Source organism: Carassius carassius, chromosome 17, assembly GCF_963082965.1.
Source record: "Carassius carassius chromosome 17, fCarCar2.1, whole genome shotgun sequence".
Classification (NCBI taxonomy): domain Eukaryota; kingdom Metazoa; phylum Chordata; class Actinopteri; order Cypriniformes; family Cyprinidae; genus Carassius; species Carassius carassius.
Genome location: NC_081771.1, coordinates 3,698,133 through 3,941,925, shown reverse-complemented (window position 1 = coordinate 3,941,925; position 243,793 = coordinate 3,698,133). Strand labels below are relative to the sequence as shown.

Below are 243,793 nucleotides of genomic sequence, written 5' to 3'. Positions count from 1 at the left end.
TATTGTGGTTATCAGGTAGTAGGCTTCATCAGGCCTCTCTGATGGTGAGCTCCCACATTCTGTGGTTGTCAGGTAGTAGGCCTCACCAGGCCTCCCTGGAGATTTAGCTCCCACATACTGTGCGTTTCCACTAAATAGCATATTGTGGTTTTCAGATAGTAGGCTTCACCAGGTCTCTCTGAAGGCGAGCTACCACATACTGTGGTTGCCAGGTAGTAGGCCTCACCAGGCCTCCCTGGAGATTTAGCTCCCACATACTGTGCGTTTCCACTAAAAAGCGAGCTCCCATGGTTTGTGGTTGTCAGGTAGTAGGCCTCACCAGGCCTCCCTGGAGTCGAGTTTCATATTACTTTCAGTTTCCACTTGAGGTGGTTATCTGGTAACAGGTAGCAGGCCTCTCTAGGCCTCTCTGTAGGTGAACTCCCACATATTGTGGTTATCAGGTAGCAGGCTTCACAGGTCTCTCTGAATGTGAGCTCCCACATACTGTGGTTGTCAGGTAACCTTTCAGTACACACGCTACGCCTGTGTACTTTCTCAAAACCACATGGTGGTCAGTGTGCACGTTAACGCTTTGCGCACTGTCTGAAATCCACGTAAGTGGTAAGTGTGCACGCAAGACTCTGTGCAGTTTCTGAAATCCACGTAAAGTGGTAAGTGTGCACGCAAGATTCTGCGCACTTTCTGAAATCCTGTACGGTAATGGTTACGCGCTCCGCTTCGTTCCCTTTCTTGAGATGATAAGCCCCGGGGTTCCTTGGGCTTCATTCCACTGGTGTGTATTTGTTATACACCTCAAGCATCGCCCCTCAACATGGGGGGCTCTGTGGGCAATTCTCGCGGTAGTTTAGCAGCGCTCCCCTTTTCTGAAAGGGTCGCCTATGAGCATGCTGCTCGGAGCTCGGAGTCCTCCTCTCATGGGAGACTGATTCTCGGTTCTTTCAGAGCGCTCCAGTGCTACATACTGTTTTGAGACGCACTGTGAGAGCAGACATCCTGCTGAGGCAGGGGCTGAGGCTCGGGGAATGGCGCCTTCGCACCAAGGTGTTGAAGCAGAGTTGGAGAGGTTGGCCAGACTTGGGTGGATCGGTTTTGCAGCTCGAGAGAGCATCGCACTATCCCCTCTGGCTTCCTCTGACTCATCCAGCTCCATTGGGGGCTGGACGCCATGGTACAGGCGTGGCTGAGTCTTCATCTGTACGTTCCGTCCTCCAATTGCTCTGCTCCCGGGCCATTCCATCTACGAGCTGCTCTATCAGAGTTCCATGAGAGCCCCTCCTTAGAACAGTATTTGTAAATCCATGTTATGGTAAGTTCGCACGCTAGTACTCTGCATTCTTTCTAAAATCCTATATGGTAAGGGCTTCGTGCGGCTGCTTCGTGCCCTTTCTTGAGTCGGTTAAAGCCCCATTCATCTTGGGCACCACTCCACCCAGGTAGCCCCTGTGTGACAGCCAAGACTTGGTAGAAGAAAGTGCTAGGTTCTTAGCCGTATCCCTTTAAAGAAATCTTTTGTGGTTCCAAGCCTTCAGCTCTACCCCGGGCCAGGGCCCTACAGGTAAGTTGGGTATGTAGCTTAGGCCTTTGGCCGTAAGGGATAATGTCATAGACAGGCGTCGAACCATCCCAGGGGCGACTCCCGGTGATGTGGTAGAGTTGGTACTTAGTGTTTGCCATGATTCTGGTCTGCACTCCCCTCAGCATGGCGGCGTGGGTATACTGTTCCCCATAGTGTCCCCTCAGAGGACGCAGTTCAAAGTTCCCTTGACAGTGAACGTCTCAGGTTACGAATGTAACCATGGTTCCCTGAGAGGGAACGAAACACTGCGTCCTCTATCTCCCTGCCATGCTTCGGACGCAAGCTTCACGAAGAAGATAAGTGACGGGTCCTATGGGCGCGTATTTATAGTCGCGCTGGTAGTGACGTCAGAGGCTGTCGCCGGCCAACACGTTGGCTTTTTTCAAAGTATGCTTCAGACACGGGTCACGACGAGGTGTTCCCCATAGTGTCCCCTCAGAGGACGCAGTGTCTCGTTCCCTCTCAGGGAACCATGGTTACATTCGTAACCTGAGACGTCATGTGCTATTAGAATTAAAAAAATAAAAAATACTATAAATAATAAAATAGAAAATAGAAAATAAAACTACTCTATAAAATAACTGTAAATAATAATACAGAATTTTTTTCGTGCACAAAAGGCACGTTTAATATCATAAAAAATGCATGCATAAAAATGTTAAACTATTAAAAAGTGCTGTTTTAGATATTGTGTAGCATGTTACACTACAGGACACCTGATAAACTACATAACATTTATTGGACATTAAAATGTAGTTGATCCATGGCAATATCAAAGGGTCAGGATTACACAAATGCTGGAAGTGGTTCAAAAAATCCTGATCCGTATCATAAAAGTGCTATGTCAATCCCGCCAAGCACTTCACATAAAACTGAGCTGGAGTTCAATAAAACACAGATACCCTTGAGTGGAGGAGAGCTATGCACAACGTGTGAAAACAAACATCGGATCAATCCGGCTGTGGTATTCCCAAAGGAAAGGTGAATAGCAACGTGTAAAGTTTCACCTACAGAAAAAGGGCCCTTAAGTTTGCATGATTGTGAGGAACATTCTGGCATTGGCTCTCTCTATCGCGTGTTTCCCATGAGAATGATTTCAGTCAGGGCAAAGAGTCACTCGGTTTGACCTCTTTCCCCAAGAGCACAGCCTCACCACAAACTGAACCAAAATAAGAATTAAGTAAAAATAAACAAGTTGGTAAGGGGCATAGTGCATTAAAAAGTCTCATGAAAAGTAACATCAATCTGCAGCATGAAATAAGCCTGCAAAAAGATTATCTGTCAGCTCATAATAACGTTAGAGCCACAAACTACATTTTTTGCGTAATCTATCTATCATCTATCTATCTATCTATCTATCTATCTATCTATCTATCTATCTATCTATCTATCTATCTATCTATCTATCTATCTATCTATCTATCTATCTATCTATCTATCTATCTATCTATCTATCTGTCTGTCTCTCTCAAACGCCAACATTCAAAGGTTTTGTCCTTAAAAAGTGCATATCCGTTTAAAATTACAGTTACTGTAATTTTACTGTAAGATAGTTTTTGTACTTCCTAACTATCAAAGTTCAATCCTGCATGTTTTTTTTCTACTTCAGTTCAAATTCTGAAACAGAAATAGAATTTAAAAAGCATTCTCCATCCATTTCTCAATGGTGCACATCCTTTTTATTTCTTAAGAGAGAATTATGTGGAGAATTTGTCATTAATGAGCAACAATCTGACCCATAACCAATTTCAGAACAGCCCTAAACGTGGAGAAGAAACTCTCTATCCTCCAGGCCACGGGGGTGAGGAAATGCAGCAGAGGAGACGAGAGACAGAACGTGTGTTAATAGACCTCCCTCAGCCTCCCCCCGCTCCTCCACACACTCCCTCGCTCCCAGATAAGAGGGCAGAACTCTCTCGCTCTGGTCATTTCACACCGCTCTGGGATAGGAAGGAGAATTCTCCTCTTTTGTTTACTTTTCTTTCGTGTTAAGAGCCTACAGATTGGGAGACTCATTTAGACAGGCTGTCTCCGCTTCTCCGTGAATTTTTTCTTTGACTTCTTATCTATCAGTGAGTGTGTGTTGTGGTTACTCAAGGCTCAGTGCCTTTGTCCATTTCTTAAGGGGAACCTCGTGAAAACCAGGAGATCCTGCAATCCAACTGTGAAGAGAGAAGAGTCAAAAAAGCCTTTTCATCCCCATCCAACCATGTGTTTTTCCAACTACTGAGTTGGCACCTTCTCTTGACCGCAGGTGGCCTTTGCTTTTGCTCCTGCTGCCATGAGGTTTGCCAGAGGTGGTTGGCATTTGGCACTGCTGCTGGCGTCTGTTGGCCTGGTGAGTTCCGGAAACGGAACCGGCCAAGGGAGACGTGGGGGAGGCGAGAGGCGGAGGAAGCTTCACCGCGTGCAGCAAGGCCAGTGCAGCTACACCTTCATCCTGCCGGAGATGGAGAGCTGTCAGAGCGGAACCAATGTGGTTCAGCGGGACTCCCCGCCGGCTGATGGCGAGTGGCCCGTTCAGAAGCTGCAGCATCTGGAGTCGGCCATGGAAAACAACACGCAGTGGCTGCAGAAGGTGAGAGTGACCTCATAATGAGACACAGGTGACTTCTGTTATTACGTCATTCACTTCCTAAAAACTGGCAATGTTTCAGTCAGGCTGTAATCCTGCCTTCAAGTCATGTCGGGAATAATATTTACGAGTTGTGAGTTTTTTTTTTTATTCTCAGCTTTCCAAGTCTGAGGAATGTCTATTGTCAGAAGCAATCGGTATTTATCATTATTAAGATTAAATTGTTAATGTTGACTGTGCAGTGTAATTTGTACACAATTTAGCATACTGATGGTGCAGAATAGTGGAAAAGCTTTCTAGAAAATACTAGCCGGTTTAAGAGGTGACAGGCTTCTGCAATAAAACTACACTTCCAATCATTCTCTATGGCAATACTGGAATGCCAAAATCCAAGATAATACATATGTTACTCACCTAATGTGCACCCTTTGATTCAGTAGCATAAAAAAGTTATGTCTTTGAAAAAAAGAAAAATAATGATGAAGTTGGGCTGTAATGCTGCCAGTATTTAAAGTGAAGGTGTAATGTTGCCTTCAAGTCATGTTAGGTATGACAATATTAATGACTTGCAGACACATTTTTCCAAGTCTGAGGAATGGCAATTAAAAAAATCATGGCAGAAGCAACTGGTACTTATCATAATTAAGTTTAAATTGTTAATGTTGATGGTGCAATTTAGTTTGTACACAGTTTAGCATACTAATGATGATAAATAGAGGAAAAGCTTGCAAAAAAAGAAAGAAAAAAAATACTACTCATTTAGCTGGTTATGAGGGTTGAGGCTAATACAATTACACTTCCCATCATCCTCTCTGTCCATGCTAGAATACTAAAATGCAAGATAATACATCAATTACTCACCTATTGTACATGTTTTGGTGCACTAGCACCAGAGAAGCTTTGTCTGGCTTCAAGTCATGTTGTGAGTGATTGTATTAAGCCTCAACTGTCCAAGTCTTAGGCAGGAAAAAAAAACTTAGAAAGCTATTGGTATTTATCATAATTATGTTTAAATTGTTAGTGTTGATGGTGCAATTTAGTTTGTTCACAGTTTGTACTACTCATTTAGTGGAAGTGACAGAGTGATACATAAATTACTCACTTAATGCACTTGTTTTGCTGCACTATAGCATCAAAAATGCTTTGTCTTTGAGAAAAAGAGGAAAATAAATATGAAGTTGACCAATTGTAATGATAAAAGACTTCCTAATCGTCGGGAAGAAGGAGGCGGGAACCGGCGGACAATCAACATGAAACTTTAATTACAAAAATAAACACAAAACCGCGCACCAGCCCCTCACGGACGACTGGTGCGCACAAAATAAAAACCAAAACACAACTAAAAGCCCAGGCCTGGTCCTCTCTCGTCCTTCACTGTCGTCGCTCCAGTTGTATATCCTTCCATCTCCTCCGTGGGCCTCGAGACCGGTGGGTCGAACAGGTGTAGCTCATCTCCAATCACTCCACCGGCCTCGCTCCCATGTCCCTCGGCCCCGCCCCACTCGTCACACCAATATTCTTAATATTTTCAGACCTTAAACACTAATTATTACTATTAAACTCATAATTAAGAACTTACCAGAAGGACTTGGAGGAAGCCTAAACACTGAATTAGTGCATTGCATTCTGACAAGGAAAATTTAGTATATTAGAATTTAATTATCGATTATAATTACTATAACAATACGCAATGTATTCTGCATTCAATTCTTATAATAAAAACAAAAACAAATATTAGCCTATAATTTATTGTGTAAAATGAAAAATGAATTATCTAAATAAAAGGTCACTTTAAAATGTAAAAGTAAATTGTCCCTATAGTTGAATGTGGGTCTTAAGCATAATAAAAATAATTAAAATAATGACCAAACTGCAGAATTTATGATGCATTGCATCATTTAGCAAATTTTCGTAATCAGACTACCGGTCAGAGCAAAGGCTTACACCCCTACTTCAGATGTAAAGACCTGTAGCCTATTTGTATTCAGATGGCTGATCTGTAAGGGTGCAGATGCTGGCCAATTGGCCAGGTGTAGATGTTGGCTGAGCTGGTTTGAGAAGCTGAGCAATGCAAATACATTTATCAAAATAGAATGGAAAGAAGTGGTTGAATACTCAATACTGCATTGTTTCCAAAAACACGACCTGTTGAGAGGCGACTCAGCCATTTGACGGATTCCAAGACCTCCAATGCTTTTGGAACTGTCATGTGTGATTTCCATTAACAGGACTATATTTGCAGCTTTAGCTAAGTGCATTGACTAAGCACAGTTTCAGAAATCAAAGTGAGCTTGCAAGAACTTTCACATCTGAATAAACAGATGAAACACTGATTTCAGTAATAATACAGAAGTGGCAATTAAAAGGAGCCAGATGACAAAACCAGAGAAGCATTTGATCTGCATAAGTGACTGAAGAGTGATTTATTACTCCATTCAAATGTGAAGAATGCAAGTTTTGATTGGCACTTCAAGGGAACTTTGCTCAGTGACATTAATTGAGCTAATGAATAGATGAAGTGCTGTGGTGTAGAGTGAAAGTTTGCCATATGTGAGCATGTTTTGCGTCTGTCTCTATGTATTCAGTGCACCACCCAAGTTGACAATCAATACGGCTCAAAGGGAGATGGCTTGCACCTCCACAGGAAAGAGACGCGACCCTTGACTCTGTTTAAGAAGAGGTCAGATTGCGATAAGAGTCATTTAATTATAAACACTTGCTGCTCTTGTTACATTCATGCATTTTTTTTTATTAAATTGGTGGTGAATAACAAGGAGTATAAATACTTAAAAACATATATATTTACTAACAAAAAAAAAAAAATCATTTGAACTGGATAAATATGCTGACTTGAATGTTAGGTATTCTGTAAACTAATTAAAATCCTTTGAGGGCCTGGTACAGATGGTGTTGCTCCGGCTGTATAATTGGACAAAATGTTTATGGAGGAGGAGTGTTTAGTTTACTGGCAAATGACTGAAACTAAATGGATATGCCCTCTTAGAGCTCCTGCTGCTCACCCCTTACCTGATAACTGCATTCACAAGCAATGGGAGACATGCCATGTATATGACACCATTAACAGGAAAGAGAGGGGAGGGAAGGAGAGTGGTATATGGAGCATAGGAGTGCATGGAAAGCATGAGGAGCTATTTGAAGTCTTTGCTTATTTTTTGTGTAATGGCCATAGACCAAAGATCTCCCTGGAAAAGAGTTTTTCAAAGGCCAAGGGATTAGTGATTGTACGTCCCATTTAGAGCAGCCTGAGATATGGCAAAGCCCCAGACCCCTTTGAGAGGGAGCCTCACTGGATGCTGAATAACAAGAAAAGAACCTTCAGAGCATTAAGGCAAAAAGCTGAATTCTGAATTGAACCTTCTCCACTTCTATTCACAGGCTTTTTGGCTTAATGCTCTGATTGGTATAGAAAAAAAATACAGTGGATCTGAGGAAAAGAAGGAATTGTTAACGTGAAGCTGTGAAAACATCTTTATTAAACAGGAAAAAAGTGCACCATTTTATTATTCATGCATTACTGGTGGGGATTTTGCAGTGACTCTCTGCATGTAACGTAGTTATACCAAGTGATGGCGACAAGTGAATGTGTTTACGAGCGATTCTTTGAATCATTCATTAACCGATTCATTCACAACGATTCATTCATCAAAGCAACACCGGCCTATGATCTGCTTGCTGAAATAAATAAAAAAATTAACTACTAAATTATTACTTTTATTCAACAAGGATACATCAAAACTGATCAAAAGTGACAGTATAAAGACAACTAGAATATTATGATTACTTCATAGTAACCTAAAAATCCTGAAAATTAAATGCATCATGATTTTCACAAAAATATTGCTGTTACAACTGTTGTCAACATTTAGAATAATAATAATAATAATAAATGTTTCTTTTTGTCACCAGATCAGCATATTAAAATGAGTTTTGAAGGATTATGTGACACAGAAGACTGGAGTAATAATGCTGAAAACTCTGCTTTGCATCACATTTAAATTATGTTTTTAAATGTGGTATCTAATTTTAAATTGTAATAATACACAATATCACTGTTTATGTTTGATCAATTAAATGAAGCCTTGAAAGTTAGTGTTGTCACGAACTGGTGCACAAAGAAACGAAATGAGATCAAAAATGAAACACAAAGACTTTAATAATCCACAGAAAGCGTAATCCATACACGTACACATCTACGTAAACTCATTACCAGACAACCAAAGCCTAAACAGAATACAACTTATAAGGGGAATGTTAATGAGGATAATGAGGGAACTAAGGAGACACACCTGGACATAATGACATAATCAAGGGAAGACAGAAACTAGGTCATACTGAGCACATAGGGAATGGAACACATGGAGGGAAAACACAACATAATGAGTCCAGGTGAAAACACAACATAATGACAAGTGTATAATATACACACACACACACACACACACACATACGTACATATGTATTTTATACATAGGCCTATAATACGTTTAATTAATTATTATTATTATATTATTATTATTATTATTACATTTATTCATATATTCTTTGTTAATACACAACTTGTTCAATGTTTGGACTAAGTCTGGAATAAATGTTTAGCATGATCTTGAGACTATAATTTAGTTTTATGCTTACATCAAAAGTTTAATTAAGTCCCAGCTCTCCTCAGTAAGCTGCACGGTTTGAGGTATGATTCACGTCTGTAGTGCAAATTGTGTAGGACAACCACACACCAAAGTTTAATACTTATCGTTAGGGGTTTGTTCAAATCCCTAACCCTAAATCTGAGCAATAATAATAGTGATGCTTGCCTAATTGTTGGCAATGCAGCACAATGGCAATGGTCAAAAGGCCTCATAACTGAAACAAGACTTGCAATTTGGTAACAGTTATGCATTAATCACTCGGCAATCAATGCTCTTTTCCAAGGACGCTGTAAAAACAACATTTAAAGCCAAATGTAGGCCTACTTTAAGCTGTTTGAGCAAAGGTGGCTCAATTATTTCTTCGTAAAAGAGAAAATGAAAGCTAGAAAGTAAATACTAAAAGAAGAGAAGAACAGTAAAACTTCTCAGCATGTGACTGGTTTAAATACGTGCTGTTTTTCCTAATGCAACATCACATTAACAAGCCTCCAGCGTCTCAGCTAATAGTTTTTTTGTTCTCTGGCCTATTGTGCATATCAGTCCTCAGTGGAGAACTGAGAAAGATAGAAGGAGCAGAGCAGAGGATGGGAAAACACGAAGCCTGCTGAGTTTACAATGTATCGGCACTGTCTTTAATGAGCCTATAAAACACCACAGATGCAGAGTTTCCTTGGGAGTAGAGCGAGGGCTGAACTGCTGATTACCACTGCTATCAACGTACCGAATCTGAGCCGTACACATCAAACGCTCACTCAGAGCATATGTTTCTCTGAGGAATGTTCTCTAGGAGCTCGAAATAAAAGTCATACCCTTGTGGGAGACTCACAAATATGTTAGGGAAGCCTGAGAATTGGAGATTGTTGCATTGATTGTGACATAACATTTTTGATTAGTTCTCTTGTATATTCTGTAAAAATCTATGATCGTTTTCGAATGATTTCTTAAGCCACAAATGCCTCCAAATTGCATTCAAGTATTTTAATGTCCACTCTGAACTCGGATCTCTGCAGAAGTCCGGTGGCACAGCAAGACTTTGAGTTTGAATAATACACACAATGTGCTAAATGTGTGCGTTCTTGTCTCTTATAAATGTCGTCTCTATTTATGCCTGCTCGTATATTGAGTTTGGCTCAGATCACAGCAGAAGGCTTCGCTTTGTTAAACAAACATTGCGCTCATGTTTATCATTCTTGGGGAAGTGTCTTTGAGAGCAAAGAGAGATGCAGGGCTTGGGGAAGAGCTGGACATGGGCTCTCTTGTGTTGCTTTCACTGACATCAGTAAACATTAGGAGATCTCCCTTGGAGCCGGGACTCCTACAGAGCGACAACCGCCTCGTTGATAGAGCTGAACTTCACAGCCGCTTTGGCACCAGCGCTGTATCTACTGAACACATTCAGCTGTCATTGAAATAATACTGAAACACTGCCACGGTTCAAAACCTTACATTGTTGTTGTTTTGCACCCTAGTTAATTTATATCTTACAATTTCAATTGTATTTCATTGTCATTTTGATTTTAAGTCTCCCAGTGTGACTTTAAAGGGTTAGTTCACCCAAAAATAACAATTCTGTCATTAATTACTCACCCTCATGTTGTTCCAAACCCATAAGACCTCCGTTCATCTTCAAGACAAAGTAAGATATTTTTGATGAAATCCCATAACTTTATGATCCTGCATAGACAGCGACGTAACTGCAGTGTTCTATGGATATAGTTAAAACAGTCAATGCATGCGTCGTGGTACTGTTGTGAATGCATGTCGAAGTCTGATGCAGATGAGAAGAAATGGTTGAATAAGTTTTTTTTTTTTTTTTTGCGCACAAGAAGTATTCTTATAGCTTTATAAAATTATGGTTGAACCACTGATGTCATATGGTCTATTTTATCGATGTCCTTATTACGTTTCTGGACTTTGATCGTGGTCCATTGCTGTCTATTGAGGGTCAGATAGCTCTCGGATTTCATCTAAAATATCTTAATTTGTGTTCTGAAGATGAACGAAGGTCCAACGGGTTTGGAACGGCATGAGGGTGAGTAATGAAGAGCGACAGCATTTTCATTTTTGGGTGAACTAACCTTTTAATATTTCATATTATAAACTATATAAGAAGTCAGTCACATTGTGAGATATAAGCTATATGTGATCTGTAAGTTACATAAAGTTGCAATGTAATGTAATGGATTACCTTTTTTTGTTGTCCATTTCACATTGTTTTTTCTGAATAAAAAAGTTTTTAAACTCTGAAAGTAACTGTAAAAGTAAATAAATTCTAAAAGTAACACAAAAGTTTACTTGGTACTTTCAATAAACTGTTTTAGAAGCTAGACATTGATCATGTATTCTTTTATGATAAGGTTAATGTTAAAGGAATAGTTCATCCAAAATGAAAATTGTGTTATCATTTATACACCCTCAGGTTGTTTTAAGCTTATTTTATAAATAAAATATCTTGAAGAATGTTGGAAACTGAATAGTTGATGGTAGCCATTGACTTCCTTAGTATGAAATAAAATAGTGTTGTGTCCAACGGAAGAAAGCAGCTCAAAGGTGAGTAAATGATGACAGAATTAACATTTTTGACTGAACTATGCCTTTAACTCTTTTTGTGTGCGTGTGTGTGTGTGTGTGCGAGTGTGTGTGTGTGTGGCATTTGTAAGTGTGTGTGTGTGTGTGTGTGTGTGTGTGTGTGTGCGAGTGTGTGTGTGTGTGTGGTTGAACTAGTGTGAGTCTACTGACTCAAAATAAGATTTTAGGACCAATTATGGAATAATGGAAGCAAACGACAGCATTTTGTAGAATTGAAAACATAGTGTTCTTGGCTTGGCCAAGAGGATCTCATTCGTCCGCCCTTGAATGTACCCTGACTTTTACTGTTCCCTTTTGCTCAGCGGATGCCTTTTGAAACTAAACCAGCACTTCATCAAACACAAAACTCATTTTTAAACCATGAATCATCTTTTGGTCTGTTAATTTTCTAAAAAGTATTTTTATTTGATCACATTCCATTACATTTTGACCAATCAGAAGATGCTGGATCTTTTTTCCTCCACATTTTTGATAAATGTGATATCGCATTGAATTTGCTATATGTGAATACTGATATTATTCTAATTCATGGACTTTTTTGACATGCATTTAACTATACAATCATGCTGCGATATCTCAATCCTAGGACCGTATCATGCTTATATCCTGGAGTTTGTCTCAATAATGATAAGGGACCAAAGCAAACATGGAAAGCATGGGCTGCATTCAAAGTGATTTAGAGACACAAACTCTGTTCTTTGTCTTGCATTACAAGTGTCCTGAGACATGTGCTTATGGGTGCTTGAGTCATCACTTCTCATTTTTTTCTCTCATGTATGCATCTACATTCAACATCATCCTGCTTATGTAAAAGCTTTTTTTCAGTTGGTAACACTGGACAGAAATTGCACGCCAACTTTAAGATGGACAGCTATGTTGGTAAGATCATTTCAACAAAAAGGAATAGTGAATGAAAATGTTCTGGAAAGTGATTTTATTCCTCTCTGTGATAGTACAACAACATGTAAAAAAAAAAAAAAAAAAAAAAAAAAAATTCTAAAAATACATTTAATAAAGTAACATATTGTGAACCAAACCTAAATGAATTCTTTCATTTTAATGTTAAAGTTGATGCCTCCAATTAGACTGAACCTCAAAAACCACATTGCATCCCACACCTGGAACTAAAGCTGAATCTAATTCCAGAACATTAGCTCATTGTTCTTCCTTCAGCTGAGTTGTGCAGATTACAGATGAGTGATTAGAGTCTTGAGGTTTGCTGTTTGTTCTTATGAGGCACAGGGTTTTGTCTTGGGTTGATCAAAGGCATTTTTTCTAAGTCAACTCATACTAACCGGTAGCAGCAATTTACCCCCAACACAAAAACCACATGCATGCAGTGCATTACATCTTTAAAACTGTGATAACTGTCTTCCTAAATTTCCTTTAAAAAGGCTTTTTAATAATAACAAAAGCACAATTTAATAAATGTGCATCCTGTTTTAGGGTCAAATGTGTAGATCACATGGAAATAGATGGTTTGAACCTATCCCGTCCCCACTTGAGAACCCATTAATGTTGCAACCCTCAACAAGCCCCAAAAAAGGAAAAAGCCTCAAGTACTAAAACATCTGTTGTGCTTTTCCTTGTTCTCTTACAGTGTCTTCTTACACTTCTGTTTTTTTTTTTTTTTTGCTGATGTGAAGGACTTTCATATAAAATGTGGGCAGATTCAGTCAGAATTTCCAACGTCACATTACACAATTGCAATAATCCATTTTATGGAATAAAAGTGATGCTTTTACAAGAGATGTTACAGATGGGGCTGTTTCTTTCTCCAAACATTCTAAAATCTCAAGCGTTTCCATGGCTACACATCAATAATAAACAAATCTGTAGATGGATTTTCCAATACCTATCTTATAAGGGCAATTCCAGCTCTTCAGTACATTTTTGTGTCAGATAAAGTTTGGTTTAAAAGTATGAGACAATAAAATCATAATTATACTGGAAATAAACTGAAAACTGATTAGATATATTATACTGATATATTATTTTTATTTCTTTGTTTTGAACAGATGTTGCAATGTTTTTAATAGTTTAAAATAATTTATCATTTATTTATAAGTTGTAATATTATATAAATGATGAAATATTTTATACAAAACTAAATTGTGAATTTATAATTATTGTGTAAATTATTATTATTATTTGCCCTTTTCTTCATTTTAATTTTAAAATGTTTCAAACATTGCATGTTTTTAAATGAATATTATTTAAATTGATCAATTCAAAAGCCCCCCCCCCCACCCCATGTTTTCAATAACACTTTCCATCCTGTTACTTTTTTGTAATGCCCCTTTAACAAAAGCTAGTTCCTAATGACATCATCCTCTAGGACGTAATATCATTTGGGGGGGGGGGGGGGGGGGGGTCAACAGCACAAACATGGCAAATATTAGCAATGGATCGAATAAATTCTATTTATAAAATATTAACTTCAGTCTGCCATCTTAATAATAACTCCGAGTCCCTCTTCCCCTTTATTTCCATCCTTTAATAAATCCAGTTAGATGTTTAGACAACATGAAGCACATTTTGGGTAGAATATCTGGTATAAAACTAAAAACCGATTTTTAATCCTTAATCTTAACTGTTTACAAAAAGGAAAAGACTGTAATTCCCTCATACAGTATATTACCCAGTCTGCCTTCTGTCGTCCGAGGTGGATGTTCCTCGGCTGAGCATTAGCCCACAGTTTGTTTGTTTATGTTAGTGAGGAACTGCAGTTCTCGCTGCACAGCTGCACCCCCGTCCACCACAGGGTCAACAGCCCCTCTCTGATTGGCTGCAGCTCTAACTCAATTGTAAAGAAAACATGGCTGCCTTCCAGAGGAGCAGTGACTTTGCTAATCATAATTGATGGGAGAGTTTGGCTCAGTCAAATATAGTTTTAACCTTTTCACCTCTGAGTAATCATAGAAAATATTAATTAAGCAAGCAGCAGTTTTTGGAGTGGCTTGTTTGGAGTTATCTTGTCTTGCATTAGGTATTTTAATAGAATTACATAATATGGTGAATAATTCATTGTATTAGAGCATGTTTGACGAGAAAAGTGGGTAATAGTTTAGAAGCATCATTAAATGAATAAAAAGTAGCTTAAAATGTCAGAATATTGTTTGCTTTAATTTCATACAACTGAACATGAAATGGACAAACCATTTATCAGTCTTATAGTCAGACAATTTATGTTTAAACTGATTAAAGCTTATAAAATAAAAAAAATAGAAATGACAAAACGATACAATTGCTATAAAATGAAAAAATAAAATAAAATGAAAACTGTGTAATTAAAAATAAAGCTAATTCTTAATAGAAATAAAAATATTAAATAAATATTACTATAATAACACTAGTCGGTTGTACTGTCCAAGTCTTGGGTCCATGATGATGCATCAGCTTTTGCACAAACAGAGTATTATTTGTTTAGCTGAACATCATGCACTTCACACTCACATGATGAACCCTCACACTCAACCCTTAAGCTATTAAAACAAACAAGGTTCTCATCAGTACTAACTAACATTAAAGATTCAAACCCTAACAAATCAGTGACATTATACAAACAATCTCATAAATTGAAAATACACCCTTCCCTGAATATAACAGAAACAGTTGCACAACATCCTTAAAAAAAATAATAACAAGAATTAACAATGAACTAAGACACAGTCTAATTTAATGAATCATTCTTTTAAGTCAAAGTCTTCTCGGTGAATCAGTTGATTCAGTTCTGAAAGCCAAATGATTCATTCCCAAAATTCGGGGGTTATTGAGAATTTGAAGTTATTTGTTTTGCCAGTTGCGGATCGTTTCAACCTTATCTGATTGCATTACCAGAAATGGTGACTTTGTGCAATAAAAGTGTAAAATATGACATGAAATGATATCCACTATTTCCTTTGCTTATGTTCTAGACAGTATGATGGATTACTTTCTTCCCTAAAGGTCTGTTTGGCAGATCGCATTATCAGATTGTGCTGTAAAACGTGCATGTACTTTGACAGGCAAATCATATATTTAACATATATTTAGCACAGCTCTGGATTTTTTATTTTTTATCCAAAATCTTTGAAGCTTCACCAGCTGTGATGGCTTTACAGATAATAAAGCCATAACCAAAAGTCCAGTATAATCATAAATTTGGCTCACCACAATCCTCTTTGGCTTATTTATGAATTCAACAGACGGAAGCTAATTCTAGTGTTTAAAACATCTGGGGACAATTTAGAAGAGTTTACAATAAAAATGACAGTTTTAAAGGAAAAAAACGGTCAGTTTGAAAATATAATGATGAACCATGTCATTAGAATTGATGGATGCAGAAGACCAGGGCTAGTTGTCACATCAGATGTATTTCTCTCTCAGTTTGATGTTTCACTTGAAATATTGACTACAGAAAAGCTCATTTACATTGTTATGGTCCGGGAAAGATGCAATTAATTTTAAGATTCAGTTTTCATTTTCAAAGCCACATGCCTTCATCATAGTCTGTGCGGCGTGTTATGTTTTCGACTGTGTAAACTAATATATTTGAATTCCGGTTAGTTCAAAAACAATGATTCATTCAGGAGGTTTTTATGAGCGAGTCATTGAATCATTCATTCAACTGATTTGTTAAAAATGATTCAGGAACAAAATATTGCTACTGCGTGTTGATCGGAGTCGAATAACAATTCAGATTAAGATTAGTTTGAAACTATTTATTGCACTGGGGCAGTAAAAACTGACAAATAACTGAAATTGTTGTGGCAATAAATGTAAGTTACGCAATTTAACTTTTACTAGTAGATTAAAATATTGTTTAAAACAATGCCACATTCGTCTTTGAAATTCTGATATTAGGAAATACTACATGACATTTGCTTATGTGGCATTTCTTAAATGTTTAACAAAAGAAAAAAAATAACAGGAAAACAATAAAAAATAACATTGCAGAAGAGAGAGAAATGTCAATCTGCTAGATTTACTATGTTAATAATTTATTGACATGCGGTGCTTCTCTGTGTGACAACTAGCCCCGGTCTCCTTATACAGTGTCTGTCAGGAAAGATTGTTGTAATCATCAGTATCCGGTTGTGTGTGTCAGTGGGATGAATTCATGCAAACGTCAGAGATGTTGAAGTCTCCAGTGGCTGTGACATTAGGGTGTCTCTCTGTAACCATGCTGATAGAATTAGCAATAGGATGTTCTCAGACTGGGGGCTATTTTTGGGGCATTCAGTACAAGAGAATAGAGAGTAGATCTTTGTGTTCTTTGAAAGCCTCTCTGTGTTTTTTCTGTGTGTTCTGTTTGACCTCACTCTGAATGTTTGAGCAACTGAGTTGTAGTATAAAGAGAAAACTGGGGATATTCCAGACTCCACACATGTACTGTATATGAACATACTCACAGGGTTTTCCCTTTGACATCAGGCTAAACGCTTAAGCCATTGAGGAACACATAGCATCCCACTCTTTCTTTTTCTGAGTATCCGAGCTCTCTCTGGACGCTGCCTGTGTGATGAATGTTAATCATAGTACAAAAACATATGATGTATTGTTGATGATAAATGATTATCTAATTGCTGTCTGAGGAAACTTGGTGTTGCAGTATCACGTGAATTTGAGAGCATGCTAATACTGTTCACAAATTATTTTAGCATATTAAGCTTTTCGAAGGACAAGCTGGCAATATCGCTGTGTCCAGTCTATGTGCACATTCCTGTCCCGTCACCGGCACACTGTCATAATGGATTAGTGGCTTAGTGCCACCATAAACAGCCCAACCATCAACACTGTCATTCTTATGCACTGTTAATTTTCCATTTACAATAAACTGACACTCTGAGACACTTTTGAAAAGATCTAGTCAAGGATGTCTGTTGGCATTTCTATCATAATTTGGAAGCAATCCTAAAGGGAGTTTTCTTGAAGAGTTTCAGTGTAGCACAAAACAAAACTAAATTGTTTTGGACACATCATTCCCAATAGGAGTGTTATATTTCTAAATTATTTATTCTTTTATTTATTTCACATTTTATTCATTGATGAATAGAAAGTAATAATAATAATAATACCTATACTGTATGTATATATATTTAAAATGAAAATCTAACATTATAAATGTCTTTATTTTCATGTTTGGTCAAGTTATTGTTTCCTTGCTTAGTAATGTGAAAAATATATTTATTCAGAGACATACATTTATTCATTATATGTATTTCCTCAGAATCAAACAGCAGTATGTCTTTGATTCTTATTTGAGCTTATAGGCTCCTTTAGGATAAAGATCATAGAAATTCCAAAAGGAATTCCTTTACTAAACATTCCTTTCCTTCCATTTAAAATGTTTTCCAGAGATCTGTGAGTAACATTGACTGATACAGTACCTCTCTAATATCAGACCTTATGGACTCTGATGTGGACTGCATGTGCAGATGTACCCGTTATGACCTTTGTTTTATGTCCTGACCTGTGAAATATAAAAGAAAAGTAGGTGAATGTCTCAGAAAGGGAAGATGGAATGTACATCAAATGCACGTCTGTTCGATGCAATGGCTTTTATTTACGTGCAATTTCAGTTGCAAGCTGAATTATTTCAAGTGTGTGGGCCTGATGTGCTTACAATTAATATACATTTAACATATAGGCTACTAAATAAAATACAAACCACACACAAAAACTGCTTTAATAGAAAATATATATAATAAATGATTTTAAATATTAATAAACACTATACCATTGTCTCAATGCTACTAAAATAACACTGGTATTAAATGAGACCCAAAGTGTGTGAATGCATTCTGTATCTGTTTAGATAATCAATGACTGACATTTCTGACTTCGTTTAGCTTTTGTATGATGAATGGATGGACAAAACGAAAAGGCAGGTGGAAAAATCAATATGCCTATTTAGAAAAACTGAGAAATTGTAAAGAGCGTGTATAGACTCAACAGCACTGACTTTGTCCATCTGCTTTTAGTTTAAAGGGAGATGTGTGAGATGATTGTTGCAGGAACGATTCGTTGCGGGTCAGACCTGCTTCTGCTCACTATGGCCTCATTCAAGCCACAATTTAGTACAATTGGTCCAAGTATTAACACAAAACTTCAACTCAGAAAGTCCTTGTGACTAAAGCATTCCTGCTAAATTGAGCTCAAATCCAGTCATGTTAATCATGTTCGTCATGTTATTTGTTGTGCTCTTTGACCCTGAGTTTCTGTCTTACCACGTTGTCATGCTGAAGCAAGTAAGGTCATGTTTGTACGGTCAGCAGTGAGGCATGCTGGGGTATTAAAGTGGAAAGATAACATGATAAAATTAATCTATGCAGCATACAGGAAGCTGTATAAATATCTCATATTCTGAGCCATATTTCTAACACCTACACGTTTACCAATTTAAATCCATAAAAGGATGTTTAAAACTTAATATACCAAAATATTAAATAAATGGAAGGGAAAAAGCCTCTGTAGCTGGAACATTTTGAGTCTTGTCACAATAAAAACTTTATTTGTTTCCTTTTTTTATTCTTTTTTTTTTTTGCAAACATGAAACACTACATTATAAACAGATTTTATTTTTTTTATGTATGGAATAAATGTTTGTAGAATGATGTTATATTTGTGAAGACTTAGCAATGGTGCATAGGATAAACACATTTTGGTTATGGGATGTTGTAAAGCTGAGCAATGCTATAACAATGACAAGCTAAGTTTAATGTATTATTTGTCATGAATACTATAACATGTTAGCTATGCTTCGAGTGGAATACTAGTGTACTGATTATTGCATTAGTATGCTAGTTGTCACATGACCTGATTTTATTCAGAGAAAGGCATCCAGTTATCTTTAGATTAAAAATTGTTATTTTGCATTATTAGATCAAATTTTTAAACTTAAGTTTAGAACTGAATATTATTACATTACTTTTACTGTCTGTACTGTACATTATCAAAAAAAAAGACAAAGCTGGGGCAGTACCCTGAGTTACAAAACCTTAAAGGTACATATTTTTACCTTATTTTCCCTAATATACATACAGTATTATATAAATATCCACTAGTATATACATAGACCCCATTTGAAAGGGAACCACCCTAGTTAAAAAAATCTGATTTGTGGGATAAAAAGTCAGAATTGAGAGATACAAAGAATTTCAGTACTTTTTTTTTATTCAGTGGTGGAAGCAGGCTTCCATAGCAATATGTCCTTTTTATAATTTCATTTCTGTTTTCCATTTTATGAATAATATGGAACTATACCAGCAATTTTAATATTTGTTTCTAAACTTTTTACAGGAAAATGTATAAAAAAATCTATAATAAGTGAAAGTGGCGTGACATACAGCCAAGTATGGTGACCCATACTCAGAATTCGTGCTCTGCATTTAACCCATCCAAAGTGCAAACACACAGAGCAGTGAACACACACACACACACACACACACACTGTGCACACCCCCCCAGAGCAGTGGGCAGCCATTCATGCTGCAGCACCCAGAGAGCAGTTGTTGGTTCGTTGCCTTGCTCAAGGGCACCTCAGTCGTGGTATTGCTGGCCCGAGACTCAGATATACAACACTAGGGTTAGGAGTCAAACTCTCTAACCACTAGGCCACGACTTCCCCACTGTATATAATAATTATATTTGTTTTTTAGGTGGTAACTAGATACCACAAGCTAAAATTACTAAAATGACATGGATATGTATTCCATCCATTCAGAAAAATTGCAAATAGTGCACAATACCGTATATAAACTGCAGAAGTAGTATATAGACATACTGTAGCTCTCCAGTGTATATACTGTATGTGTGAGGTCACAGCTGAAGACAGGCCCCTGACCACCTGTGCTTGAATCAGAGTTTTTCTGCTTGTCAAAACAGAGAGTAAGTTTAAATAATTTTTATAAGGGCGGAAAACCCTTCTTGTATAGACCACACAGATTTTATGGAAAAATTCCTGAAGGACACGAGACAGAACCAGCACTTTCCTCAACGCAGCCTGCCAGAAATGTTTCTGTCGCACCTTCCACCGAATGTGCTGCTAAAATGCATACAGAAGATCAGTATCACTTTTATCATGTATAATGTGAAAATAATCAAGATACATGTTCCCGTTCACTCTCACAAAGAAAAACAGCCTCACACTGCAGGTCATCCACCCCATCAGACCTAATTTGACATGATTTGTTGTAAAATCTGGTGCGGTGACCCAGAAAAGCAACTAAAGTGAACAGTATGCATTAAAGATGAACATGACTCTTCCTTTCTCAAAACTTGTATCCTAAAGCTGCCAAAATAAATAAAGCAAAAGACAGTCAAAATAACTGACTTGTGGCAGACTCGTTTTAAACTTGAGTGTGTAACCTGTCCTGCACCATTTGTGCTATGAACATGAATGATAACTCAAACTGTTTGACTTTTTGGTTCCTTTCAAAGCAAGAAGGTCTAGTATTTTTTACTTGAAGATGATTAAGATATTGAACATAAGTGTAGTTAGTCTTAACTGTACTTCAATTGTTTTAAACTTAAAACAAATTAAAAATATGCCTAAATATAAGTTCTAAATAAAATTATTAAATTAAAGATGCATTCTTTGACAACAAGTCTTAATATCTTATCTCATGTTGCTTCTCAAATAAATTATCTTGTTTCAAGAATGTTTTGATGAAAATATGGGATATGAGTATAAAAATAAGTAGTTTTTTCTTTAAGAAATGAATGCTTTTGTTCAACAAGGATGCATTCAGTTGATCAAAAGTGATATTAAATACATTTATAATGCTACAAAAGATTTCTGTTGATGCAAATAAATATTTTAAATTGTAATGATATTTGACAACATATATTACTGTTTTGTTGGGGTTATTTTTTTATCAAATAAATGCAGCCTTGGTGAGTATAAGAGTCTTACTTAAAATGCAAACATTTTTTAAACATATTACCAATCCTAATATTTTGAAGAGTATAGTGTAACAAAAATTTGAACTGGAGCCAAAACTTGTTCCGAGCCCTGTTATCAGAATCCTGTCAGTAACGTATCTCCATAACTTATTCATTCTCTGTAATTAATAACAGAATAGTATTACAGATAAAGTCTCTGAGAGGTCTCAGAATTAAAAATAATCTTTGGGGTTTTTACGCCTATAGCAGTGGACGTCCAAGCAAATCCTGACAAGAGGGAAACAGAACTCAAGTAACACAGCCACTAAAATATGATCGTAGCATGAAATGCAGAATGACATGGGCTTTTTCTGACATTCATAAAGAGTGAGAAACATGACACGAGAAAACTGTAACATTCCCATTATAATTCATGAAGTTGTCTACACCAGCGGTTCTCAATTGCAGTCCTCGCGCCCCACTGCTCTGCACATTTTGAACGTTTCTCTTAGCGCTTTAGACGTTTGTACTATTCGAACATAAGTGCCCTGCGCAGTGGACATCACAGGACATTCAGCCATGATTCCAGTTCGAAGCGAACGTAGCTATATGCAGTGTTGGGGAGTAACTAGTTACATGTAACGGCGTTACGTAATTTAATTACAAAATAAATGTAACAGTAATCAGTTACAGTTACTAAGAAAAAATGAGTAATTAAATTACAGTTACTTATGAAAATTGTAAAGATTACAAAGAGGATTACATTTGAATATTTACAAACATCCACATACAGCTTATTTCTTTCCCAAATTGCACTAAGACATATGGCCCATAATATCCGAGATGCGGAAAACATTTTAGTAGAATCCAGTCATAAAAATGGAATTCAGCCTATAACGCGGACGCAATATGCCACATTTTGGACGAATAAATCAAAAGTAGGTCAGTACACTTGAATCAAAACCCGATATGGACTGATGTCTGTGAATATTAAGCCGCAAAAAGACTGAATATGAATCCTGCACGTTCTGCGTGTCTGTGGAAATCAGGCGCTGACTGGACATCGGGAGAACCGGGACTATTGCCGGTGGCCTGGCAGACGATTTGGACTTCTACTTTAATATTGTTATTGTATAATTGCAGGCCGAATATACTAAAGCGATTATTTCCGATTCCGCCATTCGATAATTAAATCTCTAATAAATCATGAATCGGTTAGTCGTGACTGGCAATGGTTGGGCTCGCGCGCTCTCTGCGCCTCCGCCGAACGGTTTGGATCAGACTCCGAGTAATCAATGCGAGAGAGAGAGACCGGAGTGAACCGTCTAAGTGCACAGCTGGAGCAGAGAAGTGACACTTCTGTTCAGGGTTTCAGGTGCAGGTCAGTTTCATCTGTAAATATGCTAATGTAGTTTTGTCTTTGTTTACTTAGTCAAGCAGCAGCACATTGCTCGCAATCACTCAAAATACTGTATAAACCACGTCATTATTATCTATTGTAATGTTACAGTAGTAAGTTAGCAGACAAATTATCATATTTTATCATAGGTTTAGGGGGAGCTAGTGGATACAAAAACACAACCCTTAGGAAAATTAATGTAGCCTATGGTATGGCACTAACCGTGGTTTAACTATGGAATTTGTAGTAAAAATAAATACAAGTGGTAATTCATTTGCCAAAAAAACAAAATTGCACTTACAAAACATGGTAAAAGTCAAATAAAAATCTTCAGTATTAAAGTCATGAGAGAGATGGGTGGATAATGGGAGTGAAGGTGCAGTTCAGGAGAGAACTCAAATATTTTTTCAGGTCCAAAAAAAAATAGGGTTGTCCATGTTTCAGAATGGGTTGTGGGTGTATGAGTGTGAGATTTCCCAGCCTATTTTTTTTCCCAGTCCACCCCTCATGGAAATTAATCTCTAGAAAAGTCACTTCATGAGCATTTTTTACTTATTTTGAGAAACTATCATCATATCATATACAAAGAGACAGCAGTGTTTCAAAAAGACACCAATGTTTCAGGAGTTTAGTACACAAAATAGGACACATGCTTATTAGATAACTGTATTTGAGTTGATGTATATGCTTTTATTTTTTTATTAACTATTTTTCCCCAAACCATTGTTAGATGCAGTTAGATGCCTGTAGTTATGCAAAGATTTGGTTTCAAAAACAGTATCTATAAACTATTTCTTTTGATTTTAAATCTGCTTTGAACTTCAGATCAATCTCTAAGTAAAATGCAGTACTAAAGTCTGATTGTGTGGTGGATGTGTTCAAATGTGATCATCTTAATTCAGGTGATGAAGGATGATGAAAGTCTGACAGTATTGAGCACTACTGTTAAGGTTAAACCTGCATGGTGTAAAATGGTTGAAGATGATTAACAGTTGCAAATTAACATTCATTAGAAATTTATAAAAGTAATCAAAATGTACTCAAAAGTAATTAGTTACATTACTTTATTAAAGTAATTAAAAAAGTTACACTACTATTACATTTTAAATAGGGTAACTTGTAATCTGTAACCTATTACATTTCCAAAGTAACCTTCCCAACACTGGCTATATGTTCCAATCAAAGTGCATTGAAGTGTGCAAGACGTGAATTTAATTTGTATCGATTTACAGAGGTATATGATGTCACAGTTGTCCATGTTTAAAGACGCTGCACAGCACAAATCAGTGAATGAATGTTTCGATGTAAGGTAAACTTCAACAGATTTCCCCTGCTCAGGGAGTAGGGAGCAATGAACAATTGGAACACAGTTCATGCACGGAGTTCATTTCTAACGAGCTGATTATCTAAATCAGGTGTGTTAAAGAGAAACGTGCAAAATATGCAGAGCAGTGGGGCGCGAGGACTGGAATTGAGAACCGCTGGTCTACACTGCAAACCGCTTTCTTGCAATGTAAACATAGCAAATCTCAAATTTCAAGATTGATGAGCGAACAATCAAATGTGTTAAAAAGGCTAAACATTGAGAGCGATTTTCCAGTGTGTTTGTTTGAGTTGTTTTACTCTGTTGCACTTACATAAAAGGGATAGTTCACTCTAAATTGAAAATTATGTCATCATTTACTCACCCTCATGTCATTCTGAACCCATAAGACTCTAAAAAGCAGTAATTTATAGCACAATGTTAAACTGGTGAAAGTGAAGGCTGACTGCATCTGCTAAGCAAGATTTTCATTGAAAAATGTCAGTCTGTTCCTCACACGAAGCTGTCGTATGACTTCAGAAGACATGAAATATACTGCACACATCATATGGGCTAATTTTATGTATAATTATAAGTTTGTCAGCCCCTATGGCCATTCACATCCATTGTATAGTAAAGAGCAGTGTGAACATCCTTAAAATCGTCTTATTTCATGTTTCACAGAAGAAGAAAAAAATGTATACATGTTTTTGAAAACTACATAATATTGAGTAAATGATGACCTGTTTATAAATGTACTGGTGAAACTGAAGGCTGACCACATCTGTCAAACAAGAAGTTTACTGAAAATGTCTGTTCCTCACACAAAGCTGTCATTTGACTTAAAAAGACAAATTTTCTATGCTTTGCACAACATGTCCTCCAACCAATACGCTCGTATAGGTCGTTTGTCCAAATCCCTGAAATACGACCCATCAGAGCGTATACTACAATTGCGCCCCTATCGGCAAAAGGTCGTTTTCATATTAATGTTTTGTTCTCTTTTATTTGCACTCTGATTTGTGTTTCGTGTAGCTCAGTTGGTAGATTATTGCATTATACCTTGATATGTAATCATGCTATCATGGGTTTGATTCCAGCGAATGGATGTGCATGAAAATGTGTATGCTCAATAAATCATAATTTAGTATGATTTCTGTGAGGGTTAGGTTTAGGGGTGGGGTTAGGTGTGGTCATTATAACGAATAAGCCACCTAGGAAAATATGTACGAAATACTGTGAGATCGGTGTAAAAAATCCACACGTTGCATTTAAATAAACGTGCGTTTTGATTGGTGATGGCGTTATACGTCATTTCATGACGACAGACGCAACGCAATACTGTCATTATTTTTACGCCCTTTAGAGGCCGCTTAACTTTAAAAAGTAAATATAGGTCGTAATAAGGTGCTTTCACAAACGACCTATATGGTGTTTTTTTTTGTTGGAGGACAGGCTTGCTTTGCAATGCTTTTCAATATTAGTGGCCAAAAAACTTTTTATTTCAGTTGCCATTTCTTGCCATTACTTGCCAAGCAACATTTCCTATTTTAATTGAACTGAAACTGAAATAAAAATGAAAACTAATAAAAATGAAAACAACACAAAATAATTAAACCTTATCAAATATTTAATTGAAAACCGAAAATATAAAAATGAATACAGATTCAAAATACCAAAAACTCTGTATAAAACTATAAACAAATACTACTAAAATGACAACACAAAATACTTAAACTGTAGCAAAAAAATTCAAATGAAAACTGAAACTATAAAAATGAATACTGATTAAAAAAAAATGTCTCGATAAAACAACATTGTTTCTTTCATATTCCACGGAATAAAGAAATTCATACAGGTTTGAAAATGACATTATAGTAAGTAAATGATGGCAGGTTTTTCATTTTCGACTGCACTAACCTATTTAAAAATATAAATTTCCTTCTTTTAAACACATTTGTCTTGGCTTTTGAACATTTTTGCAGTGTCTTTCGAACATAATAGTACGCTTCATTAATTTTAACTAAACATTTTTCTTAGCATATTTCCTCCTCTGTTTAGAAAGAGATTTGCTAATCCTCTCCTCTATTATACTCAATAATCCTTGTTAGGAAATGAATACCTTACTGTAGCTACAGGAAACCTTCCCTATAAACCACTGCATTCCACCAGACAACCATAAACAAATTCTGCGGCTCACGTCTAGAAGGCTTTGCTTAAGTGTGTCTAGAAATACCCCTGCAGGATGAAAAAGAAGAGTAGATTAAAACTAAACCTTATACTGGGCTGGAATCAGAGAACAGGCTACAGGAAGCTGCTGATTGTTTTGTAGGTTGGTGTGCAGTAGATGTCAGATGAGGGGACCGAGATGGCAGAGGACCCCAGAGACGGAGTCTGGATTAGAGGAGATTCGGTTGATGTGGAGATGTAGATGTTCTGCAGGGAAAGATCTACATGCTCGGATGTTTGCCTTCGAGTTTACTTTGCTACTGATTTAATGAGAGGGTTAATCAAGTAATCTCCCTGGGTCTTTCTGAGAAGATCTAGTGGTGGAGATTGACTTAAACTGATTCTTTTATTTAGAAAGACAACAGAAAATGGCATTCACAGCTTATTTTACTTCTGTAAAGATAACAAAATGTAATATAGGGCTTTATTTTATCCATTGGGAAAGGATTGCATCATAAGAAGTAGTGCCAGACCTGAATGTGGCTGTGTAGGACTTTGACGTCACCCGATATAGAAAGTTGTTTCAGAGTCAGAGCAAGTTATTACATTTTGAACAAACATTTTTTTTTCTTTAAAATAACATGCACTGATGAATCTTATGTAATAAGAATATGTTTTAAGAATGTAGATTATTTTATAATTATTTATTATTTATTTATTTATTTATTTATTTTTTGTATAAAAGGCCATCAGAAATACTTACTGGAATTTATACAGTTAAGTTTTTGAAAATTGTGTGTGTGTGTGTGTGTGTGTGTGTGTAATAGCACTGTTGGGGAGCAACTGTAATATTTTTTTTTAATCATTATAAATTAGTATCTGTCCTCATTTAACCCATACCATATTGATTATATATTCTAGCTGCTCAGAATCTGGGCTGTTAACAGAAAAGTTATAGGTTTAAACCCCAAAAGGGTTGATCCATGGACTTGAGCAAAACACTTAACCCCAGGTTGCACCGTAAGTGTCATATAAATCCCTTTGTCAGCTAAATGACAAAATAGTAACTAGTTTTAAAACAAAACAATGATTGATTGTCATTATGAGAGGCCATCACGAAACACTTACTGGAATTTATGCTGCTATGTTTTCGAAAATGATGTAATCGGCATGAATCTTCATGAAGCAAACAACCCAACACAATCGTTCTGAAGAGATCTCTTATAAACATCTGTGGAACGTGTGAATGATGATCATCTGTGTCGTGACTGCACGCAGATCGCCATGACTCAGCAGAAAACATCTCCGAAGAGCATTACCCTCACATTGGTGGTGTTTTACAGTACATTCTGAAAGGAAACATCCCAGGAAGCTCCAGACAGTCAAAATGAGATGAAACATCTGGTTTTGGTTTGCACTCGTAAAGCTGATCCAACTGAATCCAGATCAGCGTTCCCAAGCTGGACTCGTCCTATGTGATTTTAATCCAAGGCAGGAAACTTGGGTCAATTAAGCGGTCAGGGCACACTGCGTCTTTAGAGAGTCAACAACAACAGTAGAAGCATTCTTGTTTATGTTAATTAATTTGGTAAACCAACCATCATGTTTTAATTATGACTAGCATACTCATAAAAGTAAAGGTTCTTGTGTGGTTCCATCAAGAACTTCCTTCCATTCCAAATAAGGATCTTTAGATTTTGAAAATGTTCTTCACACGAAGAGATAAATGGTTCTTTAAAGAACTGTTCACTGAAAGGTTCTCTGAGGAACCAAAAATGGTTCTTCTGTTGCATCACCTTTGGAACTTCTTTTTGGAACTATTTTGAAAAACATTCATGTCAGGGCACTGAGTGCACTTTGGAGTGATTGATATTGTAATATCACTTTTATAAATGTCTAACACACATCAAAAAGTGTTTTCATTCTCCATGTAAGTTCTGACAGACCACATCAAGCGCATTGATTTCCCTCTGGGTTTAACGTGTTTATTTCCATTGTGATAAAATTATCCTTCATTAGTCCTTCTCTCAGGGTCCATGCGGTCTTGGTGATGCTATATTTATTTTTGCAGAGCTCAGAGTCTTTTGGGACTGAGAGGGTCACTATACCTCACCTTTGCCTGGCACTGGATCTTCTCCCAGCGGATTTAAAACCCGCTGGCTAGGGAAAAAACACTGGGTTTGATCAACTTTCCAGCTTTTGAGTCCACACTGTTGAGTGCTTCACAGAAGGGAGCAATGAGGACACATCACAGCTGCAAGAAGGGGCCCTCGTAAACACCCTTCTGAATCTTGAAATGACAAATGGGAATTCTAAACCAACCATCATGTTTTAATTATGACTATCATACACTTTTAAAAATAAAGGTTCTTAATGATTCAATGGAGAAGCTTTAACATCCATGGAACCTTTCCATTCCCCAAATGGGAAAAAAAGGTTCTTTAGATTTAAAATGTTTTTCCCACTAAGAAAAAAAATGGTTCTTTTAAGAATGTTTTACTGAAAGGTTCTTTGTGAAACCAAAAATGGTTCATCTACTGTATATGGTATTGCTGCAAAAATGGGTAAACCCAACATATGTGCAATATTCAATATTATCTGAGATCACAATTCTCTTTTCTTTGCTCAACAGTTAGAAAACTACATCCATCAAAAGACAGGGATGGTGCATTTTCAAGCTGATGCAGTTCATAACCAGGCGGCCACTATGTTGGAGATTGGCACCAACCTGCTCACCCAGACTGCAGAGCAAACCAGGAAACTCAATGTGGTTGAAGCCAAGGTAATCTCATTTCACATTATAGAAATGCATGAATGCGTACATCATAATTTTTTATTAAATATGAGATTAAGCAGCACAGCTGTTTTCATTGATAAGAATAAGAAGTTAAGAACTGAAGTTGTTTAAAATTGCATATATATATATAATGATATTAGGTTTTTTTTTTTTTTTGCTACATGTAGGCTATGTATACTGTATTTGGGGCACAAAAACCACACTGAAAATCTAAATTCAAAATGATTTTAAACCTGGAAATAAACAAAGTTGTTTAAAGCTTCAAAATGTAAAACATAGAAATATTATGGAGGAAGATACATGGAAAATCTGTATAATATATATATTATACTCTGCAATATCTAGGTCACTAATCAAATGTAATGCCTGTTCAGATTTTGTCTTCCATTGAAGCTCAAGATGCTTTTTGGAAGATCTAAAATCATGCTGGAAAACATCATGTCATGTTCGCAGCTGCTTTAGTTGTCATTAAAACAAAATTAAACATCCGTATCCATGTTTTTATTTAAAACTTTGTGCTTATTGTATCATTTGTACATTTTAAAATAAATAAAACATATATATATGATATATTTTTTGTAATTTCTCATTCTTCATTTCACTGTGTTCCACTTGAAGGTTATGAACCAGACATCAAGAATTGCCATTCAGTTATTAGAGAATTCACTATCAACAAACAAACTGGAGAAGGAACTCTTAACACAGATTTCAGAAATCTCCAAACTTCGAGACAAGAACAGGTAAGACTTATTAATTTAATGTTTATTTCTTACATTTATTTCTGTTTCAAATACAGCCCAGTGTTTTGTCTGGTGACTTAAAATGTACTTTCTATGTTAACGTTGGCAAAAAATGCTTGTCATAGAAAGCACTGAGATTAATTTCATCTTCTACATTCATTTTACAGAATTCATTTTACAGCAATTCCCTTATTTTTTTGTCCATTTTATTTCCCTTAAAATATTGTATGAGAAACATCAGACAAAATGATGCTTGAGTGAGTCAAAACTGAGGACTGCATTATTTAATTGTGCTCATTACAACCGCTGACCAATAAGATCTGAGTCATTTTTAAGGGTCAGATTGCCTCTGCATCTGCATGTTCGCTCAGTGTACAGCAACTTTTGTCTCTCTTGTCATTCTCAAAACGATATTTTCCCATACCCGGCAAGTCGGAGAGCACAGCAGGGGTAAAGGCTTTGTAAAGGAAAATAATCAGCAACTTAATTGATTGTTTATAATGTTTAATAACTACGGAGTAAGCACAGCACACAAAGCAGACCCCAGGCAAGTTTCCTTTGCACACTTACAAAGCCGGACAAAGGGTTTCCCAGAAAGCTTTGTACTTGGCTCTCGCTAGATTAAACAGATAACGCTTGTTGTCATTCAACTTTGACGACCAATTGAACTGTGTTGCTAGCAATGTTTTGGTAGCTGCATGGGGGCATCAGACATAATTATAATGGACCGCTACGTTTCAGATGATTCAGTATTTCATATTTCCCGTACGAGTGAGAACAGAGAGTTTTCGACCTTTCCAAGGCGACTTACGGCGGTACGAGCAAAAGTGTTCATAATTGCTCCCAGAATTGATGCGGGTTTAGTGAGGGTCAGCTTCATAGTATAATAGCTGCAAACAATTGCTCAGCATTGTTTACACATTACAAACTCTGGCAAGGCATTTCAGCAGTCCTTGCCAATCGATTGAGCGAAAACTATTTGTGTAATCAAACATATAAACATAAGCGTCGAGAACCACTGGCAACCAAAGCATGTTTAATGTCTATCTACTGTAATTTAACAAAGTAAGCGTCCAGTTACATGGCTCAATGGAGTTTTGATTTGCTTTCCAGTTATTTTCGGCTTCAAACCCTCGGGTAGTGTTATTTTTCAGTGCTCACACACAAACTTGCTCACTAAATCACACACAGATTGAAGCCGACAGGATTTTGCGGAGTTCTTTAGAAACTGGTTTTTGTAGCAGTGGCTCATTGTTGAGTGATTCCGTGCTATCTCCTCTGATCCAGACACTAAATTATGAACCTATAGTGCTGACGGAAATACTGTATCTCCATTTCCTAAAGGCCCAGAGTTCAGACTTGTTTCACATGACACAGCAAGCCACTAGACAGTAGTTAGCAACAGCTAGAGTAACAATCTAATGTTAATTGGTTATTTCAAGACGATACAGTATATGCTGATATATAATGCTTATATTGATGGCACTTTATGTGAGCTGCGTTGTATGCTCAAAAAGTTGTTGTTACATTTGAAACCAAAAAAAAAAAAAAACAGAAAATGTTTTATGCATTTTGGCTGTTCATTTACATGACTATGGCGTTTTGGAAGTCTGAAAACTATGAAATATGACAAAACAAATGTGTGAAAAAACAGTCATATAACATGTATGCGTATTGTGTTCAGTCTGTTGCTAGGCTGTTTAGGGTAGTTACTGATGTCTTAAAAGTAATAGCAAACTTCTACTCTTAAGAATGTCTAGTAAAAGTGGTGAGGGATTGGTTTAGAGCCAAAGTTTAATACTTAGGTCTAAATGTTTCAGATAAACTCCTATAGCTTGCAAAACACCATTATCCATCCTATTGTAAACTAAAGTCCCAAGGTAGAGGCTTAAGGTATCCATTTTGCATTCATTCCTGCACTATCTAGGAATTTCTCAGAAACTGAGATGCTTTGAAAAAGTGTCTTTTTGACTTAAACTATTGGTATTCGTTTTTTAAATGAATGCATTATACATTGTTTCCACCAGTCATTTGGAGAGTAAAGTCTTAGTCCTGGAGTCGAAGCAGAGGACGGAACTGGAGGACATGAGGGAGGAGAAAGAGCGACTGCAGGACCTGGTAAAGAGACAGACAGCAGCCATTACAGCTCTGGAGAGACAGTTGAGAGTGGCCAGCACCAACAACTCAGTCCTGCAGAGACAACATCAACAGCTCATGAAGTCCGTACACACACTTATTGGCATGGTGTCTTCAGGGACAGGTAAAAATGCACACCTTCAAAGGACGTGTTAACCAAAAAATTTAAGTTTGCTAAAAATGTACTCATCCTCAGGTCATCCAAGATGTAGATGAGTTTGTTTCTATATCAGAACAGATTTGGAGAAATGTAGCATTGCATGACTTGCTCAGCAATGGATCGTCTGCTGTGAATGGGTGCCGTAAGAAGAGTCCAAACAACAGATAAAAACAATAATCCACAAGCATCCATACCACTCCAGTCTGTTAGTTAACATCTTATGAATTGAAAAGCTGCAAGTTTGTAAGAAACAAATCCATCAAGTGTTTTATCTTTAAGTCATTCGTTCTGGCCAAAATACTGTCCAGAATCCATAATAATGCTTCCTCCATCCTCTGTGTCCTCTCACATCAAAATTCTTCTGGACTGTTTTCACTTGTATCCAGTCCTTGATCTGTGCAGGAGATTGTCTATCAAGCCATAGAAGTGCATTATGTTGGCCTGTTTCACTTTAACGTATGTCATATTATGAAAGCTAAAATGCATTTTGAATGCCATTTCATGTTGATTCGATAAGATTTGTCGCATCGCTACAGCTTTTCACTGTCTGAGAGGATAGAAAAATGACTCAGTACCCAGTTAGAGTACAAAGTAAGGTTAGACATCTGAGAATGTCTGATTCTTGGGCGTACCACAGCTTTTAAATCTGGTGGCAGATTCTTAACATGACCTGAAAGATCTGGTTAATTAACCGTGACACTAATGATAAATCGAGCAGCCGTGATTCATGGAGAGAGAGGGGATAAGCTCTCGCTAGTGAGGTCTTTGGCAGCATGCTCCCATATCTTGGATGAAGTTCAATGCGTCACAACATGCACTGATAATCTAAATCAAGACTGCAGCATTTTATGTGGAGAGAAGACATGTCGGTTTATAAATGTCTGCACAGAGGTTCAATCGAAGAACTAAATGTACCAAATTTTCTAAATAAACTCTCTCTCAGATGCTTGACAAACAAACACATTGTGTTGAATGTTTAAATGACTCATCCCAAAACTAGACCATTATGGACCTGAAAATGTGAGGTCATGTAATTATTATAAATCTTGTTCTTTTGACAACAGTAACCACATCATTTGGTTTCATCACACTGTGTGGCAAATCCACTATACAACTTTATGTTTCAGCACAAAAACTGTGCATGTATTAGTTTTATTGTAGTATTATTGAGATTCTATTACAGTTTAGTTTTTGTGTCTTCTGTTTTGATTACAATTTAAGTGTTTTGTCATGCCTTTTTTTATTATATTCATTAAATTTTTAACAAAAATGTTTATACATTTTTGTTTTCTTTGCCTTGGCAACTAGCAGAAATAAGTCATTTAAAAAATATTTTATTACAATTTGTTTCACTTAAAAGTTAATTTTACAAATATGTAAATACAAATATGGTTTTAGTTTTTTATGCCAATGAGGTCAATTGCAATTCAAATCAGTGTTATTTTAGTATAATTAATATGCTATTATAGTATCTATTATTTTGATTCAATATTATATTTTAAATTTTTCCAAGTGATTTTTTTATTTTTGTCAATTTTATGTTTTTTTATGTCTGTTCTATGTCTATTTCAGTCTTAGTTATTCTATTTGGCCATTAGCTGAAATAAAATAATATTTTCTTTTTTTCAGTTACTTTATTTCAGTAAATGTTCTTTGGTATTTTTACACTGAAAACAGCTTCATGGAACACAACAGTTTATTATACTAAATAATATAGAGTCTGCATTCACATATGAGTACAAACAGAGTACTTACTGTACGTTAACGGCTATGTCAAGGCAGTGTTTTGTTGGCTGATTGTCTTTCTCACCTTCAGTTCAAATCAATTCTAAACCCCAGAGCCTCTGTGTTTTCCCTTACAGGCTTCTCATCAAATGAGCAGCGTTTCAGAGACTGTGCCGAGGCCTATAAATCCGGTCACAACACCAGCGGAGTCTACCACATTTACATCGGAGACACGACCGAGCCAACCAAGGTGTGGGATGCGTTCATTCACAAGTATGAGGAATCAGTGTGATGTATCTCGGCTGTGACATACAGAACGAGGAATGTAAGAGAGTGAGACTGAGATGTTACATATGCTTCTGACAGGTCTTTTGTGATATGGTGACAAGCGGAGGTGGCTGGACGGTGTTCCAGCGCAGGGCCAATGGAAGTGTGAGCTTCCAGAAAAGCTGGAAAGACTATAAACTGGTGAGTGGACATAGACGTTACAAGTCTGCATAACATTACAGCTGACTGTGCAGAACTTCCTAGCATCACTTCAGTGTACAGACAAAGAGAACTTGTTACATTTGTAGACAATGATGAAAATCCCTATTGATTGTGTGTAAAGAAAAGGGTGACATTTAAGAAATGTTTTCTGCGTGTGCTGGGAAGATGTGATAAAAAGTTTGGCATTATTCCGATGACATAGATTAAAAAATCAGCCAAAACAGGATGAAGCACGGCGGCTTAAATTGTAAGTGACAGATTGGCGTCATTGGCAGTAGCTGAACTGTTTGGTACATTCTGTATTTAATAGCTGATATTTTAAGTGCTTAAATATGCTGAAATGGATCGAAAACTGGCAGTTCTGTGAAACTGCAGCAGTGAAAATCAATACTGCAATTTTCTACATTTTGTTAATCTTGCCAAATGTCATTGTGAGCCTTTCTTTCTATAAAGAGCTGGGAAATAAAAGACAGACAATGTACCTATTTAATTCAAGGAAACAAAACAGCTGTTTTGTGTCTAATGCTGTGTTTCATTTAAAGTTGGAAATGTGATATTCCTGTTGTCCAGAAATAAGAAGATAAAGGAGATGATCATTTGACTTGTTTGCAAAAGGAACTTTGACTCACTGATGCATTGTATTTGCACTGAAGTGTCTATAAGTAACTACTGTATGCAACCTTATGTTTGAAGTTTCAACTTCAAGTGCCGTTTTATTCCTTTCCCAAATAGGAAGCTTGAAATCTGACTTTACAAGATGAATGGAACACAGCATTGCTTTCATTATATGTTGTTCTCACAGGGATTTGGCGATCCTAGTGGAGAGCACTGGCTGGGTAATGAGGCTGTTCACCTGATCACCAGTCAAGCCCAGTACTCCCTCCGAGTGGAACTTAAGGACTGGGAGGCGAACAGCGCCTATGCTCTGTATGAGAAATTCCAGCTGGCCGGAGAAAAACAGCAGTACAGGTATCATCACCAATATGATATTTATGAAAGACTTTTTGACAATTTGTTAATATCCAGCAATATGTCTATCATCATCTTTCTCTTTCTCTTTCTCCAGACTTTTGCTAGGGAGCTATAGTGGAACAGCAGGACAGCAAAGTAGTTTAGCATTAAACGACACAGGCTTCAGCACCCGGGACGCTGACAACGACAAGTGTGTTTGCAAGTGTGCCCTTTTGATGACCGGAGGTGAGCTACTCCACATGATCTCGTTCATATTTCACTCAAAAATGAAAATTAGTTTTTTTTTAGTTTATTTCTTCATCAGAACTTATTTGGAGAAATGTAGAATTACATCTCTTGCTCACCAATGGATCCTTTGCAGTGAATGGGTGCCGCTAGAAGATTCTTACAATCGTGCAGGTTTTCACTTTACAAGATGTTAACTGATGGACTGGAGTGGTGTGGATTCTTTGCTGATTATTGTTATGTTTTTATCAGTTTTTATCTTATTCAAGGATGCTCATTCTGACGGCACCCATTCACTGCTGATGATCCACTGGTAAACAAGTAATGTAATGCTAAATTTATCCAGATCTGTTCTCAATGACACAGCATTAAAAACATAGCTGTTTTTAATGATATTGTGGCTGAGCAATTTGAGGTAATGATGCAACACACTCAGACATGCTCTCCTGAAATGTCCATACATTTAGTAAAAACGGTTCACCAGTTCATTTGATTTCCCCATTTTATGTCCAAATATTCATATCATATCAGCCAATACATAGTTTCAAAGCAGCTTCACAGTAATAAAGACGAAAATAACATAATGATGCAAACGTTTTTCAAATATGAGATCGTAAAGCAGCTATGGAGAAGGCAATAGTGTCACCATTCAGCTCAAGTCAGTTCAGCACTGATTCAGTTCAATTTAGTTCAGTTCAATGACAAATGTTGTCAAACAGTATCAAGGTCACAAAATTAATCAATTAATTCACTAATTTGATTCAGCTATAAAGCAGTTCCACAGAAGACAATAGAATCAGAAAGTGTTGTTCTCATCTGATAGTGTCAGAATATTCATATTTATTGCATATTATTACAATGATGTAGCAAAATGTTGCTGTTCACACAGATATCGAATGTCCGTCAGTTAAGTTGCTTTTTGCATCTTTAATTTTCATTATTTCTATTTGACAAAAACATGGACAAAGACTTAAATTAAAAACAGTCTTGTCACATACTTGATCATTTGGCATAAAATGCTTGTTACGTAAAGACTAATCTGATTGTAGATTGGCACTCACCAGTGCTTATTGAATGCAAGCCATCTACATTCATAACCTCTCAGTCACATTTCTTCACTTGTGGCCTGGATGTGAAGCCGAAACGGTCATGCAAAATCCCTCTGATCCTCTTCTAATCGAAGAAAATGCAAGCCCATCGTAGAATTATGTAAAACACGTCCAGAGTTCAGATGCATGTTCAACGCCCGCTATGCAAACAATTTACTCTATGGCTGCACTCGACTGCAGATCCCACACCTCTGGGGTCCAAGATAAACAGCTTTTAATAGCATGCATTGCGATTGATTTTGAAAGTTGTTGGAGTTAATTACCGTCGAACCGGCTGGAGACCTTTGAGTGCCCTTTATGTTTGCATTTCAAATGGTAATCAAAAGATGGAAAGATGGATCCATCTGTGCGGCCTGTCCAAACTAAACATGAGTTAAGGGAGGTGATACTGATTTAATCAGGGTTAGAGAGATGGTGTCCTCTCTGAAGAGACAAAGTCTGGTTTTTATTGAAGAATTAGTTTGCTTTGACAGGTCTTGCTGAGACATCGACCGCACAGTGGGAATAACATACCCTTTAAAACACTGACGGACTGTAGAGAGAAAAATAAAAAGACAAAATATAGAGGAGAAAGATGAATCAAGGGCTTTGATTGTTTTGAGGAGATCCTGCCATCATTTGCTCTCCCTCACGTCATTCCAAAACCAGTATGTCTTTCTTTATTTTGTGGAATGCAAGATAAAATATTTTGCATAATCTTTTTTTTTTTCTTCAATGAAAGCATGTTAGAACTAGAGTCTGTCAAGCTCCAAAAAGGTCAAAAAGCATCATAAAAGTATTATAAGCAAAACAATTATACACATTATAATCACTTAATACCAATAGTTGGTACTTAATAGTTTCCATAAATAAATAAAACATCTTATCTATTTTATCTTGTAATAGTTTTTTTATTTAACAAATAATCCTGATCCAGGTCCAAAGTAAACACTTTTGAGTTTATAAAGCTGTTTCAAGTATTTACCTCAGTCTCTTTTATTTGTCGTTCTTTCAGGCTGGTGGTTTGATGCTTGCGGTCTGTCAAATCTCAATGGAATCTACTACACCGTGGGTGACAACTTCCGCAAACTCAATGGCATTAGGTGGCATCACTTCCGAGGACCCAGCTATTCGCTCCAGTACACTTCCATGATGATCCGTCCAGCTGATTTCTGACGTGAATAAATTAGCATTGCCGCAAGCTTGTCACATTGACAATGACAGGACTTGAAGTGCTCGCTTTGGACATTAAAGCAACAAGGTGGAGACAAATAAAGATATCATTTAATGGATGGACGGTGATGTTTTTACTGCAAATCCGAGAGCTGGAGTGGAGAAAAGTGATCAGACTGAAAAATCATTACCATTCCACAATTTTCTTTTTTTAATTTTTTTTTTTACACATGCAAACACGCTTCCGCTTCACAGCTACTCTTGTCCGAATTCATGTGTGGCTTGTAACCTGAAACACTCATGGGGACAGAATGTGGGTCATCGATGAGGCATGATGTAATTCCAAAGAAAAACCGTATAACCTTAATGAGTCTGATTCTGGAACTGTTCTAGACGTTCCAGAGGAATAACCTTAATTTCAAAGAGGTTGTATTCTATTTTGTAAAAGATAATAGCTGTTAGCGAGGCAGCTGACTAGTTACACTACCATTCAAAAACTTGAGGTTGGTAAGATTTTTGTATGTTTTTGAAAGAAGTCTCTTATGGTCACCAAGTCTGCATTCATTTGATCAAAAATACAGTAAAACAGATTTATTGTGAAATGTTGTTATAATTTAAAATAACTGTTCAATATACTATTTTTATATTTTTTTATGAATTTTCAGCATCATTACTTCAGTCTTCAGTGTCATATGATCCTTCAGAACCCATTCTAATATACCGAATTGCTGCTCAAGAAACATTTCTCAATATTGTCATTGCTGAAAATTGTTGTGCTGCTTAACATTTTTGTGGAAATCAGATACATTTTTCCTATCAGGATTCTTGGATAAATAGAAAAATCAACAGCATTTATTTGGAATAGAAATCTTTCAGCATTATAAATGTCTTTTCAGTCACTTTTAATCAATGTAATGCATCCTTGTTAAATAAAATTGTTCATTTCTTAAAAAAAAAAAAAAAAATCTTATTGACCGCAAACTTTTAAATGGTAGTGTATATCTTAGCAAGTCAGCAGGTGCGACTGACACATTACATACTTATATGTATATTTTTAATAACTGGATATTTTTTATATTTTGCATCTCTTTCTTTTTTTTGTTGTCATTTTTTAGGGCAGAAACATACTCTGCACAAGCATGTGAATGCGAACGCATGTCCAATGTGTCATAATTCATTTAATGTGTGTCATATTCTTATCATTGCTGTAGGGTGCTGTTAGTGGGGTTAAGCATACTATCTCATGTATGGTCTTGACGGAGCAACATCTGAAAGCAAATCTTGCTCTGAAGGTAATTCGGTTGCCTTCTTTAGTGCATACATTTCTTAAAACAACTCAAAAGCAATGTGTTGCATTTGCCCGCTTGCATAAAGTGTGTTTCTGGGCTTATGAATGTTGTACTCTTGTGATTTGTATGTTTTGTGTGTAAAAAAAAATACTATATTTTGTTTACTAATGTTTTTAAATGTGTTCTTTGTGACCAGTTGTTCCTATTTCAAAACTATATTGTCATTTTTTTTAAAGAGGATGCACTTTAAGGAGTACAGTATGACGGTCATGTGGTTACACAGCAGATATATGCTTATATGAGTTGACTGTTCCTACAATTGTACAATATGAACAATTTTATTAGTTGCTGCTGTGGTGTTAATACTTTCTGACCATGGACCTTTCATCACATATTATTAGAGTTTGATAATAAACCCTGCAGATCAGTTCTGGAGGCAAACAGGATAACAGCTTTTCAACAGTGGAGGTTTATTTTACTATTCTGAACCAAAAGTGGAAGACGCCAAAGGCTTTCCTGTCTTTTTGTGGTTGGAGCTTCCTAGTTCATACAGTGTTTTTATTTAACTGAATTCCAGTTTTCTGCCAAGAACAGCAGGAGCGTATGGAAGACATTCTCTCTTGATCAGTCTTTACTCACTTTGTAAAAACGTCAATTTGTCATGTCAGATATTAATTTTTTTATTTGTTTTAAAGGGTCTTAATGAGCAATAAAGTGCTTCTTATATAGACATTTGGTACATTCTTTTGCTCTTAATCGGTTTCATGCTGTAACCTGATCTGATATGTCACTGGAGTCAGACTGTTAAAGGGTTAGTTAATCAAAAAATGAAAATTATGTCATTAATTACTCACCCTCATGTCGTTCCAAACCCGTGAGACCTCCGTTTATCTTCGGAACACAGTTTAAGATATTTTAGATTTAGTCCGAGAGCTCTCAGTCCCTCCATTGAAGCTGTGTGTACGGTCTACTGTCCATGTCCAGAAAGGTAAGAAAAACATCATCAAAGTGATCCATGTGACATCAGAGGGCAGAGGTGGAAAGTAACGAATTACATTTACTCGCGTTACTGTAATTGAGTAGCTTTTTTGTGTACTTCTACTTTTTTAAGTATTTTTTTTAATCTGTAATTTTACTTTTACTTAAGTATATTTTGTTTGAAGTATTGTACTTCGCTACATTTTAAAACACATTAATTACTGAGTAAAAAAAAAATCGCTCCCTGGAAGCTATGTCAGTAAATAATGGGCAGGAGGGCAAACTGACGCTAAAATCACAAGAAAGATGCAGACGGACAAAACAGGCGTTAGTGGTGCAGACACCGCTGAAAACGAAACCCCGTCATATTCTGAAGTTGAACTCGAAGGAAATGAAGTGAACCCCTGCCCATATTTATACTCTATTATGCTGTGCTTGCCTAGGGAGACCAAACTAGCAGCTTATAAAATCTCGACAAGACATCAACCCCACGTAAGCATATAGAGGTGAGCTAAATAATTGCGTCATTGCATTGGTGGTTAAAATGATGCTTTGACATTTTAGCAAGAGGTTTTGCACAAATTAGCCAAAAAGACTGGTGCGGAGTGTGCAATATATATCGTCTGCGATAATATCATAATTGTTGTTTTAATGATGTACGCGCGCATTTAGAGTGTTCTTTCACTGTGTGATTCAGTCTGTTGAAATGCATTTAGAATGAAATCAATCAAAATCATTTAGAATCAAAATCACACAAAGAATGCTGTCTTTTCCTCTAAAAATCATAATCACACACACACACACACACACATATATACATAAATATATATATATATATATAGATCAGTGGGGATTTCTTTAAGACTGCAATGGAAGCTCAGCTTCCCCTCTAATGTACAAAAAAAAAAACCAACGGTCAAATATGTACTATTGTGTATTATGTATTGTGTTAATCAGCTACATGTCGGCTGATTCGATTTTCTTCTCATACATTCCCGTAGCGTCACAGTGCATTTCCCTGTTGAAGCCGAGCGTCCATTGACTTCAATGGGGCTGCTTTGAACAGTTTTTTTCAGTGCTCCGAATCTAGACGGTCATTGGATAAATGCTGCGATTATGTCCCGCCCACGGACGCTCAGCGTCTCTGGAGGTGAATGAAGACTGGGCTTCCGCGTGATGATTGGAGGATCTGTCGATCTCCTTTTGACTGACAGCGGTCTGCACCATAAGAAGTCGGTGAAGCTGTTTCACGCTCAGTCCCATGATCGCGGATTTCTCAAGTGTATTTGAAAGACAAACTGCGGCAATATTTCTTGATATTTGTAAAATGCAGAACCACCACAAAATTGAAATGGTAACTAAGACAGATTGAAAATGTGCGCGCGCGCACACACACACACACACACTATAGCCATCTAGTGGTTAAAGTGATTTATTACAATTTTTAAACTGAATTTCCCCAAAAATGGGCAAAAATCTTACATTAAACCTTATAAAATTATCCATGGTATCCCCATGTATGAAAGTTAGAAATCTGGGTCTTTTATGAAGTGAATTTTACCTGAAATGCTTTTTTCTTTTTTTGTAAAAAAAAAAGCCTATTTAAATAAATATTTATTTATTTATAGAAATGTAAAAGATTTAAATCCTCCAAAAACTGTACAAAGTTTAGTAAAAACATAAATGAACAGAGTAAAATTATATTTGTAAAAAATTTAAATATTTTACTATTACAAAATGAAATGTTATTGTCTGGGGTCAAAAAGACCCCGAGTGTCACTACAAATGAAGACCATCAGAGGGTTATAATGTAGGCCGAAAATGAGCTTCCCCTCTTTGAAAGACCAGCAGCCGCCACTGATATATATATATATATATATATATATATATTTATATTTATATATATATATATATATTTTTTTTTTTTACAACAGGACAGTAAACTAAGAGACTTGCGTTTTAGACACCATATTGCCGGTTTTTGCTCTATTTCTACAACAAAAATTTATTCCAAACACAGCCACCAAAGCAAAATTTTGCATCTCTGAGCAACATGACAGTGTTTCGTTTCTGAATGAATCAACCGTTTAAATGATTTGGTTCAATCGCAATGACTCACTTATTAATAGTGACTTGCTGACACATACTGGCCATTTTAATTTCACATTTAAAGTATCTTTAGATTTTTTTTTTTTTTATAATTAAGTTTTTATAATTTCAAATGAGTGTTCAACATTTTATGTCTGGCATATCAAAACATTATTCATGCATTTGTAACTGCAGGTTAAAGGCATTCTTGTCCTGCACTAAACAGTGTAATACATCTAAATGCCACGTCCGATGAAGCTTTTGCATTTCCTCTGTATTGAAAAGATGAGTTTGTTGATACTGATTTGCCAGATAACAGCCCAAATGTTTTATTATTCTAAATAACTGATTCCTTTAATTAAAAACAACTAGTTTGAGATTAATAGACCTATCCCAGGGGTGTCAAACTCAGTTCCTGGAGGGCCGTAGCCCTGCAGAGTTTAGTTCTAACCCTGCTCCAGCACACATATCATGTAGTTTTCAAATAAACCTAAATGATTAGATTAGCTGGATCAGGTGTGTTTAATTAGGGTTATATCTAAACTGTGCAGGACTGTGGCCCTCCAGGAACTGAGTTTGACACTCTTGGCCTGTCCCATTTTTGACTCCCTCCCACTGTTAAAATGTAACTAAGTAATTTTTACTCTGAGTAAATTTTAAATGAGCTACTTTTTACTTTTACTTGAGTTGATTTTTTAGACTGGTACTTTTACTTGTACTTAAGTAAAATTTCATTAATGTAATGGTACTTTTACTTGAGTAGAATATTTTTGTACTCTTTCCACCTCTGTCAGAGGGTCAGTTAGAATTTGTTGAAGCATCGAAAATACATTTTGGTCCAAAAATAGCAAAAACAACCACTTTATTAAGCATTATCTTCTCTTCCGTGTCTGTTGTAAGACAGTTCAAAACAAAGCAGTTTGTCATATCCGGTTCGCGAACGAATCATTCGATGTAACTGGATCTTCTTAAACCAGTTCACCAAATCGAACTGAATCATTTTAAACGGTTCGCGCCTCCAATATGCATTAATCCACAAATGACTTAAGCTGTTAACTTTTTTAATGTGGCTGACACTCACTCTGAGTTCAAACAAACCAATATCCCGGAGTAATTCATTTACTCAAACAGTAAACTGACTGAACTGAGGTGAAGAGAGAACTGAAGATGAACACCGAGCCGAGCCAGATAATGACTCGTTCTCGAGTCAAGAACCGTTTCTGTCAGAGGTGTCCGATTCGAGAACCGAGGAGCTGATGATACTGCGCATGTGTGATTCAGCGTGAAGCAGACCGACACACAGAGCGTCTGAACCGAACTGATTCTTTTGATGATTGATTCTGAACTGATTCTGTGCTAATGTTATGAGCGCGGGTAAACCGAAGGCTTGAATCAAGGGCAATCATCGGCAGTGACGCCATTACGTCGAGCGCAAAAGAACCGGTGAACCGTTTTCTTCAACCGGTTTATTGAATCAAACTGTCCGAGAGAACTACTGGTGATCTGAAAACCGATGCAACCGGTTCTTGACTCGTGAACAAGTCAGTCTATTGTTCGTTATCTGGCTCGGCTCGGTGTTCATCTTCAGTTCTCTCTTCACCTCAGTTCAGTCAGTTTACTGTTTGAGTAAATGAATTACTCCGAGATATTGGTTTGTTTGAACTCAGAGTGAGTGTCAGCCACATTAAAAAAGTTAACAGCTTAAGTCATTTGTGGATTAATGCGTATTGGAGACTCGAACCGTTTCAAACGATTCAGTTCGATTTGGTGAACTGGTTCAAGAAGATCCGGTTACATCGAATGATTCGTTCGCGAACCGGATATCACTAAACTGTAGTGCTTTGAAATCTCACAACAGACCCGGAAGAGAAGACAATGCTGAGTAAAGTTGTAGTTTTTGCTATTTTTGGACCAAAATGTATTTTCGATGATTCAAAAAATTCTAACTGACCCTCTGATGTCACATGGACTACTTTGATGATGTTTTTCTTACCTTTCTGGACATGGACAGTATACCGTACACACAGCTTCAATGGAGGGACTGAGAGCTCTCGGACTAAATCTAAAATATCTCAAACTTTGTTCCCGAAGATAAACGGAGGTCTCACGGGTTTGGAACGACATGAGGGTGAGTTATTAATGACATAATTTTCCTTTTTGGGTGAACTATCCCTTTAACATTTTATTTACAATATATTTATTTGAATAAATTATAATTAATCTTTAATTAATAATCAAACTACAAAGAGGTATAATGCTAACAGGGAATGTTCTCAGTAGCATTACTTCAAAGTTCATTCATTCATTCAAAGTTATCTGGTCTTTAATAATATTCTCAAAACTGTTTCTGCAAAAACATTATTTATTGTTCATGGAATGCTTTATTCCTGAGACTTTTTAAGTGGACATTGGTTTAACATTTTTAAATGTTCAGAGAACATTCAGAAGTAACATTTTCATAATGTACTTAGAATTTATGTTAGATGAGCTTCTTGAGGTGAGAATACAAGGGGAAATATAAGTGTGGCCATTTCACAGATGAAGGTGCCTCTAAAAAAATAGTAAATATAATCTATTATATATGAAATAGCAATTTAAATGTGGTCCTTGTAAGTTTGTAATAATACAAGGCTTTCTCTAAACAACAATTGAAGCAGAAAGGTGCCTAAGCAAACAGTTCCTGCTCAGGACCAGTTTAGGACCAGCACATGACCAGCTTAAACCAGCTCAAACCAGCAACCTTGCTTCAAAACATACCAGCATATATATTTTTTTATTTATCTATTTTTTCAACAGGGATGTGAGAAGCTTGAGACAAATAACTATAGATATGCCCTAAAAATGACCAAAAATCCTATTTGCGTGCAAAAACAAGAAACAAAGACTGGAAATGTTAGACTTTAGTTAGTCTTGCCAGCAGCATTCAAACACATATGTAGCTAAACTGGTCTGGCAGTTGTTTTGAAGAGCAGTTATTCTCTAGCTCCATCTGCTGACCAGCCCTGTCGCATTAAGTCGTCTATGTACTGTATGATATCAGTTTAGCACCGCGTGATGGATTATTCTACATGTTAATGAAGTAGTTTTCTATATCAGTTTCAACAGTTTTTGTGGTCTGGAATGAAGAGTTGTGTTGCACATTCAGGTCAGAGCAGTACTGTATGTGAAATAAAATTGGCTGTGTTCAACACACTCTTTGCTCTTATTTATCATTCTTCTCTCTCTTGTTCCTTTTCTCTCTCCTTCTCGCCCTCCCTTCCTCCTGCGACCTGGATTCTGTCTTTTTTTTTTTTTTTTTTTTTTTGCTCTAGCCCTCCGGCTCTTGTTCCTCTGGAGAAGCTCGAGGGAAATCTAGGTTGGGATGTCTAAACAACAGAAACTTCTCTTAGGTTATTGTAGACAGCCACAGTTTATTTCTATCTGACTAATATTTATCTTTACAATACATATATTTAATAAGATGTCTGCCAAGACATATGTAACATGATATTCCATGTATAGACGGTCATACTTCACCAGCAGAGGGCAGATGGTGACAGCGGTTTATTAGTAAAGGTTAAATGACCAAAGATTACCCAGGGTCACTGGTGTTGAGATACGTTTTAATTTCCCCAACATATGTATTAATAAACGGTATAAAATATGCATAAACATGCACATAATAACGATCATATTAATTAGGTTTTTATTCACAATTAAGTGAACATAGGTGAACTTTAAATAAGTGTATACTTTTTAATATTGGTTTTGTTTTGTTTTTGCTATATCCCCAAAAGCTGCACTTATAAAATCAAAAGTTTCTAGTTCCTTAAGAAATGTGACAATAATTCCAGTAGAGGTTTCTTCATTTGTTTCCCTATTTATAGTTCAAGGAAAACATTGTGTGTGTGTGTGTGTGTGTGTGTGTGTGTGTGTGTGTGTGTGTGTGTGTGTGTGTGTGTGTGTGTGTGCGTGCATGCGTGTGGCTGTCTGTCTATATTAATTAATAAAGCTTAACCAGATTGTAAAATAATTTTGATAATTTGCAGTATAGCATATACAATAGACTTGTAATTAGCATGACATGCTCAAATATGTACTTTATTTATTTAATATTTGCATGTAAATTTGCATAGACAAAGTTAAGTGATTTGTATCTTTTAGTTCCATGTTAGGCCTACATATGTGTGATGAATTAAAACTTCCTAATCATCGGGAAGAAGGAGGCGGGAACCGGCGGACAATCAAAATGAAACTTTAATAATTCCAAAATAAACACAAAACAGCGCACCAGCCCCTCACGGACGACTGATGCGCACAAAATAAAACCAAAACCTAAAATAAAGCCCAGGCCTGGTCCTCTCTCGTCCTTCACTGTCGTCGCTCCAGTTGTATATCCTTCCATCTCCTCCGTGGGCCTCGAGACCGGTGGGTCGAACAGGTGTAGCTCATCTCCAATCACTCCACCGGCCTCGCTCCCAAGTCCCTCAGCCCCGCCCCACTCGTCACAATATGTTTGAATTTTGTGGCACTTTTGTAGATGATTTGTATATTAACATGTATCCTGGTGCAGTACCTTTTTCATTTTACATTTACATTTATTCATTTAGCAGACGCTTTTATCCAAAGCGACTTACAGATGAGGACAGTGGAAGCAATCAAAAACAACAAAAAGAGTAATATAAGTGCTATAACAAGTCTCAGTTAGGTTAACACAGTACTACACGTAGCATGGGATTTTAAATAATATAATATAAAGAAAACAGATAGAATAAAAAAAGAATAGAGCAAGCTAGTGTTAGAGGTCTTTACACATACAGACACACACATACAATTGCATAATTAATGAAAAGAAAATAGAATATAAAAAGATTAAAAAGGTAGTTAGATTTTTTTAAAGAATATAAGTAGAATAGTGAGTGTTAAAGTTAGAGGGTCAAATAAAGATGGAAGGTCCAGGAGGAAAACGCTTAACGAAAGACTTTGTGCATTGCGTTCATATTCCGCTGTTCTGTGGCCACGGATTTGCCGGTCTTGTCTTTTTCTTGCAGGACCCTGTATGTTATAGTAGTAGGCCTACTAATTTAGTTTTAATCGTTTAATCACCACCACAGCGTCTGTCTCCATTGGCAACATGCACGATTTGTGTTGATTGCAAGTGACGTCACAGGTAGCTGAGAGTGCAAGTAGCGATTGCAAGTGACATTGTAATTAAATTTTTTTTTTCTTTTCTTCACCACCTGGCTACTGTTGTAAAATGTTGAGAGATTCAAACAAACAGTTATCAATAAATAGAACAAAATAATAAATAAAAAAAACTGCAAGTGATGTCACTAGCGGAAGTGCAAGTGTCTGAGAATGCAAGTCTGAGAGTGCAAGTGCAAGTCTGCAGCCAGACCCTTCTCGCTTAACTGGTATTGAGTGGGGAATATTTTTTTAACCTTACAGTAATTTAGTTAGGTAGAAAGCACAATTCACCCCGGGCACCTTGTCACTGATGTCCCATATGCCGAACATGGAAAACTGTCTGCAATGCTGGCATGCTAAACACTTTTCCAAAACAGTGGTTGGTGATGCAGCTGTCCTGTCCCATCATTCCTAACGCAGGGGGTCTGTAAATGCACTCAGCTTTAGCTATTCTAGATTGATCGTAAACATTCTAACTCAGGGGATGCTGAGGATACTGAGACTATACTGCTGTTTGGATCTATTTCTGTGTGGATTAATGTATCATGGCTGCTTTCATGTTAGTCTGTTTTTTATGCATTCATATGTACATCTCTTTAGAATCAGATAATGAAGTCTTTTACTGTCTGCTTACGTAAGTTCATTCATTTTAGTATTTAACACATAACATGTTGTACATATATATTTTTTATTTTTAAAAAGTTAAAGAGTTTAAAAAAAATACCAGTTTTATCACGTAAATGGTAACCAATCATAATATGTGAGAGATGTGTGTATATACAGTAATGTATATGTGTTTGTGTATATACAGTACACACTGCTATCCTACATAAAATCATGCTAAATCAATTGTACTTTAAATAATTCAGTGACATTACCATATAATTGTGTAGAAATAACATGGTAGAATTATGGTAGGCTACTTTTTCAGTCAATGTATATTGGAAATACATTTGTCAATATTACACTTTAATACTTGTGTTCATGCCCCTGGTAGTACTATAGTACTTTTTCTTATAAATTGATGTTATTGGCCCATCAGACTGTTATAAATGTGATGTCACTACAGTCTGAAATCAATAAGTTATTAGTGCTTCACTACTGACAAACTGATTCATTAGTGTTAAATTATACATGGACCATGCAGAGGACTGTCAGTATGAAAAAGCTGGATATCTCACTGTTACTTGAATACATTTTATTTATTTATTTTGCCAACATCCATGGTTCATTTCTTCAGATTTCTAGGAAAGTCTAGTTCATTTGCAAATATATGAACATATAGGACGTGTTAGAGTGAATAAATGGATGGTAGTTTAAATAGCGCTGATGTCCAAAGCATGAAACCTCATGACAGTGACAGAATTGTGTGTACATTACAGAGATGCCTTCTGCATATATTTGCTAACTTTTGTTAACTGTGGTCAGATTTGGTATGTTTTTACATGGATCAGCATAATGGCTGTGTTTATCTATTCTTGGTAATGTTAACAACCTTGGCACATACGGTTTTTATATTTAAAACAGAGCACACATATAATTAAACATGATAAATAAAACATACTGTATGTTATGGATAACATTATATGATTTATTCCAATTATTTTGTGCTGTGTTGTATTTTTCTAGTAGTGTCTTTAAGTTTTCTGAGGTAATACTAGACATGACACTATTTTTAAATGTAACATTTGTCCCCCTCACCTTTCACGACATGTTTCCAATCTGCTGTCCAAGTGGTTATAAAGTAAATATATGCAGGTGCTATTACAGGCAAATCAATAAATCATTCAGATTATGCTGAGGCCTCTGTGTGGCAATGTGACAGACTCACAGTGTGTCATACAAACACAGACCCTGTGATCTCACTCACAGGTGAATCTCACGTCTGTCAAGAACATGTTAAATCAAAAGAAGGAATTAAGAAATTGTACTTTGCAGAAAATGAAGCCTGTTTTTAAGAAAGTTATGTTTTTTTCTTTGCATTGTGAAATTCTCAATGCCGTATTAAATTAAATTAAATTAAATTAAATTAAATTAAATTAAATTAAATTAAATTAAATTAAATTAAATTAAATTAAATTAAATTAAATTAAATTAAATTAAATTAAATTAAATTAAATTAAATTTAAATTAATCATTACTATATAAGACTGTTTGGTTGATTTACTTATTTAATTTATAAAATGTATATATATATTTATATATTAAATTCGGAATTATGTGGCTATATATATATATATATATATATATATATATATATATATACTAACATTAAAATGAAAGCACAAAATACAAATTATTAATAAAGACTATAATATTATGTCAATGATGCTAGAATAACAATACAAAAACACATAATTGCTCATGTTTTTTAGCTTTAGTAATTTTACCATTGTACTAACATTGTAATTTCTGGACCAGCCTGGTAATAAGTAAGTATGCTTAATATTTTAGTGTATTTAAACAGAATAGCATGGTAATATATATATAAGCTTTTGTATGTTATGTTTATCTTTTTATTTTAATTTTTTAATTGTTGAATTGCATAGCATTATTACTGTACCATGGTACTATAGTTTTTCTGCTAAAAGTATTGAAACTAAAATCTGTCTTGTGAATTGCTAATATTTCATCCAAGGCATGTGAAGAAGTGTGGCGGTAACAAACCTCCGTCCTCATGTAGGCAGTAGACTTCCCTTCACACGGCTGTACCATTAAACTGGCTGTGTAATTCTAGATGATCTTCAGGAAAATGAAAACGACAACATATAAAATATAGCATCGAAAAGACAAATTATTTGTAGCATTTTCCTGCTTTTGCTTTCCTACAAATTGCTTTTGATCAGCACACTGTGACAGGCCGCAGATTTTATGCAAGACAATTTCTTCAGTGTTAGACAGGAAGCAATGGTTGCTAAAAGCTAAATCTGTACGTGAAAAAGAAAAATGGCATGCAGGATAATCTGTCAAACCTCATCAGACGTATTCAACAAAGGACAATCAGTGACTTCAGTCTGCATGCGGTCGGGGGTCGCGACACGCTTGCGATTCAGACCTGATTGCATCTATTGATATGAGAAAGACATGCAAGAAAGCAATAGACAAAAAATGGATTTGAGATTCAAAACCCAGAGGGGGTGAGATGGGAAGGTGAGAAGGAAAAATGGAGAGGGAGGGTTTATTTTAGAGCATTTGCGTCTTGAGCAGGTGCTGGCTGCGTGCTGAGAGTGTCTGAGGACAGTTTGAGTATCTGATCTGAGTCACAGAAATGACTCACAAACCACACCAGTCCTCATCAACACATAGAAAGAAAGAGAGAGAGGAGGGACGTCTTGGTGTCTTTTAACACCTTTCGCGGTACCTGGTGACTCTTATGTAAGCTTCTTATTTCTGGCCTAACTCATTCAGATTCAGTGGATGGCTAAATTAGGTCGTCAGTGTGGTAAAATGGCATCTACTGCTTAAGTGCTCTGAGAATGAAGTTCTGGTTTAAGAATATAACTGCAATTCCAAACGCCTAACCTTACGTAATTGCAGTTTCAGTATCAGTACTGTCTACTTTGTACATTAACATTACAGCAGGCGTACGTTTTACAAGAAAATACTATAATTATACTAATTAAATACTAATTTATCAAAAACCTTTTCTTCGTCATTTTTGTTTTTGTGTACTTCTTGGAAAGAAAAAAACAACAACTTTTGATCCATTGATACCTTTAAAGAGGTTTAAATGAATCCAACTTTTAGCAAAAAAAAAAAAAAAAAAACATCTTAAATATCATATTTAGATTCTATTTAAAATTTTAGGAACTCAAGTACAGTTTTCACCATGAAAATGACTCTTGTGGCTGGCATGGCATTAAAAAAAAAGCATATATATCAGTATGTATTTCAAAAATGCAGAATTCATATACTGTACCACTTCAGAGAGCCACATCTTGCTGTATTTGGTAACAGCAATCCAGGCATGCTATACCAAAGCTACTGACAAAGCATGGTAAAAAACATTGTGGTGAATATATATAGTTCAAGGGTACTTTGTGGGTCAGGTTGTCTGTTAATAGAACAGAGACAGAAATACAAAGTGACTTCAGCAAGTCTATGTCATTCTAATATCATTGCTAGGTGGTAACCCATTATTATTAGAGTCTATCCATCAAGTTTCCAAAACAAGAAAATATAGTCCTGCATTCATAACTTTACCCTGACATGAACTGAGACCATGACTAAAAAATTTGGTAATACCATGATACTTTTTTGTAAGCATGAACTAACCAGAACGTGTGAACATAAATAACATTTCAGAATATAAGGTTGTCCTTCACATCATTTAATATGAAATACTAAAGAATCAAGCATGTTTTTGCTGGTTAGCATAAGCAGAGACAATTAGCGATACAGCTGTGTGCTAAAATGCAGGGTTGGCTTGTTTACGAGGACCAAACGGAGCACGAGGACACTAATTGTCTCCTCCAAGCTGGTTTCTAATGATACCCAAGCTGTCAAACCACTACTGCTGTGTGTGCTAAAGCTAGTTGTGCTGTCAGTGAAACGACTGACTACTGTGCAGGGTTAACGTCATAGCCTAGCACAGTGTTGATTAGCCCATTACTCATGGTCTGTTAATGAGACGACTGTGTGAAAGAAGAAATGACTCTATGCGCAGTTCAATCTTTGAACTAATGCCCAAGTGAGATTAGACATGCATTCGGGTTATTGGAAAATCAGCCCATTGCATTTATTATAAAGCACATTTATTGTAATGTGTTTTTCGTTGCTAATAGCTTTATCATTTGGTGTCGTGTGAGTTGTACTATACATCTAGGGCAATTGAGCCTTAATAGAGTTCTCTGCTACGTTACATTTAAATATGTAAATATACAAAGGTACAAATGAGATATGAGTGGAAGAGAAGACTTTCATATAGAAATTTCAGTACAGTTATAGGTTATTTTAACTTGTTAGAGTCAGATTAGAAACATTTGAGTTAATGGTTAGACTTGGAAAATCTGAATACAGATTTGATGTGATGTTTGAATCTCTTTTAAAACAGTAGACAGACAAAAGTCTTGATTTGTTTTCCTTATAACTAAATTTTTGAGATTAACGATTGCAACATTACAGCTTGAGAGATCTCAATTACATCTCCATTGTTTTTTTCATTCCTACAGAAAGCCATTTACTGTATGTCTCGGAATGAGTTTAATATGAATTGTCTGAGGTTTTGAATGCCTTGCTTTTACAGATACATTAAGAGATGCTACATTGGTCAGTCAGTGAAGCTTTTAATGAGCATTAATGTGAGTTTGTTGAGCTGCATTGTGAGCCGGTAAGTGCATCCAGCTGGTGGTGTTAGCTGTGATATAAGTGACGGTTTCTTTCCTCGGTACACTCCTCCGTATGTGAGTCACCAAAAGCCAGAGGAAGCAGAAAGAGATGAGAACAATATCCAAATATGACAGTCGTTTTATTTTTGTACCCAAAGATTCAGGAATCTTGTGTGGGAGCTAAAAACAAGCAAAACATTTAAGAGGCGGGAATATATTTAGCACACACCGATTTCTGATAATCCTTGAGCAATTAAGGTGTAGCATAACTTGGAGTTATCTAGGGCAGGATTCACGTTAGCAATGTGAACTGGGTCTCGACTGGTTTTGCGTCACAACCTAGATTTTTACATTACATTTTTTACATATGGCGACCCAACAAATTACCAGACTAAATGGAAAGTCTTTAGAAATTAAACATTGACATGTATTGATATTACTATGCATAATGACAAAACTAAGGCTGAATAAGAAAGTTGTTACAAACTTTTAGTTTGTAAATGACCCTCAAATTGCATTTTATTGCTGTATTTAAATTTAGCTTTTTTGTGTGTGACCTCATCATTTCAGCAGGTTTCACATATAATGCAGTGCAAACTTGTTTCCAGAAAATTGTCACCAGCTACTTCCTAGAAAATGTTGCAGAGTTTGATTTAACATGCAGCCAACAACATCAAAAATATGAGAAGTATATTTTACAATCCTACCGATGCAGTAGCCATTAAATTATTAGTTGCATTTGACTATTTAAATTTAGCTGTACATGACCTAATCAGAACAAATGTGCAGGAAGTTTTTTTGGTGGGTTGTTATGAACTCCTGCTTTATGCATTATCTCTGCAGTAGCCAAGCTGTTTAATGGTTAACCTTATGAAAATGTCTAGCAGATTAATACTCTAATAATACTAATCACCATTTTATCTGCAAAGCAGTATAAATGAAACAGAGTCGAAGTGCAAATCCAAAGCTCATCCTAAGTTTCCTTCAGCACGACTCCTGCTTAAAATAGCTTGGCTTGCGCTTTAAGAACAAGCCTATGTATCAATCAACAGAAGCACGCACATGCACATATTCAACACCCAGTCTGCAAAAATAGATCATCACACTGGCACGTTGAACAAAAATATGCCATGGCAGTGGAGAAAAGCATGCATCTGTAGCCATTTCATCAGGATCTATAGGCGTCCTTGAGCGGTTTTAGGGTTTGGTGAGATCATGGGTGCAGCTAAAACAAGAGACACAGTCAGGTGTGATGTCAGGAGTGATTTTTGCATGGTTGGACATAACGTGGCCACCTGTTATTCCACTGGGGAAATTCCATTAGCATGTTTAGGGTCACAGTGGACACCATGTGCATCCAGAGGAATGTCACACCGCCCACTTTTAGAAGACACTTCCTATTTCCATTCAAATAAAAGGCCCTGGTGACCACCAGCAACGTCCAAAAGGATTACGAACCTTGAGATTTGAACCTCTCCAACCAGGAAACACAACAAGAACCATGAGTACTGCTGCTGTCCAGCAAAACCGGCCTTTCAGCAGAGCCGTCAGAAAGATCAAGGTGGCTTCGGCGGTGAACAGCCTCGCCAAAAGCTGGCAAAACTGGGCGAACAAACATACCGACAAGCAAGACACGATCCCAAGCGGATGGATGCCTGATACCATCATTGAAGATGCAAAAGAAAAGCAGAAGGAGAAGAGTGAGATGAAACTCTTGGTTACGCCTCGCGTGGTTTCGGTGAACAGCGAAGAAGGTGCAGACGACCAGATCAAGACCGTAATGGTGACTAAAGCCATCACACCAAAGTGTAACGAATACGGGAAAGACCTAGTGAGCGTCATCAAGGAGAAGATCAACACCAATCAGCTTACATCAGAGGATACCAAAAGCTTTCTTGGTAACGAATCTCCCACCAGAAGACGCTACTGTGGTGGCAAAGCAGGGACTTTGGCTAAAGTGCTTGGACAGAAAGAGGAAAAGACAATGGGATCCCGAAGTAGCGGTTCAGATGCTGAGGACAGTGGCCTTGGGGAGGAAGCGTCTCTGAGCGACAACAGCGATCAGAATGAAAGTGAACAGAAGAAACATGTCAACAGACACAAGGTACCTTTATCTGTACAATGCATGCTAAGTTCTATTTGTACTGAGTGCAAATAGACAAACTAATTGGTAAAAGCTATTTTTACTAACTCTGCCTACAATTAGAATGGCCTGCTTAGAAATGATAGCTTTAGTTTAAATTGCATATAAATTCTTTTCACACTTTGTGTGAATTGCCTGTATTACTATTAGCACTTAGTGTGAACAACTATTTTTGTTTGATATTTTTATACTGACTAGACAGATCAAAATTGAATTGCTGAGAAAATAAAAAATCCCACAGATAAGTCACATTGTGTAATTCACATTTTATTATAAAATTCAGAAATAATGTAAAATAGAGGTAAATAAAAAAACATTTATAAACAAATTCTATAAACAAAGGCAAATATTAATAATAGTGCATTTTAGATTATTTTTTTTTTTTAACATATTCTATAATGTTAAGGTAATATTCCAAAAAAAAATACACTACCCCTTTTTTTTTACAGTAGTGTAAATAAATAGGACCTGTCATGTTTTCTTATTTTGAATGTAATTTGATTGTCGCTCCTTTTATAAGGGAATCTTATTCTGTTCACACTGAATTTGGTTGTTATGTGAGTGAGTACTGAATTCACTCTTAAAAAGTTCATGTAGTGGCAGCCACATATATAGTAAAGGCATGCATCTTTTTCATTTTGTGATGTACAATGTAAAATCAAAATAAATCAATCAATAAATAATGATAAGTAAAAAGAAAATAGGGCGGGAATTGGTTCTAGTGATCACTCTGATTGGTTGTCTTAAAACTCACAAAATCTATATAAAATGTGTCTTAATAGGGAATCTTGAAAACATGAGAATCTCAGCTAACTGCAAATGAACAGATTATTTATTCAAGGTTTTAATCAAAAAAGGATTTCTTGACCATACAACATATAACAGTCCAACTATACTTTCACAGCAGCATAATGTTCCATCATAGACTCAGTCATGTTCTGCCGCAATGGAATATATGTAAATAAAAACAGTGATGGATCATTTACATCTGACCTTCACAAAGCAGCATGCTCACCCTCAGCTTGATGAGTGAGATCCATCACAGCTGTGTCACCGTGGTATTTGATTCACCAGCTTGCGTTTCACAGGACGCATTTGTACGGGTTCAGATGACGCCCATGTGAAATAAGTGCGCCTTAAAGACATCCTGAGAAATATTTAACAGTAATACTTAGGCATGTCAGACAGACAGTAGTGTGATGTGACTGTCAGGTGACAAGCCAGGTTGTCTACACCTTAAATAAGATTGGAATAATATATTATTGTAAACAGAGATTTTTTTTTTTTAAGTCAACAAGAAATCTAAATTACAAACAGACATTCCTAGTCTTATTGTGCAAGCTAATCTGATCTGAGCCATTGATACATTTCATTTATAAATAAATATTTCATATTAATTATAAAACTCATTTATTTGCATTATTAATTTATACAACTCTTTACAACATTGTTAATAAAAATAAATTATTTTATCTATAAAATCTATTTATGAACTATATTTATAAATACATATTTGTTATTAATTCTAAAATATTTATTTATTTGTTTAAATTCATCTTATTTTATTTTTGCATCTAATTCTTTAAAACATACACTATGTTATGTGATTATGTGGTCCTGAATAACATCTGAAACTTGTCTTCTCAGATTAAAATAGCCACGATGAACGACTTGAGGAGCAAGTGGCAGCGGTTCGCTCAAGACCACATTGAAGGTCAGAAGGTCAACCCTTTCAGCGAAGAGTTTGACTATGAACATGCCATGGCTATTCGACTCCACAAGGGCGATGCGGGATACGGGCGGCCCAAAGAGGGATCCAGAACAGCCCAGCGTGCCGATCGGGCCCAGAAACACATCTACCGTGAGATGGAGGAGATGTGCTTTATCATACGCGACATGGGCCAGCGGGATGAAGAGGGTCGTATCTATGTCACCTTCGGCCGCCTGTTCGACCGCTATGTCAAAATCTCAGATAAAGTTGTGGGAATTTTGTTGCGCTGTCGCAAACACAAGATGGTGGACTTTAAGGGTGAAATGCTCTGGAAGGGCCAGGATGATGACATTATAATCACATTACTAGTTTAATTTTCCAGAATGTTGCCAGGTTGCAGTGTAAAAGAAGTAATAACTTATTTTACTGAACTTCTTTTACCTTCATTTTTCAGTTGTTTTCAAAATACTGTAGCTTTTCCACTACTTTTTTTCAACAAGTAGCGGTGTTACATGTCAAAATGTTGCATTGCTGTTTTTTACACATTGCAAAAGCTGCTCAAATTCTGAATTATTAAAAAAAAAAATTTTGCACCAGATAATGTAAGTGGTTATAAACTGACTTGAGTATAGTTAAACGACTTTAAATTAGATTCTACGTATCCAGTTTCAAATTAGCCCTCTATTTATAATTTTATTTAGCAGGATGAAATGTTAGAACCTTGAGAATGTTCCAGAAATCTGATGAACTCTCTGAGATGAATGTGCTCTTCTGTCTGCATTCTGGTGCATGACGTGTTTTGAAAGTAGATTTAGTGTTAGTGTTGAGGAGCTTTATATTTGAGCTGGTGAAAGGGCAACTCCTCGCTCACAGTTTACACAAGGGAATATACTCGGATCTCGTGTTTGTCTCCTCACGCATCAAACATCAGGCATCCTCTGAATGCTTAGTACACCAGCCTTGATGTCTAGACCTGTTTGGGAAATCATCTCATGTTTCATGCTTGTGAGAATATAGGGGTAGGGTCTGTTTTTTTGCTTTGGTGCGATCATTATTTCCCATCTGAGCATTTTGTTAATTTGCGTCTACTTTCAGTCATTTGCTGTTGTTTTATTGTTCAGAGTTTGTGGCTCATTTGAATTACCTCTTTCAAAATGAAAGCATGATAATCTTCTTACAGAAGATTTGTTATAAATATTTAAAGATATACAGTCCTATGTAGTTTAAAACAACTAATTTATTTATTTGATGTGGATTTTTTCTGTCAGTAAAAGATGAAATAAAAAACCACATTTGTGTTTAACTGAAAATACAACATTGTCCTAATTCACTTTTTCAATTATTTGTAGATAAGATACAAATCAACATTTTTTTTATTTATTTTTTACATATTTTTGTGTTTACTTTGCATTGGGGACAAAATGTATTATTGGTAGAAATATTAATGTTTGCATTTAGTCATTTAAGGTTTTACACAAAGCAACATTAATATAAATATAACGATATTAACAATATTACATAATTGTAATATTTATAAAAAATATTTTATTACACAATAAATATTTTATTATTTTGTATAATTTCTAAAAGGTATTATTAATATATTCTATTAATACTGCAAATGTTATGTATAAAAGTAACATTAATATTACTTTGTACAAATTAAATAGTGTGTGTGTGTGTGTGTGTGTGTGTGTGTGTGTGTGTGTGTGTGTGTGTGTGTGTGTGTGTGTGTGTGTGTTTGTGTGTGTGTGTGTGTGTGTGTGTGTGTTTTTATGTTTTTGTGTATGTGTATATATATATGTATGTACCATATATGTATGTACCATACATATAAAATGTATCACTTCTATTATTATATAATTTTAACATAAAGATTGATGTCATCATCATTATTATATTTATTTATTTATGTTACTAAAATGCAAAAAAAAAATATATATATATATATATTATATAAAACATGTATGTGAGTGGTATACATACTGTGTGATGTGTGTAAAAGAAATCTTTATTCTTTGTAACATCAAACAGGGACAAGATTATTAATCTGTTCATTTGTTAGTGGACACACACACACACACACACACAATAATATTAAAACTCAAACAGATCCCCAAAATACCAACATCCAGCTCAATTCCCAAATCAAGAGTGCTTGATCTAATTTTCCTTGATCTAGCTCTTAAAAAGCCATTTCGTCTCCTGATAAAGACTTGAGTGCAGCAGACAGACAGGCTAACTAACACTCAATGTCTGATTCTCTCTGACGTGCACAATACGCTTAACGTTATGTGTTACGTTATGAGTCGAAGATTATCAGATGGTTTCAGGATAAATCTCCTCCTAAACCCATGAAGCATCAGGCAATCATCAGCCAAATGCTTGTTTTGTAAATCAGAGTGAGCTATTTTATTCTGTATAACCATTTTCAACAAAGTAACAATACACTCATTTGTGCATTAATCAACAGTGACATTATTTTACGAATTCAAATTGACATATAGCAATAAGGATTTAAACAATTATCTCCACAAAGAAAAATATCACAGCATCCAATTTTTTGGAATATGTTGATTATTTTGCCCAAAGTACAGTTGATATGGTAGATGGTTATTTAGTTACAAAATTGTGTGGTGAAAAACGCGAAAAGGCCATGACTATTTACCAGATTAAAGTAAATACAAAAAGAAAGAGAAAGACAGAAAATGAATAGAAATAAAAGCAGAATGACATTCTTCCATGCTCGTTTCTCCGCCGTATCGTAAACTGGAATTGTGTTAAGACCTCTGGTTTACAAGTTAAGGCTATACAAAAACTACTGTGGAAAGGAGATATTTCATTCTAAATCACATATAAATCACATTCTTTTATAACATCTGGAGTGCATTTGGTGTTTAAAAGTAATTATATATCCAATCCAGATTTTAAAATATCAGCAATAACATCATGCTGATAGAAACAGGAGAAATGTGTTGCTTACAGCCTAAAAAACTCAAATGTCAATATTGACAACTCAGATCATACCTTGAAGATTTATTATTTTTCTGCCCACTAAATCCAAGGCGTCTATTTACAATAAACAGCCCGAAATTTTTTTTTTTTATTTCATATGTAGTTTTTCAGACAGCAATTGAAGTCTATGAACAATGCAATGGTGCTGTATTAAATTGATGTATATTAATATATATTGTCTATATTAATATACAGTGCTAAGCACTATATTACCCCAAAAGGTTTTTTGTAAATCATCAACACATCTTTGAAATGGCATTAATTTCATGAGGATCTCAGACATTCGGCGCTTCGTCTAAAACCAAGGATCTACTAGATTGCTACATGCATGCATAAGTTTCTAATGTAATGCAGAGACAATCTGGCTTTACTCCCTGTAACAAATAAAGTGACCAAAAATTCATTTAGTTATTGCTTTTTAAGACAATGAACATTAAAACCTTTAAAAGGATTGTGGCAGTGCTTTATATGGCCTTCACAACATGAGTATGTTGAGGGTGTTTGAGGTACATTTTTCAGTGTTAATTGAAATCGTCACTCCTGAGCTTCTCAGAGAGGAAGGAATCTTTAAAATATCCTTTTGTCTACTGTATGGCAAATAGTGTGTTTTCTTCACAAATAGTCGTATTTTGATGCTGGACGTAAAAATTCTTGGCTATGCAGAATGCTGTTTCTTCCCTTTCTGTTCTGGCATGTAGAAATGCTTTGCTTTTCATAATTTCTGGACATATAAAAACATTTGTATCAGTATTTATTAATCCCCGAAGCTCAGGACGACACACAGCACATCTCAGTGCGATGTAACAGCATTTTCGTTTGATCGTCCGCTGCTACATGTTTGCTCGACTGCCAGCGAAAATGCTCGATAAACTCGTATCAATCGATTTCATGCAAAATCTCATTAGATGGTGGCAAACTAAGATGCCTTTCATGCGTATGCTACTATCTAATGCTACAACCTCATCATTGCTACTAAAGGTTCTGCATCCCGAAGTCAGAAATAATATCATAATGTAAAGAAGAAAGTGAACTTTGGCTTATGCCAAACTAGCAGTTGCTTACAATAAAGACATTCAAGATTATAAAGTGCAAAACTAAATTATATTTTAATAATTAATAATATACTCTTAAATATTGGCCTTGGTAATTAATTTGACTAATATTTGATCCTTTTTTTTCTTTTTTCTTTTTTTAAATTACAGAAGTTGTCATTAGATCTTCCTTTTCGTTTAAAAAATAATGGATTGCACACGTTTCATTTTTTCATTTAGATTTTAATTCATTAATTTTATGTACATGTTATCATAAAATTTTATTATATACGTATATATTATGTCTGTTTATATCACTCTTCTCTTTAGATATTGGTTTCAGCCATTACAAATCTCATATCTATCATAATGATAACTGTAAGTATATCATCTACTCACATTTATTTCATAATCACTATGTTTCTTCAGCATATTGCATCCATTTTCATTTTTCCATATACTGTTAGTGGGGGAAAACGTACAATGACATGTCACCGTTTGGGAAAAGATGGTCTTTTTAAATATGTGTCTGCGTAGATTATTGATTCATAAAGCTTGTAGTCACCGAATATAGACACTAGCCGTTAATAAAGCCACTCGCTGGCAGCATTGGCACTGTTCAGTAATGAGAAAGACGAAACGGAAGAGACACGAACAAAAAAAGATCCGTGTGCGAATGAAATCATGAACTACAAACATTGAGTCTTTCCAAACTACACATATTTTTAAGACGTATAACTATTCCTGTATTATTAATTACACAAGAAGATCAATGCAAACCCACACTTTTATTACCATTATATTCTTCTCTCTATTATGTGTCATATTGCACGAACCCATCCGTTGCACAAACGTTTACCTGCGTGTAGTTCTAAATGGAGGACGTTTCCTCATACAGAACATCACAAGCTAATGTGTTGAAAGCTAAAATAAAGCCCAAACATCTGGTCTGCATTCTCTGCCAGTCGTGAAGTCTTTTTTTTTAGAGGCTGAAAGAGAGCATTCCCTCTGTGGTCAATTCTGGAATATTCCAGAAAAGTCATTTGTTCGGAAGAAATTCTAGAACATTCCAGAGGGTGCCGGTGCCGCAGTCATGCACAACCAACACTCTTAGGATCGGGGGGCTGTGAGAGCCCTTCCAGAGAAAAGATAAATCTAGATGAGTTGTTAGTCTTATGAGCGTTCGCAGCACGGGCCGACAGTGCTCTCCAGAGACAGCTGTGAGCAGTGGCGGATCAGCGGCGTCATCGTGGGGTCCACCATAGAAGAGGTGGGGAAAAGCTTGTACCAGCCAATCACCATGTTTGTCAAATCCAGCTCCTCCAATAGGATGCGGGCCACGCCCATGAAGCATTTACGATCCATCCGGCCGTAGTTTCCCCAAACGATGACCTGTTAATGAGAAATGGAAGTATTATGTTATCATAAGGAACAATGAAAAGTACTTTTGACAACAAGAAGAATTAACTGTTTAAATGTGTATATAACCCTTAGTTCATTTCAAAATTCTCAATTTTAGTTCATTACATTTAGTTAATTTCATTTTTCTGGGTGAATCTCAGAATGTAATAATAATAATAATATATAATAATATATATATATATATATATATATATATATATATATATATATATGTGTGTGTGTGTGTGTGCGTGTGTGTGTGTGTGTGTGTGTGTGTGTGTATAATCCTTCTAATTCATAAATTCATAAATAGTTAGTTCCATTTATCAAGATGAATCTAATTATATAGATTTTGATTATATATAATCCTAATCCATAAATTCAGAATTGTCATTTTAAATATATTATAGATCATAATGATTTTTTTTTCTAATTCTATTAATCTGGATAAAATTTGAAATGTATATATTCCTTTTAAATTCATAAATTCATAATTGTGTAAATTCATTTTGAATTTACCATAATTCTTCATAAGTTTTTTTTTTTTTTTTAAATTCCATTCGTCTGGATAAATAATTTAATTTGACCCTGGACCACAAAACCAGTCAGTTTCTTGAAACTACGATTTATACATCATCTGAAAGCTGAATAAATGAGCTTTCCATTGATGTCTGGTTTGTTAGGATAGGACAATATTTGGCCAAGACCTGACTATTTGAAAATGTTGTGTGCAAAAAAATCAAAATATTGAGAAAATTGCCTTGAAATGGATTCTTAGCTTTGCATATTACTAAGCAAAAATATGTTTTGATATATTTACAAGAGGAAATTTACAAAATATCTTCTAGTAACATAATCTTTATTTAATATCCTAATGATTTTTGGCCTAAAAGAAAAATCAATAATTTTGACCCATTCAGTCTATTTTTGGCTATTGCTACAGATATAGTTGTGCTACTTATGACTGGTTTTGTGGTCCAGGGTCACATATAATCCTTGTAATTAATAAATTCCTGATTCAAAATTTTGTATTCATCATAATTCATAAGCTTTTTTTCATGAACATTTTTGAAAAAGCTTCAAATCCAGCATAACTTCATTCAACGTGCATAATTCGTTTAAAATTCCAATTGTACATCATATTTTTTCTTAATTAAAGTAATATAAATTAAGTGTTTTGCACTACAGTTATGATAATTAGGGGGAAATGTGCTTTAAATAAAATATTACATTTACAAATTACAAATTTCTCTCTCTCTCCCTTTTTTTTAACGCAATATGACGTGTACATGCTTGACAGCTTTTGTGTGATTCATCCATCTTGCAGCACAAACTGAATAATTTGAATTTCCAAATATGATAATGAATGTGTGAAAATTTTGAAGAATAATTTAGCCTACTGTAGATCAATCTGAAAGTTCCCTGAGATTCATTACATAATAATGACGGATGTTTGGATGGAGGATGCTGTACATCAGTGAATAAACAGATGCAAATGATGTTTTTCCAACCACCCGATGTTCCTGAACATCCTGCAGTCTGTTCTAACCTTTATTGTTTGTTGTGACAGGCTTTCATAAATGTTGTCCTTAGAAAAATGTCTAATTCGGAGAGATATGAAAGGTTTCCCCCTATTCCTTCAGTGCTGCTAAAAATAAAGTGTTCACTGCTTTGCAGTTTCTCTGGCAGTTCTCTCTGCAGTGGAGCTAAATGATGGAGGGAATGCATAAGAAATGATAATTCACTGACATCACGTCACCTACAGGGAAATTACACCATATTGGAAAAGACGTGGGTAAACTATGCCGTAAATTACAGCCTATTTTCTTTGTCATTTAAATAACCAACCAGACAGATGCCTCTAAAGTGCTTGACACATTAATATTAAATGCATTAAGAAATTCAAGTATTCTAGGATTCATTTGCTGGTTTGATTCAGGTTTATAAGGCAAGCAACACTATTTCTATTCCTCATACTTGCTAAACATCACCTAACAATGCTAAATATTTAAGCACTTGGTGGACAATAAAACTGAAGTCCCTCTGATGCATCCTCTGGTGGAGTTTTGCACAAGTAACCCTGATTGTCTTCATTAAAGGTAAAAATCGAGTTTACCTGTACAACCTTTCCCTGCGGGCTCTCTGAAAAAACAAGGACTTGATTGTAAAGGGGATCTAACGATTTCCGGACAGACTTTGTCTTCTTCTTGGCAATGCAGATGCCATTTTCCAGAAGGTAGACTTTAATGTAGGCCGCTGAAAGGGAAGAAGGAAACAAAATACAAAATACAATAATTCAAACGGCATCCTTGAAATCCACAAGATATTGAAAGCCACTTTGAAGAGCCACTGAAGAGCCACTCTTTTCAGTTTTCTGACACACATGCTTGCTTTTGGATAATGAATGCTCAGATAAGAAAAAGTGAATAATCTTGTGAGAAACTTGTGTATTTGAAAACCAATCTATAAACATTTGCTGTCAGACTTGGCTCACCTGGAGGGCCCTTAGATCCGGGCTTCATGATGAGTCCTCGAGCCTGAATGATCTCCACCTCCAGCTGTCCGTTCCTCTCCATCAGACCAATCTCAACATCTCCTGCAGACATTAATATCCACGTTAACGAGCGTCAAGCGACACGTGGGCGAGTGACATTAGTTCTCCCTTTTTGAACAGCATTGTGTTGATCGTAGTTATTTTAATCTGTTGGTAATACAGTTCCCTTTGTTAACATTAGGTATACATTAGTTAAAATGAACTAATAATGAACAACTAACAAAAATGTATTTACTAAAAAAAAATTATTTTAAATGGCTAACCTTTCTGTCCATAAAAGAAAAGGACAAATTATAGCCTGTTCACTTGTACTACATGTGATGTAGAAGTGCACTCACCCATTGAAGTTGTAGCTAGTGTCTGTCTGCCCACAAATTGAGCGGGTCCCATCCCATCCAGAAAGTCACTAAACTGGGCATCTGATGCCAAACACATTCCACTGTAGTTCAGACTAAAGGGAAGAAAACAGCAAAGTGTTACTGTGGAAGTTAGCTCATTTTATTAATAATACACATCATTGAGTGCTGGAGTCTGTCTGCTGGATGGAACAAATGTTGAGAATGTTTTATGTACACATATATGTACATATATTTCATTGTTTTGGGTGCAGACAGCCTGAATTAAGCATGTGTGTGTGTGTGTGTGTGTGTGTGTGTGTGTGTGTGTGTGTGTGTGTGTGTGTGTGTGTGTGTGTGTGTGTGTGTGTGTGTGGTCTTGTTTTTGTGACATATCAGGACACAACTCTGTATAATGACATGGGTATGACACAGGTATTACAAGGAGAGGGTGACTTATGAGGACATAACCCGTGTCCCCATTTTTCAAAACGCTTATTTTTTTGAGAAAGTAAAAATGCCCTCAAAGTTTCCTGTGAGGGTTAGGGTTAAGTGTAGGGTTGGTGAAGGGCGCTAGAATATACAGTTTGTACAGTATAAGAACCATTACGCCTATGGGATGAACCCACTTTTCACAAAAACAAACGTGTGTGTGTGTGTGTGTGTGTGTGTGTTGCTTGTGATGGCTTTGAAGATTGACATCATATGAGCATGCATGACAGATATTATGACGGTTTCCTTCCCTCTGTGATGACTGAAGTGATAACGGCATGGCTCTGTGATGGGACGGGATCGATGGGCGGAAGGCACTTCTCTTTTACGTAATGAAGATAGACAGCCTATATGCCTGAAAGTGAAGCTCAGCTCTGATAGTGCCCAGCGCACACGCATATAATCACACTGCTTTCCTGCTCCTACATGCAGATTTGAGACACCAAAAATTCATCACTTCAGTGTACTGTATGTGTTTTCAGGAGATGAGCTGCATGCTCCGTGTCATATTCACCCTCATGACCTCTCAAACAGGAGGTCTGGCCTTCATCTAATAGCACAACAGTGACTGTCCACTTTTTCATCAGCCTTCTGGAATGATTTTTCAGATTAATTTTCTCCCACTAAAACATCTTCAAGAAAGAATTCTAAGCCTTAAACGACACCAACAAGATCTTAAAATTCCTAATTTATTATATTATAATAATTATAATATTTTATTATATTACAATAAAACAAAAATAGCCATGTACCTGTTTGTCTCACTTACGAAGCAATGCTACTTTATCAACCTCTTATTTTTCTTTTTATACATAATATCTTTTTTACTCTTTAGCTAGATCTTCTGAAGGAAACTGACTTAATTTTAGCTATCTACACAGGTGAACAATCCCTTATTGCAAATCATAGGTTTTCACTTTCACAGAAGGCAGCCGCTTGTGCTCGGATCAGATTAATTAGGTCTTTTGTTGTTGTTGTTGTTGTTGTAACGAGATCATTTTTAGATACAGAAACAGGTGGTGATGAAAGAAGTGTTTTCCTTTTGCAAGCAAAATAAAAAGGAGGCCAAAGAGGGCAAAAGGATGCGTGTTTGAGCAAACGTAACCACCCTGACATAAGGTGTTTTTACATTCTAGCTGTTTTGACCGACCAATGGCAGATGGCAAATTTCACATTTCTTCTTTATTAATATATATTTTTATATTGATTTTAAAAAGCTACCCATGGTGCTCTACATGACGGTTGTTCTCTTGCTCTCCTTGAGTCCTCCTTTAAAACCGTCTCTCCCCCCTTTCTCCATTCCCCTTCCTGTGTGTTTGTTCTCAATAATCCTCCACACTAATGTGTACGGATTCATAATTAATTTTCTTTCTGCGGTCTGACCTTGATTCTCTCCAGTGCCCCTCCACCCATTCCCGGCTCTGTCTCTTCCGCTTGCCATCTCCGCACAGGTTTATTTTTTAAATGCTTTTGGTAGGGTCCAGACAATCCTGATGCCTAATAGTCAGACCGAGCATCCCAAGAGATCCCATTTTCATCGCCGCCTTGTTCTTTTGTTCGTTTTTCACTCCATCCTGTCTCTTTGTCCCACGTCAATATCTAGTTCATCATTTAGTCTCTCGTCTAGTGTCTCTATCCGCTCGTCTCTCTGTTCTCCAAGGAACAGTCATCATTTACTCTCAAGATGTCACTCCAAAGCCTTTTGGAACACAAACGGAGAATCGTCCCACACAGTCCATATAACAACATTAGAATCAGAAAAGTGGACCATACAACTTATTTCCCAAATTTTTCAGTTAAAATATGAAGAAAATGATTTTACTTGATACGCAAAGCTGCATAAAATATTGTTTTCAGAGAACATATCTTTTTTTCATATGATTTGAATAGCAATGTTGAAAAGAATACTTAATATTTCATGCAGTGTTGCATATTTAGTAAATTTAGCTTTTTTTAATATACCTATACACTATTATACAGTATACACTACAGTATAATACTTTTATTCAGCAAGGGTGCATTAAAGTGAAAAAAATTACAGCAAAGTCATTTATAAATGTTAAAAAGGTTTATATTTCAAATAAGTGCTAAAATTTTTCATAGTAATCCTGAAAAAGGTATATTAAGCATTAAAAAGTTATTTTGAATTATAAAAATACCTCATAATAATAATAATAATACTGTTTTTATTGTATTTTTCATAAAAAAAATTAAGCCTTGAGATGTCTAGAAATGTTCGAACATTCTCACTGACCCGAAACGGTAAATGAGACAAATAAAGGCTAATTAAGAAATAAAAATAGAAAATATAGAAATAGAAATAAAGAAAATACACACACACACACACATATATATTATTATTATTTATATTTTTACCAAACTTTTTTTAAACCACAATTTTAACTAAAAAAGCTAAATGTGTGATGCCATTGTTGTCAAAATGTATTGCTGAATTAAAATTTGTTATTGAAACAAAATCTTGACATATTGTAGGTTCTGATTTTCCTATTCAAGTAGACAGGAGCAGTACTTGGATAAAAAAAATAGCTGCTGAAAGATGGCAGCCAAGCGAACTGATTTTGAAAACAACTTTCTCTCCATCTGTTCATCTCACAAAGTTATATCATATGGCTTCAGAAGACTAGGAAAAAGACACACAAGTCAGACTACTTTTAAGGTCTTTTGCAGTGTTTTGTTCATTATTTGGACCAAAATTTGACAGCTGTGGTCACAAGCTGTGTGCAATTTCTTCAAAACATCTCTGTTTGTGTCCCACAGAAGAATGACGGTTGGGTTTGGGTTTGAGGATGAGTAGATGATGACAGAATGTTCATTTTTCCTTTCCCCTCTTCCTCTCTCGATTGTGACATTTCATCATTTCTTTTGGCAAAACGGAGAGTCAATATTAGTCACTGGCCCCTGCGTGCACTGGCGTCAGCAGTAAACACACACGCATTACTACAAACGCTTCGGAGAGTGACAAATACACCTATCACCGCTCCACATATTACACACCACATTCTTGATGTCACTCGAATAAACATTTGTCTGTGTTATGTGTTAATCATGGCGTCTCAGTGCACTGCTCTCAATTGCTTTATATATCACTGTCTCCATGCTGTTCTTCTGGCGCTCTGGTATTCATTGCATGCAAACATTTTAACCAGATGCTCTGTTCCTGCATGCAAGTACAAGAGTTATTGTTTTCTGGAAAAAAGTGAAAGGTATGTGGGAAATGTATATGCATCTGAAATAGAGTGCAGACTTATTTTTAAATGACATGGAGACTGTGTTATTTTAGTATCAGTGAGATACTGTTATAGTTTTTAGCAATATTTTGTATTAGTGTTTATTTTTCTATTTACTTTTTAATTTTAGGTAAAATTTTAATTTGCTGTGTTTTTGTCTGTACAGTTTTTATTTAAATATATAATATAATTATATATTGAATGTATTTTTTTATGTTAGAATATCAAATTAAACTAAAGGAAAATAAAAGATGAAGCCTTGGCCACTAGTTGAAGTAAAATAAGTTTAAGGATTTTTTTTTTAATTTTTTTTTATTTGTATTTTATAAGTTGTTAATAACTATAATAACTATCATGAAGACAATCTGATATTCAATTATATTTATATCTCTCAGATTTTTATCCTTCCTATTTGAGAAATTATTGAATATCGATCTCAACATCTTCATTTTCTACAGAGGCCCCAAAAAGTATTTGGACACTTGCATGTAATGTATGAATTTCACTGAATATGAAATAGCATTTTAAATAAGGACAGAACATGCCTGGTATCATGCAAATCATTTCACAAAAATAAGTTTGTTAGGTTTTAAATAAAAATAAATAAATAAATAAATCAGCAGATATACTGTTTATAATTAAGTATTTGGACACTTTTTGGGGGGTGTCAAATGTCAAACCCGTGGTTATTTTTTTTGCTATAAGACACCTGTGTGAACTTGAGGGCATTCACTTTTGCACTCATATTTATGTCACTGCATTTCAGTTTCTGGCTGTTTAAAAAAATATATTTTATTCAGGACATTTAATATAATTATATTTTTGGTCCATGCACTATGAGCAGTTCTGCTTTTGGAGTTATAATTAGGGCATTAGATTGCTGCTTTCCGCTTTCTAGGGATATTTTGACAGGTCCATTACATAAATGTCAGTAATGTGACCTCTTTTGCTCTTCTTGCTCACCAAATAAGACTTTTTTTATTGACAAAAGTTGGAGCTGTGGAGGTCAGAGATGCAAAAAATTCAGATTTTTTTGTAAGAGTATCAGAGAAAGTGCATCAGATTCATTCTATTATTTAGCAAAATCACCTATAAAACCACTGTAAAGATGCTTGTATACCTGTACAACAATTGCAGCAAGATGATGCTTGCTGCTCACTTGTATTGTAAATGAACAATACTTGTAAATGTATTGATCTTTGTAAGATTTGCAATGTGTTTTGAGACAATATACTATACAGTACATTGAATTTAAATGTAAGATTTTGTAAGAGAAAACTGCAAAGAAATAATGTGCTGTAATATTTTAATAATTTGTACTTTATGTTTTAATAATTTTTGCAAGCCCCATTATTTTTTAATTTACACTTCATAATATTTTATAACTTTTCATATTATGTTTATTCCTAGTTTGTAATGGTTTAATAATGCTCCCTAATGCTTTGTAAAGTTTTGATATTTTTAAATGTTTTTAAATAGTTTTATAACTTTTTGGTACAGTTGTTTGATCTAGTAACATTTGAAGTATTTAAAGGCAAAAAAAAACACAAGGCAATTTACAAACAATATCTAATGGAAACAAATAAAATAAAGACTAGATATTGAATACATATTACAGAAAGAAGCAAAAAAAAAAAAAAGCCACCGCATTAAATCAGCCTCGCTTTATGACTTTCCATCACAGTTGTTTGTCAAAGCCCAGAATGACAGTGAGTGTTTATGTAAAATACATTTTACTCTGTTATGTATTCATGAGATGCATAAGATGCAATGTAATATGGTCAAATATCTTTAGCAGTGGTAGCCAAAACTGTAATCCCCATGCTCCATAAACTGCGCAGTAATCCCGCTGAATTGGGCTGGATTTTACTCCCATGATGGAGCTGCACAGGAAGAGCATCCAACTACATTACGTAAGGTTTGCGGGGAGTTTTTGTCTTGTTTGTGAATTTCTAATGGAGCGCTGGGTATTGGACAAAGCGTTTGAGGGGAAATTTATGCAGTATAGACTGCGGTTGAGCGTAACATTATAATTATGTAACCGAACATGTTGTTTTGAAGTGAATTACAGACACATTTCAGAAGTTTTTGTCATTAATGAGTGGTTCTTATTTTAATGGTTTTGTCTGAAAAATCTTCATGAATATATTTAAAGTTTACATTATCTCGCATCCTCATTTTGGTCTTTATTTTGAACCAAATATCTATTGTTCATATCATCATGTTTTGTATGAAATGTGTACTAGTGCAATCTTTCTTTAAAACAAATACCACTTGCTTTGATATTTTATTATCTAATGCAGTGGCATTCATGCATGTCCAAATAGTTTTGGGCCACAGTAAATGGTTGATAATTCATTAAGAAAGATAAAAATAGTTTAAATTGTACTTTAATTAAATTATTGTGCAGCTTGGCAACTAACTGAAATAAAATAATTTTCAATGTTTGTTTGTCTTTTTCTAATGCTTTTTCTGTGAATGGGAATGTTTTTTATGGTTTAAGTTTTAGATAATGATAATAGCCCTGGTTCAAGCAAGCCCAAACCAGCAAATATCCTCTCCATTTATGTATCCAAACTTGTGCAAAATGGTTTGGCACATTGGAATTAAAGCTAAACATCTTTTGTCCTCCACAGACCTAAACCAAGACTACATCACGCAAAACTCAAAACCTGTAGCTTTGATGTGACACTCCAGACAGTGTCCAGATCTGAAATGAGTTTACAGTACATCAACACAGAAGGTCTGAACTCTGGATTTCATTCAGAAATGGAGCCAGCACAGAAAAAGTTTATTACCGAGAAGAAGAGGGGTTCATATGGTTGGTTATGTAACTTATGGGAATATCTAAAAAAAAAAAAAAGAGAGAGAGAGAGAGAGAGAGAGAGAGAGAAAGAAAGAAAGAAAGAAAGAAAGAAAGAAAGAAAGAAAGAAAGAAAAAAAGATTGATTTGTCTGGATGAAACATGTAGTTGAATATATCCAAAGGCAGTGTACAGTGGTAGATTTCTAAAGCGATTTTCTCATCTCACCTGCACCTTTCCACAATGTAATATAACACTTTTCCTATATTTATCCCATCTAATGTATCACCCGATCAAGCTGATAACAAACAAAATAACAGACTCTATATTTGTTAGGCTTCTTCAGTTTGAGAGGAAGCAGCCAGTTTTGATTTTTGAAAGAAATGTAGTATTTTGAAAAGTACTGATTTATAATACTCACTTTCCCTCCGAGCCATAGCTGTTCATACTGTCCTCGATGGACTCGTGGCTCGCCTGCCGGACCGTACGGCTGGGCATCTCTACGGCCAGCCCTGTCTCTGTACTCCTCTGGATGCCCTTTAACCTGCGGCCCTCTGGGTCTGAAACAAAAAAAGATAACGTATGTTCCCCAAACCAACATTTAATTCATAAGAAGTTTGCTAAGTGGTTCTTACTGGAACTAAATCTCTTAGTCACTCTTCAGTATAATTTTGTGGGAACGTCCAGGAACGTCTAGTGCATAAAAATGGTGTATCATGATCACGTCTTCATAAGTCGCATGATATCATATATCATGTCTATAGCACAAACTGTGTGGGAAAGGTTATTCTGAAATATCCATGTTATTCTTATATTTCTGTCTGAGCAGCAAAGGCATTGGAAAAAGCAAGTTATATCAAATTCTCTCCATATCAGACTTCATATCAGCACTGGTTGTATAAAAAATAAATCCTTTGAAAAATATAATCTTCTTGTATAATTCAAGTATGTGGTGCCTTATTGAACTCAGAAGGCTTAGAGAACAGATTCACAAAGCCTGGACTTTTCCTAGTAAAGGTGAAGGGGATCAGCCGCAGACTGACCGCTTTACTAGCCCATGACCTCATGAATATATTTCTATTCAGAGAATTTGTTTCCGAGTCATTGCAAAGCTGAATGTCATCTCATAATTGTTTTGGTACTCATTTTTTTGCATGCACTTTATATAAGTCAACAACATGTCCACAACCCTTTCTAAGAGGAATATATATATATACTGTATTTACCACCGTTCAAATGTTTGGGGTCGATAAGATTTTTCAAATGTTTTTGAAAAAAGTCTCTATGCTCACCAAGGCAGCAGTTATTTAATAAAAATACAGTAAAAATAATATAGTGAAGTATTCTTGCAATTTAAAATAGCTGCTTTCTATTTGAATATATTCTAAAAATTAATTTATTCCTATAATGAAAAGCTGAATTTTAAGCATTATCACTCCAGTCTTCAGAGTCACATGATCGTCAGAAATCATTCTAATATGCTGATTTGCTGCTCAAGAAACATGTATAATTATTATCAGTCTTGTGGAAACTGTGATAAAAACAAAATCAAAATTTTTGATGAATAGAAAGTTTAGAAAACAGTATTTATTTGAAATAGAAACATTTTATAACAACATAAATGTCACTTTGGATCAATTGAATGTTTCCTTGCTGGCTAAACATATTAATTTCTTTCAGAAATAAAAATAAAATCTTACTGACTCCAAACTTTGTAATTATAGTATATCATTTTTAAATCAAAATTACTATTAATATTTTTCAGTCACCACTGATTTCATGTTGTTGTTTTTTTTTTTTTTTTCATTTATCATCAAATTATTTATATTCTCCAATGACTAATTAATGCATATTTTAATTTCAAATTCAGGGTTTTAAAATATATATATATATATGTATATATATATATATATATATATATATATATATATATATATATATATATATATATATATATATATATATATATATATATATATATATATATATATATATATATATATAATGCAGTGGTTTTTTTTAAATAATGCAATAGCAAGTGAGATTGATAAAAAAATTGTTATTTCTGAAAACTGCATGTTATCCGCTGAAATGCGTTTGATCCACACTCTCTGCAGTGATGGGAAAGCAGCCATTTTCACAGCTTTCTCCTGGCCATGAAGCACATGACCTAGTTAGGCCATTCCTAAAAATACATTCCACTTTTGTCTGTTCCGGCATTTCTGGTGCACTCGGCACATGCTAACTAGCATGTCAGTGTAACCTTCCAAAACAGAACATCATGTATCAGGAAATGCACTAGAAATGCCAGGGTTGCTATGGGAGACAAGAGCACTGTGCTTCACTGCATCTTTCTCTCTTTAGCCTTTTTATGTTCGGGGAACATGCCTGAAAAAGTGATTTTACCTTTTCATAAAAACAACACACACACACACACAAACAGCCAAATCCCAGCAAAACTTGATTTTTATATGTGCAGCTCCAGAGTGTTGGCACGTTCTGATTGGTTGTTGACATGCTGCTGTGTGGTTTCTTGGGAGTTGTTTAGTGGTTTCAAATGAGTTATGAGCAGTGGTATACAAAGTATTTTTACTAGCCTACTTAAGTACATTTATTAGCTAAGTATCTGTATTTTATCAGAATATTTTTATTTTGAGAAACTTTTACTTCACTAGATTTCTTAAAACATTTCGTACCTCGCTATTTTGAACTGGAGAAATCACCACCCGCTCTGAGACGCGATATCGGTGCCTGATTCATGAACGAGCCGCTTCTTTTCAGTGAACCTGTTAAATCGGTTTGCAAATCACACTGAATGATTCATTTGCAAACTGGACTGAGCGGATTGCAGCCGTTCTCGAGTCAACAACTCACTGTTTCAAATGATTCAGTCAGAGCGAGACACTAGTAAACAATTCAGTGGATTCACAAGTCTGACTCAAAATAAGCAAACAACGGGTAAAGGCTAAAGGGATAGAGCTGCATCTACTGGGCATGCGCACATCAAAATAGCATCATTTTTGTCACGCTGTATTTTTGCATTATTGTAAGGAGTGAGTTTAGGATTGGGAAGGTGTAGATGTTAATAAAACACAATCTAATAGGTAAAACATTTAATTTATTGTCGGTTTTTCTGGCCATAGCTGTACCCCTTCTAGCCACAACCCCAAAAATGAGAGATCTTCAGAGCTTGGGTGCATGTGTGATTGATGGTGTGAAAAATAAGTATCTATATGAAAATCATGAAAGTCATTTGTTTGGGAACTAAATCTGTTGTGAAATGGCAAGCTGTTTAAGCGTACTGTAAGAAGTGTTTAACGTTTTTTGGTAAATATTTACTATAATATTTAATTATAGTTCCTGCATCTTCCCCATTGTCAAAGCAGTATGTTTGCATAGAGTTCTTCTTAAAATGTTATACATTTTGACCTTTATATTGTTTCTGAACACACATTTAGTTTTGTGTGTGTATGAAAAGCCTCCAGATATTCTGATCATTAGTTTTTTGTAGCCTAAATTATATAATTGAATATAAAAGTATACAAGTTATAATTACTAAATAAACATTCACCGATCAGTACTTTTACTTTTAATACTGAAGTGTTTAAAAAAACGTGTTTTTTAAAAAAAAAAGTGTTTAAAAAAAGTTTTTTAAAGCTGGTTACTTACAGAGTAGTCTACTTACTTGATGCTTTTGCTGGAGTAGGCTAATATTTTCTTGGTATATCTGTATATCTGTATCTGTATCTGTACTTCTACTCAAATAATTGATACTTTGTCCACCACAAGTTAGGAGTGGTTGCTAGGGATTTTTATTTTTAGTACTTAAAATAAGTATGAGCAGTGATTTTTCACTATAAATACTTCATTTAGACATTAATTATGTCTTATGTAAGTGTTATGTTTCCGTTCCCTGGACATCTCACTGGTGTTTTCTGTTCTGTGAAGTATTGTGCAACCACAAGGTCTCAGCGACTGGATCCCCTGACAACAGATAAAGTATCTCAATTTATAAGAATGACCAACACTCATTAATCAAAGTGACATTCATGAATATACAACGAACAAGAAAGAAATAAGAGGCTTTTCTAATAAGCCCGTTTAGTTGCTATCTCATCTTGCTTGTGGTTTATGACCTATGCTTGTCACTTATCAGAGCATCCAAATTTATTTTCTACTAGTTTGAATACAAGAACAAAGAGGCTTATAGAAAAACCTATTATGAGACTAAAGACGAAATCTTCAATAAAAGCCTATTGTTAAAGAGTGATATGCTAATTTAAATGCAAATATAGGTGCATCATTCACTTAATTAATTGGATCATCCATAAATTCATTTTTTTTTTTGTCATTTACTATCTGTCATGTTGTTCTAAACCTATTTTATTTGATTTTATTTAACAATAGAAGAAATTATTTTCCATCAAGAGCTTTCAAGCTCCAAAACAGAAAAAAAGTATTATTTATGGGCTACTTTTATGTCCTTTTTTGAGCTTAAAGGAGTAAAAAAAAAAAAGCACCAAGAACATTTTCTTTTGTGTTTCAGCTGAAGTGACCGACATATTTTCAGCTTTTGTGTGACCAGTGTCTTTAAGAGCATCTTGATTTGCTGTGTCTCTACCCAAGTCCCAGGTTAACAGGAACAGCATGCTCTTAAGTTCGGTCTGATTTAAACATAGCTTGCTGAAGATCATTAGGCCAGACATTAATTGTGGTCTAAATGAGCATGTCAGTTTTCTGGTTTGTCCATGCTATCAATCATGCCATTACCTCTCATTACCCCAGCCTGCCTTAATTACCTATTAAAATATATATATATATATTTGTATTTTTTATAACCTGGACATGTTTTTATCCTGTAAAGTTCACATTTTGAGGTTTATAGCTCAATTCAAATCGCAGCGGAAAAATAGGCTCAATGTTCTTCAAAATACTTATAAAGCATTTTTATTATGTTATTTAGTTTTATTTAATAATAACCTAGATATGTAAGCGTTGCTTTTGGATGCTCATTTCCCTCTCTGTTCCACATATGAATGTGTTAAAATCCTTTAATAAGCCTAAAATACTGAAGTGTTTAGCATGTGCTGGTTGTTGGATGAGAGCCCATCTGTTTAATCACAGTGGAGGATCTGATCATACACAGATGCGTCCTTCTCAGCCAAAAATCATGCCAAATATTTACTCAAATACTGCCCTAATTCAGCTCCGATGATTTGCCTACAGGCTAAATGAGACGTGAGCTTCAGGAGACGGAGAACCGAGCTTTGATCCGAGCTATAAATGGATGCAAGGGGGGAAAATGACCTCAGAAGGTCATTTATCAGAAGCAAATATATGAGAGTTATATTAATATACCTGAGATATTTCTGGGATTTTATGAGTTTGATTTTTCATACTGGAGCTTCAGTAGCTGCAGACCAGAAACAAGAATCTGTTCATGTGCGTTATAATCTGAGTTATTTTTTTATTTATTGTTGTTCATTTAAATATATCTATAGTAAACTAATTTATATATTTTCCTCATTTGATTAGCAGTGAACTGACAATTTTGTGTAAATTCAGAATGGATCCTCTGCAGTAAATGGGTGCCGTCAGAATAAGAGTCCAAACAGCAGATAAAAACATCTAATTCACAGTAATTCACACCACTCCAGTCCATCAATTAACATCTTCTGAAGCAAAAAGCTGTGTTTTTGTAAGAAATGAGTCCATCATTAAGACGTTTTACCTCTGGCTAAAATCCAAGTTACGTAATATTGCCTTCTCCAGTGAAAATGTCATCTGGTCTGAATCAGGAGAGAAATATGTACAGCTGAAGCTCTGTTTACAAGCCAAAACAGTTCTAAACAAATATGTTGGTGGATTTTAGATCTAGACTCACTGCAAAAGCAATGGTTTAAAGTTTAAAATGTCTTAGTGATGGATTTGTTTCTTGCAAACATGCAGCTTTTGGCTTCTTAAAACGTTAAGATGATGGACTGGAGTGATGTGGATTACTTGTGGATTATTGTGATGTTTTTATCAGCTGTTTGAACTCTCATTCTGACGGCACCCATTCACTGCAGACTGCCTCGGAACCTTCCATCTGAATATATTAAAACGTGTAAAAGTTTCTGGAGATGTATGAATTTTAGATTAAGAGATAAGAGTGCATATATCATACCATCCATTACTTAAATGAAACTCTATATAAAACAGTACTATGCAACCACTCTGCCTAAAATAAGACATATCCATTTCCAATCAATTACAAACCATTTTTCTTTATAATATTGTGCACTGAAAAATCGTTTACAAGACAGGGAATGCAAAAAGTACATTTTGATTTCATGTTCACTGTTTATTTGATCAAATATACAGTAAAAACAGTAATAATGTGAAATATTATTAGTTTAAAATGACTATTTTCTACTGAAATATATTTTAAAATGTAATTTATTCCTGTGATGTTTCAGCATCATTACTCCAGTCTTCAGTGTCACATGATCCTTCAGCAATCATTCTAATAAGCTGATTTCATGCTCAAAAAAGAAAGAAAAAATCTTATCAAAGGTAAGATTTTTTCATAATTCTTTGATAAATAGAAAGTTAAAAACATTATTTATTTGAAATAGAAATCTAGTGAACACAATGTCTTTAATGTCACTTCTGATCAACCTAATTTGTCCTTGCTAAATAAAAGTATGAATTTCTTAATAATAGTAATAAAAAACTGATGAACATTTTGATTGGTTTTATTAGTATCTGTTGCATATTTGGCATGTGTTTTTTAGTTGTTGCACTTCTTTAGTATTTATTATTTGGCAGAACGATAAATAAAACCACCATGACAATAAAATACTTTTAAAATAATATAAGAGTAGAGATGAGAGGTAAACAAGATCAGAAATGAACACACAAGCCGGACTCCAACTCATATTTCTTGCATGTTCACCAAAGCTCCGAATTAATTTCCTTTCAGGACAATGTGTCCATTCAAAATGTGGGCCACCGGATGTTGTTTGAAATACTTCAGTCATAACGTGTAGGCGGCAGTAATTGTGTGAAGCTTCAAACAGTCTCGTTCTGCAGATCTGCTCTGAGTGGCTTATATAAATGCTATAAAACAGATGAACCACGCTGTGATTTACTACACAAGTCAACTGCTACTCAAACTGATGTGCTCGCTGAATGCTTCTGCCATGCAGCATATTAAAAACAAATGCAAGTTTGGTTAGGATTTTCAATTATGGTCTTCATTTGTTTCAATGGGTGATTAGTATTATAATAGTGCACACCTGTTATATAATTATTCCATCATTATGCAATTTTCATGGTAATATTATATACTGACTCTTCAATTTAACTACACAAGTGAATAAATTAATTATGAAAGTTCAAATTTATTGGAAGTAATCCCTGCTCTAGGTAATGTGATTATTTTGTTCCAGTGATGAATGACGATGAATCTCATGAAAAACTGTCAAGAACTGGGTCATATTTCACCCCAAACTTTAAAAAAAAATTATATGTAATGTTTTATGTTATATTTTATATCTTATATTATTTGTTTTAAATAATTTTTAAACATTTCAGTTATATTTTGCATAAAGAAGAAAATTAAGCCTAAAAATACTGTATTGCAATAATATGCTTTTAATTGTATTTATTGTTCAGAATAGTTAAAACATCAAGAAAGTAGTGACAATGCACTGTAAAAATTTTTTTTAATTTTTTTTAAATTGTACAAAAAACTTATTTTCAAACTTAAAAATAAAAATTATAATTGATGTTTTATATTATATGTCTATTACATTATACTTTATTTACAATTATATAAAAAAATTAGTTATATTTTGCATAAAGTTTTAGATTAACATTTTAATTACATTTATTATACAGAATAGTTAAAAAATAATGTCACAATGTAAAAAAGAAAATATACAATTTTCAATGTTGTAAATAATTTTTTGTTTGTTTGTTTTTGTTGTTTTACAAGAAAACACTATTTCAGTCTACTTTGAAATTTCAAACTTCATTTCAAACTTAAAATAAAAAATAAAATATAAGGTTTGTTTTATATTTGTATTACATGATATTGTATTTAAAATTATATTTAAAAATAATTGGTTATATTCTGCATTAAGGTAATTATGTCTAAAATACTGTATTACAGTACTGAAATTCAATTTATATTTATTTTTCAGAATAATAGTTACAATTTTAATAAAATAATGTCACAATGCAAAAAAAATAACCTTAATACACTTTCTATTACACATTATATTACAAAAAAGTAAAAAATGTTTCTAAACCTTTGTGTTTGTGTGTTGGGAGGGGGTGGTTAGGGGGTTCATTGTTTCTCATATTTTTTACTTTTTATTTTAGGGTGAAATGTGGCCTGGACCTGATTTTTACAACCCATAATGATTACTGATGGTCAAAATAAAAGACCAGGACATTATTTTCACTTCCAGACTGTAGTAAAGGACATGACAGCAGGTACATCTGAGCATTTGTGCACAGCCATCTGTTCTTGCTCACGCACGTCATTGTATCACTGTGCTCCCCGACTGCATATGCCAACACAAAGCTGGCAGACCAAATGCACCTGCACACTACACTAGCAGAGGTCACGCTGGGACTGAAAAGAGAGATCAATCAGTGCTGCATTTGCCAGGCTTGTGTGCGCATTAATCTGAGGCACAAGGCACTTAAAAAAAGAAAAAAAAATAACTTTTACATTGCGATAAAATCACAATTCATCGTCAGTAGAAAAAAGTGCCTTTTTCACGTTCTTAAAATTCAATAAATTTACCTGAAAATACATACTTTCTTATGTTTTCAGAGAATGAAGCGTATGTATGTGCATTTGGCCTGCATTTGCAGATTTATTTGTTCGATTTAAAGCTGAAATGTGTAGAAATGTGTAGAAACAACACACTTTACCTTTAAACATAAACCTCACTCAACCTCAAAGGTATTATTATCTTATATCCTATTTTTTCTTTCTTCTATATTTTCTAACAGCCATTTTGTGTACAATCTTAAAATGTCATCCCTGTTTTATATTAAAAACTGAAATTGAAACTTGATAAAATGTCAGTATTAAATAGGCTACTCTTTCTACAATAAAAAAATTAAAATAAAAATTACTCAGAAATTGCTAGTAAATTTACAAATTTATGTAAAGATACTTATATATATATATGTAACTATAGGGCCATCATTTGGGCGATGCATCTGGGTGGGTCGCACCGGGCCCTGCAGCGAACACAAACCCTCCCCCCAGCAGAGGGGGACCCCAAATACCACCAACCACCCTACGACCCTCCCCGGAACATGATCGCAAATGAACCGAGGGAACCACGCGCCTCTTATCAGCTAAAGATGGCCCTGAGTGTTACTGAACATATTAACATGTAGGTTCAGTATTAGAACAAAACACTTTATATCTTAGAGATGCTTCTAACAGGAACAATGAATGATGATTATATGGTGGGTCGATGATGGATCGGTGTGAAACAGGGAATTTCATTATCTGATTGGACAGACTGTTGTCTTCACATTGGCATCATGTGATAGATTTCTCACCCTGGCAGACTTTTTCTCTTTTCCACTTGGGAAAAAAAATGACAGATTGCTTTCTCACCTGTGCGTGATGGCTGGGAATCGAACAGCACTTCAGCGGCCATCGATTCAGGATCAGTACACAGACACAGAGCAGCTTGTGTGGGCCGATGAGAACTGACCACCGCACACTTATCACACTGACATTTTCTACATAATTGAACTTGTGCAATGGAAACAGATATGCAATCTCTACGAAAAAAGAACATAACATTTGATTTTGATTTAGATCGTCTTTTATGATATGACTTCATTACCATGCCTATTTGAATGAGTCCCGGTTGACTCTGATGATATAGTTGAAAACATCTAACTTTTAATCTTGACAATCTAACTCTGATATTAAAGTGTTCAGGGTAGTTTGTAGTGCTTAACTATAAGTTGTTGCTTACTGCTACTAAGTCTCTGTGATTTTCACAGTTCAAAACAAGTGTTTTGGAAAATTGTCAGAAAATAATTTGAATGCTAGTAACAAGCTGTGTAATTTTTAGTAAATGTTTTCTGTCGGTTTTGGCCTAAAATGCATAGTGCAAAAGAGTTTAAATGTGTAAGTCATTCTTGAAGTTAGCATGCATTTGATTTTTTATTATTATTGCTTTTTTTTGCCTGTTTATTTATTTATTTATTTTTTGGATAATATGTTTTGCTTTCTAATTTAAAACAAATTTTAATGTGAAATAAAATAAGTAAATTTAAGGCACAGGTGTAGCAACGCTTTGCTTGAAATAACACTTCAAAAAGTTTTTGAGTTGTTTGAGTATTTGTTGTGAATTTGTAAATTCTGTAATTTCCAAAATGCCCACACATATAACATTTGTTCTGTCATAAAAACATTTTTTTAGCTAATTTGAATTTTGTTTTATAACAAAGATCCGAATCAAATTCATATAGTCAATTTATCACTGATTTTGTCTTTGTTTCTAAAGTTGATACTTCCGAATGAACCATATTTTGTTATTTAAACAAGAAATTCAGTGAATAATCAGGGCTGTCATTTGATTAAAAAAATTTTTTATTGTATTAATTGCATGGCATGCCAGTAAATTGTACGGAGCCCTAAACATGGCATGCAGGAAAAAAATTGTAGGCTAAATCGTGTGCATGATTTACTATATAGGTCCCTCAATTTATAAATTGTGTGCAGGATTTACTAATTAGTTTCCTTGATTTGCTAAATCGTGCACATGATTTATAAATTGAGAGAACAAAATTAGTAAATTGTGCACACAATTTAGAAAATCGAGGGAATGAAATAGTAATCATGCACACAATTTATTTATTTTTTTCTTGCATGCCATGTGCGGGGTTCCGCTTAATTGGTATACAATCAAGCAATCTGTTTTATTTATTTATTTATTTTTATTTTTATTTTTTTTTTACATTTCTAAGTATTATCTTGATATTCACTCTCACACCAAATCTGTCACACACACACACACACACACACACATACACACACACACAAAAACCGGTACACATTATCTGATTGTGAAATCATAATACATAATTGTAATTAAGTGATTTTATATATCACTACGTTGATTCCCAGTATATCTCAAAAATGTACCAACCTACTAATTAAGCCAAATGTATTTTTTATATAAGAGCGGAACGTGTGAAAGGTGACAAAGATTCTTCAGAACAGTTTTTTCTCTGACCCTGATTTTAAAACATAAATATAATCACGCATCATCCTTCAGCAGCTTTTTAAAACCCAAGCTATAAACACATGCTGATAATCAGTGTCAGCATTAAATCTCTGATGCACACGGACACACACGCCTTCGTGGACACGGATGCTATGAGTATCAATCATCCTGACCTCCTTCTAAATTTTCCTCTGTCCATGATTCACTACGCTCTTATGCAACACAGAATGTGCGCCTGCCGCCATATGACATCTCACTGATGCCGTGTGTGTGTTTGTTTGTGAGTTATTTTGAGCAGCAGCATCAATGCAGGACCTGTCAGAGTAGGTGGGTTAATAAGCCTCGAGACTTCAGAGCGTTCGCTTTTCTTCGGCAGAGATTTGTTCCTGCGCCGGTGGAGGGGGGAGCCAAGACATGTTGTGCTTTGGGATTCTTAATACACATTGCATCAAACAGCGCTAACAGAAAACAGGATATGAAAGATGAAGTCTGAATGTGCCAAGACAAGCGGTGGGAGGCAACGTTGGGTCTGATGCGTGTCGCAAAGGCTTCGGGCCCTTTGTGTCAACATGGCTGGGGAGCGAGCATGTTATATAGGTGTTGAACCCTGTTGTGTGGCTGTTAGATTAAATCTTAACAGAATGAAGGCAAAAGCTATGGGTGAAAGCAGTCTGAACAGAGAAACTTCCACTCTGTTGGTAAAGCTTAAGAGGACACTAATCAAAAAGATTAGATGCAAAATAAACGTGCTGGATCAAGTCGTTTCTCAATTACTTCTGAGATCTCACAGCACTCATATTTGTATTTAAACTAGGAAAAGCCCCGAAAATGTCTATATAGCTTATATTTTGTGTTTTTCTCACTGTAAATATACATGATAACTTGCAATCAATACTATTCCGGAGTCCTGACTGATTTAACCCATAAAATGTAATATGTTGGTACAAATTAATGTATTTAGATTGATTTGACTTGACTAGATTTGATTTAACTTTTCAATTTTACTGCATTTAGTTGCCTTGTACCTTACATGTGCAATAACAATAAAGTTGAATCTAATATAATCTAATCAATGCATTCAAAAATATAGCTAAAAATCTTTTTTTGCTTATGCAGATTTACATCATTTCTTTAAGATGAGCGAAGTTTGACGCCATTTCCTAACGGGATGGGATGCAACAAGTTTCCACCAAGGTTTTCTGACCTCAATGAAAGCAGAAAGGCTGCGAAATGACAACATGAAGTCCAGAAACTGTAGGGTAACCATTTGCCACTTTTTGACTCAAAAGCGCCACCTATGTGCCTTGTATTGAACTGCATTTAATAGTGGTCTATTATTTTATTAACATTGAAGAGAATTCCAATAAAATAGAATACTACAAAAATCAACAATTTAAATACAAGAAAGCCTAGAGAGTTTTAATAGAAAATTAGATTTCTTTAAATTAATAAATAATAATTAACTAAATTAAATAAATATTTTTATAAATACAAAAGAATAACAATACATTTCATATCACATTTTGGCTTTCTGTAAAATCAAATAATATCTGTGTTGTGTTGCACCTGGTTCGGACATGTGTTAGTCTGGATAGATCATGTTTGAACAAAGATGAGAACACAGCTGTCTAGTTAGAAAGTGAATTGTAACCATTAATGACTCATAATTTAACAGATCTATTAGCCTGCAGTTGCAGGTGAATTCAGATGTGCATATAACACAACCAAAGGACGTTCACATTCAGCACTTCTCTTCTGAAATTGACTGACAAAGATATCATTAACTCCCCTCGTTCTTCTGATTAATGGATCCATCCGAAAAGCATTAATATCATGCGGGAGTTCATTTCTTTTCCACAAGATAATTTCACTTCTATATTTGTGGTCAGAAATGTCCCGGGGTTTGAGCAGTGAGTAATGGGTCTTATTACGAAATCACTGGCGAGTTCATTTATTACTGCATTTGTTCAGCATTTTCCCCTTCTTTTGTAGACAACCTTGTTCTTTATCTACGTTCATAAACAACAGGTTTAAATGGCTTCAAACCATCCCAAATATTATGCCAAATATCAAAACCCAGAAAGCAAACTGTAATTTGCACTGTAATATATTACTGTTTGGAGTCTTATTTGCTATTCAATCATTTACAGTCATCTGACAGTCAGCGATAGGTGTTAAACTAAAGCACTTGCAATGTGTTTGTTTGTGTTCCAGTAATTAGCATATTCATTAGTGCGATTTGCATTGATTAAGTTGATTTATGCAAGTATGTATCAGCATAAAAAGAAGATGTGGTGAGCTGATTAGTTAAATGACAGGCCTGAAAACCTGTCTTAAAACCAATAGTGTACACTATAAAGTCAAACACAACACAGCACCACAGGCCATGCACAGTACAGCGTATAATGTGATGGATGCCCACATTCTTAATTATCAAGCAATAGTGCATTATCATGCAGATATATGCAGACTAGAGTGAAAATTGAAAATTGAACATGTATATGAGGAACAGCACATGCTACTGTAAGGTAAACCAGAAAGTGCTCTAAGTGTGCATGGTTTTGGTTATGAGTGTGTGATGCACACGTTGAACGAAGATGATCACCAGCACATTCTTTTCCTCTCAATACTAGTCTCTCTCCTGCAGAGAAGTCTGTAATCAGGCCAAGGGTAGAAAGAGAGAGAGTGTGTGAGAGCGTGGGTGGGTGTGTGGATGTCTCGGATAGACGTGGCTATGTAAAAGGTTTTTTGGGTGATTGGACGGGAAAAAAAGGGAAACGAGGGCAATCAAGAAAGGAAGAGAGCACACAGGGACAGAGAGAGAGAGAGATTTATAGCATGCCTAGACTAAAAGCACTTGGGAAATTATGCAAAATTGCAGTTCAAAAACACTGCGTACCGAGCAGTCAGAATATTTCTAATGAGCACTAAATTAACGCCATGATGTCTGTTGATGGATTTGAGACAGTCATTAACCTGCAATCAGACGTTGTTTGAAATGAGCCTAAGCCGTACCTGGAGAAAATCACAGCTATATTAGCATTTGAGTGTCAACGCTGTGATTAAATGCCTTCATTAATAAAAACGCCTGTCTGATTAGAATGCCGGCTGAAGGAAGTATTTTGTGAGTGCATATGCACATATTCATCATAAAGATCAATTGTTTTATCATTTCAAATTGCAGATATGGATCTCAAGTGAGCAAGTACACAATTTTCTTCATTGCATATCAAAATGAACAGTATGGCATGGCTTTAACATCCAAACCATGCACGTTGCACTAATAGTTTGGGAGCTTGCAAAAATTCAAAGACTAGGAAAAGAACTGAGCATCAATTTTGCACCAAATAATTGCTGAAATAATGATCCAAATGAGTCCCAAACCCATAGGATAACCATTATTATCTGTGATATCTGAATGAAAGCAAACTTGCATATTCCCTGGAGTAACCTGCAGTGTTTTGCTTTTAGAGATAGTTAATTCTGTCTTCATTTACTCAACTTCATGTTATTTCAAAAGAGTTGCAATTCTTAAAAAATAGCTTATTTTAAGTCATTCAGATTTGAAATGACATGAGGGTGAGGAAATGATGACGGCATTTTCATTTTGGGGTCAACTATTGAATCTCATGGCAATTTGTAACTACTTTCCATTTTGGAAAATTTGTGGCAAATTTGTTTGTTTTCATAAGATCTGTGTGCACCCCACTGATGGTTATGTTTAGGGATTGACACTTACTTTATTTTCCTGAAAACTGTTGCTGCATCTCTTTTCAAATCCTGCGCCCTCCGCAGGTCACACTTATATGTCATTAAAGCTGCAACATTTCAGAAAAGTAACCAATAAATTCTTACCAAAGTAAGAAAGAAATTACAATAATTAAGGTGTCACAAGAAATAACAGTTGAATGACACATCTTAATCTTTGAATGTTGCCAACACGCAACCTCTGGAGGGCACAGCCTATGAAATGAGATACAGCTTGTATGTTTCTGTACAAATCACATTGTACATATCTAAAAAAATTCATTTTTATCTTTTCGAACTATCCATTTGAGGACACACTGGTGAAAACTCACATATGTCTTGTGGGATTTGAACCCATAACCTTCCAGCTCAGATCCTGACCCACAAAGCCACATCTCAAATCTCAAAATCTCAACCCTAAGCCTTACTTCTACTCTAGCTTCCAGGTGTCACAGTTTGTCCGTTAACCCACATCATTGGACACACATATACATCCACTCACCGCCATCGTCCTCATCGAAGGAATTCATGCAGGGGAAGTAGATGGCCAGGGCCTCAAAGGACGCAGACAAGCTGATGCGACTCTGTGAGCGCTCCATGTAAAGGCCCGGCGTAGGTGCCGGCGTTGTGTCCACCGGCTTGGGCAGGCGCGCCTGGGCATTCTTCACGCGGAGCACGGCACGTGGCGTCTTGGCTAACTTTCACCGGCCCCTTCGCCAGCCCCGTACAAGATAGAAAAACAAATGCCAAAGCACCCTCGTAAGTCCCTGTGGACCTGGTTTGGGTTCAAGAATCCTGTCCAGATGTGATGTCCAGAGTTCTTGCTGTCTCTAAAGTCCTTATTTTGTTTTGTTTCTGTCCAGATCTAGAGGACAGAGAATTAGGATGGATGGAGTCTCATCTCAGAGGCTGATGTCTCAGAGCTGTGCTGGATCTGCTTGAGAGAACATGATCTATAGCTTTTCCCTGTCCAGCTGATCCCTCACCGGGCTGTGCAGTGGATGGACGGGTGGAGTATACTGCCGTTTGTCTGTGTGTGTGTGTGAGAGAGAGAGAAAAGAGAAGAAATGGAGAGAGAGAAGGAGAGATGGGACTGTAGAGACAGACAGTGAGAGAGAGAGAGAGAGACAGACAGGGAGAAAAGGTTCTTACTATTCTAGCAGTCTGAGGCTGATTCACTTCATTCAGCGCTGAGCTCTTTGTGGAGACAAAAAGTGGGAGGAGACACCCGAGAGCTGTTGCTGGGATTCAGGATACTGGCCAATCACAGGCCAGATGTCAGTATGAGGGCGTGGCTACTGTCTGCATGCACAATAGCTGTGAATATCTTTCATCCTTCACAGACATCGACCGTCTCACTCTCTTTCCGCTAACACGGTGACGTGAGAATCTAGAAACATTGGGAAGCTGATAGATTTCAGAGAAGGTTTGATAGCAGTATGTTTTTAGCCTCTATTTCCAATCAAACCTGATTTTTTTAACAGTAAATCACACACAATCATCAGAAACTGCAACAGTTGGCTATATATTAAGACCTATGAAATCAATATGTTATGAATATTCATATTAATTAATTCTAATTTAACCATGAAGAAAAGTAATCTCACATAAAAAAAGGATCTACTGAATTTTATAGATTGAGTAATAATCATTTCTTTTAGTGAATATTTCCTGTAAATGTTTTTCATTTTAATAATAATAATACATTTGAACATATAATAAATAAATTATTAAATTATTGATATAGTCATACAATAGAAATAAAGCTAGGCAGTGCGAAAAGCTTAGAAATAGAAACGTTTCAAACATTTCAAATTGTATTGCGTCTATTTTTTTAAATGCAAAAAATGTATTATTAATAATATTTTGTAAGGATGTCCCGATCCGATCCACGACATCGGTATCGGGCAGATACTGGCCCAGAACGCTAGATAGGAGATCGGAGGTCCGATACCTATGTTCGATACCTATAAAACACAAACCATGGGAAAATCTAGCTTAAACCATCGCCTAAATGCTTGAATATTAGCATATCCTTGCTGTGACATCCAGTTAAGCGCGCAGCCTGTCACGTGATAACTGTAATTGCCAATTATAGTCGCATGAGTATGAGAGTAAGCTAACTTACAAAATAAGTGTTTTAACCTTAAAGAGGAAAAAAGTTCGATATGATTGTGCGATATGAATATTTTTGATCGTGGATGATAAAAATGTCTCCACGATCTTCTTTTGAAGAAATATTGTTGTATTATGCTGCAGCGCACATTCTATCAGTTGCAGTTCTGGTGCCACGGAATGAATATAACTGCAACAGCCGACATATCCAGTACCATAGACATACACTGTAGGTATTTTTGTGTATGTCCAGTACCGCCGCTCCTACACAGAGTACGCAGTAGGACACCAACTCCTGGGGGGCACCATCCCAGTTGCTAAAAAAATTAAAAAAGAAAAGTAAAAAAAACCTTTCGTTTTATAAGTGTATTAACATATACGTAAATAAATATGTAAACAGAATTATAAAAAATGCATTTCACGGTGAAGATAGAAGACAAGCGACGCACATGTGGCGCACCATTCCCGCGGCCGCGCTCGCGCTCACCTCCTGTTTGTGGCTGTTGGCTGACTGCAGATGATCAGAACTGATGGAAAAAGACAACAGTAGTCCGGCGCCGAGATAAAGAAATGAAAAAAGTTTCTTTTTTGGATTTTGACAACATTAAGTTAATAACGTGTTTTAATGTCAGTGATAATATCACCGCCACATCTGCCTTAATATTCTATTACAGTTTTAATGTTCCGCTTAATAAATTCTATTCAAATATCCACTTAATCTTTCATTTTTGGCCACCTTTTTGCGATAGAGAGTCTAGCCTCTATAATTTCATCAACAAAAATATGTGGACATCACAACCCTTACAAAAACTAATCCTTGTTTTTATTGAAGTAAAATTTACTTGTGTGTCATATTTCTGAATGCTTGAGACTATGAAATTAATCAGACAACTGTATTAGTAAAATCATAGCCATAGGACACTGTCTAGGTGTGACGATCATGCACCAGAGAGACACAGGGAGATAGTGAGATCCAATCGCAAGTATGTTTATTAAAAGGTAATCCAAATCGAGGTCAAAAACAGCCAAGGTCAAAACCAAAGAATCAGTCCAAAACAAATAAATAAATAAACAAAAGAGAGAACAGGAAAGGGAACGGAATGGGAACTCGGAGGACGAGAAGGCAAGGAAGAATCTCGGGGGATGAGAAGGCTGGATACACAAAGGGTAAGGACTCCATACAAACAACAGGAAAAGACTGGTATTTATAGGGAGGCTAATGACAATAAAGTGACTGCACCTGGTGCAATTAACAGGAGTGCAATTACTGTGATGACAGGACAAGACTAGAGGAATTCTAGTGCCTACGGTGAAGTGCCTAAGGGGAAGTGAGCCCACTAGTGGACACCCAGGGAAACAGAGACTAGACAGCATGACACTAGGTACAATTGTAATTTATAAATAATAATTTTTATTTTTAGACTACTTGTTCATTCAATTTTTTGAATGCTACTGCTAAATACTATTGTACCTTCAAAACACTGTTTATTTTTATTTGTGTATTATGTGTATTTGTAATGTGTACCTTTGTTCTATTTTTTTTTATAAAGATAAAATAATGACAAAGATTTTTATGTTTTTAGGTGGCTAATTGAGCAAAGTGCTTCCATTTATTTTATTATTAGTAGTAGTAGTGTTAGTTCAAGAATAAAATAAAAAATATCGGATTGATATCGGAATCGGCAAATAGCCAAAGCTGCCGCATCAGTATCGGTATCGGAAGTGAAAAAGTGGTATCGGGACATCCCTAATATTTTGTAGAGTGTTGTAATTGTTAACTAAAACTATGAACACTGTTTTCGTTGCTGAAATAAAGTAAAATAAAAATATTACATGAAAAATTTTAATATTTTTTTATAAAAGGTCTTGTAATTAACTGAAAATAACTTGAAGTACTAAACTGATATCAAATAAACTAAAAGCAAATAAAAATAACAAAAAACTAATAAATATGATAAAAGTGCATAAAAATAAATCAAATAAAAATAAAATCTGAAACTGTAAAAATAGAAACAGCATCAACAAACAGGACTATTGCCTTTGATTCGAAAATAACAGTAAAACATTTTTAAGTGGATAATGTCTGATGATTGGCAACTTAAATGCAGCCATTGACAGCACCTGTGGGCTTCAGCTGTATTTAACCCACAATATTTCTTTTCAGAAGCGGAATAAAAGAATGACACTGCTAGCTGAGAACAGTCATCTTCTGTTAAAGATGCATTTTGTCTTCTGTGTGTCTGGCAGGAGAGACTGAGAGAGTATGTGTATGTGTATGTGAGTGTCTGTCTGAGAGGGCTAATAAGTCACCTGTGCCACCTCAATGAACAATCACAATTCTACTGCATATATAACAAATGCAGGAGCATCACTCATAGTTATGAATGCTTCATAACCAATGCTGACAATCTCGCTCTCACTTAAAGTGCATCCTGTCAGTTTTTGTATAGATTTAGTCTTTGTATATGGTTTAACTTCAGCAAGTTTACCAGAGTTCATCAGATTGCATGCTAACCCTCACTTTGGTTGAATGCAAGTTTTAGAAAGATTAACTAGATTTGTACATTTTCTGAAAATTTGAGTAATTCACATTGCTACGTGGTTGCTGCCAAGTTGCTGTGTGATAACTGATAAGTATTTGCAAGTACCATGGTACAGTATATTCAAATACCAGAGTATTATCATCTGATACCATCATGGTATAATCACAGCACTGTTTTATAAGGAGAAACCACTGGTAATCATTCAGTCACTACAAAAAAGTATTAGCAACATGATATTGCAACATGATATTGCCATACCGAACGTACCACAGTATTCTTGGAAGTATCTTTGAGCACTGATTTTATAAATTAAAAATAAGAATTGTTTTCATTTGTTAAAATAAAGTTCACATAAAATCAATTATAAATATTAAAAGACACATTTGATATATTGTATTAGTTGTAAGATACAAGTTAAAATGACAAACACTGAAATACAAAATACATTAGAGCTAAAAAATAAAGATTTTAATAATCTGAAATAAAATAAATGTAAGTTTAAGTACTAAAATGGCTAATATTTTAATAAAAATATCTGAAAATAAATATAAAAATCTAACATTACAAAAGCATATAATAAATTACTAAAGGTTTACAATATGAAAACTGAAAATATAAAAAATAGAATTATAAATATTAATAAACAGTATAATAGTACATATAACACTGCCTTCGAGTACCATGGTACTTCCATTTGATACCATCACCTCATACTGATAAAATTATTTATTTTATATGTTATTATGAATAGTGTGTGTGTGCGTGCGTGCGTGCGTGAGTGTGTGTGTGTGTGTGTGTGTGTGTGTGTGTGTGTGTGTGTGTGTGTGTGTGTGTGTGTGTGTGTGTGTGTGCGTGTGTGTGTAAAAATGCAAGTTTTCTGTTAGGATGTGAATTGTGATTAGGTAGGTTATTGGATATACTATATTACAGTAAAACAATAAAAGTGTCTAGTGTGTGTGTGTGTGTGTGTGTGTGTGTGTGTGTGTGTGTGTGTGTGTGTGTTAGAGTTGTCTTGTTCTTGTATTCTTGTATTCCAGAAGAGGGTAAGATCATTGTAATGTTTTTCCTGTGATGACCAGAAACCCACTTGCACTATTATAACTATTAAATGGCATATCAGTAGTTCATCAACCCATTCAAATGTAGCCCTTTTCATCATTTTATTTTAATTTAGACTACATAACTAAGTTAAATGAGGCGATTCCAAATAATACACAAAAACTTTACTTTAAAAGATAATCGTAAACGTAAATTGAACGTTTTTTTATACAGATTCTTTTAAAAATCCCAAGATGGACATTTTACCAAGGAAGAACGTTCCAACGGCTGCTCGAAGCTTCGAAATCTTTATGAATCTTTTGTTTTGAAAGCTTGTTTTTTTTTTTTGCGTGATGTCAGATTTAAAAGGACTACATATTGTGAATATTACATTAACGGTATCCTATGTATCGCCATTTAATGAAAACTGTAATTAAACTGTTTGTTGAAACATAACAAATAGACGGTTGGAATGTTTATTATATATTCTAAAAAATTATGCTACAGAACGCTGATTTCTAATTTGCTTTGATTTTATGTCAAAGTAGCTGATTCTGTTGGTGTTTTTTGTTTTGTTTGTTTGTTTGTTTGTTTTTATTGTTGTTGTTTTTTGTATGTTTCATTCTGAATCAGAAACATGTTTTATCCTGGTCAATTTTATTGTTTAAGAACAGATTATTGATGTTTGATGCGATAGTCATAATATATTATAGCCTATTTTCCTTTTCTTCAGCTGATGCCTGCACAATCCAAACGGATGCATCTTTTCCTGCAAGGAGACTGAACACATACTTTGGGATTAGAGACATAACAGCAGATGACAACAGCAGGTTTATTTTTTCAGTTCAGTAGCTTCCTGTACAAACACACCATCCACTATTATCTTGTCTGTAAAAATAGAAATGTATATCTGAAACAGAACCTTTACCTTTTTTATCTCAAAATCCTAGGTGAATCAAAGCAAATTAGTGAATAATATATAATCTGTAAGGAAATGGCACAATCAAAAAAATTTCCATTAGTATAAGGCCCTGGAATTTGTAGCAACCGTAACTTTGATGTCAGGCTGCAGAACGGATCATTTCAGGTGGCTGCATTGCATCAGGGTTATGTTTGAACACGTGACTGCCTGAGATACGTGTTGAGGATGTGTTGCTCCACGTTCATGAGCTGCATTGAAATTCTGGGTTGCATGATGGAAGGACAAGAGGACAACACTTTCAGGTTTTAGCGTCCATTTGTGGAGGCTCAGAAAGCATCGTTTGATGCCATTAAAGCAACAGTTCACTGGGGAAAAAAATATTTTGTACTCACCATCTTGTCTCTCCAAACCTGTATGCTCTTATTTTTCTAATTATTTTCTACTTTGGAGAGTAGAGTCTTCATGCAGCTCTTTGCAATACTTTAAGGTAGATAAGGTAGGCTCAGACCATTTGGCCTTGATGAGAAATATTTGAGTTCATATTGAGACTTTTATGGATGCTTATTTCAGCCACAAAATAAAAATATAAAAACGCTATCTGAGAATTTTTATCTCACAATTTTGACTTTTTTTCTCACAATACTGCTTATATCTCATAATTCAAACATTTTTCTCACAGTTCTGAGCTTAAATCTGAATTGAGAGATATAAAGTTAGAATTGCAAGATTCAAACTCAGAGTTATGATATATAAATTGGAATTATAAAATAAAAACTCAGAATTGTGAAGGAAAAAAATCAGATTTGCAAGATATAAACTCAAAATTGAAAATAATACACTCAGAATTACAAAGAATAAAGTCTGTATTTTTAGATATGAACTCAATATAATTGGAGAATTGCAAGACCTTAACTCAAAATTGGAAGACATGAACTAATTGCAAAATATAAACTCAAAATGAGAAAATAAAAACTCTGAATTCTGAGAAAGAAAAAATATGTCAGAATTATAAAATATAAACTCAAAATTATGAATTTATAACTTGCAATTGGGAAAAAGGATCCATATTGATTGCAAACTTTAGTATCTCGGTAAACTTGAGGCCATTGTTGAGATATCTTGTTGAGACACAATTGAGATTCCTGTTTTTTAGAGAAAATTCTGAAGTTTCTTCTCTGTGGAGTAGGGGTTGTGGATGGCCTATATCTTCTGGTCCAATTGTCAGAATCTTTTATTAACATACCATCTTATTCTGAAAGCAACTTGTAAAAGTGGAGCTCAACTGACATCCAGGTCAAGCTGATGTGGGCCAGGAAACACTTTTAAATTTGCAGACTCATTTTCATCCACCAGCATCTCCATTCAGAGCAGTGGCCCACGGTTTGCCAAAGCTTTTTATACTTTAATTACTCAATGGTGTAAGTATATGGTCATTGATTAAAAAAAAGAGGCCCTTGCTGTTAAAAGTGCCACACACACAAACCCAAGTGATTGTCTGGTGTTTTTTCTTGGGGCGTGTCTTATTGAATCTTTGCTTGATCACATAATATTACCAACCAAGCAAAAGCGCTCAGTCTATCACAGTATTGCAAAATCCACTTACCAGATTCACAAAGTGGCGTGTCCATAGGCCAATCCCTCTAACAGGTTTTAATATCCACATAGTGCTACACGTTTATCTCTCTTAGTTTCTCCTAATATATGCTAACTTTCCTTTACTTAAGCCCTCTGTTTTGGCATTTAACTTCAATTGGAGCATGTTTGTTGTAATGTCATGTGGGTCGCCTCAAAATTTGGCATTAACAAATAATAATCGAAGTCGAAATGTTCTTGTTTCTGAACATTTGTGTGTAACTTACACCATGTGCGTGTGTCCTGTCGCTATCGAGGCCTTACGTGCCTAAGCCTAAAGCTATGTTCGAAATCGACCTATTACACTAATGTTATGCACGACTTGAAGGGATAACCACAGTGTTTTCAGTCATATTATACATTTATTAGTACGTGAGTACAACCGATGTAAGTTACACTTAAAGTGAATACACAGGCAGTGAAAGTCTGATAGTCCTTCTTCAGACCAGACGTTCACAGGATTTTGCTCACTCGTTTTCATTAACTTCTTCAAGTGCACTAGTTTATTAATATCTGGATACAGCCACTGCCAACGGACTGCGGATAATTTAGTTGTAAATTTGATTTTGTTTGATATTCACGATAATGGCTATTATAATCCCCGTTTTTTGTCACTTTGGGTGCTTCTCATTTCTTATTTGTGACATCAGGTTCTCCCTCGAAATCGGGTCTCTGTTAGGACCCCAAGAGCTATCGTTGCTCGTCCACATCTACAGTGAAAGTACTATGGTCATTCAAACCCATGCGAACATTAGAAGTTTTTTACTTTCCCAAGCTGGGAAAATAAATGTAGGATGTAGCATACACTGTTGTGATAGACTTGGCTTTTTTAGCAAATTGATTATTCAGTATATTTATATATTCCTTTTTAAATCTTCTATTTACAGATTTTTGGTCAGGATAAATCCAGAGAGCACAAAATGCAAATCCAAATTTCAGCAGAGCCATAACAGTGGTAGGATGGTGCAACATAGAAGCAGGGCCCTGAATCCACATGTTTCCAGCTTCATCAAGGAATTCACCAATTATAACTGGCTGAATTATTAGAGTTAGGTAAGACTTTTAAGTACTGATTTAGTAAAGAGGAAAGATTAGTCAGTGTAGTTAAAAGTATCAACAAACAAAAATCTAATTTCAATATTTTATTTGCTTTTAATGGGAAATACAAACATTACATTTAAATGTAATCAGGAGAATTTTTACATTATTTGTATCAAGAAGGAAATTCAGAAAGGGGATGCATTGTGAATCGAATATCTCTGTGTAGGTCTATGCAGTGTTGAATATGTTTTTCATTTCTTTCAGCGTCTATGTTGTTCGACATTGCAGCGTGCTGATGAGTATCGCTCTTTCGGTTAATAAAGAGGTAAGTCATTTTCAGCTATTGAAGAACGCGGTAAAATTCATAAAATGAGAGCGGTTTTAGCTTTGTAACGGATCGAGGAGTTCAGGATGTCTATGCAGTGTTGAATTTGTTTTTCATTTCTTTCAGCGTGTATGTTGTTCGACATTGCAGCGTGCTGATGAGTATCGCTCTTCGGTTAATAAAGAGGTAAGTCATTTTCAAGTCTGTTTATCACATTGATGCCTGTCAAGCTGTAGTGCAACTCAATTTTTGTGTTTTGTTCTCTATAGGCAGCAAAAACCTGGGATCTGCATTGGCCCTGTCAAGTCTGGAGAGTGTTTTTACCGTTTAATGAATTAAATTGTAATAAAAGCTTTTAAATTGACTTCTGAATGTTGTCATAATTTCCGTGACATCTAATAATCAGTAATATAACTGTGTGAATTTTTTTTTTTGCATACAAGCCTTTATATTTCATTTTTTAAGCATGTAACAGATTGTAGTTAGTTATATGTTGTGTATATATGCGTATATGTGAATATAAAAACTACCGTAATCAATTATACTGCATAGTAACTTTACAGTATTTTAAAATACAGTGCAAAAACATGAACTGTAATTAATTTTACAGTATAAATATACTGTAAGTTATTATACAGTATGTTGTGAACTACTGTAGTCAGATTTACAGTAATATTACCGTGAATAAAATACTGAAGCTTGCTGGCTATTTGTTGCCAGTAAGTTACTGTTGATTTTACGTTAAATTTTTTACAGTGTGACTGATGCCCGTAAACATGAAACATGGGCACTCTCCACAGGAAGTGGATGCAAGAGGGCAAGATCCATAGTCAGTCTTATGCTGTGTGGCATTTAGATCCTCATAAGTTCAATGAATCATGGGTAATTTCAGGTGTTTAAAGGGTTACTCCACCCAAAAATGAAAATTTTGTAATTAATTACTCACCCTCATGTTGTTCCAAACCCATAAGACCTCCATTCAACTTTGGAACACAAATTAAGATATTTTTGATGCATTTTGACATCTCTGTCCCCAGACAGCAATGTATAATTAACACTTTTAACGTCCAGAAACATCAAGAGCAATGAGATTGGTAAAATAATCCATGTGACATCAAGGGTTCAACTGTAATTTTTACGAAGATACAGTACGAGAATACATTTTGTAGGCAAAAAAAATATAAATAATGACTTTATTTAACATTTCGTCTCCTCCGTGTCACCCGAGAGCCATTTTGGAGAGTATCCACTGAATGCAAACAGCCTATACCACACGATTATGTTGTTTTTATTCAAATCAAAGTATAAATAAACATAGAAAACGTATCCGTGTGGTGTGGCTGATGCTGTCCAAAATGGTGTTATGGTTACGTTTGCTTCCCTTCAGTCCATAGATCTACAACAGACACCCCTTAGTGTGCTGTGACTTTTCTGGGTTGTAATGAATGGGGGAAATTCACGTGAGAGAACACAAAGTCTCCATCGCGCTATAATTGGATATGATCGGTTATGATTGAATGTGATTTGTTCATGTGATATATCCTACCTCTTGTTTTTGTGCGAGTTCTCAGCCTGAATGAAGAAAATGATGGCATTATTGACTAATTAAGTAAGTAAACTACTCTCCCGCTTAGATACCACTACTCTGTGTCTTGTCAAAATAAAACTTGAAATAGTCTGAAAACATGATGACTGTGTCAGTTTTTAGTGAGCATTCAGCGTGAAGAAATGAAAAGATATATCTTCGTGTCGGTTTGTGTCTGTGTCTGTTTACAGAGCTTTTTTGACCATGACCTGAAATAAGTTGACTATTAAAAGAACAGCTGAACATCAGTTCACAAAAAAAAAAATATATATATATATATATTGGTAACATTTTACAATTAGGTGTCGTTTAATGTGTTAACTAACATGAACAAACAATGAACATTTATTACGTTATCTATTTATCTTTGTTTAGATTAGTTAATACAAATAGTGTTGTTCATTGTTAGTTAACAGTGGAAAAACTAATGTTAACAAACACAACTTTTGATTTTAATAGTGCATTAGTAAATGTTGAAATTAATATTAACAAAGATTAATTAATTCTGTAGAAGTAGGATTTTGTTTATTCTTAATTCATGTTAACTTCAGTTGTCACGTACGGTGTTACAGATAACACAGGAGAGGGAACCAATTGCAGGTAAGTCCTTTATTTGAAGGGTAATCCAAAGGGGTAAACAGTCCAGGCAGGGTCAAAACCAGAATATCCAAACATAACATAAACCAAACAAGAAGACAAGGCAAGGGCAAGAACTGACGGACATGAATTAACATTCAACAAGGAACATTAAACAAGGACTCCGTAACACAGACTCAGACAGACCGGGTATAAATACACAGAAGGATAATGAGGGAACAGGAGACAGGTGGGGAACAATCAATTACTAAACAGGAGGAAGGTGACCAAATAAGGGAACAGGAAGTGAAAAGGAGACAGACACCGTGAGACAGGAGGACACCTAGTGGAAACCCAGGGAACACAACCCAGACAATGTGACAGGACCCCCCCTCTACGGAGCGGCTCCCAGACGCTCCACGACAAGACACGACACAGACCAGGAGGGAGGCGGACAGGTGGAGGCTCAGGGGGAGGGACAGAGGGCCAGACTCACTGAGGGGAACAGACAGGAACATAACAGAAACCAAGAAACACAAAACAGAAATCCATAAGGACATCAAGTGGCGCCCCCCAGGGCGGAGCAGAAGACCACCACAACCGTGTGGTCAGGACGGAAGCCCCCCAGGGCGGAGCAGAAGACCACCACAACCGTGTGGTCAGGACGGAAGCCCCCCAGGGCAGAGCGGAAGACCACCACGTCCTTGTGGATGAAGCCAGAGTCCTCCAGGGCGGAGCGGAAGACCCCCACAGCCGTGTGGTCAGGGCGGAAGGCCCCCAGGGCGGAGCAGAAGACCACCACAGCCGTGTGGTCAGGACCAGAGCCCCCCAAGGCGGAGCAGACCTCCGTGCGGCTGGACCAACGGGACGACGAAACTCTGGTAATTCCCTGGTGTCCTTACTGGACTCCAGAAGATTGGTGCTGGCCTGACACTGCTCATGAAGATCATTGGTGACTTGCATTTGCTCATGAAGATCATTGGTGACTTGCATTTGCTCATGAAGATCATTGGTGACTTGCATTTGCTCATGAAGATCAGAGGTGACTTGACTCAGTCCTTGAGGATCACCGGTGACTTGACTCAGTCCTTGAGGATCACCGGTGACTTGACTCAGTCCTTGAGGATCACCGGTGACTTGACTCAGTCCTTGAGGATCACCGGTGACTTGACTCAGTCCTTGAGGATCACCGGGGACTTGACTCAGTCCTTGAGGATCACCGGGGACTTGACTCAGTCCTTGAGGATCACCGGGGACTTGACTCAGTCCTTGAGGATCACCGGGGACTTGACTCAGTCCTTGAGGATCACCGGGGACTTGACTTGACTCTGGAAGGTCATCGGTGACTAGCCCTGACTCTGAAAATTCAACAATCACCTGACTCGACTCCGGAGAGTTCGCTGGCACCTGACTCGACTCCGGAGAGTTCGCTGGCACCTGACTCGACTCCGGAGAGTTCGCTGGCACCTGACTCGACTCCGGAGAGTTCGCTGGCACCTGACTCGACTCCGGAGGGTTCGCTGGCACCTGACTCGACTCCGGAGGGTTCGCTGGCACCTGACTCGACTCCGGAGGGTTCGCTGGCACCTGACTCGACTCCGGAGGGTTCGCTGGCACCTGACTCGACTCCGGAGGGTTCGCTGGCACCTGACTCGACTCCGGAGGGTTCGCTGGCACCTGACTCGACTCCGGAGGGTTCGCTGGCACCTGACTCGACTCCGGAGGGTTCGCTGGCACCTGACTCGACTCCGGAGGGTTCGCTGGCACCTGACTCGACTCCGGAGGGTTCGCTGGCACCTGACTCGACTCCGGAGGGTTCGCTGGCACCTGACTCGACTCCGGAGGGTTCGCTGGCACCTGACTCGACTCCGGAGGGTTCGCTGGCACCTGACTCGACTCCGGAGGGTCCGCTGGCACCTGACTCGACTCCGGAGGGTCCGCTGGCACCTGACTCGACTCCGGAGGGTCCGCTGGAACCTGACTCGACTCCGGAGGGTCCACTGGAACCTGACTCGACTCCGGAGGGTCCACTGGAACCTGACTCGACTCCGGAGGGTCAGCTGAGACTCTCATCCTGTGCAGCGGCGCTGGGCAAGTAGCCATCTTGGGCCATGACTCTGGACAGGCGGCCATCTTGTACTGTGGTGCTGGGCTGGCGGCCATCTGGGGTTGTGGCGCTGAACCGGTGGCCAATGTGGGCATTGGCGCTGGGCTGGCGGCCATCTTGTACTGTGGCGCTGGACCGGTGGCCAATTTGGGCATTGGCGCTGGGTTAGCGGCCATCTTGTGCTGTGGTGCTGGACTGACGGCCATCTTGTGCTGTGGCGCTGGGCTGACGGCCATCTTGGGCTGTGGCACTTGGCTGGTAGCCATCCTGGGCAGTGGTGCTGGACTGGCGGCCATCTTGGGTTGTGGCGCTTGGCTGGTTGCCATCCTGGGCAGTGGTGCTGGGCTGACGACCACCCCGCCGGAAGAGACAGGAGTGGCTGGGGCATCCCACAGAAGCCGATGCTGCAAATAGTACACAAACTCCCAGAACTCCAAAGTTTCTAAATGCGCCATCTCCTCCTGAGAAACTGGATCATCCAGCCCGCTGTTAAAATAATCTTTAAGGGCTGCGTCATTGTATCCCATGCCCTCGGCCAGGGACCAGAACACCTGTGCCAGGGCACCCACCTCATTGCCCTCTTGGCGGAGGGCGATCAACTTCAGATACTTCGCCCTCCGCTCCACCATCCTGGCTGGGGAGCGGGAAAAAGACATACCGCTGGTTCCTTGCATGATGGAGTCCTTCTGTCACGTACAGTGTTACAGATAACACAGGAGAGGGAACCAATTGCAGGTAAGTCCTTTATTGGAAGGGTAATCCAAAGGGGTAAACAGTCCAGGCAGGGTCAAAACCAGAATATCCAAACATAACATAAACCAAACAAGAAGACAAGGCAAGGGCAAGAACTGACGGACATGAATTAACATTCAACAAGGAACATTAAACAAGGACTCCGTAACACAGACTCAGACAGACCGGGTATAAATACACAGAAGGATAATGAGGGAACAGGAGACAGGTGGGGAACAATCAATTACTAAACAGGAGGAAGGTGACCAAATAAGGGAACAGGAAGTGAAAAGGAGACAGACACCGTGAGAAAGGAGGACACCTAGTGGAAACCCAGGGAACACAACCCAGACACTGTGACATCATAGGTTAACTAATGACAACTAATGAAACATTATTGTAAATTGTTTCCAAAACATTGTTCAAATTGTTACTCCCTTAAGTTATTATTTTGGAATAAATATAAAAATGCTTAAAAACACTATGAAATGTATAATTAATATTAAAAATATTAAATAAAATAATATTAATCAAATACAAAATAGAATGATATTTGTTCTCTTTTTTATGCAATATTTATTTAACAAGGAAAATGTGACAACATTGATTGTAACAGGGACAAAAATATATATATGTGTGCACACACACACACACACACACACACACACACACACACACACATGCTAATAAATTAATCAATTGTGAAATTGTAGCTTGAAAAGATAAATTAAATTATCTCATTGTTACATTTTTTTTTTAAAAATGACACTTTTTAAACAACCGTTTTTCATCTATATTTGCTAATTTCTGAATGTCTAGATATATTTCAAAATTAGCAAATTAGTTTCAATAAAAAACTCACTGTTTTTTAGAGTTCTTTTTAGTTATTCTATTTAGTTTTCTATCAAATCCTTTGCTTTTCTTCCTGATATTTTCCAAATGCTTATTATGTAACAGCTTTTTGTTTAGACCCGCATCATTTCAGTTATTGAAACACAGCTTAATCGGCAATCCTGTTGGCTTCACCCTGATTTTTTACGGTAATTCTCTAATCTTGTTATGTTGATGGCTGTGAGAGTTGAGCAACATGCACAGATGTAATCTCGCCCGTTTACTTCTGCTGTCTGTTATTGTGCTGTTTCCAAGGGTACTGATGGTCACACACTGATTCACTTGATGTAGATTTGAAGCAGCTCCTGCTCTAAAAACAGTCCCACTTTTAGGACACTACCTTTGGTTGGCACATGAGAGAGTCCCCTTCGTGTCGGCCTATTTAAACACGTCCTACACTGAACTCAAGACTGGGTTACAACTCACATCTGGAAGTTAATCAGAGAGTGTGTTTATACGTGCAACAAAACTGATAACTGCTCAGCTACGCATCCAGAAAAAATACAAATAAAATAAATAAATAAATAATATTACTGAATTTGATTAGTTAAAAAAAAAATCTATCTAGTCCAGGTTTTTTTTTTTTTTTTACAAAATAATAAAAATTTTCACATTTCTAATGCACTTAATAATAACAAAAGTAATCAAATGTCAAACATTTACGTTTTTATGACAAAAAAAATATTCAAAATGTATCTTTTAACTTACAATCTGCAAAGGAGTGAAAAATATGTTCAAATGCTGCATTTCATTTCAAAGAACTTTAAAACAAGATTTTTAATGAATAAGCTATTCCCAAAATCTGTCCTTTTCTGTCGCTGTCTGGATGTAGTAATACAGCTGGGTCATGTTTGCAGTTTCTTCTGTCATTGGCCATAATAACTTTAACCTTATAACCATAGGCATAAAATAAAATCTTCAGAATCTTCCATCAGCCGTTGTGTCAGTTTTGCTGGGGATAAAGGGGTAATACGAGACTTTGTCACCTTATGCTTGTCAAAAGCAAAAATGCTATGAAGTGCATCATATTTTTTGAGCAGATGTGACATGATGGGGCACACACAAAAAACAAAGTCATATAATGGTAAGTAAAATATGACAGAGGTTTCATTTATAGGAGTGTCACTGTGCAGCTGTAATATGAGTGGATCTGTGCAGAAATGTTCTGAAGTGTTCTGCCATAATGCTGAGTAAAATCAGTCTTTATCAAGCTCTAATGTGAGTTGCTCCAAAATAGGCTCAGACCACCTGTGTGTGTTTACATGCGCAATCAGTGCGCCTCTCGCTGAGACCCACCGCGCCGCAGGGCAACAGCAGCTACTCACTTCCTGTGGATAACACATTTGTGAAGTCAGGTGAAAAAATAGCTCTTCTATCGTGTTGCGTTTGAACTTTGGATCTGTACATTTAGATTCAAGACTCAGAATTAGAGTTGGACCAAAAGAAAACATTTGTTTTGTTGAATTTCAGTGCTTTCTTGAATTCAAAATAGCATATATTACTATTTCTGCCTAATCTATGCGTCAAAAATAGAGTAAGATGCTAGCATAATATGTTCAAAATTAAATATCTTGTTGTTTACCACATATTGCCTAGTATATTGGGAAGTTGTGGCCTAATGGTTAGAGAGTTGGACTTGCAATCGAAGGGTTGTGAGTTCGAGTCTTGGACTGGCAGAAATTGTGGGTGGGGGGAGTGCATGTACAGTTCTCTCTCCACCTTCAATACCATGACTTAGGTGCCCTTGAGCAAGGCATCAAACAACCCAGTCTCATATAAAAACGTACCCTGACTACGTTGGTCCAAAGTGCAAAACATAGAGGGGTTACAATAATTGCCCTTGAATTGTATGACTGTTACGTTTTTTATTGCCTATTCTTTTCCTATTGTTTTGCGTCCAAGTCACGTGACTTTCAAGATTCCGACCGTGAGAACAAAAAACATGGCAGACATTTCTCTCATTTTTAGTGAAAAAAATCTATATTTTGAGTTAGTTTCTACATAAAAATACGTTTTGATTACATTTCTAGCGAGAAATATATATTTTATTTTCATAATATTCACTCGGTGAATGTACATAATCACTCGCTTGTTCGTTGTTGCGAAGATTTTTCAGATCTCGCCAGAATAACGTGAAACTGCAACGTTTTGGTTGCTATGGACGCTGCTATCGCCTAGCATAGCTGTGGCCCCAGATTCCACATACTCTTCCTTGCGATTTCGCTCCGTCTGACGGATCAAACCCCCAACTGCTCCCCGGGCGCCGCAGCATAAATGGCTGCCCACTGCTCCGGCTGTGTGTGCACAGTGTGTGTGTGTGTTCACTGCTCTGTGTGTGTGCACTTCGGATGGGTTAAATGCAGAGCACGAATTCTGAGTATGGGTCACCATACTTGGCTGAATGTCACTTCACTACACTACATATTTCTTAATCGTTTAAAAAATGGTACGAAAAACAGAATGCATTATAGAACATAATATTATGTACAAATGGTTATTTTTTACTATTGGTCCGATCTAGTATAAAATGTCTAAACATTTTTTTGCTTCTAATCAAGTAAAAAGTAATGAAAGAGATTTAAAAATGTTTAGATATTATTGGTCACGCTGGAAATGGATGCTCAAATCACGTGCATTGTATGATAGGATACTTTTTTTTCATACAGTTTGCATGTTATAAACTGCACCTTGTAGTAAAACATAGAAAACTGTAGACAAACATTTGCTTAATGAGTATATATACAAATACAGGATTTCAGGAGTCAATGTTTACTAAAATCATAAAACTGAAATAAAACTTAAACGAAAATGAGAAATGTTGACTAAGCAACTACCTGAAATAAGTTTAAGTGTTGAAACTACTAAAAGAAAAGAAAATATAAAAAAAATAAATTCAAGTTTTATAGAAATGTTAAAATAATAATAAAAATGACAAAAGTACAAAACAAAATTACTAAAACTTAAAATTAAAACTAAAAAGCTACTTTCAAAATTCAAAGATAACACAGAGAAGGAGTGAAAGTACTCAGAAAATGTTTGTTGCCTTATAACGCAACCCAAGCACAACGCCCACAAAAATAGAGCAAATAGCTGTGTCTAGCCTTATTATAATGAATTAATAAGAGGTTGAGGATGGATAAACTGAGCATTGTTTTGTATCTGTTTCCCCTCCGTCTCTGCCATTACCTTCAACATTTACAGAGGTCATCACCTTGCAATCAGGTAGTGGGTGTGTGTGCGTGTTTCTTGTCATCAAACAGTGCAAAGTAATTAAATAGGTACCCAGGAGACACAATTCTCCAGCAGAACGAAATGAGGATGTCTCTGCCGATGTGTCCTCATGACATCTTAGGTGGAACATTGGAAGGAAGCGAGCGAGCGAGAGGGAGGGAGAGGTACAGCTGCATCTGGACGTTGTGCTCTTGCTGATGATGTGGGATTTGGGAGAGGAGCTAACATAAATCAGTAAAGGTAACAGTAAAGGTCTCGCTCTCAGTGTTGGTGATAGTGCAAAGCAAAGTAAGGAGAAGACACTCTGCTTTCATTAGCTGCTGTCAGAGGTGCAGATATTCCAGTCTGCTCTCATTTGACATTGGTTTGTCTTTAAGAGCCGCTCTCATCAGCCCCATCTCTACCTTCACAGTTCTGGGGAGCTCTTCAGCCCCAAGCTGCTCTTTATTTTTATAATAAAAGTTGTTTACTGTCTTTTTTTTACCTATATCTATCTATCTATCTATCTATCTATCTATCTATCTATCTATCTATCTATCTATCTATCTATCTCCGTCCATCCATCATTCTATCTATCTATCTATCTATCTATCTGTCTGTCTGTCTGTCCGTCCGTCCGTCCGTCCGTCCGTCCGTTCGTCCGTCTGTCTGTCTATCTATCTATCTATCTATCTATCTATCTATCTATCTATCTATCTATCTATCTATCTATCTATCTATCTATCTATCTATCTATCTATCTATCTATCTATCTATCTATCTATCTATCATTATACCAACCCATCCATTGATTCATCCATCCGTAAGTCAGCCCATCCATCCATCCAACCATCCATCCATCCAACCATACATCCATCCATCCATCCTCCATCCATCCCTCCATCCATCCATCCATCCATCCATCCATCCATTATTCTGCAACAAAACTAGCTGACCTCTGAAGAAAAACTGATCATAGAAGAAGACAGTTTACAATATAATGCCTGCGTTAGCGTCCTGAGGTGATGCTGAGAATGCATCTGTATTTGCTTTCAGTTATGAGTGACATTCCGGCAGATTTCAGAGGAGTGTGGAAACAAGCTTGCATATGTGTAAGAAGCATTTGTATATGTGTACTTTAGTATGTTATGACTTTGTTTCGGTTTAGAGGTGGAAAGCAGTACAAAACATTTGATTAACATTAGCTTTGTGCAGATATGTCCGCAGATAATATGGTTTCCCTGTTTGTTGGGATGTACAGGAAATCTGTCTTAACCAAATGGCTGTGTTTACAATAATGACCGAATTGAAACAGCTGGTTCGCACACACACACACACACAAAATGCATATTACTCACAGACGCAGCAGAATCATGCATCAGACTGACCTAGAAAACTAGAAAGCCACCATCATGCTCTGCTGCTTCTACAAAGAGCAGCAAATAATACATAAATAAATAAATAATCCACTTACAATGATTGATGTTAGTTTTTAATTTTAGTTAAATTTTTAAGTTGACAAATTGGTGTAGTTTTTAAAATAGAATTTTAATTGATCACTTATAGGTTATTTGCCTAAAATGTTAATATTGGTGTATTTATATAATTTTCATATTTTAAATTATAATATTTAGATTTTTACTTATTTTAATTAACACACACAAAGAGTTTACCTGCAAAAACAGATAACTCTGTTTTTTTATATTAACAAATCATGTTTTTTATTGTTAGCATGTTTTTGTGTTTTATTGTGTAAGCTGTGTTTTTTGTTGTTGTTGTTGTTGTTGTTGTTGCTGTTGTTGTTACTTAATACTCTTTTATCCAAAGCGACTTACAAATGAGGACAGTGGAAGCAATCAAAAACAACAAAAAGAGCAATGATATATAAGAGCTATAACAAGTCTCAGTTAGGTTAACACAGTACACCTAGCATGGGATTTTAAATAATATAATAAATAAAAAGAAAACAGATAGAATAGAAAAAGAATAGACCAAGCTAGTGTTAGAGGTCTTTATACACACACACACACACACACACACACAATTGCATAATAAATTAAAAGAAAATAGAATATAAAAAGATTAGAAAGGTAATTAGATTTTTTAAGAATAGAATTAGAATAGTGAGTGTTAAAGTTAGAGGGTCAAATAAAGATGGAAGAGATGTGTTTTAAGGCGATTCTTGAAGATGGCTAAGGACTCAGCTGTCCGGATTGAGTTGGGAAGGTCATTCCACCAGGAGGGAACATTTAATTTAAAAGTCCGTAAAAGTGACTTTGTGCTTCTTTGGGATGGCACAATCAAGCGACGTTCACTTCCAGAACGCAAGCTTCTAGAGGGCACATAAGTCTGAAGTAACAAATTTAGGTAAATGGGTGCAGAGCCAGTGGTAGTTTTGTAGGCAAACATCAATGCCTTGAATTTTATACGAGCAGCTATTGGAAGCCAGTGCAAATTGATAAACAGAGGTGTGACGTGTATTATTTTTGGCTCATTAAAAATTAATCTTGCTGCCGCGTTCTGGATTAATTGTAAAGGTTTGATAGAATTGGCTGGAAGACCTGCCAAGAGGGCATTGCAATAGTCCAGCCTGGACAGAACAAGAGCTTGAACAAGGAGTTGTGCAGCATGTTCCGAAAGAAAGGGCTTGATCTTCTTGATGTTGGATAAAGTAAATCTGCAGGATCGGACAGTTTTAGCAATGTGGTCTGAGAAAGTCAGCTGATCATCAATCAAAACTCCAAGGCTTCTAGCTGTTTTTCAAGGAGTTATGGTTGATGTGCCTAACTTGATGGTGAAATTGTGATGAAACGATGGGTTTGCTGGAATCACAAGCAGTTCTGTCTTGGTTCACAAGGTCACAAGTTCAGTTTCATTATATATATATATATATATATATATACACACATAGAGAGAAAAAGAGCATCAGTTGTTATTGAAAATTATGACATTTCAGTAATACGATGTTACTGTGCCAGAAAAAAAGAAAGAGAGGTGCCTAGGAAGATGCACGCTTTCACCTGAGTGTTATTCACAGCAGATGCTATATGTCTCACACACACCTGCTAAGGCCACACTCTCTTGTTCCTGTGGTAACCTCATTTGTTGTTGCCTGCTCACCTACTGGGTCGGTTGAGCAAATCCAAGGACAGCGATGCATGCAGGCTGTCTCTATTTACCAGCGACAGCCAGAGTGAAAGAGGCAAATAATGCAGCCAGCTGTTTCCCACCGAGGGCCCACTACCTGCTGTAGTGTGAATTCATTTTACCAGGACATGCTGAGTCAGAAAGCAATTTATAGATGACGTCCCACCACTATATTTCTCTGGGAGGGCTGCGGGGCAGGCGTGTCTTATGGGCTAAGCATTGAAGATTTAGATCAAAGATGAATATGTGTAAATAAATTTTCCTTTATTCCTTGCAATCAAAATTTTGGTTTTGATGACAAATTATATTATACTGTACTATCCTCCCTATGTGTTTATTGTGGATTTACAGTCTAAATGCTTTAGTTCTAAACTAAAATGCTCCAGCATTTATTGATGACATGCAGCGAGTTCTTGATTGAATATGGGAATCTAAACTGTTTGGTAACCAACACTGTTTAATACTTCTCCTTTTGTGTTTGTGAGGTTTGGAGTGACATTTAATTGAGTAAATGTTAACAGAATTTTAAATTTTGGGTGAACTGTCCCTATAAAAGCCTGTTTCGATTTGCATTCAGGAAGAAAATAGGGTTAATTTTGAATTCATGTTGCTATTTTTAAGTAATCTGATTCTTAAATCTGACATGTGCAAGTTATAGACTTATTATGTGATGACTTGTGCAGAATCTCTCTGTTCCTCGCTTCATTTGCCAACCACAAGTTCTTGGCACTCGTTTTAAGCGTGCCATCGGTTTCCTCCAGTACACATCAACCTAGATTGCTGAAAATGGAGCAGCCTGCTGCCAGTTAATATAGAAATTGGGGCTCAGAGGACGAAGCTATGTCTTTCATATTCGAAATCTTTGGCTAATCACTAAAACGCGGAGGATGAAGGACAGGCTAAGTGTGTCAAGCATCGGTTCACATCTTGAGAAAACAATGTTAAACAGAGAGGCAGTTACTATGCTAGATCTGGACTGAAGCTGAAGTACAGTCCATTTACTTAATCAAATCACAGTCAATCAAATGCTTAGACTGTAGAGGAGATGCAGTTAGAAAACAATAATGATTTCATTTGTGCTAAGGAGATTTTTCAGACTAACACCTGTTTTTCAATATTCCTTGGCACTTATTGATCAACATTGATTGTTTTTAAGTCAGTTCATCCATTTAGCATTTCTTGCTCACATTTTTTGCCAGGCAAATCCTGTAGTGCAACTAATGCAACAACACTTCAAATAGAAAATACAAGCATATGAATATGTACATTTTTCAAAATGCACTGTATATATTTATTATTATTATTATTCAATGTGTTACTTGCCATTTCTTCGTTGCCTACTTGTAAATAAAATATAAAATAAAAAATAGTTTCAAAGTAAATCTTTCACCAAATTTTTGAATAAAATTCAATAACAATTTGCAGTTTTTCATTCTTTTGTGAAGTAATAATTACATTGCAGCATTGGTTGCAACTGCAGTTGTAAAAGGATTATGAGAAATGCTATGAAAATTAAAATAATAAAAAATAACTGGAAACATATGCCAAAAAAATTGCATATGCTTTGACTGAAATGTAAGCCATTAATCACATAGAAATACACTAACCACCACTCAGAATGGAGTAACACCCTGGCAACCACCTAGCAACCACCCAGAAGAACCATTAGGCAACTGCATAGCAACGCACTGACAACCACAGAGTGAGTTTTGCATTATCAGGCACCAGTCATCTTTCCTTCAGAAAATGTACAAATCTAGTTTCTCATTCATGTTTCATGCTGAGATGATGTATGCCACTCTGCTGTGCTTTGCTCCTTCCTTTCAATTGTCATAATCATTCACAGTAATCCAGGGAATGATTATGTACTAAAAATGGCATTATAAAGACTAGGCCTATATCATGTAGTATAGTTCAGTCCTTTCTCTCCATGCATAGTAAAGAATCTCCAGCTCTCTCCATTATGTAGCTGAACAACTGATGTGTGCTATTGTCCAAGTCAAGACTATTATGTTCGCTCTCCAACATGAGAGGCTGTCTTGTGAAGCAGTGCATTTCTTGAATAGATATTTAACAGCCCCGTATTTCAACCAAGAGGATTGAAGTGAAAAGGTTCTAAGGTTAAAAAATCCATCTCTCACATCAGATCCATTTGTTTAGAACCGTTTTCACTTTTAAACAGTGGTCGCATATTTCTCTCCTGATTCAGATGAGACAACTTTTCACTGAAGAAAGCAATATTATGGATACAGCACTCATATTTTAATGAGAAGCAATGGTTTGAAGTTAAAATTTTTGGATTTGTTTCTTAAAATCATGCAGCTTTTCACTTCTCAAGTAGTTAATTGATGGACTGGAGTGCTGCTATGGATTACTTGTGGATTATTGTGATGTTTTTATCAGATGAGGATCCATTGGTGAGCAAGCATTACAGTGCTAAATTTCTCCAAATCTGAAAAAACCAACCTCCTCTATATCCTACGGCCTGATGGGGAGTACACTTTCAGCAAATTTTTATTTTTGGGTGAACTATTCCTTTAAATCTAGAGTTAGGGTGTTGTTTTTGCCAGTAGTGTTATTAACTAAAACTATTAAAAAATATACTTTTGTCACGGTCTTCTGTCTTTCTGTAACTGTCTTCTGTGAGTGTTGTGTTTGTTTGGTGCCATGTGCTTTTGTCCTGTCTCTTTTCTCACCCCGCCCACCTTGTCACCTCATTACTGTTTAGTTGCTCCACCTGTGTTTCACCCTTGCTCCCGGACTCATTACCTTCACTCCGCACAACTGTCTCTCAATCACACACAGCTGTTGCTCATTGTCATGGACTATATACTGTATTCTCTTCTCACACACCACTCTGTCTGGTTGTATTATTGTTACATGTCCTGGATATCTGTTCGGTTTGGTTTTTGTCTTGTTGGCATTTTTTGTTTCATTTATATTAAAGTAATGTCTTCCCTGCATTTGGACCCAGACCCTGTTTCTTCCTCTGCGCGTCCTGACAGTAATTGACAAAAAAAGCCTAAATATAATATAAATATTAGATTCAACTTACATTTAGACTTAAATTAAATGTAATTAGACATTTTCCCGAGGTACTAAAATTACTAAAATTTAAATAAATAAATATTTGTAAAAATATTTAACTGAAAATATAAAAATAAAAGCAACATTTAATAAAGTACAGTAGCATATAACTAATACTCTAATAACACTGGTTTGTGTCCCTTACCCTAAAGTATAAATAGAAGTATTAATGGGACTTGCCTTAGTCATACAGCTTTTGTGCACAGCTTTCATTAACGAGGAGAACAACAACACATACAGCGGCGTACTGTATGTCTTTGATTTATGAAAAGGTGACCAAGTCAGCATCAACACATGCTTCTATTGCTTAACAAATAAATCTGCTTGAACATGCCTTAAGCAGGTCTGCACAGATTTCCCTGGAGACTCGCTGCTATAGATATTATTCTCAAGTCCCTTCAGGGAACATAGACTCGTCACTGTACACCAGCCTCTTTTGTGCTGGATTATTTTTTGAAGGGTTTATTTCAAGACATTTCCATCAGGCACCCAAAAGAATAATTTTTTCCCTTATTTATATAATTTATATCTACATTTATCCGTTAAATAGTTCACTAATTTTAGACATTTGGCAGAATGTATTGAGCTTCTTGTAAATGAAAGATAAGCTTATGAGCGATCATAATAATAATGACCATGTTCAGTTATTTAATGCTGTCTTTTTCAGTCATCTGGGTTACCGTCCCAAAATAACCCAGCCTCATTTTGGGTCTGAGTCATACGTGATATAGCATCACTGAAAAGCTTTATGAAATAGACTCACTCATTGCGGTATCTGTTTAATTGAACAGTATTCCTTTCTAAATACTGTGAGAAAATGTCAATGTCAATGTCACCTTTATTTATATAGCGCTTTAAACAAAATACATTGCGTCAAAGCAACTGAACAACATTCATTAGGAAAACAGTGTGTCAATAATGCAAAATGATAGTTAAAGGCAGTTCATCATTGGATTCAGTGATGTCATCTCTGTTCAGTTAAATAGTGTCTGTGCATTTATTTGCAATCAAGTCAACAATATCGCTGTAGATGAAGTGTCCCCAACTAAGCAAGCCAGAGGCGACAGCAGCAAGGAACCGAAACTCCATCGGTGACAGAATGGAGAAAAAAAACCTTGGGAAAAACCAGGCTCAGTTGGGGGGCCAGTTCTCCTCTGACCAGACGAAACCAGTACTTCAATTCCAGGCTGCAGCAAAGTCAGATTGTGCAGAAGAATCATCTGTTTCCTGTAGTCTTGTCCTGGTGGTCCTCTGAGACAAGGTCTTTACAGGGGATCTGTATCTGGGGCTCTAGTTGTCCTGGTCTCCACTGTCTTTCAGGGATGTAGAGGTCCTTTCTAGGTGCTGATCCAGCATCTGGTCTGGATACGTACTGGATCCGGGTGACTGCAGTGACCCTCTGATCTGGACACAGACTGGATCTGGTGGCCACGGTGACCTCGGAACAAGAGAGAAACAGACAAATATTAGCGTAGATGCCATTCTTCTAATGATGTAGCAAGTATATAGGGTGTTATGGGAAGTGTTTCCGGTTCCGGTTTACCTAATTAATGCAGCCTAAAAATCCTTTAACGGATTTGGATAATAAAAGCATATTAGTATGTTATGTGTATGCCAGGTTAAAGAGATGGGTCTTTAATCTAGATTTAAACTGCAAGAGTGTGTCTGCCTCCCGAACAATGTTAGGTAGGTTATTCCAGAGTTTGGGCGCCAAATAGGAAAAGGATCTGCCGCCTGCAGTTGATTTTGATATTCTAGGTATTATCAAATTGCCTGAGTTTTGAGAACGTAGCGGACGTAGAGGATTATAATGTAAAAGAAGCTCATTCAAATACTGAGGTGCTAAACCATTCAGGGCTTTATAAGTAATAAGCAATATTTTAAAATCTATGCGATGCTTGATAGGGAGCCAGTGCAGTGTTGACAGGACCGGGCTAATATGGTCATACTTCCTGGTTCCAGTAAGAACTCTTGCTGCTGCATTTTGGACTAGCTGTAGTTTGTTTACTAAGCATGCAGAACAACCACCCAATAAAGCATTACAATAATCTAACCTTGAGGTCATAAATTCATGGATTAACATTTCTGCATTTGACATTGAGAGCATAGGCCGTAATTTAGATATATTTTTGAGATGGAAAAATGCAGTTTTACAAATGCTAGAAACGTGGTTTCTACGGAAAGATTGCGATCAAATAGCACACCTAGGTTCCTAACTGATGACGAAGAATTGACAGAGCAACCATCAAGTCTTAGACAGTGTTCTAGGTTATTACAAGCAGAGTTTTTAGGTCCTATAATTAACACCTCTGTTTTTTCAGAATTTAGCAGTAAGAAATTACTCGTCATCCAGTTTTTTATATCGACTATGCAATCCATTAGTTTTTCAAATTGGTGTGTTTCACCTGGCTGCAAAGAAATATAGAGCTGAGTATCATCAGCATAACAGTGAAAGCTAACACCATGTTTCCTGATGATATCTCCCAAGGGTAACATATAAAGCGTGAAGAGTAGCGGCCCTAGTACTATGCAAAAGACTATCCTAAGTCTATGCAAAAGAATGTTGTGGCCAATTGTGTCAAATGCAGCACTAAGATCCAATAAAACTAATAGAGAGATACACCCACGATCAGATGATAAGAGCAGATCATTTGTAACTCTGAGGAGAGCAGTCTCAGTACTATGATACGGTCTAAATCCTGACTGGAAATCCTCACATATACCATTTTTCTCTAAGAAGGAATATAATTGTGTGGATACCACCTTTTCTAGTATCTTGGACAGAAAAGGGAGATTCGAGATTGGTCTATAATTAACTAGTTCTTTGGGGTCAAGTTGTGGTTTTTTGATGAGAGGCTTAATAACAGCCAGTTTGAAGGTTTTGGGGACATATCCTAATGACAATGAGGAATTAATAATAGGCAGAAGAGGATCTATGACTTCTGGAAGCACCTCTTTTAGGAGCTTAGATGGTATAGGGTCTAACATACATGTTGTTGGTTTAGATGATTTAACAAGTTTATACAATTCTTCCTCTCCTATGGTAGAAAATGAGTGGAACTGTTCCTCAGGGGATCTATAGTGCACTGTCTGATGTGATACTGTAGCTGACGTCTGAATGGTTGTAATTTTATCTCTAATAGTATTGATTTTAGAAGTAAAGTAGTTCATAAAGTCATTACTGCTGTGGTGTTGGGAAATGTCAACACTTGTTGAGGCTTTATTTTTCGTTAATTTAGCCACTGTATTGAATAAATACCTGGGGTTATGTTTGTTTTCTTCTAAAAGAGAAGAAAAGTAATCGGATCTAGCAGTTTTTAATGCTTTTCTGTAGGATGTATGTATGTTACTTTCCCGCCAAGCAACACGAAATACCTCTAGTTTTGTTTTCCTCCAGCTGCGCTCCATTTTTCGGGCTGCTCTCTTTAGGGTGCGAGTATGCTCATTATACCATGGTGTCAAACGGTTTTCCTTAACCTTCCTTAAGCGTAAAGGAGCAACTTTATTTAAAGTGCTAGAAAAGAGAGAGTCCATAGTTTCTGTTACATCATCAAGTTGTTCTGAGATTTTGGATATGCTAAGGAATTTGGATACATCAGGAAGATAACTTAAAAAGCAGTCTTTTGTGTTAGAAGTGATGGTTCTTCCATACTTGTAACAAGAAGTAGAATTTACAATTTTGGCTATATGAATTTTGCAAAGAACTAAATAATGATCTGAGATATCATCACTTGGCTGCATAATTTCAACACCATCAACATCAATTCCATGTGACAGTATTAAATCTAGAGTATGATTTCGACAATGAGTAGGTCCTGAAACGTGTTGTCTAACACCAATAGAGTTCAGAATGTCTATAAATGCTGATCCCAATGCATCGTTTTCATTATCAACATGGATATTAAAATCACCAACTATTAAAACTTTATCTGCAGCCAGAACTAACTCGGATGTAAAATCACCAAACTCTTTAATAAAGTCTGTATGGTGCCCTGGTGGCCTGTATACAGCAGCCAGTACAAACATAACAGGGGATTTATCATTAACATTTGTTTCTCTGGATAATGTTATATGAAGCACCATTACTTCAAACGAGTTATACTTGTAGCCTGCCCTCTGAGAAATCCTGAAAACGTTGTTATAAATTGAAGCAACACCTCCACCTTTGCCTTTTAGACGTGGCTCATGTTTATAACAGTAATCTTAGGGGGTGGACTCATTTAAAATAATGTAATCATCAGGTTTTAGCCAGGTTTCTGTCAAACAGAGTACATCTATATTATGATCAGTGATCATATTATTTACAAAAAGTTTTTTCGTAGAAAGGGATCTGATATTCAATAAGCCAAGCTTTATCATTTGTTTATCCATATTGCTTCTGTTTTTCATTTGTTGAACCTCAATTAAATTGTTAATCTTAACTTGGTTTGGACGTTTTTTGTTTTTTCTAGTTCGGGGAACAGACACAGTCTCTATAGTGTGATATCTAGGTGAAAAAGTCTCTATGTGCGGAGAATCAACTGACCTCTGTGACGGGAGGCAGCTAGCAGACGGTCGGTTTAGCCAGTCTGTCTGCTTCCTGACCTGGGCCCCAGTTAGTCAAGTATAAACACTAAGACTATTTGCCATATTTCTAGAGAGAAGAGTGGCGCCACCCCAGGAGGGATGAAGACCATCTCTTTTAAACAGGTCAGGTCTGCCCCAAAAGCTCGTCCAATTGTCTATGAAACCTTTGTTATTCTGTGGGCACCACTTAGACATCAAGCCATTGAGTGATGACAATCTGCTATGCATCTCATCACCACGGTAAGCAGGGAGGGGACCAGAGCATATTACAGTGTCTGACATCGTGCTTGCAAGTTCACACACCTCTTTAATGTTATTTTTAGTGATCTCCGACTGGCGAAGTCGAACATCATTAGCGCCGGCATGAATAACAATCTTACTGTATTTACGTTTAGCATTAGCCAGCACTTTTAAATTTGCCAAGATGTCAGGCGCTCTGGCTCCCGGTAAACATTTGACTATGGTGGCTGGTGTCTCTATATTCACGTTCAGTACAATAGAATCACCAATAACTAGAGCACTTTCATCAGGTTTCTCAGTGGGTGCATCACTGAGTGGGGAGAACCTGTTTAATGTTTTGATCGGAACAGAAGAGCGGTGTTTTGACCCACAACTACGCTGCCTCACCGTCACCCAGTTGCCCTGCTGCTGGGGCTCTGTTTCCGGAACCGAACAATGTACAGGAATCCCTGAGCTAGACACATCCAAAGCCGTATCTAGAGCCCTAACATTCTTACTGTCCTCAATTAAAGTTTGGATGCGTGTCTCTAATTCTGAAATCTTCTCTGTCAGCCTAACTATTTCCCTGCATTTATCACATGTGAATCCCTCATCAGCGACAGGGATAGATAAACTGTACATGTGGCAAGAGGTGCAAGTAACAATGACGGGAGAAGCCATTACTCACCGTGCTTGATGAAATATTCTTACTGCGGTTGTTTGATGAACTTGTGAAAAACTGGAGCGAGGGAGAGGAGAAAAGAAAACAGCGATAGGTTCGAATGAAAACGCTAATGACAAGCTAACGAGTGCTAACGCTTTGCAGGTGTACTGCACTCACGGATATAAAATAAAAGTGAACGATCAAAGTTAATCTGATAAGATTGATCGATAATATCAGAAATATGGTGTGAATTAAGTTATATTTTACCACTTTAAAAAACAGAGAGTGATAGTAAGATAAAGATTCTAGAGAAAAAATAAAATAAAAACAGCTACACGGAGCTACAATTTGCTACAGAAGGCCAACAGGAAGTAGAGAAAACACTGTGGTGCATGAATATAATTATTCATGCACCACATTTGGTTGCTCTTGGTTATACAAGTGGATGATTGAGTAGAATGTGGTAATTTCTTGTATGCATGCATGAAATTACAAAACCGACATTAATCGCAAATATGCATCAAGGATTTATCTCTGTGTGACCTGGCTTGAAAGTTTAAAGGTCATCCTAATGACTTAATTCTAAATTAATGAAGTAGACAGACTACTTAATTGATTACCTGATAGAAACATTGATTCTGTTTCCTGCAGTTAATCCGAAAATCAAAGTACAGGACTTACATTATGTCATATGCTTTATAATAAAAGAGCTGAGTATAAGACCATTAAAACTCTGACACCATGGATGGAAATACTTTTTATGTGAGAAGGTGGATGTGAGAAAATATAGAAAAATAAATATGTTTAAATATGTAATATAGAAAAATAAATATATAAATACGATGCATGCAGAAACATCACCTTTAAAAGATATTTGCTTTCTTATTTTGATTGCTTTAAACATAGACATTCTCAATCTGACATATTTTTATTTTAAATCTCTAGTAGTATACAAGGAGAATGATACCTGGAACTTAGAAACTGATGGAAATATCATAAAACAATTTTAATTCATCATCAGACTTGATTGTAATGCATGATGCCAACATGAAACCTGCCCTATGAATACAAACTTGCACCGCTATGAAATTTTGTTTAACAAATGAAAACTTGGTTAGGTCATTGCTATGACTTGACATCATACCATTTATAAAAATGGCCTAGATACTAACAAATTTCATTTGCCTTTAAGCCATACTAACCGCAATGAGATCCCACCTGCATGGAGGGCAAATTGCTGTTGGAGTAGACTGTGATCTTAGCAATGCTCCTGTGTTGGTTAAACCTGCAGATTTTATTATGTCTGTGTCATACAAGCCCCCCGGGGAAAGCTGAAGAGAGGCCTTCCAAGATAAACCTGGTGGTGTGACCTTGAAGTTGACACCACAAAGATGGGTTATACGTGGCGACAGCTGGAGAGAATGGCCCAGTATAGAGGACTCAGTAGATCTGTTGTTGACGGCCCATACCCTGACAGGGGTGACGGCACTGAGTAAGTAAGTCATACAAGCCAATGAAAAATTTAACATAAAACAAGTAACCAGCAGGCTGACCTGTTTGAGTCTCTGGAACTGTAGAGATCTACACTACAGCCTGCTGGTGACTTCTGTGTATCACATGCGCTGGCAGGCTTGATTTGGGTTATAAACCGTTTAAATGGGTTATATTTTTAAGAATTAATTTGATTCATTCATGTGTGTTATATTTATACATTAACAAATGCATACAACTAAATCTAGATGGACAAATAATTATAGAGAATTTGCTGATGTTCTTCTGTTGATGTTGAATGAGTGTATCTAAAAGAGAATAATTTTTTTAAATTCTGCACTATTTCTATGCACTGCACTATGATGCAGATTATGTCACTTTTTCCATCAAAGCACAAGATAGGCCTACTCTTTGTAACATTATCAAATATGACCCAAGTATTTTTTTTTCTTTTTCTTTTTTGTGATTTAATGTTTTCTGCATAAAATCGTAAGGTAAAGAACATTCTGTGAAAATGCAACCTCGATATCTATAATAGTGACTGAGTAAGGCCATGTCAAAGAGGGTCACAAATGTATTATTAGATTTTATAAACCCTCTCTTTTTTTTAAATGGAATGAAATTACATATCTACATAGTCACTGTACATCACCAAAAGGAAAAGGCTAAATCTTAAATAATTCAAGAGAATTTGATGATGTTTAAAGGTACATAAGTGTTTGCATATGCAAAGCATTTCATTTTTTACTATTAATATAGTAAACAGAAAAAAAAGTTATTACATAAAATAAGGAATATCCTAGATATTTAACATTCTCCGCTGTTGCACAAATGTATTTATTTCTATTATAATTATTTTGACACAATTTTCACCTTTTTAAAATTTTAAATATTGAGTCAACTTGTTTTCTTATCTGTTTTATCTAATTTTATGCAATTACTTTCTTAATGTTTTTTGTGTAACGACTCTTTCTGACATGTGAATCACTTTTAGCTGAATTTCTGTGTGTGAAAAAGTGATAGCTAAAACACAAATAAAAAAATACACTTATTATTTAAAAAAAAAAAAAAGATATAAAAAAAGATGGAATCGAGTATTAAAGCTGACCATTAAAAATAATGCGCGTGCTTCAGAATGCGGCTGCATCGGCGGAAGGATGAATCATGCGCGCGATTGCCCTTTATATGAATCTCACAAGCTTCCATTTCGAATTCGGCAAACTGTTCGAGCGCCTCCTGGCAACGGTTGCTATGGTGACTAACCACGTCACGCACGACTTTGGTTACCATGGTCCTTGTGACGTGAGAACCGTGTAAAAAGGTGTAGGAAACCCCGGACAGCGGTTACCATGGATATCGGCGGGGTGGGGGGAGGGGCGTTTAGAGGAAGCGGAAGTCTCAGCGCAAGCGGAAGTGGTACTGCCCTGAATACCCCGAGCAGCGAAACGGAGAACAGCTTGATACTCCCATCTTTAACAGACACAAATCAGGACTCGAAATATATTTAAATGTGAGTTACGTTGCCCGTTAAGGCCGCTCGTTTGATATTATGAATGTTAGAGATGTATTTTGCTGTATTGTTGCACATGTAAGCCCCCTCAGCACTGTCAATGGCGGAAGGCGTGTATTGTGGTTTGGGGCTGGGTACAAGGACTTAGGCCGAGGCGGCCGATGAATAACGATTATTGCCGATTTATTTCCGATCACGTCCGATTTATATTAGAAGCGCTCCGTTCCCGCTCTTTCTTTATGTAATCGCGCAATCAAAGTAACATCGCGCCGAACAGCCCTCATTCGAACGGGAGCGATGTCCAGCGCCTCCCGCGCCTATTCAACGCCCGGCCGTCGTGAAAGCTAACCGGCTAACCAGTTAATAGTGTTACACACCAGAAGTGTAAAGCAAGCGCTTACGAATTGCAGTTAGTAACGGTTAAATTTAATTTGGCGCGAATAGTCGGCGCCGTCCGATTAAACTCCACACGGGAATGTGAGTGAGAGGGCGTTATATTGGTGGCTAACGCTGCTAGCTCGAGCCTCGAATATGCTGCAGTGCAGTATTAGCGCTTTGATAAGGCGCTTTGAACGACTCGGATATATAGTGGTAGTTTTTCTAAATGAGTTCGATTTAATTTATTGATTTAATGTAACTTAGTGGGTTGGGATCGTTTCAATCGCGAAACAATCGCTTCAAAGGATGGCGGACTTGTGGTCAGGACGCGTCGTGAGGGCCTATGTAAATAAATCCAGTTTGACACCAGATTATGTCATCTACTAACCGTTCAAACTATGCGTTTTAATTAGTACTCCAGCCCTCATCGGTCTCGTTAGGCAACCCGATTATCAAGCTTTCACGTGTGTGGTGTTCTCCAGGACCTGGAAGGGCTGTGGCTGCTCGCCTGACACCGTTACCTGTGGTTCGGGTTCAGGCGGAGACATCGACGCCCTGGGCGTTGGCACTTACACACGTATCGATAGCTGACAGGGTTGAAATTCCCACTGTGGCCTGCTAGAATCCCGATTCCATGTCAGAATCCGTGACCTTGAACAAAGGTATACAGGACAATTTGATAAATGGAATATTAAGCAGCAGCAGCCAGAGACCTGGGATTATGTGATTTAGAATAAGTGATCTAGTAGGTCTGATATAGACTTTGCCCGGTTGTAATACGCAGGGGTGGATAAGCAGTTGTGTGTTTTAGAATTAATGGTTTTGACCTGCTTTTTTAATTGGGTTATACATTTCAGAAATCCAGTGTCAGTGCAGTATGAGCTTAAAATACAAACTGATTTTGAGTTATTTGGTGCAAAGAAACAATTGTTAGACACTTAATGTAAAACAAAGTTAAAAAAAAAGTGTTATGTCATATATTTGTTATTGATCTAAACTAGTCCTTTAGGTTAACCACTGATTATACCATTAACTATGTGTGAACCTGGTTCATTATGCATAAAATGCATGGTAATTTTAGTAAATAATAATAAAAAACATGGCAAAATAAAACTATTTCCCTATTTACAGTGTTTATGTATTTCTCAGAAATCGTTAATGGCAAGGTAAAACAAATGCTTTGAAGCACATATATATCTTATTGGACAAAAAAACACGTTCTTTAGATCAAGCACTACTTATATCATCATCAATACATAAAATTGGTTTATTATGCAGAAATGCATGGTAATATTTTACAAACCATTATATGGCAAAATTATTTTTTGTTAAAAAAAACGTAAAAAAAAAAACATCTTTTTTTAAGATATGTGATGTGCTTTCTTAAACCAGAACATATATTTAACCACATTATACCAAAGTTTGGTGAATTTTAGTTGTAGCAAAAATATGGCTGATCAGCAAGAAAGAAAAAACACAAACACTGCATTAAGTAATTTTGCTTGCTTGAATTCAAGTGTGAATGCCGTTTTAGTGTGCAAAACCGCCTATTTTCAAAGCCGACTAGTCAATTAATCAGTCTTAGGGAAGCTCTGTTTTAACTAGACTGGTTTCAGGTAATCCTCTTTTATCGTCATAACATCAGTGAGTGTTACAACCTCAAATGGGACTTTACTGATGTGTTTGACTTTATGATATGATGATTCACTGATGAATGCATTGAGAATGTCTTTGAGACAGTCACTGAATGACTGCTGCTTCATAGCTGTGTCTTTGCATTGGTCCTCTTAGGTAATCATTCATGGCCAGCCTTCAGTATGACTTAAATCTTCCTTAGATTTAAGTCCCAAATTTAATAATAGTATCTGGTGCAGGTCAAAATAAGCACCAACTTGAAAGTTGACCTCTTTACAACAAAAGGAGGTCATCCAAGCTCAGTAAGAGACTCTAAACTTGACTTTATTTCATGATATGCGAACAGACTATAGTAAATGGAAAATTAACTCGCCAACCTTTGTCTCCTACTTTTGTAGTTGCATCATGGACAAGAGTGACCTAGTGCAGAAGGCAAAGCTTGCTGAGCAGGCCGAGCGCTATGATGACATGGCTGCTTCCATGAAGGCCGTCACGGAGGGCGGAGTCGAGCTTTCCAACGAAGAGCGCAACCTGCTCTCCGTGGCTTACAAGAACGTGGTGGGCGCCCGCCGCTCGTCCTGGCGCGTGATCTCCAGCATCGAGCAGAAAACGGAGGGCAACGAGAAGAAACAGCAGATGGCGCGTGAATACCGTGAGAAGATAGAGGCTGAGCTTCAGGAAATCTGCAATGACGTGCTGGTGAGAGACGAGACGTGTGAAGAAAACATCTGACAGTTCTAGAAGTTCCACCTGATTTAATTTGCCGTTCATTTTAAGTTTAGAATTACAGCTAAATTAAAAATGTAGGAATATTATTCTGATGTCTAGTATGCAATATTAGATGCTCTTTCAAAATCTGCAGCATTTTAAGGCATTATAGCGTTAAAGTATCACATGAAAAGATCACATTTTAGCCAAAATTCTAAATTCCAGAAGTTCAAATTCCAAAAATGTGCAACATATACATTTATGCTTATTAGAATACTGTTGTTTATTTTTCGTTGTCATTGTCAAAATCATTGTTTAAAATTACATATATGAAATGATGCATAGCATTGCAATCAACCATTTAATATGTTCCACTTAAGATAAGGCAGGCCACTACATGGTTAGAGCAAAAGGAATATATTTTATTTGTAACATTTGGGTCCAAAAATGTACCCTTTTCATTTAAGAAAATAGCTTTACCTCTTTCTGATGTTCAGTGCTTTTAATTTATTAATGTAATATAAATTTTCATAGCTTAATGCCAGTCTTTCCTCTGTTCTCTCAGGGTCTCCTGGAGAAGTACCTCATTCCCAATGCTAGCCAGGCAGAGAGTAAAGTCTTCTACCTGAAAATGAAAGGAGACTACTACAGATACCTGTCCGAAGTGGCATCCGGGGAAGCAAAGAGAAGTGAGCTCATTTTCTCTATTAAGCAAGAAGGATATTGCTTAAATATTAATTTATCTGTTAAATCTATTCATTAAGGTGAAGATGGATTAATAGAAAATGATTGGAACTGGTAATGCTGAAGTTGAAGTTTAATGTCCAGTCCTAAGAGAGAATAATTAGATGCTAGCCAGAGCATGAGAACATTCAGGCTGTGATGTGATGGTCATGAATTTGATTTTGTTTCCTCTCAAATTGTAGCCACAGTGGACAACTCTCAGAAGGCTTACCAGGATGCATTTGAGATCAGCAAAAAGGAAATGCAGCCAACACACCCCATCAGGCTGGGACTAGCACTGAACTTCTCTGTGTTTTACTATGAAATCCTCAACACCCCAGAGCAGGCCTGCGCTTTGGCAAAAACGGTTAGACAATTATCTGTTTGTCTACAGCTTGTTTTGACCTTTTCTGTTTTGGGTACACACAATTTACTCTTTACGCTTTCATCCTATATTATTTTTGCAACATTCAGTGTATATCATCAAAAAGCGATTTGGAATGTGAAACGAAATTAGTTTATACTGAATACTAGAATGAGCATTTCCAGTGTACAGCAAGACAAAAGAACTGACCCTCATGTTTACTTTCATCGTAGGCTTTTGATGAGGCAATTGCTGAGCTGGATACCTTGAACGAGGACTCCTACAAAGACAGCACCCTGATCATGCAGTTACTAAGGGACAACCTCACTGTAAGTGCCATCTTTGGCTTTTCTAGGTGTAGCCAAAAATGTAACACTTCATTAAAATGAACGATACAGAATTAATATAGACTATATAGATAACTCCTCATAGATTAAATAAAAAATGATTACCTGAGCCATGCTAATCTTAAGTGGTGTGAGCGATTAAAATAAAAAACATTTAGATGTATTTTTCGTCTTACCCAAGTTCTGACAACAATTTTTGTGTTGGATGATTCATCTTGTAATTTTTTTTCTTTTTTTTTCTAAAAATCAGTGTGGCAAAACATGCGTATAATAATCTACCAAAATAAATGTAACAAATTCAGCATTTTTTTACGTTTAATACAGTGTTAATTTTTTCACATACAAGTTGTTATTATTAGCTTAAATTTTAGCTCAAGAATTGAAATTAATTTCTTAGCAGGGTTACTGCAGGTCTTAAAAGTCTTAATGTGTCCTTTCACAAAGTTAAATTTAAATCAGAGCAAAAAGTTTTAAATCGCCTGCACTGCATAAAAATGAATATCTTCCTTGGTATAGTTTTCAGTCTGGCAAGTAAACTAAAAAACATACTAGTCAATGGCAATTCAATTACCTAGGTGTCCGTAGCGGGTTGACAAGATAAAAAATTCTACACAGAAAATATGAAAGTAAATGGACTTTTTTTTGGGTTATGTTTGTATGCGGCACACTTTTTTTTTTTTTTTTTTTAACAGTAAAGGATGTTTGACACATGACAAGCAGATAGCATTCAATCCATTATTAAACATACAAAGAGTGCATGTCTGCCTATTATAGATTCAAAATCCATTTTAGATCACAATCGGAAATTATTGCAAGCACACAATGATGCTTTTAAAGTGGGTTTTGAGCAAAAACTTTAATAATTATATGTATTTTGAATGTAGCTTGATGCTAATTGTACCTTTTAATTATATTTTCAGATGTATTCTTGTAAAGATTATGGATAGTTTGCGTTTCTGATGTATAACCAAAAGTTATTTATCTTAATTTAATGCTGTATATTGAGCAACGGACGACGTATACCATACAAGATACATATGCTACATGAAGAAAAAACTACCTAGTTTTTTCTACCTAGCGTGCAGACGTGAATTAGCAGAAGGCAAACAATCCTTTCCCGCTCGGTGTGAAAGCCACATTCGTCTGCGATTTGCCTCGCTTTTTCGCATCGCTGTGTAAAACAGCCTTAAACATGCAGAAACCTGTCTTGGTGTCAGTATAGTTTTAATATAAATAGCTTAAGATTTTGCAGATTAAAAAATATTTAGTATTACGCCATTGATCGTTTTGGTAAAAAGTTACAATTGGAGCCTTATTGCATCATTTTTAACTTTTTTCTTTCGTTCTGCAGCTGTGGACATCAGAAAACCAGGGTGATGAGGCGGATGCTGGAGAGGGCGAGAACTAAAGGCGTTGCACTTCACTGTTAAATCCACCTACACTCTTTATCTTACACATATACAGCCCATACTTCCCTGCTCCATCCAGTCCACCTCACCTTTAATCCACCTTTCTGTATGACGAGCAGCATGAATTGTACCTGACCTACAAGTTTGTACCCCTGAAGCCACGAGCGGCAGGGTGAAGTTTGGTTTTTCTAAGGCTGTCTCGAACATGTCTGTTTGTGTATTTTCCCCCAGATGAGGGAAAATGTTTGAAAAGTGGAAACGATTTCCATCTGTTTTCCCTTCCCCAAATCCCTCCTAACATTTTTAAAAGGTAAATATTCTCTGGTCTAGTGGGATATAATGCATTATAGTGTCCCTCCCCACCCAATTTTCCCCCATCTGTCTTTTCTCTCCAATAGTGTACTGGCAATTGCTGGTTTTATTCAGAAGGTTATTAAACTGTCCATTAATTTAACAAACACTGTGACGTTTAGTTTTTCCTCCTGGATAACTTGTGTTTATTGGAAATCAGAATGGTTTCGTTATGAGTAGCAGTACAATTCTGTTGTGATCTCATACAGAAGGGATGAAAACAGGCTGTATTGTGACACTGACAAACATGCATTACTATTATTGCTGTCGTGTGTGATTTTTGCATACACGGCTAAAGACGAAAAAAGGACCCGAGGTTTGCCATTCCATGTCTATATTCAGTTTGAAGTAAAAGACATTCCATCAGTATGTGACCTTTCACAATAACAGACCTTATTGTGAACAAACTGGAGAGTTTCCTAATGTGCTGTCAATGAGGCAGTCAGCATAAAGGTGCTGTTTGACATCAGTAAACGATTTTCCTGGTTCTGTATCAGTTTTTTTCTTCGTAATATTGCCCACATTTCCGTTTAATAAAGATGTACAATTGTAAACATTTTAGAGGTAAATACAAATTTGTCTTGAAACTAAATGCTTAGAAAAACTCATTCATATAAATATATATATTATTTTTTTTTTTTTTTTGTTATTCCACCCTCTTACAAACAGAAGTCGATGCTTGATATTTCCCTCTTCATGTAAATCAGAAGCCGTTTCGGGGCCTAAGTCTGACTTTGAGCTTCTCTACTCCTCATTCCTGCTAATAGAGGAGTTTCTTCTGAAAGAAATTCTGCATTTAACTTGAATTTTGTGCAGGAAAGTGCTGCAGACCAGTGGAGGCTTTGAAGTCCTGGCCCAAAGTCTGTGAAACACAAGCTGAGATCGAATTTGGCAAATAGTTGAAGGACCTGAAGAATTTTTTGAGGGGTAGCCGCTCACTCAGTGTCACAATACCTTGTCACATCACCATAACATTCCACTTAGGTGTAGAACTCATCCGTCTCGAGCTGAAGACAATGTTCATGCACTGAAGACGAGATCTGTCTCTTTCTCTCCCCTTAGCTGAACAAATGGCAATTATTATACGCTTGATTACAAAAAAATACAGTAGTGAATGTGGAGCCGAGCCTGTCTGTATATCTGGTATCTCCAATTGCTTTGTTTTTACTGACCAGTATTCTGCCTGAAGTTAGCTTCTGTGACGGTTTCATTGCTTAGCGCGCACGTGGTTGTGAAAATTTAGACTAGCTTAAGAAAAAAAAAACATTTACAAAATGACAAAAAAAAATACAACCTGGTTATTGACGTAATACTAGATTTGTGTATGTCTTTTAAAACCGTTCTAGTTTCACCTTACATGTTATAATCAGGAAAGTGTAAAAGACAATTTAAAGTGAAATAAAAGTTTTATCAGTTCCAGATTGCGCAGTATTGTTTTTCGTAGTGGTGTACATTAAATTGAGCATGTTCTCTAGATCTTCTCAGTCTTTTGTAAAGAATTAAATGGCGTGTAAATGTTCCAGGTCCCGTGCAAGTTAAAGGAATAGTTCTAATCAAATTTGCAGAAAATTTACTCATCCTCAGGAAGTCATGTGTCTTCATCAGAACTGATTCGGAGAAATTAAGCATTTGCATCACTTGCTCAGCAATTTATCCTCTGCAGTGAATGGGTGCTGTTAGAATGAGAGTCCATCCACACCACCACTCCATCCCATCAGTCTTGTGCAAAAAGCTGCGTGTTAGTAACAAACAAATCCATCAATGTGTTTTGAACCATTGCTTCTGGTCACAATATGAGTCTAAAATAAGTCCTTCAAAACCTACTGACATTGGTTTAGAACTCTTTTGTCGTGTTGTTGCTTGTAAACAGTTCTTGATCTGTGCATATTTCTGTCCCGATTCAGACAAGATGCTGTTTTAACTGGAGAAAGCAGTATTGTGAATGGAAGATTCTAACCAGAAGTAATGATTTGAGGTTAAAATTGTCTTGATGGATTTATTACAAAGATGCAGCTTTTCACTTCACAAGATGTTAACTGATGGACGGTAATGCTGTGAATTACTTGTTGATTATTGTTATGTTTTTTAATCAGCTGTTTGGACTCTAATTCTGACGGCACCCATTCACGTCAGAGGATCTTTTGGTGAGCAAGTGATGGAATGCTACAAATTCTTGAAGTTCTGATAAAGAAACAAACTCATCTGCATTTTGGATGGCCTGAGGGGTTATTTTTGAGTGAACTATTCTTTAAGTTCAGTCAACTGTGGCGTGATGTTTATTATTTCAGACAAACAAACCATGAAGTTGGCTATTGTGATTAAAATAACTTTTTAGCAAAAGGTATATTCAATGTAAGGCATATTTACAGTTCAAATAACTCAATTTTTGTTTTTAAACTGAGGAAACGATTTGAAATTGGTCATGGACATCATCTGTCTTGATGGAGCTTTTTTCTTTTTGCTGTCATACTACCTGAAAACAGCATTTACTGTTTTAGGTCTTTTTAATATTGATAATTCCTACAAAAAAAAAGTAATCACGGATCATAGCATTACATCTGTCAGTTTTCAGGATGAAAAAATACAATAGTCCTGAACATTCTCCTTTATTACCACAATCATACAGCACGTTATTTAAATAAAATAAAGACCTGTTTATGTTGTCTTGATGCAAAATGTCATATGAAACATCAATAAATACAGGTGTCAAGTCTTTACAAATGTATATAACCATTAACTGGTTGTGACAGTAATTAACCCACAACAATACAATATATTTGCACAAAAAAACAGTAAGCATTTTGTAGAAAATGCAGCCCTAATTCTGGTGAAGGTGAAGTAGGAATTATTGAACATGAACACTCAAATTATTAACTAGATTTAAAATAGCATTATGATGTGCATATCTAAAGTCTGTAGCAAACGTTGCAGCTTTGAGAGGCACTTGTGGAAAGTTTCCACACTGTACAATCATGATTATTTCATCTTCTGAACTTCCTGCAGTAGTTTCTGTGCCGCCATGTTGTTTGGATCATTTTTGAGCACACTGTTAAGATCTTCAATAGCAGATTTCTTGTTCTAGAGAAAAAAAAATGTATTACATTTAGTAATTTACCAGATGCTTTTATCCAAAGCGACTTACAAATGAGGACAATGGAAGCGATCAAAATCAACAAAAGAGCAATGATATATAAGGGCTATAAAAAGTCTTAGTTAGCTTAACACAGTACAGGTAGCATGTTTATATTATTATTATATAAATCAATAAAAAGAAAACAATAGAAAAATAATAGAACAAGCTGCTGTTTTAGGCTTTACAATTCATAAACCAATTCACCAAATTTAGTTAAGACAATGCACTTCAACTTATTCCGAATTAAACTTACTTTGAGTTCCTTGTTTGCCTGGGCACGTCGATAAAAAGCTTTAATGTTGGCGGAATCCAATCGAAGAGCCTCATCGCAGTCGTTAATAGCTTCTTTGTACATCTTCAATGACAGGTAGCAGAGAGCCCTACAAGCAATATTGATTTACATGCATTATCAAACCTAAACTCCATGACTTTTCCAGTTGTGAAATCTGACATTTGGCAGAATAATGACTGGTACCATTTCTTACCGGTTTGTGTAGGTTGTGACCTCTGTGGGGTCCTGACCGAGTGACTGTGTGTATTTCTCCACGGCTTTCTTGTGTTCGCCCTTCTTCACAAACACATTGCCTTCTTCCTTCAGAGCCTTGGCCTTTTTAACAGCTTCAGGTCCTGGTGCTTAGAATAATACAATTGTAAATCAAGTGTTGAACGAAGTATGTTGGCTCCGCTCGATACGGTTACAGGTAAATACCTTTTTTCTTGTTGTCAGTCACGCTGTTTTGTTGTGGGCTGGGGGCCAAGCTGGCAGCTTGTGCCAGGCTTTCTTTCACAGACATAGGAACGGTGGGAATCGGAGGCAGTTTCTCTCTCCAAGATGGACCGTCTATATCCGTCAAAGCCTTGGTCATTCTGGAGGGAAGGAGTGATGTGTTGCATGGTACATTTTTTGTATCCTTATGCTTATATGTTATATATTGTATATTGTATACTTCTGGATCCTGATCATGCAGAATTACCTGTTGACGCCATCGTGAGCAGCCGGTATGTTCCAGTCTATCTGTAAAACAGTTTTGTAGTCCACATACGCCTGTCTGTATCTCTCCAAGGCTTCATAAGCTGACGCCCGGCGAAGCAGAGCTTTAAACCCAAATGGAATCAGTTCAAGAGACCTGAAAGAGAAATATTCAGATTATTAACACTGCACATAATCATTTTAACCATTTTTGCACCTGCTGTTTGTTGAACTTACGTTGTACAGTCTTTAATGCATTCACTGCAGTTTCCATCTTTCAGGTAACTGGCGGCCCTGTTGGAGTACAGAATACCCAGATCTTCCTTCTTCTTCTGACCTGCGGACAGAACATTGACGTGTCTTTATTTACATCAGTACCACAGCTTTCTTTACATCTATTTAAGTCTGAGGAACCATTTCTCCGTTGCTGTTGCTCTGCAACTTTCTTATCCTAATTGTATGATGACTCTTGTTATTGTCACTCAAAAAAATATTAATATGGAATCTTTATGGTATTCTTAGCATATGACATTAACATGATGTTACAATCAGATTCTAACATAGTTCTGTGAGATGATAAAGGAGGAGATTATAAAGGATATGTAATCATAATTCATAACCATGCAAGGACAGGTAATTATATAAGTTATATAAGTGGTAACACTGTTACTATAGTGTTTACCATGGTAATATTTTAAATATGACTACATTTTACTGCCCTCACCAGACTTCTCCAGCAGCTGGATGGACTGGCTGTAGAGGTTCACGGCTTCTCCGTACTGACCGGCTCTGAAGCACTCGTTACCGGCTTGTTTGAGCTCTGTCCACGACTGCGAGCGCCGTTTCTGAGGCATGATGATACTGAAACGATCAAAGGCACTGCTGTTAATTTAGTCTAGCAATGTTACATTACCAACAAGATGAATATTACACACTGCCAGTAAAACTGCTGTGATATATATATACACATTTAGTAATAAACAACATTACCGTGGTAGTTGAAAACCGGAAAGTAAGCGTTGAAGGAAGGGCCTTGGTGATCGCGAAGCTTCACTTGTTTAAAGTTACCAGTTTTTGTATTTCAAACCCAGCACGTGAGACAACTAGTCAGTCTTCGTTCTAGAACAAGCTAGAAGGCGCGCAAGCCGGGACGAGTAACACGTTTTACCGGGTGAGGCTCTGCAGTAACGGGCGGAGTTGAATTTCAGTTTCAATTCAAGTGTGGTGCTGCTCTTTGAAGATCTGGCTGGTGATTGTAACCCAATCCAGTATTGCCAGATCCCGCGAGAAAAGCAAGCAACCTGGTCTGATGAGGAAACAAGTGAAAAGTCACGTATAATTACAAGAATATGGCAACACCGAGCCAGTGTCAGATTCCCTCTATATGGGAAACCAAGCCGTTGGTTGCCAGATGTTTGCGAAACCCGAATCATTCATTATTTTAAAACGCATAAGTTATCTTTAAAGATTTTTTCTTTTTAATTATGTTTTGTTTTAATGCAGTCAGCAAAAATATTTGTAATAAAAGTACAAGACAAAAAGAGGCAATTGTATATAATCCACCGAAACCTGGTTATTAAAAAATAAAACGCATTTTTATTTTTATAATAAAAACAATGTTTTGTCTTAATTTATTAATGAGTAAACCACTGTATTTTTAAATAATAAAAGTGCAATGTTTTTAATGCGTGGTAGGTGTAAGCTAAGTAGTGTGAGATGTTTTATTGAAATCAAATTTAACTCATGCTTACAAAAAAAATGTTTTTATTAGACAATAAAATGTCGCGTTTTTCTTAGTCACTCATTATCCCTCGTTGGTCTAAATCGGCTCCACTATGTTTGTCCTTCGTCAGTTTCCGTAGTTTGTTCGGCCCTACATAAACGTCTTCCTGTCTGAGTAACCGGACGTGCGTGTTGAAGGTCGTGAATTAAACGGTATATATCGAGTTTACTATACACTTATAACAAAACATCTATGGTGAAATCTGAATACATTTTAATAACATCACGTTGTTATGTATTTCATAACACTAAAAAAGTATTTTCATTTAGTTAACGTGCCTCGTTTTTGAATTAACTTGGACGTTGTGATTGCTAGCTATAGTTAGCTAGACAGATCTTTCCGTGTCTCGAGGCACCAACTCCTCGATATGAATCTGAATTGTCATATTTAAAATAAAATATTACTCTGCTTTGCGTCTGCATGCGCTTTATCACGTCTAGAGAAATAAAATGCAAATTGCATATTATCTTAACCGCTAGAACGTGCACTTAAACAATATCTGAAGATGATTGGATAATGTAATCGTGGCTCTCTGTATGGATGTTCTGAAATTCGGTCAGACATTCATTTGTGATGGTCAGAATAGCACGTATCAGTGCTGAAGGCCTGTCTTTTGACTTAAAGTGTTTGAATATTTGTTTTATTGACGCCTATTATTGTCATCTCTTCTAAAAGGCAACTATGTCACTTCCCAAGCCAGCGATGAGAGGCCTCCTAGCCAAGCGTTTGAGGTTTCATTTGCCCATCGCTTTCGGCCTCTCCCTCATTGCAGCAGCCGCCTTCAAGGTCAGTGTTATTGTGTTGATCAATCAGTTTTTGCTATTTTTGATCATAAGCACTATATTAGAACTCTGTGGTCTTCAGTGCTGTTCAAAATTGTGATTGGCACTTCAATCTCTCGCTTGGGTCAAATTGTTTATTTAAAATTCAGACTACAATTTTTAAAAGCACTTTTTGTCACAATTTATCCTTAAAGGATTAGTTCACCCAAAAATTAAAATGTCATTAATGACTCGCCCTCATGTTGTTCCAAACCCATAAGACCTCCGTTCATCTTCGGAACACAATTTAAGATATTTTAGATTTAGTCCGAGAGCTTTCTGTCCCTCCAGTGAATGTACGGTATACTGTCCATGTCCAGAAAGGTAATAAAAACTAGGGGTGCACCGATCAAGATCGGCCGATCAAATGCGCATCTCGTTAGTAAAGCCGGTTCTCTAATCAGTGGTAAATTCCATCAAGTGCTGATTTCACATAGAGCCGTTGTTAACTGACTAGCTGCGCAAATCCACGTTCATTAACAGCGTTTATTTGCGCAGCTAGTCAGTTAACAACGGCCCTGTGTAGTAACAACTGCTCTATGTGAAATCGCGATGGAATTTAGCGCTGATTAGAGAACCAGCTTTACTGAAGAGATGCGCATTAATGATTGGCAGATCTTGATTGGTGCACCCCTAATAAAAACATCATCAAAGTAGTCCATGTGACATCAGAGGGTCAGTTAGAATTTGTTGAAGCATCGAAAATAACTACTACTTTAAATACTAATTTAAATACTACTTTATTCAGCATTGTCTTCTTTTCCGGGTCTGTTGTGAGTGCGTTCACAAGACTGCAGTGACGCTGCTGATGTACAGACCCGGAAGAGAAGACAATGCTGAATAAAGTCGTTATTTTTGGACCAAATTGTATTTTTCGATGCTTCAGAAAATTTTAACTGACCCTCTGATGTCACATGGACTACTTTGATGATGTTTTTATTACCTTTCTGGACATGGACAGTATACCGTACACACATTTTCAATGGAGGGACAGAAAGCTCTGGGACTGAGGTCTTACAGGTTTGGAACGACATGAGGGTGAGTCATTAATGACATACTTTTCATTTTTGGGTGAACTAACCCTTTTATAGTCATTCAAATCTAATTAGATTATCCCTAATTTGTAGTCTTGTGTATTTGGTTGTATCCTTTACATTTCTTAATCTTTTTATTATTATAATTTTTTTTTATAAAGCTACCGTGGACAGTTTTTCTTGAATCTGAGAAATAGTTTGTGTCTTTCTTCAGTTCACAGTAACAGAGCCCAGGAAGCAGGCATATGCTGACTTCTACAAACATTATGATTCAATGAAGGAGTTCAGTGCCATGAGGGAAGCTGGTATTTTTGAAAGTGTCAGACCCAATGGAAAATAAACCCCTGTCTTGTGAGTGCCCCTTCAAATGCATTTATAATTATTATTTGTAATACTTTTCATGCCTTTTTAATGCATCACTGTTTCAGTTAAAATAATAATAAGCATTAACCAATTTTTTGCTAAATTGATAATAACAGCTGAGTCCTTAGCCATCTTTAAGAATCTGCTTAAAACCCATCTCTTCCATCTTCATTTGACCCTATAACTTTAACACTCACTATTCTAATTTTGTTTAAAAAAAAAATCTAACTACCCTTCTAATATTTTTGTATTCTGTTTTCTTTTCATTTATTATACAATTTTATTTATATATATATTTATAAAAATAAACAAACCTCTAACACTAGTTTTCTCTATTCTTTTTTTCTATTCTATCGGTTTTTATTTAAAAGCCTTTGCTACGTGTACTGCGTGCGTTTAAGCAAACTGAGACTTGTTATAGCACTTGTTTCATTGCTCTTTTGTTCTTTTTGATTGCTTCCACTGTCCTCATTTGTAAGTTGCTTTGGATAAAAGTGTCTTCTAAATTTAAATGTAAAATACAAGCTTAGAATGGTCCAAAAATGAGATGTTTATGGAACATCCATCGAAAATATTTTAGAGATTTGTCCCTGACAATAATTTTTAAAAATACTGTTAATACCATAATTTTCTTTCATGCATTGGTCAGTTTTGGCTTCCATAATGTATTATTTAGATCTAGTGTATAGAAAACTTTCAAAACAATTTTTTTATCACACATCTTTATCTATTTGCATTCGTAGAATTCAATTTAATCTGCAAATACCATTTTCCCAGTATCCAAAAGTCCAGTCTTCTTCAGCAGCACTTATTACAACAAGCTTTATAGTTTTTCGTCAATATTGTCAAGGTTTTTGCAGTCAGGTTGGTTCATAGATTATTTACCAGACTTATAACATTTCAGTCTTAAAAACAGTGAATTATTTCTGTTTGACGATAGTATTTTCTGATTCATAGAGTGATAAAACCTTTAGCACTCAAAAACCTTTGATCCATCAACAAATGAAGCATGAAATTTGAACCTGGGTTTATCTAAAATTCAGATTTCTGTTCTGGAAATGTAGGCAAATTAGAGCATGCATTTAATAATGCGTTATTTGCATTTTTAAACATAACATTTCAGAAAATTTGTAATACAAAAGTAATCCTGATGTACAGTGATTAATCAGATGGTGATGTATGTTAAACTTATTACGGTTTACCTGTGACACTTTCTTCTTTCTTTACAGGTTATGTTCCCCCTGCATTCCTGCTCTACAACTGAATATTTATAAGATGATCAGATATGAACATTGATGTCTGATGTTCTTATTAATATACAAATAAACTATTGACATCCATCATGCTGTAGTGACTTATTGGTATCATGAAAATAAATGCTGTTACCTGACATCTAGTCAACATGTCTCTCCTATGTTGTGTTTTAACATGAAAATAATATTGAGTTAAAGAGACCCACATTGTTGACAAGGTTGGATGTTTAACTATGCTTATACTAACAATAAAAATCTGTGATGTCGCTTCAAATTTAGTTTGACATTTTTAGAGAAACAAAAAAATCCACATGCTCACATTTGGTGTTTTCCTAAATGTAATTTATTAATGGAGTAATGCAATGCAAAAAGTAAAAAAAAATTGTACTTTCAAATTTGTAATACCCTGGTATTTTAGAAACTACATGAATTTCATTATCATTGTACCAAGACATTGACACATTATTTTTCTTGTTCGAGGTCTTTTATTTTGACGTGCATTTTTTCCAGTGTACCACCGCTCAGGAAGTGCTTCGATCAAGAAAAGCGGAAGTGGTTTGATGGACCAACTTGTGTTCTAATCTAATCTAATGTAAGATTTCTAACTGTCAATTTCTATTTTAATGCGTGTGATTAGTAATGTCGTGCAACTACGGTTCCATTAATCTCGACGATACGACTGCTTGTGTACACTGGGTGAGTTGTTTACTCGAAGGTTGTTGTCTTCGCGTTCTGTACGTGCGCCTTATCCAGGCCTTTGTGCCTGAGAGTGGACAACATGTTTGGTGTGTTCTGGATTAAATATCGAATATTGTATATTTAGGCTAGATAATGTGCAACCGAACCAGTCACCAATATCCGGTTACTTCTGTAACACTCAGCAGGTAACATGCTGTAATGTGTCGATCCACAGATTTGACATGACAGCTTTTTGCTTTATAATTCGAACGGAAATGATCACATTTATTGAATTTGTATCATTTTAAAAAACTATTATATGCGAGGCTAAATATTGCATTTGCATTGATATTGCATTTTATTTAAAAAAAAAAAAGTGTTTTACGATATTTTACGTTGAGTTCCTTGTCACTTCCAATGTACATGCGTTAAAGTCCATGTTACTGCCATGCAATAATATCATTTTACCATGTTGCTATTACAGTACTTTTTTATGTATTATGTACTCGTACACCATGCGTTACTTAAATATTTCTTCATAGTATTTCAGAGGATATTGTTACCACGCAAAACATGGTGTTTCCACATAAAATCATAATATCATCGTATTTTTTGTTAAATCGTTTTAATAAACTGCATTTTGCTAAATGTTGAATACAAATTTTAATTTCCAGGAAGAATTATTAATGCTTTGAAGAAATATAAATATTGGCTAGTTTTATTCTTGGTGTTGAATGACTTATGGGCAATTTTCAAGCTTTAATTTTAAAATGTGTAATGTTTCATAAGATAAATATGTACATGCTTAAATCTGAAATGGTCTGCACAACGGAAGTTTTGTTCTTATGTGATGCATCTCGGGCTGAATTATCGCAGAAAAGTTGAATAGACAAAACTGCTTTTTTATGTTTTATGTTTTCTTGAGTTAATAAAGCTAAAAATATATTAAATAATAAAAAGTAGAATTGAAATAAATATTTTTAAATTCAGAATACAACAATTTTCTTTTGTATTTTATTTAAAATGTGTATTTAATTATCTGCCTGTCTATTTAAATATATTATAAATATAAATTTATTCCTATGATGCGCAGCTGAATTTTCAGCATCATTACTCCAGTCTTCAGTGTCACATAACAAGAAACATTTATTCTTATTTTTTTTATTAGGGATTTTCAAATAATACAAACAACCGAGACAGAAACAATCAAACAAACAGACAAACAAACAAACCCCAAGTGCTGCAAGTTAAATAAAATGTACAAGTGTATCTGTTAACAAAAAACATAATAAATCAAAACAGAAGATTGTGTAGGAAGGATTGGAGAGGTTCCCAAAGTTTCCTGAATTTGTCCTGTTTGTGGTTGAGGTCATAAATTAATTTCTCCAAAGGAAGAAAGGTTGACAGCTGAGAAATCCACATGGAAATTGTAGGGATCTGAGATGTAGACCATTTTAGTAATATACATTTCTTAGCCAGAAATATGAGGGTAGTAAACAGAGATTTGAGGTTCGAGTCAAAAAGGTCTTTAGGAATGTCATTCAACAAAAAAAGTGAGGGGGATAAAATAAAACATTTCCCTGTTATCTCCTGGATTGCAGAGTGGACCCCTCTCCAAAATGATTGGATGTGAACACAAGACCAAAATACTTGAAAGAATGTGCCCTTACAAGCTTTGCATTTAAAACAGAGGTCGGAACAACCTGGGAACATTTTATGCAGTCGAACAGGTGTAAAATAAATTCTGTGGAAAAATTTGAAATTTTGTTCATGTATGGAAATTGAGGTACATTTTGGAAAGATACCATCGCAGATCTTGGTCCAATTTTCAGAATTAAACAGAACTCCTAGGTCCTGTTCCCATAGTGGTTTCAAACAATCATACACTGAAGAATCAGAATGAGTTAATAAGGCATAAAATTTTGAAATAAGTCCTTTGAACTATTTAACTGATAGTATGGTTTCTTCAAATTCCGATAATTTAAATCGGAATCTATTTTGTTTTAAAAGAGACTCTATAAAATGCCGAATTTGAAGATATTTGAAAACGTCTTCGGAGGGAATATCGAACTCTTCTCTAATTTGTTCAAATGATCTCAAAGTTTCAGAGGTAAACATTCCTGAAAAGTCAGACAATCCTTTAAAACTCCAATCCAGCAATCCAATGATCCTAATCTGAATGGGAATGTCTGGGTTCAAAGCCAGAGGGGAGTGTATGGATATAGTTTGGGGGATATTCAAATGTTTTTTCACATCATTCCAAACCAATAATGTATTATAGACAACCACATTATCATTAAGAGAGTATATCTGAGTTATATTATTAATAAACCACAGGGAATCTAATCTTCTTGGATGGCAAAATAAAGATTCAAAATCAATTCACATAGCATCCTGCCTATTCATAACCCAGCTTGTTATCATTTTGAGTTGAGCAGCCCAATAATAAAGCTGAAAATTGGGTAAGGAGAGACCCCCAAGGTCCTTTGGTTTACAAAGTTTAGAAAGACCAACTCTCTGCTGCTTATTATTCCAGATATAACGAGATATGTAAGAATTCAAAGTTTTAAAAAACGATGTAGCTAAATAGCATGGGAGATTTTGAAAAAGATAGTTAAGTCGAGGAAGTATGTTCATTTTTATGACGTTAACTCTCCCAAGAAGAGAAATTGGCAGAGGGGTCCACTTTTCTAAATCTTTTTGAACTTTTTGAACTAAAGGTGAGTAATTTGCTTCAAATAAATTATTGAAATCAGGGGTGAGGAGAATGCCAAGATACTTATAACCTTTTTTAGAAATACATTTCTTCTTATTAATAAAACAGTTTTGCTGCTTTATATTTAATGCAAACAAGTAGTAATAATAGATATAGAAATAGTTTATTAGCTATGCAGTTATATAATGATATATTATAATATATATTTATATTTGTTGTTATTATATTCACAGGCGCCCGGGTGGATCTGTGATCTGCATTTGTCAGTCTGAGCTCTTCTCCTCTTTGCACTATACCTCTGAACACTCATACGTCCTCCATCTCTCCGTCTCCCACATGAGCGCAGTGTTCTATTCCCGCTGGGCCGAGCGCCATGCCTGACCGGGATAGCTCCTACCTGGCAGGTGGTGGCGGGACAGGGGTGGGCACTGGGGTCGGGGACGAGGGAGGGTCTGGGACGGGTGGAGAGGGTAGAGTGACAGGAGTTGGTGGCTCAGTGGGGGGTAACGGTGGTCCCGGGGCCATGGGAGGTGGCGGGGCATTAGGAAACGGTGCGTTTGGCTCCGATTTGGCACTGGATGGTGTTTGCCGGGATTTTTTGCGTAACGTGTGCAAGCGCGGCAAACGCTGCCGCTTCCGGCATCCAGACTTCAACGAGGTTCCAGATTTGGGCGTGCAGAAGAACGAGTTCATCTTCTGCCACGACCATCAGAACAAAGAGTGCGTGCGCACCAACTGCAGATTCGTGCATGGCTCGAAGGAAGACGAGGACTATTATAAGAAAACTGGAGAGCTTCCGCTTCGGCTCAGGGGGAAGGTGGCAGCCGGGTTGGGATTGTCCCCGACCGACCTCCCGTTGAGCCGTGGAGAGGTGCCTATTTGCAGGGACTACCTGAAAGGAGAGTGCCAACGGGGGAATAAGTGCAAATTCCGGCACGTCAGGAAGGATTATGAGTATGAAGCCCCGCCACGGGTTGGAGTCGGGTGTATGATGGGCGTCACTGGGGGCGTCAGTGGGATGGTGACCGCTGGCGGCGGTGGAGCAGGAGGTGTTGCCGGTGCCTGTGGCGGGATGTCTGGCCTCGTTGGCGGCGGTGTGGGTAACTACATGGGAATGGGATGTCCCAACATGGGCGGCTGCAGAGAGCAGGTCATGTCTGGTGGAGGAGGGGGCTCATTGAGCGGCTGCATGTCAATGGCAACGGCGGGTCATCGGCGCTATGACAGGGGCCCTTGCTCTGTCTATGACCCTCTGTTTGAGAATGGTATGTTTGAAGCAGGGCCGGTGGAGGCACCTGTCGACCACACGGCCCTCCAGTTCAAGAGACGGCGTTTGGAGGGGCTGCGATTGACTGATGGGACCACTGGTGGACATTATGACCTGGGGCTTCAGACCACCCTGTCGACCCGACCGTTAGAGTACCGTTTACTGGAAGAGGAGAACGCCCTGCTGAGGAAAAGAGTAGAGGAGCTTAAGAAACAGGTGAACAGGAGTTAAATGTACTCATTCACTCACTCTCGTTGTTCCAAACCTTCCTTTCTTCAGTGTAAGAATAACCTAAAAATAAAACAAATATAAGTAGTTTTAAATGCTACGAGTGAATTAAGGGTTCATAACATAATCATTTTCAGATTACAAAATGTTTTGTTTTGATTACAAAAGATTACATTTACATGAACTAAGGATTTAGCTTCAATCTTTTTTGATGAGTGATAGCAGGTACATTTGCAATGATTTATAATACCGATGTAGAATGCATGCCTACCTTTTTTTTTCATGCCTACCAAATCAGCTTTTGAATGATTTGAGCATGAATAAATGATGACAGAGTATATCTTTGCTGACCTCTTTCTATTATAAATCTTTTAGAATCTTTGCAATTGAGACCCATTCTTTGCATTATAAATCCTGCAAACAAAACATGCAAATAATCTACAAATTGTACTTGTGACAGAATATTTTTTTAAGTGTAGCATCCCATGACTTTGGCGTGAGGTTTCAAGTTAAATTCTCAAAACTCACACCTTCCTGTTTTTCTCCAGGTGTCAAATCTCATAGCCACCAACGAGGTGCTCCTGGAGCAGAACGCTCGGTTCCGGAGCCAAGCTAAAGTGATGACACTGTCCTCCACCCCAGCACCGTCTGAGCAGAGTCTGGTACCCCCTGTGGGTTCTGTCAGCTCCTACAACCATGGCATCGCTCAGACACACACCACTCTGAGCAGTGCTGGTCTGCAGCCCCGTCCCGTCACACAACAGGATCTGGTGGCCCCGTCTGGAGCACCGACTGCTCCTCCAGCCAATACAGCGCCCCCTACCGCACCCCCTCCGCATCTGAACCCCGACTCCATCTCTGCCGCCCTCGCTCAGACTATCGCCCAGGGAATGGCTCCACCTGTTTCCATGGCTCCTGTTGCAGTTTCGGTAGCACCGGTCGCTGTGTCGATGGCACAACCGCTGCCGGGCATCACAATGAGCCATGCAACCACCCCAATGGTGTCGTATCCCATCGCCAGTCAGAGTATGAGGATCACAACCTTGCCTCATTAGTATGAAGAGTTATTTTCATTAAGTCTCCTAACACCCTTTTGTTTAACTTACCAATAACACTGTAAGCTTCTCAAGTGGAGGGTCTGTTTTGACTGAAGGAACTCATGAATACAAAAATACAGATCTTTTCTTGTGAATATATATGAAACATATTTCAGTTTTCTTGCCATGCTTTAGCGGATGATTGCCTTTAAGAGAGCCGAAAGAAAGATTGTGGACATTTATAAACATTTTGAAAGATGTAACTATTCAGCTAATCACTACAAGATTGGGAATTGACTTGTTAGCTGTCAGTTTTAGTTTGACTCCTTTTTGAATAGTTTGTTTTGTGTATTGCTTTTGTGTGAACTGATTATCGGTCCATTGCACAAAATTAATGAATCTAACCCATTAAGCACCATTATTAATTCTTGTGTTGTTTCTCACACAACAAATCATATGTGGGCATAAAAAATTTTCATAAAAAATATTCTTTCTTTCATATGGAAACTAAATAACTGCATTTTTCTGCCTAAACATTGGCAATAATGTTTCATCTTTGGTGAGTATCTTTATGAAATGTTTTAAAAATTATATTTATCAAACCAAACTTCTTTTCTAAGTTTAATCACTTTCTCATGTTCTGTTGAGCACAATGTGCGTTGTTTGCCTTCTCAGGCATATTCACTTACGATTAGATCAACACAGACAGATATGGATGTAACTAGATCACCGTTTCACTTCTTATGTTTAAAACTATTTTCCTAATGCCCAATTAAAATAGAGTAGACAGTTTTATGGAAAAGTTAGATAGGAAATTCACAACATTTTATAATGTTTAGTCTAATAAGTGATGTGACATACAGCCAAGTATGGTGACTCATACTCAGAATTCGTGCTCTCCATTAAACCCATCCAAAGTTCACACACACACACAGCAGTGAACACACACAAACCATGAACACACACACAGAGGAGTGGGCAGCCATTTATGCTGCGGCACCCAGGGAGCAGTTGGGGGTTCAGTGGCTTGCTCAAGGGAACAGTCATGGTATTGCTGGCCCGAGACTTGAACACACAACCCTTGGAGTAGGAGTCAAACTCTCTAACCATTAGGCCACGACTTCCCTATCTGGTGTCTGGAAACATCTGGAAATCACTATATTGCTCATAATCAGTTCTCATAAGTGAACGGTCATCTTTTAGTGTTTGCTTGTGATGTTTTTAAGCAAATATATAAGGTTTGGAAAACTTTAGACTCTCTCTGATTAAAGACAGAGGGATTAACTATTAGAGTTATCATGCAAAAACGTACCAGCATGAAAATGCATTTTGATCAGATCTCAAGCTCTGTTCTTTCTTTAATCTGATAATCCACCAGTGTTAGGCCTGCAGGACACAAGCACATCTGGAAGCTCTGGAACACACGAACTAGATAGGGTCTATATTGGCAGCCATTATATGAAAATTTCATGTGACTGACTTTCCCATGAATACAGATTTCGAACAGCTTGTATCAGAGCATCTTTATTTTCAGCATTCTTTTACTGTCTGTTTTACTGTCATTACTAGCCAGTTTTGACTAGTAACATTTCATTTTAAAGAGTAATAACTTTATAAATATGTTATATAGTTGAAACTTTTAGAAAATAGTTTGCAATCATGACTATAGCTAATGCACAATTGGATGAACAAAGAATCCTATCAGATAAACTGACAGTCTCTTTTATTTTCTGTTTATAACTTTATATTTTTAAATTAGCCAAAACTGCATTAGATATGTTCTCCTGTAATAATGACTAGTCAAAACTGCATTATAGATATCTTAAACGTAAACTATCACTAGACAGATATGCATTGCAGATATCTTATTTTTGTCTAGTCCCAACTGACTTGTTTGATTCATTAGGAAAGGTTTTACTAATATGATAGATTATTAATTAGAGTTTCTTTAGGATTTGTTTTTAGGCAAATGATTCTAACTAGCCAAAATGTAATTAGATACATAAACCATAAAATATAACTTACTTCATTAGACATCTTATATGCAAATTAATACATCATGAATATATATATCCCAGGTACCTTGTATTAGATTTGACTAGTCAAACATGAATAAATCTATTTTCATTCCATTATGATGTATTTAGTCACTAGAACTTGTCAGAATTGCTTTACATGTACTTTAAATCAGATTTTGTCTAGTCAGAGCTGACTCATGAGATGTAAAGCTAGAAGCTTTAAAGGAAGAAATTGCCTGCTGCAGCTTCCAACAAAGTTTTCGCCCCTTTTTACTCAACTGCGTCGTTTTTCTGTGGGCGTGGATCCGCCTAAATAACGGTGCAGGCCACACTTCAGGGTTTTCAGACAGAGACACTGCAAGAAGGAAAAACACCGTCATGCCAGAAGGGTAAAAGCGGCGAGGTGGTCATTTTCGCTTTCTCGAATTGACTTATTGATCCACAGTGATAGAGCACGTCCGAGTCATCTGCAGTCTCTCCCTGAAGTCCATGCGCGAATAAAACGCTCGACTTTAAATCACAGCATATGTTGAAATTGAGTTGCAAATCGCTGCGCGCGATCGTTTTGTAATCTTACCTCGACTTTGGAAAAAAATTGCGTACAAACCAACAGACCACAATGTCGCACGTTGATCCAGGACCGAAAAATGACTCGGACACGGAAAAGAAGACAGAACCAGCCCAGGACACTTCATCAGGAGAAATGGACGTCCCTAAAACTAAACTACTTGATGCTAAGGCAATCTTGTGGACTTTTGGCAAATGTCTCACTGCCTTTTTGCCTGTTTACCTGGCGGGTTACTATCGGGTGAGCACTAGTTTAGTGGTGTTTGGGATGATGGTTTACGCAGGATGGAAACACACCCGTGAAGCGAAGGAGGCGAGACTGAAGTCCGCTGTGCAGTTAGTCAACGAAGAACAAGAATACATATCCTCCAAATCATTTAGAAGTAGAAGAGACCTGCCTTCTTGGGTAAGAATGCATAAAAGTGTGTCTTTTGTTATTCTTGAATAAATTACTTAATTGTTAATAATGCACAACATCTGAATAAATCTACACGCATTCATGCTACAAGTGAAACACACAACGTGTTAATCCAAAATATTTGCATGGCTACAAACGACTGAAAAGAGTGGTGATGAGATGTCCGAATCGCGAACGATTTGTTCTTTTGAATCTGTTCGTTTGAATGATTCAGATTCATCCGACGTTTGAAGTCGCTCTGCTTCAAATGTTAAGCAGCATAGAAGGAAAACTGAGGAGAATGGCATAAAAACTAAGTTTGACGCTACCTAGTCGAGAGCATAATAAAAAAACGGTCGTATTTAACAGAACAACCTCTTTTGCTGTTAAAAAAAATGCTTTGTGTAAGTATATACTCAAAAGAATCGGTCACGGTGAATCATTTTTTGAACCACTTCATTGAAACAAACCGTTCGAACGAATCGATTCGTGCTGGTAAAGAGAAGGAGTGGTCTGCAGATTTAGAGGACATTATTCAAGCTGATGGTGGCGCTGTGTTGGTGGTGTGCTGCATACTTGGCACAATGCCCATCACCGAAACCTTTCTGAATAGGCCTACATTGTTGCTTTGTCATCTCCTCAACATGTGCACAGTAGATGCTTCCATAAAAGAGTTTATTCTATATTTGGTCATGTCCCATGGCTGTCATGACGTTGAAACAAGCTATGCATATAATTCACTGGGGGAAAAAAGTGTTAAATGCATTTAAATAAAACAAAACATTTATGCATTCATTCATTCCATTTTTAATAGGGACATTTATTTTATCCAGGATAAAAAAAAATTCTACACTGCAAATATTATATGTTATTGTTATTTAAGAAAGAAATGATGAAATTAAAGGAAGAGCGTTCATGGTAGACTGAAGTGGTTGTATGTGCAGTTTTTTCTTCTTTAAAACCACATCCTCTGTTGAAGATTGTTGTAGTGACACTTTAAAGCTCATATACATTTACAATCTTTGCACCTAGAAAGCTGTGAAATTTTTTTCTTTATTTTTTTAGGTCAGTTTTCCAGATGTGGAGAAGGTTGAATGGCTAAACAAGGTAAATCAGCAAAGATTTTGGTTGACATCTGTTCAATGAGATGCCACATGTAAAATTAAAAGCCTGTTATCCCATGAATTCCTGAACTGTGTCTTTAAACCGCACCCAACCCATCCGTATGACCCTCCCTTACTTCACAGCAGCTGCCTGTGACCACACACACACACACACACATCTTGTGAACAAAAGTTGCATATGCTATTATTACACATTCATTCTTAACTAAACGCTAATTCAACCAACATATTATCATGCCTTTGAATTAGTAGGTCAGATGCAATGCACGTTTTTCCATGAAATACATTTTAATTTAAATTGAACTTAATTTAATTAAAATCAATAATAATTTAAATAAAATAATTTTCATTATATAATTTTTAATGTCCTTTTGCATCTCCAAATCTGTTACAAGAACAATAATAAACAATAATAATATAATTGATTCACTCTGTATGCAACTCCAAGTTCTTCACAATAAAAAATAATCGCATTAAGCACCAAAATGCCATATTAATGTTGCTTACAATTAAAGATAAAGGCCTTCTTATAATGATAATAAAATATCAAATGAAAAAAAGGTAATTGAACCCAAGTGTTAATAAAAAAAGACAACATAATGCAAACATACATGCATAATGCAAAAAGATACATTGTTAACTTTCTTAAAAAAAAAAAAAAAGGTATTAATGGTATATTTATGCAAAATAAAGTTTGGTAATTTACATAAAAAAATGGTTTTGGGGTTGAAATGAAGTTTTCTTCTTGAGATTCACTCACTGAAAGACAGAAACAAGTAGGAGCATATATAGATATATCCCTTTCTAAATTCTTTATAGCATTTGTCCTTCTTTGCGATGAAGCTCAGCCCATTCCAGTTGTAGTCTGGTGTAAAAATCAGATATTTAGGCCTGACGCTCTTTATCAGTGATTCAGAGGCAGACATTTTACACTGGCATTCATCCCAGCCCCCATGCTCATGAGGTCTGTGCATGAGTCACAGTGCTATTTCTAAAACCTGTGGTTTGCTCATGCAATGAACAATCCAAAAAACACCCTGGCAACTGGTGCTTTAGCTTCTGTTATCACACTTACCCTCCGCAAACAACCACAGGTCACTATAGTAACAAGGCAAACACAAATGGCTCGGTGTAAACAGCTGCAAGCAGAGCAGAGAACAGTTATCAGTTATACAAGCTTTAACGGAACATTCCATTTGATCTTTTTTCAAACATAATGAGAATGTTGCTTTCGAATGTTCTCAAAAAAATCTGAAACGGTTGTAAAAAAAAAAACAAACAAAAAAACATTCCATGACCAATGTGTCATCAGAAAAAAAAAAAAAAAAAGACATGCTTTGACATCAAATATGACCCACTCTTACTCTTCCTGTCTGATTTTCAAGGTTATCCAGCAGGCCTGGCCATATATCGGTCAGTATTTGGAGAAGCTGCTGACGGAAACCATTGCTCCTTCCATCCGCGGCTCCAGCTCTCATCTGCAGACGCTCAGCTTCACGAAGGTCGACTTTGGTGGCAAGGTCATACATGCACACTCTCTCACTCACTGCTACACAAGTAATAATATTCCAGTGCAACATTCTCACAAATCTCAATCCACCGCAGTGCACTCAAACATGTCAGAACAAGCATTCTGTATAAATAAATGCTCTTGAGAATGTTATCAGCCTCTGATGCCTCATGGCAAACTTCCTGTTGAGACAAGAGTGATATGTTGATGTTAAATAAATGATAAGACTGTGAAATTGTATATTTTGCTGTAGTATATCTTGTTCATTAACATAGCTAACAGAATTATGATGTTTTAAAATAGCTGATGATAAGTTATTTATGAAACCATCAACATTTAAACTAAATGGAGTACATGATTTTAAAATAAAGACAATCAAAATGAAACACTGCATGTAATATGACAATTAACAAGTTTACAGAGAACCTTAAACATGGATATGTGTTGCTGAATTATTAAAATATGAATTCCCAGGTGCATCAAGTAAATATTGTAGATCTGATGTTTGGGAATCCCTGTAGTTGATAAATTAAAAGTTCAAATATTAACTTAAAATCATAGGTGGCATTGATTTTGGAATACCAGAAATATTCTATTATATGATTATAGAATAATATCCATATTTACCAGTTTTGCTTGATATTACAGTATTATTTCTTTCATTTTACAGCCGATGAAGGTGGTTGGAGTGAAGGCCCATTCAGAAAACAAGAAAGGTCAAATTCTGCTTGACGTTTACATCAGGTGACCTACATCTACATTTGAGATTCTCTGCATAAATGAGGTCCTGTAATGAATGAATTGTCTGTTGTCTCTCAGGGAGTGATTCAGAACTCTTGTGTACTGGATATTGTGTCTGTATTTCACAAGCTGACAAAACAAGACTGTCAATCTGCTGCCTGACTGAGTTTATCCAGAGCAAAAATGAGAGTGCATGCTACTGAAAGCCTCAGTTTCAGTTCATTTTAGTTTAGTGTTCAGTTGGCTGCGACCAATTCAGCAGAAATTGAAGGTCATTCAAATCCTTAAAAGCGTTCTCATTTATTTGAGAGGGGTTAAACTTTTGCTCTCTGCCGTCTCTTCTCAGTTACGTGGGGGATGTTGAGATAAACGTGGAGGTGAAGAGGTATTTCTGCAAGGCTGGTGTGAAGGGAATACAGGTGAGATTCTGCGTTTGTGACGGTCCCAATTAATAAATGAATGAATTTCATTTTATTTACACCGTGTCTACACCGGACGTGACAGTTGTCGCTCCACGCCGCAACAGCTCTACACTGGATGCAGCAAAGCGACTGTTAAAAATCTCTTGAAATTTGTGTCAGTACGTCATGAATAGAACGTTTTCTGTCTGGGATTTGTCGCGCCACGACGCATCCAGTGTAGACAGCATAATGAGTTCTATAGTATTTTGTCGTGTCGCGCCGCTCGCGTCCGGTGTAGACGCGGTGTAAGAGAGTTTATTTCATTTCCGTTTGTTCTCTCAGCTTCATGGAATGATGCGTGTGATTTTGGAGCCGCTGATTGGTGACGTCCCAATCGTGGGAGCTGTGACCATGTTCTTCATTCAAAGACCTGTAAGTTCTGTATATAATAAAAGTTCTTCAGTGGTTCTATGGCTGCATATTGTTCTTGAGTTGACTAAATGGTTCTATGGATATTAAAATGTTGTTGCATGACATTATAGGTTTTTCAAAAATAGTAGTAACGTTACAGGTAAACCCAAACTTGGGTATGTAAACCATAAAATCACAATAAATATACATATTATTTCAAATAAACACGATTAAAACAATCACTTTACTTGTTTATTTGTTTGTTTACCTATTTGTCAATTGTCATGTGACCATTGTTGTTCAAAATCTCAGATGGTACTTCAAGTAAATATTTTATGTTTGGGAACGATTTTACACAGTTTTCAGTAGCACTTTATTTTACAATATGTGCATTGAAATAAACTGGGTAATGTAAGGTAACCGCATGGGTTAAGATTAGGTTTAGAGGCAGGTTCTGGTTTAATACCTAGTTAGTTCCCAGTTATTGTAATTACTAAGATAAGTACATAGTATGTTCATGCAGAACAGGACTGTAAATAGTGCTACCCAATTTTACTTAACATTTTTGGGTTCTTCTTACTTTTTTTGTTAGAAACTGACCATTAACTGGACTGGTTTGACCAATCTGCTGGACATTCCAGGACTCAAGTGAGTTACAGAGACTCATCACAGATACACAATAAGATGTTACTGGGTTCAGTGCACTCACTGTCCTGAGCTGCCTTCTTTTTGGTGTGTTCCTCTCTGAATCTATTTCACACCTTCTGTGTCTGGTTCTTTCTCTCAGTGTGATGTCAGATACTATGATCATGGATGCGATTGCTTCATTCCTGGTTTTGCCCAATCGTCTCACTGTTCCTCTAGTGGCAAACCTACATGTGGCACAGCTGCGGTGCCCTTTACCCAGGGTAACACACACACACACACACATTAGAATCGACATTCAAAGCAATAACACTTAAATAAATAATACTTGTAAACTAGTGTTCAATTGTTTGGGCCAACCAAGTCTGCATTTATTTTTTCAAATATAGTAAAAACAGTAATATTGTTTAATATTATTATAATTTAAAATCACCTTTTTAATAAAAAAATATATATTTAATTTAATTTAGTGATGGTAAAGCATAATTTCTCTAGTCTTCAGTGCCACCTGATTCTTCAGAAATCATTCTAATATGCTGATTTGAATTAAAAAAAAAAAAAAAACCTTTCTCTGCCCTGCGATCTCATTCTGTGCATCCTTCTTAATGAAGGGAGTTGTGCGCATTCACCTGGTGGAGGCTGATGGTCTGGCTTCGAAGGATAACAGTGTTGTGGCGGGTATGTCTGACCCGTATGCCCTGCTTAGAGTCGGCCCGCAAACCTTCAAATCCCGCCATCTGGACAACACGCTCAGTCCCAAATGGGATGAAATGTATGAGGTGGGTGTTAAAATGACGGCACATTATAATAAGAACAAAAAAGCATTAAGCCATTTGATATCAATGTATGATATGAATGTGATAAACATCTTATTCTCATGTATCTGTGTCTTTCAGCTCAAATGTAGAGCCATTTCCACCACATTCTGTCTTTGATTACTCATGCTGTTGCTGTAGGTGTGTTTGGTGTTTCATGCATGCGTGTGTGTGTGTGTGTGTGTGTGTGTCTGTCAGGTCATCGTTCATGAGGTGCCTGGTCAGGAGCTAGAGGTGGAAGTGTTTGATAAAGATCCCGATCAAGATGATTTCCTGGGCAGGTACCTTATCACCGTCTCTCCGTCTCTCATTTCTGCTTTGAAAGGTGTCATATCTTACTTTTTGTTACAGTTTTGTTTTCCCTGAAGTTCATGTGTAATGTAAGTAAAGGTTGGTTGCAGCTAAAAACTTTTTCTAAAAGTTGTTTTGCCTCATGATATGACCTCTTTTATATAGGTCTGTTGCAGATTTTCATTTTCTAAACATTAATTCGTAATGTCCTATAACTATAAACTATTATAACTTTAAACTCACTTTTGTTTTTTGCTGATCTCGCACTAATCTCATCTTTGCATTGATTCTCTTTATTTCACTTATGCACAGAACAAAATTAGACTTGGGGATCGTGCAGAAATCTAAGATAGTGGATGAGGTGAGAAAGTTTATTAATATTCCAGTGCACTGTTTTCTCCCGTGTGTGTTTACAAGTCTATGCATAACTTTCAGCACATGATTCTATAATAATGTACCAATTTTTTACAAAGCACTAAAATCATAACTCATGTTTTGTATAATGCAGTTATTGTTGTTTATGAATATGATTATCACAAGGATGAATTCTTGATTCTGATTGGTCCATTATGGCATTCTCCAGTCAAATATTGTAATGATTAGGAACATTTATTTTAGTGATTTTGCAGTTTTATCAGTAACTAAAACTAAATTTCTACTCTAAACTACTTTTCAGTAATTGATATAAATCTAAAATAAACGAAACCGTATAAAACTTGAACATTTTGACTTGGAATGAAGTTAAAGTTGAAGTAATTACAAAAACTAAAACTGAAAAAAAAAAAAAATATATATATATATATATATATATATATATATACAGTACAGACCAAAAGTTTGGAAACATTACTATTTTTAATGTTTTTGAAATAAGTTTCTTCTGCTTATCAAGCCTGCATTTATTTGATCAAAAATACAGAAAATATTGTGATATGTTATTACAATTTAAAATAATAGTTTTTACATTTATTATACTTTAAATTATCATTTATTTCTGTGATGCAAAGCTGAATTTTTAGGATCATTATCACATGATCCTTTAGAAATTATTCTAATATGATGATTCATTATCAAATATGGAAACAGTTCTGCTGCTTAATATTTTTTCAGAACATGTGATACTTTTTTAGGATACTTTGATGAATAAAAAGAAAAAAATATATTATTAGAATATATATTATTAGAAAAAAAATTATTTTGAATAAATGCAGTTCTTTTTAACCTTTTATTCATCAAATATATTAGACAGCAGAACTGTTTCCAACACTCATAATAAATCAGAATATTAGAATGATTTCTAAATGATCATGTGATAGACTGGATGTGACATGTGACACTGAAGGCTGGAGTAATGATGCTGAAAATTCAGCTTTGCATCACAGGAATAAATTATTTTTTCAAGTATATTCAAATAGAAAACTATTATTTTAAGTTGTAATAATATTTCACAATATTACTGTTTTTTCTGTATTTCTGTATATGATCAAATAAATGCAGGCTTAATGAGCAGAAGAAACTTCTTTCAAAAACATTAAAAATAGTAATGTTTCCAAACTTTTGGTCTGTACTGTATATATATATATATATATATATAAACACAACACAATTACAAAAAATTGAATTATAAAAAAGAAACTGAAAATCAAAGCTAATTAAAAGTCTTAATGAATATTATAATGGTAAATAAATAATACTAAAGTAACACTGATCTCATACCACTCTTTCTTACTTAATAAAACCTTTTTAGCTGAAAGTAGGATTTATTTGTTTATTTGGTAAGTTGCTGTGTAATGTGTTCATTACTGCAAAATATATCCTGACAAGGTGATCTGGGCCCTAATTTCAGCAAAGGGAGTCTTGTATTTTTTAACAATTACGACCAGCTTATTTATTGAACACTGATGTCTTTTTTTCATGATATCAGTCATAAGTTTGTTGTAGGCTCTCTCATTGGTAATTCTGTATTAATGTCTCCTTCTCAGTGGTTCACGTTGAAGGACACCCCTACAGGACGGGTTCATCTCAGACTGGAGTGGCTGACACTAGAAACTGACACAGGACGACTGGAAGAGGTCTTGAAACACTGCACACACACACAACACTGGGTGTACATGCAAACAGTGTGTTTGTCTACTCTACCCATTAACCAATCCCAGGAAACTTCAAATGTGTTTAGAGATTGAAAGCTTGCTTTGCACACTTGGCAAACAGAATTTCTTGCAGTTGTTTTGCTCCTCCTTACTTTGCCCTCAATTATTTGTTCTCTCTCTCTCTCTCTCTCTCTCTCAGGTTCTGAAGAGAAATGAAAGTGTGGTGAGTAAAACAGCAAAGCCGCCCTCAGCAGCCATCTTGGCAGTGTATCTGGACAAGGCTGAGGCACTTCCTGTGAGTAATACTCTCACATCCTCTTCCTGCTGCACAAACCACACACACTACAGTTTGGGCACATTATTGTCCCTACAGACACGTGTGATAAATCTGGCTAGAACCTGCTTTTGTGGACATCTGGGCATGTCATTGATTGGAAAAATTATTCATAAATAAAACAAAATTAAAATTAGCTTTAAATGAAATAAAATAGTAATGCTTTTGTATTTAGCTTTATATGACAACAGCTGAAGTTTAAGGATACATATTTATGATCAAAAATATAATAAAAACAGTAACATTATGAAATATTTGTATACTTTCAAATAACAATTTTCTATTTTAGTTTACTTTAATATGTTATTTATTCCTGTGATGCAAAGCTGAATTTTCAGCATAATTTTTTCAGTTTCAGTTTTCAGTGATGCAATATTCTTCAGAAATCATTTGAATGTGTTGATTCGATGGTCAAGAAACATTTCTAATGATCACCGCTGAAAGCAGTTCAAAACTGCTTCAAATTTTTGTGGAAACCAGGATTAATAGAAAGTTTAAAAGAACAGAAATGACAATTTTATGTCATAAATGTCACTTTTTGATCAGTTTATTGTGTCCTTGCCAAATAAAATATATAAAGAAAAAAACATATAGAGTTAGTTGCTAGAAAACATCATTAGCGCAGTATAACCAACAATAGAAGTCAAAGGAAAGCCCCACCATGATTGTAAAAACAAATGTATGTGTGTGTGTGTGTGTGTGTGTGTATGTGTGTGTGTGCGTGCCTCTGGTTACCCACAACCTGCCATTTCCCTTTTGCCAGCAGACCGGCAGACGCCCAACTCTGAAACTATGAAGTGTAACTCTAGATTATATAACTTCACTTATTCGCCTCATAGCCTGACAGAGCACTTTGTGAAAGCACTTGTTCTATTTCACGCATCCAGAATGTTTTACCAGAAGTGCAAAGGCAAAAGAGTTTACTTAGAGGAGCACACTGACACTTAAAACACTTGAAACAAGTACACACTTGCATCGAGTGAACATCCCCGAGCGCTCAAGCTTACAGTGCTGTGGTCTGGAGGATTTCAAAGGAATGTTCTGGCTTCATTTTCTGTTGAATGATGTCAGTGAACACAGATTATAGTTTAGACTCATTCCTGGACTCTCAAGCAGACCTTGTGTTTGCAGTAATGCACTCATTGTGTAATGAAAGTCTGTGGGGATTTACTCTGTGAGAAAAGTAAAAAGCTGCACCTGAAATCATGTACTGTCAGTATATGTACTGCATTTGACAAAAAAGTTAATTCTTGAGCACCAATAAAGTGCAGTTTATCATGTTTGCATTCATAGTATCAATATAGTAGTATATCAAAATAAAACATGATTTCTGGATATTTGCACATGCTACTTATTTGGCATACTGCTTTTCTCATGATGTTCAGAGGAAAATGTACAGTACTTTGATTATGTAACCATACTATTGATACGTTCAAAAGTTTGACGTAAGATTTTTAAAAAGAAATAAATACTTTTATGCATAAAGTTGTTCAAAATGACAGTAAAGCCAGTTACAAGGTAAAAACAGATTTCTATTTCATTTGAATATGACAAAGCAGCACAACGGTTTTCATCTTTGATAATAATAAGAAATGTTTCTTGAGCAGCAAATCAGCATACCAGAATGATTTCTGAAGGATCACGTGACACTGAAGACTGGAGTAATGATGCGGAAAATTCAGCTTTGATCTCAGAAATAAATGACATTTTAACATATATTCAAATAGAAGACAGTTATTTGAAATTGTACAAATATTCTACAAAATTACTGTTTTTACTGTATTTTTGATTAAATAAATGCAGCCTTAGTGAACATAAGAGAGTTCTTTAATAAAAAAATGTATAAAAAATATTACAGACACTAAACTTGGTGTATAGAAGCACTTATAACTGTATTTGTGTAAAGTTATATGAATGTGTTGAAGTTAAATAATAAACATATATAATTATATTAATTAGAAAAATATATACAATTAATTTCTTAGTTGTTTTAAGTGTATTTGTACCTGTTTCTTCTGATTTTCAGATGAAGAAAGGAAATAAGGATCCCAATCCTATCGTTCAAATCGCAGTGCAAGATGTTACTCGTGACAGCCGGGTAAGACGCACACTTTCTTTCCGTATCCCACGTGACCCGATCTTCTCGCTCACTTCTTACCATTCCACCAGATTTGCTGGAATACAGTGAACCCCCAGTGGGAGGACGCTTTCACTTTCTTCATCAGAGATCCCAGCAAACAGGACATTAACGTGCAGGTATCCTAACATCATCTGCCTGGTTTTCGAACCGTCTTCTGATCTGTTTACAATCCAACAGTTCTCAATTCTGGTGTAAACAGGGCTCAGATGCCAAGACTGCCAGTGTTTGTCGTGGCTAATACGCATTCATGTTACTTAGTACTTCTTCCATCTCTTTCAGGTGAAGGATAATGACCGTGTTCAGGTTTTGGGAAGTCTGTCCATTCCTGTTTCCCGTCTTCTCTCTTGTCAAGATCTGAATTTGGATGAGTGGTTCAATCTGGATAATTCTGGTCCAAAAAGCCGCATCCACATCAACACAGTGCTCAGGGTAAATTCATCTAACACATGATGCGCAAGCTTGAGTACACAATATATTGCAACCTTAAAAACATACACATTACTGGTTTTCTATTTGAATTTTAATCAAACTTTTAATCAATTTAACACATCTTTGTTGAATAAAAGTAATTATTTATTAAAAGAAAAACGGCTTAAAAAGTAGTGTATGATGTTGTACAGATTTCAAATCTATTATATTTGGAAAAAGCCTCTCATTCAGTGTTGATGTCATTTCCTGCAGGTGCTCTGGTTGGATGAAGTCGCTGCAGCTGCAGCTGCCTCTCTCCTCTCCAGTGACCCTCTTTCAAAGAGTTCTGCCTCACGTCCACAAAAGACGACGCCCCATTCCAGCTTCGCCACTGAGGTGTGCAGTATCAGTATCTCTGTGCTATTAATAATGTATTGCATTAGCCATACGAGTAGTGAAATCAGCATCCTTCGATGATCCAGTCGATCATAACAAACCCTAAAATCATCTGCTCTTTGTTCCTGTAGGGGATGCTGCGTGTCCACCTCGTGGAGGGTCAAAATCTGGTCGCGAAGGACAATCTGATGGGTGGGATGGTGAAGGGCAAGAGTGACCCGTACGTCAAGATCCAAGTCGGAGGTGAAACCTTTAAAAGTCAAGTGATCAAGGAGAACCTCAACCCCGCCTGGAATGAGATGTATGAGGTGGGACTGCTGGGAAATACATTTAGAAATCAACTATAGACACTGTGACTTTGTCTGGCTTTTGCTATGCAGTTTTTAGTATGTATGTATATTTATATTTTTTTTAGCTATACAGTCATTTGACATAAAGAAATATGCTGTATACAATCAAAGTCATTTTCATAAAAAACTTGAATCAGAAATATAACCATATTTATTTCCAAAATGATAACTGGATATTGAATTGTGTATTTTTGTATGTTGCATACTATTCATAATGCAATTCATGGGCTTTACAAGCGTAAAAAAGGGGTTCACGCAAAAAAACAAAATTTAAAATTTATATTAAAATAGTTAAAAAATAACTTGCATGCCAGTGTGTGTGTATGTATACATATATATATATATATATACATATACATGCTATTTTAATATAACTAAAACCTTTATTTAAAATAAATTAATAAATAGTCTGTGTACAGTATATACTGCAAATTATGTCCTATGCAAATGTTCAAAACATTTATTTGTGGAACTTTTTTCCTTAATAAATAAAAATAATGTTATATATAATAATAATACTATATATATATATATATAAATGTAAAAAATATATAATCTAACAATTAATTGTTCATGTCTATAATTACATACAGTATATACAGTATAGTCTGTATACAAACTACATGCTATGCAAGTGTTTCTTTTTACTTATTTAAGCTGCAGAATCTTTACAGAATGATTGTTTGACAGCATGGCAAAGTCCTTTGAACTTCTTTATTTCCCATTGATATTTTTAAGGTGGTTTTGACGCAGCTTCCTGGTCAAGAGTTGACCTTAGAAGTTTTTGATAGGGACATGGACATGAAAGATGACTTTATGGGCAGGTATGAGGGCTGCTGTCAATATAATCCATAAGAATTCTCAACATGGTTTTGATTTAGCATTATTTAGGGATGTATTGTTTTTCTTTTAGGCTGAAGATGAATCTGAGTGATATAATTAGCTCCGAATACATAAACGAGGTGAGTATATGTGCATTTGTAGTAATATGTCTAATGATAAGCTGTATTAATATACTGATTCATATGCTTTTGTGTCAGTGGTTTACTCTGAGCGATGTTAAGCGTGGCCGTGTTCATCTGGCTCTGGAGTGGCTGCCCACTGTAACACAACCAGAGAAGCTACAGCAGGTGAGCAGAACTGTCTCTGGTCCTCGTTCAGAGTCTGTCTGTGTTGACAATGCATTGATAAATAAACTGATTTATTCTTCAGGTGTTGCAGTACCAGTCAAAGAGCTCGTACCTGAATAAGACAGTGCCGACAGCCGCTCTCCTGTTTGTGTATGTGGAGCGCGCACATGAGCTTCCTGTGAGTATGATATCTCTTTAACCTCTCAGTTGTTGAGAGCCCATGGAGACTGGGATCTTCCTGTCTCTCTGATTTTTCTCCTCTTGTAATCTTCCAGTAATCTTGCATGGTTCTTCTCAATATATATAACTGTGATCAGATTTGCCAAGAAACAGTGTGCAATCAGAAGAATGAGATCTCAGTACGAAGTCAAACATTTCTCAAATTATCTAACAGCTGCTATTTTTTTTAAATTAAATTGATTAAAAGTAGCAGTAAAGACATACATAATGTTGCAAAAGATTTCTAATTCAAATAAATCCTGTTCCTTTGTACTTTATAGTAACCAAAGAATGCTGACTAAAATGTATCACGGATTCCACAAAAATATGAAGCAGTTTTTAACATTGATAATAATAACAAATGTCTCTTTAGCGGTATGATTTCTAAAGGATCATGCACCATTGAAGACTGGATCTTGCATCACAGGATTAAATTACAAAATTACAAAATTAAAATACAAAACAGTTATTTAAAATGGTAATAATATGTCACAATAGTATTGTGTTTTTGTTAAAAAAATAATAATAATAATTCTGACTTTGTGAGCATAAAACACTTCCCAAAATATAAAAAAAATCGGACAAACCTCAAACCATTGAACTGTAGTGTATTTCAACAACCGTTGGAGAAAAATCTGAAACAAAGTTGAACACTTAAATGAAACATGTCTGAAATGTGTCTGAGTTGTTCTCTTAAATCTTAATGTCTCTGTGTGTTCAGTTGAAGAAGAGTGGAAAGGAGCCTAAAGTTGGTGCTGAGCTGATCTTGAGAAGAACTTCTCATAGAACCACGGTAAGAAGCTGTTTTTGCTGTTGAGTTGATTATTGATTAATAATGTGTGGATACAGTTGGCTTTCCTCTTCTTCACTGACACTGTGTGATGCAGGTCTCTGACCGCACCAGCTCTCCCCAGTGGGACGAGGCATTTCACTTCCTGGTTCGAGATCCATTGAACGAGCACCTTGTTGTGAAGGTAAGAGAATGCAAACAGCACTTTTCTGTTATACAACTGTAGTGTTTGGCTTGCAACGCACCTTACCACCTGATCTTAACCTTTCTACCTCACTTTTTCTCTTCAGTTGTCCCACAACTGGGACTTCTCTCTGGGATCTGTGGTGATTCCCATCAAAGAGCTTCTCTCTGAACCAGATCTGATGCTGGACCAGTGGCTCGATCTGGATGGAGCGTCACCCCAGAGTCAGATTCTGCTCAGAGCTCAGCTGAAGGTAAAACACACACACAGACACAAAAAGTCTCTTCTACTTACCATTTATCTGATCAAAGATACAGTAAAAATAGTAATATTGTGACATATTATTACAATTTAAAATAATGGTTTTCTATTTTAATATATTCCATAATGTAATTTATTTCTGTGATGCAAAGCTTAATTTTCAGCTGCCATTATTCTAATTTATTACAATCCATTGCTGCTTTATTTGTATTTATTTTTTGGAAACCACTATGGAGGTTTTTTTTTTTTTTGATGAATTTAAAGTTCAAAAGAACAGCATTTATTTGAAATTGAACACTTTTAAAACATTATAAACATCTTTACTCTCACTTTTGATCAGTTTAATGCATGAATTCCTGAATAAAAGTATTTATTTCTTTTACAGGGTTTCTGCCATTTTTAAAAAGTCTTCTTTATTCACCCTTCTACAATTTAAGGCCTTAAATTCATACAGTCATAGAATTAAATCTTGCATGCACTGCAAAAACGGAATATCTTCTATATTACTGTATTCCAATACAAATATCTAAACATCCTTAAATCAAGACACATTTATTTAAGATGCAAAAAAAGGTCATTGTTTTCTGAGAAACTGAACTAAATGAAATCGGTTTCTGCTTAAAACAAAAATGAATATCTGTCGATTGAATATTAAAAAATTTCCGTTTCAATTTTTTTTTTTTTTCTGAGCACTTTGGTAGATATTCTTGTTTTAATCATAACCATTTTGTTCAGTTTCACAAATAAACAAGACTTCTGTGTCATGTTGCTTCTCATGTAAAGGCATCTTGATTTAAGAATTATTCAAATTATTCATTAAAATTACTTTAAATATCCATTGCATTTTCTTTACTTGATCTTAAAAAAGTTTTTTTTTTATCAAAACAAAAATAATAAAAATCTAGCAGCCTGTACATTCTGCAAAATATCCTTTAAAAATAAGTTTTCAAATAGAAGACAATACAGTTTGATCAGTAGTGCTTGAAGTTGGTTTGAACTGTGCCTTTGAAGTATTTTGTACTTGATGTGGTGTGATCTTATGTTGTAGATTCTTTGCCCTAAAGAGACGGAGAGCTCTGAAGACCATGAGGAGCCAAAACATCCGAAAGCGTCCAGCTTTAGAAGAAAACCGGAGGAGGAATTAGTGCAGAAGTGAGAGGAGGAGAATTTCAAATCATAGAGTCCCTCAAACATTTCTTTATTAATCACATTTAATGAACAGTGCCTTAAACTGAAGTTCCTAATTAAAATAAATAGATATGCAGAACTGACAACTGATATTTCTTTTATAATTTCTCTTAAAAATGTATGTTAAAACCCATCGACTGTTAATAATAATAGTAAGAATTAGTAATAATTGTAAGTGTGTAACAAGTAACAAGCAAGTGTGGTTGTTTATTGGTTGTAGTTGAGTTAAAGTGTATTTATGGATATTTATTGATTGATGTTAAAGAGGAACAATGTTTCCTGTTCATATCGTTGCATGTTATGTATCTTCTGTGGCCATATAAGAGCGAAAAGACAATAAACTTACTTTGATTTTGACTTTGAGGTGTGTGTCTGTTTTTTGGGGGGGGTTTAGGTCTAGTATTGAGGAGGTCCCACCATCTCCTGTAAGCAGGACCTCCTCTGTGTCAGTCCCAGAAGAGGAGGAAGTCTCTGAGGTCACAGAGGTCCCAGAAGTTTCCAGTTCAGATGACCTTCGACCCTTGCACACCAGCCCTGACCCCAGCTTTGGTGCCGAGGTGAGGAATGTTCAGATGGATGGTGGACTGTTAATATGGCTTATAAATGGAAACATAGCAACACAGTGGGGTTATTTGATGTTTTTAGGGTGTGCTCCGCCTCCACCTGCTGGAAGCTCAGGATCTGGTAGCGAAGGACAACATGATGGGAGGGATGGTGAAGGGAAAGAGCGACCCGTACGTCAAGATTCATATCGGAGACACAACCTTTAAGAGTCATGTGATCAAGGAGAACCTCAACCCCACCTGGAACGAGATGTATGAGGTGGGTTTAGGTCTTTGGAGGTTTAGTTGATGTTAAAAATGGTTTTGAAAATTAATATCATGTAATCAATGCTTTTTCCAGCTGGTTCTGACCTCCAGCTCGACCTCTGATGTCCTTGTGGAGGTTTTCGACAAGGATATGGACAAAGATGACTTTTTAGGGAGGTATGTGGAAGTGTTGATATTGCTAACTAAAACTATTAAAAAAAACTTTGTGTTCATTGTAGTAAAGCTGAAATAAAATAGAAATATTAAACTAGAAATGTTGCCTTAATAAATTTAGCCTAAAGTAACTTAATAAAAACAAATGGAAATATAAATATAAAAGCTAGTTTATTACCATTTATGACTACTGTGTTGTATGTCTGATGTGATGCTGGTCCATGTCATGTAATACATGTTTGCATATGAATGTTGCTTGGCCACAGGGTGAAGATCAGCTTACAGCAGATCATTCAGTCTCAGCTGACTGACGAAGTGAGTGATTCATCACTAATATCTTTCCTCATTCTCTTCAAAGTTCTAATTTTGAGCAATTAAGACATATTGATTTATTCTTTTTGCAAGTTTCATTGTGTTTTCTTTCTTTGTGTCAGTGGTTTTCTCTGAATGACGTCAAACACGGCCGGGTTCACATGATTCTGGAGTGGCTTCCCACAGTCACACAACCTGACAGACTACAACAGGTGTTATATTATATTATATTATATTATATTATATTATATTATATTATATTATATTATATTATATTATATTATATTATATTATATTATATTATATTATATTATATTATATTATATTATATTATATTATATTATATTATGCAGACTTATGAATGATTTATGTTTTTGAGTTTTAAAATTAGTTTGGTCTGTATGCAATCCATCTAGATGATCAGAGTAAAGTGTTTTATTTGGTGATTTAATTTAATTTCAGATCAGGATGCATAGTTAGATTTTGATGTCATGATTTTTAAACTAAATAATCAAAAATATTGAGTTCTTTTTTTTTTTTATTAGTATGTTTAATGTGAATGTATTTTATGCCGTTTATTTTGGTGTTAGAATCTCTTTTCTTGGTTTCTTCACGTCAGGCGCTGCAGTTACAGTCCGAGCATTCGTACCAGAACAAATCTGTGCCATCAGCAGCTCTGTTCTTCATTCTCTTGGAGAGAGCTCATGACCTGCCGGTGTGTCTCTTATACACATGAACCCACACAAATACAGTTATGCTATATTAGATGGAGCTGTCTTAATACTAGAGCTTGAACGATATATTGTTTTGCTGATATTATCGGCCGATATAAGCCTGTCGCCGATATATCAGTATCGGCGAATATACTGCCGATAAACTTCAACTTTACTGTTCAGTGCACCGATGTCAGACTCATTTTGGATATTAAAGTGTATTGTTAAATTGTTAAATGCCCTGCCTCCATTAGATATCTCTGTCACGTCATAATAAGTGTTTGATCACCACATTTGAGTGATCATTGCAAAAAATTTTTATGTATGTATATATATTCTGTTCATGTATATACTGTATTCTATATATAGTACCAGTCAAATGTTTGGACACGTGAATGGGAAAGTGTCCAAACTTTTGACTGGTACTGTACTATAATAGTACTATAATATACACAAAAAATATTGTCCGATATATCGGTATCGACCTTTTCTTTACTCCCTAATATCGGTATCGGCCCCAAAAACCAATATCGGTTGGGCTCTACTTAATACTGTCATGTGTGCAGCTGAAGAAGAGTGGAAAGGAGCCTAAAGCTGCTGCAGAGCTGGTGTTGGGTGACATTTCCCATAAAACCAAGGTGGGAATTTGTGCCTTTTGTGAAGAATCAGTGTAGTGTCAATTTCTGACCCTTAATAAAAGCAGCTTCTTTGCTGTTCTTTTTAAAGGTGTGTGAGCGCTCCACGTCCCCTGAGTGGAGTGAAGCTTTTCACTTCCTGCTTCATAACCCAAAAGAGGAGATTCTTATTATAAAGGTAAAATAGATGAGTTAGAGTTTTGATATTTAGATATTTAGGTAGTCAACATGATATAATCAATGTTTTAAACATTATGGACACATAATGCATCAAAACCCCTTATATAAGTCATAATAAATATTCCTAATGGATTTGATCTTTGTTCATCTTTTCTCTCGTTTCCTCGTAGCTTTCAAGTGACTTTGAGCAGCCCTTAGGCTCAGTGGTTCTACCAATCAGAGAGCTGCTTTCAAAGCCAGATCTACTGATGGACCAGTGGTTGAGTCTGGATGGAGCAGGTCCTGACACTCAGATTCTTCTGAGGGCACAGCTTAAGGTCCAACAATGATTCTTATTGCTTTCTCTAAACTGTAATAGGATTAACTTACTAATGAACTTTTTCAAATTGTCATTTCAGTTATAAAAATAAAAATAAATATTGTGTATGTATCTCTTGCAATTAGTTCCATCTTGATTAGGTTCATGTTGGTGTGTCAAACTGAGACCAGAAGACATTTGTAAATATTTAAATTACACTTGTTTCATATCAGATTTTGGACTCAAGATTGGATACAAGTGTCCTTCATCGTAAAAAGCCTGTTGTTGAAGAAGAGCATTCAGTGGGTGAACAGCACAAAGAAAAAGCTCCAGTCGCTGTTGAACTCTCACAAGCTGCAGTCAGTAAAGTGTCCGAGAAGAAAACACTGCCAACAAAAGGGTTCGATTGTTTTGTTATAATTACAGATTTATTAAAAATAATTTTGCTTTATTTTAAGAACTAAAGCAAACTGCTTGTGTTTGTGATGAACAGGGTCAGTGAACTGGCAGCCTCTACTTTACCACTTCCTGAAGAACATCAGAAACAAACAGACACCCATGATATAGATGACCATCACACGCCATCTGTACCCAAAACACAGCCTGCCCCTGAGGTTAGTTTGTGTGTACAGCATCATTTACTTAAAGTTTGATTTTAATTCATTATTAATTTATTTAATATAATATTTTTTTAATTAATTAAAATCAACAATTATTTTAATCATAATGTCATTATTTCTATTTTAAATATTTGAATAATTATTTATTAAATTATAAATTATTAAACTCATTAAATTATTACATTTTATTTATTAAATTAATTGAATTATTTTAATTTATTTAATTAAAAATGTTGGTCCCACTTTATATTAGGTTGCATTTTACTACTATGTATTTAAATTTCAATTAATAATTTAATACAATGCACTTATTGCCTACATATGTGTTTTTAAATTGTACTTATATATTTTTTAAATACTTGCATGTAAATATATCTGTAACTAATTTCTGTTATTACATTTATAATTACACCTAAACTCACCCTTAAACCTACCCAGACCACCAAATCTGTCCCTAACCTTAAGGCCCCGATACACTTCAAACGAATATTAATTCATTCTTCGATTTCATTTTAAGTATTTTGGGGCTTTTCCTGTATCCCTCCTCAATAGCAGCAAAACTGTTTCGCAGTACAATATGAACACAATAAGTACAATGTAATTTTTTTTTTTGATGTAAGTACTTAGTGGTTAATGCCACCTAATATAAAGTGGGAATTTTTTTTTTATTATTTAAACAGTATTTCCATTATATATTACACTAAACTACTTTTTTTAAAATTGTATTTATTTTTTATTTTTACTTAAATGTATAATAAGGTACAGACATTATTGTTTTGTTGAAAATGAATGGTGACCATATTTTTTTTTGTTTTCTTTTATTTATTTATTTTGTATTCATTTAGTGTAATTGAAGCACTATTATAGTTTTTTACATTTATTATTTTTGGTTTTATTTTAGTTTTTTTTTTTTTTGCAATATTGTAGTCTGTTTTTGTTATTGTTCTTATTTTTTATTTTTTTTTTTATCCATATAGGTTTTTTTTTTTTTTCATTTTTATTTCAGTTTTTGTTATTTCAGCACATCAAGTACTTAATAAAAATAAAAAATGTTTTTGGCAACTACTGGAAATAAGATAAGTTTTTTATATTTAATTTTATGTTAACATTTTATTTTGAGTTAACAAGATGGTTTTTATTGTTTATTTAATTGTTTTAGTTAACTTTGTAGTTTTAGTTAACTTTTAGATAACTATAATAACTCTGATTATATCTTGTCATTTACAGGATCTCAGTAAAGTTCCTGATTTCACTCCCAGTGAAGGTGGATACATGAAACCAGTCAAAACATTTGGATCAGCCCACGAAGAGCAAAAACCAGAAGAGCAGTGAGTTCAAGATTTGATATAACCCTGATTTAGCTTTCATTAACAAATTAAGATATTATTAATACTCATAATAATGAAGGGCCATCATGTAAAGAATGATTTCTTCATGTTAACAGGTCTCACAAGAAGGTTTCCCCCAGTGCTCCTGCAGAGGAGTCAAAAGTCAGTAGTTCTACAGACATTCGACCCCAAAAGACCCGCCATGACCCCAGCTTTGGCACCAAGGTGAGTGGTACACTTCTGGAACATTTAGCTTCCTAGATCAGGATACCATTTCTAAGGATGTTGGAACATGTCCTGCTTGGCAGGATGACTTCAGTATTCTTCTGATGTTATGATTGTTTCATGTCTGTCCCACAGGGGGTGCTGCGTATCCATCTTTTGGAAGCTCAGGATCTGGTAGCGAAGGACAACATGATGGGAGGGATGGTGAAGGGAAAGAGCGACCCGTACGTCAAGATTCATATCGGAGACACAACCTTTAAGAGTCATGTGATCAAGGAGAACCTCAACCCCACCTGGAACGAGATGTATGAGGTGGGTTTAGGTCTTTAGAGGTTTAGTTGATGTTAAAAATGGTTTTAAAAAATAATATCATGTAATCAATGCTTTTTCCAGCTGGTTCTGACCTCCAGCTCGACCTCTGATGTCCTTGTGGAGGTTTTCGACAAGGATATGGACAAAGATGACTTTTTAGGGAGGTATGTGGAAGTTTTGATATTGCTAACTAAAACTATTAAAAAATCTTTGTGTTCATTGTGGTAAAGCTGAAATAAAATAGAAATATTAAACTAGAAATGTTGCCTTAATAAATTTAGCCTAAAGTAACTTAATAAAAACAAATGGAAATATAAATATAAAAGCTAGCTTATTACCATTTATGACTACTGTGTTGTATGTCTGATGTGATGCTGGTCCATGTCATGTAATACATGTTTGCATATGAATGTTGCTTGGCCACAGGGTGAAGATCAGCTTACAGCAGATCATTCAGTCTCAGCTGACTGACGAAGTGAGTGATTCATCACTAATATCTTTCCTCATTCTCTTCAAAGTTCTAATTTTGAGCAATTAAGACATATTGATTTATTCTTTTTGCAAGTTTCATTGTGTTTTCTTTCTTTGTGTCAGTGGTTTTCTCTGAATGACGTCAAACACGGCCGGGTTCACATGATTCTGGAGTGGCTTCCCACAGTCACACAACCTGACAGACTACAACAGGTGTTATATTATATTATATTATATTATATTATATTATATTATATTATATTATATTATATTATATTATATTATATTATATTATATTATATTATATTATATTATATTATATTATATTATATTATATTATATTATGCAGACTTATGAATGATTTATGTTTTTGAGTTTTAAAATTAGTTTGGTCTGTATGCAATCCATCTAGATGATCAGAGTAAAGTGTTTTATTTGGTGATTTAATTTAATGTCAGATCAGGATGCATAGTTAGATTTTGATGTCATGATTTTAAAACTAAATAATCAAAAATATTATTTGAATTCTTGTTTTTTTTTTATTAGTATGTTTAATGTGAATGTATTTTATGCCGTTTATTTTGGTGTTAGAATCTCTTTTCTTGGTTTCTTCACGTCAGGCGCTGCAGTTACAGTCCGAGCATTCGTACCAGAACAAATCTGTGCCATCAGCAGCTCTGTTCTTCATTCTCTTGGAGAGAGCTCATGACCTGCCGGTGTGTCTCTTATACACATGAACCCACACAAATACAGTTATGCTATATTAGATGGAGCTGTCTTAATACTAGAGCTTGACCGATATATTGTTTTGCTGATATTATCGGCCGATATAAGCCTGTCGCCGATATATCAGCATCGGCGAATATACTGCCGATATGATTGGTTTTTTAAAAAAAACATTTAATGCAGATATAATTGAATTAAATTAAAGTTGAATAAACTTCAACTTTACTGTTCAGTGCACCGATGTCAGACTCATTTTGGATATTAAAGTGTATTGTTAAATTGTTAAATGCCCTGCCTCCATTAGATATCTCTGTCACGTCATTATAAGTGTTTGATCACCACATTTGAGTGATCATTGCAAAAAATGTTTATGTATGTATATATATTCTGTTCATGTATATACTGTATTCTATATATAGTACCAGTCAAATGTTTGGACACGTGAATGGGAAAGTGTCCAAACTTTTGACTGGTACTGTACTATAATAGTACTATAATATACACAAAAATATCGTCCGATATATCGGTTTCGACCTTTTCTTTACTCCCTAATATCGGTATCGGGCCCAAAAACCAATATCGGTTGGGCTTTACTTAATACTGTCATGTGTGCAGCTGAAGAAGAGTGGAAAGGAGCCTAAAGCTGCTGCAGAGCTGGTGTTGGGTGACATTTCCCATAAAACCAAGGTGGGAATTTGTGCCTTTTGTGAAGAATCAGTGTAGTGTCAATTTTTTTGACCCTTAATAAAAGCAGCTTCTTTGCTGTTCTTTTTAAAGGTGTGTGAGCGCTCCACGTCCCCTGAGTGGAGTGAAGCTTTTCACTTCCTGCTTCATAACCCAAAAGAGGAGATTCTTATTATAAAGGTAAAATAGATGAGTTAGAGTTTTGATATTTAGATATTTAGGTAGTCAACATGATATAATCAATGTTTTAAACATTATGGACACATAATGCATCAAAACCCCTTATATAAGTCATAATAAATATTCCTAATGGATTTGATCTTTGTTCATCTTTTATCTCGTTTCCTCGTAGCTTTCAAGTGACTTTGAGCAGCCCTTAGGCTCAGTGGTTCTACCAATCAGAGAGCTGCTTTCAAAGCCAGATCTACTGATGGACCAGTGGTTGAGTCTGGATGGAGCAGGTCCTGACACTCAGATTCTTCTGAGGGCACAGCTTAAGGTCCAACAATGATTCTTATTGCTTTCTCTAAACTGTAATAGGATTAACTTACTAATGAACTTTTTCAAATTGTCATTTCAGTTATAAAAATAAAAATAAATATTGTGTATGTATCTCTTGCAATTAGTTCCATCTTGATTAGATTCATGTTGGTGTGTCAAACTGAGACCAGAAGACATTTGTAAATATTTAAATTACACTTGTTTCATATCAGATTTTGGACTCAAGATTGGATACAAGTGTCCTTCATCGTAAAAAGCCTGTTGTTGAAGAAGAGCATTCAGTGGGTGAACAGCACAAAGAAAAAGCTCCAGTCGCTGTTGAACTCTCACAAGCTGCAGTCAGTAAAGTGTCCGAGAAGAAAACACTGCCAACAAAAGGGTTCGATTGTTTTGTTATAATTACAGATTTATTAAAAATAATTTTGCTTTATTTTAAGAACTAAAGCAAACTGCTTGTGTTTGTGATGAACAGGGTCAGTGAACTGGCAGCCTCTACTTTACCACTTCCTGAAGAACATCAGAAACAAACAGACACCCATGATATAGATGACCATCACACGCCATCTGTACCCAAAACACAGCCTGCCCCTGAGGTTAGTTTGTGTGTACAGCATCATTTACTTAAAGTTTGATTTTAATTCATTATTAATTTATTTAATATAATATTTTTTTAATTAATTAAAATCAACAATTATTTTAATCATAATGTCATTATTTCTATTTTAAATATTTGAATAATTATTTATTAAATTATAAATTATTAAACTCATTAAATTATTACATTTTATTTATTAAATTAATTGAATTATTTTAATTTATTTAATTAAAAATGTTGGTCCCACTTTATATTAGGTTGCATTTTACTACTATGTATTTAAATTTCAATTAATAATTTAATACAATGCACTTATTGCCTACATATGTGTTTTTAAATTGTACTTATATATTTTTTAAATACTTGCATGTAAATATATCTGTAACTAATTTCTGTTATTACATTTATAATTACACCTAAACTCACCCTTAAACCTACCCAGACCACCAAATCTGTCCCTAACCTTAAGGCCCCGATACACTTCAAACGAATATTAATTCATTCTTCGATTTCATTTTAAGTATTTTGGGGCTTTTCCTGTATCCCTCCTCAATAGCAGCAAAACTGTTTCGCAGTACAATATGAACACAATAAGTACAATGTAATTTTTTTTTTTTGATGTAAGTACTTAGTGGTTAATGCCACCTAATATAAAGTGGGAATTTTTTTTTTATTATTTAAACAGTATTTCCATTATATATTACACTAAACTACTTTTTTTAAAATTGTATTTATTTTTTATTTTTACTTAAATGTATAATAAGGTACAGACATTATTGTTTTGTTGAAAATGAATGGTGACCATATTTTTTTTTGTTTTCTTTTATTTATTTATTTTGTATTCATTTAGTGTAATTGAAGCACTATTATAGTTTTTTACATTTATTATTTTTGGTTTTATTTTAGTTTTTTTTTTTTTTGCAATATTGTAGTCTGTTTTTGTTATTGTTCTTATTTTTTTTTTTTTTTTTTTATCCATATAGGTTTTTTTTTTTTTTTCATTTTTATTTCAGTTTTTGTTATTTCAGCACATCAAGTACTTAATAAAAATAAAAAATGTTTTTGGCAACTACTGGAAATAAGATAAGTTTTTTATATTTAATTTTATGTTAACATTTTATTTTGAGTTAACAAGATGGTTTTTATTGTTTATTTAATTGTTTTAGTTAACTTTGTAGTTTTAGTTAACTTTTAGATAACTATAATAACTCTGATTATATCTTGTCATTTACAGGATCTCAGTAAAGTTCCTGATTTCACTCCCAGTGAAGGTGGATACATGAAACCAGTCAAAACATTTGGATCAGCCCACGAAGAGCAAAAACCAGAAGAGCAGTGAGTTCAAGATTTGATATAACCCTGATTTAGCTTTCATTAACAAATTAAGATATTATTAATACTCATAATAATGAAGGGCCATCATGTAAAGAATGATTTCTTCATGTTAACAGGTCTCACAAGAAGGTTTCCCCCAGTGCTCCTGCAGAGGAGTCAAAAGTCAGTAGTTCTACAGACATTCGACCCCAAAAGACCCGCCATGACCCCAGCTTTGGCACCAAGGTGAGTGGTACACTTCTGGAACATTTAGCTTCCTAGATCAGGATACCATTTCTAAGGATGTTGGAACATGTCCTGCTTGGCAGGATGACTTCAGTATTCTTCTGATGTTATGATTGTTTCATGTCTGTCCCACAGGGGGTGCTGCGTATCCATCTTTTGGAAGCTCAGGATCTGGTAGCGAAGGACAACATGATGGGAGGGATGGTGAAGGGAAAGAGCGACCCGTACGTCAAGATTCATATCGGAGACACAACCTTTAAGAGTCATGTGATCAAGGAGAACCTCAACCCCACCTGGAACGAGATGTATGAGGTGGGTTTAGGTCTTTAGAGGTTTAGTTGATGTTAAAAATGGTTTTAAAAAATAATATCATGTAATCAATGCTTTTTCCAGCTGGTTCTGACCTCCAGCTCGACCTCTGATGTCCTTGTGGAGGTTTTCGACAAGGATATGGACAAAGATGACTTTTTAGGGAGGTATGTGGAAGTTTTGATATTGCTAACTAAAACTATTAAAAAATCTTTGTGTTCATTGTGGTAAAGCTGAAATAAAATAGAAATATTAAACTAGAAATGTTGCCTTAATAAATTTAGCCTAAAGTAACTTAATAAAAACAAATGGAAATATAAATATAAAAGCTAGCTTATTACCATTTATGACTACTGTGTTGTATGTCTGATGTGATGCTGGTCCATGTCATGTAATACATGTTTGCATATGAATGTTGCTTGGCCACAGGGTGAAGATCAGCTTACAGCAGATCATTCAGTCTCAGCTGACTGACGAAGTGAGTGATTCATCACTAATATCTTTCCTCATTCTCTTCAAAGTTCTAATTTTGAGCAATTAAGACATATTGATTTATTCTTTTTGCAAGTTTCATTGTGTTTTCTTTCTTTGTGTCAGTGGTTTTCTCTGAATGACGTCAAACACGGCCGGGTTCACATGATTCTGGAGTGGCTTCCCACAGTCACACAACCTGACAGACTACAACAGGTGTTATATTACATTATATTATATTATATTATATTATATTATATTATATTATATTATATTATATTATATTATATTATATTATATTATATTATATTATATTATATTATATTATATTATATTATATTATATTATATTATGCAGACTTATGAATGATTTATGTTTTTGAGTTTTAAAATTAGTTTGGTCTGTATGCAATCCATCTAGATGATCAGAGTAAAGTGTTTTATTTGGTGATTTAATTTAATGTCAGATCAGGATGCATAGTTAGATTTTGATGTCATGATTTTAAAACTAAATAATCAAAAATATTATTTGAATTCTTGTTTTTTTTTTATTAGTATGTTTAATGTGAATGTATTTTATGCCGTTTATTTTGGTGTTAGAATCTCTTTTCTTGGTTTCTTCACGTCAGGCGCTGCAGTTACAGTCCGAGCATTCGTACCAGAACAAATCTGTGCCATCAGCAGCTCTGTTCTTCATTCTCTTGGAGAGAGCTCATGACCTGCCGGTGTGTCTCTTATACACATGAACCCACACAAATACAGTTATGCTATATTAGATGGAGCTGTCTTAATACTAGAGCTTGACCGATATATTGTTTTGCTGATATTATCGGCCGATATAAGCCTGTCGCCGATATATCAGCATCGGCGAATATACTGCCGATATGATTGGTTTTTTAAAAAAAACATTTAATGCAGATATAATTGAATTAAATTAAAGTTGAATAAACTTCAACTTTACTGTTCAGTGCACCGATGTCAGACTCATTTTGGATATTAAAGTGTATTGTTAAATTGTTAAATGCCCTGCCTCCATTAGATATCTCTGTCACGTCATTATAAGTGTTTGATCACCACATTTGAGTGATCATTGCAAAAAATGTTTATGTATGTATATATATTCTGTTCATGTATATACTGTATTCTATATATAGTACCAGTCAAATGTTTGGACACGTGAATGGGAAAGTGTCCAAACTTTTGACTGGTACTGTACTATAATAGTACTATAATATACACAAAAATATCGTCCGATATATCGGTTTCGACCTTTTCTTTACTCCCTAATATCGGTATCGGGCCCAAAAACCAATATCGGTTGGGCTTTACTTAATACTGTCATGTGTGCAGCTGAAGAAGAGTGGAAAGGAGCCTAAAGCTGCTGCAGAGCTGGTGTTGGGTGACATTTCCCATAAAACCAAGGTGGGAATTTGTGCCTTTTGTGAAGAATCAGTGTAGTGTCAATTTTTTTGACCCTTAATAAAAGCAGCTTCTTTGCTGTTCTTTTTAAAGGTGTGTGAGCGCTCCACGTCCCCTGAGTGGAGTGAAGCTTTTCACTTCCTGCTTCATAACCCAAAAGAGGAGATTCTTATTATAAAGGTAAAATAGATGAGTTAGAGTTTTGATATTTAGATATTTAGGTAGTCAACATGATATAATCAATGTTTTAAACATTATGGACACATAATGCATCAAAACCCCTTATATATGTCATAATAAATATTCCTAATGGATTTGATCTCTGTTCATCTTTTATTTCGTTTCCTCGTAGCTTTCAAGTGACTTTGAGCAGCCCTTAGGCTCAGTGGTTCTACCAATCAGAGAGCTGCTTTCAAAGCCAGATCTACTGATGGACCAGTGGTTGAGTCTGGATGGAGCAGGTCCTGACACTCAGATTCTTCTGAGGGCACAGCTTAAGGTCCAACAATGATTCTTATTGCTTTCTCTAAACTGTAATAGGATTAACTTACTAATGAACTTTTTCAAATTGTCATTTCAGTTATAAAAATAAAAATAAATATTGTGTATGTATCTCTTGCAATTAGTTCCATCTTGATTAGATTCATGTTGGTGTGTCAAACTGAGACCAGAAGACATTTGTAAATATTTAAATTACACTTGTTTCATATCAGATTTTGGACTCAAGATTGGATACAAGTGTCCTTCATCGTAAAAAGCCTGTTGTTGAAGAAGAGCATTCAGTGGGTGAACAGCACAAAGAAAAAGCTCCAGTCGCTGTTGAACTCTCACAAGCTGCAGTCAGTAAAGTGTCCGAGAAGAAAACACTGCCAACAAAAGGGTTCGATTGTTTTGTTATAATTACAGATTTATTAAAAATAATTTTGCTTTATTTTAAGAACTAAAGCAAACTGCTTGTGTTTGTGATGAACAGGGTCAGTGAACTGGCAGCCTCTACTTTACCACTTCCTGAAGAACATCAGAAACAAACAGACACCCATGATATAGATGACCATCACACGCCATCTGTACCCAAAACACAGCCTGCCCCTGAGGTTAGTTTGTGTGTACAGCATCATTTACTTAAAGTTTGATTTTAATTCATTATTAATTTATTTAATATAATATTTTTTTAATTAATTAAAATCAACAATTATTTTAATCATAATGTCATTATTTCTATTTTAAATATTTGAATAATTATTTATTAAATTATAAATTATTAAACTCATTAAATTATTACATTTTATTTATTAAATTAATTGAATTATTTTAATTTATTTAATTAAAAATGTTGGTCCCACTTTATATTAGGTTGCTTTTTACTACTATGTATTTAAATTTCAATTAATAATTTAATACAATGCACTTATTGCGTACATATGTGTTTTTAAATTGTACTTATATATTTTTTAAATACTTGCATGTAAATATATCAGTAACTAATTTCTGTTATTACATTTATAATTACACCTAAACTCACCCTTAAACCTACCCAGACCACCAAATCTGTCCCTAACCTTAAGGCCCCGATACACTTCAAACGAATATTAATTCATTCTTCGATTTCATTTTAAGTATTTTGGGGCTTTTCCTGTATCCCTCCTCAATAGCAGCAAAACTGTTTCGCAGTACAATATGAACACAATAAGTACAATGTAATTATTTTTTTGATGTAAGAACATAGTAGTTAGTGCCACCTAATATAAAGTGGGACCAAATTTTGAATTTGAACAGTATTTCAGACCCATTATATATTACATTAAACTACTTTTTTTTTAAATGATTAAATATGGTACAATAAACATTATTATTTTGTTGAAAATGAATGGTGGCCATATTTTTTTATTTTATTTTCTTTATTGATTTAACTTGTGTTCATTTAGTTTAATTGAAGCACTAATATAGTTTTTAATTACTAATTTTAATTATTTTACATTTTTTGTTTTTATTTGAGTAAATACAATAATAACGTGTTTAAAATATTTGATTTTGAGTTAACAAAATGGTTTTTATTGTTTATTTAATTGTTTTAGTTTTAGTTAACTTTGTAGTTTTAGTTAACTTTTAGATAACTATAATAACTCTGATTATATCTTGTCATTTACAGGATCTCAGTAAAGTTCCTGATTTCACTCCCAGTGAAGGTGGATACATGAAACCAGTCAAAACATTTGGATCAGCCCACGAAGAGCAAAAACCAGAAGAGCAGTGAGTTCAAGATTTGATATAACCCTGATTTAGCTTTCATTAACAAATTAAGATATTATTAATACTCATAATAATGAAGGGCCATCATGTAAAGAATGATTTCTTCATGTTAACAGGTCTCACAAGAATGTTTCCCCCAGTGCTCCTGCAGAGGAGTCAAAAGTCAGTAGTTCTACAGACATTCGACCCCAAAAGACCCGCCATGACCCCAGCTTTGGCACCAAGGTGAGTGGTACACTTCTGGAACATTTAGCTTCCTAGATCAGGATACCATTTCTAAGGATGTTGGAACATGTCCTGCTTGGCAGGATGACTTCAGTATTCTTCTGATGTTATGATTGTTTCATGTCTGTCCCACAGGGGGTGCTGCGTATCCATCTTTTGGAAGCTCAGGATCTGGTAGCGAAGGACAACATGATGGGAGGGATGGTGAAGGGAAAGAGCGACCCGTACGTCAAGATTCATATCGGAGACACAACCTTTAAGAGTCATGTGATCAAGGAGAACCTCAACCCCACCTGGAACGAGATGTATGAGGTGGGTTTAGGTCTTTAGAGGTTTAGTTGATGTTAAAAATGGTTTTAAAAAATAATATCATGTAATCAATGCTTTTTCCAGCTGGTTCTGACCTCCAGCTCGACCTCTGATGTCCTTGTGGAGGTTTTCGACAAGGATATGGACAAAGATGACTTTTTAGGGAGGTATGTGGAAGTTTTGATATTGCTAACTAAAACTATTAAAAAATCTTTGTGTTCATTGTGGTAAAGCTGAAATAAAATAGAAATATTAAACTAGAAATGTTGCCTTAATAAATTTAGCCTAAAGTAACTTAATAAAAACAAATGGAAATATAAATATAAAAGCTAGTTTATTCCCATTTATGACTACTGTGTTGTATGTCTGATGTGATGCTGGTCCATGTCATGTAATACATGTTTGCATATGAATGTTGCTTGGCCACAGGGTGAAGATCAGCTTACAGCAGATCATTCAGTCTCAGCTGACTGACGAAGTGAGTGATTCATCACTAATATCTTTCCTCATTCTCTTCAAAGTTCTAATTTTGAGCAATTAAGACATATTGATTTATTCTTTTTGCAAGTTTCATTGTGTTTTCTTTCTTTGTGTCAGTGGTTTTCTCTGAATGACGTCAAACACGGCCGGGTTCACATGATTCTGGAGTGGCTTCCCACAGTCACACAACCTGACAGACTACAACAGGTGTTATATTATATTATATTATATTATATTATATTATATTATATTATATTATATTATATTATATTATATTATATTATATTATATTATATTATATTATATTATATTATATTATATTATATTATATTATATTATATTATATTATGCAGACTTATGAATGATTTATGTTTTTGAGTTTTAAAATTAGTTTGGTCTGTATGCAATCCATCTAGATGATCAGAGTAAAGTGTTTTATTTGGTGATTTAATTTAATGTCAGATCAGGATGCATAGTTAGATTTTGGTGTCATGATTTTTAAACTAAATAATTAAAAATATTATTTGAAATATTTTTTTTATTAGTATGTTTAATGTGAATGTATTTTATGCCGTTTATTTTGGTGTTAGAATCTCTTTTCTTGGTTTCTTCACGTCAGGCGCTGCAGTTACAGTCCGAGCATTCGTACCAGAACAAATCTGTGCCATCAGCAGCTCTGTTCTTCATTCTCTTGGAGAGAGCTCATGACCTGCCGGTGTGTCTCTTATACACATGAACCCACACAAATACAGTTATGCTATATTAGATGGAGCTGTCTTAATACTAGAGCTTGACCGATATATTGTTTTGCTGATATTATCGGCCGATATAAGCCTGTCGCCGATATATCAGCATCGGCGAATATACTGCCGATATGATTGGTTTTTAAAAAAAAAACATTTAATGCAGATATAATTGAATTAAATTAAAGTTGAATAAACTTCAACTTTACTGTTCAGTGCACCGATGTCAGACTCATTTTGGATATTAAAGTGTATTGTTAAATTGTTAAATGCCCTGCCTCCATTAGATATCTCTGTCACGTCATAATAAGTGTTTGATCACCACATTTGAGTGATCATTGCAAAAAATGTTTATGTATGTATATATATTCTGTTCATGTATATACTGTATTCTATATATAGTACCAGTCAAATGTTTGGACACGTGAATGGGAAAGTGTCCAAACTTTTGACTGGTACTGTACTATAATAGTACTATAATATACACAAAAAATATCGTCCGATATATCGGTATCGACCTTTTCTTTACTCCCTAATATCGGTATCGGCCCCAAAAACCAATATCGGTTGGGCTCTACTTAATACTGTCATGTGTGCAGCTGAAGAAGAGTGGAAAGGAGCCTAAAGCTGCTGCAGAGCTGGTGTTGGGTGACATTTCCCATAAAACCAAGGTGGGAATTTGTGCCTTTTGTGAAGAATCAGTGTAGTGTCAATTTCTGACCCTTAATAAAAGCAGCTTCTTTGCTGTTCTTTTTAAAGGTGTGTGAGCGCTCCACGTCCCCTGAGTGGAGTGAAGCTTTTCACTTCCTGCTTCATAACCCAAAAGAGGAGATTCTTATTATAAAGGTAAAATAGATGAGTTAGAGTTTTGATATTTAGATATTTAGGTAGTCAACATGATATAATCAATGTTTTAAACATTATGGACACATAATGCATCAAAACCCCTTATATAAGTCATAATAAATATTCCTAATGGATTTGATCTTTGTTCGTCTTTTCTCTCGTTTCCTCGTAGCTTTCAAGTGACTTTGAGCAGCCCTTAGGCTCAGTGGTTCTACCAATCAGAGAGCTGCTTTCAAAGCCAGATCTACTGATGGACCAGTGGTTGAGTCTGGATGGAGCAGGTCCTGACACTCAGATTCTTCTGAGGGCACAGCTTAAGGTCCAACAATGATTCTTATTGCTTTCTCTAAACTGTAATAGGATTAACTTACTAATGAACTTTTTCAAATTGTCATTTCAGTTATAAAAATAAACATAAATATTGTGTATGTATCTCTTGCAATTAGTTCCATCTTGATTAGATTCATGTTGGTGTGTCAAACTGAGACCAGAAGACATTTGTAAATATTTAAATTACACTTGTTTCATATCAGATTTTGGACTCAAGATTGGATACAAGTGTCCTTCATCGTAAAAAGCCTGTTGTTGAAGAAGAGCATTCAGTGGGTGAACAGCACAAAGAAAAAGCTCCAGTCGCTGTTGAACTCTCACAAGCTGCAGTCAGTAAAGTGTCCGAGAAGAAAACACTGCCAACAAAAGGGTTCGATTGTTTTGTTATAATTACAGATTTATTAAAAATAATTTTGCTTTATTTTAAGAACTAAAGCAAACTGCTTGTGTTTGTGATGAACAGGGTCAGTGAACTGGCAGCCTCTACTTTACCACTTCCTGAAGAACATCAGAAACAAACAGACACCCATGATATAGATGACCATCACACGCCATCTGTACCCAAAACACAGCCTGCCCCTGAGGTTAGTTTGTGTGTACAGCATCATTTACTTAAAGTTTGATTTTTTTAATCATTATTTTAATCATAATTATTTTAAAATTATTTTAATCATAATGTCATTATTTCTATTTTAATTATTTGAAGAATTATTTATTAAATTATAAATTATTAAACTCATTTAATTATTAAATTTTATTTATTAAATTAATTGAATTATTTTAATTTAATTAATTAAAAATGTTGGTCCCACTTTATATTAGGTTTCATTTTACTACTATGTATTTATTTTTAAATTAATCATTTAATACAATGCACTTACTGTGTACATATGTGTTTTTAAATTGTACTTATATATTTTTTAAATACTTGCATGTAAATATATCTGTAACTAATTTCTGTTATTACATTTATAATTACACCTAAACTCACCCTTAAACCTACCCAGACCACCAAATCTGTCCCTAACCTTAAGGCCCTGATACACTTCAAACGAATATTAATTCATTCTTCGATTTCATTTTAAGTATTTTGGGGCTTTTCCTGTATCCCTCCTCAATATCAGCAAAACTGTTTCGCAGTACAATATGAACACAATAAGTACAATGTAATTATTTTTTTGATGTAAGAACATAGTAGTTAGTGCCACCTAATATAAAGTGGGACCAAATTTTGAATTTGAACAGTATTTCAGACCCATTATATATTACATTAAACTACTTTTTTTTTAAATGATTAAATATGGTACAATAAACATTATTATTTTGTTGAAAATGAATGGTGGCCATATTTTTTTATTTTCTTTTCTTTATTGATTTAACTTGTGTTCATTTAGTTTAATTGAAGCACTAATATAGTTTTTAATTACTAATTTTAATTATTTTACATTTTTTATTTGAGTAAATACAATAATAACGTGTTTAAAATATTTGATTTTGAGTTAACAAAATGGTTTTTATTGTTTATTTAATTGTTTTAGTTTTAGTTAACTTTGTAGTTTTAGTTAACTTTTAGATAACTATAATAACTCTGATTATATCTTGTCATTTACAGGATCTCAGTAAAGTTCCTGATTTCACTCCCAGTGAAGGTGGATACATGAAACCAGTCAAAACATTTGGATCAGCCCACGAAGAGCAAAAACCAGAAGAGCAGTGAGTTCAAGATTTGATATAACCCTGATTTAGCTTTCATTAACAAATTAAGATATTATTAATACTCATAATAATGAAGGGCCATCATGTAAAGAATGATTTCTTCATGTTAACAGGTCTCACAAGAAGGTTTCCCCCAGTGCTCCTGCAGAGGAGTCAAAAGTCAGTAGTTCTACAGACATTCGACCCCAAAAGACCCGCCATGACCCCAGCTTTGGCACCAAGGTGAGTGGTACACTTCTGGAACATTTAGCTTCCTAGATCAGGATACCATTTCTAAGGATGTTGGAACATGTCCTGCTTGGCAGGATGACTTCAGTATTCTTCTGATGTTATGATTGTTTCATGTCTGTCCCACAGGGGGTGCTGCGTATCCATCTTTTGGAAGCTCAGGATCTGGTAGCGAAGGACAACATGATGGGAGGGATGGTGAAGGGAAAGAGCGACCCGTACGTCAAGATTCATATCGGAGACACAACCTTTAAGAGTCATGTGATCAAGGAGAACCTCAACCCCACCTGGAACGAGATGTATGAGGTGGGAAGGCTTGGAAATGTAGTTCGGGAAAAATCAAGGTTTCGCAGAAATGTTTGTAATGGCTATGATTTTTTACTAGATGATTCTGAGCCCTGATCATAATCTAGACGTGAAGTTTGAGGTCTATGATAAGGATTTTGAATCCGATGATTTCCTTGGAAGGTTAGTACATTTACAACTACTTTTACTCATTATAGCACCAAAACCAGATTTCTTGCTTTATTACTTAATTTTTTGGGGACAACTAGACACATATGACATCCATTTCATATATATCATGGTAGTAAAAAAAGGCAAACAATTTTTGCTGTTGATTTTGGTATGAAATATGCACCAGATAAATCTTCATGAAGTTTACTCTACACATTTAAAAAACACTTTATTTCAGATGCTATATTCATAAAATAAATGACGTTTCACTTTGTCTTCGTGTGTTCAGGTTCAAGCTCAAACTCGGACATATCATCAGTTCCCAGTACAATGATGAAGTGAGTATCAGCATATTTGGCTCTGGTTTGCAAGATCATAACACAATCAGCACATGAACCTGTCCCCGCTGCCTTTTCTTTTCCAGTGGTTTACTCTGAATGATATAAAACACGGTCGAGTCCATTTGGTCCTGGAATGGCTTCCCACCTCAACGCAGCGGGATAGATTGGATCAAGTCAGTTTTTAATGAAAGCACACAGAGTCTGTTGGTTGTTATATACAGTATATATATAGAAAATTGACAAAATATTACTATCTTTTTTACTAGGTAATGAAGATGCAAAGCTCTCAGACCTACGAGAACAAGTCTGTGCCGTCAGCAGCGTTGTTGTTTATTCACTTAGAAAGAGCTCATGATCTTCCTGTGAGTCTATGTACTTCTACACACGAGCAGTATCCTATCATTTATAGAGACTGCATTCAAAAAAAAACTATTCCTAGTCAATACTAAATAAAGTAGAATATGTTTGAATTTGTTTCCATAATGTTTCAATATTTCAATATTTTAAGCTATTTCAAAAATGTATTTATAATATCTATTACATAACATAAAATTACATACATAAAATACTATATATATATATATAAATATTATTTTAAAAGCTTTAAAAAAATAATATAAAAAATATTTTATATTATACATACTTTTATATATTTGTATTTATTATGTATATGTATATTTATTCTACTTTATTAAGTATTTCACTGACTATAAATGATCTTTATTAACGAAATATTTTGGAGTTAGTGTTTTTTTTATTTTTATATATATATAATTATAAGCTGTCATTAATTCTTGATGGTTAAATGTCTAGATGAAGAAAAGTGGAAAGGAACCCAAAGCTGCTGCTGAACTTGTTCTTGGAGGAGCATCCTATAAAACCAAGGCAGGAGACTTTTAGCTATAGTAGTAATCATGCAGTCTTATCAAAAGTTAGGTTATGTATCATTTATTTGTAATATTTTAATATATTTAAATGATTTTTTTTCTGTGCTTTGACATTTAAAGGTGTGTGATCGCTCCTGTTCTCCTTACTGGAATGAAGCATTTGACTTTCTGGTTTATGACCCCAAAAAAGACATACTTGTCATTAAGGTGAATATATTTTAGTCTAAAATGCAGTTAATACCATTCTGTGAAGATTGCATGCATTAAATGATGCACTGAATAATAATCAACTAATATTCAGCAGCTGCAATATATGATAGTATATATTTAAACTTGTCATTACTGTATACACCTTAGTGTCCTTCGTGTTAAGTACATACTTCACTCTCTTTCAGTCTCTCATTTGATTTACTGTCATTCTGAGCAGCTCTCAAGTGCCTGGGACCAACCCATGGGCTCTTTGGTTCTTCCAATCAGAGAGCTGCTTTCAAAACCAGATCTACTGATGGACCAATGGCTTGATCTGGATGGAGCTTCACCAAAGAGCCAGATCCTACTCAGGGCACAGCTGAAGGTTAGACAGCTTGAGCTATCTGCACTCATTTTGATTGGTTGTTTTAGTAACTCAGCCAAGAAATAGTATCATAATGCTGTAAATACAATCTACATTTTCTCTTTTATCCAGATCTTGGATTCAAAAATGGCTGCTTTAGTGGCCATGGGTTCAGGTCCAGTGTTGAGTAATAAGCAGGCGGCCAAAACAGGTCAGATCAAAATCTCCCTCTCCTTCCAGAAGAAGCTGACAGTGATCATCCATGCATGCAGGTCTGGTGTGATTAGAAACCCTTTTGACTCATTTAAGTTTAGAAGTCTTCTATGTAAGTCTGAAGTTTGTGTTTGTGTGTTTCAGGGCTCTGGTTACATCATCTAAGGACAGCTTAGACACCTACGTCTCCCTCATTCTGCTGCCGGATAAAAGCAAGGCCACCAAAAGAAAGACGGCTGTGAAGAAGAAAAATCTGAACCCTGAGTTCAATGAAAGGTTTGGAGATGTGTGTGTGTGTGTGTCACTCATGAATAAGAGAGATTTAAGTGAGTTGTGATCAAGTTCTTTGAACTATGTACTATGGTAATACCTTACTTTTGCTTTGGAGCAATACATTGGAGATTTTCTTTATCATAAACGAAATGTTTGCATTTAAGCATCTTTTGCCCTCGGTGCATTGCGCAGAGTTTTTCAGGGAGGTTTCTTGAAGCGACTTGGAGACGTTGCTGCAGTTCTTCTGGGTTTAGTCTGCTGTTGTCTGACTCCTTGTGCAAACAAAATCTTCATCTTCAAACAGTGCATTGTTTAAATCTCTTTTGATATGTATGTTCTGAAATGTGTTAGCATTTTCTGTCTTAGATGTGAAGTGGTTTCAGATGAGTTTTTATCAGACCTTGACCCAGTGAGTGTGTCATAATCTACAATGTTGTTCTGTAGGTTTGAGTTTGATATGAGTGTGGAGGACGCCCAGAGACGAGAGCTCAGCGTTTGTGTGAAGAACGCATCCTCGTCCTTCATGAGTCGAGACAAAGACGTGATCGGCCAGGTCAGTCTGCCTGGGCTCACTTCCAGTGTTGGGGAGTAACTAGTTACATGTAACAGCGTTACGTAATTTAATTACAAAATTATTGTAACTGTAATTAGTTACAGTTACTAAGAAAAAAATAGTAATTAAATTACAGTTACTTATGAAATTTTTAACGATTACAAAGGGGATTACATTTGAATATTTACACACATCCACATACAGATTTAACTGATTTCTTTCCCAAATTACACTGACTATTATGAGACATACATCCTAATAATTTCCTGTATGCGGAAATACAGTCTAGTTCGTAGAATCCAGTCATAAAAACGTAATGCCTATAACGCGGACGGAATATGCCACATTTTGGATGACTAAATCAAAAGTAGGTCAGTACACTTGAATCAAAACATGACATGGACTAGTGTCTGTAAATATTAAGCACAAAAAATCCAATATATGACCTGCACATTTTGCGTGTTGGAAATCAGGCGCGGACTGGACACCGGGAGAACCGGGACAATTCCCGGTGGCCTGGCAGATGATTTGCCCCACTATTTTAATATTGTTATTGTATAATTGCACGCCGAATGTACTAAAGCGATCATTTGCGAATCCGCCATTTGATAATAAAATCTCTAATAAATCATGAAGTGTTAGTCATGACTCGCGCGCTCTCCGCGCCTCCGCCAAACGGTTTGGATCAGACTCAGAGTAATCAATGCGAGAGAGAGAGAGAGAGAGAGTGAGAGAGAGAGAGAGAGAGAGAGAGAGAGAGAGAGAGAGAGAGAGGAAGAGGACTGTGGAAGCGCACAGCTGGAGCAGAGTAGCGGAACTACTGTTCAGGGTTTCAGGTCAGTTTTATCTGTAAAGATGCTTTTTTTTTTTTAAATCAAGCAGCAGATCGTTGCTCATCAGTCATCACTCAAAATACTATATAAAGGTCATCATTAGTATCTGTTGTAATGTTACAGTAGTAATTTAGCTGGGAAAAAAAATCAGATTTTTTTTATATAGATTTAGGGGGAGCTACGATAGAAAACAACACAACCCTAACGAAAATTAACATTTTAAAATTTAACTATAAATCCAGAGAAAATTGTTACTATTGTTTAACTGTGGTAACCAAAAATGTAAAATTATTTTACAAATGTATTTATTTAAAAATAAATACAAATCCATTTGCAAAAAAATAAAAAATAAAATAAAAAAAAGGTTATTTTACTTTTATATAGGCTAATAAAAGCATGGTTAATTTTTGTAAGGGAAAAACATGACCCGTGTACAGTATTAGGATTTTTCTATAAATATATTGTAGTATTGTAGAGTATTGTATTGTACAGTATAGTTTTGTTCAATCTTGAGTATTAAAGTCATGAGAGAGATGGAAAACAGGGCAAAATAAAAAAGACTGAAGAGAAAAATAGAAGTGAAGGTGCAGTTCAGGAGAGAACTTTAAATTATTTTGCATGTCCCCAAATTAAAGATTTAAACCTTTTTTTTATGTCAGGTCCATACAAAAAATAGTTTTGTCCATGAATTTGTTTGTATGAGTTTGAATTTTCCAGTCTGAATTTTTTTCCCAGTCCACCCCTCCTGTAAATTAATGGCAAAGACATGGTTTCATTTACTACACATAGGCCTACTGAAGCTCGCAGTGTTTTCAACCTCTGCCGCCTCAATATAGGAGTACACGAGCACATAAACATAATTTCTAGAACTGCTCTGTGTCACTTCATGTGCATTTTACTTATTTTGAGAAAACTATCATCATATACAAAGAGACAGCAGTTAAAAAAAAACACCAATGTTTCAGGAGTTTATTACACAGAATACGTCACATGCTTATTAGATAACTGTATTTAAGTTGATGTATATGCTTTTATTTATTATTCTTTAATTTTCACAAATTTAGAAAAGTAATCAAAAAGTACTCAAAAGTAATTAGTTACATTACTTTGATAAAGTAATTGAAAAAGTTACACTACTATTACATTTTAAACAGGGTAACTTGTAATCTGTAACCTATTACATTTCCAAAGTAACCTTCCCAACACTGCTCACTTCAGCTCTACAGCAATATACTGTACTGCAAAAAAAAAAACAAATCTACAGTTCCTAACACTAAAATATATGTGCACAAAATTGTGACTTGTTTTCAGAGAATTTATCTCGAATTATAAGTTACTTTTATGTTTTGTAGTAAATGTTATAAATATTGTACAGTTTATAATATGTATATTTGGATTTTACAGTAATTTATATTACTAATATTTAATTAAAATATCACATTTAATTGTCATTTTAAAAATGTTAGTGTTTCATTTCTTGTTGATTTATTCTTGTAGGTGCAGATAGACCTGGGACATGTTGATATAGTCTCTGGAGTCACAGAATGGTGAGTTTTTGTACTTGTAATACACAAACATGCAAATATTTTCTCTGAGCAACAATTTCCAATGTAATTTTGTTCTGATATCTGTTGACAGAATTTTTATTTTTGGATGAATTGTTCCTTAAATAGTTTTTCTTTCTCTGTCAGGTTTGATCTGAAAGAAGAGCAGAACTAGCAGCCAACGTTAAACCTCTTCCTGAAGTTCTTCAGGTTAACTTTGCTGTCATGTATCTCTGCCAGTGCTTCCCTTCCACCTGTTTTTATAACTTCACAAACACACACATATATCTTTCCTCCATCTATCGATCAACAGATGGTTTTTGAGTGACAAGATTATATGATATGATTGAGCTAAGTGATTTGAACATATTACTGCATTGACAAATCAAGTTTGGAGTATTACATCAGGACTGATATATAAATTTGTGATATCTGTACAAATCAGTATCAGATGACTGAATGTTAACTGTATGGACATGTACAGAGCCGTTGAGCAGTTGTCTGGAAAGAGTCTCGTCTTCACATGCAGATTGCAGGACGTTGCATTTGTTTACATTCAGAAGGAAAAGGATGTTTTTAAAAAAAAAATTAAACCAAAGAAATATTTCTTTTTCTTTATTGAAAATGGAAGGATACATTACTAGGTCTAAATGTACACATTTATGAAGTATTATAATTGACAGAAATGTGTGCACCAAAAATATAAAGTGGTGTTATTTAGACAGTCTACACATGACCACCTAAAAACGATTTAAGATATTTAATGTGCCATTTATTGTGTTGCATTTGGATGAATAGCTGCTGTTAACAAAATCCATGTGGCTTAAGCAACTTCTGTAGTCCATTGTGATGCCAAATATCTAAAAACTCAATTTTTTGGCTAGAAATATGACTTTAACATTTGCATGTTACATTGTGTTTGATTTTAGGCCTTAAAAAAAAAAGTTATTTTGTGGTAATTTTTATTTGCATTCATTTATGTTACCATTTATGACAGTCCACATAGGGTTACCAAACTTGTTAAAACCTTGAAACAACAGAATTTAAATTGATTTCCAGGCCTCATCATACAATGTTAAATTCTCAGTTATTTCTAAAGGGAGTATACATTTCTGGTTGAGACATTGAGTTTCAGAGTGATATTGAATCAAATGCACTGAGCTGCATTCAGAGCTCAGGCTCTATTTTTCTTTTTCTGTTTAGAGATTTTGTACTCCATGTGTGGTTGTATAAATCACTTCCTTCCAAGGATTGGTACCCAGGTTACAAATGAAACTCCAGAAATATCTAAAATGATTTGAATGATACTTCACTAATAGTTGGATATCGTGATAATGAACAACTGTGTTGTGGAAGTTGTGGAATCATTAGTTAAAAGGGTAGGAACCTTATATAAGAGCTAATACAAAAGCAAATGCTTTTGCTAAGCTTTGTTTATGTTTTCATGATTTTTCATGTTTATAATATACTTAATCTAGAACTACCATTCAAAGGTTTGGGGTCAGCAAGATGTTTTAAATCCTTTTATTCAGCAAAGACAAATTTAATTGATCAAAAGTGACATTTATAACTTTACAAAATATTTTTATTTCAAATAAATGCAGTTCTTTTGAACTTTCTTTTCATCAAAGAATCATAAAATAAACATTTTACTGTATTTTTGATTAAATAAATGCAACACTGTTAAGAATAAGAGACTTAAAATCAGACAAAAAAAATCATAGTCCCCAAACATTTGAAGGGTCAAGTATTTTTTTCTTGTCATGTTTACTTTACTAGTTTGAGTTCATATTTTGCTGCAGTCCATTTGTTTTCTATCACTGTGTGCATGTTACTTATACTTTCACAAGTTGTATATTCTACATTATAACATGCTGTAATGTGTCGAGATTTATGTGCAAACTGGTAAATACCAAAGAACCAAACCATGCTCAAGGCAACCATGTTCAGCTGAACTGCACTATTCATACTGCCACACATTTCTCAATGTATTATCTCATATCCACAGCTATCAATAAAACAGTTATGGCATCAGAATGTTGTCATAAGGCTTTTATTGATATTCAAACTACATAAGCAACATAAAAATCCCTAAAAAGGATCTTCTGTGGAAATGTATGATTTTTATTTAACAAACCAGTCTATGTTGATTATGCACAGCTTTATTGAAGCTGCATTGTGTGAAACAAACTCTACATCTGCCACCATTTAATGGTCATGTGGTCTATTTATGTGTGTGTGTGTGTGTGTGTGTGTGTGTGTGTGTGTGTGTGTAGTATGTGAAGTGATTTACAGATCAACTCAGCCCATCAGTGATTTTGTCTTAGTATTTTACAAAAAGTTCATACATGAATATTAGAATGACAACATGTTTTCTCATGGCATAAAGACAAAAGAGTGTTTCTCCCTGAAGGGAGACATAATCAGTCTTCAAACTGAAGTCTAATAACGACTTCCAGGTCCATTTAGGCATCTTCCCACAAATACAGATTTCAGTTTTATGTGAGGCTGGAAAAGAAGAAATAATGAAGTTTACTTGGATTTGAAATGATAATCAAAATATTTCTAATTGGATAAACTATATGTATTTCAGCAGACCATACCTGTCGATGAGCGAGTCTCTCATGGTAGTGGCGATGGCGCTGGGCTGTGTTTCACTCAATCTAAAGACGCTCTCGATGACGGACAGTTCAGTGCTCGTGGTGTCCAGCCCACAGAAGGCACACCAGTCGTTCACCACCATACCAGCAGCGATCACCTCACTCCCGCGGTTCACCGTCCCAGCCTGCAATCAGTGCACAGTTATCAGTGAGCCAGCATCAGTGCAAAGAAATCAAGCAGTCCCTCAAGGGAAGGTTTCTAACAAAAAAATAACTACTTTTTTAAATCTAGGGTTTAACGATTGTACTGAATATGTTTGCCCCTATTAGTCATTTCACATACATATTTAGATAAATACTAAATAAGGCTGAAAATGTAGGATTGGTAGAATCAACTATCACTGGTATTAAATTGACAAAGATTAACAAAAAACTAGTAACATCCTCTGTTGAATGTATTTAGCATCAACCCAGAGTACGAGAAATAATAACAGTGTTTCTTTTCTTAGTAAACACCACTATTTATACTATTCAAAAGTTTTAACATTTTTAAAAGAAGTCTCTTAATCTCATCCAGGCAGCCTTTATTTGATTGAAATTATTATTTCTTTCAACAACAACAAAAATATTTTGAACTGTATGTTTATTTTTTTTAAATATAATTGGTCAGTAGAATTTCATCGAGCGGTCACTCACCACTAAAGGTACTTGCAGGAGTGATGAAAGTTCATCTTGATCTTCTATGGAGGTTTTGGGGTGGACGAGGCCTCCCTGGTTACTGAAGGCACAGTAACTACCCACAAGCACCTGCTCCGCAATCGTCTGTCTGAACACTTCCACCTTGAGCGTGTCTGCAAGAATCTCTTCTGTTTCCTGTGGACAATAATTCCCTGAATTTAATACAAAAAACACAATAATAAACTTTCTAATGGTTTCATCAATCTTAAGAGGCTTTTCAGAGAATTCTAAAACATCACTGGGAAATAATATAGAGCCATTAAAACCATTTAAGGTTCGGAGAAAGTGCTGATTTCAGAGCGTCTTTCATTAGGGATGTTCTTACTCTGTCAAGATCAGGATGAACTAGAGCAACGTAGTCGTTACAAGCGATGACGTTCCCCAGCGCAGAAAGACGCTCTTCTACTCTCTGAATGCGCACTGAATCTGGCAGGCAGTTCCTAATGTGCTGTAACTCTTGATCTGTCGTGTTGTTTGGCACCAAGAGACCGTGACGATTTCCTACAGAAGAGAATCCCGAGACGGATATCATACATCACATACGAGGACACAGAAGTGTAATAAGAACTGATCTGATCTAGCTTAAAGGTTAATTTCAACACATTAAAGGTCTTGATATATTATTTACTGAACCATCTGTCTTTTGATCAACATACAATAAATACAAAAATTCTGTTAATCAATCACAAATTTGTAATATAAACTGGATTGGATACATTTTCTTACCCACACACATTCTGCCAATAATTCGGCATCCTGCTATAGAGGCATGAACAACAGGCATCGTTTCTGACAGTTCACCTTCAAAGACACTGTGGGGAAAAACAGACATTCATATTATATATATATATATACACACACACACACACACACACACACACACACACACACACACACGAGGGATGTGACGAGATCTCATGGCACGGGATCCCTGGTCTCGCGAGAACGTGACAAAAATCCTCGCAAAACAATTTGCAGTGTTTACATAAGAGCTGCAACATTAATCGTTTAAGGATGGCGATCTCAATTCAAACACCCACAATGATTCAGCTATGTCTATTATGACTGAATCACATCGCTAGTGTCAGTGGAGCATGTGAAGCACGTTTAGTTGCTGCCCATGTTAATGAATCATTCATGCTGCAGCTGATCCAGAAAGAGCAACACAAACAGTATTTCAACCACACATCATTATTTCTGTGTTAAATACATTTAGAAGTACTGGGATAAAAGTTTACAGTATGGGTATAAACACTTATTCTGTCTACATTAGCAATCAAAAGGAAAGTATCTTAACACGTGTATGTATTGTAACACAACATCCTCTGCCTGTTTAAAAAAAAAAAATTTTGTAATTGAATCGTTCATTTAAAAAATTCTAATTGAGAAACAGGTCTTTATGAATTGAGACACTGACTCCATTTAATTTTAGTTTTTTTCCAAATGTATATATATATATAAAAGACGTAAGCAAGGAACATTTTGTCAGAACCACTAGTAAATTATTGTTTCATTTCTTTTAGAATCGTGATCTCTTATTTATAGGCCTATATATATAAATTAAAAAATCATGGATTCTCAATTTATCCAGAATCTTGCAGCTCTAGTTTACATGTTGTTTATTGCTGCATATAATTCATTATAATAGAAGTTTAATTTCATAAAGTACAAGTTGATTTCAAACTGCACATACATTTTTTGCATTTATGTTTTTCAGTTGAATAAAAGACAATTTTTCCTAAACATTTCATCATGAGGATTTCTTCAAAACAGTCTAAAAGTCTTGTCTCATGTGATAAGTGTCTCGTCACAGCCCTATTATACACACACACATCAATATTTTCAGTAATCTAATTTATGACTCACCTGTAAAAGTTTTCTGAACCCCCAATCGCCACCAAACAATATGTGTTTGTGAGCTTGGCAAAGCATCCAATTTCATTATTCTTTTCAAAAGATGCACGGACTGCCATTTTTCTGCTATTGAACTGATCAAAGCTGCCTGAAACTGATGAGAAACAACATTCACAGTGAAATACTGATAAGAAGAAGAATAGAAATAGGGTAGATATAAAACAAACATTAGTAACAGAATATAGCGCATATATATAATTATGATCTGGTAAATTGGGAGTTTCTGCTCTACAATTAGGTTTTGATCCAAACAGAAACATCAACATTCATATTTCAATAGAGAATTATTATAAAGGATAACAATCATTTCTAAACAGTGATATTCTAGGATTAAATCTCATTTTTGTATCACGTTTTGATTAGATTTGAGAGTCAGTTTTTAAATGTACGTTACTCCTGAAACTATTATTTTAAACATATGGGACTCTAGGGCACCATGATTAGATGAAATAATTCTCAACAAAACCTCAGGGTTAAACTCGTTCTCAGTAACTCTGATTTAAACAGTAATGGTCCAGGTAACGTTAGCTAGCAGTCGGCTAAATGAAGTAATCTTAACGTCTCTATTCATTAAACGCTATCAATTCTCTGTCCTCTAATACCAACGCAGGTTAATAATGCATATTACACCCTAAATGTATGAAGTTTACTATAAAATAAATGGCAATTACAACAGTAATCTCATATTTACCGATTGTCACACTGTGTAGAAGCGTGGACAGCCGAAAAACACGTGTCACGTCACCTCCTCGACGTGCTCACGTCAACGCGTTACGGTACGTGATACGTTAGCTCAAGTTGTCATCTCATGATAAACACTACTGCCTTTGATTCGAGCAAAGTTTTCATGAGGCTTTTGTAACGTAAATTGATCAAGTTATCAGATCCTTATTCTTTGAACAATGAAGAATCCGTATTCGTGTTAATAAAGGCTTTTTGTTTTAAAAAATGTAAGTTAGACAGCATTTCTGTCCTTCTGTTATAAGGTATTTCTACAAAATATCTCAAAAACCTTTAAAAAAGAAGCTAGATGTTATGTTTATTTTTTATAATAAATAATATAACTTAATAATGCAATATAAGAAATAATACAATTAAACAGCAAACAAAAATAATACAATCTAATAAAAGATTAACAATCACATAAAACGACTTTTATTTGCTTTTTTGACTAAAATTGTCAATTGTTAATGAACTGATATATACATATTGGTATAGTGTAGTCTGTGTACGTTTATTATGATAATTTTCTAATAACACTGTGTAACATAAGATCAAAAGAAAATACTTAACCCTTTCAGTGAGTCACTTTTTCTGCAATTTATTCATTTTAATAGCATAGTAAAAATGAATTAGATAAATATATTTTCTGTTATGTTTTTAAAAAAAAAAGCACATTTACATTTCTATAATCTGTTGTTGTCTAAATGGCTGAGACTGGCGAGCATGTTCCCACATGTTTTTGTCATCCGCTACAAACCTGGGTAGCAACAGGACACACCTCTCCTTACACTAAGGATTTGTGAGCCAATCACGATTGAGCTTCGGCGTGACGTCGTTTTTGTTGATACATTTTCGATTAGCTGGCCACCTGCGAAACGTCACTGCAGCAGCAACGCGCGCCCGTGACCCTCGACGTCCACCCGCGTTTTCTGCCTGGAAACATCGCGAGCTAATCGGTGCTGTGAAAACGCAGGATTCCGGGGGTTGGCGTGGGGTAAAGTCTTGCCATGCCTCAGGCTCGTTAACGCACTATTGATCTGTTTTTGTCCTAGTCACGGCGCCAACGCTCCCATAAGCAGCAGTGATTGCTGCTTATGTATGTTTCTGCAGTGTCCTCAATAAATTGCTGTGCTGTCTCGGGAAGGTGTCCTGAGGCATTTACCATGGTTATACCATGTTTTTGAATCTACGCTTGTATTAAGTTCCCTGGTACTTAACTATGTTAATTATTTAGTACCATGATACTTTTTTTTGTAGAAGTTTGATACTGTACAGTCATAAGCAGTACTAGTTTATCCTGTCTGCAGTGAATTTGCAATTGATTATAATAATCTCTAAAATATGTGTGAATGAAAAACATAAGCAATTCTAAATCTATCGTTTTTCTTATTATTAAAAAATGGGCTCTGATCAGAGTTCGGTTGCTGACCAGCAGCAGAGGGATCCAGGCAATCTGCCATTACAAGGTGAAGCATCTTCATCCAGTGTCCAAACTGATACCGGTCCTGAGCCCAGGGACAGTCTGGATCCAGACACTGACCTGCCACAATGCCGAATGGGCGCCAAAAAGGTAGACGACATGAGCCACATGATAGCCTGCACTAACTGGTGTTAAAAACCAGAGATATTGCACTGTGAAAGAACTGATAAGCCTGGGCGTTTCCTCCACGAATGAGTGCCAAATTTAGTGCGGGACAACAGAAGACATGGATGCGCTGGGATTGCAATGCTGTTTAAATGGGTTTTATGCAAGTCATGCTATTAATAAGTTGTGCAGTCTGTTTTAAGACATGGAGAATAAAGCTATGGGGCTCATTGTTTGTATTCACAAACACAATCAGCTGTGCACTTATGTACTGATTACATGATATCAAAAGCATGTATTATGTAGTTGTTATTAACCTGCACTAATGAAGGTATGTATGTATAAATATATCATTATATATAAAACATCCATCCAAAAAGCATAAAATGCTTGGCAATTTTGTCGTTTTATTTTATTGACATTTCTTTGAACATGGTGATATTAGAGATACACAGTGTAAAACTGTAGACTGAAACCGAAATCAAATCGACTCATTGTTTATAGAATTAAAAACAGGATTTAAGAAATAAAACTTATTAGTAAATCTCTCGGTTTAAGATCACTCTCATTCTCAATAATCAACATTATGCATGACAATGTGAAATCATAGGCTACCGTTAGAGCGAAAGAAAAAAATACAAAAGGTCTGAAAAGTTTCAGTAAATCTTTGTATTTACATGACCATTAAAACCTGGACGAGGCTGAGCAGACAGCGACATTAGACCTGTCAATCAGAAAATATCAAAATTGCAAGGACAGAATCTGAATTTATTTAAACCGCAGAGTGAGACGTTCACTCTTTTAAATTCTTGTAAAAGGGAAAAAAGAACCAGTTATGTACAGGAATACAATTGAAATTCCCCCACAGTCAGTCAATAAAAAAAAATAAAAAAAAATCTTTAAAGCTATCTCAGATAAAATCTCCATTAAAATTAACCCGCTGTAATTAATTAAAAAGCATAAATACAGTTGGTTCCTTGACTTCCTCTGATATGTTTGTCCTATTGTTAGTCTCATAAAAGGACCATAAAAAACAAAAGGCAACAGCAGCTCGGGTTAAAAGTGACTGTTGTCCAAAGCCACGATCATACCCATTAAAAAGAGGCAAATTACCAGAGAATTCCTATTTATGTATCTCCCTGTACAGTTCTGTATTTATTTATTTTTTCTGTGCAACTAATGTGGTTATAGGCATGGCTTCACCTTGATTTCAAATTAAACCGTGTAGAATACCCATTAATGATAAATAAATAGCTTTTCATATGATAAGCCTCTATTGTTACAAACCGTTCACTTGACCTTACGACAAACATTTCTAAAGATATCCACCTTTGATAAATACACTTTAGTTCTGTTAAACATTTCACCTCAGACACCGCTGAATGTTCAGTGTGTTAATATATACACATAATGCTGGCTTCGCTTCAGAATTCCTCATGAAATGGCATGTTCTGGAACTTAAATGTCCTGTTATTTTTTTCCACAAAGGAATATTTAAGTGATTAGTTAAGATTCAAAGAAAAGTAATGGTCACATCATGCATTTTTAGTAATGCATGAAAGTATTAATGCCCTCAAAGAGGCATTTGAAACTGATATTCTAGAAATGGTCTGAATCACATACAAGGGTAAAGGTCATATCTGTAAATGTTGGTCATCCTAGATGCAATCCCCATAATGTTAATTTTCCAAACCCGGCAAATATATTGTACAGAAATGTATGGAAGTAAACAATTTTGTGTTTGCATATAGTTCGGGAGAAAGTTTATAGTCTGATTTTTATGCATTTTGCAGAAACACCTTTATGTTGATGGCAGTATGACCATGCGTAAATACCCCTTGTGTTTATCCATTATTCTTCAAATAAATTGAACATTTTAACAAAAGAGTAACTCCTGTAGCATTGCCACAAGTTTTCTTTCATCACAAGCCATCCTCATATAGATAAAGAATATAATTTAACACTCTGAGCATTTGCTATATAAGATGTCAGACATACATAATAAACACATAAAGCCTCTTAAGTATGGAACACACTATTGTGCCACATTGTCAAATTCAGTCGATGACTTATCGGACCAAGTGGTTTGCCGTCTTTTTGTACCATTAACAGCCCATCGGACAGATTCAGAGTTGAGGAAGACAATTGGTGATGCACAGTGTGTTCCATTAAAAATACTCCCACCCAGTACTTCCTGTACCCGAGACATTAGATAACTTCACAGCCACATTGCTTGTTATTGCAAGCAGGTGCTCTAGATTTGGAGCTGACTAATAAAAATGCTTATCTGAGAGACAATAACATCAAGTCTTTCCCAAGTGGGCACAAACATGTAAAATCTGCTCTAGTTTCATGCCACGTCTCTACCCACGACAAAGCTGCTCGCATATCAGATCCAAAAAATTATATATGAGAAGTAGGGTAACAAAAATAAATGGTAACACCTTGTTTTCACTTATTAAAGGCATTGAATAATATATCAAGGTATGTATTCATGTAGCCACTGTTGAAATAACAATGAGGTGGAAATCAATGTAAATGAGCAGTGTTCAGTGTGCCATAGCGGACTTAAAGACAAAGCACAATGTCTTAAAGGGGCACAGTCACGTAACCCCTCCACAGTTCTACTGCATTGAGCTAATCGGACCAAAACACCAGGCTAATTATACATTTTTACCACCATGTTATAAAACATTCTATAGTCAATGCAAAGCAATGTCAAAAAGCATTGTCACACCAAGCATCCTTTTAACCAAAGAGCCCAATGGTAATACAGTGGTCTTCTGGGCATGAAGTGCCATGCAAATATGGATAATAATTTCATAACATGGCACATATCAAAGTACTATGATAAATAGATTTGATACTATCACTGTTTCATGTTACATCCCTACTTTTTTGTGATGGAGTTTCTTGCCACTAGTCCAAGGAAGCCTGGTACTGGCTTAGATTAAAAAATAAAAAAGTAATTGTGAGATTTAATTCAAAAATCACATTTTGAGAGATAAAGTCTGTGAAATGTAAAGGTGCAATTGCAAAATATAAATTTGCAACTGTGAGTCCCAATTGTGAGCTATAAAATCACTTTGAAGCCAATTATGAAGCCACAAATGGGAAATACAAAGTTGGAAATACAGACACAAATTTGAGATTTAAGTCACAAATCACTTTTTTTTGTTTTCCTTTTTTTTTTTTTTTTACTCTGAGGCAAAACCAGCCTTCCATATAAGTCATTAAGGGATGCCGAAAAGTGTGTGGATGAATTGTTCAGTCTTGCATGTGAACAAATAATTGAGAGTTCAGGATAAATTGTTCCACATATGCCTGTTTTTGCTACGTGCATTAAAGTACATAGTTGCATGATCGCACTGAAAGTTTGCTCTTTTTTGTTATTGGAATCAGCGGTTATGTGATGGATTCCCTATAAAGAAGGCCCAAAAGCTTTAAGAAGACCAAACAAACACACAAAGAGGGTGTAATGTTATTTTGGAAGACAAAGATTTAGAGAGAAAACTCTCATGCCCACAAAACCTTCAACAGACTACTGAGGACTATTCAGAAAACATTCATGTTGGTTGAATGTATTAATAAAATTATTATCTCTTAAGTAGTCAATCCTTTGGGCAGATGTACATATGGCAACTACAGAAGTGACGTCAGGTCACAAACATGCCATTGAAGCCAGTCAGTGTAAAAATATGGTGAAACTTGAATAGATGCTCAAACCATTGGTGGAGACACATTTGAAGCATAAAAGTATATGCCAGGAAGTTTCTGTTGCCGATTCATGCTCCTTTGAACTGTGATTACAATATGTACACGATTCTCTGCGAAATAAATAAAAAAATGGCTTTTTTGTAGCTAAAAATGCTCATTCAACAGAGAAAAACTAAATGGATTTTATAACATGCAACTTAAATGTGTTAAGGCAAAAATATCAGTGAAACCCCAATGTTAAATGGTAAACCGTGTTAAGTGAAGCCTTATTGGGAGTCTCGCCAAAACTACCATCTTAATATTGTGATTAAGATGCTACAAATCTTTTCTAATCTACATATACGCCTGAAGCTTGTCCAAAAAGTTCCATTTGAAATTACGAAAACATCAATTTCATCTCAGCTCCTTCCGATGTGCAATGTATCAGATCAATTCCCACAACAGATGAGCACAAAGAGATGTGTTAATATGGTACAGTCAGACACACTTCACTGTTAAATAGCACAGTCGAACCAATAAAAGCACCCGACAGACATTTTTGAGCTAAGTGTTTGACAATTCACACCGAACACATGAAACTGAAGTCACTTCAATGTAAGACATACAGCATATTACGTTCATTTGAAGAGGATGGATGAACCGTTGAGAGATCATCTTCGGTAGGCAACCGTAACAAAGCTATTTCATATTCAGATGTGTTCATTGTTCATGTTCCTGCCTGGCACCAGTGTTTCAAATATTACACTTGGTGAAAAGGTAAGGTCATAGCAGGAGTCGTGCAAAGATGGTCGGAAACATGACCTATTGAAAGCAAAATATAGAGATTGCAAGAAATCAGACCTATTATGACACAAAATTGCCCTCCTATAAAGACCTAATGCCATCAAAAAGAGATCCTCTTTTGTTGCCGACTGATAAAAAAAGCAAAAGAAGAAAAGGAATAGAGTTCAGTAGCGAGTGGGAGGAGGTGTTAAGACCACCCTAGTTATTATAAATCATTCTTCCTACTCTGTGGAAATGGGTAGGCAGGTGAGGAAAGGACACAAACAAACATTCAGATTGATGTTATGAAGCTAATTAGTTTGAAACTGCCTCCTAACCGCCAATAATAAGCATGTTGAAGTCTTCAAGGAGTGCCAGCGGTGAACCTTTTACCCAGTAAATGACAAAAGACTGCAAGAATTCCTTGGTATTCTTTTCTATGGCCTTTCTACCTACATAGATTTCAAGTTATTTTTTGTCGTTTTGCTTGTTTCGTTTCTTTGATAAAACTTGAAATTCATGTACAAGTTTATGTTGACAACGAGACAAAGATTTGCTGGAATTTCGCAAATCTGCATTTCCTCTCTCTCTCCGGGAGAAGAGAACGTTATGGTGGTCTCGGTTAAATTGGAGTGATGGTTCCTCAACCGTTAAGACTTGACCTGGTTAGCATAAGGCCAGCACACAACTTTAAATGTTCAATTCCCAGAAGTTTTTTCCATTGGGCTTATGCTAAAAAATTGCAATATTGGATGTAAAGTTCTGTCTCAAGCCGAAAGGAAGAGGATACTCCCTTTCCTCATCTTTTGTCCCCGTTCTGGGACAATGTGTTCTGAAAGCAGGCACTGTTCAAACCTCAGCATAGTAGCCCTCACTTATGTTCTCCAGCGTTTGGGGTCCATTGTGCCCCCGGTCCGTCATACCCACTCCTGCACGGGGTGTTTGTAGTAGGTCACGTGCTGTTGGACATTTTTGTTCTTGAACTGGAAGATAGTATATACAAGGACCAAAATACACAGTGAGAGGATGCATGGGATGACCACAGCGATTGCGTTTACAGTGCTGGGTACATCATTAATTGCGACCATGATGTCAACGTCATCGTGAGGGAGGTGACGGTCCTTGTTCTTTTCTACTTCTGATTGATCGCAGCCCATCCAGTCTTTGAGGATTGATTTTGGGTAGCCTGGCTCCACCGTTAACTTCTGGTTATCGAACTTCCAGTAATCCTTTCCTTTGTAAAAGAAGGTATAAACTAGAAAAAAGCAGAGAATCAAGTTATCAGTACATTTCCATAACCAAAATTCCGCTATTGATCAACAAACAGATAATCCCGCCTCCAAACTCACACCATTGTTTGAGAGAATGCTGCTGGTGGAGATGCTCAAACAAAGAGAAATGTTTTGAAATGCCACAGACCCAGTGTTTGCTTATTTATAGTTAAATGATCTAGTAAATAGTTTTTAATGTTTAAAAAATTACACTTCACTATCTGGAATCATTTGAGTTATGTATTAATTGGCATAATTTTATGACTGGAAATTTACTTAATGGAATGAGTTATGAGTGAAAAAGAAGTTAAATCATTAACCAGGGATTTAAAGGAAAATGCCACCGTTTTTCCATATTTCACTATGTTCTTCTCTCAAATTACATGAGATGATAGTACCTCTCCCATCTCAGTGCATGCACTTAATCACTGTAGCGCGCAGCGCCACTATGTTAGCATTTAGCTTAGCACCATTCATTCCTTAGGCTCCAAACAGGGACTCCTGAAAAGTGCTGGGAAGTGCTCTTCCGCCATACATTATAGATATTATTTTTCACCATACTTGTTTAACTATTCATGTGACCATCTTTAAATAGGGAAAACATTGAAGTGTTTGGTGGCTTCTAAACTCTTCCTCGTTTGGATCCTAAGTAATGAATGGTGCTAAGCTAAACGCTAACATAGTGGCGCCGCATGCTACAGCGATTAAGATGCACGCACTGAGATGGGAGAGGTACGTATCAACTAGTCTAAATTGAGGGAAGAACATGGTGAAATATGGAAAAAAATGTGGCGTTTTCCTTTAAAGCTGCACCCCCGCCTTAAGCAAGGTTGAAAATCGATACATGACGATTCAAAAGGTTAGGATGTTAAAAAACGGCGATACAGTTGAGGGTAGGAGTTTATAAATGTATCTCTGAGGGGAATTAACTGCCTTTAAAAAAGTTTAGATGGTATTTGCTTTTGATCTTGCCTCTGTATAATGCATATAGTGTTCCTGTGGCTCAGTGGTAAAGCATTGCGTTAGCGGCGCAAAACGTTGTGGGTTTGATTCTCAGGGAACACATGTTAGATAAAAAATGTTAGCCTGAACTGTAAGTTGCTTTCCATAAAAGCGTCTGCTAAATGCATAAATTTAATTTTAATTTAATATAGTGTTAATAACTGCAGCGTTTGTTTACAGCGGTAAAACCAAGGAAACTCTATACTGCAGCTGTTCCATAAGCACCGCCTGCTGGCGAGTGAATTTGTGTTTTCATTCAGCCCAAGCTAAAGATGTAAACAAACAGATGTAAACATGAACCAATCATAGAAAGCCATTCAATATAGACCTTATGTAGCTTTGCCCCTTTTCAGCACTGTGCTCTTTGTCTTTTGCCTTTCATTTGTATTTCCACAGCGTGAAGGTAAGGTCGTACAAATTTATAAATAAAGAACCGCTTGTTTCAAAATCTTCCCAGCCTACTGATATTTATGTCATCAAAAATTACAATGCACATGATAACTTTTGCTAAGTCTACTTTAAGTAAACCCTCTTCACTTGCTAATTACTCTTTAACAGTAATAATATAGAGCTGCTGCAAAACCAAAGGTTCAAAGAAAATTTCTAAAGATGGCTGCGCAGTTGTTTCTCCAACACATAAGGTCAAAAAGAAAATATTTGTCTTTTCATACAGTCAGAGATGCATGTCCTTTTCAGAAAGCTCAATTCATATTCATGATCACAAAAATAGCTGTCCTTGCACTCAGTGACACAGTATTTCAAAAAGTTGTTCCAGTGTTATACAATTCCTCAGAGAGCTGTCAGTCTGACTGGCAATGGCACATAAACGGACGCATTCGAGGCACTCACAAACTGAATCTATACGTGCACAGACCCAGAACTAGACGTAAATACCATGAATAAGTTTTAGACAGCAACCCCTGAGAGTGTGATTGATGAAATGCTCGTCCTTCCTCTGTTACTTTCCCTGCTCTTGCACTCTTGCCGAGCAAAGACATGCCAAATCCCTCTTGCAAAATCTGAGTGACAGAAAAATCAAGAGCTACAGGCAAACCAAACAGCCCATATAAAACCCTCTTGGCTTCTTCATCTTTTGTCCTGGCCCTAGGCTCCATGTTTGAGACGGAGGTTATGACATGACTCACAGAAAAGATGATCATTCCTACACTGGACATTACTCAAGAGAGGAGGAGAAATCTGCAATTCTATGCAGCAACAGCAAAAATGCTTGACTCTAGAGTATGAAACTTGAGGAGTTACCATTGGACCTGACTCACACTAGAATCAACATCAGCCACAGCACAAGTGAGAATAACTGTTCCTCGCTCATCATCCATAGTCAGGAGCCCGTTTCGGTTTCTGCAGAGCTAAACTTTCATTTTGATTCTGATTATTTACAATTCCCCACTTTATTCAGATTTTAGTTATATATTAATATTTTGTTGGCAATACAACATGAACCAACATATGGATTATAAGAATGTTTTTATCAAATATTTTATATAAAAAAATTACATTACATATTTATTATTGTTATTCAACTTTTACAATTTAAAATGTTACAATTTACTACTGTATTGTTTTTATCAAATATTTTATACAAATAAAATGTGTTTACAAATATTTTATAAATTTTTTATTATTTTAAATATTTCAAATATAAATATTTAAAATATTGTAGTTTATTACTATATTCCTGCAGCCAGTAAATAAAACATTTTAAATAAAATAAAATTCTCACTTAGTTGATTTCTCCAGTATTTCATTTCTTTTCTAGCATTTTCAAGTCTTTTCAGTCTTTGACTAAAAAGTAGAGCAAATACATTAGCACTGGCATACATGTCCAATGCTTTGAAAAGCTATTTATATCTAATATTGTTTTTTAGCTATATTGCCTAGTCATAGTATCACTTTAAAAAGTATTAAACCACATTCCCACTTTACATAGTACCTTCCAATGATTTCCAATCATTTTGACATTGTATTCCCTGCATTAAAACATTGAGGGTCATATGATCCATAACATTAGCTCTCTACCGTAAACATAACATCACATAATACAGTATCTTGTTACAATCAGCTGCCATTTTGCTATATTTGTAATCATGCATCGATTGTGACAGTGAATTTTAATACCCAAAAGTTGTGACTGCCTTTTCCTCCAGACCCTTTGTCAATCCAGACCTGCTATCAGATCACCACTGAGGATGAGTCAGAGCCAAAACAGTCACTGTGACAACACAACAATATTCCAGTCACTGCGCCAAACAAACACTAATCAATTACTCTACAAGAATGAGTGGAACACAAGACCTCAGCGCATTTACTTCTATTACCTACTCAATAAAACACACAAGTATGCTGCGATAGATGAACAGTGTCAAAATAGCAGCAGCAGATCATACATGCAATAAATAGTTCAATGCATTTATAATAATCTGAATAAACCATTTCTTCCTCCAAGTAATTTCAATCACGCTTACCGTTCCCAAGCAACACTGCGTTAATATTAAATGTGCACTTGCAGGTGTGCATTTATTGGTATTTTAAATCTGCTTCGAATGCAAATCATCCAATGACAACTATGCATTTTATAAAGCTTCGCTGATTATAATAGCAATTTGTTGCACTGCATTGCACAACAGATTAGATCATACTATTTCAGAATGAAGCCCAACGAACTTGAACTCTTCAAACCAGAGGGAAGCAGCCACGATCACATGGCTAATTGCCACATGAAATATTGATCGGTTATTGGAACCTTGATGACTCACATCCTTCTCGACTGATGAAGGCTCCTTGTGGTGCATCAGGGATGCCCTTCCAGACACTGATGGGTTTGGGATAGCCTGGGTCAGCCGTACGCTTCTCCTCATTGTAACGCCAGTACTGGTCACCCTTGAAGAAGTAAGTTTTGCCCACAGGTTCCCAGCGTAAGGCTGTGTCGATGCCATCACGGGGCAGACAGTTGCCCAGCTCTACCAGGCTGTGAGGATACCCGGGCTCTGCTGTAACCTCCTTGAAGACCCAGTATTTATCCCCTAGAATCAAAACAGCAGTAGATAAGGTCAAAATTAAATGGGTTATATTTAATTATACTATCGCATAATGAAACAATGTGCCAATCTATGCCACATATTTGTATATATCTTATTTACATCAAGGAATATAAAAATAAAAAATGCAACATTTTGTATACCAATTCAGTGTTTTTCCTAGCAATTCTAAATTTATCCGTCTTTTTTCTCCTTTAAGAAAGTCTGCATTAAGAGATATAAACTCAGCATTGCAAGATATAAAAATATATAAAATATTTTTAAAATGTAAGAAATGTGAGAATTGTGACAAGTTTGTTTCCTCCAAGGAGTAAAAAAAAGAACATAAAAATAAATAAAATAAGGTGATTAATTTTTTTTATACAATAATAAGATATCAAGTTTTCTTTTGACATGTAAACTCAGTATTGCAAAATATACACTTTACTATACATTTGTGACTTTATTTCACAATTCTGACTATATCTCGCAGTTCTGTGATTCAATTCTTTATGTATATATAGTTTTATATATACATATTATTCCATGGGGGCACTAGGTTTCCATAGATACATGTCCAGTTATACCAGTTATATTTCATCTTCTCCTTGATTGGATCATCATTTGATTAATTATTTCTATTATGATTACTATAAAACATGTCTTTTAAGTATTTAAATCTTATTCAGATTTTTTTTCATTGCATGCAACATTAATTGTGATTGTGCACTGAATTTTGTGAATAAAACGCAGCCTAATCTTATTTTAGATGTGTTTTTTCAGCACAAAGAGCACTTGGGTAAACCGCATCGTGTGTAGTTAGTGAATAATGCCAGCATGACTCCAGTTCATCTCCCCTTTATCTATTAATACCAATGTGCATTCTCTGAGATAACCATAAGGCATCCAGCGAGCTTGTTTTTTCATGAAACATCACAGAACAGGAGACTCAGGCTATAAATATCTCACCCAACCTCTCCTTGCGCAGCACGACTGCGCCGGGCTAATTTAATGAGAAGGGGGGGTGGGGGGACGGCGAGATAGAGAGGGATCGTTTGAGAGAAGGGGAGCGAGGGAGGAACAGACAGAATAATAAAGTGCTGAATGGATTCACTGAGGCTGTCAGGCCCAATGGAGGATAAACACTATGGATAAATGCAGACCTTTCCTGAGATTAACCCACAATCTAACAGCATTTATCTAACCTTTAACTCAGTGTACCTAGGCTTGTATTAAAATGGTACATAAAATGTACAAGTGCTGATCTAGAATTAGTCAGCCTTAGCAAAATATAATGGTTTGAGTTGAAACTGATCCAAAGGCAACAGATGTTTAATGGATATGGCTTCTCTTTATTATCCAGGCCATATTCAAGTACTTAATTTTATGGCTTCGGGGTTGTATTTGGTATCATCATTTATAGTTATGACAAAAGATGTTACAAAACAATCAGAGTTATTAAAACTAGCCTGAGGCTGCACTTTTCATATTGAACAATAAACACTGGGTACTCTTGTTAAGGTTTTTTTTTTTTTTGTGATATTCTTTCAATTAATGTCATAACATCTGTTGTACAGATAATAAATCCTACCTTTGAAGAACACAAATTTGCCATCTGATCTCTCGTAAGCAGCGTCAATGCGAGGAGGCAGACCCTTCCAGAACTGCTCTATCAACATGGGATAGCCTTCCTGAACTTTGTTGTTGCGCAAACGCCAGAACCAGCGATCCTGTGACGAGTAAAAAAGGTCATTTTGATCAATAACTGTATGTAATTTAGATCTTCAACTGAGTCGATTTCAAGTAGGGATGCATAATATATAAAATCTGTCTAATACTGATTAGCAGAAGATTATTTTCACACTGATTAATTGATAAATGGCCGAAATAAATGAAAAAGAGATAAATAAAAATACTACAAGTGATTCTAGGCCATTATAAAATAAATAATACAGTATAAAAATAATTGAAAGATTTGCTAAAAAATTACAATAGAGTTATTAAAGGGAGGAAATTAGATGCATAGTTAAATATCCAATATTGAATAAATATACAATTATTTATACAATATTGTATGAAGCAATACATTTAAAAACTAAAATCACCAATATCTCTATAATATATCGTGCATCCCTGCTTTCAACAAAAAAAATGAATTTCTTTCTTCTGCTGAACACACAAAAAAAGATATTTTGAAGAATGCAGGTAACCAAACAGTTGCTGGTAGCCACTGACTCCGCTGGAAGCTGTTTGGTTGCCAACATTCTTCAAAGTATCTTCTTGAAAGAAAGAAACCCATACAGGTTTGGAAAATGTTAGTGTGAGTAAACGATTACAGAATTTTTGGATGAACAATCCCTTTTAATATAAGGAATTACTATTCTTGATATCAAACACAACCAAATTTTACTAATATCAGCTGGATTATGGTCATTTAATTATGATCTGCTTTAATTAACCATCTGTATCAAATACCGGAAAGAAAACTGATGCAACTCACCTTAAAAACAAACATCTCCCGTCGAAAGAAGGCCACAGTGTTGAAGTTTCCATCGCAAATGTTAGGTCTTCCATTTCCGGGCGAGGACGGCCGATCTCCAGAGGGTGGGCGAGCGGGGCGATGCCGGTCGTGTTTCCTCTCAGAGGTGGGGTGTGTGCGTCGTGCAGGCAGAGTAGGAAGAGGTCGGGTGGGCTCCAGCATGGCTGTGGGAATACCTATAGAGGAACAATGTTTATTCTTCTAAAAATAGCCAGCCAGCCATCCTGGCATATTAATGCTTAGCTCCTTGAAAATGATAATAGAGGTGATAGAGATGATAACTATACCGTAGATTTTCTGGATCCCCTGAAGGTCGTCTAGAGGCAGTTTGAAGTTGTGCGTGTCCATGTACTGGTAGAAGGGGGCCATGATCGCACTGGGGTCGTTGGAATGTTCCAGACCCAACGCATGTCCCAACTCATGCACGGCCACCAGGAAAAGGTCATTGCCTGAAAGGTAAAGGTTAATGGTCAAACTGTCCGTCTTTGAATCAGTACTAATCAGAAAAATGTAACAGTAAGGCACGTACTTCATGAATAAGAATATAAAAGCAGGAGAATTACCCATGCAAAGCTTAAGACTCTTCATATCTGATGTGCATTTTGTTAAAAATAGTCCGAAATAACAAGAGCTCCCATAGAAGTTCATCAAACGCTGAATCAGCAGTGAATAAATGTGTTCATTCTATCATTATAGGAATAGTTCACTCATAGTTCAGCACACTTGGGATATATAAGTAATGTGCTACTTTTATGGCACCTGGGAAATTGCATATGTATATGAATATTAGGTTAAGAATCAATGTAAAAGTTAAAAAGTTCTGTAAAAAGGTGTGGAAACCAATTCTGCTGTCTTTTAAAACAAGGTGCAATCCATTTGGTCATTAGTTTAGAGAGATCCATCTATTCATCTATTTATCTATCTATCTATACATATCTATATCCATCCATCCATCTATCTATCTATCTATCTATCTATCTATCTATCTCTCTCTCTACAAATTCTCACTTGTGTAGACAGGTAAAAAGCATTGTTTGTATCTAGAATCCTAAAGGAACATCTTGTGCATGGGCTGTACGTCTACACTTTTACCAGAACATGAGTCAGTTGAGACTGACATGTTCAGATCTTTGGAAACACAGAAGGGATGTGACACCATATCACTCAAATCACACAAATAGCCTGATCTGTTGGTTGGCGTCTCTGGGTGCTACAAGTATCAGATGGCTCACAAAGTGTCCTGTACATTTTGTTAACAGATTGCTTCCCTTTTCTTAGAGGATCTCTTGGCCAAAGCCTTCTCCTTTATCAACCCTCATGCTCTCTTCCTTTTCAATTTAACTATGTATTTCATACCCCGTCTCTTTGAAAAGAAATAGATTTTGTGTTCAGTTGAGGAGTACATGTCATTGTGAATAAATGAAATATCAAATCTACATAAGCCGCTGAAGATAAATGTATTACTTTGATCTGTGTCCACTAGGGCTGATATGGTGTATAGAGAAATAGATCTGTAAAGAAATAAGTGTGAGTGTGTGTGTGTACTTGAACAAGGTACAGATTCTGTGGTCAATAAAGCGTGTACTTGAACTGCTGACACTGCAGCACACAGGCAAAGATAACACAGCAAATATGCAGAACGCAGGCACTGCTGATGCAAGTGAAGAAAGAACGCAATGCTCTGTTTCTTTATGTTTCCCCTGTGGCATCTACTGATGCTCCTCAGCTCCCTGCTCCAGTTTACCACTGGAGAAGCTCCCAAAAGATTCGCCTCTACACATCTGACTGATCTTTCTATCTATAGCTGCAGAACATAATCCAGCCATGCTATCCCATTTAATCTAAAACTTTCCAACTAAATAAATAAAACACACAACAAAATAAATATATTAGAATAAAATAAAATAAATAAATATGAATAAAAATAAAATAATGAAAACTCATATTACTATGTCAAAGATTACGAGACCACACAAGCCAAGAAAATCATTCTTCAAAGTACATCAATTTACATACCTGGAAATTCATCATTAAACAGATCAGCAAACAAATTACAAGATAAAATAATTATACAATAAATAATTAATGAATTTATTCATTATTATAAAAAATAATATAATGTAAAATATAATAAAATGGTTTTTTTTAATCAAAACGATATATATATATATATATACATATATATATATATACATATATATATATATATATATATACATATACACAAATTACTATGTCAGAGATTATGAGTCCAGACAATCTCAGGTCGATCAATCTATATCAGCCACTGTCATGTTGGTTTGATTAAAACACATCCTAATTTTTGAAAGTAATGCTAATGACAATGATCAAACACAATTGGAAGCTAAATGCCATAAAAAACAAAAACAAATCACAGTTTATAATCAGCACCACACTTACCGTCGTGATTGGCGTTTCCTAATGTCCAGGGCTCATCAGAGTCAAAGTGTGTGTCTCCGCCAATTCCAGGACCGGGAAAATATGCATGAGCTAAAAAACCTCCCTCTCCATCAAAAGGAGAACTGTCACCATGGAAACCAGAGGCAAAGAAGATCATGATGTCCGCCTCTTTACCCTCGTTCTTGATCTCAGAGTAGGCCACTTCCTGAAAGGTCAGCGGGGTCACTGTCTGCCAGACGTCGAAGGCCTGGCGAATGGCCCTCTGGGTGTCTTTCTCGCCCACTTTGGGGGTGAAATTATGTACGCTGGAGACAAGAAGAGAAGGAAGAACATTGGGAAAAAATCATGAATACTTTATATTGTGTGAATTAATAATAATTACTTTATTAAAAATATTACATGGAATAATGCATTAAGATAATGCTTTTAAAGTTTTCCTATGGCTCAAAGTAGGGCTGGCTAAAAAAATTCTGAATTTCGAATATTCATCGAATTAAAAAAAATTCACATTAGAATGCAACGTTTTATGTCAGTGTCAGCAATCATTGCATTTTAATGCTTTTGTTAGCCTATCCAGTTGAACCCACTAGATGCGGTGATGCTACACTGTTCATCCAATATATTGCGGAAAACGAGAGCATTAGTTGTGGAGAAGATGTTGATTACGTCAAAACCAAGCCGTTTACACAGAACGCATATTTATCACATTTTCTAAAGGGACATCTATCAGCGTTGCACTCGAATCTTGTCAAGACTGCAGCATGTTTAGAAAGCTATGTAAAATGAATGTAAGTTCAACTTAACAAACAAAAACATGTCTCAAGACTTTATGGCGTTTTTCCCCATCCCACTGTTACTCTTGTTTTTAAATGAAGAAAATAGCCTACTTTGGTTTTCAGTCCTTTGTAATAAACTACACATACATGCATGGTTCCGGTGTTTTTTTTTTATGTTTTTTTTTTTCTAATTGTTTAAGCAAATTTATTAATTATATATGGTTTATAAACATTAGTTTAGACATTATGCACTTTTTTCAAAGATGTTATGTTATTACACTTTGAAGAAACATGCATAATATTTTTCTCGATGTGGCCTCGGAAGAGAAGTCAAAACTTTTTTACCCCCAACTGAAATTATGCCTTTTAAATTCGAATAGAATTTGAATTTTGATAATATTTAAATAGAAAATTTGAATTTAGTTTTTCAGTCAGTTTGACAGCCCTAGCTCAAACTGTACATTTTCAAAATACTGTATATGACACATGCATAAAATGTAAATTGAAGTGCAAAAAGTGAATTAAAATGGTAAAAAACAAACCAAATATACAAATTTAACATATGGCAACATTAGCAACAAACTGAAATGAATATGTTTAAGTACTAAAATTACTAAAACTGAAATAAAAATAAATTAAAGCTAAATTTAAAAAAAAAACTAATATAAATGACAAAATTACAAAAATTTGAAAATATAAAAACTGAAAATATAAAAATAAAATACAAAACATTAATAATGATATAATAGTACATAAATAATATTTACTTTTCCATATCAAGTTCCCTATGACAGCGTGCAGTGTACTGCAGCAACCTGCTCTGTTATTGCACCGGTGTGTTTGAAAATTTCAATATGAATCCGCTCTGCAATAAACTGAAGTGAATGCCGTTTGAGTTCACAGAGCTGCGCTGTTACATAAGAATTAATCTGCATAAAAAATTTCCTTGAATATAGGGCAAAAGTTAAACCAGGCCAGACACCTAAGGCAGAAGCAGATGGTTGTCTCTGGCACACAACTGTAGTCACACACGAGTGACAACATCACATTTGATTAAACAGTGACTGCAAACCAAGTTCTACACTACATTAAATGACTAATTGAAATGTTTGCAAATGATCTGATTACACCAATAGGAATGCACCACAAGTACAAAATATCCCAGAATCCTTTGTGTCAGCATCATGTAACCAGCAGCAAAAGACACAACATGGAATTAAAGTCTATATATATATATATATATATATATATATATATATATATATATATATATATATATATATATATATATATTATTATTATTTGTATTACATTATATATTTATATATATTACATTTTATTTTTTATAATATATTATACATTTAGATATGCATATATAACCCTTTATTCTATTCGGTTGTTAAGTGGTGACTTAAGAAGCGCTGTTTCCGGGCCCAAGCCTCATCTCGTTCACTTGAGAATATTACCTCAGCAGTTGTTTATGAGCACTGTTTATTCCTATTAAACATTTAAGCTAAACTTTTTCAAACTTATGGTGCACACAACAGTCTCCATGTTCACAGCATCCCAAACACAAATAATTTGTATATTTATTTATTTATATTTATATTTTCATTGTCTGACTATCTGGGATTTCGGTATGGAGTTAATGTTAGGATTATATATTTTTTTTGGTAGTATTATATCACATTGTGAGTTTATATTAACACCTTTTGTTGTTTTCTCGTGGTATTTGATAAAGCGTTTGGACATGTGACGGCAGACATAACAAGTGGATAGCTATAATTTAACTATATAAGGTAGCTTTAGGTCTCAAGAGACAGACAAGAAAAAATTAATAGGCTGAGTGGATTTTGGGAGGCATAATAGCAAAAAAACAACTCAAAATACCAGTCTTTCATCAACTATTCCTCTACCTTCCTGACCTGTGCCATTCCTTGCTCTCTCTCTCTCTCTCTCTCTCTCTCTCTCTCTCTTTCTCCCATCAGGCAGAAAACAAAAGCTTCTTTTAGCATTTTTAAGGTTGGAGGGAAGCATTTCAGCAATGTCTGTCTGGGACATTGCATAAGCGGCATGTGTTCTGAAACATACGCACACGTGACAATGTGATATGCACTAAAATAATTAAAGATGAGGGTACAAATATACTCCTTCATTGAGATTCCTGATGGGCCGCCACATCATGAGAGGTGCAGTTAGTTACAGGCATACACTTCCCTGTAATCACGTACAATGGTTATTCAGCTATAAAGAGCTAACACAGTTTCTGTAGTTTCCTCCAGAGGTTCCTCAGGTGCAATATTCAGTCTATCCTTACATCAAGTGAACTTTGCATTGGATATTTATCAGTCTCTGAATATATCCTTTACCTGTATGTGATCTTTTTCTCCCTCCATTTCTGACCAGTGAGGGCGTAGCGTTTATTTCTCCTCCGTCGGCTGATGTGAGGGTGATCTGGGACTCCACACCGAGGTTTTCTCATCCACCTTAAAACATTTAGATAATGAACCCACCAGAAGACACCAAACAACTGTCATACTACTGTACATCACGTAATAATTTAAATGTAGTGCTCAAATCATATGGAACACCAACGAGATCAAAAACATGCATTAAGTAAATAAACAGGATGAATTTTCATGTTTTCTTTACAAAAGAATATATTGCACAAGAATGTTCTTATAAACTATATTGCAATTTAAATTGTTCTTAATAAAATTAAGAAATTGTATAAACACTGCATTGGGACATTTTAATAACATTTAAGATATCTTAAGAAACATCCAAGCACTGAAAAATACAGTGTTGCAGGGATGATGAATTTTCGTTTTTTGAATGGTTTTGGGTTAAATGCCTGAATTAAGGTCTGGTTAACACAAGTTATGTAGTAATGCAACTGACACTGATAGGTCACGTGACAACGAAAACATGACGAATGCAGTATGTCCAGATTACATTCATACTACACACATTTCAGAATTTTGTGGTTGCAAAGTAATTACTTGTTCAAAAAAGTACCAACTCAAGTGATTTCGGATGCAGCCCATGTTTCAATGGCTTTTATTCGTCTTCCTTAACAACCATTAGGCACCGATCAGACCGAATGCGTTTTTAGGTCTTACTGCCAACTGTTTTCTGAAGATTTTGGAGTCTAAGGTAAGTTATCCTTTAGTGCATATTAACTCGATCTAAGCGGAAGATATGGCTGGTCATTTGATCTCAATGAGGGGGCGACTTTAAACACTACTGTTCATCTTATTAATCAGAAACACAGTATTGTGTGGCATATTCACTTTGGCAGCTATACTGCCTGTTCATGATTTTTCATGCATTAAAGAGGATTGGTACTAACTCGATGGTGGTTTGATCAAGCACTCCCGTCACTGGAATACCATAAAAGCGCTGCATGGCAGCGACCGCCGACTGCATGGCTTTCTCAGATCGCAGGTCCGATGTCCGGATGTCATGAGGGAGCAGGTAGCCATAGTTCTTCAGCCATGTCTACAAAGAAAGAGACATTACATTGAGAACAAAAAGTAGGGTTATTATAGTTAACTAAAAATGTAAAACTAAAAAAACATTTTAAAACTTAAAATTTAAACTGAAACATAATTTTCATTTAGTTAAAGGCATTTAGATGTACTAAAATAACAAAAAGTAAAAAGAAATATAAAAAAAATGTATAAAAAACTATACTGACATGTGTAAAAATAATAAGAATTACTACAATTTGAACTTAAATTTTTTGAAATTATAAAAACAAATTCTAAATATCAATAAAACTAATACTTTTCTCAATAGTAATAAGATTAAATACTAATACCAATGATTGTAGTAAATCTACAAATATATCTAGAATGCATCAGAACTGCAGAAGAAAAAATGGCAGCTTTTTGGATCTTTGACAGACCTTAAAAAGACATCTTAAAATATTCTATAAAAAAAAGTGAACAAAAGGAGCACTAGCAAGTTTTAGGTTTATAAAGATTTGCTAATTTTAGGGTTATTAATCATTTTATGCAATTCATGTTTTGTTTAGTTTTTTATTCTGGTGCGCAGAAATTACGCACTTCACCCTTAAATATGTGTGAACAAAGGGAGAAAGCACAAACTGTATCAATAAACAGACGCTGTCTAGGTCAGCCACCTCATATAAACTCAGTTCATTTCGCATGCTCCTTGATCTAAACATATTTAATAGCACAAAAATAAAACTGAACTTATATAGAGCATCCCCATCCCCATCCCCATCCCCATCCTCAACCTCTCATTCCCTTATCTCAGCCTCCTCTCTCAGCTTTCATCTCTCCCAGCGGATGGGCAGAGTGGAGAACTAGTAAGCAAAGCCCTCATTTCAAAGTGCTGCACACATGGAGAGGGGCTCTTTAATTGAGCTCATGGCTTAGAGTCCATTTTCAGCATGAATATTTTAATGCTGGAGTTTCAGGTCCTTTCCTTCTCAGCGTGAAGCAGGACCATCACAAACAGTGAGTCAATGCTTCAAATGGAAATCAGTCCTTAGCCTGCTACATGCACTGCACTGCTTCTATGTATATGTAGAAAGAGCCATTTAGATTTCATTAGAATTAAAAATATTGCTGTCTTGATACTACAGTACCTGTGCATTTTTATGATCATTTTTAGCTGTTTGCAAATCAACTACATCTACTGTATTAATGTTTTTTTTAATTCTAAGAATTCTAAAATGAAATTTCAATATAAAAATGACACCATAAAGTATGTTTTATGATTTTTAGATTTGAGTATCTATAGAGCAGAACATCAAAAAGACCTAAAGCTGGAATCTTTTGACTTGAGCCAATAAGAAACCAGCTGGCAACCACTTAGAATACCCTAGCAACCATCTACCTGATTTAAAATAAATGTTAACTGTTTTTTTTTTTTTTCAGAAAAAACGAAGGCAATATTTTATAGTTTTATTTAGGTTTACTTTCTGAACTTAAACACCTAAAAATGAAAACTAAAAAAGTACATAATTTCTTTTTATATATACAAAAAAAATCACTAATACACTTTGAAAAGGAAAATATATTTTAAAAGATTGAAATAGTAAAACTAATAGTATCTTAATGATACTAAAATAACACTGACTAAAGGGCATTCAATACAGATGCCAAGATAATAATGGTAATTTATACAAGTAACATACCTAGAACATAAAAAAAAAAAAAAATCTAAGTAATTTTTCTGAAACCATTTTGACATCCAAAAATCTTACTAGAAATCCTTAAAAAAAATGTTGGTATTGTATAGTTTTTTATGGAACTGCACCAATTAAATGTAAAAATCTAGTTCTGCAATATATAATTTAAGTTTTTTCATAAAATTTTAAACCAACACCAACATCATACTCCTTAATGGTGAAATGCAGAAATAAAGCATCTCTCTATATAAATATGAATATAATGCACAGTCGTACAACACTAGCATTATTTTGCATATTCAGAATGCTGAAATGCAAACTTGTATCAGTGAATACACCCTTCTATGACATGGCTGACTCAGCCTCCATGGTAACAGAGGCTCTGCACGGCCCCCTGGGAAATCGTACCCATTAAATAATTCAATGTTGCCATCATTATAGCATGGCATACAGCGAAGTCTGAAACTAGCACTAGACCCAACAATACATGTCTCATCCACTTTGATAAATCAATGAAGGCTGTGAGATCTGAAGAACACATAAGGACTGTGACAGTTCAGCCCCGTGAATAAAAAGCCTTATTTAAGCCACAGGACTATTTCGGTTCCGGTACTTTGTAGGAATCGGTGAGATTCAGTTCAAAGACAGAAATCCACATTTCTCAGGAAGTATAAATGATGAATTGTTCTTGTGAACTGCACAGATGTCACGGGTGGAAAATCTACTTAAAGGGCTAGTGCACAATAATTTACTCACCCTCATGTCGTTCCAAACCTGTATGACTTTCTTTCTTTTGTGTAACATAAAGGGAGAAACTTTGTAGAATATACTTGCCACTCCTGTTTATATAACAAACATTATTAACGTCATAACATAAAACATAAAAGTCATCCACACAACATGTAACATCCCATTTTGGGGTTGAAAATATATTCCTCAACATTTCTTCTTTTAAGTTCCACAGAAGAAAGAAAGTCATAAAGCTTGGATGATAAATGATAACAAAGTAATTTTGGGGTCAACTAGGGTTAAAGGAATAGTTCCAGCTACATGAAAATTTGCTGAAAAATTTCTCACCCTCAGGCCATCCAAGACGTAGATGAGTTTGTCTTTATGGAAACAAATTTGGAGAAATGCAGCATTCCATCACTTGCTCCCCAATGCATCCTCTGCAGCGTATGGGTGCTGTCAGAATGAGATGCCAAACATCTCTGCTGATAAAAACATCTAAGTAATCCACAACACTCCAGTCCATCAATTAACATCTTGTAAAGCAAAAGGCTGCATATTTGTAAAAAAACAAAAACAAATCCACCATTAGGCCGTTTTAACTTTTAACCTTTGCTTCCTGCAAAAATATGAGTCCCTAATCCATACTCTGTTGTCCTCTCACACCAAAATCCACTGTAATATTTGGGCTGTTTTCACCTGTAAATAGTGCTTGATCTATGCATATTTCTCTTCTGATTCAGACAAGACAATATTGCGGATAGAGGACTCCTATTTTAAAACAGAAGCAATGGTTTGAAGTTAAAAACATCTTTATGATGAAATTGTTTCTTACAAATATGTAACATTTTGCAAGATGTTCATTGATGGACTGGAGTGGTGCGGATTACTTGTGGATTATTGTGATGTTTTTATCAGCTGTTTGGACTCTCAATCTGACGGCACCCATTCACTGCAGAGGATCCATTGGTGAGCAAGTGATGTGATGCTAAATTTCTCCAAATCTATTCTGATGAAGAAACAAACTCATCTACATCGTGGATGACCTCAGGGTGAGTAAAGTTTCAATAATGATCCTATTTTGGTGACCTATTCTTTGAAATCTTCAGTGTGATCCTTCTGTAGCAAGTGCGGGATTAACCACAAAAACAATCCTTTTCACAATAAACAGGTATACTGCACAGAAACATTTCACAACCATGTTATTCATTCCTGTCCTCAGAATTTTTAAACAGGGAATTTGTAAATAATAGTCCAGATTATACTGTATGTTCAGAATATTACAATAGCTACTGTTTTTATTTCAGTATATAGTTTACATACTTTGCATGGTAAGCAATTATGCATGCAATATACAGATGACCAATTACATTTGCCGATATGTGAAGTACACAAAACATACTTTGCAGCATCCTACATCCCACAATAGCACATGACAGCCCTTCCAATTCTAATATGATGACTGTTCATCTTTCTTTACTCTTATGATTGGATTGGTAATGAAGATTTTGACTGGATTTTTTTTATTATTATTTCTGAGCCAGTAACTAATCTGGTTGGCTGAATTAATCGTGCAATGTTATGAGTTCATGTAGCTTACTATTGCTTGCAAATTGCATTCCATTTCAGAATAGTTTTTTAAAAGAATATGGTATACAAATTACACAGCACAGTATATATGATGTACAGTACTCAACCAAGCCAGTTTTCCATTCCAAACACAGCCAAGTCTTTCTTTGAACAGCTGTCCCTGAAACTTGAAATCCTTTCGTCTCTGCTGCCAGGTGGCATGGAGTGATGATATTCTACCTTCATGAGCAGCATGCGCTAGCAGTCCTCCATGCACTCGCCAAACAAGAGCAGCCTAAACAGATCAGATTAATTTCTAGTAGCAACACACCTGAATTTGTTTAGGATTTGGTGGAAATTAAAGCCCAACATTAATGTATTGGGTTCAAAACAAGCCAAGCTCTATGTACAGCATCTATGACTTGCAGCCGATTACCACATTAAATAATGCCAACGTATCCCTTAAAAAATCTAGCTTCTAAAATCTAGTAAATCACATGTGCTGTGTTGTTGTTTTTTTAATATATAAATGCTGTTATTTTGAACTTTTTATTAATCAAAGAATTCAGGAAAAAAAATGCTTCACAGTTTCCACAAAAATATGAAGCAGCACAACTGTTTTTAAACATCGATAATAATAAGATATGTTTCTTGAGCAGTAAATCAGCATACTGGAATGATTTCTGACGGATCATTTGACTGGAGTAATGATGCTGAAAATTCAGCTTTGATCACAGGAATAAATTGCATTTTAAAATATATTACAATAGAAAAATTGTATTTTAAATTGTAGTAATATTTCACAATATTACAGCTTGTACTATATTTTTGATCAAATAAATGCAGCCTTGGAGAGCATTAGAGACTTCTGTCAAAAACATTAAACAATCTTACCAAATCCAAACTGAAAAAAATAAAAAATAAATTGCATTATCCAAAAAGCTTCTGTTCTGCTTTGGTTCTGTTCTTATGGCACACACAATGAAATACTGTAACACCCATAAACAGTACATGGATAAGAAGTCTGCATGACTCAAATTACATCTGATTGTTCTGCTGAAACAGCACTTTGTTTGCCTGCGAGACTATCCAGAGCTCAAATAACGCCTGATTACCTCATCATGATATGCTGTAATGTAATCTGTGTAAAGTTTCATGTGTTTTACCTTTAAACAATCTGACTCTCCGCTGTGTGCTTACAACTAGTATCAACCATCAGACCATCTCCTAAAATTTAAAGTGGATTTTTTTTTTTTTAAATCCCTGTCCCCAAATAATTTTATCATAACCATTTGCACCTTCTCTCAGATCCTTAGACTGTTTTTGACATGGCTCACATTAAAAAAAAAGTTAACTCCACTCTGAGTACAAGTAGACTAATTGGCTAATCAGAAAACAATCAATGCTGAAATGTGCTGCATTTACTGCTAAGATCAGACTGAAATTATGAGGTACATTGTTAAAAAACTTTGTAGAGCAGCATTATACAGAGAATATTACAAAGCAGTTACAGTATCAAGCATGCACTTACTGCAGTGTTACTTTGACATTATTACTGGCTGTAAAATTGTGATCACAGCCCATGTAATTGGCCTCTTTGAAACACAAGATGTTCAGGTCGTTGGAGTCTACTTTCTCATAAGTGTTTGCTAATGAGTAGGGAGTCACAAAAGCAGTTGACAATTCCATAGAGAGGACGGTGTGTGTGCTTAGTTTGAGGATTTGCGGGGCATCGATCGCGTGGCATTGCTTCATGACTTTCGATATCTTGTGTTTCAGAGAGAAACCACATGTCATCATCAGTGGAATCAATAAAGGTTCAGATCCTCACAGTGGTAGAAAAGGGTGAGAATTTAGTGCAAATGACACATTGAGCCCTGGTGCTCATGAGTTTGAGGCTCATGTCATTTCCTGCTCTTTTCTTATCCCTATCATTTCCTGTTCTCTCTCCATTGTTCAATAAATAAAAGTGGAGTAAAGGCCAGAGATGATAACAGTGTTGGAATTACAGCTGCACAATTAATCAAAATTAATTTGTGATATTGCTTAGTGTGATTATTGAATCCCAAAGGCTGCAGTTAAATAAATATATGTGCTGTGTGTTTCAAAGTTGCATCAACTCGTGATGTAGTGTTTTCAAAACATGCACACAAACTCATTCTGCATTTACTGTAAATCTGGATTGTGTGTAACATGCATCTGAGAACGCAACATGCACCAACCATCTTCTCAAACTTATAAACCGGAGTTTGAGCCAAAATAAATGAAGAAATTAATACAAAAATATTAAAAACAAGCCATAATTATTAGTATTGTATTAAACAATTCCACTGTACAATAAGATTATTATTATAATTTTTGTATGTTTCTTAAATAGAGTGAAATATTACAAAATGAAAAAATAAAATTATTATAATATTTTTCTTGGTGGAATTTATTTGTACTATAATATTTCTTATGTTTTATATTTTTATTTAAGAACAGTAATCATAATAAAATATAATATTTATTAAATAATTACATTGCCATTATTATTATTTTGCAGTCATGTTGATATATAATTAATTTATATAAACATACTTTATATAAAATATAAACAATAAAAAAAAAACATTTTGAATTGCAATCACGATTTTTTTTATCAGAAAAATAACTACGAGATTCTTCTCCAAAACATGCAGTGCTATTAGCGGTTAACCATCATGCTTTTGCACATCTGATTTGTGTAAAACATAATAACAGTGCTACAGCCATGGCCTAGCGGTTAGCTAACACACTCAGCCATGGCAGCTGACATGAGTTCAAGTCTGACTCACATCATTTCCCGATCCTTTTTACAACTCTTTTCCCATCATTCCCTTTCTTTTCGTGACTGTTCTATGAATACAAGTGGCACAAGGGCCAAACAAATAACTATAATGACAGTACTGGAGAGGGAAACGGACAGAGAGGGAGAAGACGAAGAACAAAATGACAAAGGCAGTGGCAGCGAGACAGAGAAGAGAGACAAAAGATGTGGATGGGGAGGGGAGAGGTGGAGTGATGGAGAGAGGAAGATGAGAGCGTACAGTAGATGGAGACGTGGGGGAGGGGAACGAGACAAAGACCGAGAGGAGAGCTGTTGATTGTGTTCATATCAAGCACTCCCAAACGAAAAAATATAGATCAAACATTTTAAAAGCACAATGATTAGAGTTGCAATAACAGTTGTTACAGTAATATAGCCATAACAGTCAAAAATCCATCATTAGCTGCAGAGCTAATGTGGGGAAACAAGTTAGACACATACTGTATCAGAAACAACACTTTAGCTTACTTTTAAAAAGAGTGCTTACTACAGAAATAGTATACTTAATGTAATGTTTTTGGACACTTAATTGCATGTTATATGAAATTAAATGGAAATGTATTATAGTTAAATTTATATTAAATGCAATTACACTGGAAAAAAGATTTTTGGATTGTGGAACAAAAATTGTGTAATTTGTTTTACAAAAAAAAATACTATTTCAAAATATAATTACTCGCTGTTTCTTTGTAATTAATTGTGAAATTTAAGAGTTAAATTTACATCTACAGTACATACATTACATACAATCTACACCATTTTTTCAGTGTTGCTGAGCTTAATAAACTGTGCTTATTTTCAATCACTGAAGAAGGACTTAAGTACACAGTGTAATTTCATCATTTCTTCTATTGTCTATGAAATATGTTTAAAATGTGCTGCTTAATGTACTGTCAAGCATTTGTATGTCATGTATATACAAGGCAAGGCAAGTTTATTTATATACAGTAGCATACATAGTATAGTATATATTTCATACACAATGGTAATTCAAAGTGCTTTACATAAAATGAATTAAAATAGTCATAAAAAATAATCACAACAATAAAACAAGGTAATTAAAAACACTTTAAACTTAATTAAAACAGTTAAGAATAGATACATAAAATGCAGCGCAATCAGTTTGGACATACTGTAGCACAGTGCTCCTTTAATAAATGCACAGCTAAACAGATGAGATTTGAGTCTGGATTTAAATGTAAATGTAGCACATCTGATCTCTTCTGGAAGCTGATTCTAACTGTGGGTGGCATAATAGCTAAAGCGTACTCCACTTGTTTTGTGTGAACCCTTGGTATTTCTAACTGACTCGATCCTAATGATCTGAGTGCTCTGTTAGGTTTATATTCAGTGAACATATCTGCACTGTATTTATGTCCTACGTTATTGAGTGATTTATAAATGAATAAAAGTACTTTCAAATCAATCCTAAATGTAACTGGAAGCCAGTGTAAGGAACTGAGGACTGGAGTGATATGCTCAGATTTTCTGGTTCTAGTCAGCGTTCTGGATGAGCTGCAGCTGTCTAATGGTCTTTTTGGGAAGGCTGGTGAGAAGATCATTACAATAGTCCACCCTGTTGGTGATAAAGGCATGAACAAGTCTCTCCCAGTCTTGACTGGAAACAAAACTTCTAATTCTTGCAATGTTTTTGAGATGATAGTATGCAGATTTAATTACTGGTTTGACATGACTACTGAAACTCAGGTCTGACTCCATAATCAAACCAAGATTCTTGACTTGATTTTTAGTTGTTAGACCCCTAGAGTCAATGTATGCATTCACCTTGAGAACTTCATTTTTGTTTCCAAACGCAATGACTTCAGTTTTCTCCTTGTTCAACTGAAGAAAGTTCTGGCACATCCAACTATTAATTTCATCAATACATCGGCAGAGGGAGTCAATGGGGCTGTAGTCATTTGTCAATAAGGCTAGGTAAATCTGGGTATTATCAGCATAGCTGTGATAGGCAATTTGGTTCTTTCTCATTGTTTGACTTAGTGGGAGCATGTATAGGCTAAACAAGAGCTGTGCGAGAATTGATCCTTGTGGGACTCCGCATGTCATGGATGTCCACTAAGACTTATGCTCTCCTATACTCACATAATAACCTCTCCCTTCTAAGTATGATCTCAGTATCAGTATACAGTAGTCAACATTTGAAGTGGATCAAAACCAAAAGCCATTTTGGAGAGGCCCCCGGAAAGTAATCAATGAGCGTTGTTTACGTTCAGTAGACAGGGTGTGCATGCTGAACATAAACAACGCTCATTACTTTGATAACATTGTGGGGTACTCTACAAAATGGCAAAAGGTAACTTGGGGAAAGGAACTGCTGAATAAATGATGTTATTATTGTTTTCTTTGCGCACAAAAAGTATTCTCGTAGCTTCGTAAAATGACGGTTGAACCACTGATGTCACATGGCCTATTTAACTGATGTGCTTGCTACATTTCTGTGTGTTGATCATGGTAATATCATTCCGAAGATGAATGTCTTACAGGTTTGGAATGACATGAGGGTGAGTAACTAATGACAGAATTTAAATTTTTGGGTGAACTAAGCCTTTAAGTGTTCTAAAAAGTAAAGTCATAAATGTGTACACTGTAAGTACACTTAATTGACCTTTTATTTCTTTAATGTTATATTATCCGCAACAACAGTTTTTACTAAAGATTTGAAGTACACTACAAGTGCACATTCAATACAATTAAGCACACTTCTTTTTTAAAAGGACAGCCGTCAAGCATTGACTGTAACAGTACTACATTTTTACATTTTAAATATTGTAAAAATGTAAAAAGATGTGTTGGTATATGTTGCTCTGAATGTTTTCAGTACATTGCTATAATGTCGCTAAGGTATTTTGGGTGGTTACAGGACTAGGTATGTAATAAAAATGAAGATTTAGTGTTAGAAGTTATTTAAATTCCTAACATTAAGTATAAGCACTAGGAATCACGATGCTACTTGTCATAAGTTATCAGGAAGCTGGGACGTTAACAAACTACATAACACAGCACAACCCAAAAAAAAACGGGTATAAATAGCATGAAAAAGGTAATGCATGATTCAGTTTCAATTCAAGCGGTGATACCAGCACAGTCTTTGTGTGAACTAATTAGGTTTTCTCTTGCTTTGTGATTTTTTCCCCATCTTTCTTTTAATTTATCCCTCAGCATGTGGTCTCCTGAAGAGACATATTCAGGACGAATTAGACTTTTATGTGAGGAATCTGTGCCATCCTTATTTAGTTCCCTGCATGCATTGCAAAGACAGAGCGAGGCCTGCGTTCTCTCAGCACATACTAGCATAACTAACAAACACAAAGAAAACACAACGTTCTACAGCTTCTTATTGTGTTACACAAGTTAAAAAAATATTAAATAAAGATAACAATGTCTTAATCCTATAGTAAACTGAAATAATACCATAATACTGTCAAGAGAGAACAAAGCAAACATAAAAAACACAACAATAGCTTCCTTCACAGCTTTCACCGCATGAGATTCGCTAGGGACCGGAGCAGTGTTCGGCAGGATACTGAAGTGTGTGTTTCAGTGTATACCTCGCACACTTCAGAGGTTCTGACATGCTTTAACATCCTTTAGAGGGTATGGCGAAATACATATCTGACAAAAATTAGGACAAGCAAATATTACACTTCGTTTTCCACACAGCCAAAGCCTCTTTTTGTTTTTCACCCTTTACAAAAAGTACTGTAGCATTACTATATTACAATGATGGTAACAGAAAGTAATCCTTATGGTACTACTATGATATTGTATGATTACCATGTTTTTTTTACATGGTTCTCCAAGGAAATAAACCATTATACATGTTAAAATAAGCATGACTGTTATTGTGATTTAAGGGTTTATAAGATGTCTAATACTCTAAATAATATTCTATGAAATGTGGGATTTTTGAATATTTCAAAATAAAAAAAAATTAAAAATCAAAGTGACCCTAAACTAAATAAAAACAATATTCAAAGAATAAAATAATATTTATTTAAATAAATTGTCAACCGAAATGTATCTATATATTTACTTATATACTGTGTGCATATATATATATACAGTCGTGGCCAAAACTTTTGAGAATTACATAAATATTAGTTTTCAAAAAGTTTGCTGCTAAACTGCTTTTAGATCTTTGTTTCAGTTGTTTCTGTGATGTACTGAAATATAATTACAAGCACTTCATACGTTTCAAAGGCTTTTATCGACAATTACATGACATTTATGCAAAGAGTCAGTCATTTGCAGTGTTGGCCCTTCTTTTTCAGGACCTCTGCAATTCGACTGGGCATGCTCTCAATCAACTTCTGGGCCAAATCCTGACTGATAGCAACCCATTCTTTCATAATCACTTCTTGGAGTTTGTCAGAATTAGTGGGTTTTTGTTTGTCCACCCGCCTCTTGAGGATTGACCACAAGTTCTCAATGGGATTAAGATCTGGGGAGTTTCCAGGCCATGGACCCAAAATTTCAACATTCTGGTCATTCTGGAAAATGCATTGTTCTTCACCAAACTGTTGTTGGATTGTTGGAAGAAGTTGCTGTTGGAGGGTGTTTTGGTACCATTCTTTATTCATGGCTGTGTTTTTGGGCAGAATTGTGAGTAAGCCCACTCCCTTGGATGAGAAGCAACCCCACACATGAATGGTGTCAGGATGCTTTACTGTTGGCATGACACAGGACTGATGGTAGCGCTCACCTTTTCTTCTCCGGACAAGCCTTTTTCCAGATGCCCCAAACAATCGGAAAGGGGCTTCATCGGAGAATATGACTTTGCCCCAGTCCTCAGCAGTCCATTCACTATACTTTCTGCAGAAGATCAATCTGTCCCTGATGTTTTTTTTGGAGAGAAGTGGCTTCTTTGCTGCCCTTCTTGACACCAGGCCATCTTCCAAAAGTCTTGGCCTCACTGTGCGTGCAGATCGCTCACACCTGCCTGCTGCCATTCCTGAGCAAGCTCTGCACTGGTGGCACTCCGATCCCGCAGCTCAATCCTCTTTAGGAGACGATCCTGGCACTTGCTGGACTTTCTTGGACACCCTGAAGCCTTTTTTACAAGAATTGAACCTCTTTCCTTGAAGTTCTTGATGATCCTATAAATTGTTGATTTAGGTGCAATCTTAGTAGCCACAATATCCTTGCCTGTGAAGCCATTTTTATGCAACGCAATGATGACTGCACGCGTTTCTTTGCAGGTCACCATGGTTAACAATGGAAGAACAATGATTTCAAGCATCACCCTCCTTTTAACACGTCAAGTCTGCCATTCTAACCCAATCAGCCTGACATAATGATCTCCAGCCTTGTGCTCGTCAACATTCTCACCCGAGTTAACAAGACGATTACTGAAATGATCTCAGCAGGTCCTTTAATGACAGCAATGAAATGCAGTGGAAAGGTTTTTTTGGGATTAAGTTAATTTTCATGGCAAAGAAGGACTATGCAATTCATCTGATCACTCTTCATAACATTCTGGAGTATATGCAAATTGCTATTATAAAAACTTAAGCAGCAACTTTTCCAATTTCCAATATTTATGTAATTCTCAAAACTTTTGGCCACGACTATATATATATATATATATATATATATATATACACACAGTACAGACCAAAAGTTTGGACACACCTTCTCATTCAAAGAGTTTTCTTTATTTTCATGACTATGAAAATTGTAGATTCACACTGAAGGCATCAAGGGCTATTTGACCAAGAAGGAGAGTGATGGGGTGCTGCGCCAGATGACCTGGCCTCCACAGTCACCGGACCTGAACCCAATCGAGATGGTTTAAGGGTGAGCTGGACCGCAGACAGAAGGCAAAAGGGCCAACAAGTGCTAAGCATCTCTCGGGGAACTCCTTCAAGACTGTTGGAAGACCATTTCAGGTGACTACCTCTTGAAGCTCATCAAGAGAATGCCAAGAGTGTGCAAAGCAGTCATCAAAGCAAAAGGTGGCTACTTTGAAGAACTTTGTTTCACACTTTTTTGTTATGTATATAATTCCATATATAATTCCACATGTGTTAATTCATAGTTTTGATGCCTTCAGTGTGAATCTACAATTTTCATAGTCATGAAAATAAAGAAAACTCTTTGAATGAGAAGGTGTGTCCAAACTTTTGGTCTACTGTATATACATACACACACAATACCACAACATTTTTTATGTTAAATGTTAATATTAAATCTGAATAATTTTTATTAAATACTTAATATTTAATATTAAATACTTAAATCACATAAATGAAATATATAAATTAAAACATTTAAATATATGGTAAGTCTTTACAATCTCTCATTTGTTAGCATTAGTTAATGCATTTAATAACATGAACTACTAATGAACTTTTTACAGCATTTATTAACCTTTGTTAATGTTATACAAAAATGTTCATGTTCATGTTCATGTTAGTTCACATTGCGTTATTAATGTTAACAGATAAAAATTTTGATTGTAATAATATATTTGATCTACTTAATATTCTATGATTAATTAATGCTGTATAAGTATTGTTTGTGTTAACTAATATACTTAACTAATGTTAACAAATGAAGTCTAATCTTATTGTAATTTAAAGTGTATCCAAATAATTGTTAGGCCTATTTGTTAATTTTTTATCTTTTTTATTGATAATAAAAAAAGCTCTAAGCCATAACATTTTCCTCTCAAATATCGTTATAAATTATTAATTGAAACAAAACGACAATAAAGGTATCCAACATGCTTCAAAGTCTGTCTAGACCAGCGCTGCACCAAAACAGCTTCAAATCTCCTTTTGGAAAATGAAGCTTTCCTACAATCTGAATGAATTTCCTCATGAGGCTCCCTGAGTCCCTATTGTACAGTAAATGTGTGCAGTTCCTTACAGGAATCAACCGCTTAGCATTTATATTCAAATCCAACAAACTGGTGGGGCTTAACTGCTCCTGTGGCTAAAATTAAACTGTCATATGGAGACAGCAATCTAAACTCACCGGGCTACAGCTTCTCAGACTCTGTGACATGAAGGTGAAGAGGTTTCATATCTCCACACGGCTAGACACATATAGAGAAATTAATTGATAGTCCAGGAACAGAACTGAATCAAATTGGAAATCCTGCACGAATGAATGCATCAATATAGAGCCAAACCAACAAATGACCAAAAAGCTCCAGTATGCCATATATAAAAATTTATTAAACATGGGAGGAAGCTAAGAAACAAAGCAAATGTTAGAATGGGTGAGCCCTTGAACCTAAAAAATGCTTAGGTTTTGTTTTTTTATGACTTTTTGATTTGATTAGACATTGGGATTCATCTAATGTGCAGACAAAGTGGTTCAATCACAGTCTGACAGCATCTACACAGTAGGTTTTGACATTTCTCTTTTAAAAATGCATGAGTTGGTCACCTAAGAAAGATACTTCTATATAAATGCTATGTGTTTCTGACAATAAAACAAGACTGAATGCTGAGAAAAAAAGTAATAGCAAAGTTTAACATTTAAAATTATTGTCAATATAAGGAATGTTGTAAATATGATGCATGCATTGCCTTTTCTTTGCCCTGTGAACTCTGTCCTATGCAGATTACAGCTGTCATCCATTAAAACAGGAGTCGAATGGAGACGGCACACTAAGGACATCACTGTCAGTCCAAGTCATTCACACCTTGTCAAACTACATTTATATAAGAGAACTGACATTCTAAAGCGGCATCCAAATAACTGACTTTTAAGACTAGATTCAAGTCGTCTCAAAGAGTAAAGTTCTTTGTTTAAAATTAAAATGAAACAGCATTTGCAACCCATTTTACTTCCATTATGTAACACAGAACATTTAACAGTAAAAAAGCACAGAATTTATTTATTGGGAAAATTTGATTTCTTGATGTTTAAAGGCATACTACTGTATCAGCCTATGAAATAATGTTATTCATTTTAGCCAACATTCAAAGAATATTTGTTGCATAAGAAACCGCTGTACTGTTATCTATTTTTTTTATGTTTTTATACATATTCTAAAGTTTTATTATTTCTGATTTCTTTTCCCTTTTTAGGCATTTTTAAAGTGGTTATTTTGTTTTTAGCTATTTTTTTAATCTTTTTTATATAGTTTAATTATTTCATAGTTGTTTTAGTTATTTTAGTACATAAATAAAAATTAGAAATGTTTCCATATGCTTCTAGCTGAAATACAGTTGAAGTTTTTTATATTTCATTTTATTTCAGTTAATGTTTATTTAATTTCAAGCAACAAAATGTTTTTTTAGAGTTTTAGTTCCAGTTAACAATAAAAATCCTGATAAGGAAAACATTTGTATTTTTAAAATAAAGCTGAAATAAAACAAAATATCAATATTAGATGAAAATCTCAAACTTAAACGAAAATTTGAAATGTTACTTTGATGACTAGCTGAAATAAAAAGGTACTAAGACTAAAATAAAAATAAATTAAAGCTAACTAGAAATGTTTAAAAATTAATACAAATTACTAAAACAAATTTTTTTAGAGATGCTTTACAGCTAAATTTAATTTTGTTTGCATCACTGTAAAGCTGCTTTGAAACAATAAAGCGCTTTATAAATAAAGGTAAAAAATTATATTAAATAATAATACTGCAGTAACGCATATATGGGAAATACTACAATGCAGTACTTCAATATTAGAAAATATATTCATTTTTTCTTTTCCAGGGACACTACTGTACTCAAAGCATAAATATTAAGTCAGCTCTAAGGCAACAGTCCAAAACTAGTATCGACTGCTGCCTACTCACTGCATGACTCGCTTGGTAGTGAGTCGAAAAACAACAAGAGCCTTACTACAGTATTATCATCCTCACCAACAGCCATCACCATTATCATTCTCTCAACAGCAGCTCTGCACGGCTCTTTGTCATTAACCTGCTCCAGCAGAGGAACAGATGCTTGGCCAGAACTAGTACTACAAATAGCATCTTACTGCTGGTAATTGTTCACACAAATCAATCAAACTGCCCAATCCACACACAAGTCACTGCTTCTGTGATGACGACTGAAGATATTTAGTCTTGTAAAGCTGAGATAGGAAGATATAATCTATATACAGTAATATGGTCTAATCTGATATCAGAGTCTTAAAAGATTGATATCTGAAAACAGAATGAGCAGTTAAGTGGATCATCATGATCATATTACCTCATTTTGATGGGATACTGACATTGAAACCTCTTTTCCCACCATTTTCAGGAACCTTTATTTTTCTATCCACATTAGGCTACACAAATCTTATGACTGCAATTTACAGATTAGGTCATGAAGCCGAATAATGTGTGTAGCCTGATAATTGATTACAAACAAAATTTGATCACATTGTTTTGTAGGTAATTAATCAAGGTAAAATGATATTGCTCTTAAATTGTGTAATACACGCACAAAAATCAGTATTTATTATTATGTGCAATCATACCAAAGCTCCTGCTGTAAGACACTCTTGAATGAAACAAAGAAACGGAGGGTTAAAACGCTCCTGGCATGCGAACAGAATGAGAACTGGAAGAACAGTATCTTATAAATCTATAATATTGCAATTTTCGGCATTAAAAACTAGAAGATCAATGTTTAAATTATAATTAATTTGTCTTTTCATCATTATTCTGACATACCTGATGATTACTTTTGAGTCTTAAATTGGTAACAAAACAACAATGACAAGCTGTTTATCTCAACATTTGTGCAATTTATCCACTTTATTTACATAATAGACTTTTATGCATAGCAAAATCAACCTCTCGTCAAGCAATCTGCACCATAAAAGAAATGCTTTATCTTTAAAAATTGTGCCAGACATAACAGTAAGCTCTCTATTCACCAAGTAACCCATTGCCACAGCAAAGCTGAATCCAACAGCTCTGGCTCGCTCCTCAAAAGCATCCCTGCCTTTCCCATCAATTATGAAGGAACCTATATTTGGAACACACACGAAAACAGCAGCTGCACATCAAAATAAAAGCATTACATGGCTATAAATGCAGCCTCTCTATATATAACAGAATCATTCAAAACAACTCAGGTCCTTAAGGAAAATTATTGTGCTATCTTAACTGAAGCTCTTTGTCCTGTTTTTGCTCACTAAGATGCATGTCTCTTGAACAGGATCAGTTCAGTTCTAACATTTCACTAAAGCATAAAGGTTTGAACGTGTTGCCCCCAACTAAGACAAAATATATATAGGGTATAATAAGGGAATGCATTTGCAGTGAGTGGCACAATGAAATTATCCAATTACTGGCAACCTGATAATGGCTTCACTGTGCTGTATTTCCAGGAAGAGTGAACATAAAACACTTAATGTCTGTCTGGGGCCGAATATAAGGCAAAATGGAGCTGAGAGAAATATAAGAATACATTCACATGTGAATTATTTGGATGCATTGCTGCACTACCTGTAACACAAATGCATTTAAGAGATTGTAAATAATACATATCAAGATAAGTACTATTTTCAAACATGATAACTGTATTCAGATGTGGATGCATTGTTATTTTTGCAAATGTGCTTTACCTGTAATATCATAAATAAATAAAAATATGTATGTTACCATTTTCAAATATGTGCATGATTTGGTTGCATTGTTATCGTTACATTTTTACACTACATATAATGCCACAAAAATAATATATTATAATAAATAATGAAACCGAATTAGTGCTACTGTTTTCGAATATTTATAGACGTGTATGGTTTAGGTGCATTGTTATTGTTTTACCTGTAGTGGCATGCTTATTTACGATGTTCGTAATTAGTACGAATCTTAAAACACCAAGTACATTTATTTAATGGTAATCTGTATTTAACACGATATTAAAATAAACGTATTGCATTGCTTGTTCATTTGACTTATTTAAGCATCCCTCAATCATTATTTATTTACCATGTTTGCCCACTTTAGCTAATAAACCCATTTCATTATAATGGTCATCTGTTTTCTAAACGCTGTGCGCAATAACGCGTCCGTGTGGTGATGCTCAAAGGAACAGGTCGCTTGCACGAGGTGAGGATGGTGGACATGTCATCTCTCTCCACGTACCTCAACAATGAAGGTCCTCTCTTCTCCACAAACAGACACGACCCAGAAGAGAATGTGGAAATAGCATGTTTTCCAACAGAACCCCGGGAGTCCCGTCTTTCTCCCCCTGGCTCCCACCCCCGCCATGACTGTCCCCAGATTCCCCCCACTGTCCGCCGTTGATTTCCAGGCTTATTTCTTGTGTTTGTTCTTAATTATTTCAGAAAACAACAACGAGCGTCCTATATTCCTGAAGGTGCTGTGAGCGTTTCTTCTCGGTCGAGCGTTAAATTCGCAAAGCCATTTTGTGTCACGTCTTCTCAAGGTACTGTGTTGAAATGATGCTGCGCCGCTGATGCGCTCGAGAGAATACAGCACCGTCGGCGCGCACAGACCCACGCGGAACTCCGACTCCTTGAGCGAATCGGTTCTTTTGAACCGTTCGTTTCAACTGATCGTTTATTAAACAAATTGGCAACTACTTTCACCCATCTTTCACAAAGAAGGATTTAGAACGAAAAAGAAAAGTAATTTATGTTGACGACTGTTTTAGTATCCTACGTTTTGAGGAATATTTAGAGAGAAAATGGGTTGCATTTAAGCCCACAATGAGTAATTATCTCTGATTTAAAAAAAATATATAATAGGCTATATAAAACCGATTTAGGCTATTTCTCATATCTGTGTTATAAAAAAGAACTAAGTTTAACAGCAAGTGTTAATAGTAGCCTGCTTCCTGTAATATAAATGTGGTGTTGTTGTATGTCATTCAATTCATTTAATGAAAGAAAAAAAACGAATCTGTCAGTAGCTAACTGCTCTGATGATTTACAACACGTCACACAATAACAGTATGCTAATTCAGAATCGTACACAAAGTAGCCCTAATTGATTCAGTACTGAGTTAAGATTACTTCATTAAACACTTGAAATCATTCTTAAATCATATTGAGCTGTTCAGTTCATCAAGAAATTTGTTCGAGATTGTGTGGCGATGCATATGTTTTGATTCACTAAAAAGAGCCGAAGAGTATGGGGTTAGAATTGTTGCATTATTCCAAATAAATAGATTATGATCCACAAATAAATGTAACGAGATTCACAAAAATATATCAAATTCACAAATGAATATAAAGAGTTTCACAAAAAAATTTAAAACTCACAAATAAATAAAATGAGATTTGCAAATAAAAAAAATATATTTACAAATGTGTTTAATGTCACAAACACAACTCTACCTGGTATTTATTTGTGAACCGCTGTCTGTGCATTTGTAAATCACTGCAAGCATTTGTGGATCGGTTCCTGTGCATTTGTGGATTTGAAACACTTCTAGCTTCGACGTGCAGATAAATCCACAAATAAGTGGACTCCACCCACCGTTTACTCAAGCCAATCAAATAACGGCCACATTGAGCTGACCAATCGTAGCACGTTATCGCTTCAACCAATCACGTTTTGGCTTACAGCCAGGGGAACTGCGGGAATAGACACCGAACTTGAGACCAACAACAGACAGTCAGGGCATTTCTCAATACCAAGTTCGCAGAGTCTGGACTTCCGTCCTTCCGAGTTTGGACATGCCAAGTTGGACTCAGAAGAACGAACTCTCGAGGACGGGAGGACGCGAGTCCAGTCATTCTACAAATGGAACGGCAGCGTACTTGATAGCTTCACTCAGCATGCATGTTTTACTTGAATTAACTTCTTTTTTATTTTCAATATATTAAATATATTAGTATTAAAAAACTAATATTTACCTACTCTGATTATTTTCACTTTATATTTATAATGAAATTGAATATAATATTAAACGACTGTCTCTTTTTTATTTTAAAAACTATTAAACATTAATATGTGGTTCAGGTAACATTAATACTGTGATTATATTTACGTCGTTCAAAATAAATAAAATATGTGGAAACAACTGCCTCTTTTCATTAAGAACAATCTAGCAATAAACCCACTCAGCTACAATTTAAATAATACGGTTGAAAGGTGTAAATCAATTGTAAATAAGTGTAAATCAAAATGGAACAGCTTAGGATTGCCATTGCAATTGCTATTTATCAAGATGCTGAAGAGGAGGCTGCCGAACGGAGGAGACGAATCCTTCAAAGAAAAGCCAGGATGCAGCGGAGGATGGCGAAGAGACGTGCCATATTAGCATGTCTCTCTAGCATTGTACGTTTTTCTAATTATTCTTTCTTCATAAACTGCCCATATACTTATGTGGACTTAGTTAGGTATATCCAAATGAAAAGTCATAATAAAAATTTATTATAATGTATCATATAGGCACCCTATCAACAGACTACAAAGTACTATCTCACAAAAAGTTATGTAAACTATTGCAGGGATGTAATGAGACATTAGATTTTTCAGTATACCAAATAAACTGACAAGTACAATAGGTTTGACAGTTGATAACATTTAAATTAACTAGCTTACACTTCACACACCTTTTATTTGTCTTTGTGGTGCTCAAATAAGTTGATAGTTTATCATCTTTATATAGCTAGGTGCACATCATATTACTGCATTAACACAAACAGGACAATTTATTATCTATAATAATCATATAGGCTACAACTTTTAGACTCTGGGATGAATGTTGTGCTAGAGCTTATCAATAAATGAATGAAACCGAAATAGAGTATAAAGAAATACTTCACGAAAAGAGCAAATGTTAGAGGGAGATTTAATTATGGCAGATTTTAGTAAATTTTAGACAAAATCCTTAAAACAACTGAGTATATAGCTTATATTAAATCCAAAAATATAATAAATACAATGCAACGACAGTACATATAGTAACAACTTTTTAAAAGCAATACATATAACAAATACATAATACAACAAAAGTAAAAACATTCTTAATATATTATCTATATATTTTAACAGGAACAAAGTCCCACTCGCAGGTATTCACAGATCAATGACCAGGTACCAATCCTGGTCAAGTTTTTTTCTGGAGAGGATTTAAAGCCAGCTTTCAGGCTCTCCAGGAACAGCATCAACATGCTGGTACAGATGCTGCCCCGTCAAAAAGCCCATGGATGGAGCCGTGAAATTGAAGTACTTGTTACGGTTTATTGGCTTGCCTGTTGAGCATCCTACAGGGTCACATCAGATGACTTCAGCATGCCACTTTCAACAGTTTGTAGGACTGTTCACAATGTTGTGGAGGAGATGATGACCATCCTCCACAAAATTATTCATTTTCCAAAAGCAGAGGAAATGGATGAGGTGGGGGGTGGCTTTGCTCACCTTGCTGGCCATGAGGCATTCCGCTGTGCTGCTGGTGCCACATCAGGATTGTTCCTCCTGCAATGCCACAAAAAAGATGCTACATAAATAGAAAGATCTTCCCTTCCATCATTCTACAGGGCACCTGTGATGCTAAAGGCATATTTATAGATGTGTATATTGGCAATCCAGGCTCTGTACAGGATGCCCTTGTGCTGCGCAGATCACCAATGTACCAGCAGGCTTTGTATTCACCAGCTGGATACTATCTTTTGGGAGATGGGGGATACCCTTGCTTGCAGCATCCTATTGCAATCATGACCCCATACCGCCAGCCTGTCGCAAGTAAGAACACTTTTTTTATGTCAGACAGACAGACACACACACACGATAAACCAAATTTTTACTGTTATGAATTTGCAATACACTACACATTTTCTACACGATTTTTGATTAACAGGCCAAGTTGAAGCCCGATACAACAGGCATTATGCACAAGCACGGAACATCATCGAGCGCACTTTTGGGATGTTAAAAACTCACTGGCATGCAATTTTCTTGCGGGCCCTAGAGATCAGGCCACTGTTCGCCCCAAAGGTGATTGGTGCCTGTTGTATCCTCCACAACATCTGTGTGATGGGAGGTGATCTCTTGGAGGAGGAGGAGGAAAGCCAAGGACAAGAAGACAGCGAGGATGGTGAGAATGCAGCAGTGGGTGAGAGGGACCTATCAGGGAACCATCTCAGAGGACGTCTGGCTGCTCAGCTTTCTTCTCCCGTGGAACTGCCTGGGTGTCTAACTGAACAGTACTACATCTAGACAGTAAACCTTTCCAGATGTTGTCATGTTCATTAAAAGAGCAACATAAACAGTTGAAATAGCTATGACATTAATTAGAAAGATAGGTATGAATAAATGTGCAAGTAGATGGGTATAGATACATTTATACGTTTTCTTAATGTTGGTATGTTCTTCTTGAGATTTAACTGCATGATTGTAAATAATTGTATACCACTATAGACATTGGATATTACATTATTTTATATTATTTGTGTTTTTGTTGTAAATATAAAGAATACACTGTTGCTATAACAATGATTTGCCAGGGTTGAAATTGAAACATTCATTTTTATTTTTTTTTATTCAAATAATCTATATAAAATCATTTATCATTAAATACAACATTAATTTAGAATTTATTAAGTTTTTCAAAAAGAGACATATGTCTCTGCTCTGGCTGTTGCTGCCCTCTCTCTCTCCTCTTCTCTCGCCAATGCTTCTCTCTCCCTCTCCTCTTCCCTCTCTGCCTGTTCTTTTAGAAACTAAAGAAGAGCCTGGCTGTCCCGTCGCCTCTTTCTTGACTGCTGGCTACTCCTGGCTTCCACAGAAGGGGCTGAACCTGGTGTGCTGACTGAGCCACCTGTAGTGGCAGTGGGTTTGATGCAACAACTACGGGCATAGTAACTGAGTGCTGCCCCTGGAGTGCAGCATCCATTGCAGTGTACCACTGCCGAGTGGCAGCAGTCACACTACCGGCCTCTACCCCTTTTCCTGTGGGTGGGTCCCTAAGCTCCTGAAATAAAGCAAAATGCTGTCATGTTCTCATGTTGTTCCACACTTTTAGACATTTTTTATTTTTGCTCTACACAGAGGAAGATATTCTTAAGAATTTTTGTAACCTAACAGTTTGAGGCACCAAAAAATTACACATGTCAGTGGTGCCCCAGAACTCTTAGGTTACAAATATTCTTCCTTTGTGTAAAGCAAAAAAAAAAAAAAAAGAATAAATAAATAGTGTATACAGGTGTGAAACAACTTAAAATTGTAGGTGAATGGCAGAATGTTCATTTTGGGGTGAACTATTCTTTTTACAGTCTCAGAGTAAACAATGTAAACGGAGTAAACTACATTTTACAAAATAAAATGTAAGGGCCAATGCATCTATGTTAGGTTTCAAATATGACCGGAAAGTCTTTACACACATCTTGGTAAGCCTCTTTCAGTAACAGAAAGTAGAGAAACAGGCAGATTACCTTGTATTTATCTTTTAGGTTATTCAATTTTTTCTTTGCCTGTTTGGCAGTTATGGCCAAACCAGAAGTGGAACAAAATGCCTATAGGCAAAACAAAACCATAAAGATTTACATGATTCCACTTCAATAACGTATTCATTTTTATGGATGAAGACTGTCCAAATCTAGCTCCAAACCTTCAGACATGCAGGGAATTATACAAGCACTCAAAATGAATACTCACTCCCATCAACTTTTGGAGGAATTGCGCCTCCCGGTGAAAAGCCTTTCGTTGGCCGCCCGCCACTCTATCAAGGCCCGAGTTTCCTCAGCAGTCCCTTGATAAAAAATAATGCTTAATTTAAGTTGATGAAAAATAATACAATTATAAAAGAATTTGTAAAAAAAATTTAAATAAAGACAAGCAAACTATTTGGTTAAAATGACAAGAGCACTCTAAAATAAGGTTTGCATTTGATATAAGTATCGTTAGGCAAACGTTAGTTAGGAAACTTTTCCCTCAGGCAAAACAATTGCCCATTAGATATACCCAAAGCAAAATATATCAAATGTTTATCCACTACAGAATCAACACAGGCAGCCCCATATTTTACAAAATGTTACAGGGCCTAGCTACTTTTTAGGAGGACTTGCCGAGGGTTAGGCTACTTTTCAACTCGTAACGAAATAGTCTGAGCAAATTTTCAAAATTCGACGGTAGCTTTGAAGTTTAAACAACATTCTGGCATCAAAACTCTTAGAACTACGTTACATTTTGTGATAAAACAACAATAGTATTTCGAAATGTATAACTTACAGTTGTGAGTTTTCTCCTCCGCCATTGATGCTAACCTGGTTCGAGCTGAATTCTGGGTTATGGCCCGTATCAAGTCCGCACAAGTCACCTCTCCATGCATCCTCGGTAAAAGGAGCGGAGCAAGAACACATCCGGGGATTTGAACTGGACTTGGCTAGATGTGAACTTTGAAAAGGGAAACAGTACTTGGGCAGCGACTGATGACATTTCACAAGTCCACAAGTAACGTTACAGACAAGTACGCACAACATGGCCGATCAGACAAGACGCCCCCCCCCCCCTGGATTTAAGCCAAAACGTGATTGGTTGAAGCGATAACGTGCTACGATTGGTCAGCTCAATGTGGCCGTTATTTGATTGGCTTGAGTAAACGGTGGGTGGAGTCCACTTATTTGTGGATTTATCTGCACGTCGACGCTAGAAGTGTTTCAAATCCACAAATGCACAGGAACCGATCCACAAATGCGTGCAGTGATTTACAAATGCACAGACAGCGGTTCACAAATAAATACCAGGTAGAGTTGTGTTTGTGACATTAAACACATTTGTAAATATATATATTTTTATTTGCAAATCTCATTTTATTTATTTGTGAGTTTTATATTTTTTTGTGAAACTCTGTACATTTATTTGTGAATTTGATATATTTTTGTGAATCTTGTTACATTTATTTGTGGATCATAATCTATTTATTTGGAATAAAGCAACAATTCTAACCCCATAGAAGAGTCACTAGCTTGGGAGTCGAACCACACTGCGCTTCCTGTTTTTGATTCAATATTAGAACATGGAGTTTGTTGTTGTTGCTTAGTGCTCGTCTGGTCTTGACTGTTTGTGTCACTCCTACTGTTTCTTCAAGCTTGTCTCCTAAAAATACAGAGAAAAGTAGGAAATTTACTCAGCTTTTAGACTCAAATGTTTCATTTAAATTTCATTTTGCTTCAGTTAGGTATAAGTAAAATACACTGTATAAAGATGTGAATGCGTGCTCAAAAAGAGTTTGCACAAAATTATTTATCTTAATTTAAGACATTTTAACTGATTCAAACTGACTCTGTGAATCACTTTTGAATGTATCTTATAAATACATACACAAGCACATGGCATTCATATTAACATTCAGGAAAGGCCATCCAACAAACCAAGTAGATTTCATTGGGTTGAAGAGCTACTTTAGCTACTTCAAATATCAGAATCCTTGTGTTCTTATTTAATAATACTGCAGAGCAAATTAAGGAATATGATTCAAATAAATTGAAATGCTATTAAACTCACTATAATCATGACCAGCATGTTCGTCTCTTGAGATGAAAACCATTATTTGCTTGATGTGAGTTGTTGCACTGGGCTTGAGTTCTAAATTATCAAAGTGTTATTCAAGGTGTTTAACTTGAAAGGTGATTCAGGAACCTTGATTGCCTGATGCAGTGATGCAGTAAATTATGTTCATCCAAACCACCACCTCGAAGTCCTCTCCTTCAGGGATCACAGCAGGTTTTGAGTTCTTTTGAGAGAAGGGTCACAGCCGCGAGGCATGTGAAGTCAGAGAGACAGGTTGTGCGTCTGGCCCACGAGGCTCTGTATCTGGGTCACAGTGTGCAGAAGCTCCTCCAGCCCTGGAGATGCTCCTCTCTGTGCTGTGACAGTCATGGGATGAAAGCCAGAGCATCCAAGATGAGCAGCAGGGGAGGCCTGATCTCTCCATCTGGAGCTGTGTGAAAGCAGTCAGACACACACTTTAATGTGAAGTGTGTCAGTCTTTTGTCTTTTAAGAACTAAGCCTTAAAATATATATATTTACATTTTTTCTATGCTACAATTTGTCTAGTAATTTGACTGATGCAGTTCTGACCGACTGCATTTGTGGCTCAACACGTTGTGCTGTCTTTCTTATTGGTTTGTCCTGTGCAGATATACGAATGCTTTCGGATCACACTGTGTACAGTATCTTTATCCAGTATAAACACACAAAAATACATGCACAGTATGTTTTAAAATATATGGAAAATTTTTGTTAATATTTTTCATTTAGATTTTATTTTTACATTTTTGTGTTTATTTAAATTTTTAAGTTTTATGAATTTATCAAGCTTTCAGTTCATTTAGTTTCAGTACTTTAATTTAAACTAAACGAAAATGAGAAATGGCAAAATGGATATACTAAAACTTAGTTCATATTTTGCATAAGATAAAATTTTATATTTTTATATTTTAAAACATACTGTGCATCTTTTTCTTTTAATTTTAGTTAATGTGATTAACTACAATTAATTATTTTGTGTGTTTTTGTTATTATTATTATTATTATTATTAAATATCTCTCTCTCTCATTATATATATATATATATATATAGTTTATTTTAGCAATTAAACAAAAGAAATAGAGTTATTGCCTTGGAAATTAGTTGAAATAAGTTTTATTATATTTTATTTTATTTCAGATCATGTTTATATTATTTAAAGTAACAAAAATGCATTTTTATTGTTTAGTATTAGTAAACAATAGTAACTAAAACAATAATCATGGTCAAATAAAAAACTGTAAAACATTATACAGGGAAATATCAGATTAAGCATAATGTTTATCAATGTTTGGGTTAATTGTTAAAAAAAATTATGCAATAATGGATGTTCTTGTGAAATTCACTCATAGAAGTACATAATATGAACAATAATAATTTCATAAGTAAATTAACACAGAGCTGGAATTAACACATAATACTGCATTTAGCCATAGAAATAAACAGCAATCAATATGTAGGCTTATATGTAGCCTATTAAAAATACCTCTACTAGTGAAGCTGCAGTGGAGTCATCATGGAGTGCCAATAAAACACTGAACCACCCTGAACAGTGAGTCTCAGAAAAACTGTCCAACACATTTCACCCACTCACCATCCAACACTGCATCTGCAGAGAGAGAGAAAGAGAGTGAGAGATTGTCCTCCTCATCCATCTGTCTCTCACTCCCACATCACACTTTTGTAGATTCTACAAATTAGCATTGCATTGTAGGTCATGTGCTACGTTTAACAGCCTGGGTTGCATAACATTTTCTTTGTTGTTCAGTGAACGGTTGACTTGAACTGACCATTTCAGACATTTTAGACCAAATAAGTCTGGTTATAGTGTGTAGCTAAATAATCAACTTTTTTTTTAAGGACTTATTTTCAAAGTTATATTAGAGACAAAATAACTGTGGTCACAAAAATGTGTACTTTACTTGTAATTACGTGTATTGTAATTACTATTATATTCTTTTAAATTATATTTAGTGCTGTCAAATGATTCTGATTAATAATATATCTGTGAACTGTATATATTTATTATGTATATATAAATACACACACATACAGTATATATTTTGAAAATATATGTATTTACATGTATATATTTATATTCATATAATTTATATTATATATAAATATATTTAATATATAAACATAACTTATATATATATGTATATGTATGTGTGTATATGTATATGTATATGTATATGTATATATATATATATATATATATATATATATATAGTACATGCATGGGTGTGTGTTTGTGTGTGTATATATATATATATATATATATATACACATTATAAATATACACAACACACACATACTATGAAAACAAAAACTTTTTTTTGGATATGATGAATCGCGATTAATCGTTTGACAGCAATAATTATATTATAGCATAGCATAATGTTTGGCTTATAAGATACAGTATTTCTTCACAATATCATCAAGATAATAAAGGCAAAAATATCTTCCAAAACTAATATTTCAAAGTGAAAATGAATGGCAATATTTGTTGATGTTGTGATGAGTCTATTGTACATTCACATTTTTTCAAATTCAGCTTATATATAAAACTAGTATTTGTATACTAGCTATAATAATATAATATAATATAAATAATTTTTTTTTTAAATTAGCATTTATTTTTATATTTCCAATTTTCATTTTAGTTTATTTTTTAATTTCATTATTTTGTCATTTTTTGTAATTTTGTCTTTTTTGTTTTAATTATTAATATTTATTTATTCATTTGTTTCAGGTTCATTTTTCATCATTGAAAATGTTTTTTTTTATATATATAGTTTTAGCTTTAGTTAACAATAGCAACACTGCACAACTTAAATGATGATGCATTTAACTGTGGACTAAATGCTTTTTAAAATGCAACGCTTTCCGCAACAAAAGCATTATAAGCATCCCTCATCGGCATGCCTTTCTTCATACCGAAGCATTCAGAAATAAACAAAAGGTTGGGGCTGGTATCACTACTGACATTTAAGAAAGGTCACCATCATGCTGAGAGGGCAGTTAAACATATAACGTAGATTCAGAAGCAGTCGTGAAAGCATGAAACACAAAGAATCAACTAGAAGGCATTCAGAAATGCGTATTACCTTTTTATATAACCGTTTCAATAAAAAAACTCATCACATATTCCAGCCCAGTGGCATGTGTATGCAATGAGAAACATGACTCAACATGCCAAATGGGATTCACCTGATTCAGTACCCCTGCGTCCGGATGCACTTCAAACACTTAAAAATGTTTGTGCAATGACAAACCTGGCCTTGGTTGAGCAGTTAAACGCATTTGGTGTGTATATTGGTGAGTCATCTTAGGTCTGGGAGACATTAAGCTGATTTCATTTTCCAAAACATTCGGAGTGAAAACTAATCAAGCCCATCTTCTCTTCCTGTTTTGCTTGTGTGGCATTAAAGGTCATTAGGAGCTACAAAGCTATCCATCATCATCAGATCTCTCAGTCTTATGATGCTTATTGTTCCAGATAAATCGAAGGTTGCTTGCAATCCACCTTTAAATTAAGAAAATCTCCAATACACTCCCTTGGCAATGTTTAATGCTGTATTTTGAGAACTGGGCTGCTAAATTGTCTCAAGTCTGCTGGTGTGCACATATGCTACAATCTTACCTAATCCTGCTTTACAACTGTGCCTTTCTGCAGGAAACTAAGCCATCGACAGCTTCAGAGGAGCTCTGGGAAAACTAAACTTTATCCACTGATCCTGTATGTTCCCATAAGAGTGTGTATATTGGGAAATATGCAGGTGAATAAGTTTTCAATTTCAGATCCTCTTGGCTTTTTATTAACATTCTTGAAATGCTGGTTTTACTTGTTTAGATTAATTATTGCATTAGGCATTATTAACTAAAAATGAACAACTTGCCCCCCTGTAGCATTTCTATTTTAATGGTGACCTATAAATAAATTATTGTTTATTGTTGAATACTAAAAATGCTTTAGTACATAAAATGCTTTATGTTCAAAAGTCTGGGGTCAGTAAGATTTTTTCGGAAAGAAGTCTCTTTTGCTCACTAAGGCCGCATTTCTTTTAGACAGTAAAAACACTAGTATTGTGAAATCTTTGAAACATCACAATTAAAAATAACTTTTTTCTTTGAATATATTATATAAAAATTCAATTTTGTTCCTGTGATCAAAGCTGAATTTTCAGCACCATTACTCCAGTTTTCAGTATCACATGATCCTTCAGAAATCACTCTAATATACTGATTTGCTGCTCAAGAAACATTTCTTATTATCAGTGTAAACAGTGCTACTGACTATTTTAATGGAAAAAATCATTTCTTAGACACTCAAATTAGGCGGTTGATTCCTTAAAGGGATAGTTCATCCAAAAATGAAAACTCTGTCATCGTTTACTCACCCTTGTAAAACAGTTGCCAGTCCCCGTTGACTTCCATAGTATATTTTCCATACTATGGAAGTAAATGGCTACCAGTGGCTCTTTGGTTACCCACATTCTTCACAGTAACTTCTTTTGTTGTCAACAGAAGTAAGGAAATTATACAGGTTTGAGTAAAATATGATAGGTGATGATGATTTTTGGCTAATTTTGACCCATACAAGGTTTTTTTTTTTTTTTTTTGGTGAACTTTCACAAACTTTCACGGGTGCAATTTTACGTTTCCCCACAAGGAGTCCCTGTAACCCGCTAAACTGCTGTTGAAAGTGAAGGATGCATGCACGAGTAATCGCAGCGTACACTCAAGACCAATTCTAAGCATTATATTTAAAAAATCGGATTATGCATTGACAAAAAAAAATGTTTAGCTACATCAAGCCTTTTTTTTTTTTTGAAGAAAAAGTTTGATGTAAGATAATGTAAACAGGACCATAGACATCCTATATGATGTCTATGAACAGGACGTTTCATTTATATTAAATACCTTTTTTTTTTTTTTGACGCAAGCGCGATATAAAACAAGCCAAGACTGGATGTTGTGGACAAATTCATTCACTTTTCACGAGGCAACAGTGCCACCTCTGTTCAAGCAGGTATCAATGTCATAGCATAGACGACATAAAACACTCTTTTTTAAGTGGTTACAAATGACAATTTATATTTTTATGTTATCTCAAGTTCCAAGTTAATCTATAGCGTATTTCTCATTCTGGCTGTCATGGATTCAGGTCAACAAATTGATTATGACATATAGGTTTAAGACTTAAACATGCCAGAGCAGCACAGTCAGTTTTGAGCCCCACCTCGACAGAGTTCGCTGCTTTCAGCACAGATTAAACAGAGCCTGTGGCATATTATCTAAAGTAAACCGCCAACTGCTATATATCTCTCTGGATGAATCACACAAAAACACATCCGGCTTATATTTATTTAAGAAAACACATGGAATGCAATTTTTTTAGTGTGATATATATTATATATGTGATATATATTACATGTTGTCACAATACAATTAAAAATACAAATTATAAATATTATATAAATATGATTTCAAAATACTTTATTTTACTTTGATTTTTATTTCATTTTTTTAATTTAATGTAATTTTATTATTTATTATTATATATAATATTGTATGTTTAATCAACAAATTAAATGTTTCCATTATAAATATATTATGCTACAAGTATTATTATATAATATTTAACAATTTAAACTGTTTGTCACATTACAACAAAACAAAGAAGATTATTTAAATACAATTTAAATAAATAATAAAATATGATAGCATTAGGTAAACAGAATATTAAGTGTCAGTTTTTCAAAACTGAATAAATAAGCTTTCCATTGATGTTTGGTTTATTAGGAATCGGACAATATTTGGCTGAGATACATCTATTTGAAAATCTGTAATCTGAGGGTGCAAAAAATCTAAATACTGAGAAAATCGCCGTTGAAGTTGTCCAAATGAATTATTAGCAATGCATATTATTAATTTAAAAGAAATTAGTTTTGACATATCTACAGTCGGAAATTTATAAAATATCTTCATGGAGCATGATCTTTACTTAATATCCTAATGATTTTTGACATAAAAGAAAAATCTATAATTTTGACTCATACAAGGGTTTTTTTTTTTTGGGGGGCTATTGCAACAAATATACCCCAGTGACTTAAAACTGGCTTTGTGGTCCAAGGTTACAACCACCCACACACACACATATATACCCACATACACTAACTAACATATATATATATTTTTTTTTTAATTAATTGTCTTTTTTATTTGGGGTTGAAATGTGACCAGGATACCTTAGCACCATTACAGATTTTGTGAGAGTCACTTCTCTACTTGAACTGAAAAAAATAAAAATAAAATAATAATAATAATAAATCATTCAAATAAACTGAATATTTGCACTACACTAAGGACAGTTAAGTAACCACCCAACGTGAGTCAAGTATCACTGTGTACCATTCAAATGATACAAAAGCGTTGGACAGAACATTTATTCTCAGAACAAATTAATCATCTTGGCACGTATGAAGCATAAATGAATGAACGCTCTTATGTACTGTGAGACTTACCAGTTCTTACTCTACAGTTTGCGGACAAGAGTGCATTAGCACCAGAGGCTGATTAGCTCTCTCTTTCTCTCTATCAGACAGCGGCCCACTGTTCAAACACTCAGATATCTGGCACACGTTCAGACAACAGGCTCAGTCACATACTTCAGCTAAAAACGCCTCAAAATGTCATCAACTCTGTCCATATCGCATCACATTTTTCTATAAGACTGGAAAAAAAAAAACTTTGTCCCAGTTACACTTCAGAGCACTCAGACACCTTCTGGAGTGCACAGACTATAACCAGACATATTAGGAAAGTGGATATGGCCATTGGAAAAAAACTGGCAGGCTTTGACTCCTGTGGCTTTGATGTGTGTTAAAGAGGAACCTTGGGGAAAAAAGGCCTTTGCCATTGATGCTAGTCAATACTGGGAGGGAGCATCAAGAAAAAAAAACATATGCACTACCAGTCAAGAGTTATGAAGGACCTACTTAATCATTACTATCAATATTATATTTATAAATTAATGTAAGCATTGCAATCAAGAGTTTAAAGACCATAAAAAACATGCATTTTGATCATGCATCCTAGACAGGGAGAAGATCTGAAATCAAATGACTATTATTACTATTATATAATATATATATATATATATATATATATAATATATATATATATATATATATATATATATTTTTTTTTTTTTTTTTTCCAAACTGACCCTTCTCAAAGACATGCCCCTTTTGTTACTATTGCTATATCCAATAAGTCATGCCACTATCACCCCACACGTCACGTTCTCACGCAGTAAAAAATACATCGCTGAGCAAAGAGGACACTGATAACACACCGACAGACAAGTGGGTTTCTTTAGGTATGAAAGTCTTAGCTTTCAAATTGTGTCATTTTGTGACTCTTTAATGTGTCGTGACCGATCGCTGTAGCGCCTCAGGTCAAGCAGCACATGAGCCGATCATCTCTTCCTCTTTACTAGTTATAGCATGAAATTAACATGAATGAACATAAGAAGGCATCTTGTTTCAACCGCGCAAAGATGCCAATAAACACCATTTTTCAAATTCAAA

The 243,793-nt window shown here is 35.5% G+C and overlaps 10 protein-coding genes and 1 long non-coding RNA gene across 13 annotated transcripts; 7 read left to right on the top strand and 4 right to left on the bottom strand.

Annotated features, from left to right (window-relative positions):
- The first annotated feature begins 3,233 nt into the window (after positions 1-3,233).
- On the top strand, positions 3,234-39,669 carry LOC132160789 (angiopoietin-4-like). Its single transcript, XM_059570477.1, has 9 exons — positions 3,234-4,157; positions 28,778-28,927; positions 29,561-29,682; positions 31,710-31,942; positions 33,841-33,953; positions 34,070-34,171; positions 34,995-35,161; positions 35,259-35,389; positions 37,493-39,669. The coding sequence occupies exons 1-9, from the start codon at positions 3,861-3,863 to the stop codon at positions 37,651-37,653; spliced, it is 1,476 nt and encodes a 491-aa protein (XP_059426460.1). The 5' UTR covers positions 3,234-3,860; the 3' UTR covers positions 37,654-39,669.
- Positions 39,670-53,931: 14,262 nt separating this feature from the next.
- LOC132160787 (actin-binding Rho-activating protein-like) lies at positions 53,932-56,922 on the top strand. The gene is made up of 2 exons (XM_059570476.1): positions 53,932-54,602; positions 56,289-56,922. The coding sequence occupies exons 1-2, from the start codon at positions 54,000-54,002 to the stop codon at positions 56,724-56,726; spliced, it is 1,041 nt and encodes a 346-aa protein (XP_059426459.1). The 5' UTR covers positions 53,932-53,999; the 3' UTR covers positions 56,727-56,922.
- A 4,473-nt stretch (positions 56,923-61,395) lies between these two features.
- LOC132160786 (regulating synaptic membrane exocytosis protein 4-like) lies at positions 61,396-87,440 on the bottom strand. Its single transcript, XM_059570475.1, has 6 exons — positions 86,742-87,440; positions 71,653-71,791; positions 64,692-64,804; positions 64,294-64,395; positions 63,916-64,055; positions 61,396-61,790 (listed from the first exon to the last, which is right to left on the bottom strand). Exons 1-6 carry the CDS (start codon positions 86,836-86,838, stop codon positions 61,572-61,574), a joined length of 810 nt encoding a protein of 269 aa, XP_059426458.1. The 5' UTR covers positions 86,839-87,440; the 3' UTR covers positions 61,396-61,571.
- Positions 87,441-92,384: 4,944 nt separating this feature from the next.
- Positions 92,385-118,119, top strand: LOC132160459 (uncharacterized). The gene is made up of 3 exons (XR_009438009.1): positions 92,385-92,491; positions 92,669-92,765; positions 117,931-118,119. It is a non-coding gene; the product is annotated as an uncharacterized LOC132160459 (long non-coding RNA).
- Positions 118,120-119,486: 1,367 nt separating this feature from the next.
- LOC132160785 (14-3-3 protein beta/alpha-A) lies at positions 119,487-126,111 on the top strand. The gene is made up of 6 exons (XM_059570474.1): positions 119,487-119,640; positions 122,052-122,352; positions 122,927-123,050; positions 123,288-123,451; positions 123,682-123,777; positions 125,147-126,111. Exons 2-6 carry the CDS (start codon positions 122,059-122,061, stop codon positions 125,201-125,203), a joined length of 735 nt encoding a protein of 244 aa, XP_059426457.1. The 5' UTR covers positions 119,487-119,640; positions 122,052-122,058; the 3' UTR covers positions 125,204-126,111.
- Positions 126,112-128,145: 2,034 nt separating this feature from the next.
- Positions 128,146-130,928, bottom strand: tomm34 (translocase of outer mitochondrial membrane 34). 2 transcript variants are annotated; one of them, XM_059570473.1, is made up of 8 exons: positions 130,649-130,928; positions 130,383-130,519; positions 129,896-129,995; positions 129,663-129,815; positions 129,398-129,555; positions 129,174-129,315; positions 128,942-129,068; positions 128,146-128,633 (listed from the first exon to the last, which is right to left on the bottom strand). In XM_059570473.1, the coding sequence occupies exons 2-8, from the start codon at positions 130,510-130,512 to the stop codon at positions 128,532-128,534; spliced, it is 912 nt and encodes a 303-aa protein (XP_059426456.1). In that variant the 5' UTR covers positions 130,513-130,519; positions 130,649-130,928; the 3' UTR covers positions 128,146-128,531. The 2 variants fall into 2 exon arrangements, with proteins under 2 accessions (XP_059426456.1, XP_059426455.1); XM_059570472.1 differs by having other exon boundaries at positions 129,174-129,321; positions 130,649-130,924.
- Positions 130,929-131,494: 566 nt separating this feature from the next.
- On the top strand, positions 131,495-134,999 carry LOC132160458 (cytochrome c oxidase subunit 6C-1-like). Its single transcript, XM_059570140.1, has 4 exons — positions 131,495-131,593; positions 132,117-132,227; positions 133,511-133,647; positions 134,889-134,999. The coding sequence occupies exons 2-3, from the start codon at positions 132,123-132,125 to the stop codon at positions 133,634-133,636; spliced, it is 231 nt and encodes a 76-aa protein (XP_059426123.1). The 5' UTR covers positions 131,495-131,593; positions 132,117-132,122; the 3' UTR covers positions 133,637-133,647; positions 134,889-134,999.
- A 362-nt stretch (positions 135,000-135,361) lies between these two features.
- LOC132160783 (zinc finger CCCH domain-containing protein 10-like) lies at positions 135,362-141,250 on the top strand. The gene is made up of 3 exons (XM_059570471.1): positions 135,362-135,608; positions 138,540-139,789; positions 140,350-141,250. The coding sequence occupies exons 2-3, from the start codon at positions 138,680-138,682 to the stop codon at positions 140,854-140,856; spliced, it is 1,617 nt and encodes a 538-aa protein (XP_059426454.1). The 5' UTR covers positions 135,362-135,608; positions 138,540-138,679; the 3' UTR covers positions 140,857-141,250.
- Positions 141,251-143,158: 1,908 nt separating this feature from the next.
- Positions 143,159-186,406, top strand: LOC132160780 (uncharacterized). Of its 2 annotated transcripts, XM_059570469.1 has the most exons (88): positions 143,159-143,829; positions 144,886-144,927; positions 146,330-146,464; positions 147,125-147,198; positions 147,542-147,614; positions 147,939-148,028; positions 148,600-148,655; positions 148,795-148,915; positions 149,264-149,431; positions 149,666-149,748; positions 150,071-150,119; positions 151,741-151,830; positions 152,048-152,143; positions 154,209-154,280; positions 154,352-154,438; positions 154,602-154,751; positions 155,004-155,126; positions 155,258-155,434; positions 156,215-156,300; positions 156,390-156,438; positions 156,517-156,606; positions 156,689-156,784; positions 157,547-157,618; positions 157,713-157,799; positions 157,906-158,052; positions 159,109-159,212; positions 159,643-159,805; positions 159,894-160,070; positions 160,152-160,234; positions 160,498-160,546; positions 160,666-160,755; positions 161,163-161,258; positions 161,823-161,894; positions 161,983-162,069; positions 162,242-162,388; positions 162,603-162,769; positions 162,863-162,983; positions 164,217-164,317; positions 164,434-164,542; positions 164,678-164,854; positions 164,936-165,018; positions 165,281-165,329; positions 165,449-165,538; positions 165,946-166,041; positions 166,667-166,738; positions 166,829-166,915; positions 167,088-167,234; positions 167,449-167,615; positions 167,709-167,829; positions 169,066-169,166; positions 169,283-169,391; positions 169,527-169,703; positions 169,785-169,867; positions 170,130-170,178; positions 170,298-170,387; positions 170,800-170,895; positions 171,521-171,592; positions 171,683-171,769; positions 171,942-172,088; positions 172,303-172,469; positions 172,563-172,683; positions 173,739-173,839; positions 173,956-174,064; positions 174,200-174,376; positions 174,458-174,540; positions 174,803-174,851; positions 174,971-175,060; positions 175,473-175,568; positions 176,196-176,267; positions 176,356-176,442; positions 176,615-176,761; positions 176,976-177,142; positions 177,236-177,356; positions 178,385-178,485; positions 178,602-178,710; positions 178,846-179,022; positions 179,102-179,184; positions 179,462-179,510; positions 179,597-179,686; positions 179,780-179,875; positions 180,327-180,398; positions 180,521-180,607; positions 180,828-180,974; positions 181,086-181,225; positions 181,311-181,442; positions 181,884-181,992; positions 184,323-184,372; positions 184,517-186,406. In XM_059570469.1, the coding sequence occupies exons 1-88, from the start codon at positions 143,476-143,478 to the stop codon at positions 184,542-184,544; spliced, it is 9,390 nt and encodes a 3,129-aa protein (XP_059426452.1). In that variant the 5' UTR covers positions 143,159-143,475; the 3' UTR covers positions 184,545-186,406. The 2 variants fall into 2 exon arrangements, 1 of the variants encoding a protein (XP_059426452.1); XR_009438074.1 differs by lacking the exons at positions 179,102-179,184; positions 180,327-180,398; positions 180,521-180,607; ... (4 more) ...; positions 184,323-184,372; positions 184,517-186,406 and having other exon boundaries at positions 179,780-179,879.
- On the bottom strand, positions 186,407-190,458 carry LOC132160782 (eukaryotic translation initiation factor 6). Its single transcript, XM_059570470.1, has 7 exons — positions 190,313-190,458; positions 189,574-189,715; positions 188,434-188,519; positions 188,033-188,208; positions 187,666-187,842; positions 186,973-187,154; positions 186,407-186,877 (listed from the first exon to the last, which is right to left on the bottom strand). Exons 2-7 carry the CDS (start codon positions 189,678-189,680, stop codon positions 186,868-186,870), a joined length of 738 nt encoding a protein of 245 aa, XP_059426453.1. The 5' UTR covers positions 189,681-189,715; positions 190,313-190,458; the 3' UTR covers positions 186,407-186,867.
- Positions 190,459-192,316: 1,858 nt separating this feature from the next.
- Positions 192,317-229,238, bottom strand: LOC132160779 (matrix metalloproteinase-24-like). The gene is made up of 9 exons (XM_059570468.1): positions 228,838-229,238; positions 210,805-210,953; positions 209,822-209,938; positions 206,677-206,981; positions 204,543-204,704; positions 204,217-204,431; positions 203,308-203,446; positions 201,456-201,722; positions 192,317-197,663 (listed from the first exon to the last, which is right to left on the bottom strand). The coding sequence occupies exons 1-9, from the start codon at positions 228,961-228,963 to the stop codon at positions 197,326-197,328; spliced, it is 1,818 nt and encodes a 605-aa protein (XP_059426451.1). The 5' UTR covers positions 228,964-229,238; the 3' UTR covers positions 192,317-197,325.
- Between the last annotated feature and the right edge of the window lie 14,555 nt (positions 229,239-243,793).

What these genes read in the sequence shown, in the direction of transcription:
- LOC132160787 (XM_059570476.1), top strand. Translation starts at nt 54,000, where the DNA reads ATGAGTACTGCTGCTGTCCAGCAAAACCGGCCTTTCAGCAGAGCCGTC. An exon ending in AACATGTCAACAGACACAAG is followed by an intron (nt 54,603 to 56,288) that starts GTACCTTTATCT and finishes TTGTCTTCTCAG; the next exon opens with ATTAAAATAGCCACGATGAA.
- LOC132160780 (XM_059570469.1), top strand. Translation starts at nt 143,476, where the DNA reads ATGTCGCACGTTGATCCAGGACCGAAAAATGACTCGGACACGGAAAAG. An exon ending in ATGTTACTCGTGACAGCCGG is followed by an intron (nt 154,281 to 154,351) that starts GTAAGACGCACA and finishes CCATTCCACCAG; the next exon opens with ATTTGCTGGAATACAGTGAA. An exon ending in AGTCTCAGCTGACTGACGAA is followed by an intron (nt 174,852 to 174,970) that starts GTGAGTGATTCA and finishes TCTTTGTGTCAG; the next exon opens with TGGTTTTCTCTGAATGACGT.
- LOC132160779 (XM_059570468.1), bottom strand. Translation starts at nt 228,963, where the DNA reads ATGGCGGGGGTGGGAGCCAGGGGGAGAAAGACGGGACTCCCGGGGTTC. An exon ending in CTTGATCAAACCACCATCGA is followed by an intron (nt 209,939 to 210,804) that starts GTTAGTACCAAT and finishes AAATGTTTTAAG; the next exon opens with GTGGATGAGAAAACCTCGGT. An exon ending in CTTCATCAGTCGAGAAGGAT is followed by an intron (nt 197,664 to 201,455) that starts GTGAGTCATCAA and finishes GCTTTTTTCTAG; the next exon opens with TTTATACCTTCTTTTACAAA.
- LOC132160458 (XM_059570140.1), top strand. Translation starts at nt 132,123, where the DNA reads ATGTCACTTCCCAAGCCAGCGATGAGAGGCCTCCTAGCCAAGCGTTTG. An exon ending in TTGCAGCAGCCGCCTTCAAG is followed by an intron (nt 132,228 to 133,510) that starts GTCAGTGTTATT and finishes GTCTTTCTTCAG; the next exon opens with TTCACAGTAACAGAGCCCAG.
- LOC132160786 (XM_059570475.1), bottom strand. Translation starts at nt 86,838, where the DNA reads ATGGAGCGCTCACAGAGTCGCATCAGCTTGTCTGCGTCCTTTGAGGCC. An exon ending in CTTCGATGAGGACGATGGCG is followed by an intron (nt 71,792 to 86,741) that starts GTGAGTGGATGT and finishes TTTTTGTTTCAG; the next exon opens with ACCCAGAGGGCCGCAGGTTA. An exon ending in ACTAGCTACAACTTCAATGG is followed by an intron (nt 64,396 to 64,691) that starts GTGAGTGCACTT and finishes TAATGTCTGCAG; the next exon opens with GAGATGTTGAGATTGGTCTG.
- LOC132160789 (XM_059570477.1), top strand. Translation starts at nt 3,861, where the DNA reads ATGAGGTTTGCCAGAGGTGGTTGGCATTTGGCACTGCTGCTGGCGTCT. An exon ending in GGAGAAAAACAGCAGTACAG is followed by an intron (nt 35,162 to 35,258) that starts GTATCATCACCA and finishes CTCTTTCTCCAG; the next exon opens with ACTTTTGCTAGGGAGCTATA. An exon ending in TGCCCTTTTGATGACCGGAG is followed by an intron (nt 35,390 to 37,492) that starts GTGAGCTACTCC and finishes TCGTTCTTTCAG; the next exon opens with GCTGGTGGTTTGATGCTTGC.
- LOC132160785 (XM_059570474.1), top strand. Translation starts at nt 122,059, where the DNA reads ATGGACAAGAGTGACCTAGTGCAGAAGGCAAAGCTTGCTGAGCAGGCC. An exon ending in AAATCTGCAATGACGTGCTG is followed by an intron (nt 122,353 to 122,926) that starts GTGAGAGACGAG and finishes CTGTTCTCTCAG; the next exon opens with GGTCTCCTGGAGAAGTACCT. An exon ending in TACTAAGGGACAACCTCACT is followed by an intron (nt 123,778 to 125,146) that starts GTAAGTGCCATC and finishes TTCGTTCTGCAG; the next exon opens with CTGTGGACATCAGAAAACCA.
- LOC132160783 (XM_059570471.1), top strand. Translation starts at nt 138,680, where the DNA reads ATGCCTGACCGGGATAGCTCCTACCTGGCAGGTGGTGGCGGGACAGGG. An exon ending in TAGAGGAGCTTAAGAAACAG is followed by an intron (nt 139,790 to 140,349) that starts GTGAACAGGAGT and finishes GTTTTTCTCCAG; the next exon opens with GTGTCAAATCTCATAGCCAC.
- tomm34 (XM_059570472.1), bottom strand. Translation starts at nt 130,512, where the DNA reads ATGCCTCAGAAACGGCGCTCGCAGTCGTGGACAGAGCTCAAACAAGCC. An exon ending in TGCATTAAAGACTGTACAAC is followed by an intron (nt 129,816 to 129,895) that starts GTAAGTTCAACA and finishes TTTCTCTTTCAG; the next exon opens with GTCTCTTGAACTGATTCCAT. An exon ending in GTCACAACCTACACAAACCG is followed by an intron (nt 129,069 to 129,173) that starts GTAAGAAATGGT and finishes TATTGCTTGTAG; the next exon opens with GGCTCTCTGCTACCTGTCAT.
- LOC132160782 (XM_059570470.1), bottom strand. Translation starts at nt 189,680, where the DNA reads ATGGCAGTCCGTGCATCTTTTGAAAAGAATAATGAAATTGGATGCTTT. An exon ending in GGTTCAGAAAACTTTTACAG is followed by an intron (nt 188,520 to 189,573) that starts GTGAGTCATAAA and finishes TTTTCCCCACAG; the next exon opens with TGTCTTTGAAGGTGAACTGT. An exon ending in TATTGGCAGAATGTGTGTGG is followed by an intron (nt 188,209 to 188,433) that starts GTAAGAAAATGT and finishes TCTCTTCTGTAG; the next exon opens with GAAATCGTCACGGTCTCTTG.